General features: G+C 41.5%; 5 protein-coding genes and 1 pseudogene across 10 annotated transcripts; all 6 read left to right on the top strand.

The window, feature by feature from the left end:
* The first annotated feature begins 8166 nt into the window (after positions 1-8166).
* LOC135516966 (patched domain-containing protein 3-like) lies at positions 8167-17456 on the top strand. Its single transcript, XM_064941022.1, has 5 exons — positions 8167-8889; positions 13504-13625; positions 13754-13899; positions 14013-15628; positions 17412-17456. The coding sequence occupies exons 1-5, from the start codon at positions 8167-8169 to the stop codon at positions 17454-17456; spliced, it is 2652 nt and encodes an 883-aa protein (XP_064797094.1).
* Positions 17457-20819: 3363 nt separating this feature from the next.
* Positions 20820-124107, top strand: gpr158a (G protein-coupled receptor 158a). The gene is made up of 11 exons (XM_064941653.1): positions 20820-22123; positions 45043-45148; positions 67615-67717; positions 70872-71098; positions 76132-76200; positions 98661-98770; positions 100814-101058; positions 114262-114400; positions 117707-117812; positions 117906-118052; positions 119032-124107. Exons 1-11 carry the CDS (start codon positions 21231-21233, stop codon positions 120910-120912), a joined length of 4026 nt encoding a protein of 1341 aa, XP_064797725.1. The 5' UTR covers positions 20820-21230; the 3' UTR covers positions 120913-124107.
* A 42593-nt stretch (positions 124108-166700) lies between these two features.
* Positions 166701-176890, top strand: LOC135517401 (uncharacterized). Of its 4 annotated transcripts, XM_064941651.1 has the most exons (14): positions 166706-166860; positions 167063-167159; positions 167726-168913; positions 169028-169095; positions 169195-169240; positions 169492-169791; positions 170463-170597; positions 170834-170928; positions 172197-172245; positions 172347-172447; positions 172736-172822; positions 172952-173053; positions 173304-173423; positions 175653-176889. In XM_064941651.1, exons 7-14 carry the CDS (start codon positions 170579-170581, stop codon positions 175701-175703), a joined length of 624 nt encoding a protein of 207 aa, XP_064797723.1. In that variant the 5' UTR covers positions 166706-166860; positions 167063-167159; positions 167726-168913; positions 169028-169095; positions 169195-169240; positions 169492-169791; positions 170463-170578; the 3' UTR covers positions 175704-176889. The 4 variants fall into 4 exon arrangements, with proteins under 4 accessions (XP_064797721.1, XP_064797722.1, XP_064797723.1 ...); XM_064941649.1 differs by having other exon boundaries at positions 166701-166860; positions 169195-169544; positions 175653-176890; XM_064941650.1 differs by having other exon boundaries at positions 166701-166860; positions 167726-167883; positions 168872-169544; positions 175653-176890.
* Positions 176891-179541: 2651 nt separating this feature from the next.
* On the top strand, positions 179542-188050 carry LOC135517400 (annexin A13-like). Its single transcript, XM_064941647.1, has 11 exons — positions 179542-179679; positions 180665-180740; positions 180935-181029; positions 181648-181818; positions 181938-181971; positions 183253-183332; positions 183619-183687; positions 183773-183874; positions 184095-184170; positions 184438-184550; positions 186383-188050. Exons 1-11 carry the CDS (start codon positions 179557-179559, stop codon positions 186500-186502), a joined length of 1059 nt encoding a protein of 352 aa, XP_064797719.1. The 5' UTR covers positions 179542-179556; the 3' UTR covers positions 186503-188050.
* Positions 188051-189935: 1885 nt separating this feature from the next.
* LOC135517399 (annexin A13-like) lies at positions 189936-197130 on the top strand (annotated as a pseudogene).
* A 2569-nt stretch (positions 197131-199699) lies between these two features.
* Positions 199700-205000, top strand: zgc:174877 (uncharacterized protein LOC570025 homolog). 3 transcript variants are annotated; one of them, XM_064941646.1, is made up of 5 exons: positions 199700-199808; positions 200507-200723; positions 201439-201657; positions 201874-202083; positions 203065-205000. In XM_064941646.1, the coding sequence occupies exons 2-5, from the start codon at positions 200516-200518 to the stop codon at positions 203442-203444; spliced, it is 1017 nt and encodes a 338-aa protein (XP_064797718.1). In that variant the 5' UTR covers positions 199700-199808; positions 200507-200515; the 3' UTR covers positions 203445-205000. The 3 variants fall into 3 exon arrangements, with proteins under 3 accessions (XP_064797718.1, XP_064797716.1, XP_064797717.1); XM_064941644.1 differs by having other exon boundaries at positions 199700-199853; XM_064941645.1 differs by having other exon boundaries at positions 199700-200723.
* The last annotated feature ends 34291 nt before the right edge of the window (positions 205001-239291 follow it).

Below are 239291 nucleotides of genomic sequence, written 5' to 3'. Positions count from 1 at the left end.
ACCAGAAACATTCACAGTCTGCAGCTGTGCATGTTAAAGTGGTCCTAGAACTTTGACTAAAAACACAAGGTGGGAAGGAGAATCCCCACAGACAACCATTGGTACATCTGAAGTATCTCTTCTAACAACCATTCCACTACCAGAAAAGCTCTACAAAGGACATTGTGACCTCTGGTGAACAAGCCGAGCCTTACACCAAATGAGACAAACCAGAGCCTAACATCCATCGACAACTTCACCCTAGGAGTCATTGAGTTCAACAGAGATAGATGATGATCAAGGACAGCTACGCGTAAATATATATATATTGCACTTCTTATCCTAATGAGTGGTGGTTCATGTGCAAAGTATTACTATTCCTTTGAGTGTAGGTTCCAAATGTAACAACGATAAGTTGACTCTCTTTGTCTTTCCCTCGCTTTTTATTGACACTTCCCTCTCCATATGTGCAACAAGCTGTCATATCTTGTCAGTCCACTAGGGACTTTTATCTCATGTAAGTGTGTATGTGTATTCTGTGTTATTATTTAGTTTGTTATTAAATAAATAATTAAATCGATTTGTGTAGTACTGCTCATCTTTATCAATGGTGTCAATCATTTCAGACCCCACTGTAACTTCAGTCACTAACTTCATTTACTTAGATTAAGTTTCTTCACAACATTATTCTACATATGTACTTGAAGCTTCAAGGTGATGGGGTTCATCATTATGTGGGTTCTATGAGACACTGCTATCAGTTCCACTTCAAAGGGAAGTTCACCATCAAATAGTCTTTGGCATACTCAAAGAGCCACTCCGATCACTCGTTAGGGCCTTGCAGATCTATTAAACTGTGTTCTATCTTTGTAATTAAAAAGCTGGGACTTTGACACCAGGAGTTACGATGACTTACTCATCTTGGCAGAGTGAGGAAAAAAACAAGGACTTCTTGCTCTCATTTTTTAAATCTCACTTCTGTTATCTCAGGAATTTCAGAAAATACACAGATTAAACTTTACTTTATTTGGTTTAATGTCACCAACTTTATTAAGTGCTCCAAACGACTTCAAATATTATGCTGTGGAAGGACCGCCAACAATGAGCCCAAGACCATACTTCATGCTTTTTGGATTGATGACCTTTTGACCTTATAGGCTATATTGGTGTGTATGTGAACCGGTCACTGCGGCCATATCCTGTTTGCAGATTCTATCTGATCTAAGATAGGTCCCAATTCTTGTCATTCTAGACTGTTCCAGTAGTCAAACAACGTCTAAATGAACGATGGCTAAATAAACTACATGTCACCACAATCTAAATAACAATAACTGCTGACATTATCCTTCCTATGATCACTAGTTTATAAAAATTATCTTTTGGAGGAGAAGGCTTGTTAAGTCTTTATTTAGATCTGGATTCTCTCTCTCTTTCTCTCTCTCCCACCCACTTCAAAGGGATATTTTCAGGTGAGAATCAATGTCTTTGCTAATTAGTAGAGAAGCCTTAGGTGAACAAGATGTTCAGATGTGCGATGTGACTGTTCCGGTATATCTTCCGGACGCTCCCAGTGATCATTGGGTGAAAAATATCCCTGTTTCCTTCCTTCATTTGAGTAGCTCTACTCACCCTTTCTGCTTATATGAACATGGCAAACCCAACCTACGGACATACAGTACAACAGCACCTTAAAACAAACAGGGCCACACAAAGACAAACACACCCAACAGACACATGTAAATGCACACCTACACACACAATCATCATGGATCATTCAGACACATTCAGCAACAGCCATGACAGCAACATTCCAATTAACGATGAACAAAATTATAGCCAGGCGACTGAGAATGGTATCAAAGTGGATTCCATCTAACCTCAACCTCTCCCGACGAGGCCAGGGGCGATCAGTCCTCTCACTCTCTCTTTGTGGCGAGGGAAAGAAGAATCCATTTCTCATATGGAGTCTGGGAAATCAATGACTGTGAGATGGATCTGTGTGAAATGCAATATGAGCTGTCTCGGTGAACGTGGTGTCTGCCTGACTGACAGGTGACTGACAGGTGATTGACAGGGTTAACTGCCACATAGAGACAGGCTGGTTGAGAGGTGTAAAACAGTCCTCCTCAGACTGGCACTCGACCATGCCAAGGAATTGGAAATTGAAACGTGTGGGTGGTTGTGGGCACAAGGCAGGGAAGATACGCAGAGGATGGCCATGGCTGATCTTCGGACTTTCTGGTCTTTGTTCTGTTGGATTTTCTACTTGATCATGTTGAAGGTATTGACATATGGCATCTTGTTCTATATTAGTCTGTTTGTACCTTCATATTTGCATAATAAGATCAGTACATAACTGTTCAATTGCCTGAATGATGGTGTCTCGAAAACAGTGCATTGATATACACTAACGATAATTCATGAACAATATCAATCATGGGAATACAGTACAGCACAATTCTTTGAATAATTGAATAATTCCACTAGGCTACCCTGGCTAGTGGTTAGAGCATTGGACTAGTAACCAAAAGGTTGCAAGTTCAAATCCCTGAGCTGACAAGGTACAAAATCTGTCATTCTGCCCCTGAACAGGCAGTTAACCCACTGTTCCTAGGCCATCATTGAAAATAAGAATTTGTTCTTAACTGACTTGCCTAGTAAAATATAAGGTTAAATAAAAAAAAGGTTAAAAGCTGAGGAAACATTGAACTATTGGGATATAATATTTAGATAACCATGATAATTATTTTAATATTTAAAAAAAATCTAAATCTCAAACGTTGATTTCGTACTTAGCTAGTGCATAGTAACTTTATTTTGAAAGTTAATGGACTTTTTGTCTTTGATCTAAAAACAAACTACTTATCCCACATCTTAATGCAGGTTTCTGACAACTCAAATGTTTACTGGAACAAGAAGGTATCAGATTGTTGACAACATATAGCAGTGTTAGTCACTGGGGGCCACTTTGGGTTGAGACAATCATTTAGAGGGTCGCGCAGATCTTTCATTTGTTGTACTTTTTCTTCCAATATTATCAATTATCAAACAATTGTCAACAATTATCAATTATGCAATTGATTTGATGTACAGCACATCACAAAATATATATATATACACACATCAAATAGGCTACATCACATGTATAAGACCCATATTAAGGGATACCTCAGTAGTTGGATGAGCAAAAATGTCCCTTCTGCTCTTTGACTGAATTCATTCTAAATGTATAGTCTGTTTCTGCTATCCTTGTGAGGCAATCCAGGTGTGCATTGATTAGTCTGTTTCTGTTTTTGTTTCACAATGTTCATTGTTAAAAATGTGGCATCACATGAATAAGTGCTGACAAAAAAATGCTATCACCTTTTGCACACACTGCTTCAGAAGTGGTTACTTTGTGTCTGACACAAGGCTCCAGAAATGGGTAACACCTGCTCTTAGTTAACTTTGCCATGTGTAATTTGCCTGCAGCTCCACTATCTATTCCAGCACGGTCAGGACAGAGGTCTGTGATGACTGGGGGTCAGAGATGACACTGGCACATGAAAGGGGGTCTCAATGAAGTTGAAAAACTCCTTGCACTCCATTATATCCTTGAATCTTGACTCAAACTCCAACTTCAACTCTTCCAACACACGCACAAATACATCAGAGCTAAAATGTTGCAGTATGTCTGGCTTGTATGTGGTGACTGCTCTGAGTTTTGGGAAATGAACAAACTGTCTGTCAGGTATGAACAGTGTGGGGATTTTATTTTGAAATACTGTGACCACAAGCAGCATTTTGCCTGGAGTTGTAGCTTTCCCTTAAAGCTGGAGATTCACTGTGTTCAGGTGGCAGGTGATGTCAGTTAAAAAAGCCAGCTTTAATATCCACTGCGGATCATCCAGCTCTGGCTCCTATTTCGACTTACTTGCCACAAATTCACGGATTTCAGGGAGAGTAAATCTTTCCAAAACTCTGCCACGAGACAGCCATCTCACCTCAACGTGAAATATCAAGTCACCGTATTCTGCCTGGTGTATTCAGTGACCTCTCAATAATAATGTTCACCACGTGCACGACTTGTTTCATCACGTTCTGTAAGTCACAGTCTTTGAGTTTAGCCACAAGTGCTTCCTGATGAATGATACAATGAAACGTAACAAATTTGGGAATATCCTCTTGGTTTCTCATCAGGCCTATGAGTCCCTTCTCTTTCCCTCGAGATGTTGTTTGCGCCGTCAGTGCACACAGATGCCAGATTTGACCAGTCAATATTATTATCGGCAGAAAATGTAACAAGGGCTTTCAAAATATCCTCTCCTCGTGTTTGTCCCTGAAGGGGCAGTAAACATAAAGGTTCCTCTCTGAACGACTCGTTTTGAGGGAAGTGGACACAAACACATAATTGGGCAATGTCACTTACATCAGTGCTTTCGTCAAGCGCAATACTAAAACAAGGAGCCATTGATATGTCAGGAATCAGTTGTTTACCGATGTCAAATCAAATCAAATTGATTTATATAGCCCTTTGTACATCAGCTGATATCTCAAAGTGCTGTACAGAAAGGCAGACTAAAACCTCAAACAGCAAGCAATGCAGGTGTAGAAGCACGGTGGCTAGGAAAAACTCCCTAGAAAGGCCAAAACCTAGGAAGAAACCTAGAGAGGAACCAGGCTATGAGGGCTGGCCAGTCCTCTTCTGGCTGTGCCGGGTGGAGATTATAACAGAACATGGCCAAGATGTTCAAATGTTCATAAATGACCAGCATGGTCAAATAATAATAATCACAGGCAGAACAGTTGAAACTGGAGCATCAGCATGGCCAGGTGGACTGGGGACAACAAGGAGTCTTCATGTAAGGTAGTCCTGAGGCATGGTCCTAGGGCTCAGGTCCTCCGAGAGAGAAAGAAAGAGAGAATTAGAGAGAGCATACTTAAATTCACACAGGACACCGGATAGGACAGGAGAAGTACTCCAGATATAACAAACTGACCCTAGCCCCCCGACACATAAACTACTGCAGCATAAATACTGGAGGCTGAGACAGGAGGGGTCAGGAGACACTGTGGCCCCATCCGTTGGCATCCCCCGGACAGGGCCAAACCGGAAGGATATAACCCCACCAACTTTGCCAAAGCACAGCCCCCACACCACTACAGGGATATCTTCAACCACCAATTTACCATCCTGAGACAAGGCCGAGTATAGCCCACAAAGATCTCCGCCACGGCACAACCCAAGGGGGGGCGCCAACCCAGACAGGAAGATCACATCAGTGACTCAACCCACTCAAGTGACGCACCCCTCCTAGGGACGGTATGAAAGAGCCCTAGTAAGCCAGTGACTCAGCACCTGTAATAGGATTAGAGGCAGAGAATCCCTGTGGAAAGAGGGGAACTGGCCAGGCAGAGACAGCAAGGGTGGTTCATTGCTCCAGAGCCTTTCCGTTCACCTTCACACTCCTGGGCCAGACTACACTCAATCATATGACCCACTGAATAGATGGGTCTACACCTATGTCTTCTATGAGTCTTGTTATGGTTGAGTCTGAGCGTTGCAGTCCCTTAATTTGCTTAAAAATAGCTTCCTTGTTTGTGAAATCAGCATACAATATTTCGGCTGAGGCCAAAAAACATTCTTTGACAGTCTCTGCGTATGTGAAGGCCTTCTTGTTTCTTCCGAGTATCCAAGCAATCTCATACGTTACCTCTGTAATGTTCTCTGCAACAGTGCTAGATATGTCTATCATTTGTTGTTGTCCTTTGAGTTGCGCTATTTGGTTGTTTCTGAGGTTGCTTTGTCAAAGTGGGCGTGGTGTAACTGCAAATGTCACGCTAAATTGGCCTGTTTAAAACAATTGACTGCCTTCTGGCAAATAAGACCAAGTGAGCTAGTCCCATCATACAGTACAAACAAATACTTGTCTGTCCATTTCTCTTGGAACTTTCTGTGTTCTTCTTGAATTGACCGTATCCTTCTCTTAGCCATCGGAGCCACATTAGCTATGTTAGCTAGCTGCATTTCCCCGACGACATTTTCCTGGTTCTCCGGTGGTTGTTTGTTCATAGCTGTCACGCTGTTCTCCAGCTCTTCCCCCTCATTTTCATAGTCAATAGATTTACGTTTATTTTATTTTTTTACAATAAATCGATCCATGTCGACCAGACTGCAAAATGAGCTTGTAGCAAATGTGTCAGTTGCTGTAGCTGAGCAGTTGCGTTCTATTTCGGCAAACGTTCTATTTCGGCCTTTCTGTTCAACAGCTACGCTATACTGCCCTCTATCTGCCGCCCAGAGAACAATATATATACTCAATGACGTGACTCAGGTCTGCATTAAGCACATTGAATTGAAATTCTATCATTGTTATGCATTATGAATGGAAAATAGGAAAATGACTGCAAACTGCAAATTAAGGATTTGCGGCCGCGTGCTGCCTGCGGGCCACGCAATGACTACCACTGACCTATAGTAACCTCTCTGCGCAAAATAACCTTGTAGTGAAGATGAAAAAGGCCTCTAAATTTTGTAATTTTCACTTTGAATTTTCAGGGTTGATTTTCCGTTATGAAAAATGTACATGGTATCAAAAGTCCATTAATTATAATCCACATAATAATTCACATTTCCTGTTGCTGCGGGATTATTTTCCTGCTGTAGCAAACTGGCTGTTGCATTACAACCAGTTTCCATTCCCACTGTCACGAGGGGATTCATGGCTTACTAAAATGAAATGATCAACCATGTTACTTTATTTGGCACTTAATAATATATGCCATTTAGCAAACTCTTTTATCCAAAGTGATTTACAGTCATGTGTCCATATATTTTACGTCTTGGTGGTCCCAGGAATGAAACCCACTACCTTGGCATTACATGCTCTACCGTAGGGCCTAAATAGGCACTTAATAGCCACTTACTACAGTAAAAAAAAAAACTAAACCTCTTGAGATGGGAAAACATGTTTTTTATGAAGTTGAACATGTGCTCTTTATGACAGAATGTAATTATATATATTTTTTAATCAGGTTGTATTCTCAAAAGGCACCGAATCAAATCAAATCCACACACAAAAATAATCTGAATACAACAGACTTTATCTTGAAAAGTTTACTTACGAGCCCTTTCTCAACAATGCAAAGTTATAAAGCAAGAAAAATGTGCTGAAAAATAATACAAAGTAACACAATAAAATAACAATAACAAGACTATATACAAAGAGTATACCGGTACCGAGTCAATGTGCAGGGTTACGAGGTAGTTGAGGTGCTTGAGGTAGTATGTACATGTAGGTACGGGTAAAGGGGACTAGGCAATCAGGATAGATAATAAACAGAGTAGCAACAGTGAAGAGTGTGAAAGTGTGTGAGTGTGTCACTATGCATGTGTGTGTGAGTGTATGTGTGTGAGCGTATGTAGTGTGTGTGTGTGTGTGTATGTGTGTGTTGGAGGGTCAGTGTAGTATGCCTGAGTGTGCGGGTAGAGTCCAGTGTGTGTGCATAAAGCCAGAGAGTCAGTGCAAATAGTCAGGGTAGCCATTTGATGAACTGTTCAGCAGTCTTATGGCTTGGGGATAGAAGCTATTTATGAGCCTTTTGGTCCCAGACTTGGCGTTCCGGTACCGCTTGCCGTGCGGTAGCAGAGAGAACAGTCTATGAATCAGTGAAATTACCCATTTAATGTTAAATAGGTTATAGGTATCAGTTGATATTTAGTTGTGAACTTCTTACACAATTGTACCTCAAGAAAACTCCCAGTACGACCTTTGGATGACTTTTTTTAATCAAAGAAGTTAAATAAAATACAAAAAAAGTGAAATAATGTATTTGACGTTCATGTAATCTCTGTGGTTACGTTGCCAAAATATTGACTATGTTGTGTTCTTTCTCAAGTGTAACCTGTAGTAACCCAAGCCCTATGATCAACTTCCTTAGGGGGATATTTGTATAGTTTTCTTATTTGTTTAGGGAAGTTGTTTGACTTTCCACAATTGTATTATTTTTATTAAAGCCTTTTATTCTTTTATCTAAATTTGCAAACAACCCAACCTTTCTTGTTCCGAAAGGTAAGGTGTACTGTAGGAGTACAGTTTATGATTAAATATGCCTGTCAGTCTTTAACCAGTCTCTAAGTTATAGAAAGGCCACCAGCAGCCTCAGCTTTCTACTGTACCTGAATGAAGAACAAGCTCAAGTCATAGGATGGGCTGCCAACGTACAGACTGCATTGAGAAGCCCTTGTCGAATCTCTTTGAGAGATTTGGACGAATTGTTGGCACCTACCCGGTCTATTTTTTTGTTATAACTCTAATAGTATCCGGAATTCTGGGAGGAGGGTTTTATTTTCTGAAAGACAGGGAGGATAATGACATTGAACGACAATTTACACCGAGGAGTGGACCCTCAAAGATTGCGAGGGCCTTTGTCAAAGAGAACTTTCCAAATGACGACGCAGAGTTCTCAAGCCAGAGGCTCTATGAAGAAGGGAATTACGCATCAATCATCGTGGTATCCAATGACAAATCAAATATTCTATGCACAGAACATTTGAAGAACATTATTAAAGTGAACGATAAGGTTAAAGATATCTCAGTTGATGTAGACCAAAGGGAGTTGAGGTTCAGCCATTTATGTGCAAAGACAAATGGACATTGTGTGTCAAATGAGATTTTAGAAATTATTGACTTCAATGCAAGTAGAATTGAGCAGACAAACATTACTTTCCCTCTATATACACACAAATCAAGACAACTCTTTCTGGGATCTGCAATAGGTGGGGTTCAAGTAAATGTCAAAAGTGAAGTCAAAAGTGCCAAAGCTGTAAAGCTTTTCTACTTCTTGGAAAGTCACTCCACCAGAGCTGAGGCATGGCTAAAAGAATTCCAAAGGATCCTATCAGATGAGAGAGACAATGAAAATATTAAGGTATGTATGTCATTGAAATAACAGCATATATGTACTATAGCTTTAGCCAACCTTATGAGAGCATTACAACGGACAGGGTTGGCGAGGTTACTTTCTAGATGTAATCCACAAACATCCTTTCTGAATTTAAAAGTAATCCAAGAAGTAATCATCTAGTTTTTCAAAAGTATCTGTAATCTGATTACAATATTTTTGCTGGCAACATAACTGATTACAGTTAGTTTTTTATAAATCCGATTACATGTAACATGTAACTTACATGTAATCAGTTGCTCCTCAAATCTGACTACAGAAAATTGAAAAAAAGTGTTATCATGAAAACAAGCTTAAAGTACTGGTGTAGTACTTCACAAGAAGGTTACATAAATCAGCATTAACTAATAATTTTGTATTTAGCAGATGCTCTTATCCAGAGTGACTTACTGTAGTGAGTGCAAAGATGTATGTACTGGTCCCCCATGGGAAACAAACCCATAACCCTGTCGTTGCAAGCACCATGCTCTACCAACTACGCCATTATAAGCTTACAATTATCAATTTGATTCACAAAACATGGGCAATATTTAAATATTTGTTTTACTTTTACTGTTGACAAACTATAACCCAAGTATAAATACAGGAAAGTGCACACACAAAAAGGGTAAAAATATTTTTTTGAGAAAAATAGATGCAAACATCGAGGAGTAGGTCTGATGGGTATTTGTGATGTCATCGGCCTCCCCCTTGCTTGAGAAACAATAGAGGAGCAATAGAGAACAAAAGAGGAAAGTGCCATCCATCAGCATGGACCAACATCGATGTGGAACGTTTCCGACTTCGAAAATCCATGCCCCGAAGAATAAAGGTTGTTTTGTAGGCAAAAGGGGGTCGTAGATGGGTGCACCTAATAAACTGGCAGGTGAATGTCTGTTCTTGGTAACAAGTGGTGGCACTAATGAGACATTAAGGGCATTTTCTGAGCTATAGTTCGAATCAGAGTTTGACTCTTTGTTACATTGTATTTTTGTGATTTTTAAATTGGTTGGTTTCACATTCCCAAAAATGTCAAACGAACAAAAAATCCTAAATAAAATCACGCGTTCGTGCAATATGTTTGTTTATTGGACAAACATAATCACGTTAAATCAATTTATGATTATCATGAAGCATCACTTGTCTTACAATCTTTATATTACTTTCGCTCTGGTCTTTCAACATAGTGCGGGAGCGTAAAAGCCGCTCTCACTGCAAGGTGAATAGGTTATATTCAGTAGCCTTTATCCCGGTATAGCCCCCATATCCCTTAATCTGCATCGGATGCGCTCATAAATGAGCTCCTACTCATTGAATGTTTCAGAGATATCAAGTTATGATGCTGCGTGTATTTAATAAAATGCTCCCAGTCAAACAACCAATAATAATGTGCGCTTCTGATTCTTTTCCTGTGTTTGGTCCGGACTGCATTCTCACCTACAGCTAACCGAACCATTGTATGAACTGAACATGACCGAGACCACCCTGTTTGAGCGAACCACGCGGTGTGTTGTTTAGTGCGCTCCGGAATCGCACCAGTTCAAACAATCCAACTAAGGGGGTAAACGGAAACCCACCAGACTGCGAAACCCCCTAATGCATTCCAGACCAAACAGTCGCAATTTCAAATCCCAATAGGATTTATGTCAAGTGTCCCTGAGCATTTCTATTTTTTAGTTGGTGTTTTTACTGAGTCAAGTCAAGGTTCGGTAGCAGAAGTCTACGCCCCTTCATAGGTGATTCGCCAACAGTACTACTGTTAAAAGGAGTGGGAACTATGGACGGAATTCTTCAATAAAGTGTTTGTTGTCATTGCATGAAATGCGACTAGTTGTAATGTACGTACAATTGCGCGACTAAGACTTACTCAGCAAAAAAAGTCTAAATTAATTACAGATTCATTGATTTATCTTAGATTATTACATAATCTTTTAAGCAAGTGTGTACTGACAAAATTGTAGCTACCTTGCCTCAAGAGGGACAAACAGTAACATTGTCGCTTTTTTTCTCGTTTTTCAGGCGAAGGCCTTTAAGGGAGTATGGGAGGCACAGACATTCGTTTCGCCTAGACGGATTTCTTCTAGGAGCAAACCAAACCTATTATCAATCAATCAAATGTATTTATAAAGCCCTTCTTACATCAGCTGATGTAACAAAGTGCTGTACAGAAACCCAGCCTAAAATCCCAAACAGCAAGCAATGCAGGTGTAGAAGCATTTTGCAGTCACCTTTACAGAAAAAAAACATGGAACTGTCATTTCTCTCTGCTTATTTGAGCTGTTCTTGCCATAATATGGACTTGGTATTTGACCAAATAGTGCTATCTGCTGTATACCACCCATACCTTGTCACAACACAACTGATTGGCTCAAATGCATTAAGTAATTCCACTAATAAACTTTTAACAAGGCACACCTGTTAAATGAAGTGCATTTCAGGTGACTACCTCATAAAGCTGGCTGAGAGAATGCCAAGAGTGTGCGAAGCTGTCGTCAAGGCAATATAAAATATAAATATAAAATGCATTTTATAATGTAGAAATGAGTAAAAATAAAGGAAAACCCTGGAATGAGTCGTTGTGTCCAAAGTTTTGACTGGTACTGTATGTACCGGTAACCTTATTTTAAGCATTAACATGTTCAGTAATGGCATGGCTACAGCACTTGAAATATAGAACTCTATGTACTTTGCTAGGCAGCTAAACATTGACTGGAGAACTGCAGCAAGCTAGCTAGCTACAGTACCTTCAGAAACTAGTCAGACCCTTTGACTTTTTCCACAATTTGTAATGTTACAGCCCTATTCTAAAATTGATTACATTGTTATTGTTATCTCATCAATCTACACACAATACCGCATAAAGACAAAGCAAAAACAGACATTATTGCTAATTTATAATAAAAACATGATTGAAATATCACATTTGCATAAGTATTCAGACCCTTTACTCAGTACTTTATTGAAGCACCTTTGGCATCGACTACAGCTTCGAGTCTTCTTGGGTATGACACTACAAACTTGGCACACATGTATTTGGGGAGTTTCTCCCATTCTTCTCTGCAGATCCTCTCAACCTCTGTCAGGTTGGATGGGGAGAGTATCTGCACAGCTATTTTCAGGTCTCTCCAGAGATGTTCGATCAGGTTCAAGTCCAGGCTCTGGCTGGGCCACTCAAGGACATTCAGAGACTTGTCCCGAAGCCACTCCTGCATGGTCTTGGCTGTGTGCATAGGGTCATTGTCCTGTTGAAAGGTGAACCTTCACCACGGTCTAAGGTCCTGAGCACTCTGGAGCAGGTTTTCATCAAGGATCTTTCTGTACTTTGCTTCGTTCATCTTTGCCACAATCCTGACTAGTCTCCCAGTCCCTGCTGCTGAATAACATCCCCACAGAATGATGCTGCCACCACCATGCTTCACCGTAGGGATGGTGCCACGTTTTCTGCAGACATGACACTTGGCATTCAGACCAGAGAATCTTATTTCTCATGGTCAGAGTACTTTAGGTGCATTTTGGCAAACTACAAACGGGATGTCATGTGCCTTTTACTGAGGAGTGGCTTCCGTCTGGCCACTCTACCATAAAGGCCTGATTAGTGGAGTGCTACAGAGATGGTTGTCCTTCTGGAAGGTTCGCCCATCTCCACAGAGGAACTCTAGAGCTCTGTTAGAGTGACCATCGGGTTCTTGGTCACCTCCCTGACCGAGGCGCTTTCCCCCGATTGCTCAGTTTGGCCAGGCGGACAGATTTAAAATACTTCAATGAGGCCTTCAATGCTGCAGACATTGAAGGTACCCTTCCCCTGATCTGTGCCTTGACACAACCCTGTCTTGGAGCTCTGCGGTCAATTATTTTGACCTCATGGCTTGGGTTTTGCTCTGACATGCATTGTCAACTGTGGAACCTTTTATAGAGAGTGGTATGCCTTTCTAAATCATGTCTAATCAATTGAATTTACCACAGGTGGACTCCAATCAAGTTGTAGAAACATCTCAAGGATGATCAATGGAAACAGGATGCACCTGAGCTCAATTTCAAGTCTCATAGCAAATAGTCTGAAAACTTATGTAAATATGGTATTTCCTATATTTTTAATATATATTTTTTTTTACATTTGCAAAAATGTCTAAAAAACAATTTTCACTATGTAATTTTGGGGTATTGTGTGTAGATTGCTAAGGATTTTGTTTTATTTAATTAATTTTTAGAATAAAGCTATAACGTAACAACATTTTGAAAAGTCAAGGTTTCTGAATACTTCATGGAGACACTGTATATGACAAATTGAATATAAACTATGGATGATATTTTCAGAACATTGCTATTTCAATGTATTTGTTAATCATTTTCTCATGCTAAAACATTGATGAATTAATTCAAACGTATGTAACCATATTGTAAAGTGTTACCAAGTACAGTAGTGGCATGGCTACAGCACTTGAAATATAACATTCTTTGTCCTTTACAAACCAGAGGAATCTTCTATACCACAGTTACGATACTGCTCTTGTTGATGATTGACTTTTAAGTAGGCCCTATATTGAAATATATATATATATATTGTTTAACAGTTGCTTCTCCGTGGAACATTTCATTGTGTAGGTGTTTTACTATACATCACAATCGAAGCAGGAGGAGATAGAAAAACACACCACAGACGCGATTCCATTGTTCTCAGCCACATATGCCCTTGCCATCGCCTTCTCAGTCATATCTTGCCTAAGGTAAGCAGATTTTTTGCTGTTGTTGACCAAATTGACCAGTCGCTGTCAAAGTATGGTAAATTGTTATTCAACTGTTGATCATTCCAAGTAAATTTGGTTGTTTGTGGATGACAACCATTTTGTCGTAGGGTGGACAATGTGAGGAACAAAGTGTGGGTGGCTGCTATTGGTGTCCTCTCTGCTGGCCTGGCTGTGCTGTCCTCATTTGGATTGATGTTTTACATTGGAATTCCCTTTGTCATTACTGTAGCAAACTGTCCTTTCCTTATACTTGGTAAGATCATTTATGGAGTCAATAATAAGTCAATTTTCAATGTCAGGTTAAATGCATTTCAAAGCTCCAACTGACTCTGTTCACTAGATGACAACAGCATGTATACTTTACAGGAATTGGTGTCGATGACATGTTCATTATGGTGTCAAACTGGCAGCAGACCAATGTCAAAGACCCTGTGGAGAAACGCATGGCACACACCTACAAAGAAGCTGCCATGTCTATAACCATCACCACCTTGACTGACATCCTTGGGTTTTACATTGGACTCACGTCCGACTTTCTGTCAGTACAATATTTCTGCCTGTATACAAGCACTGCCATTATATTTTGCTACATTTACAATGTCACATTCTTTGGAGCTTTCCTGGCATTGAATGGGAGGAGAGAAAGAAGCAACAGACACTGGTTGACTTGCATAAAGATCCCATCTGAGAATCCCAAAGAATGTTCTAATGGGTATAGTATGTGTTGTGTGGGAGGGAACTATGATAAAGCCACTGGGACAGAGAAAGAACAACCAATCAATCATTTCTTTAAGAAATACTATGGTCCTTTTCTGACAAAACCATGGACCAAAGTAATTGTAATCTTTATTTATGCTGGGTATTTGGCAGCAAGCATCTATGGGTGTTTTCAAATACAGCAAGGAATTGATCTTCGTGATTTGGCGGCTGATGACTCTTATGTTATTCCGTATTATAACAATGACAGGCAATACTTCTCTACTTATGGTCCTAATGTCATGGTAATTGTCAGTGAGACATTTCCATATTGGGATAAGAACAAACGATCTGAACTCCACTCCTGCATGGATGACTTCAAGAAGCTTCAATTTATTACGGATGATTTGTATACATCCTGGCTAGATTACTATGAAGGCTATGCACGAAGTACACATTTAAACATTGATGATGAAATTGTATTCAGTGCAAATTTATTTTTATTTCTAAATTTGTACCCTGATTTTAAGCAAGATGTGAACTTCACCAGTAACGCTATCCATGCTTCTCGATTCTTCATCCAAACTGTTCATATAGTCAATGCCAGTATGGAAATTGAAATGGTGAACAGCCTTAAAGAAACAGCAGAAGGTTGTAGTGTTGTCCCATTGATGGTTTACCACCCGGCATTCATCTACTATGACCAGTATGCTGTTATAGTGAGTGGCACCCTCCAGAATATTGGAGTCACGACAGCAGTCATGTTGATTATCGCCCTTTTACTGATTCCAAACCCTCTCTGTTCTCTGTGGGTGACATTCTCTATCGTCTCTGTCATTGTGGGCGTCACTGGTTTCATGGCATTGTGGGACGTCAATCTAGACTCCATATCCATGATCATTCTTGTTGTCTGCATTGGTTTCACCGTTGACTTCTCTGCTCATATATCCTACGCCTTTGTCTCGTGCAAAAAATTGAGTGTCAATGAAAGAGTTGTTGATGCTCTCTTTACTTTGGGCTATCCCATAGTACAAGGGGCTAGTTCGACCATTTTAGGTGTGGTGGTTTTGGCTGCTTCCAAGAATCATATTTTCAGGACATTTTTTAAGATTATGTGCTTGGTAATGCTTTTTGGGCTCATTCATGGCATCACTTTCCTCCCAGTGTTTCTAACTTTATTCACATCCAACTCAGAAAAACAAAAATGTGATCTGAAAAAAGATTTTAAGAGTGGGGTTATGCCTCAAATGAAGCTTGACAAGAAGTGTGTAGCCTGTGACAACAAAGTATATGTTACTGATAATTTTTGCAATGACAAACACACAATATGTACACAGAAAACCCACATTTGTGTAATACAAAACAAAAACCATATGTCTCACGCAATTTGGGCCACAGACCCTGACTGCCCATGAGGCATTATGGTGATACCAGCCCAGGACGTCTTCATGTACTGTACAGTTTTGATAGATCTGTCACTGAAGTTATTATTGACCATGTGTGTCAATTAAGGTGCTGTTTACAGTTGTATTTCTTTGGTTTGTCTATGTTTTTTTCACCTTTTAATATGGTATACAAAATCTAATCATTTTGTACTTTGTATCTGTTGACTTGTGTCCTTTTTCGAAATGTCAAATAAAGGTTGCTTCATATGCCCCGTTTAAATGATATCCAATTGTGTCACAAGTAGAAATCCTAAGAAACTTGCTTTTTTTTTTGTTGACATTTTTATTACAACTTTAAAAGGTTATTTTACTGTCATTGGTGTAGAGAGGAGTAGGCAGGAGGCAGTCGCAGGTTAAGAACTGCTGAATTTATTAATCACCCTAGAACAAAGCAGGACGAAACCCAAACACTGTTGTGCTCAAAATATATCTTCATAAACAAAAAGGCACAGGGCGAACCCAAAATGCAAGATATAAATTACTCAGGAAATAGTAGGAGAGGTTCCTCTCAGGAAAATAAGCAACATCTACAATGACCGACAAAGATAAATGGCAGAGGGAGTAATTATACAGTGATAGAGTGGGGATTGGAACCAGGTGTGTGTAATGAAGGGCGTTTGCCAGCAGTAGATTCGGCAGCAGCTCGAAGGCTGGCAACGCCGAACGCCTGAGCTGGACAGGAGGGGGAGCCAAAGTGAAGACTGGTGTGACATTTACAACAATTACCTGACGTCTTAGATCACTAAATCAGCTAAATTACCTATCAATACAAGTCTTACAGCTTTTTCAATTCCAGGAGAAATGGCTAAATACATTACTTCCATCTCTAAACGGTCAGAGAGATCTGGACTTAAATGTCTCTCAAAGTGCCAATTACTCTGCATTAAGGTCCTCTGATAAATTATAGTGTACTTTGAACACTGGCATGTATTTTTAAGAGACTTTTTTTTTTTTAAAACTTCAGTTTGTCTGTCTAGAATAAATAATTTGAAATGGTTTACATTTGATTGTCTGGGTGTGAAGATATTGAGCAATCTGTCTAGAAAATGTACACCATACTTAAGCAATAAGGCCCAATGAGGTGTGGTATATGGCCAATATACCACGGCTACGGGCTGTTCTTAGGCACTACGCCATGCGGTATATTGGCCATATTTCACAAACCCCAGAGGCGCCTTATTGCTATTATAACGTGGTTACCAACGTAATTAGAGCAGTACAAATACGTTTTGTCATACCCGTGGTATTCGGTATACCACGGGTTTCAGCCAATCAGCATTCAGGGCTCGAACCACACAGTATAGCATTTCTAATAGCTACCGTTATAAAAAGTGGTTGCTTGGATCCTGGACGGTGATTGGACGAGCAGCGTTCCAAGCCGTGCTGTATAGGCCGCCACAGACACACATATGCCTGATAACGGTTCGATCTGAAAAGTATCACTGCTCCGCAATAAGAATATCATGTTCATGTTACTGTTCGAATCTTCTCTTGTGTTTATCCCAATTCGCACATTATTTCCCCTTACTTCCAGGCTAGCATTTAGTTTGGCACAGCGGGGGTTAATATGAGCCTCGGAAACAATGTTTCACTTTTGCTTTTGGATCTCTGTACCTCTGTCCAGAGTGAACAGTACCCAGAAGAGACAGGACGAGACAACTTTTTCTGAGCCAGTGGAAATCACTCATCAACGTCATTATCATGGACATATCCAAGTAAATGCCAATTGAAAAAAAGCTCAGACAAACGAAAATGCAGCTAGTATATTGTCATTCTAGGTTCAATGTTTGAGTGACTCAGTTTGCTAAAGTTGGCTAGCTAGCTAGCAAGTGACAAAAACATTAGCTGTCCAGCCTGCATAGCAACAATTTGGTTGAGAACGGATTGTATTATTTTTTTGCATAGTAACTATGTGAAAATAATTAAGATCGTTAAACCAAAATAATTTACAACCAGATTTTTGTTCGGACTACATATTCTGGTGGAAGAATGACATTGTATGAAATTACTTATCAAAAAGAACGGTTTAATTAAAATATCTATTGAATTGTTATTTTAAATATGGTAACAGTTTTATAAAAGCATTAAGGCACACGAGGCAGTGCTGTATCATGAAGTCACAGGTAAATGGGTTGAATGGCCCAGAGCAGAACAATGCCATTTACCTGTGACTGTATTCATGATACAGCACTGACTATGGTGCCTGATTGCTTAAATAAAATGGCATAATGGTGACCTCTTTCAAAATGAATGTATCAGTATATGTGTTTGCTTATGTATCAAATTGCTTATCTGTGACATTTACATTGCATCCCTCATATGAATACTGTTGTTATTTTGAACTGAAACACAATTTATGCAATTCCTCAACCAATATATTGGAAAAGCAGAGGTTTGAGATGTGGCTGATAACAATGGGTGCATCTGCTTCTGCTGATCCATAAGTCTGTCTTGGATGTTGGGTTTAGTTCCCTAGTGGTCCTCAGGAAGCACCCCAGCACCCAGCTGTCACACACCCTCCCTCCCCTCCGTCACGGCTGTATTCCCCCAGCCTCAGCCTCCTCCCTGGATGAGATGCCTTCAGCCCAAACAGCGTGACTTGACATGCCCCTACACCCCAGAGAGAGATAGAGGAGAGAGAGAGAGAGAGAGGTAGAGGGGGAGGTTGAGAGGGGGATGGATAGAAAGAGGGAAGGAGGGATGGGGTGGAGAGAGAGCGAGGGGGTGGAGAGAGATAGAGCGAGCGAGAGATGGCGATAGAGTGTGTGTGTGTGTGTGTGTGTGTTTGGGGGGGGGGGTGAAAGACATGCAATGAGATAGACAGAGGGTCCACATGAGTTAATGAAGCAATGATCTTTCAATGATGCTTACTTGAATAACACAAATGAGGGACCCACAGAATACTTTAGATGAGTTTATTGATTGGAAGGTGCACAGGTCTATAGTAGATTGTGGGGGAAATACAAGTCTGAATTTGCAAGGTGCTGTTGGCAGGATATAATATAACATGCTTCAAGGCACGCTTCACCTCATTTTATGCCTCACAAGAGGTCTAAAGTAGAACTGGAGTCCATATTCTGTTCTATTCTATTAGTCTGATTAGTTTATAATCAATAAGGTGTGCGGCTACATTAGCAAATTCATAGAAATGGCTTCATTCTTTGAATGTTTTCTTTATTTATTATCTTGTTGAGAATACTGTACCGCCCATGAGGTTAGAGAGTTATAGCTTGATTGACAACTTGATTGATTGTGAGGATAGCGGGACCCATTGAAAAGGTGTCAAAAGACTAAGATGCAAAGGTGACAGGAAATGTGCTGTGAATGCCTGACTGTTGTATTGATGGTCTTGGTTGTAAGGAATGTTGTTGATGAAGCGAAAAATGTACTTTAAATATTCATGCCCATAAACATTTATGAGGGTTATAGTGACACCCTATGGCCAACAAGATATCACAGACTCACGTCATTTCTTGACGTCCTTGGAGAAACGTTATTTTTTACTAGTAACCTGACTTCATCTCCCGTCATCCTGTATTTAGGCACAGAGCTCCCGCATAGGCTCCAGACGATCTAGGTATATATTAGGCACACAGAAACAACTACTATTGGCACAGAATGCATTGATTGTAGTACAAAATCCATTACCATATAAACTGGATATGGAATTGAGTGAGAATGTTGGCCATTATGTGTGTGACAGTGTTTCACTGCAAATTGCGTCTCACATATTGTTTCATTTATAAAGAGGAGTGAAACTTACATTGCATAATATGACAGTGTGTACTTGTGCAACTCAAGCCACGCCCTAGAATTCATTTAGGATGTCTAAAACGAGAAAAATCTGTTTTGTGCCACATGACCCAGTGACGCAAGTCCAAAGAAAGATGAAGTCGTTTGTTATTTGATATTACCTTGTTTACAGACATGAGCCAACGGATTAAGCGGTCGTGCAGCTGCAATGACTCATTGCACCATGATTCACAACTTGAAACGTTTTACATTCAGCCTGTTCTATTTTCCGGTGGTCCCTCATCGCCTTTTCTTGGACCATATTTGTCTGCGAGGCAGAAAGGATACAATACAATTTCGATGCCATATAGCCTACTTTGGCTGCGTCTACAGGCAGCCCAATTCTGATCCTTTTTTTTCCACTAATTGGTCTTTGACCAATCACATCAGTTCTGAAAAAGATCTGATTTGAAAATATCTAATGTGATTGGTCGAAAGACCAATTAGTGGAAAAAATATCAGAATTCGGTAGCCTGTGTAAATTCAGCCATTGTGACATCTTTCAAGATGTATTCAAATGTATCTAATCAATTTGTGATGAATGGTTTTGTATTTAGCCTACATTGTGGTTGCCTCCTAGGCCTGTAGTCACTAACGGATTTATTAATAAAGACGAAAGCAACGTAATCTGCGCTGTGGCATGTTTTTAGCATTAATCATCAATCCATTTGTAGCCTATACCTATTATAGAGTAGGCTTTAGCGCCTCAACAGATTGACTCACAATCTTAACCCACAACTGACAATCTACTCTTCCTACAACGTCTACATTTTCAATTTGTAGTCAATTCTGCTGTTATCCCTGTTGACTAGCCTATGGACAGCGTCGTTTATAACACTTAGCCTAAATAAATAAACACCGCGTATTTTACGACAAAATACCTTTATCAATAAAATCCCCAAATAATGTAAACCTATCTTTAGAACGTTATTAAAGATTAGAATAACCGAAAGTCTCCCTCTAAAAATCATCATCTGGGAGAGATCACAGGTTGCTGAGCGAGCGACTCCTTTCCTTGCCTGTTTTTCTCGAGCGCAGCTTTCAGCACTGGACAGCTCCTTCGCCGCTCCACCTAACCCGCGCTCCCATTGCAATGATTGACAGAGGAAACGGCCATACGCGAATCAAGGGCACTTTAGAAATCCTATAAGATAATGAAGGAGACGGGCTTTAAGAACGAATGGTTCCCGATGTCCCCACGGTTTAGTTACTGCTTGTTGTGGACGGAAGAGGGCGGAGTGTGTTTGTCACCCAAGTGTGAAGTACTGACTCGCTGCTTCCAAAAATCTGAGGATTTTTTCCCCGTTTCAATTCAGGCTGTGTACAAACATCACAGTCTAAGGAGGACGCCAAGCAACACCCAAGCCCGTGTTGGATGTTATTTAGATTGGTTTACCAAACGGAATCAGAGAGGATAAAACAGCTGCAAGCGGGAGACACAATAACAAGCCAAACGTGACATATGTTTGGAGAAAAAATAAGGGATTTGATTAGAGATTTCAAAATAGTTATCTTATTTTCAGGAGCTAAGTGTGGAACTCGCGTGAATATCTACAGGTGAAAAAAAATTGTAATTGAGAAATTGGCTCGCTCGATGGTGCCCAACGCAATCATTTGCTGAGCATCAACCCAGTCGCCAAACATCTGTAAAATGATTGGGGATATGGCTGTTTTCCGTTTATCAATACTGTTGCAAGTGGGATTTGTTATTGGATCAAATTATAGACATGTGGAGTGGCCAGAGCACGAGCGAGATATCAGAGCACAGCAGCCGATCTACAACACTCATATCAAGTACCAACAAGCACATCTTCGTGCGTCTCATCTGCCAAAAGGCGCGACAGAGCGCTCTGTCTTGCCGCAGACTATTGAGGAGCATCTTCCTCGGGTCGTTACGGCGTTTTTACACACAGGGGATTCTACTACCTTAAAACATGCCAACTGCTCACGGAGATACGAGCTCAGTGCTCTGCGAGGAAGGTCTCATACGGCCCCGCATTATACCATGCACAGCGTGCTAGACACTGTGATGCACGCTACTAACTTCCTAAACATGATACTGCAAGCCAACAGGTCAAGGGAGCAGAGTCTCCGAAGAGACATTGAGTGGTACCACGCGCTGGTCAGGAGTATATTGGAGGGGGACTCCAAGATCCACAGGGCCGTGGTCATATTCAACACTGAGTCGTCTGCCCAGGGGCCCTCTGTCTTTCTCCAAGCTACGAGAGCAGGGGGCGAGATAGTTCTCCAGGATCTCTCCAGCACGGCCCACCATCACCTCAAAAACAGAACGGCCGAGACAGAGTGGTACCACGACATCAAAGACAAGAAGAAGCCTCACTTCCACAAAAGGGTGTTGAGCCAAGACATTACATCAGTTGACGCTTCTCTGAAAAGAGGCGAGAGTTTCATACCTGACAAATCCCATATCAAATGGTCAGCACCATACCTGGAGTGTGAACACGGGAATTTCATCCCGCAGTGGCTTTTGACCCTATCAGCTGGTTTCTATGGCCTCAAACCCAACCTGGCTCCAGAGTTCAGGTATGGTTGAACTACTACTGTTGTTTCAGTCATTATTCATAAGCATTGCACCCAGGAGATACCAGAATAGTAGGCCTATGCTGCTGCTGTAAGGTAACGTTACTTTTGGCATATGAGTAAAGTAGTGAGGCAGCCGCATGCTGGTGTCTTTGTGTAGCCTATACTTGTTTTGCTTAAGTCACCTTTCTTAAAACACACCAATGCCCAACGCAATATAATACAGTTCAGTTTGTGTGGTAGGTCTACTGGTACTCCGTACTTTGGCGTGAAAGCTAATTATTCATTTCAAGTTATCTACCGCCGCCGTTGTTTCCAACGGGTGTCGCTCCTTCTCTCGTCTAACAACGCGCGTTGGGAAAGCGTCACTGCAGGTGCAGAGGATGATGCTAAAAATATCTCCCGATGTTATTCCGTTGCAACGATGGAAACCTCTGGCTAATTAATTTTTCAAACTCGTACATCTCCTTTACGACTCATACAGTGTTGTGTGCGTGCTTTTCCCTTATCCGAAAAGGAATCCTTCTATTTTCATATCACTCAAATGTGCATAATAAACATAATATCCTGGTATTTCGAGTAAAACTGCATCCAATTGAAATGCGAGACAGTCACACGCAAGCTCCAGGGTGGCCAGTTTGCGTCTCAGCTGTAACGAGGAATGTTGAAATATATATTCTTGAATATGAGTGTTTTATCTATTATTCATGCTCCAATATGTTTACCACCACTACTGTCTAATAGGGCTCCTGTAAGTGTGGTATTGCCATGTTTACGACAACAGTGGAATAGGTAGCCTAGCCTATGTGAGGCTCAATAGAATTTAGACCGACATCTTCGTGATACATTTTTTATTCAGATAGATAGTTGTGTGCACTGCGTTCAATTGATCTTTAATTGACACACACCAGGGTTGCTCACGGAAAGGCATGGATTGCAAATTAGACATATCGTGCTGAACATTGTATAAGGCTTACTATAGCTAGGTTACATTAAGCTTTGGAATCAAATTCATTTTCTCTTCAGTTTCCCTTTCCTCATTGCAGATGCAGCATCATGTCCATTTGTGATACCAATGTTACTTCAATGTAACAACAACGTACAACAAGAATGTTACAATGCATTTTTACCCCATCAACCGTGTAAACTCCCTAACAACATCATACTGGTTAAATAGGGGATGTTATGTATTGTCTCGGGTCCTTGGGGAGTGGCCACAACAACAGCAATCAATGGTGCATCTTTTCAATCCAATTGATCCCACAGGTACTTCGGAAATGTCTCACCGGTCAGCATTATACATTCTCTTCTGAAAATCATTGTTGCGAATCCGTATCTGTACATAAAACATTTGTGTTTCACCTCAATGATTAGTTATTAAATAACAGATTGTATCAGTCTGGTCTTTTCTTACCCACACCTTCAAACTACATGAGAACATGTTGGGATGCTGTCATATGCTCAGCCATTAAGACTGCTGTGTTACCTTTTGCTTAACGCAGATGATAGGCCTATCTGGTTATAAGATGATATGTGGTTCATCAGGTTTTTACTTAGTTAACATTTTGTTTTGTGACCCCTTTCCCTCCACGTTCTCTTTGAATTGTGTGATGTCCAATTACCTCCTCTCAGACTAGATTAAAAGTAAATATATATGTATATATTCTCTTAAAACCTTTCTGTCCCTTACCTCCCCCATACACAGATACAAAGGGGGAAATGTTTGCTAATATACTGCGTCAGACAGCACTTCTCAGTCCCCTATCCAGATCAATACGCAATCAATACAATGATGAATTAATAATGAAAGATGTTCAACAACAACCCTGGGCCATCTTGATTCCAGTCCTTTAATTCTTCAACAGCTACTTTTTGTTTTTACTAATAATGCACTCATTCTGAATTTGAGATTTGTGCCTCATGTTAAAATTGTTGCCCACAACACGGAGAGGGAAACTGTGAATAAGTTAATGTCTTTCTACAGTTATTCAAAGTAGATTTGAGCAAACTTTATAGTGGTGCAAACACATACTAATCTGTCCCTATACGGTACAGTAGATTGGTGCAGTAGAATGAGTGTGTGTCTATATGAACATGTATGGATGTGTGTGTGGCAGATAAACCTGCTCACATGGAGGTGTGTGAGCTCACACTTTGAACATCCTCTCAATTTATCAGCATATGCCACAGGGGACAAGAGGCAGGCCACAGGGTGTAGTTAGAACAGTGTGTAGAGACATGCTATCTGTACAGTTCTGGCCCTTAGGTACACCCATCGGGATGAGTGTGTGTAAGAGAGAGAGAGAGAGAAAGTAGTGTATTTTTTACATGTATTTATCCGCTTATTTTAGGCACTAAACGATCTCCATATATACTTCCATTCATATAAGTTTGTAGCCTAAACTGTTTGGAATCTACAGAAATAAGTTGGCAGAAGAGGAGTCTTGTGAGATTTCTGGGCATCCGAGAGCAAAACGGAGAAAACCATAATGTTCCTGAGAGTCTCAGCTTTCAGTCGGGTGCTTTGTAGGCGAAACCGTTTGGATGCTACAGACTTTTATGCGACAAGACTGATTTTCGGGATGTCTCATGGTCTGACAAACACAGCTCTAGCTCTGCCACCTTTCACCACAGATGCGGAAGGGTGATATCGGCAGATGCTGTGGATTGAGATGCAGCCCATGCAAAAAAAACATATCTCTAGTTTAAACAGACAGATTTTGATGGGGATGTTTTTTATTATGTTAATTAGGTTGTACCATTGTTTGGGTGAAATAAAACGCCTCCCTTTTCCCTGCAATATTCCCTGTCTTTGGTTATGTTACACTGTCCTTAGCTTTCGCTGCCTTTTTTCCATTTGCAAGTTTTGGCACGTTCATTCCAGCAACATAGCACACGGCATAGCACTGCTGGTTTGCCTCTGAAGCTAAGCAGGGTCTGTCCCTGGATGGGGGACAAGATGTAGCTGGACGTTGTGAAAGATGTATGTCTTAAACACCCCTTCAAATTAGTAGATTTTCCTATTTCAGCCACACCTGTTGCTGACAGGTGCATAAAATCGAGCACACAGCCATGAAATCTCCATAGACAAACATTGGCAGTAGAATGGTCTTACTGAAGAGCTCAGTGACTTTCAATGTGATACTGTCATAGGATGCAACCTTTACAACAAGTCAGTTCTTCAAATTTCTGCTCTGCTAGAGGTGCCCCAGTCAACTCTAAGTGCTGTTATTGCGAAGTGGAAATGTCTAGGAGCAACAACGGCTCAGCCGCGAAGTGGTAGGCCACACAAGCTCATAGAACGGGACCATTGAAGCGCATACCAATAACAAAATAACAAAATCGTCTGTCCTGGGTTGCAACACTCACTACCAAGTTCCAAATGGCCTCTGGAAGCAACGTCATCACAATAACTGTTTTCTCGGGAGCTTCATGAAATGGGTTTCCATGGCCGAGCAGCCGCACACAAGCCTAAGATTACCATGCACAATGCCAAGCGTCGGCTGGAGTGGTGTAAAGCTCGCTGCCATTGGAATCTTGAGCAGTGGAAACACGTTCTCTGGAGTGATGAATCATGCTTCCCCATCTGGCAGTCCAACGGACAAATCTGGATTTGTCAGATGCCAGGAGAACTCTACCTGCCCAAATGCATAGTGCCAACTGTAAAGTTTGGTTGAGGAGAAATAATGGTCTGGGGGTGTTTTTCATAGTTTGGGCTGCATCAGATGACCTGGCCTCCACAATCCCCCGACCTCATCCCAATTGAGATGGTTTGGGATGAGTTGGACCGCAGAGTGAAGGAAAAGCAGCCAACAAGTGCTCAGCATATGTGGGAACTCCTTCAAGACAGTTGGAAAAGCATTCCAGATGAAGCTGGTTGAGGGAATGCCAAGAGTGTGCAAAGCTGTCATGAAGGCAAAGGGTGGCTACTTTGAAGAATCTCAAATATAAAATATGTTTAATACTTTTTTGGTTACTAGATGACTCCATATGTGTTATTTCATAGTTTTGATGTCTTCACTATCATTTCACAATGTAGAAAACAGTAAAAAAAAAATGGATTTGTATTTAACCAGGCAAGTCAGTTAAGAACAAATTCTTATTTACAATGACGGCCTAGGAACATTAGGTTAACTGCCTTGATCAAGGGCAGAATGACAGATTTTTATCTAATCAGCTCAGGGATTCGATCTAGCAACCTTTTAATTACTGGCCCAACTCTCTCACCACTAGGCTACCTGCCGCCCCAGAGTAAGTAGGTGTGTCCAAAATTTTGACTGGTACACCAGGATTTCTTCATGTTTTTCTTTGTAAGGGAGCTCACACTCACATTCTGCTCAAGCTGGTAAGAACCCAGCAAGGAAAAGTGTCCTTCCCTTTTGACCATATAATTAGCACCTTCTAAATAAATAGTTTTCATCTCATGTACTTGGATTGACTTTATTCCCAGTAAGCAACTGAACTCAGTGTTAGAGGATAACATATAATGAAGGGATTAACCTCTCTTTGCTTGACATTTGGAGTCCGTTAAAATAAGATTTGTTTTCATTTGTGCACATTATTGCAGGTACTAGGAACAACTTTCCTTGAATATTGACAGGCCAATATTCAAGCCGTGATTGCACGGTTGGATACATTAGTCCATCTAGTTTCACAATGCGGTGTCTCGATTACATCAGTTTGAATAGACATTCAGAGAAGCTTTGAGTTGAAAAGACCCCATGAAAACATAGATTCTCTACTCTGTTAATGTGATTGCAAATCCATTCATTATGCACACTACTGTAGTAATACAAAGAAAAGAACAAGAAGGATCATGACCAATATACTACCTACACGTTTATTACTCTATTCAAGATACAAATGTCCTATGAAGTTACAATATTAAACATACTGACTATACTGTAGACTAGAAAATGAGTGTCAGAGAATGGATGAGGTAGAGTACACTCTTGGGAAAAAAGGGTTCCAAAAGGCTTCTTCGGCTGTCCCCATAGGAGAACCCGTTTTTGGATCCAGTCAGAACCGTTTTTGGGTTCCATGTAGAACCCTCTGTGTAAAAGGTACTGTCTGGAACCAAAAATGGTTCTTCAAAGGTTATCCTATGGGGACAGCCGAAGAACCCTTTTAGGTTCTAGATAGCACCTTTTTTTTCTACGTGTAGAGAGGGGACAAGGACAACCATTTAATATAGTTATATACAGTATGCAGTGGTAATATCTTGGCACTGCCATGATGACTGTACACTATGCCAGGCATAATATACATGGTCACTTCTTCATGTGTTGTATTCAATCAAAGCTCCTCTGACCAAAAGTCATTTGTTTAGCCAGCCCAAGTCACATCCTTGCCCACATATAACCAAATATATCATATCTTTTAGAAGAGCACAACACCTTATGCATTATGTCAAAGAATGATCACAATGTCCGATTTTCTCTGGGAAAACGTCTCCAATGTGATGGAAATGTATTAACCTGACAGGACAAGCAGAGACTAATGTGACCAGCTAGCCGCTGGCCGGACTCCGCCTCTGCTGCCTCCATGAAGCAACGCAACCGGGGTCATTTTATAGAGTTCTGTCGCCGGTCATCAAAGCAGACGGAACGCCCTTGGCGACTTTAATGTCACAGAAAGCACTGAACGCCGTTCTCTTGAGTGCTCTCGCTTTTCTGTCATAGCGGCACTGCACTTTAAACACCCTCACATCAACCCTCTTTTCTTTAGACCGTAACCCAGAAATTATTGAGAAGATTGAGCAATACACCCATCTTTATCAAATTAATGAAAAGTGAAAGTATCCATAGTATTGAGAAGATCAAATTTAAGATAATCTCACCATTACTCTTAGTTCAGCGAAACATGCAGAGACATGGCCATAGCTGAATTGTTTATCCTTTATTACGCCCGATATTGTTTACAGCATGTATCTTTACCCTTAACTAGCCAGCCCAAACACATCTCTCATTAGGCCTTCTCTACTGTATTACAGCTTTAGCTCTCTGCAAAAGATTACATGGGGATAAATCTAAAGACATTACAGGATTAAAATCCCTGTAGGCGATCTGTCATGCAACAACAGATGGTGATTTGATTATCATTAATAAAACCACTGAGATGGTTATTATTAATGAAATGGTTATTATTAATTGCTTTCTCTCTCTATGTAGGGGAAGTCGTGTTTTTGTGTGTCCAATGAGCCTCAGCCGTTTACTCACTGTTCACATTTACCTGATTGGCAACAGAGTATTGACAAGTAACCTTACTGAGCAGTGGAGTCCCCATGCATCAATGGAACATGTAGGCAAATCCTAGGGATTTTTAGCTAGCCATTGCACATGTCAAATACAACGTTGCTACAGCGCTGTAAAACCATATAATTTACCCTGGCATAACGTTATTGCAACATTACAGTAGGTTTTGTGTTTGTTGCAATTTGAAGTCCCTGATCTCAGAGAGTATGGCTGTCAAAATGATCATTTTCTGTCCTCTCTGATCTTCACAGCTTACTAGCATATTATTCCACTTAGCTAGAGGCATACTGGGGCTTCCTTACTAGCTGTTTCTGGAAGGCCACCATCTCAGCAGATGCTATTGGCACCTCACTGTGCTCCCACTCTGGAGGACAGTGGGATGTCCCGTAGCAGTCAAGCTGTCCAGATAGCAGTCTGCTGCTGAGCCAAACTGAAAGCCGGCTACATAGTTCTCTAATGGAAACCATTTGACCATTGGAGAACATACTTTTTTTGTTGCTCTTGGTCTTTCTAGTTAGTATAAGCTTTAGGATTTTGAAGACAATTCTGAACAACTATTCTGCCCCCAAAACCACTCATGTCATCTCCAATTTGAACGTCCACAGTGCAAGGTGTTCTACATTGGACGGACAAAGAGGCGCCTTCAAGACCACTTAGTGGACCACAAGTACGCCATACGGCTAGGCAATGAAGACTACCCCATGTCAAGGCACTACAAGTCCTTACACCATGGCAACCCTGCCTCCCTTCAAGCTATGGGTATTGATCATGTTCTGGCCTCAATTAGAAAAAGGGGTCATCTTAAACAGCTAAACCAAAGGGAAGGTTTTTGGATTTACAAACTACATGCCACTAAGTACCCTGTTTTAAATGAAGATATGGATTTCTCACCTGTCCTGTAGAGTCTTGAGAGGTCCATTTGCTGTCATCTAGTGGACATTTTGCTCTATTGCCCTCAGCTATGTTTAGACTGTTGTGGTCCATGTCTGCTGTGATCTAGTGTACTATAAAATAGATGGCTCTCCTATTCGTAGCACTTGGCCCAGGCATATTCAAAGTTAGAACTACCTTTCTAGGGGTTCTGATGCTTCTAGCCTTGAGTGGAATTTTTGATAACATATCTACAGTATTTCACTTTTTAATGTGTATATTATTGCTTGCTAGGTGTTGTCCAATGCATTCTTTAACCACTCCTTCAAATCAGGGTTGATTGAAAAAAGCTGTTCAAAAGAAGACATTGTATTATCATATCTTTGTACTCTCTGACGAAGGTCATGCAGCTGAAACACGTTGGAGTTTTTAAACTCGGTTTCCATAGAATATGCTATACAAATAAAGGCATTTTAATTAATTATATGAAGAGTGCCTTGGTCCTCCTTTCTTTTTGATGACTATTCTGCTCCATTTAGCATTAGGTCTCAGCATTTCTGCAAATCACTGCACGTATTAGCATATTGACTTTGAAACATGTGGAAGAGACTTCAAAGTACGTGGTGCTAATATTATTATTATATTTTTTAGGGGGTAGATACGTTTTAATATTGCAGACAGATTGTATCTTCCATCCAATCCCCCATATATTGTTTTGCAAATATAATATATATATATATATATATTTGCAAAAAAATATATGCCAATACATATACATACGTACACACACGTATGGGCCGGCAGGTAGCCTAGTGGTTAGAGCGTTGGACTTGTAACTGACCTAAGACAGGGAATTTTTACTAGGATTAAATGTCAGGAATTGTGATAAACTGAGTTTAAATGTATTTGGCTAAGGTATATGTAAATATGTACACACATCTTTAAAAAAAGTGTTCTTTTTTAAACTTTCGAACCCTACCACCCATCCCCTAATTGGAGTAAAGTGAACAACTCTTAGGCTTCTACTTCCAGTTTATACATACTATATACATTTTATGGGCACAGTCTATTTTAAAATAATTATATTTAGTTTGTTTTCACTCCTGTCCTTCCTCTAACCTCAACCTCTCCCATCTATTTATTTCACAAAAGTCTTGAACCTACAGTGTATATAGGTTTAACGGACACAGTATGTTTTACATTAGTTATCTTGTTGTTATTAGTTGTTATTAGTCCCAACCTTCAGCTCCATTCACCCCCCCAACTAGCTCTTAACACCATCCATATTGGATTTCTATTTGCTATATATTTTTCACTGTGCTATGTTTTACAAAAATTCTGAACCTTTCTATTCTCATAATATTTACAGATTGTAAAATTAAAAATAAACATTTTTGCTAAAAGTATTGTTATATTATTGATCGATTGACTATGACTTTTAAGATCACCCAGTAGTGCTATCTGCAGAGTCAGCTCCAGGTAAACGTTGCAATTCTTCAGCCATTCCTGGACCTGGTGCGATGAAGGAAACATACAGGAACTCAAATCCTTCTGTTCACCTGATTTAGAATTCCTCACAATCAAATGTAGACCGCATTATCTACCAAGAGAATTCTCTTTGATTATAATCACAGCCGTATATATCCCCCCCCCAAGCAGACACATCGATGGCTCTGAACAAACTTTATTTAACTCTTTGCAAACTGGAAACCATTTATCCGGAGGCTGCATTCATTGTTGCTGGGGATTTTAACAAGGCTAATCTGAAAACAAGACTCCCTAAATTTTATCAGCATATCGATTGCGCAACCAGGGGTGGAAAAACCTTGGATCACTGTTACTCTAACTTCCGTGACGCATATAAGGCCCTGCCCCGCCCCCCTTTCGGAAAAGCTGACCACGACTCAATTTTGCTGATACCTGCCTACAGACAAAAACTAAAACAAGAAGCTCCCACGCTGAGGTCTGTCCAACGCTGGTCCGACCAAGCTGACTCCACACTCCAAGACTGCTTCCATCACGTGGACTGGGACATGTTTCGTATTGCGTCAGATAACAACATTGACGAATACGCTGATTCGGTGTGCGAGTTCATTAGAACGTGCGTTGAAGATGTTGTTCCCATAGCAACGATTAAAACATTCCCTAACCAGAAACCGTGGATTGATGGCAGCATTCGCGTGAAACTGAAAGCGCAAACCACTGCTTTTAATCAGGGCAAGGTGTCTGGTAACATGACTGAATACAAACAGTGCAGCTATTCCCTCCGTAAGGCTATCAAACAAGCTAAGCGTCAGTACAGAGACAAAGTAGAATCTCAATTCAACGGCTCAGACACAAGAGGCATGTGGCAGGGTCTACAGTCAATCACGGACTACAGGAAGAAATCCAGCCCAGTCACGGGCCAGGATGTCTTGCTCCCAGGCAGACTAAATAACTTTTTTGCCCGCTTTGAGGACAATACAATGCCACTGACACGGCCTACAACGGAAACATGCGGTCTCTCCTTCACTGCAGCCGAGGTGAGTAAAACATTTAAACGTGTTAACCCTCACAAGGCTGCAGGCCCAGACGGCATCCCCAGCCGCTCCCTCGGAGCATGCGCAGACCAGCTGGCTGGTGTGTTTATGGACATATTCAATCAATCCCTATACCAGTCTGCTGTTCCCACATGCTTCAAGAGGGCCACCATTGTTCCTGTTCCCAAGAAAGCTAAGGTAACTGAGCTAAACGACTACCGCCCCGTAGCACTCACTTCCGTCATCATGAAGTGCTTTGAGAGACTAGTCAAGGACCATATCACCTCCACCCTACCTGACACCCTAGACCCACTCCAATTTGCTTACCACCCAAATAGGTCCACAGACGATGCAATCTCAACCACACTGCACACTGCCCTAACCCATCTGGACAAGAGGAATACCTATGTGAGAATGCTGTTCATCGACTACAGCTCGGCATTCAACACCATAGTACCCTCCAAGCTCGTCATCAAGCTCGAGACCCTGGGTCTCGACCCCGCCCTGTGCAACTGGGTACTGGACTTCCTGACGGGCCGCCCCCAGGTGGTGAGGGTAGGTAACAACATCTCCTCCCCGCTGATCCTCAACACTGGGGCCCCACAAGGGTGCGTTCTGAGCCCTCTCCTGTACTCCCTGTTCACCCACGACTGCGTGGCCATGCACGCCTCCAACTCAATCATCAAGTTTGCGGACGACACAACAGTGGTAGGCTTGATTACCAACAACGACGAGACAGCCTACAGGGAGGAGGTGAGGGCCCTCGGAGTGTGGTGTCAGGAAAATAACCTCACACTCAACGTCAACAAAACTAAGGAGATGATTGTGGACTTCAGGAAACAGCAGAGGGAACACCCCCTATCCACATCGATGGAACAGTAGTGGAGAGAGTAGCAAGTTTTAAGTTCCTCGGCATACACATCACAGACAAACTGAATTGGTCCACTCACACAGACAGCATCGTGAAGAAGGCGCAGCAGCGCCTCTTCAACCTCAGGAGGCTGAAGAAATTCGGCTTGTCACCAAAAGCACTCACAAACTTCTACAGATGCACAATCGAGAGCATCCTGGCGGGCTGTATCACCGCCTGGTACGGCAACTGCTCCGCCCTCAACCGTAAGGCTCTCCAGAGGGTAGTGAGGTCTGCACAACGCATCACCGGGGCAAACTACCTGCCCTCCAGGACACCTACACCACCCGATGTTACAGGAAGGCCATAAAGATCATCAAGGACATCAACCACCCGAGCCACTGCCTGTTCACCCCGCTATCATCCAGAAGGCGAGGTCAGTACAGGTGCATCAAAGCTGGGACCGAGAGACTGAAAAACAGCTTCTATCTCAAGGCCATCAGACTGTTAAACAGCCACCACTAACATTGAGTGGCTGCTGCCAACACACTGACACTGACTCAACTCCAGCCACTTTAATAATGGGAATTGATGGGAAATGATGTAAATATATCACTAGCCACTTTAAACAATGCTACGTTATATAATGTTACTTACCCTACATTATTCATCTCATATGCATACGTATATTCTGTACTCTATATCATCGACTGCATCCTTATGTAATACATGTATCACTAGCCACTTTAACTATGCCACTTTGTTTACATACTCATCTCATATGTATATACTGTACTCGATACCATCTACTGTATCTTGCCTATGCTGCTCTGTACCATCACTCATTCATATATCCTTATGTACATATTCTTTATCCCCTTACACTGTGTATAAGACAGTAGTTTAGGAATTGTTAGTTAGATTACTTGTTGGTTATTACTGCATTGTCGGAACTAGAAGCACAAGCATTTCGCTACACTCGCATTAACATCTGCTAACCATGTGTATGTGACAAATACAATTTGATTTGATTTGATTTGATTTGACCTGTGACCAAAAACAAGCTACATATGGACGGTACCAAAATAAATGATCTATTGATTCTGTCTCTCAGCAAAATCTGCAGAGCTGGGAAGGTTGTATTCCCCCATGTATATAACATTCTATTGGTTGGAGAATTTTGCATAATAATTTTAATCTGGCATCGTTTTGCAGGTCAGTTCATAAACCATGTGTCATGAAATCAGTACGTCGAAAATGTCTTCGCAACTATTTTGCAAACTATATGTCACAGTTGTCCTTTTTTTGGTCCGTACTCTTTGGGTAGAGCAGACATTTAGTTTTGTTAGCTGCATGTGTGACATAACTTTAAAAAAATGTTAAAATCTATTTGAGTTTAACCACAATATTTTGTTGAATTATTTGTTCTGTTTTTTTTTCTTCTGGTGGATTAAATTGAAATTGCAACCAACTTTCTATGGCTTTTAAAAAAAATAGCAATTATTTCCTTTTCAAACAACTGAAAGTGCGAGGTTGTAATCTGAATAAAGGGAAAAAGGCCATTCTTGAACATGGGGTGAGACATTCTTATTAATTGGCTAGAGAACCAGTTCAAATTTAAGTGTAGCTTTTGTATGACTGAAGCCTTTAGTGAGAGGTCTAATGCTTTAATATTCAATCATTTCTGCCCTCTGAATTCATATTCATTATATCATTCCAAATAAAATGTAATATTTTTTTAATCATAGAATTTAAATAACTGTTTGCTAGGTGTAGGCAAGACTATATGGAAATAGGTAAACTGGGATATGACTAAAGAGTCAGGGTGATTTTTCCACAAATAGACAGGTATTGGTAGTAAGATCTTGTCTATTTTTGCTAACTTTCTTTAAAAATGTATTGGAATGAGATCATTTATTTATTTTGGGAATATGTATACAGAACATGTCCACCTCAGACCATTTTACTGGTAAACTTCACAGCAATGTAGAAGTAGCATTTTTTTGTGATCCAATAAATAATATAGTATACTTATCATAATTTGGTTGTAATCCAGAGAGGTTAGAAAAAGTATCTAGATCCTCTATGAGGCTGTGGAGGGATCCAAATAGTAGATTTCAGCGTAAAAGGACACCTTTGTTTTTAAGCCCTGTGTTTCTAACCCCTTGATATTATTGTTGGATCTGATTTTAATAGCTAACATTTCAATGGCCATAATAAATAGAAATGCCAATAGTGGACCACCTTGTTTTACTCCTCTTCACAGTTTAAAACTTTCTGGGAAGTAGCCATTATTTAATATTTTACACCTAGGGTTACTATACATGACTTCAACCCATTTTATAAGAGATTCTGCAAAATTGAAATATTCCAGGCATTGATGTATAAACTCAAGTCGTACTTTATCGAAAGCTTTTTCAAAATCAGTTATGAATAGCAGGTCTGGTTTCCCAGATTTTACATAGTGTTCTATTGTTTCCAGTACTTGTCTTATATTATCTCAAATGAATCATCCATGTAAAAACAAACCTGTCAGATTAGAATGAATATTATCTGACAATACCTTTTCAATTCTATGCGCTATACATTTTGCTAGAATTTTTGCATCACAACACTGAAGCGTAATGGGCCTCCAATTTTGTAAATGGACCGGATCTTTATATTTACCACTTGTATCCTGCTTCAGTAATAATGAAATCAGACCTTGTTGAGTGTCTGATAATCTACCATTTACATCAGAGAGGTTAAACATGCTAGTAATGGTCCTCTGAGTATATCAAAGTTTGGTATACCTCAACTGGTATGCCATCCAGCCCTGGAGTTTTCCCGGTCTTAAAGGCTTTAATAGTATCAAGAAGTTCCTCCTCTGCCTTCACATGAGTCTTTCTGTACAGCTGTTAATTTGACATTATAAATAGAACAAAAATCCATACAATTAGCTTCAGTTAGAGGAGATGGAGGAGACTGAAACGAAAACAAATTGCTTCCTCTTTCAATATCTAATTTGATGATTCATGGGTGACAAGTTTCAGTAAATTATTTTTGGTAGCATTTATATGTTGAAGATGAAAATATTATTTGGTGCATTGTTCCCCATATTCCATCAAGTTTGTTTTATTTTTTATAATACTTTCTTTCTTGAATAAGTTCCTGCATTTCTTTTAGTTTTTCCTCTAACTTATTCTGAGCCTCTATGGTACCGTTTTTATCTATCTGTTCTATTAGACCTTCTATTTCCTTCGTTAATATGGACTCTTTTGACAAAAAATGCTTTTGTTTTAGAGCTGAGTACTGAATTGAATGGCCTCGAAAGGCACATTTAAAAGTGTCCCATAAAATAAGGGATCTGCTGTACCTATGTTTTGTCGGAAAAATTCTGTAAATTGCCCTGTCAACAAATAGGCTTTGATAAAATTTCCAATATGCTCGCATTCATAGGCCAATATTAGCACGGCATTGTGGCTGACTGGTCCATTAGAGGAAGTGGAACCCCCCTGTCCGATGCTCATCCTTTCTCCCACTGTTCTTTAGAACCCGCAATGAATGGAGATGGAGAAAAAAAGATAGCTCTCTGATTCCTAGGACAAGACTCTTTCCTGTTCCCTGTGATCTTTCAGCCTTTGTGCCTGAGGGCCCAATGACCACTATGATGCCTTTGGAGCCTGCTCCTTGTGGCTGCCCAGATTAAATTGCACTCCAACGGTGTCGTCTTTATTCATTCACTGCCTCTGTCGGATAGAGCCATGGTTCTAGGCATTTGGACGCTTCGGAAAACTGCACGTGCTTGAGACTTTTTGCGTACCATATGGACGCTTTGGCTCGGCTGCTGAAAATTGCCTGGGGAATTTGGCTTAGGCTCCAAAAGAGATGGATGAATTCGGAAGAAAAAAGCCAAATGAAGCTTTTCAGGGTATTTTGGACAAGATGTGACGAGCAGACAGTGTGTTATCTCAGGATCCAGAGGGCAGAACATCATTTTTTTGTTTGGTGGGAAAGCAATGTCTTGTTAACTGAGCACTGGCTGGGGGTGTGGGTCAGGCGAGGTTGCAGCAAGAGTTATAAATAACTGCATAATGTAGGTAGGGAGTGTTTGTCCACACATCACATTATGTCCACTGGGTACACTATAAGCCAGTTCACTTGCACCTGGATAAGGTGCTTCACCAGCAACATTCATAGCAACATGTGTACGTGACTGGAAGAAGTACTAGGAGTAATATTAATATGTCCTAGTACATAGTATCAGTTTATGTACACATCCAAATATTACTTTTTAGGTAGTTGAGACTGAATGATTGTATGATTGTGTCAGAGGCAGAACATTGAAATGCATTACTTTCAAAATATCGTTTACCGGTATCTAGTTTTGGCAGCAGCTGGTAGCATCATAGGAGGACGGAGAAATTGCACCTTTTTTCTTTTCTCATCTCGGTCGGTATCTGCTTGTGCCAAGCTGTTCTCCAAATCACAGTGAGGTTGCCAACAGCAGGTGCAGGTAAATCAGGTGCAAACACCTGCTGCACCTAGAGTAAAAATAAACAAGGTGAAGAGATAGCAGCATACTGTGACTGAATAGCACAGTCAACCTCCTAGATCCTCTCTGCCATCGGAACCCACCGTCCTCATAAGCCTCATGGATCTAACCAACTACGGGTCAAACACTATTTCATGAGATTCTCCCATGTTAAAGGGACAGTATGAGATTTTGTCAATCAATCCCTTGTTATGTCTCTGCGTGCAGTTTGAAGGAAGTTGAAGGTAGTTTCCCAACCCATTGCAATCTAGCGTTAGTGCAATGACTGGAAGTCTACTGGAATAGCTCCTCTTCATTACCACAAATGAGAAAAATATACTCATTTCCTCAGCTCTTATTGTTGAGGAGGGAGGTGTAAGGATGACTTGTCATTTGGAATGAGTGCTGGGTTGGAAATTGTTCTCTGTAATTGATGCACTCTTAGAAAAAAGGGTTACAAAAGGGTTATTAGGCTGTTCCCGTAGGACAACCTTTTTTGCTTCCAATTAAAACTATTTTGGGTTCCATGTAGAACCGCCTGTGTAAATTATTTTTTACATGGAACCCAAAAGGGTTCTACCTGGAACCAAAAGTATTCTACCTGGAATCAAAAATGGTTATTCAAAGGGTTCTCCTTTGTTTTCTAAAAGTGTATTGCACAGGAGAATTATTCTATGGCACTGGGGGCAAAAAAAACATTACAAATCATAAGCAAGGTAAAGCCTTGTTAACAAATCTGCAGGTGTAGGGACCTTGTTCGTTTTCTTCTCAGTTAAAAAAATCACAAGATAATGGTACATGGATAGTGGTGTCCATTTTTTGTCTTACATATAGACCAGCCTGGTCTCATAGACTAGACGTAACATAGTAAAGCTAAATCCAGGACACTCAAATTAGTATGCTATGTTACGTTTGGTATGGTTACATAAGATAGAAGGCTACTTAAGGCAAAAAAGAAAGTAGAGCGGTTGGTTGGGGTTGATGGATGGAAGGATGGATAGATGTATAATGTGAATGTCTAGCAACCTGGAGATTCTGGGTTTGAATCTCATCACAGACAACTATAGCATTTTAGCTAATTAGCAACTTTGAAACTACTTACTACTTTTAGCTACTTTGCAAAAACTTAGCGTGTTAGCTAACCCTTCCCCTAACCCTAACATTGACCCTAAACCTAACTCTTAACCCTAACCTTAACCGCTAGCCTAGCCACCTAGCTAACATTTACCACAACAAACGTTTTGCAAATTCTTAACATCAAATCATAGTGTATTGGTCACATACACATGGTTAGCAGATGTTATTGCGAGTGTGGCAAAATGCTTATTCTTCTAGATCCGACAGTGCAGCAGTATCTAACAGGTAATATCAAACAATTCCACAACAAAACCTAATACACACAATCTAGTAAAGGAATGGAATAAGAATATATACATTTAAAACATATGGATGAGCAGTAACAGAGCGGCTAAGATGCAATAGATAGTAAAGAATAGATAGTGAAGGATATAGTATACATTATGTACATATGAGATGAGTAATGTGAGGTATGTAAACATTCTTAAAGTGGCACTATTAAAGTGACTAGTGTTCCATGTTTTAAAGTGGCCAATGATATCAAGTTTGTAGGGAGGCAGCCGCCTCTCTGTGCTCGTGGTGGCTGTTTAACAATCTGATGGCTTTGAGATAGAAGCTGTTTTTCAATCTCTCTGTCCCAGCTTTGATGCACATGTACTGACCTAGCTTTCTGGATGGAAGCGGGGTGAACAGGTAGTGGCTCGGGTGGTTATTGTTCTTGATGATATTTTTTGCCTTCCTGTGACATCGGGTGCTGTAGGTGTCCTGGAGGGCAGGTAGTATGCCCCCGGTGATGCGTTGTGCATTCCGCACCACCCTGTGGAGAGCCTGTGCAGTTTCCGTACATATTGTATGAAATGCAATTGGTAACATATCATACGAATTGTAATTGTTTGTGGAAAACATAAGCTAGGTGGCTAATGCTAGGTGGCTAACATTAGCAAGGCTAGGGGTTGGTGTTAGGGGTTGAGATTAGGGTAACATATCATACGAAATGGATGATGGACATCCACAAATTAATACATATCACAAGACATGTAACATATCATACTAATTGGGGTGTCCCGAATTTACATTTACTATGTTAGGTCTACCCCTGAATCCAGGTTGCAGCGACGGGCTGCCTGACAACTTCACGAATATGATGTGTGCGCGAAGATGATGCAGAAGGCTGTGTGTTTTATGATTCTGGATGGTCAGATAGCTAGCTAGTCAGATAGCTAACACGTACAATAAGCTGCCATGTTTGGAATCTTAGTTGGCTTGTTTTCAGCTAGTTCTTGATACCATATCTTGTTTTGAGGTATTTTGACTTATGCCAGGCCTACACTAATATGGCTAAAATTCACTAGCTAGCTTACCAACAACTGTAACAATGTATTTGAAAGACAACAAGTACTTATTGTGAAAATGTATTTATGTTTTCAATAAACATTTGGAGACAAAATATAGTTCAAAAGTTCTCAATCAATAAGCCTTTGGAGATGACAGTTGTTTTGCCCTAAAGTTGCGCACGCATCAGTTTTGTTGCTAAACAACCCATCTGTCTATGTAACCTACCTAAGAAACTGGGGAAATACCGCCCTTGTGGCGAGTGTGCGTGCACACGTACATGCATCTCTGTTTGCACATACATGTGTGTGTGTGTTCGTTTGTGCATATGCATGTGTGTTCGAGAGGGGATTACAGCCAGTCGATGAACAGAATACTTTTTGCAGTTCAGTGAAATGTCAATATTGGCCTCACAAGCACCTGCCTTTCCATTTTCAGTAGCAGGTTCACTTTTTCATAAACCTTTCTTTAAGTATTTCGCCTCCAGTCAAGCGTTTCCTATAATTGTACAATGATTTCTATGCATCATACTGCAACGTGTCTAGTACCAATTACTAATAATAACTCCTACAAGGGTTATTGTAAATACGTAATTATACAGAGTAGAAGTAGTGTTAACTTTGTAGTACAATTTGAGGAAGTTTTTCTTATAGATACAGTATCAGTCAAAAATTTGGACAGATCTACTCATTCAAGGGTTTTTATTTATTTTTACTATTTTCTACATTGTAGAATAATAGTGAAGACGTCAAAACTATGAAATAACACATATGGAATCATGTAGTAACCAAAAGAAGTGTTAAACAAATCAAAATATATTTTATTTGAGATTCTTCAAAGTAGCCACCCTTTGCCTTGACAGCTTCTCACACTCTTGGCATCCTCTTAACCAGCTACATGAGGTAGTCACCTGGAATGTATTTCAATTAACAGGTGTGCCTTGTTAAAAGTTAATTTGTGGAATTTCTGTCCTTAATGTGTTTGAGCTAATCAGGTGTGTTGTGACAAGGTAGGGGTGGTATACAGAATATGGCCATATTTGGTAAAAGACCAAGTCCATATTATGGCAAGAACAGCTCAAATAAGAGACGAGAAATGACAGTCCATCATTACTTTAAGACATGAAAGTCAGTCAATCCGGAAAATTTCAAGAACCTGAAGTTTCTTCAAGTACATTCTCAAAAACCATCAAGCGCTATGATGAAACTGGCTCTCATGAGGACAACCATAGGAAAGGAAGACCCAGAGTTACCTCTGCTGCAGAGGATAAGTTCATTAGAGTTACCAGCCCAAATAAATGCTTCACAGAGTTCAAGTAACAGACTCATCTTGACATAAACTGTTCAGAGGAGACTTCGTGAATCAGGCCTTCATGGTCGAATTACTGCAAAGACACCACTACTAAAGGACACCGGTAAGAAGAAGAGGCTTGCTTGGGCCAAGAAACACGAGAAATGGACATTAGAACGATGGAAATCTGTCCTTTCGTCTGATGAGTCCAAATTTGACATGTTTGGTTCCAACCACCGTGTCTTTGTGAGACACAGAGTAGGTGAACAGATGATCTCTGCATGTGTGGTTCCCACCTTGAAGGACGGAGGAGGAGGTGTGATGGTGTGGGGGTGCTTTGCTGTTGACACTGTCTGTGATTTGTTTAGCATTCAAGGCACACTTAACTAGCATGGCTACCAAAAATCAAATCACATTTTATTTGACACATAGGCATGTTTAGCAGATGTTATGGCGGGTGTAGCGAAATGCTTGTGTTTCTAGCTTTAACAGTGCAGTAATATCTGACAGTAATATCTAACAATTTCACAACAATACACACAAATCTAATGTAAAGGAATGGAATTAAGAATATATAAATATTGGGCGAGTAATATCAGAGCGGCATAGACTTAGATACAGTAGAATATGATAGAATATAGTATATACACATGAGATGAGTAATACAACATTTGTAAACTTTATTAAAGTGACTAGTGTTCCATTATTAGAGTGGCCAGTGATTCCAAGTCTGTGTGTATAGAACAGCAACCTCTAATGTGCTAGTGATGGCTATTTAACAGAATTTAATAGTCTGATGGAAGCTGTTGAGATAGAAGTTGTTATTTAGTCTCTCGGTCCCAGCTTTGGTGCACCTGTACTGACCTCGGATTCTGGATGATAGCGGGGTGAACAAACTGTGGCTTGGGTGTTTGTTGTCCTTGATTATCTTTTCGGCCTTCCTGTGACATCGGGTGCTGTAGGTGTCCTGGAGGGCAGGTAGTTTGCCCCCGGTGATGCGTTGGGCAGACCGCACTACCCTCTGGAGATCCCTGCTGTTGCGGGCGGTGCAGTTGCCATACCAGGCGGTGAGACAGCCCGACAGAATGCTCTCAATTGTGCATCTGTAAAAGTTTGTGAGGGTTTTAGGTGCCAAGTCAAATTTCTTCAGGCTCCTAAGGTTGAAGAGGCGCTGCTGCGCCTTCTTCACAATGCTGTCTGTGTGGGTGGACCAATTCAGTTTGTCAATGACATGTACGCTGAACGCTGTACGTCTAAATGGATAGGGGGATGCTCCTGCTGTTGTTTTGTTGAGGTTGGGTAAGAGGTTATTTTCCTGGCACCACACTTCCAGGACCCTCACCTCCTCCCTGTAGGCTATCTCGTCATTGTTGGTAGTCAGGGCTACTACTGTTGTGTCGTCTACAAACTTGATGATTGAGTTGGAGGCGTGCAAGGCCACACAGTCATGGGTGAACAGGGAGTACAGGAGGGTGCTGAGCACGCATCCTTGTGGGGCCCCAGTGTTGAGTATCAGCAAAGTGGAGGTGTTTTTCCTACCTTCACCACCTGGGGGCAGCCCGTCAGGAAGTCCAGGACCGAATTGAACAGGGTGGGGTTCAGACCCATGGCCTCAAGCTTAATGATGGGCTTGGAGGATACTATGGTGTTGAATACTGAGCTATAGTCAACGAACAGCATTCTTACATAGGTATTCCTCTTGTCCAGATGGTATAGAACAGTGTACAGTGCGATGGCGATTGCATCGTCTGTGGATCTATTGGGGCGGTAAGCAAATTGAAGTAGGTCTAGTGTGTCAGGTAAGGTAGAGGTGATATGATCCTTGACTAGTCTCTCGAAGCACTTTATGATGACAGAAGTGAGTGCTACGGGGCGATAGTAATTTAGTTCAGTAACCTTTGCTTTCTTGGGTAGAGGAACAATGGTGAACATCTAGAAACATGTGGGGACAGTAGACTGGGATAAGGAGAGAGTGAATATATCCGTAAACACTCCAGCCAGCTGGTCTGGGCATCCTCTGAGGACACGGCTAGGGATGCCACCTTGCGAGGGTTAACACATTTCAATGTCTTAATCACGTTGGCCACGGAGGAGGAGAGCCCACAGTCCTTGGTAGCGGACCGCATCGGTGTCACTGTGTTGTCCTCAAAGCAGGCGAAGTAGGTGTTTAGCTTGTCCGGAAGCAAGACATCGGTGTCCACGACGTGGCTCGTTTTCCCTTTGTAGTCTGTGATTGTCTGTAGACCCTGCCACATACGTTTCGTGTCTGAGCCGTTGAATTGAGATTTCACTTTGTCTCTATACTGACGTTTTACCTGTTTGATTACCTTAACGGAATAATCAAACAGGTAAATAAATAACTACACTGTTTGTATTCGGTCATATTCCCAGTAACATTGCCATGGTTGAATGCAATGGTTCGCACTTTCAGTTTTGCACGTATGCTTCCATCTATCCACGGTTTCTGGTTTGGGTAGGTTTTAATAGTCACAGTGGGTACAACATCTCCTATACAGTTCCTGATAAACTCAGTCGCCATATCAGTATATGCTTAGATATTATTCTTAGAGGCTACCCGGAACATATCAAAGTCCTCGTGATCAAAACAATCTTGAAGCGTGGATTCCAATTGGTCCGACCAGCGTTGAATAGTCCTTAGCACCGGTACTTCCTGTTTGAGTTTCTGCCTTTAGGAAGCGAGGAGCAAAATGGAGTCATGATCAGATTTCCCGAAAGGAGGGTGGGGGAGGGCCTTGTAGGCATCCCAGAAGTTGGAGTAGCAGTGGTCGAGTGTTTTAGCAGCAAGAGTACCACAGTCAATGTGTTCAAATTTGCTTTGTTAAAATCCCCAGCTATGATAAATGCGTTCTCAGGATATGTGGTTTCCAGTTTGCATAAAGTCCAGTGAAGTTCTTTGAGAGCCGTCGTGGTATCGGCTTGAGGGGGGATATACATATACGTATGTGACTATAACCGAAGATAATTATCTTGGGAGTTAATACAGTCAGCATTTAATTGTGAGGTATTCTAGGTTGGGTGAACTGAAGGACTTGAGTTCCTGTATGTTATCACAATCACACCATGAATTGTTAATCATGAAACATGCACTCCTGCCATTCTTCTTCCCGGAGAGATATTTATTCCTATCTCCGCGATGAACTGAGAACCTAACTGGCTGGACGGACACAGACAGCATATCCTGAGAGAGCCAGGTTTCCGTGAAACAGAGTATGTTACAATCCCTGATGTCTCCCTGGAAAGAAATCCTTGCCCTGAGCTCATCAACTTTATTATCCTGAAAACAATTGGTGAGTAATATACTCGGAAGCGGTGGGTGGTGTGTGCGCCTCCTAAGTTGGACTAGAAGACCACTCCAGGTGCCTCTCCTCTGCCTGCGCTGTTTCAGCCTCTGGAATCAGTTCCATTGCCCTGGGGGTACGAACAAGGATACGATTCGGGAAAGTTGTATTCCTGGTCGTAATGCTGGTAGTGCTGGTGAGTTACCACTGCTCTGATATCCACAAGTTCTTCCCGGCTGTATGAAATAACACAACAAATATTCTGGGCTAATAATGTAAAAAATAACCATAAAAAAGTACTGCAAAGTTTCCTAAGAGCTAGAAGCACGGCAGCACTCTCTGTCGGCACCATTATGCAGCGATACGCCCATCCCATCTGGTTTGCTATTGGTGGGACTATCATTTGTTTTTCAACAGGACAATGACCCAAAACACACCTCCGGGCTGTGTAAGGGCTATTTGACCAAGGAGAGTGATGGAGTGCTGCATCAGATGACATGGCCTCGACAATCACCCGACCTAACCCAATTGAGATGGTTTGAGATGAGTTTGACCGCAGAGTGTAGGAAAAGCAGCCAACAAGTGCTCAGTATATGTGGGAACTCCTTCAAGAGTCCTGGAAGAGTTCCGGAAAAGCATTCCAGGTTAATCTGGTTGAGAGAATGCTAAGAGTGTGCAAAGCTGTCAATAAGGCGAAGGGTGGCTACTAAATATATTTTGATTTGTTTAACACTGTTTTTGGTTATTACATGATTCCATATTAGTGAAAATAGTGAAAATAAAGAAAATCCCTTGAATGAGTAGATGTGTCCAAACTTTTGACTAGTACTGTATATTGACAAGTACATTCAGATATACTGTATAACAGATATATAGACGGGCTTTGATAGTACATCATTGTTTCTTCCTCTGTTTTAGGGGTGTGGTTCGAGTGGACGTCAATCTGCAGGATGTTGACATCGACCAGTGCTCTGCGGACGGCTGGTTTGCTGGGACCCATCGATGCAACCTGACTACTATGGAGGTAGCTATGTCTAATGGATGCATGACTGACTGATTGATTTGAGTGTGTGTGCGTGTATGCGTGTGGGTGTGTGGATGTGTTTGTGTGTGTGTGTGTGTGTTCGGGTGTGTGTGTGTGTGCGTGTGTGTGTGTATGTGTGTGTGTGTGTGTGTGTGTGTGTGTGTGTGTGTGTGTGTGTGTGTGTGTGTGTGTGTGTGTGTGTCTGTGTGTGTGCGTATATGTGTTTTATGATTCATACCTTCCATAAACCTGTACACTGGCCTATGGCAAGTCACATTACAATGTCTTGAATGCCATGAATGGGTAAATGCTGAATCATTGTACCACTTGATCAATGGCAGATAGTATACTTGTATTTTATTGATGTTGTAGATGTATCACAGCACTTGATAGTTACATTATGTTGCCTGTCATTGTATTGTTGGATTGGCTATATTTTGTCCCATTGTTTTTAGTAGAGGCTTACTCATTTCAGCCATACATTTTTATTAAGTAAATTCAATAATCTCAGACTTGGATCATGTAGAAAAACATATAATCAAATTTCTCATTTTACACTACAACAATACGGTACACTGACTGCCTTTACTATTATATTTTTGTACCTACTGTACTTAATAGGTTCTTGTAGCTATCAGCTAGTCTTTTGTTGATAGTCATAATGCTTTAACCTGCTGTTTTAGAATCATCATTGGGAATGATAGATTTTTAAGAGGCGCTGTAGATCAGACTCCTTCATAATACATGTGATGTAATGGATTGCAGGGAGCTCCTTGAATAATTAATTTGTCTCTTTGTCTGAGCACTTCCACCTCTCCATGGACAGTTGGCTGGAGTAGGAGACTGGCAGAGTGTGTGTGTGTGTGTGTGTGTGTGTGTGTGTGTGTGTGTGTGTGTGTGTGTGTGTGTGTGTGTGTGTGTGTGTGTGTGTGTGTGTGTGTGTGTGTGTGTGTGTGTGTGTGTGTGTGTGTGTACACAATAATAGGCCTATGTGTGTTAGTGCAACTGTTTTCTCTCTCAGTGTTTGTATGCGGTAATTTTTTTGTGCTTGTTGATACAGTAACCCAGTTCAGTCTGGGCTTGGCCATGTAATTTATCTGGCCTTGACCCTGTACTGTATCTGGCCTTGGCCCTGTAATATATCTGGCCTTGGCCCTGAAATATATCTGGCCTTGGCCCTGTAATATATCTGGCCTTGGCCCTGTAATATATCTGGCCTTAGCCCTATAATATATCTGGCCTTGGCCCTGAAATATATCTGGCCTTGGCCCTGTAATATATCTGGCCTTGGCCCTGAAATATATCTGGCCTTGGCCCTGAAATATATCTGGCCTTGCATACTATATGTAATAGGAGCTTGACAACTATATGACAGCTTTGTGAATGTGATAGTAATCCGCATGAAAGAAACCCTTGACGGTACAGTATTTTTCTCCAGTACAGACACTCACTGCTATCCTCAGACCTTGTGTTGCTGCCTGCAGCTGCTGTACTCATCTGAACGTACTGTAGTGCCTTCGTGAGTCGATGTCAGCAATGTATCTGTTACAGTAAACAGCTTGCTTTTTCTATAGGATTGTGCTACAGTATGAGGTAAAGTAGAGGTGAGGGGAGAGTGGGGGTTCTCTAGTGATGGAGACTACCTCTATAAATAGCACATTGCACTGCAATGTAATCAAGACATGCTCAACAGTGCTGTAATTTGATAAAAAACAAGGACTAATTTTGTTTTATTACCATGCTTCTGTTTCACACAGAAACTGTCCAATCCTCCACGGAAACTATCACACTGTTACCCTAAATAAAAAGGGTTTTGAGGTGTGTATGTCTTGTCAGAGGGGGGTGTGACAAATCAGGAGTCAGGTAGGATTCAGGTGCAAATGGTGGTATTTATTTATAGATGGTGAGCTGGATCCATTAGTATTTACAAGACATTGACAACACTGACATACTGTATAGATTTTCAAGATTACAAGCAGATACACTTAATAGGCAGAGTTAATGTGATAATGTGATAAAAGCAACGTCATAATATGAGACTATACATGTGAAAACGTGATCACATAGGAAGTGTTCCAAAAACACGTTTTTCACATGAACAGGTTAAAAGTCCAACCGTAAACACTGTGATAATCCAAAAAGCACCTAAATAGGGATTTCATCTATTAACAATTAATACAAATGAACAATCAGTCCTTTTCACCAGTTTCAATATCAATGTCTAGTACATACACATTTCATATGCATTTCAACATATCAGGACATAATATCACAAACATTCAACAAATAATGATATTGGGGAAAATACCCCTCAACATAGAGCATTTTAATTGTAATTATATGTTAATTATACCTGCTGGATAACTTGGAGCATGTCCTTTCTTATAGATACCTGGGCCTTTCTTATAGATACCTGGGCATTTGGATCAATGATAAATTGTCTTTTTCCTCTTGAAACTCCCCATCCCGGATCCGGGATCGTGACTAAAGCCTCAGGCTCATTAGCATAACGCAACGTTAACGATTTCTGAAAATCGCAAATAAAATGAAAATAATGCGCCTACTCTCAAGCTTAGCCTTTTCTTAACAACACTGTCATCTCAGATTTTCAAAATATGCTTTTGAACCATAGCAATTCACTAATTTGTGTAAGAGTATGCTAAGCTAGCTTAGCATTTTGAGTAGCATTTAGCACGCAACATTTTCACATAAACCAGATAACCAAATAAATAAAATCATTTACCTTTGAAGAGCTTCGGATGTTTTCAATGAGGAGACTCTCAGTTACATAGCAAATGTGCAGTTTTTCCTGAAAGCGTCTTTGTGTAGGAGAAATCGCTCCGTTTTGTACATCACATTTGGCTACCGAAACGAACCGAAAATTCAGTCACCTACAACGTCAAACTTTTTCCGAATTAACTCCATAATATCGACCGAAACATGGCAAACGTTGTTTGGAATCAGTCCTCAAGGTGTTTTTTCACATATCTCTTCATTGATATATCGTTCGTGGAAGCCTGCTTTCTTCTCTGAATTCCATGGAAAACTACTTGCAGCTGAGTTTTGCGCACCAATTTCGGCGCAGGACACCGGGCGGACACCTGGTAAATGTGGACTCTTATGGTCAATCTTCCAATGATATGCCTACAAATATGTCACAATGCTGCAGACACCTTGGGGAAACGACAGAAAGGGCAGACTCACTCCTCTCGCATTCACAGCCATATAAGGAGACAATGGAAAACGGAGCCTCAAAAATCCTGCTCATTTCCTGGATGCCGTCTCATCTTGGTTTTGCCTGTAGCTCACGTTCTAGGGCACGCACAGAGAATATCTTTGCAGTTCTGGACACGTCAGAGTGTTTTCTTTCCAAAGCTACCAATTATATGCATAGTCGAGCATCTTTTTGTGACAAAATATTGCGCTTAAAACGGGCACGTCTTTTTATCCAAAAATGATATAGCGCCCCCAGAGTTTCAACAGGTTAAAAACAGTCTTAGATGAATTATTTGTGTCTAACTTTTAATGTGTACTTGCTTGGTGCTCTTGTAATGCAGGGCTCAATGGGGCATGTTAAAAGGGATACTTCATGATTTATGTCTCTGTGTCCAGTATGAAGGAAGTTCGAGGTCCTGTAGTTTTGCGAACCGATGCTAACTAGCATTAGCACAATGCCTGGAATGCCTGGATGCTTGGCATTCAGGCCAAAGAGTTCAATCTTGGTTTCATCAGACCAGAGAAACTTGTTTCTCATGGTCTGAGAGTCTTTGTGTGCCTTTTTGCAAACTCCAAGCGGGCCTTTGTGTGCCTTTTACTGAGGAGTGGCTTCCGTCTGGCCACACTACCATAAAGGCCTGATTGGTGGAGTGCTGCAGAGATGGTTGTCCCTCTGGAAGGTTCTCCCATCTCCACATAGGAACTCTGGAGCTCTGTCAGAGTGAACATCAGGTTCTTATTCACCTCCCTGACCAAGACCCTTTCCCCCAATTGCTCAGTTTGGCTGGACGGCCAGCTCTAGGAAGGGTCTTGGTGATTCCAAACTTCTTCCAGAATAATGTAAGGCCACTGTGTTCTGGGGACCTTCAGTGCTGCAGAAATGTTTTGGTACCCTTCCCCTAGATCTGTGCCCCACAACAATCTTGCCTCGGAGCTCTACGGACATTTCCTTCTACCCCATGGCTTGGTTTTTGCTCTGACATGCACTGTCAACTGGACCTTATATAGACAGGTGTGTGCCTTTCCAAATCATGTCCAATCAATTGAATTTACCACAGGTTAACGTCAATCAAGTTGTAGAAATATCTCAAGGATGATAAGTGGAAACAGGATGCAACTGAGCTCAATTTCGAATCTCATAGCAAAGGGTCTGAATACTTATGTAAATAAGGTATTTCTGTTTTTCAAAATGGTATTGAGAGATTATTGCACATAAAGGAAGATAGTCCCTACATTATAGAGTGCTAGGTTTGTCATACAAAATTATTTCCATCATCCTGTGAACCCCATTCATTGCTGCTCGCAGCTATATTTGCTATTTGCTATTGATTGATTGTTTGACAAAGGGTACTTTTTCAACTGAAGTGTCTTATTTCCCAATTATTATCAATGTATCCCCCTCTATCCAAATAATGGTATTTCTCTGTTAGCTATTTTCCTTCTTTCATACTACAATATTGCCAGTGGAATAGATTGTTTCCCTTCATTGAATGTTTGACAATGTAAGGGGTTAATACAGCACCCCACCCATATCTTACCCCACTGTTCAAGCTGCTGTTTGGCCAGCCAACCATGCAACTAGCCCAAACTGAGATGGAGACAGACGGATGTCTGATTCATCACAGAGAGAAAAAACAAAATGAGGCCCAGTCTGTCTCTCTGTCTGAAAAAGAAGACCCAAAGAAACAGAAACAACCCAACAACAACAACCAATGTTTATTTTCTGCCAGACATCGCTATTTTAAGATCCAACCCCCATATCCGTTTGAATCGATCTATTCCCACTGACTCATCCAGCTTTTGTCCTTATTGATCATTTTCACGATCTTCGATTTTTTGCCAACCTTTACGTAAAGTAGACTGTGAAAAAAATGAGCATTTGAAGGAGCTGTTTTGTAACATAACAAACTGCCAAACAAATACAGTGGATTGCATAAGGCGTAGTATGTTTGACCTTTGTAATATCTGCAATAATCAGTGGTTGTGTATGTGTGTCTGTGTGTGTGCGTGCATGCAGAGTTTTGTTCTCTATCGTGAAGTTTGCTAAAAGTACATATTTAGTGAGCCTTTTCTCCCTGCCTGTCTTTTAGATGTGTCATGAAGGAGATAAATGTCTTCAAAGAGATGTGGTGGTAATGAAAGGGGATTCGCTGCATGGTGGCTCAGGATCAGTTTCTCTGAGGCCTCTCAGAATCAGGAAACAACCACGATGATCAGTTAAAGTACACTGTCTTCTCCTTCCAACATCAACATGCTTACATCTGTATGGAAATGTTTGCATCCACCAAGTGTCATTGTACAATCATCCTGCTCATTCTGAATTCAGAGATCCACCCGAGTTAATGTCAGATGTTAGATTTCATTTTTTACCTCTTCCGGCTTACATTTCTGCTTATGGTCTGATTATGAAAAGGACAGAACTCTGATGAAGGTGAGCGAGTGTTGCACCTTTTCCTTTGCAATGACAATTACAGCAAGGCATGAGGAAGTAATATAAGTAGTCTGGCAGACCAACCAGGGATAGCTAGCTCGTTTTACTCATACTTCAGGTGATAGAAATCTGAACGCACTACCAGCGTTTTTAAAAGTTGGTTTAATAATACTTTCCTGTGCATATATTGTCTCAAATTTCAAGCAGCATAAGGACCAACCCCCAGACAACCAGTAAGTAAGTTCAAATGTAAGTAATTTCAAATGTAATTTTATTCAACATTCCGGCTTGCAGCGGTCCTTAGGAGGACCCTTTCCAAATAATTACATTCCATTCTACCAGAGGGTGCATTCGAGATGTAGTATCTTAATTTGATCACCCTGTAGCAGGAGAACTCTCCTGCAATGCAGGAAATGTAAAACTTGTCGTTTCTTTGAGGTTAAAAAAGACTACTGAATGTGCAGATTCCACTTTGGAATTTCAGACTTGATTTTCCCTTATGAAAAATGTATCAATCCATTCAGAAATGTCCATTAATTATAATCCACGTAATAATTCACATTTCCTGTTGCTGCAGGATTCTTTTCCTGCTTTAGCAAACTTGCTCAAACTTTATCTGTAGCTACCTGTCACCAGCTGGTACACCAGGCTAGGAAAAGTGGTGACCAAGCTATATTCAGTTAACATTTGTAAATAAATGTATATCACCGTTGAATACAAGAAGGCCTATGCCTACGGGGTGGAAGCATCAATCAGACTGCTTAGGCCAATGCCAATGCTACTTGGCCTGTCAAGGACAATATATGACAATCAATTTGGTCATGGATTCTAGGCTGTGAACCAACCATCCATTAGCTTAACAGCCAAGCTACTTTGACCGATTGGATCTCTATATAACTGTATCAGTAATGTTGTAAAGACTCAATGCATATGAAATGTATTAAATACAGCATGTATTCAACGGTGACAGGTAATAATATATATATATATATATATATATATATATATATATATATATATATATATATATATATACATGTATATATTCTAATGGATACACAATGTTTGATACACAATGTTTGCAGCCATACTAGTGAGCCATAATGTTCTTGCTATCACTGCAGAAACATTTACAAACAAGATGGGCCTTCAATCGGGAAGCAAATAGGAGTCGAACCTGTCATACTTGACATTTTCCTTTTCCCCTCTTTCCTCATCTCCCACTAATGGCACTTTCATTCGTGTGCTTCGGTGTTCTTCAAAAGTCTTGAACTTTGCACCGGGGGCACCTTTCATGCAAGTACATAAAAATGATGATGAATGTCTCAATCACTTAGCTTATTGCACAGAACAAGTGGTGAAGCTCTCAGGGACTGGCTGCTGGAGCCCAGTGGATGCGGTGACACATAGCTTGAATGATTGACCCAGCAGAATAACAGTGACTGCAGGCTTCACAAGGCTCTCAGTCACAGAGACTGACTGTGGAGAAATGGTTGTACCTAGTGCTCGGCTGCACTGGCCGGCCTCAAATCAACAGGCAACAGTGAGCAGGGTTGGGGTCAATCCCATTTCAATTCCAGTCAATTCGGAAAGTACACTGAAATTCAAAATCCAACCATTTTCAATGCTTTTCAATGAGGAAAATTTGGAATTGGAATTTGGTGTACTTTTTGAATTGACTGGAATTTAAATGGAATTGACCTCAAACCTGGCAGTGAGTTAACCTAGTATTTCATGGAACTTGAGTTCTGATATGTGCTGTTCTTGTAACATAAAGTCTCAGGCTACATCCTCATGTCCATACGAGGATATCACATTGAATGTCGAACACATTGCCTCATTCAGGTCATATGCAAGTGTGGATATTGTAACAGAGACTTCAAGTGTTTCTCAGTATGCATACCTCGGTGCTTCGATCACGCTAATTGGAGCGGGGAATGGTCTGAGTCCAAACAGAGCACGGAGAACAGTTCTCAGATGTGAACTCCATTTGTACACAATAAGAAGCAAGCATCGAAGCAAGCTTCAACTGAAATATTCCCAGGATTGTTAATGTAACATGACGCAACCACGTAAAAAAATATGCAAAATTTGTTCAAAATGATGGCGGCTGTTTTTTTTAGATGAAGCGAGAGAAAATTAACTCCAACTTCGGAATGAAAAGTTGCCCACTCACATCTTATGTACAGTATGTTGTCGGACTTCAATATTTTATCTTGATTTGTTAATGAATACATGTTCTGTTCATTTTGACATGTTTAACTGCCTAAAATATCCACAGCAGTTTGCGTAGATCGTAGGCTAACTGACGAAGAATTGGTAGCTAGATAACTACCCATGAAAAATGTGTAGCTAATGTTGAAAATCTACCCTGCATACTGCATACAAACATCCCACTGGTCACATATATCAATTTATCATCTTGTTTTGATTTACATTTGGTTGAGTTGTCAATTAAAGTGAATTCAATGTGAAATCAACATAAAATGTCATAATTTCATTGAATATAGGTTGATAGTTGTGTGAAAAAAATAGGAAATTTCGTTACGGTGATGACTTTTTTGCAAATCCAATCAGTTTTCCACGTTGATTCAATAGACAATGTCATGCAAACAATATGCGTGCGTCCATAGGACAGAAGTCAACGTGTTGTTGTGGTGCTGGATGGCCAGATTGTTAGCAAAATGACAAGAAACTGCCATGAAGGGAATCGTAAGATGCTCATTTCAGCTCGTTTAATCTTGTTATTGATACCATGTCTTGTTTTGAGGTGTTTTGACTGATTTCAGCTCAATGCTAATATGACAAGAAATGTGGTAGCTAACTAACCAACAACTGCAACAATGTATTTGAGAGACAACAAGTGCTCATTGTGCAAATGTATTTGTGTTTTCAATAAACATTAGAGACTAAATATATCTTACATGTTGTCAACAATCTAAGCCAACCCATCTGTTTTGCCCCATAGTTGCGCAGCACTTGGTTTTGTTGCTAAACAACCAACCTGTCTATGTTATCACATTGAATGTCTGTTGTTGAAATGACGTGGAAACAACGTTGATTCAACCAGATTTTGCCCAGTTGGATTAGTTTTAGGTTGTTTTTTTACATGTAAAACTAGCTAGCTAGATTAACATTATTGACATATAGCTAGCTAGCTAGATTAACATTATTGACATATAGCTAGCTAGCTAGATTAACATTATTGAAATATAGCTAGCTAGCTAGATTAACATTATTGACATTTAGCTAGCTAGCTAGATTAACATTATTGACATATAGCTAGCTAGCTAGATTAACATTATTGACATATAGCTAGCTGATCATTCTGAAGTTAAACTTTTGTTTTTGCTTTATAGAGCTATCTTGTTTAATCTGCGAATGCTTCTCAAGTGTAAAATGTGTTGCTTTCTCCACACTCTCATCTTAACAAGAACATGCGCAAGAGAACGTCATCAGAGATCGAGCTTAGAGTATGACGGTGTACAGCATGGTAGTAAACATATTAGGAGACACACTTAGTTTTCCCAGTGTGCCATGACCAACTTTATCGACCAACTTTATCGTTCCTGAGTGAATAAGCCAGGTCTTTTCTTTCAATGTGTTTTTTGGTTAATTCTCACCTTGGTTCACAAGGTTATCATTGCCTCACACTGACATCTCTATCATGCTGTGGTGTTCCCTGTCCCCCTAATGCTTCTGAATTAATAAGGCAATCTGTGTTCCAGCGACCTGCTGCCCTGAGCTAACACAAACTCCATGAAGAGGAATGAGAAACCAACATGCCTCAGTCTGCTCCATTAATCTTTCTCAGTGATACATTTGGGAAAACGTATGATGGCACCGGAGTTCTAGTGTTGAAAAGCTGTTTAGACTCATAGGCAGGCTACAGATGACAAAAGGATATGGATGGATACGGATACACAGGCTTTTAGCGATATCTATCCATTGTTTAGTAAGGCTATAATGGATTTATGGGAAGAATCACTTATAAATTCAAGGTACCTGATAATTGATTATGTTTAGTGGTGGTAACCAATGATGTCTTATTGGCTTCACTGTTTCACAAGTTCACAAGTTCACATAGAGAGATGCTGTATGCATCCTCATGGCCTCAGTGTAATAGCCTTACACTGCTAGCTGTGAAAAGAAGCGATCCATCTCCATGTCAACACAGGACAGTTCATCTGGTGTGCTCACCAGCAACGTGTAGCAACCAGACCCAGCCAAAATGGGTGTCAAAATAACATGGCTAATGCTGTTTGGATCTCGTCTGGATGACCACCCAAAGGGGAGCTCTGAAACACACTGAGCATGCTCGAAGGGTTGGGCTTTGCAGTGTTAGCATTAGGATTAGTTGAGTAGCATCATTGGACATCAGATTCATTGTCTCTCTAATTGAGTGTGTTTTTAATGAGATAACCAATTAGAGGTCGACAAGAGTATGGTAAGGACTTCACTTTAGTTGAGGCAAAATTGATTATGCTGAAATAGCAAACAAGTGATGAATTAGTATAAGTGAGTGATGGGACCCGCGCCCTCCCGAAAATGAGCATCAAACACAGACAATGGCAAAAACTATTGAATACATCAACAATTTAATCAAGCTTTTGTTGACTTTGTCTTCAGGCAAGACCTACAAATTACCTTTCAAAGAGCAGGAGAAAACAGCTTTTCTCCACAATTATCTAGCAATTACACTGACAGCTCCCACAAAAGCCAGCCAAAGACACTTTGAGATAGGCTGGCGCTCTCTGAATATGAAGTGGAATATTATGTTGAGATCCCATGGGTTCCTGTGACACAAATAGGCCTACATGATGCCAAACTTGTGATTTGGATGCTTGAAGCTAGCTATTTTGCACCAGATAATGTACATAGAATATGTTGGATATAGCACTAGATAGGACAAAATTGAATGACAATGTATGAACACTTACTGTAAACACTAAATAAATAACAAAGCATCAAAATTTAACACACGCACAAGCAACTCAAAGGAAAATGCTAATCACAGTCATCAATGATCAACTGAGATAAACAAATCTGTTTTTCTAGTCTAACTATGCTCTCTCAAATATGTTACTTTGTCTTTTTTTATGTGGAAGGCATATACTCCCCCATGCAGCCCTGGGAAAGTAGGTGATATTTTAGCAGAACGTCAGTAAGTAACATATTTATCTGTTATTAACGGTGACAGCTTCTCCGCCTTGGTTCTCCTTCTACACAGAGGAAAAAAAAGGTGCTTACTCTTTCATCTCCAGCCCTAGTTCCAGATTGCTCGATAAAAATAGCAAATTCTCCTGTTCCCTTGAGGGATTTCCCCGGCGTTATAAACATTGTGTCATCCCAAGTAGGGCCCTATGTCAACGAATGAGGGCCCCTGCTCCTCTCTGTGAGAACTCCTCCTCCGCCCACCACCAATCTACAGTACAACTGATTAGGGGCCAGACAGTGACACTGAGCAAAGGGATTGGGATTAAGCATACAACACTGATTATTTGCTCTGCCTTTTTTGACACACTTGGGGTGTAGTATCATGTGTGAGAGATTTGGGTTGGAAGGGATATAAAATAATTCGGAACATTTTAGCGCAACCAGACTTTTGTATCAGACCGTTATTGTGTGAATTAGCCAGGCAATGTAATGGCACCCCAATGGTATTCGAAGAGCTCAAAGTCCAAAGTGGACACTGCTGAGAAATCTAATTTCCCATGGCCATAACACCACAGGGCCAGCCAGTTAAGAACATCAAATGCAAAGTTTGGGCTGTTGTCTGTGATACTGTTCGTGGAGAGATCACAGAACACGTGTGGATTTAACAGTAGCCTCCGGCTTTGTCTGTACGGGCCTTCCTTCAGCACTGTCCCGTTAATTGGCCATGTGGATAATGTTGGAACTCTGAATTTACATGAAAATGCTTTGAAGACTTTAATACACATGCCCCAAGGCATACTTTCACATTTTAGTTTCCCATGTCTGTGTATGAAACAGAAAGCAAAAGCAGCACGGAAACAGATTCAGTCAGGGAAGTATGGGATGACAGAAGGGTTGTCAGATACTGTAAGTCCAAAGCTCTTGAGTTTAAATACAAATGGGAATTGATCTTAAACCTTGGCTGGTAATTAAATACAAGTCGTTGGTGTACCTGAACAAGAAACTGTACACTGTTGGCTTCAGCAAAAAGTCATCGCAATACAGCACATAGGAAAGGAAAGAAGTAACTATAATAAGAGGCAATGGGTCAGATCAGTGGAGGACAGATCAGTATCTCACCACACTGCATGATTAGGATGGGCCTGAGCTTTATTATATCAGCCATGAAGCTATTTAGGCCTTCTCCCCCCTGGGGCTGTTATGGGCCTGTCAAAAAGGCTGAGAGTGGGTGTCCATCCTCTGCCTATGCTCTCCTCATCTCTGCTCTCCTTGCCCCTATGCTTATCAGTGTGTACGCCAACTGTACGTTTTAGGAGTGTGTGTGCACGCATGTTGTTGCTATGTGTGTATGATCGGAGCAATATGTCACAAGCTGTCTGTGCTAGGCACCACAGTCCCTGCCTGGTAGGCTGTTTAGCTCAGTGTTTGGTCTCAGTGTTTATCTCAGTACCGTTTAGAGGCTGGCCATTGGACATCACCCAGGGCATTGCCTTTTGCGGACCAGACTGCTCAAAGGTGTGTGTGTGTGTTTGTGTCTATCTGAATGTGTCTAATGAGAATACGTGTGGTGTCAAGATGGTGCTATGTTTAGCAATTCTCACAAAACTCCTGTTGTTTTTCTCTTCTGTCAAACAAAACATGCACTGGCTTAATATCCTCTTATTCCCCCTGAGCCTTCACACGTACTGAGCTGGCATCTTAGCTGAAGCACACACACACACAGACTCTCTCTCTCTCTCTCTCTCTCTCTCTCTCTCTCTCACACACACACACACACACACACACACACACACACACACACACACACACACACACACACACACACACACACACACACACACACACACACACACACATCAAATCAAATCAAATCAAATTTTATTTGTCACATACACATGGTTAGCAGATGTTAATGCGAGTGTAGCGAAATGCTTGTGCTTCTAGTTCCGACAATGCAGTAATAACCAACAAGTAATCTAACTAACAATTCCTAATCTACTGTCTTATACACAGTGTAAGGGGATAAAGAATATGTACATAAGGATATATGAGTGAGTGATGGTACAGAGCAGCATAGGCAAGATACAGTAGATGGTATCGAGTACAGTATATACATGTGAGATGAGTATGTAAACAAAGTGGCATAGTTAAAGTGGCTAGTGATACATGTATTACATAAGGATGCAGTCGATGATATAGAGTACAGTATATAGGTATGCATATGAGATGAATAATGTAGGGTAAGTAACATTATATAAGGTAGCATTGTTTAAAGTGGCTAGTGATATATTTACAACATTTCCCATCAATTCCCATTATTAAAGTGGCTGGAGTTGAGTCAGTGTCAGTGTGTAGGCAGCAGCCACTCAATGTTAGTGGTGGCTGTTTAACAGTCTGATGGCCTTGAGATAGAAGCTGTTTTTCAGTCTCTCGGTCCCAGCTTTGATGCACCTGTACTGACCTCGCCTTCTGGATGATAGCGGGGTGAACAGGCAGTGGCTTGGGTGGTAGATGTCCTTGATGATCTTTATGGCCTTCCTGTAACATCGGGTGGTGTAGGTGTCCTGGAGGGCAGGTAGTTTGCCCCCGATGATGCGTTGTGCAGACCTCACTACCCTCTGGAGAGCCTTACGGTTGAGGGCGGAGCAGTTGCCGTACCAGGCGGTGATACAGCCCGCCAGGATGCTCTCGATTGTGCCTCTGTAGAAGTTTGTGAGTGCTTTTGGTGACAAGCCGAATTTCTTCAGCCTCCTGAGGTTGAAGAGGCGCTGCTGCGCATTCTTCACGATGCTGTCTGTGTGAGTGGACCAATTCAGTTTGTCTGTGATGTGTATGCCGAGGAACTTAAAACTTGCTACTCTCTCCACTACTGTTCCATCGATGTGGATAGGGGGTGTTCCCTCTGCTGTTTCCTGAAGTCCACAATCATCTCCTTAGTTTTGTTGACGTTGAGTGTGAGGTTATTTTCCTGACACCACACTCCGAGGGCCCTCACCTCCTCCCTGTAGGCCGTCTCGTCGTTGTTGGTAATCAAGCCTACCACTGTTGTGTCGTCCGCAAACTTGATGATTGAGTTGGAGGCGTGCGTGGCCACGCAGTCGTGGGTGAACAGGGAGTACAGGAGAGGGCTCAGAACGCACCCTTGTGGGGCCCCAGTGTTGAGGATCAGCGGGGAGGAGATGTTGTTACCTACCCTCACCACCTGGGGGCGGCCCGTCAGGAAGTCCAGTACCCAGTTGCACAGGGCAGGGTCGAGACCCAGGGTCTCGAGCTTGATGACGAGCTTGGAGGGTACTGTGTATGCTGGGTCTTATTTCAGTATCTTGTGAAAACTATGGGATAAGTAAAATCTGGAAATGTCACCTTGTCATTGGTGTAGCCATAGTGAGCCGAATGGTTTATGACAGGACATCATAGCGGTTATTACTATGAAGATCATTATCATGTAACTACCAGTGTTACTTTGAATGTCTACTATATCGGGGTCTACAATCACTCTCATTTGCCATGATAACTTTTGCCATGAGAACATTCAAAATATTGAAACGTCCCCAACATCAACATATGTGAACATTTTGCGTGTCTAGGTTTTGTAGTAGAAGATATAGAGTAAAATAGTTTTTTTCCAATGACATCATCGGTGTGATTTCATCAGTTGATGATGTCATTGGAAACACTCATCTTCCTCTACCTTTCTTATGACAAAACATTGAAACGCACCATTGTCACATGTTGGGGTGGTGCTGGAGATGATGAATGTGAAGTTGAACATTTTTGAAAGTTCCCTTTAACTCCTCCCAAAATACCATGCTATACATACCGTATACATTCCTCAGCAGTAACCACTGTGTGATGAGCTTTTGTTCCTCTGTGCTTTACATTAAGACTTGGAGGGATCACTCAGTCCACATCCAGACCTATTAGAGAGTTGATGAGGCGCTGTGTTTGGCCGGAGGAGTGTGGGCTTAATTCAAAGAGAAGGGGTTTATGGGTAAAGGTCTAATGATTGAGCAGTGTACCTACTGAGCAGGAGGAAATGAGAAGGCTTCTGTATCAATTAGCCCAATCGCAATATGTTTCCCCCCCCCCATTCATGTCAGAGAGCAGTGAATGAGGAGACCCTCTTATATGTTATGTGAAAGTGTGTGTGTTTGTGTGTGTGTGTGTGTGTTTGTGCCCATATTAGCAGACTTATTTAATTTCAAACCTTTCTCTAGTATAAGCTACTTACTGTGATTATCTATATTAGTAAAATGCCCTCGATAAGTGGCTGGTGTCAAAAATGTTCTGTTTATCGTCCCAGCTCTATAGTATATGGAGCCATATACCCTGAACCATATGTGCAAGTTTTACTGCAGGGAATACTTATTGTATAATGTGTTTGTACTGGAGCCAGTGTGTCCACCGTTTATTTCTGACTCCTATAGCTACTCTGTCATAGGCTCTTGGTACCGACGGCCCCCCCCTGGCGTGACAGCATGACGCTCTCCAATAAAAAGGCTCTCGCTCCCGGTCACACACATGTCACCATGGCAATTAGCGTGCCAGAGAGTGGCTGATTGACAGCTGCCACAGCTGTGTTGTAAACAAAGAGCAGTTGTGCTCGTAGGGAGACCTACGGCAACCACTGCATCACACCTTTCCTTTTATGATTGATAGTAGAAATACATTGCATACTGTAGGAATCTCTGTACATCCGCAAGTGCAAGGTGGAAACAGATGGTCAGAAACTGATATCATTATAATGATACTGTATGACAGAATGTATGACAGAATGTATGACAGAATACATATCAGTATGCACCCATATACTGTGCCATATAATACCTAGCATCCAACTGTCTGTCACTTATGCTTCTAAAGCTCCTTATCCCTGTGTGGAAAGGTTTATGTATCTTGTCCAAACGGACCATTTTACGGCCCATTGGAGGTAATCCCACTCCTGGCTTGGCCGATGGGCCGATGTTGCTGAGATCACATGTGACGGATGGCAGGTAGCTGGGAAGCAGGCTGCTCCGTCTGGTCTCCTTCGCTGTTCAACACACTCCGGGCCCAGTCCGCATCAATCACCTAGTCAGAGTGGTGGGGGAGTGCTGTGACTATTCCCAGCCCCTCACACTTTTACACACACACACACACACACACACACACACACACACACACACACACACACACACACACACACACACACACACACACACACACACACACACACACACACACACACACACACACACACACACACACACACACACACACACACATACACACTTCTCATTTCCCAAGCTAATGCAAAGGGACTGTATTGAAAGTGGCAGACACGTCCACTACGCCCCACCTTCCCTTCCTTCCCTACACACAGAGCAGATTTCAACAGCTGTTTGTTCTGTCAGATGGAGAATTGGGAATGACTTGCATTTCAAACCAAGCTGCACAAAGGTATAGTCTCAATTGGAAGGAAAATATCTACAACAAGACATTTCACTTCATCAACTGAGCTAATTGATCCATTTCAGTGATTTCCTGAAGAATCTCACCTACCTGTGCTCTCAGGTCAAAACCCAAACATGACCCAGCAGCAGTGCATGGGTAAAATCGTTAGGGAAGCCAAGCCCCCCCCCCCACACACACACACAAAAAAAGTGTGTTGGGATTATTGCATTATTTGCTGTTAATTCATATGCCTTGCGACTGTGATATATATGCCTAAAGGCCATGACAATAAGAAGACAGCGGCAGAATACATTTTACCACTTTGTTTCTGTCCGGTGAAGTCCACAACGCGTATTGCATGTAACAGTCATGACCGACAGCATGGTTAAGCAAGTTAATGTTTTTGACATTTTCGGTCCACTAAACAACAATTTATTTGGAACCACAGAGAGTTACCACTAGTCGCAAAGAAAACAGGAGCTACCGCCACTATTACAGCACCATTTCAACTTCAACATTTCATCATCGTCAAATCACCTCTGCTTAGTCTAACGCAGTGACAACTAAAAGATACCAAAGACAATTTGGTCCAATCAACATAAGCTGAATATGATGTGGCTGTCCATGGTTCTGATTTCTGTTTGCGCGCGTGTGTGTATGTGTTCGTGCAAGTACAAAAACATGTTGACTCACCCTACTTGTAGAGAAACGCCAATGCCGTCCTCCTCTCTTTCATGTTGACAAAATGGTTTGTCACTCTGTCATACAGTGCATGCTTTTATTTTTTGTTGTCCTAGGCTACCTGGCTATAATTTTTGCTCACTAGCCCATCTTCCATTCACGGGCAACTTTAGCTAGTTGACATGGCCTTCTACATCTAGCTACTGTACATATTGAATATTTGTTCTGATCCAACCATTATTTGAATTAATGGTTGGATCATAACCACCGTTATAATCATTGGCCAGTACAGAGAATAAAGTAAAACCGTCCAAATTCGTCTCTCCATCCATGGCTAATTTAGGGGCCAATTTTAACTAGCTAGCTAGCCACTGGAGGAGAACAACACAACGAGATGCAACAATTCAAGTTGTTTCTGTTAATGATGTGTGCTCTCAAAGCAACTTGATAGGAGAGACGCCAAATCCAAGCAGGCTTCCTTTGACACTTTTTTTTTTATTCCGCAAGGACCATTCATAGTTGAGCTCGCTCAGTTTAGTTCAATGCTGATTGGCTAATTTTGTATATTTGTCTTGTCAAGGGAGGCCATGTGCTCACTGGCTTCCCATGCCTTTAATGCTATGGACGGCAACAACTTCATACTCGTTTGGACCAGACAGCATCAGATAGATGGCCTACACATAGAGAGACAGAGGGGTGCTGTTTCGCTCATTCGGATGCTTTCTCCTGTGAGATACATTCAGCCTCTTGCTAATTGAAGGAATATTATGGAACACAGAGAGACAAAAAAATATAAATTATAATATAATTTTTTTGGGGGTGGCTGGCTTCCGTTGGCCTTCATGAATACACACCACTGAACATGAGACGTAAAAAAATCTGACCTGCCTGTGATACTCCAGAAAAAGGATCGCCAGTCCTCCCATAGCTCACAGAAAATAAAACATGTTCTCTGTTCTAAAGGCAACAGAGAGAGAGAGAGAGAGAGAGAGAGAGAGCTGCATGACACTATAGTAGCGTGTTGTCCTGGAGTTGTTCACTGTTGGCCGCTTTGTGAAGCAGGGTGAACAAAGTTCAGCAGGCCAACACACATTCTTAATGATTCATAGGGTTTGGAAGCATGGTGGTCCCAGTTGACCTTACTCAATGTCTGAGAAGATGCCCGCTGAGTGGTGAATTCAGAGGACTAATACTAAAAGAGATGGCAAACATTCAGGAGGAACTGTGCTACACTATCCTATTCTATGGAATTTGAAATATGCTGTATCAATGAAAAACCTCAGCAGCATCATTCATTTTCAAAAAAGGTATTTAATGTCATTTCAGCCTGAGCAGTTATAGGATTCTCTGGTACACTCTGAGGAAGAGGGGTGGAGCCCTCTTCCCCAACAGCATATTTGCATCCAATTGTAAACAAGATCTGCTGGATGGAGTTTTCCACAGATTCTCATGGCAAGTTAAATGTCACTGAAGCAGGGGCGTAGGCATATATATATTTTTTGGATAGGCCTCGAAAAATTTGGATAGGCATTTTTTATACTTATTTATTTTTATTTATTTAGCGATTGCACCATATATTATTTTCGTAATACAATCATTTTATACTAGTGCGTAGTACATGGAGCAACCTTGTTACATTTACAAATAATTACCTATCCCACCATATTAAAATAAGACAGTAACTTTAGACCAGTTACCAACTTGCCAACAACACAAAACTCGTCTTCAGACGCACTTTAATCTCAATGGGTTTACAAGCCTATGTTTGATGTTACAATTTATACCACGGCGGGCTGTAGTACTATAAAATGGTACCTTTACTTTAGTAGACATATCATAAGGCCTGACCTACATCACAAGGTGCAAACGGTGAGGTTTTGAGTTGAATATGGTGATGATTTCATCATAATCCAATGTATCTGTCAGTTCACTCTCAAAAGACAGAAGTGGTTCAGCCGGGCGCTTGTCATTAATGTGCGAAGACAATTTTTTATCCTAGTTGTTGTTGAGAAAAGTCTCTCCACACTAATGACATTGGAAGTGTGTCAATGATCCTTAACAAGAGAGTTTATATTAGGGAAAATATCATCAGGGCAGCTGTCAAGTACACTCATTATGGAGGAAAAGTCACTCTTTCCCATGTTAATTGATATTGCAGAATGCATGTGGTCTTCAGCTGCTCTTTGAGGCCGCAGGTTTGGGATTCCTTGGAAAAGGAGTCTGCCGCTTGCATGATCCCGTATGTGTTTTATGGAAATCTGTCTGTCTAGAATATTGTTTTCCCTAATGAAGTTGTGACTACACTTGTCTGCAAATTTTACAGGCAGTTTTCGCTGCCGTGATGCACCCACATCCCATTTACTAATATCATGCTTAATCATCATCTCTCCAGTTAGCTTGAGAACTTTATCAAATTCTCCTCCTGAGTTGTCTCTGAACGTAGAAAACCTGACTTTGAGGATTTCAATTAAACCAATACAGTCCGTCACAGATAATGTAGAGCTTTGTAACAGGAATAAGGAATAAACACTTGTTGTTCTAGATTTGTTGTAAGAGGCCATCGGCTTCTAATTTGGTTTGTCCACAAGCCTCTGAAAACCCTGAAAGAACCTCTAAAATGACATCTAGCAGTAACAGCACTTTACTCACAGACACTGATTTTGAACTCCACCGTACACCCGTGGATCTTTCTCGCTCGATACATGGTCTATCGGGATGCAACTCTTTCTGTACTTCCTATGAATCCAGCATGTCTGTGGGATCCACTCATTAATGTGGGTAGCTGATTTACCATTTCTAAAAAAGTCCTGACGTTTCCAGACACTTTTGCTGCGGTGCACAGAACCCAAATTCAGACGGTGGGAGTTGCAATGCACATATACCGCTTGCTTAAATGTTTGCGTTAGTAGGACATGTACCCCTCCTTTGTTCCCTGACATGACTGATGCACCATCAAAACAAAAACACACACAGAGTGGGATCCAACTCCAGGAGTTGCAACACTTCTAGTATTTTCCGAGACATTCCTTGTGCAGACAAATCAGCGGTTTCCATAAAAACAGCTCTTTCTTTAATCATTCCAGCATGGATGTAACGGATGCACACAGCAATAAGTTCTCATTTAGATTGATCTTTATATGAATCTGCTAGTATGGCAAAATACGTGGAAGGCGCAGAATGACCTTCATCTTTTATCCTCCACAGTAGCAGTCTTGCTGCACACTCCAGCATCTTTGTTCTGGATTTCGGGGCTCATAAGCGTGGCATTGCGAGGTAGAACATTAAGCCTGTTTTGTATTTCTGAGTCATACTTTGTCATAAATCTGAATTCGACATTTGCCTCAGGAAAGTGCCTACAAAATGTACAATAAATTGCATATTTTGCTTTTCTATACTCAATCCACACTAACTGGTCCTACCAACTTGAAGAGAAGCAGCGTGATTTGCCATTTATCATACTTGAAGGGAACTTTGCTAGCTTTGGTTGACAGGCTTGTTCATAAACAGCAGACAAATCTGTCGGTGGACCTACTGCAGGTTCAGCCCTGCCCGAAGCATCAAGAATGAGAGGAGGCCGTGGGGTAGGCAAGCATGCCTGGCTCGACGTGGCATTGGTGGTTGTGATGGCGATTGCGGTTGTTTCTATAATGGCGCCAACTACTAATGTCTCATTCTGGAAGCTATCGGTGTATTGATCCAGATGATTTTCTGGCACACACTCCTTCTCCTCACTCCTTTTCCTTTTTTGAAAAACCTAGCGATCGACATTTGGTTTGCCATTGCTAGAACTACTAAATGACCTTAGCTGGTGAGTAAATTTGAGTAAGCTAGCATTGGAGAACTTGCTAGCTAAAGCGCTACAAAGTTTAGCCATGTGACGTTGGCAGGTTGTTGAGGCAAACCACGGTATGAATTTATTTAAAATGTAACCAATAGTCGGAAGCAAACTTGATTGTCGCAGGCTATTTCTTTGTTACATTATAATAAAATGACCCATAGAAAATAAATCTCACATGCGTTTCTTTTAAAAATGTAATAAATTATAACACAATTTATATTGAATAATTTCTGGGACATTTTTTGGGTAGGCCTGAGATCAGACTGCGTATGCCGCTGCAATGAAGTTAGGATTTGACGCCATGTAAAGCGAATCTCATTGTACCCTATATGGCAAATTTGATTTGAATGCACATCCCACTTCTGACACCATATTCCTGGGGCAGCAGATAGCCAGCTGGGATGGCAGGTTGCCTAGTGGTTAGAGCATTGGGCCAGTAACTGAAAGGTTGCTGGATTGAATCCCAGAGCTGACAGGGTAAAACCTGTTGTTCTGCCCCTGAACAAGGCAGTTAACCCCCAGGTCCCTGGTAGGCTGTCATTGTAAATATGAATTTGTTCTTAACTGATTTGCCTAGTTAAATAAAGGTTAATTTAAAAATAAACTAAATATCTACGGCAGGGCTTGAATCAAGGACCACTATGCCACCATACTGCTGAATACTTCTGTTTAAAAAACTGTTTAGTGCTGATTTAGGTGGCTTGGTGACATCAGTGCTTTGTCTGAGAAGAGCGTCTATTGAGCGGTAACTCTGTAATTACCTTGCGATTGCAGATGGTCGGGAAGGAGAGTCTCAAAGGATTTGTCTGAGGGCCTGGTTGACTGTTTTCAGATTTGTAAATGCAGATGGCCCCGGCTCAGGGCTCCTTGAGAGACAGCCAGAAATAGCGACCTCTTAATGCAAAGTCCAGTCACAAAAGCCACTGGTTCATTTAGAGTAGACGGTGCCACTGCCATTGGTCTTGAACCACAGGTCACCAACACTTTAGCACTTCACATCATGTTAAGTGTCTGGTGGAGTCCAATACTTTAGTCTGAGTCCCTGTTGTTATCCTGGGATTCTCAACTGAAGTCATATTAATAATCTGGGCTGAGAAAATAAAATCTTGTTTCAGTTTGAAAATCAGACGGTACTCGAAAAAGAAAATACAATTTTGTCTCACTGTGACCCAGATGTTTTAGAAGCGGAATGGAAGATGGAATCAGGTCCCCCGAGACATAGAATTAATAGTTCTCTTTTAATCCTTGCAAATACGCCTGTTCTTAATTTAGATATTAATTACATCTTGTAATTTGGCAAATGCCGCGAATAGTCTGCCACGGATGCCCCTTGACGCTCCTCTGGAGCTCTCTCTAACAGGCCTCTCTCTGTTTCCTATCAGCTCAATCAAATGAAACAGCCTCGCCTAATTTAATATGGAGCATTTCACTGCTTTTCCCATTATGTTCATTGATTAAGACGAGGCTTTGGAGGTTTGTGCTCACTGTTGTAAGTGTTTTCATTGGTTAATTGCTGAGAGAATTGAGTGTGATTCTTTGACATATGTTTTTTTAAATGTAAATAGAATTACCATTGAGAGCAACTGCTTCTCAAGATGAACACATATACTGTACCGTAAATCCATATATTGTCCATTTTATTCAACATATATTGACACCTGTACCTACAGTAGATGCCAAATACTGTATTGTCCTTTTTTCTATCCACAGTGCATGTCTATCCGAGGCCATGGGTTTGTGCTGGACAAATACAAATGCCAGTGCAAGACAGGCTTCTACCACCCCAACAGAGTGGCGGTCAATGGCTTCAAAAGTAAGTAACATTACGGATATTTGCCAACATGTTACAAACATGCTCTGCAATGTGTGACATCACTTGGGATGGGAGCATGGTGAGGACTGAAGGCAAATCATGGTCCTCAAAAACTCTGACAAAAATATGATCCTCATTCGTAGCAGCTGCAAGTCGGTGATGTGTTGACCATGCAAATGTATTCCAGTTCTTCTTCTTTCTGTTGTTCCTTCCAGTCGCATATGATGGCTCCTAATCGGGAAGAGGAATTTAGCAGATGTAGCTGTCTGACCCTTTGAACACTCTCTCACGACATGTTAAGTAGTGTTTGTAGCATTAGCATAACCCTTGCTATGACGACATTACCGTTGTTTACGACGACATTACCGTTGTTTACGACGACATTACCGTTGTTATGACGACATTATCTTAAACCTCGCCTGGTGTTGGCACCATGTGGTCCTTTATAATCCTTTATTTAAGGAACAAGATGCAGTGGAATCGTCATTTTGTGACCCTTCTTCCTTCCCTCCTTTGTATGTTAATTAGAATAGGCCCTTGCAGACATGAAGCCCCTGTGGTATTCGGTTGGTCGGGCTTGAAGCCCACTCACACTCCTGTGTTCTCCTCCCAGCTCTCTCCCTCAGTCTCCTCTCATCCCACCCGGACCTCTGCATGTCTCTCTGTGTCTGCATCAGTCCCCCCCGCCATCCCTCTCTCCCTCTCTTCATCCCTCCATCCTTACCCACACTTGTCCCTTTTTGCATATGACAGCACAGCAAGAGCTCCCACCACGAAGTTAAGCTCTCTCTCATTCAGAGAGGGGTAGATGTGTCTGTGCGTGTGTACGTAGATGTGCGTTTATGGGCATAGGCGTGTGTGTGTGTGTATGTGTGTGTGTGTGTGTGTGTGTGTGTGTGTGTGTGTGTGTGTGTGGTGTGTGTGTGTGTGTGTGTGTGTGTGTGTGTGTGGTGGGGGTTTGAGCAAACAGAGGTACTTCCCTTACGGACACGTTCTTCAGCAGTCTTGCCCACCAGCGGGCCAATAACAACTGTTGTCTTAATCTCAAAGTTAACATTCTCCATCCTCAACACTCTTTGTAGAGGAAACCGCCACTGTTCACCTTTCCTTTTCGATTCCTTACATTTCTATAGCTTTAGCTTCCAATGAAGTTAGGCTCGCTTTCAGACTGTGAGAAACTGAGTCAACAGGAGAAGCAATGAGCCAAATGAGAAACAGCTATGAGTCATACCATCAAACCAATGGGAGATAAGTAGGTCTTTTCAGGAGATCAAGGATGTGCAGAGTCATAGAGTTCTAAAATAGTCTTTGGTTAAGAGCAAAGTCCCAGTAAATGGTAGAACTCGTTGGATGTTTACCCAATATCGCTGCCAAACTGGCATCACTAAAGGGTTTCTCGCTCTCTCCATCGACACCCCTCTTGAGACAATTATCTGAGCCCACCAGCCTTTCCCATGTCCCCTGAATTTGTCCATTTAGAAATAATGTGAGCCTTGCACATTTCTCTGTGCTTTAGCCATGAGTATTCTCTGCGGAATCCTGGTATGATATGCCAATCGTTGAACCAGGGAAACTGTGTTGACTTTTCATGTTCACACATATGCTTTGATGTTTAGGTGCAGTACAGTCACCAGAGAGAGCTTAGGTTTCATCATCCAGGCTTTCACTCTATCATAGGGTGGCAGGTAGTCTAGCGTTTAGAGCGTTGGGTCATTAACCGAAAGGTTGCTGGTTCGAAGACCTGAGCCAGCACTGTACTGCTATGGCTGACCCTGTAAAACAACACATTTCACTGTACCTATTTTTGTTTTTACAGAGGATACTGTCATCATTTTAAAAAGGCTGTTTACTTAAAGGCCCAGTGCAGTCAAAAACTTGATTCCCTGTGTTTTATATATATATTTTCATACTATGAGGTTGGAATCATATTTTAATACTACAATAGTAATACTAATTGTGAAAATTATGATAATGCCTTTTTAGTGTAAATGCTGTTTGAAAACCCCCTCAAATTTCTTCATATTTTGGTTCAGATGGAGTTTTGGCCTGCCTGGGGACATCATTATTAGACCAATAAGAAAGAGAGTTCCAAACCTATCTGCCAATAACAGCTAGTTTTCAGTGTTCCCCTTCTCACTCAGACAACTCCTAGACAGTCCTAGCAATATTCTTTCTTGAGAAATTGCTCTTTGCTAAGAAGCTATTTTTGTTTATTTTTGACCGTTATAATTGAAAACAGTCTCAGCAAGGTATTTAATTGTTACCCAGAAATGATTTCATATTGAGATAAAACGGCTGCATTGGACCTTTAACACAAGAGCCGAGTGAGTCATTCAGACTCAATTTGAATTCAACATTTTAAACAAGATGTGCTTCTATGCCCTCATTCATACAGCCAATCAAACATTCAGCGACGTTTAAAGTGTCCGTTACTTAGCTATGGCTTTAGCAATGTTAGGTGTAGGTGTATGTACTGCTGACAGAAACACTCTATTACAACAAACAGTATGCCACCCTTCCTTGTTATATACAATGGTACACAACATACATCCTTTTTTACACACTGAAAATGATGTCATCAATGATCGAAGATGTGGAAGTTAATCAATGGCACCCTATGCCTTTAGAGTGCACTACTTTAGACCAGGGCCCGGGATCTGGTCAAAAGTAGTGCACAATGTAGCAAATAGGGTGCAATTTATGCACATGCTGGGTCTTATCTTAAAAAATAGCTGTGAAATTCCAATAAATGGAGGTGAGATGATATGATGATAATGATGATGATGATGGTGATGATGCCGAAGCCAGAGAAGATATTAGAGATATAGAGGCCTGGCACAGATGGTGTTCGAACACCCACGTAGAGGCCTACAGGAAACCACAGGAGGAGCAGCCATAATCAGAGAGAAGGGCCTATGTTTAACACGTTAAAGGAGAGCCACTTGAACAGGGTGAAAGGTTACGTTGACATGAGGAGCCTGGCTCCCTCTAAGTGCTACAAAGGAGCAGAAGAATAGCACTAAGTAATTTACCAAATAAAGCTACCATAAAGTACTACAAAGTACCTAATTTAGTTGAGTGTTGAAGTGCCATTTTATTGGAAATTGTTTTTATGACCCAGGTAAAAAATCTTTAAGAAATCTTTCTGTCACAGGTTGGGGCAGAAAGGGAAAAGCTTCAAACGGGGGTCCTAACCTGGCCGAGGGGTCGTCCAGCGACTGCCTGCCCTGTCAGGAGGGCTGTGCCTACTGCAAGGATGACACGCCCTGTGTTGCTCGAAGCGACAGCGCCCTGCGCATGGCCGTGCTCTCCTTTCAGGTCCTGTGTATGCTGGTGGACTTTGTCAGCATGGTGATCATCTACCACTTCCGCAGGAACAAGGTGAGGCACTATTCAGCCGTCCGTCATCCCCATCTCCATTGATCATAATCACTATTCATCATCTATTACATTGATTTATGATATATTGATATATAGTTCACGACTTAATATATGTTATTCATGTTATTTTCCATCCTAATTCATCATCTATGTTGATGTATTAGTTAATGGATGACTTGATACATGTTATTCTATCCTATTAGCCTACATTGTTTTATTCATTAATGGATGATTGGGTCTATCTTATCCTTTCCTTTTTTTGTTCTTGAACCTGAATGAGAACAGGGGCACACACTGTACTGTACTTTTTGAACAGAGTGATATTTGCTGTGTATTTTACTGTATAGATTGGATGTGTTTCGACCATATGGCCATGGGTAGCTCAGGAACATTCAACAAGTGTATTATTCATGGGGATACCTCTTCTGACAGTTCAGAGCAGCAGAAATAATAATTGACTCTATCTGATTATACATGATTCATTGGGCACACACAATCTGGTACAGTTTGGCACATTGATGGCAGAATTAAGGTTCCAACTCTAAGCTTTAATACCGATTGGCAAATTTAGTTGGCATTTGCACCAGTTCAAAAGTTGTATCTTTAGTTTCAACTGAACTGGAGTGAGTTTTCCAAGACATTCGTGGCACTAAGATCAGCGTTCGCCCCTTGCCAACCAAATGTCTCACTCTTAGACTCTATGATCTTAGCTACAATGTTTTGGAGTTCAGGGCCCATTAAGAATATGGGCCCTGATGTTCAGCATATGTTATGAAGGGAGAATGTTAGTACAATGAAATTGAGAACAGTGCTGTAGGTGCATACCTTAGGTAGATGATAATAACTATGTTGAGTCTAAGACCAGGGTTTAGTCTAGGCCTCACTGGTAAGTAATCCTTGTCACTGGTAAGTAAGCCTTGTCAGCCTAATACATATTGTTTTTTAGCATGAGGCAGCTTGTACACGTACACCCCCTGGACAGGATGCTAGACTTTCGTTGGGCCGATCCATCTCCTTAATGCTGAGTGCCATGCAGGGCATTATGACCCATTTTTAGAGTCTTTGGTATGACTTGACTAGGGATCGAACTCCAAACCGTTCAATCTCAGGGCAGACACTCTAACCACAAGGCCACTGAGTTGGTACGTAGAGGGATCTGATTTCTCTTAACAAGATTCAGTCTCTCCATGGCTGTCCTCGATGCTATAGGCTTATAAATAGATCTGCCTAGCTTCTCCAATGCCCACACACTCTCCAAATCCCCCAGGCTTCTTACAGTAAAATAATAACATCTCTGAGATAAAATAATCTTGGGTACAGTGATATTCTTTGATACAAGTAAAAACTTTAAGAAACCTCCTTGCAATGGATATGGAATCCTCAAGAATGTGTGTACCGTAGACCACACTACCTACGTAGAGAGTTTTCATCTGTATTTTTCGTAGCTGTCTACATACCACCACAGTCAGAGGCTGGCATTAAGCTATGGCTTTAGCAGCTATGGCTTTTACAGCTTTGAATGAGCTATATTCCGCCATAAGCAAACAAGAAAATGCTCACACAGAGGTGGCTCTCCTAGTAGCCTGGGACTTTAATGCAGGGAAACTTAAATCTGTTTTGCAAAATTTCTAATCAAGTTAAATGTGCAATCAGAGGGAAAAAACTCTGGACCACCTTTACTCCACACACAGATACACATACAAAGCTCTCCCTCACCCTCCATTTGGCAAATCTGACCATAAACCTATCCTCCTGATTCCTGCTTACAAGCAAAAATTAAAGCAGGACGCACCAGTGACTAGATGAATAAAAAAGTGGTCAGATGAAGCAGATGCTAAGCTACAGGACTGTTTTGCTAGCACAGACCGGAATATATTCCTCCGATGGCATGAAGGCGTACACAACATCAGTCATTGGCTTCATCAATAAGTGCATCGATGACGTCATCCCCACAGTGACCGTATGTACATACCACAACCAGAAGCCATGGATTGCAGGCAACATCCGCACTGAGCTAAAGGCTAGAGCTGCCGCTTTCAAGGAGCGGGACTCCAACCTGGAAGCTTTTAAGAAATTCCGCTATGCCCTCCAACGAACCATCAAACATGCAAAGCATCAATAAAGGACTAAGATCGAATTGTACTACTCCGGCTCTGACGCTTGTTGGATGTGGCAGGGCTTGCAAACAATTACAGACTACAAAGGGAAGCAGAGTCGAGAGCTGCCCAGTGACACAAGCATACCAGACGAGCTAAACTACTTATATGATCGCTTCGAGGCAAATAACACTGAAACATGCATGAGAGCACCAGCTGTTCTGGAAGACTGTGTGATCATGCTCTCCGCAGCCGATGTGAGTAAGACCTTTAAACAGGTCAACATCCACAAGCCCGCAGGGCCAGACGGATTACCTGGACGTGTATTGCGAGCATGCGATGACCACTGGCAAGTGTCTTCACTGACATTTTCAACCTCTCCCTGTCCGAGTCTATAAACCAACATATTTTAAGCAGGCCACCATAGTGCCTGTGCCCAAGAACACTAAAATAACCTGCCTATACAACTACCGACCCGTAGCACACACGTCAGTAGCCATGAAGTGCTTCGAAAGGCTGGTCATGGCTCACAACAACACCACTATCCCAGAGACCCTAGACCCACTCCAATTTGCATACCGCCACAACAGATACACAGATGATGCAATCTCTATTGCACTCCACACTGCCCTTTCTCACCTGGACAAAAGGAACACCTATGTGAGAATGCTATTCATTGACTACAGCTCAGCATTCAACATCATAGTGCCCTCAAAGCTCATCAATAAGCTAAGGACCCTGGGACTAAACACCTCCCTCTGCAACTGGATCCTGGACTTCCTGACGGGCCGCCCCCAGGTGGTAAGGGTAGGTAACAACCTCATCCTCAACATAGGGGCCCCTCAGGGGTGTGTGCTCAGTCCCTTCCTGTACTCCCTGTTCACTTATGACGGCCAGGCACGACTCCAACATCATCAGTAAGTTTGCAGATGACACAATGATGGTAGTTCTGATCACAGACAACAACGAGACAGCCTATAGGAAGGAGGTCAGAGACCTGGCCGTGTGGTGCCAGGACAACAACCTCTCCCTCAACATGATCAAGACAAAGGAGATGGTTTTAGACTACAGGAAAAAGAGGACAGAGCATGCCTCCATTCTCATCGACGGGGCTGTGGTGGAGCAGGTTGAGAGATCCACCACGTCACTAACAAACTAACATGGTCCAAACACACCAAGACAGTCGTGAAGAGGGCACGACAAAACCCATTCCCCCTCAGGAGACTGAAAAGATTTGGCATGGGTCCTCAGATCCTCAAAAGGTTCTACAGCTGCATCATCAAGAGCATCCTGACTGGTTGCATCACTGCCTGGTATGGCAACTGCTCAGCCTCCGACTGCAAGGCACTACAGAGTGTAATGCAAATGGCCCAGTACATCACTGGGGCCAAGCTTCCTGCCATCCAGGATCTATATACCAGGTGGTGTCAGAGGAAGGCCCTAAAAATTGTCAAAGACTCCAGCCACCCTAGTCATAGACTGTTCTCTCTGCTACTGCATGGAAAACAGTACCGGAGCTCCAAGTCCAAGAGGCTTCTAAACAGCTTCTTCTCCCAAGCCATAAGACTCCTGAACATCTAATCAAATGGCCTCCCAGACTATTTGGATTGCCCCCCCCCCCTATCTACATGTATATATTACCTCAACTATTCGGCGCCCCCGCACATTGACTCTGTACCGGTACCCCCCTGTATATAGTCTCGCTATTATTGTTTTACTGCTGCTGCTTTACTTGCTACTTTTATTTCTTATTCTTATCCATATATTTTTTTAACTGCGTTGTCGGTCAGGGGCTCGTAAGTAGGCATTTCACTGTAAGTAGGCATTCACTGTAATACCTGTTGTATTTGGCGCATGTGATGAATAACATTTGATTTGATTTGATTTGATACTGGCAAAATATGGCAAGGCCATTACTTAGATTTGACAGTATTAAAGGCAACTTCGTTGTTCTACTTCTACAACATGACATTTACTTTATATAGTAGAGCCGTATAGTCCTTATTCATAGCCTGGTGAACTTTCGGCTGTGTTACTTTTGGCTCTATAATCGCATTAGCTTTCTGGAGTGGAGCACAACACCTAAGCCCTCAGTTGGGTTCTGTCAATTAATTGGCTTCATTTAGGACTTTGTCTTGAGCGTGAGAAATCTCTGGATTAGGATGTAGGTTGACAGATTCACTGACAGGAGAACATCTCCTTACTGGATCACACACACCTTGGGATGAGTTTGCTCTAATAGGGCTGAGACGAACAATGTCTTTTCTCACGAATACAACTTCTAGAATTTGGAGATATGTCATATTGAATGTCCCTGTATGTAATCATCATTTCTCCTCCAAAAGGGACTTTACTTCTGTTGCCACTCTATGTGTGGTAGCAGCACTATCATTTGCTCAAGGTTCAAGAGCAGTAAGCTGTGTATAGGCACTTATACTGTATGTTTGCAAACCAATGGCACAGCTGTCCATTGCCCCTTGAAAGCATCCTCAAGCACCGTTTACTGTAAAAGAATGCATGGCTGAATGTCTGATGTACTGTAAGAGGAGCCTGGAAATATCCATGAAATGGAAAACCATAGAAAAACGTAGAATGTTCTAGTTCTGTGGGGCAAATATTTATTTGATGAGTTTTGATAAGGCTTAGGATACAGCTGTTATTTATTTTGTTTGTTTACGAATGCACTAGTACATTGACATTTTAGTCATTTAGCAGACACTCTTATTGAGCGACTTAAAATAAGCCCATTCACCTTAAAGTACAGTAGCTAGGTGAGACAACCACATGTCACAGTCATAGTGAGAACATTTGTCCTCAATAAAGTGGCTATGAAAGTAGACTTCTTTCAGGTCGTCTTGGCTCTTACTAATACGTCGAGTTTTAGCATGATTCAAATGAAACCTTTATTAAATGTTGTTTCTGTCTCCTGTGTTCCAGAGTATCAGAGCCTCTGGGGTAGTTCTATTGGAGGCCATCCTGACTGGAGCACTGCTTCTCTACTTTCCGGTGAGTGTGTGTGTGTGTGTGTGTGTGTGTGTGTGTGTGTGTGTGTGTGTGTGTGTGTGTGTGTGTGTGTGTGTGTGTGTGTGTGTGTGTGTGTGTGTGTGTGTGTGTGTGTGCGTGCGCGTGTGTGAGTGTGTGTAGGAGGGGGGTTATTTACTATCTATAGTATGATTGGCCTCTGCCCTTATTATTTCAAAGTTTACGACAAAGTTAGTATGTGACAAAAAGTTGCCATTCAGTTTAACCTTTGATCCAGACCATATATTAATTCAACAACACACAAAAACAACTTTTTTTTGTATGACGAGACTAATATGGCATGAAGGCTGCCATGGAATGTTGACTAGGTCAGGTCATAGAAAACCGTTCATAAATCACAGTGCCTTGTTTTGGAGGGTTTCTACAGAGTAGAGTTAGACAGTGTTTCTTTGTTTGGCGGAGACAAACATCCTGGGGCTCTCCTCTGACCTCCTGCTAGCTGTATGCTGCTAATCTGCCCAATGAACCCAGCAACCTGTGAAATATACCATCTGTTGACCAGCCACTCATGTTAAATGTGTGCAGCACCTATTCAGACCTTAGCAAGTCTCCTATTCAATTACATTACATTTGCTAACACATTTCTTCACAATAAGGATGGTTGACATTAACGGTCTATAACCTTATTTGACACGTGTTACATCACTCATAACAGATGTTATACCATTCCAATTGTAGAAACTCATAGAAACAATCAACTATACTAGATTAAGTATCATTAAGAGCAAACAATACAATTTAGAGGCAGATGTAAATAACCAAATAACCAGAGTTTCTATTTGAAGCGTCCGATTATTTCCACAGATGACCGAGCCTCAGGGCGTCTCCACATAACATTGATTTACGCAGATGTATTGTTTTGTCTTAGTCAGTGGTGCCCCGGGCCTCTGGGTGATTGCAATTTAGTGGTGATCGCAGCGAGCTATGGGCTTAGCATAGCCACGAAGGGTAAATTAAAGTGAACTGATTTAGAGCAGCTCGCTAATCAATGCAATTTGCCAGTGACAAGGAAAGTAATCATCTTTGAAATTGCAATGAAATAGGGAGCGAAAGCAGGGGTTGGTTGGATGGGGTTGGGGTCGTCTGTGATTGGATGGACAACATCAGTCCTGTTGGAGGATTGGTTTATGAGCAGGAAGTGGGCATTTCTCAGATGGAAATTAAAATATGAAATTACAACAACAAATTCATTGAAAACTGTGGTTGAAAAATTGCTCCATGTCTTTTGTTTCCATTGAAGTGGAATGGACCACAATTCTTATGTAACACCATTTTGGCAAACATCTTCCATTATCAAAATGAGCCATCCCAATTGAATACTGAACATATTGGAAGGCTGAGGAAATGATTTATACCCATATTTTATGTATTGAAATCCAAGTCACCACAAGACCTCCTTGTCTCATTTTGATATGCTGTCTTTCAGTCCCTTTATATGAAAATGGTTCCTTTCTGCTCGAGTCCATTGTCTACGCAGCACGCTATATTGATCTCCAGCCTGATCCCTTTGCATGTCTCCTTTGTGAATCTCACATGAGCCTTCCTTCCTGCCTGCTAGGGCGAGTCGCATCACTCCCAATCTAAATATAGATTCAGAAATATTCCACCGCTGCTGCTGCTTCTATTTTAAATAATTCCAGTGTTATTAAGGAGCAAGGAGATGCATCTCATCCCAGCGCTCTCTTGGCATTCCGTTCTTTGGAGTAATGCAATTCCCCCCCTTTCCCCCATTCTCCTCAGTGTGTCACATGCAATAACTTCAGTCCCTGCCCAGAATAAGGCAGGAGGACAGACAGGGAGCGAGCGGAAAAAAGGAGAGAAAGGAAATTACGGGAGTGCCAATGCTGGCTATTTCTGTTTGGCTGTGTGTGGATGAGAAAGGAGGGAACAGACACATAACTTGTGATTCTCCATGTGATCTGTGCATTAGCTTTCCGGCTATGTATTTTTCTCTTATTCAGGTGGCTCGAAAGCCTGAGATTGGAGTAAAGTGACAGTTTGGATTGCTATTTCTCATCATTTTCAAAATGCCACCAAGTTTCTCAATCAAGGGGGGATATATTCAGATAGAATCATTTGTGGGAGCTGTCCATCGTGGGACAACCTCGCTCACTCACTCACTCACTCACTCACTCACTCACTCACTCACTCACTCACTCACTCACTCACTCACTCACTCACTCACTCACCCACTCACTCACTCACTCACTCACTCACTCACTCACTCACTCACTCACTCACTCACTCACTCACTCACTCACTCACAATTCTCTCCTCCTTTTATTCACTGTTGGTAGCTCCATCTCTCTTTCTTTCATTTCCTGTCTTCTCCTCCCCCACAGTGTTTTGTGCTGCTCCCTCTCCCAGCCCATCTGTGTGTGTGCTAGCGCAGGCTGCCACTGAGAGCCCCCGTCTTTCCCTCTCCCCCCGCCTGGGTACCCCATCAGAGACTCTGGGCTTTTACTCTGCCGCCTTCTTGTTGCTTCACACACATACACCCACAAACATGTACACACACTCATGCATGCATATACTCTCTCTCCCTCTCTCCCCCCCCCTCTCTCTCTCTCTCTCTCTCTCTCTCTCTCTCATACACACACACACACTCCACCTCTCCCTCCTTCTCCTCCTCCTCCACCTGTCTGCTTGCGTCTCTCCTCTCCTCCTCCATCTCAGGCCTTCCCCAGTCCCCATGCAGTGCAGGGCAGACAGACATAGCGTCACAGCACATCAGGGGGCTAATGAGAAACAGTATGTCTGAGGGATAATGCATCCTGACCTGTCAGGCCATGAAACACAGCCCGCCTGGCATCGCATGCCCCCTTCCTGCTTCCTATCCCAGCTGCTCCGACACTTTCAATCTGCCTTAAGTGGATCTGTTGTGGGTGGAGGGTGAAGTGGCGTGTTTTGGAGGGGCCCCCCCCCGCCCACCCCCACCGTCAGATCGTGTGCCTCCCTGCTTCCCTGCAAAAGTGCTGATGCGTAGGGCTCATCTAAAACCCACAGATGCTCTCTGAGTAGAACGTTAGGGGGTTGATAAACTTGTGCTATTGTGGTGCTTGGTGTGTTTACAGAGAAAGAGGAACTTAAGAGAGTGAGATTGAACATAGATGGAAAAGCATGAAAGAGGGTTGGACAAACACAGTACATTGACTTAGGTCGACCAGTCAAATCAAATCAAAATCAAATCAAATTGTATTAGTGTCACACCCTGGTCGTATATATTGTGTTTGTCTTCATTTATTTGGTCAGGCCAGGGTGTGACATGGGTTTATTGTGGTGTGTTTTGTCTTGGGGTTTTGTGGGGTGTTGGGTGTGTGGCTTAGTGGGGTTATCTAGCAAAGTCTATGGCTGTCTGGAGTGGTTCTCAATCAGAGGCAGGTGTTTATCGTTGTCTCTGATTGGGAACCATATTTAGGCAGCCGTATTCTTTGAGTATTTCGTGGGTGATTGTTCCTGTCTCTGTGTTTGTGTTCACCAGATAGGCTGTATAGGTTTTCACGTTCTGTTTGTTTTTGTATTGTTCGTTTTTTCCTTCGTCATTAAACATGTATCAAAGATACCACGCTGCATTTTGGTCCGCTTCTCCTTCGACAGACGAAAACCGTTACAATTAGGTACATGCGTCGAATACAATAGGTGTAGACCTTACAATTTAATACTTACTTACGAGCCCCTAACCAACAATGCAGTTAAAAAAATATGGATAAGAATAAGAAATAAAAGTAACAAGTAATTCATGAGCAGCAGTGAAATAACAATAGTGAGACTATATACAGGGGGGTACCGGTACAGAGTCAATGTGCAGAGGCACCGGATAGTTGAGGTAATATGTACATGTAGGTAGAGTTACTAAAGTGACTATGCAAAGATGATAAGAACAGAGAATAGCTGCGGTGTAAAAGAGGGTGGGGGGTGGGACAATGCAAATAGTCTGGGTGGCCATTTGATTAGATGTTCAGTAGACTAGCGGCTTGGGGGTAGAACCTGTTTAGAAGCCTCTTGGACCTAGACTTGGAGCTCTGGTACCGCTTGCCGTACGTCTACGACTAGGGTGGTTGGCCTTCCTCTGACACCACCTGGTATAGAGGTCCTGGATGGCAGGAAAATTGGCCCCAGTGATGTACTGGGCAGTACACACTACCCTCTGTAGTGCTTTGCGGTCAGAGGCCGAGCAGTTGCCATACCAGGCAGTGATGCAACCAGTCAGGATGCTCTCGATGGTGCAGCTATAGAACCTTTTGAGGATATGAGGACCCATGCCAAATCTTTTCAGTCTCCTGAGGGGGAATAGGTTTTGTCGTGCCCTCTTCCCGACTGTCTTGATGTGCTTGGACCATGTTAGTTTGTTGGTGATGTGGATACCAAGGAACTTGAAGCTCTCAACCTGCTCCACCACAGCCCCGTTGATGAAAATGGGGGCGTGCTCTGTCCTCTTTTTCCTGTAGTCCACAATCATCTCCTTTGTCTTGATCATATTGAAGAAGAAGTTGTTGTCCTGGCACCACACGGCCAGGTCTCTGACCTCCTCCCTATAGGCTGTCTCGTCGTTGTCTGTGATCAGAACTACCATCATTGTGTCATCGGCAAACTTAATGATGATGTTGGAGTTGTGGATCTGTTGGGGCGGTATGCAAATTGGAGTGGGTCTATGTTTTGTGGGATAATGGTGTTGATGTGAGCCATAACCAGCCTTTCAAAGCACTTCATTGCTACAGACGTGAGTGCTATGGGTTGGTAGTCATTTAGGCAGGTTACCTTAGTGTTCTTGGGCACAGGGACTATGGTGCTCTGCTTAAAACATGTTGGTATTACAGACTCGGACAGGGAGAGGTTGAAAATGTCAGTGAAGACACTTGAAAGTTGGTCAGCACATGCTTGCAGTACACGTCCTGGTAATCCGTCTGGTCCTGCAGCCTTGTGAATGTTGACCTGTTTAAAGGTCTTACTCACATCGGCTGCGGAGAGCGTGATCACACAGTATTCCGGAACAGCTGGTGCTCTCATGCATGTTTTAGTGTTTTTTTGCCTCGAAGCAAGCATAGAAGTAGTGTAGCTTGTCTGGTCGGCTCGTTTCACTGGGCAGTTCTGTGCTTCCCTTTGTAGTCTGTAATGGTTTGCAAGCCCTGCCACATCCGACGAGTGTTAGTGCCGTAGTACGATACGATCTTAGTCCTGTATTGACGTTTACCAGTTTGGTGGTTCGTCGGAGGGCATAACGGGATTCCTTCGGGTTAGATTCCCGCTCCTTGAAAGAGGCAACTCTAGCTCAGTATGGATGTTGCCTGTAATCCATGGCTTCTGGTTGTGGTATGTACATACGGTCACTGTGGGGACGATGTCATCGATGCACTTATTGATGAAGCTAATGACTGATGTGGTGTAGTCCTCAATGCCATCGGAGAAATCCTGGAACGTATTCCAGTCTGTGCTAGCAAAACAGTCCTGTAGCTTAGCATCTGCTTCATCTGACCACTTTCTATTGATCACGTCACTGGAGCTTCCTGCTTTTATTTTTGCTTGTAAGCAGGAATTAGGAGGATAGATTTATGGTCAGATTTGCCAAATGGAGGGTGAGGGAGAGCTTTGTATTTGTATCTGTGTGTGGAGTAAAGGTGGTCCAGTGTTTTTTCCTCTGGTTGCACATTTAACATGCTGATAGAAATTTGGTAAAACGGATATAATTTTCCCTGCATCAAAGTCCCTGGCTACTAGGAGCGCCGCCTCTGGGTGAGCATTTTCTTGTTTGCTTATGGCGGAATACAGCTCATTCAATGCGGTCTCAGTCCAGCATCAGTCTGTGGTGGTATGTAGTCAGCTACTAAAAATACAGAAAAATTCTCAAGGTAGATAGTGGGGTCTATAGCTTATCATGAGATACTCTACCTCGGGCGTGCAAAACCTTGAGACTTCCTTAGATATCATGCACCAGTTGTTATTTACAAAAATACATAGTCCGCCACTTCTTGTGTTACCAGACACTGCTGTTCTATCCTGCCGATACAGCTTATAACCAGTCAGCTGTATGTTGATAATGTCGTCGATCAGCCGTGGTCGTTCATGAACCATAAGATATTACAGTTTTGAATGTCCCGTTGGTAGTTTAATCTTCCACGTAGGTCATCGATTTTATCCAAAGATTGCACGTTTGCTTGCAGAATGGAAGGAAGTGGGGGTTTATTCGATCATCTATGAATTCTCAGAAGGCAGTCCGCCCTCCAGCACATTTTTCTCCACCTTCTCTTCATGCAAATGATGGGTATCTGGGCCTGCAGTATATCATTCATGTCGAACTCGTTAACGGATTCTGCCAGTCCGTGGTGAGTAATCGCAGTTCAGTTCAGTTTCGGACATAAGAGACGGTAGCAGCAACATTATGTACAAAATAAGTTACAAAATAAGTTGCAAACAGCGCAAAGAAACGAACAAAAAAAACACAATTGGTTAGGAATACGTAAAACGTCAGCCTTGTTATCCGGCACTATCTTTAGTCGCCATCTTTCAACCCTCGCTATTCGTTCCTCTTCTTCCTGAGCGTGGTTTTCATATTCAGTGAGGCCATACAGGGCGGTTGTTCAAATGCATCTGCTGATTTCCTATTGTGGAGTGTTGAGTTGAGTTTTCACCACGCGGACAGTAATGTGACAACATGTGAAGTGTGTACAGCTGAGTTCTGAGTAACTTGGGGACCTCTGTGTTGGTGACACATATTAAAATGTCCAGATTAACATCCTGTATGCACACTGTAAATTGCGGCACATACTCACACAAACAGTCCAATATGTCCCATGTCTCATTGAGAGGGAATATCTCACAGGAAATAGTGGTGAAAAGGAGAAGGTATTGTGGGAGGCCAAGTTGGATGTAATTTACACAAGGCCAACCTCAGGGGGACGAGGGGGAGAAACCATTACCTCGCCCATAGCCACTGGGCCCTCTCATATCATATCATTGGGGAGTAGCTGTCAGCTTTCATATCAAAACAGATTCATTGCCCCTATCCCATACCAACCCCACCTCCCACCCCTCTCTCCCTTTAAGGAATTTACTCGATTAGAGTGGAATAGACAGAGGAGAGGAACGGGATGATGAGACAGAGGAGGGGAACGAGATGATGACCAGAACAGAGAGGATTGAGAGAGATGGATGGATGGAATGGCAGTGGGCATGTCAAAGCAGGAGAAGGGGTGTAATGACATGATACTTTCCTGAGGCTTCAGTCTCACATTATCTCCTTCTCAGATGGAAACAGACAGACATGTTAAATAGCTCATAGGGATTTGTTCTTTTTTTTTTGCCTCAGGCCCAACACATGTTGACAGTTATCGTTGTATGAGAAGATTGGAATGCCCCACATAGTGAACCGTCTTGCATTAACTAGTTAATGTCTGCTGGTTGAAGCATGGTTCTGGCAATGTTCTAGCAACATTCTGGCAACTAGAGGCGTTTCTAGGATTTGTACATGTTCAGGATTGTTATTTTTTTGGAAGGAAAATATTATTTTTATAAATGCATTTCTTGCAATTCTATGTCATATTACATGACTTGATAAATTACCAAAATTTGTTTTAATAAGGCAAAAATGACCGAAAATGCTATGCTACTCTGACACTGATAACCTGAGCTCAATAAAAATGATATGGTTTTGAATGCAACAAATGCAAAAATGTTCGAGTGGAGACAAATTGTAGCCCCCAATATTACTTCCATCTGGAGGATTTTTCCCCTTTCCGCCCATGTGAACCTGAGTAAACCCAGTCACTCAGACCCTTAGCTATGCCTGTTTATTGGCACCACACACCATCACGCACTGCCTTGGCTGAATTCAATCTTCTCAACCAAAACTCACACTCGTGAAATGTCATAAGCTTGCAGGGGAGACAGGCAGTCAAAGCAGCTGAACCAAGGTGCGATTTGAAGCTTATGAAATTTCATTTTTTGGGGAGTAGATTTGATTTCAAGCACTGCCTGGCTCCCTACAGACATGCTCCCTTTCAACTGAAAGTTAGGATACTACTCTGTAGGAGGAAAGAATAAGGAAAACACTTTGAGACTGTTTGTTTCAACAGAGGACTAATTTTAAAAAAATACCAAAAGATTGTTTTTGAGCTCAGGTCACAACTCCAGAGCTGGACTTCTGTGTATTTCCCAGTATCCTTTATGGAATGCATTGTATTTTATCGTATTCATTCAAATCAAGCTACCATGCAGAATAAAGAACAGGCGGCAGTTCTATTTGTTGTATTTCTATGCCAGACAATTTACTATAGGGTTACTAGTGTATGTGGGAAAGGTGAATAAGAGGTTAAAGGGACAAGTGTTTCTTGAACGGATGGTCAGGGGGCTGGAACATAATTACACATAATTTGTAGACTGCCCAAACAGATATAATATTTGACTGAAGCATAATAATTTCAAACCTTGTATACAGTCACATACAGTGCATTCGAAAGTATTCAGACCCTTTGACTTTTTCCACAATTTGTTACATTACAGCCTTATTCTAAAATGTATTAAATAAAACATTTTCCTCATCACTCTACACATAATACCCCATAATGACAAAGCAAAAACGTTTTTTTGTCAACTGTGGGACCTAATATAGACAGGTCTTTCCAAATCATGTCCAATCAAATTAATTTACCACAGGTGCACACCAATCAAGCTGTAGAAACATCTCAAGGATGATCAATGGAAGCAGGATTCACCTGAGCTCAATTTCTCAATTAAAAAAAAAAAAAAATGTGTGTAGATTACTGAGGATTTTTTATTTATTTAATTTATTTAATTTAATTTTATAATACGACTGTAGCGTAACAGAATGTGGAAAAAGTCAATGGGTCTGAATACTTTCCAAAGGCACTGTACCTACTATATAAGTGTGTGTGGGATGCAAGCATTCTAAGGGGTCTCAGATAAGCACCTGATAAGGTTTTAATCCTGTTAGTATTATGGTGATGAGATTATTGGCATTTGACCTTTGTGACACAGGAAATCCTTCAGGGGTTCAATGGTTAGTTACCAGTGGTTGAGATTGAATGAAAATATTAGCTTTTTGGAATGGTTCACCGATGAAGCGGAACTTCATTGGAAATGTATTGACATTACATACAGTAGATGAATGATTTAAGTGATGGTCGCAGTCAGTAATCACACCTGCAATCTCTTGTGGGAACACATAAAAAAACACAAACACACACAACCCCCCCAACACACACGCACGCACACACGCGCGCACACACACACACACACACACACACACACACACACACACACACACACACACACACACACACACACACACACACACACACACACACACACACACACACACACACACACATACACACACTGTCAGTTCAGTTGTTTTATCTAACTAAATAACAGTGGAATCAAATAGCTGACGGGAGATCAATACCCGGGGCCACACGTCCTGACCTTGACAGGAAGGAAGGGGTCCATGTGGGGGATCGATCCCTCAGGTACTCACCCCCCCTCCAAGCATCTATCAATACCACCTCTCCATCTCATTTACATGTTTATAGTCTACAGACTATAAGTCAATTACATAAAGGCCTGTCATGCCAAATAGTGTCCCTCTGCCAACCCCCCCCCCCCTTTTGTCACAATGGGATTCGATAAACTATTAGCGGCCCATTCTCTGGTGGTCAAAGGCTATGTTGTTGTGATCTCAGAACTCTATCTCAGTGTCTCATGTGGTCAATAGCTCTCTCCTCACCTCCCACTGTAGCACGGCTAACTCCTAAAGGGCACCAAATTCCCTATATAGTACAATATGGCCCTGGTCAAAAGTAGTGCACTTCGTAGGACATATGGTGTCATTTGGGACAAACCCAGGGTTTCACATGTTGGTGTTAAAAAACAACATGGAACAGTCCTACTCAATAGACTACTGAGAGAAATGAGGTGACGGGAACTACCCTGGTGCGTTTGGATTACTGTTACAGCGCTAGTTGGTGATTAATTGGGACGGCAGGTAGCCTAAGCACATTGGGCCAGTAACCGAAATGTTGCTGGTTCGAATCCCCTTGCCAACTAGGTGAAAAATCTGTTTGTGTGCCCTTGAGCAAGGCACTTAACCCTAATTGCTCCTGTAAGTTGCTCTGGGTAAGAGCTTTTGCTAAAATTGTAAAATTGGATTTGTTTAGACATTTTTATTGTTTTATTATTGTGTATTATTTGACATTTACTGCATTGCTGCATTGCTAGGAGCCAGTTACATGCTAAAACATCTGCTAAAATATGTAGGTGACCAATAAACTTAGATTTGATTTGAGCAACAACACCCATGATGGCAGACTCTTCTAAGACACAAGCTAGCAATGATGAGCGTTATGGGTGCTTGAATGAGCTTCATTCCATAGAGTTTTCTTAGTCTGCTCATCCCCACCTTTGTGACTGGGATGCTGAGAAAAGCGAGTGGATTTGGGAGGCCAACAACAGTAAAGTCAGCATTATAGACTTATTGCCATCAATATGTTTGTTTATCCATTTGTATCAAGCCTCGAGTTGTACAATCTGACACAGTCAGCTCGTCAGCAGGGCTCTCTACTGTACTGCAGCACAATGACATTCTCAGGACCCACAGGCCTTTGTGAAGGAAGCACAGCAGTCAAAGAATCCCAGCTAATGTACACGGGTGCAAAAACCAAATCACTCCCGCTGGAATAGAAAGATATGAATGCATTCTAACTACGCTTTCAACTGACAAACGCTGGTTTTGAGATCCCAGTACTATGATGCAGTGATGAGCAACAATGGGAGTGTTCATTCAGGAAAGGTGGTCATTAACACTGGAATGAGAGCATGATTCGTGTATGGTGCAATATGATCAAACTCTCTTTTCTTTCTTTCTTTCTTTCTTTCTTTCTTTCTTTCTTTCTTTCTTTCTTTCTCTTTCTTTTTTTCTTTCTCTCTCTCTCTTCCTCTCACTCTGTCATCTCACTCGCTGCCCCTCTCTCTACTTCCCTCTGCCGAGCTTATATGGCGTTGAACAACGTTTGAGCAACAGACTGAGGTGGTTGAATGGGGCGAAGCTAGCGTATGTCGATGTCTAGCACGTTAAGTGAAAGTTGTGGGCTCTTTCAGACAGTGTTGATTGACAAAAGTGTTATTATCAAACTCATCCCTGTCTCCACTCGTGTCTGTGTTCAAACACTTACTGACAGGTTCTCTACTCCACCCGTGCTCTTATTGTGTTCTGTAGAAAGAAGAACACGTAGTGCTCTAGGGACAGACTTAAGGTAGATAAGTGCTTAAAAATATATAAATGGTGAAATCACAATGGATGGAGTATAAGAACTTCTAAGAAAATACTATGAGAGTAATTATGAGAACAAACTATGTATCCTGTCATACATGTAGGTGGTCAATGAGTAGTCATCATCATAGCTTATGGGAGATTCCACCCCAGGAAGGCCCGAAAATATTTTGGTATCTCCGATTGTTCTGGCAATTCTCACATAGAAATGTAATTGGGAGGGAAGGATGTTAGATATGCTTTTTACATTTGTATCGCAAACCACAAACCTATACATGCCTCCAGTAAGACACTATGATCTGTGAACCATACGATACAGAAAACAACTTGGTGTCATTATACTTATAAATATGAATATCTCAAAACTACCACTTTTTGATTCTGATTATTTTGAGACATGTTGTTTGAAAAAACATACTATTCAAACATGTCACATTTCCAGAGCGGGCTCTCTGCTACTTTTGCACCATTTTGTCGTAACAATCACAGCCGTCCTTTAAGATTACACATTCAGAAAATCACCAGCAGAGAGTTTCCTTTAAAACCATCTTCCCATCCACTGTGTTGGTGGTGCTCATAACATGTATCAGAACTTGAAAAGTAGCAAAGAGCCCACTGGAAATGTGATGCACATATAGACTATATTGTTTAAAACAATACGTCAAAAACATTTACAAAATCCAGGGGCGGCAGGTAGCCTTGTGGTTAGAGGGGCGGCAGGTAGCCTTGTGGTTAGAGGGGCGGCAGGTAGCCTAGTGGTTAGAGGGGCGGCAGTTAGCCTTGTGGTTAGAGGGGGGGCAGGTAGCCTAGTGGTTAGAGGGGTGGCAGGTAGCCTTGTGGTTAGAGGGGTGGCGGGTAGCCTTGTGGTTAGAGGGGCGGCGGGTAGACTTGTGGTTAGAGGGGCGGGGGCGGCGGGTAGCCTAGTGGTAGCCTAGTGGTTAGAGAGGGGCGGCAGGTAGCCTTGTGGTTAGAGGGGCGGCAGGTAGCCTAGTGGTTAGAGGGGCGGCAGGTAGCCTTGTGGTTAGAGGGGCGGCAGGTAGCCTTGTGGTTAGAGGGGCGGCAGGTAGCCTTGTGGTTAGAGGGCGGCAGGTAGCCTAGTGGTTAGGGGCGGCAGGTAGCCTTGTGGTTAGAGGGGCGGCAGGTAGCCTAGTGGCCTTGTGGTTAGAGGGGCGGCAGGTAGCCTAGTGGTTAGAGGGGCGGCAGGTAGCCTAGTGGTTAGAGGGGCGGCAGGTAGCCTAGTGGTTAGAGCGTTGGGCCGGTAACCGAAAGGTTGCTAGATTGAATCCCTGTGCTGCAATGGTAAAAGTCTGTCGTTCTGCTCCTGAACAAGGCAGTTAACCCACTGTTCCTAAACCGTCATTGTAAATAATAATTTGTTTTTAACTGACTTGCCTAGTTAAATAAAGGTTAAATAAAAAAATGTATTGAAAAAGGGTACTTTTGAGATTTTAATATTTTTATTGTTGAATAAATTAATGTGAAAAATAGCATTTCAGAATCTAGACCTACTCCATATGTTAGAGCACCCTAAAGGGAGTATAATGACACGAAGATGTCTGTATCATGTACGTTTCACAGATCATCAGGTCTTACAGAAGGCATGTATGTATAGGTCTAAAAAGGGCCTAATATGGCCACTTTAATCATGGTCTTCTCCCAAAAATTATTTTGACACAAACGTAAAAACCATGTCAAACATCCTGTTTCATAATGAGAGAATTCTATTTGAGAATTTCCAGAACAATCTGAGATACCCTTAATATTACTGGGCCACGCTGGCATGGAATCGCCCTATACTGTAAATGGAGCCTTGATAGTCACGGTAGACATTCTAGAGATGAGTGTGTGTTGATAATGCTCTCCAGGATATTGATGTCTGTTAGAAAAGTATAAAGTAGACTACCCCTCCCCCCACCCATACACATCTCCCACACACAAACAACACCCGATCCCCTCCCTCTTCCCCCAGAGCGGAGTCCAAGGTTCCGAGCACTCAGCATTGATTATTAATAGAAGGTTTTAAAACAGAGGAAGGGAGAGGAATTGTCCTCCTCTTTATGCATACTGGAATTAACACCCACTTGTCAAAGCATCAGGGCTTTCCTTCTTCCCAGAACTGATGCAGTCTGAAGAAAGTGCAGTTCAACAGTGTGTTGCTAGCCTAATGGCTCTCTGCTGAATAGGAGATTGTGTGTGTTTGTGTATGTGTGTGTGTGCATGCTTGTTTTGTGTGTGTGTGTGTGTGTAGGTAAGTAGGTAGCAGTGCATGGCGATGGTAAGAGAGAGATGGGGGGTAGAGGATATCATATTGGATATCTGAGACGTAGCTACAGAGTAGAGTGGAGAATCCAGGAGGGAGACATTTTGGACCTTGTGTTTCGGCCAAGTCATCTCCTCTCATTGTTTTGGAATAGGAAATTAGAGCCTTGTAAAATTCTCTTGCATGAGTAACTATGAGCAATTATTTTTTAAGCCTTGAGACAATTGAGACACGGATTGTGTATGTGTGCCATTCAGAGGGTGAATGGGTAAGACAAAAGATTTCAGTGTCTTTGAACGGGGTATGGTAGTAAGTGCCAGGCGCACCGGTTTGTGACAAGAACTGCAACACTACTGGGTTTTTCACACTCAACAGTTTCCCGTATGTATCAAGAATGGTCCACAACCCAAAGGATATCCAGCCAACTTGACACAACCTTGGGAAGCATTTGGGTCAACATGGCCACAGTAGTCATCATCACATTGCTTTAAAAAAAAGGTAAATCATTGATCAAATCATCAATACTATTACAGTGTACGAGTAAAGTCGGTTCAGTGTCAGTTGTGGCATCCTGCAGAGGCAAACCTTATACAGCCACATCACGTCATCACGGATTCACTGGGTATGTATGCAGTTTATCTAAAAGGGTGTCATGATCTGTGTTTTCCCATGGTGCATTTTACAAATCATGTGACCTCTTGTGCCTTGTTAATTCCCAATGGACCTGGGCATGCGTCAGCAAGTTGCTCAGTGCCTGCCTCGATCCTTCTCTCCTCGATCCTTCTCTCTTCTCTCTCATTCTCTTCTATCACTTGCATTTGGGTAAAGTGGGACTTGAGACCAAATGGCACAATTTTATTTGCGGTCTTTGTGTATTCCCAGGACTAGATTTGGAGTGACATTGGTTTGTTTGTTGGATAAATATTGAGTTACCAGTGCAATTTAAATATACGGTAACATAGTCACGTCATAGTTAAGAAGGAATAGAAAAAAAGCAGACACTAACACATAGGCCTGTGAATTTCCAGGGACCTCGCGAGATGATCTTATCACAATCCTTGTGCCGATATGATATGTATTACGATCTCACGATTCGGGCCTCACGAGTGGCACAGTGGTTTAAGGGATTGCATTGCAGTGCTAGAGGAGTTACTACAGACCTGGGTTCGGCCCCTCCGGCCGTGGCCAGGAATCCCATAGGACGGTGCACAATTGGCCCAGTGTCATCCGGTTTAGGGGAAGTTTTGGCCGGGGGGGCTTTACTTGGCTCATTGCGCCCTAGAGACTCCGCCAGTTGAACGGTCTTTCCTACAACCCATTGGTGCTTCTGGTTTAAGCTGGTGGGTGTTAAGGAGCACGGTTAGGTGGTTCATGTTTTGGAGGATGCATGACTCCACCTTTGCCTCCCCTGAGCCCATTGGGGAGTTGCAGTGATGAGACAAGATTGATATTGGGGAAATAATAAAAATAAGATTCTACAGTGCCTTGCGAAAGTATTCGGCCCCCTTGAACTTTGCGACCTTTTGCCACATTTCAGGCTTCAAACATAAATATATAAAACTGTATTTTTTTGTGAAGAATCAACAACAAGTGGGACACAATCATGAAGTGGAACGACATTTATTGGATATTTCAAACTTTTTTAACAAATCAAAAACTGAAAAATTAGGCGTGCAAAATTTGCTGCGATTACAGCTGTAATTCGCTTGGGTTATGTCTCTATCAGTTTTGCACATCGAGAGACTGAATTTTTTTCCCATTCCTCCTTGCAAAACAGCTCGAGCTCAGTGAGGTTGGATGGAGAGCATTTGTGAACAGCAGTTTTCAGTTCTTTCCACAGATTCTCTGGACTTTGACTTGGCCATTCTAACACCTGGATATGTTTATTTTTGAACCATTCCATTGTAGATTTTGCTTTATGTTTTGGATCATTGTCTTGTTGGAAGACAAATCTCCATCCCAGTCTCAGGTCTTTTGCAGACTCCATCAGGTTTTCTTCCAGGATGGTCCTGTATTTGGCTCCATCCATTTTCCCATCAATTTTAACCATCTTCCCTGTCCCTGCTGAAGAAAAGCAGGCCCAAACCATGACGCTGCCACCACCATGTTTGACAGTGGGTATGGTGTGTTCAGGGTGATGAGCTGTGTTGCTTTTACGCCAAACATAACGTTTTGCATTGTTGCCAAAAAGTTCAATTTTGGTTTCATCTGACCAGAGCACCTTCTTCCACATGTTTGGTGTGTCTCCCAGGTGGCTTGTGGCAAACTTTAAACAACATTTTTTATGGATATCTTTAAGAAATGGCTTTCTTCTTGCCACTCTTCCATAAAGGCCAGATTTGTGCAAAAAATGACTAATTGTTGTGCTATGGACAGAGTCTCCCACCTCAGCTGTAGATCTCTGCAGTTCATCCAGAGTGATCATGGGCCTCTTGGCTGCATCTCTGATCAGTCTTCTCCTTGTATGAGCTGAAAGTTTAGAGGGACGGCCAGGTTTTGGTAGATTTGCAATTGTCTGATACTCCTTCCATTTCAATATTATCGCTTGCACAGTGCTCCTTGGGATGTTTAAAGCTTGGGAAATCTTTTTGTATCCAAATCCGGCTTTAAACTTCTTCACAACAGTATCTCGGACCTGCCTGGTGTGTTCCTTGTTCTTCATGATGCTCTCTGCGCTTTTAACGGACCTCTGAGACTATCACAGTGCAGGTGCATTTATACGGAGACTTGATTACACACAGGTGGATTGTATTTATCATCATTAGTCATTTAGGTCAACATTGGATCATTCAGAGATCCTCACTGAACTTCTGGAGAGAGTTTGCTGCAATGAAAGCAAAGGGGCTGAATAATTTTGCACGCCCAATTTTTCAGTTTTTGATTTGTTAAAAAAGTTTGAAATATCCAATAAATGTCGTTCCACTTCATGATTGTGTCCCACTTGTTGTTGATTCTTCACAAAAAAATACAGTTTTATATCTTTATGTTTGAGGCCTGAAATGTGGCAAAAGGTCGCAAAGTTCAAGGGGGCCAAATACTTTCGCAAGGCACTGTATATGTATAACGATACTGTGAATCTATTGCGATTTGATGTTCCAAACATATTTCTGCAGAGGGACAAGAGAGAGCCATGAGAAAGTGTTTTGATCAGTCATGGAAATAAAATGGCTGAAACCTACAGACCCGGGTTCATTCCCGGCCATGGGCTGGAGTCTCAAACAAATTGGCTCCCTATTTAAAATAAGATGCAAAAATAAGCTATGCAGTTTTGGTGCAGGCACAGCCAACGAGCGCCAAAATAATATTGACATATTGTCAAAACGATACATTACGATTTATCGTCAAAAATAATATCCCGATATGTAACAGATTTCCCCCCCATCAACACTAAGACAGTATGTTGGCCTATGTTTAACTTAAGCTCTGTAATTACAAGACTGGTCCCCAAAGAACTTTCTCAACTAAAGGAAGTGGCCAACTTCGCATTGCTTCAATCAAAGCAGGTATATTTCAGGAAGAGTAACTGTAGTTAATGTTGTCCCACTTAGTGGGGTGGAGGTTTTGGTTCAAGTCAGTCTACTTTGTTCTGTGTGTTGTTAGCCAGTTTAATTCAGTTCAGTCTGCTCAGTGTTGTCGCTCTGCTTCTGAGCTGCTGCTGATGATGTGGGACTCATCCATCTCCAGGGGGGTCCTTCTCTGTCCTCTGACTGACTCAAACCTAGTGAGCACAAAGGTTACTATGCCTGCGTGCAGCTTCACTGGCCTACTGCTTCTCTGCCTGGGGGGAAATATTAATGCCTCTGCTAATCGGATTAACATGAACTATCCCACATCTGCAATGCACAGATAATTATGTCGCTTCAAATGTTTATTTTCTCGCTTTTAGGTTCTGGATGTTTTTTGGACAATCATCAGTGGTTTTTTTTCTGTTGTCTGCTAGGCTGGGCATCATTTCAGTGGGTTTCCGGGGTTTATAGCTAACATAGATGAAAGACCGCTTTCCTTGTCTAAAGGGCAATTTTGGTTGTTGTTGCGATTATTCGTGGTTTTAGTATGATTGATTTGTGATTACTGGGCAGTAAATTAAGTTGAGTAAAACGTCTTTAAAGAGAGTCATAATAAATTATGCTTGTACATAAAGACTTACAATACATCCATACTTACAATACATCCATACTGTAGATATGCATTTAGGACACTGAAGAACAGAGAGACAGTTCAAATGGTACCAAAGTGCAGGAATCTTAAACCCCATAAACTCATGAAAACACAACTAGGCGCAAACTGGTTGAATCAATGTTGTTCCAATGTAATTTCTCAACCAATTTTGATGTGGGAAATACGTTGGATTTGAAAAAAAGTAAAATTGTTTTGTTGGATTCGCGTCTCCATCTCAACCACAACAATGTAAGTTAAAGAATAGGACTAAATGCGCTTAACATAAAGTTTGATTTGATTTGATTTAGTCCCCTTCTTTACTTTGATTCTCGGTTGACAAACTGGAATTACAGCCAGACTTAATCAGTGTCACAAAAAATACATCTCCTTCAAATGTTGATATTGGACTGTGTTGACAAACCAAACACAACTCAATATCACTTTTGTAATATAGTAAATAGCCTTAAGTTAAGGCTATTTTTACTAACTAATGGAACAGTATTTATTTAACCTTAAAATGAGTAACACATATATTGCCACATTTTGAGGTTAGCCTACAGTAACTATAAATGTCTTCTTATGTAATCATAGAAAATGTGCATGTTCAAGATTGCATGCAAAGGTCGCAGATCTGTGGAGATCTTCACAATTGCTATAATAATCTGAGTAGAAAAGGCCTTAATCACTCGCACCATGTACTTTTTATGTAATCTCAACTGCAATCCAGGTCATTTGTTTTGACTGTTAGATGAAGCACAGTGATAACACATTAAGTTGTTGTATGAATACAAAATATATTTGAACTTTGCTTTGCTTTTAAATGGTTGAAAGCGCAGTGATACACATTTAGATGACAACTAGACCAAAAATCTGACATTGTTTTCCTATTGGTGTTTTTTGAGTCGGCAAATAAAGGTTGAAATCTCATTGATCAACGTCACAACCATATATGACCTATATTTCCACTTTGAATGACTTGGTGTGACCAGCGGGAAGTCTGCACACAGTATAGAGTGTTGGGACTGGGCATCAGACAAGTGTCTGGGGTAACATACTGTGTCTGTTTGGGGATAGGGTCATACAGACATACTGTCTAGGGCTATGGCCAGATGACCTATACTGGGGCGATGGTTAGACACTTTTTCTCAACGAGGAAATGAACACAGAGTCAACGCAATAGAACTCCTACAGAACATTCAACTTTGACTACAACACCCCATACTTTTCCTGATACATCAACAACCAATGGTATTTATTCAGTACCAGTTCTCTCCCCCCCTCTCTCTCTCTCGCTCTCTCTTTCACTCTCTCTCTTCCCCTCTCTCTCACTCTCTCATGGGCAAATATTGTACATTCGAGTTGTGCAAAGCTCATAGAGACTTACCCAAAAAGACTCACAGCTGTACTCACCGCCAAAGGTGCTTCTACAAAGTATTGACTCTCTCTCTCTCTCTCTCTCTCTCTCTCTCTCTCTCTCTCTCTCTCTCTCTCTCTCTCTTTCTCACTCTGTATGTCTGTCTGTCTCACTCTCTCTATCTGTCTCACTCTCTCTGTCTGTCTGTCTCACTCTCTCCTCTCCTCTCATTTCCTCTCCTAACCATCATTGCACTCAATTATGACCAAACAGTCAGTACTTCAAACACGGCCGAGATGTAATTAATCTACACGGAAGCAGTTTTAGCTAATCAATCCGATGGACTCACATTGTCAGTGAGCATACAGGCTTTATTGGATTATACAGAGTGAGCATTTCTCCCGTTCACACACTACTAAGGGCTAAACCAGGAAGACTCCCGACAGCAGATGCTCGTGGAGGTCCGCAGGAGGCCAAGGCACAGCTGTGCCTCTTTTTCAATTACAGCCCCTCGTCTGGTGCCCGCTGCCTTGTTTTGGAGGGTGTCGATGAGTTTGTGTATGTGCGTATGTGTGTCCATCCCGCCATACATACAGTGGGGTCCGAAATTATTGACACCCTTGATAAAGATGAGCAATAATGACTGTATAAAATAAATAATATAAAGCTATATTTTATGCAACGCTTTTGAGGGAAATTGTAATATTTGATACTAACACAATTGTAGTCCTGAATGAATCATGAATGAATCGTGAATAATGATGAGTGAAAAAGTTACAGAGGGTCAAAGATCATACCGCCAAGACATGCTAACCTCCCCTTGTCTTTGGGGTATGATCTTTGACCCTCTATAACCTTTTCACTCTTCATTATTCACGATTCATTCAAGGTTATCTGCAATAATGGTAGCATCTACATTAATGTAGAAGTGTTTAGAAACATATTCAATTCTTATTATATTCTTATTTAGTGACTCCAAAATGACACAAATCATTTTCTATTGGGCACAAAATAATCTGAAACGCAACCAAAACAAACTGCAAATACATCCAACAAGTTTATAGAGTCACAAGCTTGATGTAGTTATTGCGTGCTAGGAATATGGGACCAAATACTAAACTTTTGACAACTTTATTTATCAGAATCTTTAGGGGTGTCAATAATTTGGATCCCTTTGACCCCTACCTTTTTGAGAAAAAAGTATTACTTGTTAAACAAAATATCTTTCTCTGAGCAATTGTATTAGTATAAGATATTATAATTTCCCTTTTTTTTCACACAATATAGCTCAGTATTTGAATGATTTATTTTATAGTCATTATTGCATATCTTTATCAAGGGTGTCAATCATTTCAAACCCCACTGTACAAACTTTACATACACTGAACAAAAATATAAAGGCAACATGTCACGTGTTGGTCCCATGTTTCATGAGGTGAAATAAAGATCCCAGAAATGTTCCACATGCAGAAAAAGCTTCTTCCTCTTAAATGTTGTGCACAAATCTGTTTACATCCCTGTTAGTGAGCATTTCTCCTTTGCCAAGATAATCCATCCACCTGACAGGTGTGGCATATCAAGAAGCTGTTTAAACACCATGATCATTACACAGGTGCACCTTGTGCTGGGGACAATAAATGACCACTCTAAAATGTGCAGTTTTGTCACAATGCCACAGATGTCTACAGTTGTGTTGGCATGCTGACTGTAGGAATGTCCACTAGAGCTGTTGCCAGATAATTGAATGTTCATTTCTCTACCATAAGCCGCCTCCCGCGTAATTTTAGGGAATTTGGTAGTACGTAACCATGCCAGCCCATGACCTCCACATCCAGCTTCTTCACCAGCGAGATTGTCTGAGAGCCACACAGAAAGCTGATGAATCTGTGGGTTTGCACAACTGAAGAATTTCTGCTCAAAATGTCAGAAACCGTCGAAGGGAAGCTCATCTGCGTGCTCGTCGTCCTCATCAGGGTCTTGACCTGACTACAGTTCGCGGTCCTAACCGACTTCAGTGGGATCTCAATGGTGATTTTAAAACAGTTCAAGAGTTTAATGGCTGTGATAGGAGAAAACTGAGGATGGATAATGTAGTTACTAACTAAATGACAGAGTGAAAAGAAGGAAGCCTGTACAGAATACAAATATTCCAAAACATATATCCTGTTTTCAATCAGGCTCTAAAGTAAAACTGCATAAAATGTGACAAAGAAATTAATGTTATGTCCTGAATACAAAGCATTATGTTTGGGGCAAATCCAACACAATACATCACTGAGTATCACTTTAAATATTTTCAGGCATGGTGGTGGCTGCATCATGTTATGGGTATGCTTGTCATCGGCAAGGACTAGGGAGTTTTTTTTAAGGATAAAACTAAACGGAATACAGCTATGAGCACAGGCAATATTCTAAAGAAAAACCTGGTTCCAACATACACTGGCAGACAAGTTCCCCTGTCAGCAGGACTATAGGATAAAACACCATGCCAAATATGCACTGGAGTTGCTTACCAAGTCAACATTGATGTTCCTAAGTGGCCTAGTTGCAGTTGACTTAAATCATCTCGAAAATATATGGCAACACTTGAAAATGGCTGTCTAGCAATGACCAACAATCAACTTGACAGCGCTTGAAGAAAAATGGGCAAATAATGTACAATCCAGATGTGCAAAGCTCTTACCCAAAAAGACTCACAGCTGTAATCACCGCCAAAGGTGCTTCTACAAAGTATTGACTCAGTGGTGTGAACACTTATGTAAATGAGATATTTCTGGATTTAATTCTTCAAAAGAATTCGCTAAAATGTCTAAAAACCTGCTTTCACCTTATCATTATGAAGTATTGTGTGTAGATGGGTGAGATAAAACCCACATTAAATCAATTTTGAATTCAGGCTGTAAAATAAAATATGAAAGAAGTCAAGGGGTATGAATATTTTCTGAAGGCACTTCATACAGAAGGTGAATTGTTGGCTTGTTGCTTGAATGGACACAATTCAGATTACACGACTATACTTTAAAAGTCACCCTTAGAAGTTGAATGCAGGCCATGTCTCACCACTTCACTCTGTGTTTACTTGACCTATGACCACATTAACATTCAAAAGCATAACAAGAACAGCAGGGGTTTTCCAGGAACTTATTTTGGCATTTTGCAAACTATCCCGTACTGTACATGGAAAATAAGGTTTGTGTTATTTAGCAGTCCTCCCATCCTTTAAAGGTCAAGGACGACAAGATTTGTTACCAATACCGTTTGGTATGATTTTATTTTATGTGACTGTACTAATATGGACACCATAGCAGCATAATCACATAAACAGAAATGATTGTAATTCACACTTATGTTCTCTCTCTGTTTGCATGCAGGTGGTCATTCTGTATTTCCAGCCCAGTGTATTCCGCTGTATCTTGTTGAGATGGGTTCGCCTGTTGGGATTCACCACAGTCTATGGGACAGTGACCCTAAAGCTCTACAGGTACTCTTTTACCATGTTTAAGCATTACTATTAACCAGGTATGGGATAAATGATGTTATATTGCTACCTGCCGAGTAATTACTTTAGGATGAGAGTCATGTCCCAAGAAAGGGACTCTGGAAAGCACTTGATTGATGGCTTTGTACAGGGTTGCATGCAGTGGAAAACACTCATGCACGCACATGTGTAACAGAGTATATTCTACACACCCACGCGCGCACACACACACACACGCACGCACACACACACGCACGCACGCACGCACGCACGCACACACACACACACACACACACACACACACACACACACACACACACACACACACACACACACACACACACAGTAACATGGCTATCTAGAAACTGCCAATGAATCACCCTGTTTATTTATGATTTTTTCCCCCATTTTTTTTCACTGGCAGTGATTCACTGGCAGTTTCTAGATAATCCATGTTATTAAATGTCACATCCCTCTCTAGGTGACTGGGGCTGACCTATTTGACAGGGACAACCCAATACCAATGTCCTGGGAACACCAGAGAAAGATGTGCACTGAGAGCGAAGGGAAGGATTCCTACTGTAGTTGATTGTGTACTGGAAGAAAGAAGCAAAGGTTGAACATAGCCAATCACATCCTGCCTGTGTTCTGCCAGCTTTAGAGTTCAGGGTGATACTCAAGGATCTGGTTTACTCTGAACATGAATCAAATGGAATGCTGTAAGGGCCATTCTGCCTGCTTTCAAAGTCTGTCTCATCCGCAATGGTAATGAACTAAAGGAAAGGGAAAACAATGGAAAGGATATACCCCAAGGGCTGGTTTCCTGGACCTACAGTAGATTAAACCTACTCCTGGACTAAAAAGATATTTCACTGCAGATGAGACAAAGTCTGGCACATACAATTACAGTCATTTACAGTAATTTAATGGAATATGTGCTCTGGCACTTCAAGTCTGTATTAAGTTTTGTAAGTGCATTCACATTTACAGTGCAATCTCTTGTTTTATCCACAAGCCACCTACATTTGTTTAAACCGCGTTAAACAAGCCAGTTCATCCCTATTGACCCACTGTGATACTCTTTAATAAAAGCAATTATAGGTCGGATGATGTCTAATTCCTTCCTGAAAGTAAGAGCCCTTATAAAGTACGGGGAGCAGCTAGTGGTGTTTCTTGGCTTGTTCATCAGGCCACACTTTAGAAAAAAAATCACTACCTCGTTAAGCGAGACTGAGAGTTTGCCCAGTTAAAGTGTGGGAGGAAGTGAGGGGAGAAAAAAACAGAGAGCACTTTGGCCCAAATGGTCTCAATTTATTACATTTTATCGAATGGCTGAGACAGGCCAGGAGGCAGAAAACAAATAGAGGGAGTAATGCTGGTAGAAAGAGGGAAACCCCTTAGTCAAAGCTAGCTGTGGGGGAGAGGGAGGGGTCTAGAGGAGGAGAGGTGGAGGGTGAGCCCCTGTGAACAGTTGATAATGAGACACGGGGCAGACGTCTTTTAAATAGATACAGGAGCGTGATCGGAAATGGCGACAGCTCCAGTGTTCTCAGCAGGTGAAGGTGGCAAAAATACCTAAGGAAGCTCTTAATTATGGCGCGGGGAGATGAATTTGGGCGAGAGTAATCGGAAGGTGAGTCGTGGAGGAAGTTGAGCACATTGCACAGATCCATTTTTGAGAGGAGCTCATTAGGGGGGATGCACAGGACACTTCATCAATGTGTCTGGAAGATTAGGGGCTAATAATGAGGATGGGGCTGATGTTAAACACTCTACAGGACCTCTCTGTCTCTGATGGCCCCCATGGGTGTTCATTTGAGGAAAGGGGAGGGAATTAAGAGATGTAGCAATGCCACTATTACATCATTACATTGAAATCATTGCATGATGATGCTAATGAGAATGATGATATTGACTATAATGACGAATGTTATCGTAATTCATAGATGACGATGACAATTAAACCACACCAATAAAATCAACAAGCAGCATCACAGCAGCACCTTTCCTTGTATGTCTTGACGTTGAGCTGTCCCATTTCCCCAGGGTCCTGAAGGTGTTCCTGTCGCGAACGGCCCAACGGATCCCCTACATGACCAGTTGGCGGGTGCTGCGTCTCCTGGCCATTATCCTGCTCATCGTCTGCTGGTTCCTGGTGGCCTGGACCTCGGCCGTCTGCCAGAACCTGGACAGGAACCTGGCCCTCATCGAGGTGGGCTACACCCCCGACCCGGACGGCCTCCAGTTCAGCATGTGCCTGCTAGATCGCTGGGACTACATGATGGCCGTCGGTAAGTGACATTTTTAAAATCTTTATTTAACCTGGAAACCTCTTTTGTGTTGGCAATAATAATATATGCCACTTAGCAAACTCTGCAAGTGAGTGCATTTTTTGTATGTGCTGCTTGCGGGAATTGCCAGCGCCTTTCTCTCACCAACTGAGACAGAAACATAGTAATCTTACTGCCTCCTGTTAAAGATACGAGGGCCAATCATGTATTTTATGGCTTAAATGTGTGAAGATCCCCACTTAGAGCGGTCAGACAGACAGAGACAGAGAGACAGAGAGAGAGAGAGAGAGAGAGAGAGAGAGAGAGAGAGAGAGAGAGAGAGAGAGAGAGAGAGAGAGAAAACACCTAAATATTTTATATGAACACGTTGTGTTGGGGAAAATTGCACTTGGTTCATTGAACCGAAGTCACATCAGTAACGTCCAGCAGCCGCTAGATGTGGTTGTAATAAACAGAGCGGTCTCGGTTTCCTTGCTGCAAATGTGGCTCTATCTTTTGAACATTTTTTTTTTGTAATCAGAAGGTGAGTCATGGAGGAAGTCATGAAGGCACATTTTATTTAATTGTATTCAATTTTTGTTTGATTTTATTAGATTTTGTTCGATTCAATTCATTAAAAAAATATATAATACAAAACATAAACATACAAACGACAACATACAGTCTTCAGCACCCGTATCACTCTCTACCACATGGCCTCAAACTGCACCATTTTGTTCCTCTCCATCGCCCACGCACTTAGATAATAAAGCATTTAATCTTCCCATTGTGTTAACGTTGCAGGATTGGTTCATTTCCAGTTTTTAACTATACGTTTTTTTCAAGTTGATTGATGAGAAAAGGATTGTCCAACCCATCTTTCAGTGATGACCCCATCACTGAAAGATAAGACTCTCAGGAACACGTATGTGTCTTCTGATAACCCTCAAGCCACACAGGACTCATTAGTACAGAGAGTACAAGACCAGGCACTAAATCAGACGGGGGGGAAAATTCTACACAGAATATACAGTAATACAAGACTATTGCCTGATGATCTTCTGAACTTCTCAATACCTTTCTGATGCATTTCAGTCAATTCAAACCATACTCACACCAGACAGATTTGTAATAGACTGTTATAGGCTGTTATAGACTGTTATAGGCTGTTATAGACTGTTATAGACTGTTATAGACTGTTATAGACTGTTATAGGCTGTTATAGACTGTTATAGGCTCTTATAGACTGTTATAGACTGTTATAGGCTGTTATAGACAGTTATAGGCTGTTATAGACTGTTATAGACTGTTATAGACTGTTATAGACTGTTATAGGCTGTTATAGGCTGTTATAGGCTGTTATAGGCTGTTATAGGCTGTTATAGGCTGTTATAGACTGTTATAGACTGTTATAGACTGTTATAGACTGTTATAGGCTGTTATAGACTGTTATAGACTGTTATAGACTGTTATAGGCTGTTATAGACTGTTATAGGCTGTTATAGACTGTTATAGACTGTTATAGACTGTTATAGCCCCAATTAAAAACGTATACATTGGCCTTTGATAACATCACTATTTTTTATATGGTGAGGTTGCAATTTTTTTTAAATATCAAAGTGGGGTAGCGTGCCAAAAAAGTTTGGGAATCCCTGGCCTACACCCTTATCTGTGCTCCCACAACAGACATTAACTCTCCTTAGATATCCTGCAAGTCAGCCCAAATTGAGAGTGAAAAGCAGACTTGTTTTAAGCATATGCTGACTAAGGTCCAAGTAATGCTCCAAGGTCCAGGAAAACAGAACGCTGGCCCTGCTTTGCATTTGTGGAACAGGTGTAGCCCAGGGCAACCATTACACGCTGTGTTGAAGCCAAACATCTTTGTGTTCAAAGAGGGGAAAAACTGGAGGATGGAACACAGCGTTGTTTTCAAAGTCCAGCTATATTTGACTCACTAAGCTGTGTATGAGCAACTGAGTCGTTCCACTAAATGAGTCCCTTTATTTTATTTCACCTTTATTCAAGCAGTGTGTCACCACTGAGAGCAGGGCTCTTTCACAAGGGAGTCCTGCATATCAAGTTTAATAAGACAAAATGAAAAATCAAATACAACATAAAACAAGTAAAATACAGCACAACACAAATATTCAAGAAAAACTGTTAAATTCCTCAATTAGAAGGTTTGATGTTTTAAATAGAAAATGTGCACCAATATTGAATTTTAAAAGCCTGTTATATTAAATAGAGATATACTGTAAATAAAGACTTGCTAAAGTGCCAAAATGCAGCATTTTTAAATGTATCTCTGTGTACCCTCCGTGACTTCTAGGAAGATTTGAACCCATTTAACCCTAACATTTCTCAAAGTTTTCATCATCATTGTAAAGCCCTAGTTATTTTGTTGCTTTCACAAAGTGATTTCTGAAGATTATTATTTATTTCATGCGATTTATTTTAATGAAAAAAAAAACAATAACCTGTCCCTAATTTAAGGTCAACCTTGTGAAGTGAACTGAACTCTTGTTTTAATGTGGTGAAACTATTTGTTTTATTATTATTCAAAAGAAACATTGAACATTACAAGATGGCGCCGGAGAAGAAGGCTGACACTACAAGATGGAGCTGGAGAAGAAGGCTGACGTTTGACGTATTCCTAACCAATTGTGTTTTTTGTTCGTTACTTTGCGTTGTTTGTAACTTCCTGTTTTTTAAACTTACTTTGTACATAATGTTGCTGCTAACGTCTCTTAAGACTGAAAATAACTTATGGACATCAGAACTGCGATTACTCGGCACGAACTGACAGAATCCTTTTTTTCCTTAACAAGTCCGACGAGCCCGACGTGAAGGACATACTGCTTTCCCAGTAACAGGCCCAGATCCCCATGGTTGAGTGAAGAACAGACGGAGAAAAAGGGGACGGAGGGCGGGCTGCCTTCTGAGTGTCACGCCCTGGTCTTAGTATTTTGTGTTTTCTTTATCTATTTGGTCAGCCCAGGGTGTGACATGGGTTTTTGTATGTGGTGTGTTTTGTCTTGGGGTTTTTTCACAGGTATTGGGATTGTAGCTTAGTGGGGTGTTCTAGGTTAGTCTATGGCTGTCTGAAGTGGTTCTCAATCAGAGGCAGGTGTTTATTGTTGTCTCTGATTGGGAACCATATTTAGGCAGCCATATTCTTTGAGTGTTTCGTGGGTGATTGTCCTTATGTCCTTGTTCTGTCAGTGTTACTTAGCACCAGTATTAGGCTGTTTCGGTTTTCGTGTTACGTTCATTGTTTTTGTAGTTGATTCATGTTTACTTCGTTTTCATTAAACATGGATCGCAATAGCCACGCCGCATTTTGGTCTGACTCTCCTTCGCATATAGAAAACCGTGACAGAATCACCCACCACAACTGGACCAAGCGGTGTGGTAACGGGCAGCAGCAGGAGCAGCGAAATAAGGATTTCTGGACTTGGGAGGAAATCCTCGACTGTAAAGGACCCTGGGTACAGCCGGGAGAATATCGCCGCCCCAAAGAAGAGCTGGAGGCGGTGAAGGCGGAGAGGCGCTGGTATGAGGAGGCAGCACGGCGGCGTGGATGGAAGCCCGAGAGTCAGCCCCAAAAATGTATTTGGGGGGAGGCTCACAGGAAGTATGGCGAAGACAGGTAGGAGACCTGCGTCAACTTCCTGTGGTTACCGGGGGGCTAGAGAGACCGGGCAGGCACCGTGTTATGCTGTGAAGCGCACGGTGTCCCCAGTGCGGGTGCATAGCCCGGCGCGATATATTCCAGCTCCGCGTATCGGCCGGACTAGAGTGGGCATTGAGCCAAATGCCATGAAGCCGGCTCTACGCATCTGGTCCCCAGTGCGTCTCCTTGGGCCGGCTTACATGGCACCAGCCTTGCGCACGGTGTCCCCGGTTCGCCTGCATAGCCCAGTGCGGGCTATTCCACCTCGCCGCACTGGCAGAGCGACCGGGAGTATTCAACCAGGTAAGGTTGGGCAGGCTCGGTGCTCAAGAGCTCCAGTGCGCCTGCACGGTCCGGTCTACCCAGTACCACCTCCACGCACCAGCCCTCCGGTGGCAGCTCCCCGCACCAGGCTTCCTGTGCGTGTCCTCGGCCCAGTACCACCAGTGCCAGCACCACGCATCAGGCCTACAGTGCGCCTCGCCTCTCCAGCGCTGCCAGAGCCTTCCTCCTCTCCAGCACTGCCGGAGTCTCCTGCCTGTTCAGCGCAGCCAGAGCTGCCAGTCTGCATGGAGCAGCCAGAGCTGTCAGTCTGCATGGAGCTGACAGAGCTGCCAGTCTGCATGGAGCAGCCAGAGCTGCCAGTCTGCAAGAAGCCGCCAGAGCTGCCAGTCTGCAAGAAGCCGCCAGAGCTGCCAGTCTGCAAGAAGCCGCCAGAGCTGCCAGTCTGCAAGAAGCCGCCAGAGCTGCCAGTCTACAAGAAGCCGCCAGAGCCGTCAGTCAGCATGGAGCAGCCAGAGCCGTCAGTCAGCATGGAGCAGCCAGAGCCGTCAGTCAGCATGGAGCAGCCAGAGCCGTCCAAGAGGTTTCTATACAGCTTCTACCCCCAAGCCATAAGACTCCTGAGCATTTAATCAAATGGCTACCCAGACTATTTGCATTGTACCCCCACCTCTTTTTTTACACCGCTGCTACTCTCTGTTGTTATTATCTATGCTTAGTCACTTTAGTAACTCTACCTACATGTACATATTACTTCAATTACTTTGACTATTTGGTGCCTCTGCACATTGACTCTGTACCGGTACCCCCTTGTATATAGTCTCACTATTGTTATTTTGCTGCTGCTCTTTTATTCGTTTTGCTGCTGCTCTTTTATAAATAATATATATTTATTGAGTATTCGAAACATACAATATACTTGCAGTGAAGCCGCTCAAAAACTACATCATACCAGTCATCCAACAGATTCCCATTCATAGCGACACATAGAAACATTCAGGGTCAATGTGCTGTTGACCTATCTACCACCAGGCCATAAAACGTGAGCCTGAACCCTCCAAGATCCTCCCCCACAGTTTTACAATAGCTGTCCCTCAACCATCCGAGACCTCTCCCACAGTCCCCCCCCAGGAAGAAAAATATAAAATACAATGAATTCCATTCCCCACCCCCAAGAACCCCCCAATGCACCAACAACCAAGAGAATGAACTAAAGAGAAAAAAGGACAAGACAGAAGATAACAGCCAACAACAATGCAAAAAAATATATACATTTAAACAAAGGACATCAAGGACAACTAAAATCATAAAAGCAATGCCAACTGTATATGTGTGTGTGCATGTCTGGCACTATTACATGTATGTGTGTGTTCTTGTATGTGTTTATTTGAATGAGAGAGTGTGTATATACATGTGTACAAACATCTGCACGGAGTCAGCCTCAGGCAAATCGGAATTAGTTGTAAAAACACTGCCACAGTGTCATTCAAATGTACTTTTTACAATGTTTAATTTTGACTTATTTTTGACTTTTACCTTTGAGCATCATCTCCCTCACAGCAACTCCACTCCCACTTGTCTCCAATTCCACATCCCAACCCTCAGCTTCCCTCAGCCCATCACATCTATCTCTCCTGACCACCCACTTCGGATTTCTACGCAACACATATCTTTCAACTATGCTGTGATGTTTAACGTACAATTTCAATCTATCTAATCAAATATAATCCACAGATTGCAAGTTGAAGATGAATACTTTTACTAAGAGTATTAGTATATTAGTAATTGACTGACCCGGTCTCTCCAGATCTCCTAACAGTACTATTTCTAGGGTCGATTTTAGATCAATACTATGAATTTTCAGCCATTCCTGAACCTGAGACCAGAAACAGGCTACCTGAGGACAATACCAACATAAATGGTCTATTGATTCTGTATCCTCACAACAAAATCTGCAGAGCTTTGATGATTTTATGGCCCAAATATTCAACATTTTGTTGTGGCAAGAATGATATATAATCATTTTGGCTGAAAAGCACGAAGTGTTGAATCTTGCATTGTTTTATATATCAACTCATACACCCTCTACCATGGAATCAGTACATCAAAAATCTCTTCCCAACTATTTTGCAATCTGTATGGCACAGTTGTCAACATCCTGGTCCTCAAATGAAAATGGTATACTTTCCTATTTATGCTATTTTTATCCCTCTGCCCGTTTTGATTCTTTATATTGGGCAGACAGACCAGTTCCCTACCTCCTCACGCTGCCACCTGCCTCCTCCATTTTTGGGGTAATGCTGTAATCAATTGGTTGTACTCTTGGTCTGAGCAAACCTTTCCGTACAATTCTGATAACTCCATGAAGAACATAACTCTACCATTCCAATTTACAATATATGAACAAAATAGCCTTTTCAAGCATCTTTCCCTTAAATACAGGTATTTTATCAACCAGCACATTTGGGTTCAGCCATAATATTTGTTGTAATATTTGTTCTACCTTTTCAGGGGGGTGAAATTGAAATTGTAGCCAGCTTTGCAATGCTTGTTTGAAAAAGAGAGATACTTTGAAAAAAGTATAATTTTCAATTAATCTAAAATGAGACATGGCAATCTGCACAAAGGCAAAAAGGCAATTTTTTAACAATGAATGAGCTTTTCTTAGTAATCTACTTGAGAACCATTTAGAGTTCAAATAAAACATTTGAATGAGTGAAGCTTTTAGAGAGAGGTTTAGTGCTTTTATATTTAATAATCTCAACCCACCCAATTCATATTCATTATATAGATAGGCACATTTTATTTTGTCTCATATGATTTGATAAGCGTATAATCAGGAGTAAGCAGGACCATAAGTAAGTGAGTAAACTGAGATGTGACTAAGTAGTTAATCATGCCAATTTTTCCATAAATACACAGGTATTTACCTCTCCATGATTTCAGTATCTAGTCTATTTTTACAAGTTTTCTATTGAAATTCAATGTTGAGAGCTTATTTATATATTTTGTGACATGAATACTGAGTATGTCTACTTCACCATCAGCCCATTTTATAGGTAAACTGCAGGGTAATGTAAAAGTTGTATTTTTTAAGGATCCAATATGTAAAATTGTACACTTATCATAATTAGGTTTTCATCCAGAGAATACAGAAAAGTTATCTAGATCTTCAATGAGACATTGCAGGGATCTAGCTTGAGGACTTAATATAACACTTGAGTCATCGGCATACATGGACACCTTTGTTTTTAAGCCTTGGATTTCTAATTCTCTAATGTTTAATTGGATATGATTTTAATAGCTAGCATTTCATTGGCCATAAAGAATAGATATGGTGACAGCGGACATCCTTGTTTAACTCCTCTTGACAATACATAACTCTCTGAGAAGTAGTCGTTATTTACTATTTAACTCCTGGGGTTGCTATACATCATTTTCTTTACCCATTTTATAAGACAACTAACAGAATTGAAAAAACCCCCAGGTATTTAGAAATAAAATCCAGTCTTATTTACTATAATTACTGCTTGTAAAGTTACTGCCATAAGAGGTATTATGAAGGTCAAAACTAGAGCTTTCAAATGTATGATATTTAGAATTCAAGAAATAGGTTGCCAGTTTGCCTGTGAGCCAATGCCACAGATGTTGGAAAATTGAAAGATATTATGTGTGTAGCAAATCTGAGTAGGTTGATGTGTATGATATTGGATGTGATATGGTGAGTGTGTACGATGTCTGTTTAAGAGTAAGACTATAATGTGTGATGTCCAAATAAATAATAACTCTGTATGGTTGAGTGTCTATGTGTGTAACATGTAGTGCATATAGCCTTAATATTCATGATGATAATTGTAATCCATATCGTATCACCATCATAGTTGCATCATAATTACCTTTAACATAATTGAAAAACACACCCCAGCATTTCCATAGCATTTGACGTTTCACATGATCATGAAAGAGACCTTGCATTGCTCTAGAGACTGCTATACTACAGTACAAATATATTCTGTACAATATGTTATTATTCCCCAATGCCCCTATTCTGATATCTTCCCCTTGCTTATTGTAAACATATATAAACTTGTAGACAAGTACATAAAAAATACAGACAAACGATAAACACATTCAACTAATAAATAAATAAAACAGTTCTCGACAATAGAGAGGGAGAGAAGAGAAGAGAAAAGAGAGAAAGAGAGTGTGAGAGAAGAGAGTGAAGTCAGGTGTGTGTGTATGTATAAATGCATATGTGTAAGCAAGCATGTAATTGAGTATGTGTGTGCTCATATCCACTTCATAATTTTCAGATATTTTTACAGTTCCCATGCCTTCTTTTTTTTGTAACCTGAAGTCCCTGAAAAATTTAGTACAGTCACGGTGTCATGGAGCTGTCTCGGAATAGCTGTCCATCTATAAAGAGTTTGTCCACAATGATAAAGGCATGCCTACCATTCTCCCTTTGTTATCTTTGTACCAGATACAGTCTCTTACGATGTTTGTTTATCTCCCTTGGAAATTGATCATTGAGACCGAATTTCATCCCTTTAAACTCCCTTCCCATGCTTTTGATCAGCTCCTTTTGTTGGTAGTGTTCAGATTTTGTGATGATCGGTCTGGGACCCTTGGTCTAGTCGCTCCGAGTTCCAAGTCTGTTTACTCGGTGGAAAGCCACCTTGTTTACAGGCTCTATAGGAAGTTTCAAGGCGGATTGCATGAATTCTCTTGATCGCGCCCTCTGGATTATTGGATGCGTCCTCAGGAATCTCAGAATAAATTAGATTTTCACGAATGCTACAACTTGTGAGTGTCCCTGTTTACCCTGAGTAGACAATCCATGTTGGATTTGTGGATTTTTACCTTGGCTTGAGTGTCTTGTTTTCTCTTTGGAGCGTGAGAATTTCACTTTGGCTGAACTTCAAACCCAGTGTTGCATGGATTCCAGCCAGAGCTCTAGCCTCTACCTCAATGGTAAGTCAATTGTCCGTGTCTGTAGATTAATCTGTTTTTCTTTTTTTTGTTGGGTTAAAGTTATTTTGTGAGGTGGTCGGATCTTTCCATGATGGAGTATGTTGTTCCTCCATAGCGTAAAGCTGTTGGTACTCGTCGATTTCCCTCAGGATCTCCTTAATATCCAGACTGGCTCTTTACTGCAACCAGTTGTTTTACGAAAAGATAACAATGAGTCTTTCCCACAACGATGACAGGTGTCTGTAGTACAGTCAGCTAGCACTCGCAGAATCCACACAAAAAAAGGAACACAAACTTGCAGTCCCAGCCGTAAAGGCTAACCGTGTCGTGGAATCCTTAGCAACAATACTTTAGTTCTGAATAAAATCGATTTAATGAAAACGTTTTAATATAAACAACAAACCGAGTCTAGACAGTACAATGTTCTGTTGCGCTCTCTGATGACATGTCTGATGACGTATATCTGGTACACTCACCTGTCTCTATAAGCTCTATAAGCTTGGCATCTTTAATCTCTTTCATAACTTGTTACTTTTATTTCTTACTCTTATTCATATTTTTTGAAACTGCATTGTTGGTTAGGGGCTCATAAGTAAGCATTTCACTGTTGTATTCGGTGCATGTGACTAATAAAATGTTATTTGATTTGACATTGGCCATTGATTACATTGGCCTTTGACTTTAAGGCACTACAGAGGGTAGTGCGTACGGCCCAGTACATCATTGGGGCCAAGCTTCCTGACATCTAGGCCATATATACTAGGTGGTGTCATCGGAAGGCCCAAAAATGGTCTCTCTGCTACCACACAGCAAGTGGTACCTGATTGTCAAGTCTTAGACCAAAAGGCTCCTTAGCAGCTTCTACCTCCAAGCTATAAGACTGCTAAACATCTAATCAAATTGCCAACCACATTATTGACATTGACCCCCCCCTCCTCGCATAGTCACTTTACAAATGACCTAGACTAACCTGTACCCCCGCACATTGCCTCCCTACCGGTACCCCTGGTATAAAGCCTCGTTATTGTTATGTACATTTCTTGTGTTATTTCTTGATTGATTCAATTATTTTTTTTTACCTTAGTCTATTTAGGAAATGTTTTATTAATAACACTCTTTCTCGAACTGCATTGTTGGTCTTGTAAGCATTTCACAGTGAGGTGTTGTATTCGGCGCATCTGACAAATAAAATTTGATTTACATCTACATTGCCTTCAGAAAGTATTCCCACCCCTTGACTTTTCCCACATTTTGTTGTGTTAAAGGCTTAATTTAAAATGGATAAAAATGAGATTGTGTGTCACTGGCCTACACACAATAGCCCATAATGTAGCGGAATTATGTTATTTTACATTTTTAAAAAAAAAAAAAATGAAAAGCTGAAATGTCTTGAGTCAAGAAGTAGTCAACATCTTTTTTATGACAAGCCTAAATTCAGGATTAAAATGTGCTTAGCAAGTCACATAATAAGTTGCCTGGACTTACTCTGTGCAGTAATGCTGTTTAACATGCTTTTGAATGACTACCTCATCGCTGTACATACTATTAGCTGTAAGGTCCCTCAGTCAAGCAGTGAATTTCAAACACAAATTCAATGACCAGGGAGGTTTTCCAATACCTTACAAAGATGGGCACCTATTAGTAGATGGGTAAACAAATACTGACATTGAATATCCCTTTGAGCATGGTGAAGTTATTAATTACACTTTGGATGGTGTATCAATACACCCAGTCACTACAAAGATACAGTCATCCTTCCTCAGAGAGGAAGGAAACATCTCAGGGAATTCACCATGATCCAAATGGTGACTTTAAAACAGTGACAGAGTTTAATGGCTGTGATAAGAGAAAGCTGAGGATGGATCAACAACATTGAAGTTACTCCACGATACTAACCATAAACAACAGAGTGAAAATATAAATAGATTGTATGGAATAAAATATTACAAAACATATGTTCTGTGTGCAATAAGGCACTGAAGTAAAACTGCAAAAAACATGGCAAAGAAATGTACTTTATGTCTCGAATACAAAGCATTATGTTTTGGGCAAATCCAACACAACATATCACTGAGTAAGTACCCCTCTTCATATTTTCAAGCATGATGGTGGCTGCATCATGTTATGGGTATGCTTTTATGAGTATGTTTGTCAATGGCAAGGACTAGGGAGTTTGTCTGGGGGAGAAAACAGTATAGAGCTAAAAAGCAAAATCCTAAAGAAAAACCTGGTTCAGTCTGCTTTCCAACAGACATTGGGAGACAAATTCACATTTCAGCATGACAATAACCTTAAACAAAAGGCCAAATATACACTGCAGTTGCTTACCAAGACGACATTGGATGTTCCTGAGTGGCCTAGTTAAAGTTTTGACTTAAATCGGCTTGGCAGGACTTGAAAATGGTGTCTAGAAATGATCAACAACCAACTATTTTTTTATTTTACCCTTATTTTACCAGGTAAATTGACGGTGAACATATTCTCCTTTACAGCAACAAAGAGGGGAATAGTTACAGGGGAGAGGAAAAGGATGAATGAGCCAATTGGAAGCTTGGGACGATAAGTTGGCAACGATGGAATGAGGGCCAGAGTGGGGAATTTAGCCAGGCCACCGGGGTTAACACCCCCTCTTACAATAAGTGCCATGGGATCTTTAGTGACCACAGAGTCAGAACACCCGTTTAATATCCCATCTGAAAGACAGCGCCCTACACAAGGCAATGTCCCCAATGGCTGCCCTGGGGCATATGGGATATTATTTTTGACCAGAGGAACTTGACAGAGCTTGAAGAATGTTTAAAAGAATAATGTGCAAATATTGCACAATCCAGGTGTGCAAAGCCCTTAGACTTACGCAGAAAGACTCATAGCTGTAATCACTGCCAAAGGTGATTCTAACATGTATTAACTCAGGGGGTTGAATACTTATGTATTCAAGATATATTAGTGTGTTATTTTATAGTCTCAACGACAACAGTGAACAGGCGACTCCGGGATGCTGGTCTTCTAGGCAGAGTTCCTCTGTCCAGTGGCTGTGTTCTTTTGTCCATCTTAATCTTTTATTTTTATTGGCCAGTCTGAGATATGGCTTTTTTATTTTTTATTTTATTTTTTTGACTTATTAAGTTGAACATGTGCTCGTTATGACAGAATGTTCAAATAAGGTGAGTTACACTACCCATTTCGTGGAACGACTCAACTATACAGTAGGACACACAGGGCGGCCATTTTGTGTTGTTGTTTGTTGATGTAGACCTAAATATCTACCCAGGGCCATGGTAGATTACAGCCTGTCAGAGCTCTTGATGGATCTTAGTCCTTAGATAAACATAACAAATGGCATTTTGAGTGAGCTATGGCACTCAATAGTGTTTATCCTGCTGTGTAAGGCACATACTGTAGGCCTCTGTCAGACCTTGGAGCACTTCCATTCATGCAGACAAGCAACGTGAATGTTAAAATAATGGTGACAACTATTCATGGAAACGGCAGACGTTTATTGCTGTCAAGCCGGCTAAGCTACACCCAGAAAACAAGGGGGGTTGGGGAAGATTTATAAAACCTTGGACAAGTCATGGAGTGTCTAGAGAATACAGCCAGTAGGAGCAGGTTTGCATTTTCATTGCATTTATTGAACATGTCATTTTTCAACATGCCAGTGTTAGACAATCTATATTGCTCTGAGTCCATGAAATCAGTCATCTGTGGAGTGCATGGGTGGTCGATGTTGATAGTTATACTGCTAAGGTGAGGAGGGGAGCATTTAAGGGTGAAACCTCCCATTCCTTTGCATTCCAAACATGATGCACAGGCTTTGTATGTATTGCTTGTTGTTACTCTAATGTCTTTCCCCCTGGGTATATATCAAGTATTCAATCTATTTTTAAAGGGACAATCAGCAGTTGCTACATTTTGAAGAATATACCTTATCAATGTCTCATGAGTGTAGTTAACTGTCGTATCCCATCAGAGCTCAAATTATAAGCTTGTTTCGCTCCAATGTCTGTAAACAAAGTACATATAAACAAACACTATATAAAAAAAGTTAAAAAATGCTAAAACTTTAATTTTCATATCATGGATGTCAGTCCTCACATCCACAGCTCTATCTATGAATTTGACTGTGGTTACATTTCTCCAGCTCCATAACTCCGCTTTTTACCGAAACAGGAGCGGGGAGCGGGCTTTGTTATTATTGCTACTGCCGATTTACGCTTTAATGCCTTTCCTACAGTAGCTATGTAGCTCCCATTGGGTTGAAGTTCTCTATGTCCTTCTTCATGTTTGTCACACAGCAGAGTTCCTGTTCCTGCTGTGGGGAGTGTATCTGTGTTACACTGTGAGGACGGTGCCGTCAGCCTTCCACGAGCCCCGTTACATGGCCATCGCCCTCCACAACGAGCTCGTCCTGTCTGCCATCTTCCATGTTATTAGGTAAAGATCCCAACCTGTGGTGGGGAGAGATATGACAGTATGGATGTGTATGTATTTTAGTACTATTTAGCTATATTTAGAGATAAGTATATGCATTGAATATTACACATCGTGGACTTTAATATGTTTTATATGTAAATAATCGGACACTTTCTTGTCACTCACTGTTGGCTTGCCTATTGCTTTCCACCAATTTGCCACGATATTCAATGAGCCACAAGTTTAGTATCTCGATGCGTTTCAAAGGGGAGTTTTGTTATTGTATCCAAGACTATGAATATGCCCTCTGCTTTCTGTGTAGCCTATGTATCAAGTACTAGACATCCTAAATGAGATGTGGCACCGTTTCAGCTGACACCACCAAACCCATTCCCAGTTGGAATCCTACTTATTGAGAGCTCAGCTACATCAGATTATTCAGTCATTAGGCACGTCAACATGATTTATGTTTTGACACACCATAGATATTCAGAGCTATTGGCAGCATCATTTCAGTTAGACGTTAACAGAAATTACAGATAGGATGGGAAGGCATGGGCGTTTTACCTTTTAATCGGTCTGTTATATTTGTCCGGTGGAAATGTGTTTTTTGCATATCCCAACTCCCCCTGAGACACCCTTGGAGAGTGGGGTCAATGTCAGCCATTATCAACGGCAACCCTGAAACAATTAGGGTTAAGTGCATTGCTCAAGGGCACATCAACATATTTTTCACCTTGTCAGATCAAGGATATAACTAGTGACCTTTCATTTGCTGGCCCAACACTCTAAGAGCTAGGCTACCTGTATTAGCTGGAAATTTGACAGCCAGCGTGTGTTTATGGCGGCGTTCGACTTCTGTTATGGCGTTGGGATGGTTTCAGCAGCTAAAAGCAAGACGAGGCCCAACGTAAATGCAAAAATGTGTCTTGTCTGTTTGGGAAATGCTGAGAGCTCGTCACCAGGGACTATCGCATGGGCTTGTTAGAGCTAACACAATCTATGGCTGTTACTCATAGAACCTGCATGTGGTCCCACTGTGGCCAGTTAAGTCAAGGAGACGTCCTGTAGCATCTGTAGGGGCAATTAGCAAACTCTCTGTTCCAAGTGTTCTGATCATTATTTGTGATTATTTCATAATCCACAAATTTACTCTAAACTCTACCGATGATTTTATTGAATGTTTTCTTAATGAGGTGTTTTGGGAAACACTCTTGAAAATGTACCACCCATTCTCTCTAGACCTTAGCCTCCCCTCATGGTTTTTAGCTACCATTACTTTAAACTATACATGAAATATCCATTCACTAACTCCTGCCAATTAATGAGCCTGCTGGATGCCATTTACTGGGATGTAGGCTTTCAAGTGGTTAAATTACTGTGTGACAGAACATGCCTCCTAATCACTCTACCTGGTCTCAGAGCATTTGGTATTATTCTATACGTAAATCCGAGACACTCCATTTAGTATGATATGTTTAATTTTGTATGATTTGTATTAACTTGTGGATATCCATCATCCTTTCTTATGATATGTTATGAATTTGCGAAATGTACAATAAATTACTACTTTGCTAAATGTACCATATGTTACACATTTGAAAAATGTTACGAATTCAAATGTGTTGTGGCTAATGTTAGCTAGGTGGCTAACGCTAACGTTAGCTAGGCGGCTAATGCTAATGTTAGCTAGCGGGCTTGCTAGGTTAGGGATTAGGGTTCAGGTTAGGAGTTTGGTTAAATGTTTAAGACTAGGGGTAGGTGAAGGTTAGCTAAAAGGGTTAAGGTTAGGGGAAAGGGAAGGATTTTCTAACATGCTAAGTAGTTTAAAAGTTTTAGTTTTTGCCTTAAGTAACCTTCTGTCTTATGTAACCATACCAAACTTAACATACAGTATCATACTCATTTCAGTATCCCGGATTTACATGTACTATGTTATGTCTAATGAGACCAAGCTGAATTACAACACTGTAGCCACTGTAATTAAAGCACTATTCCACAATTACATTTTGTTCACTCTGGAAACTGTTAGTATGTTTTCTCCTTGATCGTCAGTCGAAAATAGATGTGCAGTGGATCTATAATCAATGTTGTTGCTGCCTCAAAGTGACTTTTTTAATACAGTTCAGCAAGGAACCCACTGGGCACAGACATAAATTCAAGCTCTATTCAATGTTGGTTCCACGTCGTTTCATTGAAATTACATGGAAACAATGTTGATTCAACCAGTGTGTGCCCAGTGGGAAGTTATCAAGCTGCTTCTTCTAAATCAGAGCGAATCAGTGTCCTATACTGTAACAATCCAAGGTGAAGACAATCTCCCTGATGGGAAATGGATTACTGAGGCAGTAATCAGCATGGATAAACCACTCCAAGCAGTGAAATGAAATATGTTCACGCCCAGACAGAGTTTGGTTTAAAATGAACATCTTATATCCTGTCTATGTCTCTCACACTGTCTGCGTCTGAGAGGTTTGCTGCAGCGCAAAAATACATTTCTTATTGATACAGTACACAAAAACCACCTTCATTCACTTAAATTCTGCAACATGCATGTGTTTAGTGTGATGCTTAGAATCAGCAGTTTTGTCTGTCACGCTATAATGTTCCTGCCAATTAATTTTTGGTTACGGGTTAGGTTTACAGCTAGAAAGAAATAATACTGCCTGCCACAATCTATTAAATATTACATGTATAGATCAGCTATTGAATAAAAACATGCTAACGGTGACATTGTGTACTGTAGCTAACAGACCCAATTTCTTCTCTGCAAACTGTCAGTGAGGCAGATGCCAGCCCTCTGTGGATTTCTCAATGAGCTCTATGATTAATGACTCTGCATAGCATTATTCAAATGGGAATCTCATCTGTAACCCAACACAACCTCTGCTAAATATAGAACCGGGTCCTACTGTATGTCTTGTAATGTGTTTTTTATTACAGTTGTGTTTTTCTACATTTTCACACTCAATTAAAAAAACTTTTTTTTGCTCTCTCTCTTTTTCTCTCTCTCTCTCGCTCTCTCTCTCTCTCTGTCGTTCTCTCTCTCACTCACTAATTCACTCGCTCTTTATCTTTCTCTCTCTCTCATTCTCTCTCTCTGTCTATCGTTCTCTCTCGCTATTTCTCTTTCTCTCACTCTTTTTCTTTTTCTCCTTCTTTTTCGTTATCTTTCACTCTCTCTCCCTCATTCTTTCTCTCGTTCTCTCTTGCTATTTCACTTTCTCTCACTCTCTTTCTCTCGCTCTCTATTTCTACATTTCTCTCTCTTTTCTCTAAATTTCTCTCTCTGTTTCTCTCTTTCTTTCTATCTTTCTCTCTGTACAGGTTTACTCTTGCACCTGAGCTCCACCCAGACTGGATGCTGCTACTATGGTTTGCTCACACCCACCTGACTGTAACTGTCACTCTGGGGCTAATGATTGTCCCCAAGGTAAGCCTCTCATTCTGAGCATAGCATTGCTTTGCTATTATACATCGAAACCAAATCAAACTAAGTCATTGCACTCTCTTTTGTCGACTACAGTTTCTGCTTCATGGTACTCACATGAGAGATGATATTGCCTCTGAGGCCTATGAGGATGAATTGGACATGGGTCGCTCTGGATCTTACCTCAACAGCAGCATAACATCAGCCTGGAGCGAACACAGTCTGGATCCAGAGGACATCCGGGTGAGCAATTTTCCCTTTCCATTTTTTAAAATAAATTCTCTCATTCAATTGCATAACCTTGTTGATACAGTACATTTTGAATCCTTGTCCTCTGACTGTGGCAAAAATAAAGATTTTTGCAGATGTAATGTCTAGCAACAGTCTTTGGGGAAAACGTATCAGCGGGAGCAGAGGTTTCCGTTTGTTTATTAGAGTTGAAGAATTTTCTTGCCAAAGACTTGAGCACATTGTCCAAGTCTATTTATCAGAGCGAGAGATAAGATCTCCTAAAATGATGCTTGAGAGAGCAGTCAATACATTAAATTCAAGACCAATGCTCAAAGACCTAACAATAAAGCACACTCCAGTTTCCTTATTTAAAGCAGCAATATCTAGCCTTTTTTGGCGACCCGACCAAATGCAGATAGAAGTTGAGTTATAGATCTGTCATTCGCATTGAAACCAAGTCTAAGAAGCGGTAGATCTATTATATGCACGCTGGTTCTATGCAACCCATGCTTAGGTTGAATTTTTGCATCTTTTTGTTTTTGTACACCAACTTTAAACAGATGGGGAAAAAATGGTTATGGAAAATATGTTTCAAGCCGTTTAGATGGTACAATGATTCTCCATACAATGACTGCTTGTTTTTTTCACATAAACTGAAATTAGATTAACTATTACAGTTTTAGTAACCAGGAAATGGCGGAGCGATTTCTGCCTATTGCATCTTTAATACTGTCCAAAACCTGTTTTTTTCTTTATGTGAAAGAGCACTGTAATACATTGTTGAAGCACTGTCCGTAGTTTAAGCACTGTTCATGTTTCAAATTCAAATGTGCATGTTCTGTATTCAATTGATGCATTGTTAAAACACTTAAAACACTGCAACGCTATCGGGAAACTGGGCCCAGATCACTTTTAGTCATATTAATTCATTTTAATAGCTCTATTTTTTTTGTCTTATTCTTGTCATTATGTGTTTTCCATAAATGTCCAGGAGGAGTTGAAGAAACTGTACTCCCAGTTGGAGATCTACAAGAGGAAGAAGATGTTGGCCAACAACCCTCACCTACAGAAGAAGCGCAGCTCCAAGAAGGGACTGGGTCGTTCCTTGATGAGACGCATTACGGAGATCCCAGAGACGGTACACCGGCAGTGCAGCCGTGAAGACAAGGAAGGGGGCGATCATGGGAGCAATCGCAACAGCATCTGCGTCTTGAGGAAGAACCCCTTCGACCCCTCTCATCCGGGGAAGCCTGCCAAAGAGGAGTCCTTGAAGAGCAAGGTCTTCACCCTGAAGAAGTCGCACAGTAGCTACGACCATGTCCGCGACCAGAGCGAGGACTCCAGCAGCTCTGACAAGATGGAGGTTATGACCACTGAGGGATCCCTTATAGACACTCTGATGGGCAAAAAGCTGGTCAAGAAGAAGTCCAATGAGAAGATAGATGCTGTAAGCGAATTGACTGAGAACGTTCCCTTGGTCTGCAAGTCAGCCAGTGCTCATAACCTGACACAAGACAAGAAGCCCATCCACCCAAGAACGTCCATGCTACAGAAGTCACTGAGCGTCATCGCCAGCGCCAAAGAGAAGACCTTGGGCTTGACAGGAGGGAAGACACAGACTGTTGAAGACAGCAGCAAGAAGTTCCAACAGAACGCTAAAGAAACCAAGGGAAGTCCAGAATCAGAAGACGATTGCTATCCTCACATGATAGGTAGCCAGTCGGTGGAGTACAAGCAGACTGCAGCAAAAACTGGGATCATGAAGCAGCAGGTGAGTGGCAGCCAGCCATCCATCTGCTCTGACCCATCGAAGGCCAAGGAAATACAAGACCTCAAAGAGGTGTGTCCTTGGGAAGTAGAGGACCTGCCAACACCTTCTGAGAACAAGGTCCAGAAGCATGTCTCCATAGCACCCGAGGAAACAACCACAGTCCATGGAAATGGAACCAAGGGGGTCAAGCCCCAACAGCAAAAGCAGAAAGGTAGTGACCAGTCCTCCACAAGCTCACGGCATTCTAAAGACATCCAGCGAGCAGACATATGCCCTTGGGAGGATGGAGTTGAGAGCAAAGCCCCAGTGGAGGGATCCAAGCCGCAATCATCCAGTCAGGTTCCTCAATCTGCTAAGAATATCCAGTCTAGCCAGCCTCCACCTGCAGCAGAGAGCTCTAAAAAGAAGGTTGACGCATGCCCTTGGGTCTTTGAAGAGGAGCCTGTCAAGATAGCTGAGGTAGCTTGTTCACCTGACAAGTCTCGGCACAACAAGTGCACTACTCTAGTGGAGAGCAAAGGGAAAGGTGCTCTGTCAGAACCACTCTGCAAATTACCAGGCAGCTCTCTCCTCCAACCGGTTACAAAGGTTGACGTCTGTCCCTGGGATTATGACACCCCAGCGATATCTCCCAATTCTGAGAAAACTCCTAGTCCTACTACAGTTTCCAAAACAAAGGAATTCCCCTCCAAAAAGAAGGGCACACCTTTCACAAGAACTTTTGAGAAGGAGAAAGAGAAGTCACAATACACTGACGATGACAACTTTAGAGCGAAAGCCAAGGACAAAAGTAAATCCACAGAGAAACATATGAGCCAATCCAAAATGACGGAGGTGTGCCCTTGGGACGTAGAGAGTAGTCAGGAAGTGCCAATGGTAGAAAAACGGAAAAGTGCAAGTGTTGGAGCAGTTAGAGGGAAGCCGGTTGAAGTCTGTCCGTGGGATTATGAGGATGCATCAGAGAAAAAAGGAACAGACAAGGGTACTTCTGCAGCGAAACAGAGTAATCCAAATCCCAAAGGGGGGGTTGTAAGTGGCGGGAAAAAGGCTGATGTATGTCCTTGGGACTTTGACGACAGTACTGCAGAGAAAAAGGCCTGACATAAATCAACATTTATGGACAACTGGAAATGTAGTTGTTGTTGTATACATTGTTTTCCACTTTAGAGTCCTCCAATATAGACTTTTACTATGAGTATGGTGACTTCGACAAAAATATCAAGTTGCACAAGTTGCCTTCCTTTCCAATATTTTCCCCCGTTTTGTCTTTTTTTTGTGTGAAAATGTATAAACTTACAAAAACAAAGCAACAAAATCATATTAAGCATTCCAGATTCTTACAGAGTATTCTGAATGATAAATCTTAGTCGTACAATTATGCAACTTCCAATTCACTTTATGGGCAATGTTGAATAGACATTTCTCATATTCTTTATGAGTGGACATTTCAGTGGACATTTGCATTTAAAAAAAAAATATGTATCTTCTTTTAATCGGTCATAAAAAGCCCTCCACACACTAACATGGCACACTTAGAAAACAAGGTTAATCGATATTATGTAAATAGATGTTCTCCTGCAGGTTTTATTAACTGAAATGTACTAGTTGTTGAGCATGAACTACCATGTCTATGTTTAAAGTCAGAGTGGCTTGTTGAACAAATAATAGAATGCCAAAGATATAGGGAACATCTTTAAGAAAATAGTGGAAGAACTCACAAGAGTCGTGTCATGACAAACAACTTAACAACTTTTGTGTGCCCAGACCAAGGCGCTGCGAGTGAGGCAATCAGCTTATAGCACTTTAGGCGAAACCCTTAGGGAACATGTTTTTCATCTCATACTTTATTCAGCCTCATGCTTCTAGCAAGTCACCACATGTACATCCATATTTAAATTGCTGAGTTTTTAGATTTCCTTTAGTTCTCAGCAATGTCTAATGCTTCCAAGTCTGCAGAAATGTTTTACTGTATGTGCCTAACTAAATAGAACGGTCTTCTTTCAGTCTGTGTAAAGTCCTGAGTGGAACAGGGATTGTTCTTCAGCATTCTGTGAAGGTGTATTATATAAACAGCATGCACAGTGAGGTAACGAGAGGGGTGGGATCCAAATGGTTTGTCAACTGAAGCAAATAATAATTCATTTATGTTATTAATACTTCAGCATGTTTTTTTTCTTTCACTTTTAGAAAAGCATTAGCTCATCCTTTTAAGCTTTTGCATTCCCAAAAGCACATTGAGAGTTGAAATGATACAATGGGGAGAGGCATTATGGCATTAATGTGTGTCGAATTGTTCCTCTTTCCGGATAGAACATATACTTGTGTTTGTGATCGTTTTAGCATTTTTATACATACAGTATATTTCTAGTGTTTGAAGTATAATGCTCGTTTTATTGTCTTAGGACTTTCGCTTAACACCGTCTCTACAAATTCTTGGCAGAATAAATTCACACCAGGTTTTCATTATTCATATTCAAAAGTATTATTCCTTATTCACACTTTATGTCTAACGTTTCCAAAAGCTTCAATTCTTTGAGCAAGCAAAAAAATCATTTTGCTTTCAAGCATCAATTAAAGATGAACGTTTAGAGGAATATCTGAGTTACAAAATAGCTACATCACAATAATAATTTATTGTAGTTTATTAACCATTCTGGTTCTTAGCGACATCTGATGAAAGGTAATGTAATAGAAATGATATATCAATATAACAATAATGTAACAGTGTACTCATAAATTAGATGGTATTTTGGACTGAGTTGAGTGTTGTCATTGGTAATGAGTCCTGTACAGCTATCATAGTTGTTTGTTACAGTTGGCATGGATTACTGTAGGGTATGATGCCTGTACATGTGATCATGTGATTAGGTAATCAAATTTCGGCTTCATTCAAATTATTACATTATCTTATTTTTGCTCAGTAACTTAACACTCAAACAAGTAGATTTAACTTGTTTTCAAAAGCAAAATAATTCTCAAACAATATTTTTTATGCTTTTATGATCTCTTTATAATATTTCACTTGATTTGGTTTAACAACCAAACAGGTACAGTATATCATAATATAGCCACTCCACATCCAGACTCTACAAAACATGATTTAGATGTTATGTCTTATTTCTGTCTCCCTCTACAGAGAATTATATCTACCGTTGACCTCATGGGGCCATGTCTGAAATATGTCAAACCCAGACTATCAGCCTTAGAGCATGAGATTGAGATTTGTCACAGGCTTTGCTTAATGGGCAGCTGGAATAGTGTCTGAAAGGAAATGTCACCCTGCCACGTTTGATTGTAATGGTTTGATCGACCTCGATGATATTTATGAACTAGACGTATCAACCATCACATACATTGTGATATCTGCTCTTAAATGCCAACTTCAGACAATCCCAGGGACCTAGCCTGCCACTAGCCAACAGTATCCCCCCAAACACTGATAAGATAAACCCATTGGCTCTTGAGCATATGATACCTGGTCATTTCAGCCACTGTAAGATCACTACAAGCAACTCTCGAAGCTAAAAAAAGATATTATGTTTTATACCATTCATAATTGGGTGTCTTCATACCTCTCAAGTGGCGTGAAAGTGCTGTTAAGTACCAATAACAAAAATTAACATCACACAGGTCTTAACAGTCACATTAGATACACATAACCTTCAGTACCTTGTGGCAGTCGAATCAGCTCATGGATTTGTAACAAAGTGTATCAATCTGTGTCTATTTTGTCAGTCTCTCTGGAAATGGTCATTGTATGTATAGTACGTCCTACATACTTCGCTTCTTGAACATAATGATGACTAAAGACCCATTGTTACCTGTAACCTTTTCAACATGAATATTGTGTCCTGTTACAATTCTTCGATCTCATGATTTTACTTTTTAACCATGGGCGATTTCCGTTCGTAAGCTTGTTTGATTTAACCTGACTTCTCTTGTGACCAAACCAAGTCACTGATTGGGAAATACTACTACTACTACTACTACTCAGTGCTGTAACGTTGTAACTATTGCTCTCGTGGCTTCTGCATGATATCAAGAAATTCGTAGGACCAATGTTTCACTGCCCTTGATAGAAAAAAAAAAAAAACGGTATCTTTTATGGACTGTTACAAGTTGTTTAGTGAGTGATACTGTACCATTACCCACTGTATTATGTGCTTGTTATACCTATTGCTCTATGACAAGCGTATAGCATCCGTATATGGGAATATTTGGTAGATTTATATTGTGTTATATTGTGATAGCATGTACATAAAAAATACCTCCTCTGCAATAAATATTTATATGAAACTCAACTGTGTGATTGGTGTTTTACAGGTAAGAATGGTCGGATATCGTAGGCTATACGTGCATCTATTGATAGCTTACTTAGGCTAAAGCCATATTTTCTGATGGAATAACAGGAGACTGAAAAGAAAATGTCAAGGTATTTCTCAACTAAACAAGGACATTTTTCAAACAATTTGTTTTGCCCTCGGTGTGTCCTTTACCTATCTTGAATGACAAAATCTTGTCAAAGATAACAAGGTGTAGAAGTGAAATAACTGACATTCAAAATCTCAAATTGGGAGTCTCTGGGGTGAAAAGAAACCAGAGGAAAACAAACATACCAATAGTTCCTTATGTCCTGCCATTTTATACTGAGTTAATGTAATTATGCATTTAACCTGTGTTAGAGAAATTGAGTGGAGATCCTAATTAGGCATAGCCTACTTGTCAACTGTATCATGTGAGTGAAGCATGCTTAATTCTTAAGACTGAACAGGTGGCTGCCATAATTTAAATGTGTTAGAGATGAATATAAGTAAATTCTTGAGTTTATACGCACATTCTCAATAGCTCTCAAAATATTTCAACAGGTGCTCCATCTTCAAAGCATCCACAGAACCTATTTCAGCTAAATCCCCACACAGTATGATGATGAAGCCACACTGGGATTTGATAATTACAGTATCTCAGCATTTTTCCTCCCACCACCATTGTGTGCATACAATACACTAGCAGTGGCTCCAGTCTAAGATGGACACAGGACACTCCCAGGGCACATTGTGCCGAGCCAGTAATTTTCCCTCCCTGTCTCAGGTTACTTTACTGTCTCTGAATCCTGACTTTGAGAAATGCATCCCTTTAAAAGCATTGTGCACCATAACCACTTTAGGATATTCATATGCATGTCCTGGCTGCTTTCCTGCAATGCTTTTATGGGATGTTGTGGTCTTTTAAGCCTTATTTATACCTGGTTCTTTTATGTGTCCTGATCTTGTCCAGATTCTGATTGTGCACACATTTTCAGACATGTCTACACATTGTATTAAAATGTGTTTGATGTGTCCTGTGTTTGATGTGTTCTGTATTAAAATATGTCTGATGTGTCCTCAATGTGACCAGATTTGATGGTCCCTCCCTGTATGCAAGTTAATTGACATATATTCTTTCAAAATAATATTTATTATCACACATATTGATGCCACAAGTCAATTATTTCACACATAATTAATGAACAATGGTGCAAACTGTCGAGGATTTTACAGGGGGAATAATGATGATTTAAATGGTTTCACTGTCCAGATCCGTTCACACTTGTGTGCCTGACTACCTTTAGTTGTGGGCAGGAAGAACTGATCAGAATCAAATCAAAATGTGTCTTTTGAATACCTACACCTGTCTAAAAATGTGGGCACAATAAGAATGTATGCAAGATCAGGACAAAGGACACATGTTAGGACCATGTATAAACAGGGCTTTATACCGAGATCAATAGTTCCCCTGCAGAAAGAGAGAGCAGGATAAGATGACATCACATTCCGGCTGGATTATACCTCTTACAGTAGCTTGAAATCTATGCAATCAAGTATACTATTGCCCAATGCCCAGGCTAACAGCCATTTGAATTTCCAGTCTCGAATGTGTGTATTTCAAATTACTTTGTACTGACCGAAATGAAAGCAATCGCTTCACTATCAAGCCGCTATGCTTTTCTCTTTTAACAATTAAGGAGAAAAATAGCCAAACATCAGTCAAAACCCCCTCAATGGATTGTCTAGAGCCGATCAATGCAAACCCATCAAGTCAAACCCCTTAAAAAAAAATATATATATATATATATATATATAAATAAAAAATCAAACTCAACAATAGATTGACTAGAGCTCTAAACAGAATCCCAAGGCCTCGATTTAAATGTCCAGGTTCCTGAGAACCATTCACCATAGGTTCATAGCATCAATCAGTATGCTGGCGTTTTAGCGCCAGAGTATTGGGAGACTAAAGACCTAGTTGCGCTTCCCCTCCCTGTCAATCTGAAAATATGATGAGCTATAATGTAACCTAAACGCACCCTGAAAGAATATAAAGAAACCATTTTAGGATTGATTTTCTGTTTTCAAGAGCACTATGTGTGCCTGCTTGTCCAATGAAGATGTTTTACTACTTGGCTACAGGGATCTCAAATGTTGAAATATTGGTTGAAGAAATAGTAAACTATGAGAAATGACCTGTGACTAGTAGACGTTATTGGTTTTCTCTTATCAATATCTTATAGGTCGTCTTCGAGGTTATTCATTCTACTGTATGTTGTGAAAAATGAATGTTCAGTGTTGTGTTTCTGTGACGGAATGGCAAAGTGTTATTGCAATTGATTAGGCCTATAAAGAATGATCAGAAAAAGGTCAATAGAGGTAAATGTCATGCAATTCACATTCAATTCAACAGCATTAAATTATACTGTTTGAGTAGGTTGAATCAATCTGCTGGATTAATCTGAGATGCATCATAATCTGTATATAAGCAGGTTTGTATATTATACTAATGATATTATGTTGAATCTTTTCCCAATGAAGTTCATCAATATTGCTTACTACAGTAAACCTTCTACTGCACGACAACAGTTCGTTGGCAACTGTTTGTGACGTGATTATGCCTGTCTAGTATGTGTGTGCGTGTTTGCGCGTGTCAAATGTGAACACGGTACGATGAAACTGCACGTGACAACATTTGAGCACGTGAAAACCCAAATGTCTAATGTCATTGAGAATATTTGACTTTAAAATGCATCATTGATATTACTTCAACTTAAACAGATGGTTCCTTGCAAGTTTTTATCAAGTTCCCAGTTAATCCCCTAGAATGTTTTCAGAACATTGTGTCAATATCCCCTGGATAACTTGGGACTGAACCTTACTTGTGGATTTAAACTCACAATCTCTTGGTTGCTAGGTAGCTGAAGTGCCTGCTGCTCCACCAGTTATGAGGACATAATGCAGATGGACTATACATACACTCAGTGGACAGTTTATTAGGTACACCCATCCAGTACTGGGTCGGACCTCTTTGCCTCCAGAACAGTCGTAATTCTTTGGGGCATTGGAATATTGCTCAATTGGTATCAAGGGGTGCCCACTGGAGCCGCTCATTCTTGTTTTTAGCTGATAGGAGTGCAAACCGGTGTGGTCGTCTACTGAAATAGCCCATCTGTGACAAGGACTGACAAGTTGTACGTTCCGAGATGTGGTTCTGCACATCACTGATGTACTGCTTCATTATTTGCCTGTTTGTGGCCCGACTGTTAGCTTGCACGATTCTTGTCATTCTCCTTCGACCTCTCGTCAACGAGCTGCTTTCATCCACATGACTACCACTGACTGGATGTTTTTGTTTGTCGCACCATTCTCGATAATCTCTAGACACTTTTGTGCATGAAAAGCTCAGGAGGCCGGACGTTTCTGAAATACTGAAACCAGCGCGCTTTGCACCATCGATCATACCACGCTGAAAGTCGCTTGCCCATTCTAATGTTCAATTAAACAGTAACTAAATGCCTTGATGCCTTTCTGCCTGCTTTATATAGCAAGCCACGGCCACGTGACTCACTGTCTGTAGGAGCGAACCATTTTCGTGAATGTAATAGTGTAAAAAATAGTGTACTCTAACCACACTTGGAACTCAACTGGGATTTGAATCCCAAAATGCTTAGTTGCTAGCAACTTGAAATGTCCTACTACACCACCAGGTGCATTCCTGCACTTTGCTAAAAGCTACCCAGAATCAAGTAAATAATTATCACCACGAACATTACATCAACGTAAGACTAGCCGTACTCAAGCACACTGGACATAGAGTATACATGAATGCTTTGGGGATTTGAACTTGCAACCTTTTGGTTGAGTGCATCAATGTTTCTGCAGTACCATCAGATTCATACTTATTGCTTGGAATGTGTACTAATGCTCTAAAAAATAAAGGTATGGTTAGGGTACAGTGTTGTTCCCTGTGATTACAAAAGTCGAAGGTACACTTCAGAGGTATATATCTTTACGTTTGAAGCCTGAAATGTTGCAAAAGGTTGCAAAGTTCAAGGGGGCCGAATACTTTCGCAAGGCACTGTCAGGATTTGGCCAGGGTTGTTCCGGGTTTTGGTCACTAGATGCCCCCATTGTGCTTTTTGACCTTATGTTTTTTCCCTTGTTCCCCATTATTATTTGCACCTGTACCTCGTTTTCCCTGATTGTATTTAAACCCTTAGTTTCCCTCAGTTCTGTGCTCTGTGTTTGTATGTTAGCACCCAGCCCTAGTGTTCTGTGTTTTCCTGTTGATTCCGGTGGATGCTCTTGTGGAATTCTGTTTTTGTTTTTGAGTGTCTCTTGAGGCTTTTTTGTGCTATTCCTACCACCTTTTGGATTTGCCATTTTTGTATTTAAGGACTTCTCCTTTTTACTTTATTAAATACACCGTCTTAAGTACTGCTGTGTCTGCCTCATCTTCTGGGTTCTGCTGACTATTCGTGGCTCAGTTGGTTAAGTGACTGTTTCTCACTCCGGAGACCCAGGTTCGTAAGCGGGTCCTGACAGAAACACAGAGCCAAAATGAACCCAGAGGCAGCCAGTTCCCAGGACCTTTTTGCCATGCTGTCCCACCACCAGGAGACTGTCCAACGCCACGAAGCCGCCCTGGTTCAGCAAGAGGCCTTAATGGCTAGACATTCTCATCTTCTGTCGGAGATGCTGACTTCCATTAAGCAAATATCTGATCGTCTTACCCCGGGAACAGTTCCCGTCCCAGTACCTCAGATTCACGTACCCATGGCAGTTAACCCCCTGGCTGAACCTCGTCTTCCACCTCCCCAACGGTTCTCAGGTGATCCAAGTGCTTGTAAAGGGTTTCTCACCCAATGTTCTCTCTCCTTTGAGCTACAACCCTCGTCGTTTCCCACCGACCGGTCTAAGATCGCTTATATCATCACCCTGCTGTCGGAAAAAGCCCTGGCCTGGGCTACTGCTGTGTGGGATGCCCATAGTTCCTGCTGTGCCAGCTACTCTGCCTTTGCTGAGGAATTCAAACGAGTGTTTCAAGGCCCAAGCAGTGGTTCTGACTCAGCCAAACAGCTCCTGACTCTCCACCAAGGTTGGCGCAGCGTGACATCCAGTTCCGCACGGTGGCAGCAGCAAGTGGCTGGAACAACGAGGCGCTCACGGTGTGCTTTCTGAAAGGCCTTTCCGACACTATCCAAGATGAACTGGCCACTCGGGAACCACCGGACAATCTCGAGTCCCTGATCAAGTTGGCCTCACGCATTGACCAGCGTCTGAGAGAGAGAGAACTTAACCGTAGACCTCTAGCCCCTATCAGTCCCAGCTCCGAGTCCCCACCTTTATCCTCGCTGGCTCCATCGGAACCCATGCAGATTGGACGCATCTCCCAGGCTGAGAGAGACCGCCGGATGAGGAGCGACACTGTCTATATTGCGGCAAACCGGGCCATTTCCGTTCCACGTGTCCCGGGCTCCAGGGAAACGCTCTGTCCCGTACAGACCGGGGGAACTGTAGCGGGAAACATAACCTCCTCCCATCCGTCCAACTCCCGTCTGCTCATTCCAGTCACCCTCTCCTGGGACAACCACAAGCTTCACCTTCAAGCCTTGGTAGACTCTGGAGCCGCAGGTAACTTCATGGATGGTGTCTGGGCGAAGGAGAATGGCGTTCCCTCTGAACCTCTAAGTGAACCCATGAGGGTCACTACATTGGATGGAAGCCCTTTGGGATCTGGACTTGTCACTCATGTCACTACCTCCTTGCGACTTTCAGTTTCACAACACCAGGAATTGATGAACTTTCATTTGATCTCCTGTTCCGAGTTCCTCTCGTCCTTGGATACCCCTGGTTCACAGCCATAACCCTCACATCGACTGGTCTGTGGGCACTATCAAGCAGTGGGGTCCTACGTGCCAAGCTACTTGTATTTTCCAGAATTCCCCGAGTTCTACTCCCGAGTCTTTAGAATCCATTGACCTGACCCGAGTTCCCGAGTGTTACCATGACCTCAAACTGGTGTTTAGCAAACAGAGGGCCACCATGCTACCACCCCATAGACCTTACGATTGCCCCATCGACCTGTTTCCGGGCACTTGCCCCCCAGGGGTCGGATCTTTTCCCTATCTCCACCCGAACGAGCTGCTATGGATACCTACATCAAGGACGCTCTGGAAGCAGGCCTCATGCGTCCATCCACCTCCCCGGCGGGAGCAGGGTTTTTCTTTGTGGCCAAGAAAGACGGTGGATTACGTCCTTGCATCGACTACCGGGGACTCAATGCCATAACCTTCCGTAACCGTTACCCGCTACCCCTTATGGCCACAGCCTTCGAGCTGCTCCAGGAAGCAGTTGTTTTCACTAAGCTTGACCTGCGGAACGCATACCATCTTGTGCGGATCAGACCTGGTGACGAGTGGAAGACCGCTTTCAACACGCCTACTGGTCACTATGAATACTTGGTGATGCCCTTCGGCCTGACCAACGCCCCAGCGGTGTTCCAAGCGCTCATAAACGATGTGCTTAGGGATATGCTTAACATATTTGTGTTCGTTTACTTGGATGACATCCTCATCTTTTCGAGCTCCCTTCAAGAACACACTAATCATGTCAGACAAGTACTCAAACGCCTCCTGGACAGCCATCTGTACGTTAAGCCGGAAAAATGTGAATTCCATTCATCCCGAGTACAATTCCTGGGATTTGTAGTGGAACCCGGTCGAGTCCAAATGGACCCCAGGAAGGTAGGGGCGGTAGCGGATTGGCCCACCCCCAAATCCGTTAAGGAAGTTCAGCGTTTCCTGGGCTTCACAAACTTCTACCGCAAGTTCATCAAGAACTTCAGCTTGGTGGCAGCCCCTCTCTCAGCTTTAACCAAGGGTGGCAATGCAAGGTTTTTGTGGGGAAGAGAAGCTGAGACGGCCTTCCAAGGACTCAAGCAGCGCGTTCTCTCTGCTCCCATCCTGATACTACCGACTACGGATGAACCATTTGTGGTGGAGGTAGACGCATCAGAGGTTGGTGTTGGAGCTGTCCTGTCTCAGAGGGGTGAAGACAAGAAGCTTCATCCGTGCGCTTTCTTCTCACACCGGCTTACCCCGACTGAGAGGAACTACGATGTGGGGGATCGTGAACTCCTAGCGGTTAAGATGGCATTGAAGGAATGGAGACACTGGCTCGAGGGGGCTTCTCACCCATTTCAAGTGCTTACGGACCACAAAAATCTGGAGTATATCCAGCAGGCGAAGCGGTTGAACTCTAGACAAGCTAGATGGTCTCTTTTCTTCAATCGATTCCAGTTTATCCTCACCTATCGGCCCGGGTCGAAGAATCTCAAACCGGATGCCCTGTCCCGAGTCTACGCTCCTGCCATTCGAGATGACACGGACATGCCTGTCCTTCCTGCTGCTAAGATTGTGGCTCCGATCTCGTGGCAAGTTGAGGATACCGTGAGACGTGCTCAAGCTAGCGAACCGGACCCGAAAGGAGGTCCTGCCAATCGGTTGTTTGTCCCCAAGGCAGTGAGGACTCAGGTCCTTCTGTGGGGGCACTCCTCTCGCCTCACCTGTCATCCGGGCGTAGGTCGCACCTTGGAGTTCATCCAGCGTAAGTTCTGGTGGCCTACCATAAGAGAAGACGTTGCCACTTTCGTCAATGCCTGTCCCGTGTGCTGCCAGGGCAAATCTTCTCACCTCCGCCCTCAAGGACTCCTTCACCCTTTACCTGTTCCCCACAGACCCTGGTCCCATATCTCATTGGACTTTATTACTGGACTTCCTCCATCCCATGGCAATACTACTATCCTAGTCATAATCGACAGGTTTTCAAAGGCGGCCAGGTTCGTCCCTCTGACTAAGTTACCTTCTGCCAAGGAAACGGCTGAGTTGGTAATTAATCATGTGTTCCGAGTCTTCGGCATTCCTCAAGATATGGTTTCTGACAGAGGTCCCCAGTTCGCCTCAAGGTTTTGGAAGGCCTTCTGCCAACTCATGGGGGCTTCTGCCAGTCTATCTTCAGGGTACCATCCGGAGTCCAACGGCCAAACAGAGAGGATGAATCAAGAGCTGGAAACCACCCTCCGATGTATGACTCGTGACAACCTGTCCACATGGTCATCCTTTATTGTTTGGGCCGAATACGCGCACAACACCTTGCGCTCCTCTTCCACTGGTATGTCCCCGCACGAGTGTCAGTTTGGCTATGCTCCTCCATTGTTCCCGGACCAGGAGGCAGAAGTCAGAGTGCCTTCAGCCTTGAAGTTCGTCAGACGCTGTCGGCTTATGTGGAGGAAGACCCGTCTTAATCTTATGAGTTCCTCACAGAGATACCAACAACAAGCCAACAGACGTCGCCGTCCCGGGCCTACCCTGCGCCCCGGCCAGAGAGTCTGGCTCTCCACAAGAAACTTACCTCTACGGGTGGAGTCTCGCAAGCTGTCCCAAAAATACATCGGTCCCTTCAAGGTTGCCAGGAGAGTTAACCCAGTTTCTTATCGCCTACACTTACCCAGATCCCTTAAGATTAATCCCACATTTCACATTTCATTGTTAAAACCTGTTGTTTTTTCTCCCCTTGTCCCGGCAGACAGACCTCCCCCTCCGCCTCGTGTCATTGGAGGCCAGCCGGCTTATACCGTCCATCGGATACTGGATTCCCGCCGGGTGCAGCGGTCCTGGCAGTATCTGGTGGACTGGGAAGGCTACGGTCCCGAGGAGCGCTCCTGGGTTCCTGCCAAAGACATCCTGGATCCTGACCTCATTCGTCAGTTCAGGGCCCTCCACCCCGAGAGAGCTGGTAGGAACGTCAGGAGCCGTTCCTAGGGGGGGGATTCTGTCAGGATTTGGCCAGGGTTGTTCCGGGTTTTGGTCACTAGATGCCCCCATTGTGCTTTTTGACCTTATGTTATTTCCCATGTTCCCCATTATTATTTGAACCTATACCTCTTTTCCCCTGATTGTATTTAAACCCTTAGTTTCCCTCAGTTCTGTGCTCTGTGTTTGTATGTTAGCATCCAGTCCTAGTGTTCTGTGTTTTCCTGTCGATTCCGGTGGATGCTCTTGTGGAATTCTGTTTTTGTTTTTGAGTGTCTCTTGAGGCTTTTTTGTGCTATTCCTACCACCTTTTGGATTTGCCATTTTTGTATTTAAGGACTTCTCCTTTTTACTTTATTAAATACACCGTCTTAAGTACTGCTGTGTCTGCCTCATCTTGTGGGTTCTGCTGACTATTCGTGGCTCAGTTGGTTAAGTGACTGTTTCTCACTCCGGAGACCCAGGTTCGTAACCAGGTCCTGACAGGCACTGTATACAGTATATGAACTCACATGGTACAATTTGGTACATTGTAGGTATAATGGGACATTTTTCTACGCAATATTATAATATAGAATATGAGGTACGATCATCACTGCGCTTTGATAAATGGGGGCAATGTACTGGTGGGGCTCATTAGCATATTTGGGGACGTGGTACAAACACATGTGTATTTCTGCCAACCGTCAGTGGAAGTGTTGTAGCAGTTTAAGTGTTTGACGGTTATGCCAATTCAAGTAGAGCACCTCCTTTGACACTGTTTGTACTGCAAATGTTGTAAGAGTGATGGAGAAACAAAGCTTACAGAGGCATTGAGCATTGAGCATTTCCAGCCAATTGTGTTGAAAATATGTTAATTACTCAAGTGCTGGTCAGAAGAATTTAGAACAGCAAAATTACTACAGATGATATTGCACACGCCGTAGCGCACGCACAGAGTGTACCTTTCTTGTTTTCTACCAATACCAAACCAATCAGGTGGTTGTTCAAAGAAACCAAGCTTTGGACGTCATTGTTCACTTGCTTCTGATAAAGCAAAACAAGCATCGGCACACTGCTTCGAAATAAACAGCTTAGCGATTTCAACGCATGACTCAGCACTCTGGTATTAAATTGAAAATACAGCTGTAAAGAGTTTATTGTGCATTTTCCAGTAATATTATGGCAACTTGTTGCTGTGAATTTGTATTTTCTTAATTGGAAACCATTTGTCAGTACGCTATTGTAAAATTCACAACAACTTACATGCAACTGGCTGGAACTAGCAATACATTCCAGTAACCTACTGTGCCTTCACTGACTCTTCTGTTGACAACATGTAACATTACGTGCTACTTGGCAGCATACTGTAGCAGCGGTAGAACATTACAGCCATGGCTTATTGGAGGCTTGGCTTTCAGATAGCTCTTATTGGTCTCCAATGAGAGGGGACGTTATCCCAGTTAATGTGATCTGTTGTATTCTGCTCATAAACACTACGCTTGTGCAACGTCAGTTCTCCAGCATTGTTAAAGGCAGACATCAGTGCATGTGATAGTGAAGGGCCATACAACATTTCATTCATTCTTAAGAGTCAATTGATGCACATGTGTCAATCTGATTAATATAACAAACAAAAGAAATCACCATTAAAATGTCTGTTTAAGCTACAGATATCAGGTTTTTGCTTGGGCTGCATCTCAATCCACTATGTCAGCCTTCCGCATCTGCAGTGGACAGTGGCAGAGCTACAGCACTGTGGAATGTACAACAACCAACTTGCAGCTAGTTGACAATACGTTTTTGAAAATGTAACTTTATCTTTCTGTGAACCAGCTGCCCTTAAGCTACTGGAAAATGCACAGTAACCTCTTCACAGTGTAGCTCTTGAGTGTCACAAGTACTTACAATGTTTGCAGAACTGACCGTGTCAAAAGACGTGCTCAACTTTCAGCAACATAACAATAAACCACTTAAACTCGTACTCGTAAAATTTCCACTGACCCTTTGCCACAAATACAACATAGAGTATCTTGCACCATGCCCCCAAATATGCTAATCAGCCTGAGACATCACATTATCCACACCTACATTTCAAAGTGCAGTAATGATTGTAACTTATATTGAATACTGAATATTGAATAATTGTGTAGAAAAATGTACAATTATACTAGATTATCTGCACATGTACCCTAAAAGGTACCAACCAGTACCATGTGAGTTCCTATAAGTACCTCTAAAGGGTACCTTATGTGTACCTTTGACCTTTTTTGTAAACCAGGGAACAACATTGTACCGTAACCATACTCTTAATTTCAAGAGTGTGAGGATATATATCTGGTGGCACTGCTGAGGCATTAATGAACTCCAGACCAAAAGGTTGCAAGTTAAAATCCCAAGAGCATTAATATCAAGTGTCCCTGAGAACTTCTACTTTTTAGTTGGTGTGGTCAGATAACACACACAATTATCAATTTGATTCTGTGCAAATTTTAGCAGTGCAGAAATTTATTCTTGCCAATAAATCTGTGGTCTATCTCTGTCATGGCCACAGACCTAATTCAGATAGCTGGTGTCCCCCATGTGGAAAAACCACATGACTTTACATGGAAAATCACTATTTCACTTGTGAAATTTCACATGTGAAATCATATGCTAAGCTGACATGGAATTGATTTAAGGTGGTCCTTCTATGGATAATTTTAGGACCCCTTTAAGTACAAGAAATATATTACATTTTTTTAAATAAAATATTGATTTTGGTCATAAATGGCAAAAAGGACGGTCAAAAAATAAATCAACAGAAACAAGGTTTTGAAGTGTCTGTCCTATATTTAGGCGATATAAAATAACTTTCGTTTTGTGTGTACACATATTTAATCCCTTTTTTTGGCTGGGCACAAAACTACCTTCAACCATACTTCCATTTAAACAGGTTACCTTCAGACGTGGGGGTTCTAACGAACACCATCATGGTCGTGAGAATGTTCTCCTTCCATAGAGTGGTTGTAGTAGTATGTGGGTCAAATCGTTTGGATGCTATAGACTTTTTGTGAGAAGATCGATTTTCAGGATCTCTCACGGTCTGACAAACATGCTTTAGCTCTGCCACCATTCATCACAGATGTGGAAGTGTGACACTGGCAGATGTGATGGATTGAGATGCAAAAAAACGAATACTATGGTCAAAAGTATGTGGACGCCTGCTTGACGAACACCTCATTCGATAATCATGGGCATTAATATGAAATTGGTCCCACCTTTGCTGCTATAACAGCTAACACTCTTCTGGGAAGGCTTTCCACTAGATGTTGGAACATTGCTGCACGGATTTGCTTCCATTCAGGTACTGGAGCATTAATGTGGTCGGGCACTGATTTTGGGTGATTAGACCTGGCTCGCCGTCGGTGTTCCAATTCATCCCAAAGGTGTTCGATGTGGTTGAGGTCAGGACTCTGTATAGGCCAGTCAGGTACTTTCACACTGATCTCAACAAACAATTTCTGTATGGGCCTCGCTGAAACAGGAAAGCGCCTTCCCCAAACTGTTGCCTCAAAATTGGAAGCACAGAATTGTCTAGAATGTCCTTGTATGCTGTAGCTTTAAGATTTCCCTTCACTGCAAGGGGCCAGAACCATGAAAAACATCCCCAGACCATTATTCCTTCTCCTGGCGTTCTCCTGGCATCCACCAAACTCAGATTTGTCCGTCGGACTGCCAGATGGTGAAGCTCGATAACTCTAGAGAACGTGTTTCCACTGCCAATGGCAGCGAGCTTTACACCACTCCAGCCAACGCTTGGCATCGCGCATGGTTTTCTTAGGTTTTTGTGTGGCTGCTCGGCCATGGAAACCCCTTTCATGAAACTCCCGACGAACAGTTCTTGTGCTGACTTTGCTTCCAGAGGCCGTTTGGAACTTGGTAGTGAGTGTTGCAACTGACGACAGACCATTTTTACTCGCTATGTGCTTCAACAGCGGTGTCATTCTGTGAGCTTGTGTCTCCTACCACTTCGCGGGTTGTTGCTCCTAGACGTTTCCACTTCACAAGACAGCACTTAGAGTTGACCGGGGCAGCTCTAGCAAGGCAAACAATTTGACGAACTGACTAGTTGGAAAGGTGTCATCCTATGGCAGTGTCACGTTGAATGTCACTGAGCTCTTCAGTACTGGCCATTCTACTGCCAATGTTCGTCGATGGAGATCGCATTGCTGTGCGCTCGATTTTATACACTTGTCAGCAATGGGTATGGCTGAAATCAACTAATTTGAAAGAGTGTCTACGTACATATTTCATCAATTTAAGAGTTATCTGTATTGTTGTCTAATGTTAATGGGGCATATAATTCTGTTTCAATGTGACTCATATATATATATATATATATATATATATGAGTCACATTGAAACAGAATGATATACCCCATTAACATTAGACAACAATACAGATAACTCTTAAATTGATGAAATATATATGAAATATATATATTCAGGAGTCACATTATATATATCTTATATCTTATATATATCTTATATATATCTCCTGGCAGAGACAAACAGGTTTTTGGCTAAAATGTCCTGGTACTTTGTAAAATTTGTGACGCCGTTGAGGCATTGTTCTTAACAAAGGACTTGTGCCGCTCCTAAAACAGCAGCACAAGATAACGCAGTACAGTTCTGTTCTTAGAGTAGCAGAAGACATCAAATCATTCTCCAACAAATAACCACCTTCTTACCACCTCTGCTAGCTCACCCAACACTCCCACCTCAGCTCTGAGACTCCAATGGCAAACATCTACGTCAGTGGTAGGCAAACATCTACGTCAGTGGTAGGCAAACATCTACGTCAGTGGTAGGCAAACATCTACGTCAGTGGTAGGCAAACATCTACGTCAGTGGTAGGCAAACATCTACGTCAGTGGTAGGCAAACATCTACGTCAGTGGTAGGCAAACATGGTCCTGGAGTAGGCAAACATCTACGCAGTGGTAGGCAAACATCTACGTCAGTGGTAGGCAAACTACGTCAGTGGTAGGCAACCATCTTTTGATTTAATCTACGACCTGGAAGACCTTGTGTTTTGCAAACATGGTCCTGGAGTGCCGCAGGCATGTTTTTGATTTCACCTTGTGTTTTGAACTGATCAATTAGCTCAGTTGGGCAGGTGTGGTGCCTAGTTGGAACAACATCCTGCAGCAGCAATCCTGCAGCACCTGTGGCACTCCAAGAACAGGGTTGCCTACCCCTGATCTACGGGAAAGAGAACTACTACCTGGCATGGAGGTGAGAAAAAGATTGTGGCCCACGACCCAGAGTGCCATTCAATAGGAGAGAAGACAACAATAATCCACACTGGAAAGAACGACCTAAAGAACATGAGGATGTGTGGCCCCAGCTATGGAAGAAGTCGCTTTTATGGCCACAGAGAAATACCTATCTGCAAGAATAATAACTTAATCTCTTCTCCCGCGATGCGATGTGCCATTCAATAATATTTTTGAAAACAATGCAGAGCTCTCACTAAAATATGCACTAAGGCCTAATGTATTTTTGGCACACCACAAAGACATCCACCCTCACCACATGCAAGACCACAGCCACCTAAACAGGTGGAGTGTAAAAATCTTTACAGGGGTGCTACGGTACATGGTCAATATGGGAAGAAAGACCAGGAGTATTCAGCCTATAGGAAGCCAGCAAATAAGAACACCACAGTCTCACACCCAGAGAGCCCAACTCTCCACTCCATTGGCCCTCACTTACAGTTTTTTTTTTTTACAAGCGCTAGGAACCATTTCTCAATGCTTAGGTCACTTTTACAAAACTCTTCACACAGTGAGCACAACAGCAGTCTATGTAGCCTAAACTGTGGATCATTTTTCATTGCTTTGGCAAAAAATACATTCAATGACTACATCTTTCAAATTTCATGAATTATTTTCTCACTCAGACACAACCACCACCAAAACTCTATGTACCTACAGGCCAATTTGCACATGTTTACATACTCTTTTCAAAACAGTTAAACTTAAGTTCAAAACCTAACATAACAAAAAATTGAATAAAACAGCAATTTGCTACATTTCTACAGTAACACCATTTTGAAATATATTCATTGTAGCTGAACACCTACCCAGGTGTTAGTCTTTCAATGTCATTACCTTCTGTACAAAAGGGGACATTGTAGGAATAACGCTGTACTGTAATGTCAACATGGACCCAGCCAGAGATAGAGACGTGGCTGACAGAGGAAGAAGGGTGTCTGGGAAAGGGAGAGGGAGAGGAGTAAGTATGCGTGGAAGAGGAAGACTGAGAGGAAGCTCAAGAGCTGTCGTCTCAGATGAGATTAGGGCCACTATAATTGATCATGTAATAAATCGTGGTCTATCAATGAGAGAGGCTGGTCTGAGAGTGCAGCCAAATCTGCAACGCTCAACAGTGGCATCTATTGAGAGAAATTTCTGGCAAAACAACAAGTAAGATGTGCATTCTGCAAGGGCATCTACACCCAAACAAGGGCACTGTTCAACTGCCTCCCTACCACACATTACAGTCAAAAGTGGCCCCCCAAGATTGCCAGGACAAAGCCTCCAAACCCACTTGTGTGTAATTCCTTCTCCCCCCCCCCCTTAATGATTTTGTATTTCTGTTCCACTGGATTAGGGATTCCCAAACGGTTACCTCACACAGGTGGGAGCCTCCAAACCCACTTGTGGTATTGGATTTTCACTGCTGTGCAGGAAACTGCAATCGTTGATATGGTCATCAGAAACAATGACATAAAACTCAGAGATTCAGGACAGAGTGTTGGCAGACAACATTACATTTGGAAATATTCACAACGTAAGCATAACAACTATTTCTACAGTCCTGAAACAACATCAAGTCATGATGAAGCAGTTGTACACTGTTCCCTTCGAGAGGAACTCTGAACGAGTCAAGCAACTCAGGAACCAATATGTTCAAGTAAGATGACTATAAAATACAGAACTGGTTTTGAACAAAACCAAACAGGGCAGAGGCACACAATGGTATGTTTTTAGGTATAATGTAAACTACTGTAATAGCCTAAATCTTATGTTGTCTTGTGGATTTATTTTAGAGATTCATGGAGATTGAAGTCGGGCAAACACCCCACATATTTATCTTTGTGGATGAGGCTGGTTTCAACTTGGCCAAAACACGACGGCGAGGAAGAAATGTGATTGGGAAAAGAGCCACAGTGGATGTCCCGGCCCAGAGAGGTGCCAACATCACAATGTGTGCAGCAATATCCTCTGATGGATTTCTGTTCCACAAACCGCTAATTGGGCCATACAACACCGAGTGTCTCATTTAATTCCTGGATGACCTCTATGGAAGGGTTGTGCCAGGTGAGGAAAGGGTTGCGAGTGAGGTGAAATCGGCCAACGTTTGTAAATGTATTGGACAATGTGGCATTTCACCACTCCTGTGCAGTCACAGAGTGCTTTGTAACCCATCCCAAGATGGTGTCACTTTTCCTCCCACCTTACTCTCCATTCCTCAACCCCATAGAGGAATTATTTTCCTCATAGAGGTGGAAGGTTTATGACCACCATCCACATGATACAATGTCCCTCCTGGACGCAATGAATGCTGGATTCCTGGACATATCTGCAGAAGATTGCCAGGGATGGACCAGGCCTGTCAAAATATTCTTTCCAAGGTGTATTGCCCAAGATGACATAAGATGTGATGTGGCTGAGAACCTGTGGCCAAATGCAGAAGACAGGGTTGACTAGCATTGCTACTGTATCTGTATCAGTAGATGGTGTATATACAAATTCTTGTATTTTGGAATCACTCAATGCCAAATAAATGACATAAAATATTGTGTAATGCTACCTGTTGTTAGTGTTTATTTAGGTCATTGTTTTATGAGTGACAAAGTGTGCTTGTTGGGTGACAACCTTTGCTAGTGTCATGGAAGAATGAGTTGATTTGAGACATGTATGAAGTGTTTTGGTAGTTTTAGTGCATTTTGGACCTGAAATTACAGTTTTTCACAGTCGCTTTGGTGCATTTCTTAGATCAAAAGTGCAATTCTTGATACTACTTGTACAAATTCCAAATCATCTAGTCACTTGTGCACATCATTAAAGCAATTTCTTATTCCTTTGAACAAATTGCAATTGATAATGTACAAGTGTCAGCTTTTTTCCACATTATCAATTGCTCATGTCATGTTGATCAAAATAGGGTTCTCTGTTGAATAGTCTTACCCCTCAAAACATCTAGGCATTAGTTCCTTGCATAAGCCATTACATGCAAAATTGTTGAACTATTTGTCATAAACTGTCAAGCATAGTTTTACACATTTCTATTGGACCTTTTGTACAAAAACGTGAATTGATGAATCGTGCAGGTGAAATTGACCCTCACTCATGAAGGAATGTAAAGTGTTTGTTCAACCAACAATCAACCAGTTGTCTAAATTGCTCAAAGGTGCATCTCATGAAGAATCAATTGGCAAGCATATGTAGACAGACCACAACACAGAGTTGCAATTTTCCCATAATGGATGGACCAGGAAACTAACAGGGTCAACAGCCAAGAGGAGGAGGAAGAAGAGGAGCAAGGATGCGTGGTGGAAGGCAAAACAGAGGAAGAGGCAGAAGAGGACATAGGCGCATATCTGATGACATAAGGGCCACTATTGTAGACCATGTTGTCAATCATGGCCTTACAATGGCTGAGGCGGGTCGAAGGGTGCAGCCAAATATTGGGAGATCAACCGTGTCCTCAATAGTTCAAACGTTTCGAAGAGAGAACAGGTATGTCCACCAATGTACAGTGCACTGGTGGCAGAGGACGCCTTTTCACACCTCAACAGGAGGAGGCTATTTGCACCATGGTCCGAGCAAACAATGTTATGAGACTCAGGGAAATACAAAGGACCATTATAGAAGACAATGATGTCTTTGAAAACATCCGTACGGTTAGCATCTCAACCATCGACAGGGTGCTGCATAGAAACCAGATGAGTATGAAACAGCGGTACCGTGTACCATTCCAAAGGAATGAGGACAGAGTTCAGGAGCTACGGTACCAGTATGTACAGGTAAAACAAATATCTATGTAACTACTTTACAGCAACATTTTATAGTGATACATAGTACAGTAAGCATAAACTGCACACATTTCCATTGCTGTGGAAGGAACATGCAATATATGTACATTTTATGTCACTCTTCCTTACCAAAACAAATTCAACTGTGTCTTCTGGGATATAGCGAATAATGGAGTTGGAATCAAGTTAACCCTCTCACAACTTTGTATACGTGGATGAGGCTGGCTTCAACCTGATCAAATGCAGAAGGCGGGGTCGGAATATCATCGGTCACAGAGCTACTGTGCATTTGCCAGGCCAACGGGGAGGAAATATCACCATGTTGTGCTGCTATTTCGGAGCATGGTGTCCTAACCCATATCCCCCTTATAGGGCCATACAACACCCAGCATCTACTCAACGTTTTAGAGACTCTCATCCCTGATGATGAGAGGTGTCTGTTTAGAGAGGATTTGCCAAAGTATGTGGTCATTTGTGATAATGTGAGTTTCCATCGATCAAACATCATAAGGCAATGGTTTGTGACCCACCCGAGGATGCTCATAGAATTCCTCCCACCTTATTCACCATTCCTTAACCCATTTGAGGAGTTATTTTCAGCATGGAGGTGGAAGTTGTACGATCGTCAGCCACACACACAGATGACCCTGCTGGCTGCAATGGATGCAGCATGTGAGGACATCACAGTAGACGCCTGCAGAGGATGGATAAGGCATTCCAAAAGATTCATTCCACGTTGCATTGGAAGGGAAAATATCCGGTGTGATGTGGATGAGAATATGTGGGTCGACAGACAGGAACGTCTGGATGTGTAGAGACAGCACAACAGTGCTGCGGGCAAAGTTGTGCCTTAGGGGTGGTTTCCTGTGTTTCTTTCTAATTTCATTTTTTTCCCTTTGTGCCCCTTGGGTTGTCCAGTCTCTTTCAATCAATAACCCACATACAGTAATATGTAAATAGCACTGTTGAAATTGATATATGCCATAGAAGTGCAGCCTTGTGCATTTTCAATACAGCAGCTGTCATCCAAACTGTAGCCTAAGTTTACATCAGGTAATACTGTCAAAGTACACAGTTACATTGACAACATGCCTAATCATTTTGACGACCTTGTTCGTGAACGATGACTCAATGACTTATCATTCTGATGACACTGACATGATCATTGGCATGAATATTTACTTTTGAGAGATGTACTAAGGGTTTTTAGTGACTGACTAGCTTTAGAAAGATATCTATTGTATATTGCAGTTTGTACAAATTGTTCTGAGAAATGCACTTATTATTTTGCACATGTTAGTGATGATGTGAAAAATGCACCAAAGCGACTGAGAAAATCTGTAACTGCTGTGCCAAGCTGAAAGTTGGTTAGGAGAGCTGTGTGAAGAGTTTTGAAAAAGTGACCTAAGCATTGAGAAATATGTCCTAGCGATTGTAAAAAAACAACAACTGTAATATCCCAGCCTAATACCTCTGCATGCTGACAGTACAGCACGTCAGCATGCACCGTCAGTATCCAGATAATATGTGTGTATTGTTAGTTAAAGTCTCGGATGTTAACAGATAAATATATTTTCTTGGTGACCTGAACATTGACTTGCTATTAACTAGTTGTCCTGTCAAGAGGAAGCTTCCTACTGTGACTAGCGCCTGTAACATGACCAATGTTATCGCACAACCAACTATGGTGTCGTGTAAACCAATAGTGTTGGATCTGTGACATCCACTTGTATTGGTCATATCGTCATTAAGGCTGCAGAGCTTTGCTCCAAAGCAATATCAGTTCCCATTGGCTGCAGTGACCATAACATTGTGACAATAAAAAGGAAAGCCAAAGTAAAAAAAGAAATAAATTATATTACCAAAACAAGATAAATTACATTTAAAAACTTTGGAGCACCTTATTAAATGATATTATGGGCAGAAAACCCAATTCATTTCCACGTTTACAACAAAACGTTTGGATATAGCTAATCATTTCAATGACTATTTCACTGGTAAGGTTGACAAATTGATAAGTGAAATGACAACATTGAATGGTGAACCATCATATTTGTGTATTGAAGATCTAATAATGAAAGAGCAGGATTGCTGTTTTGAATTTGGTCGAGTTTGTGTGGAAGAGATAGAAAAACGATTGTTATCCATCAATAGTGAGGAGCCACCAGGTATAGATAACCTGATGAGAAACTATTGAGAATGTTAGCTGATTCTATTGCCACCCCTATTTGCCATGTCTTTAACCAAAGCCTAAAGGAGTATGTCAAGTTTCAAGTTTTAATGTCCCATGCACAAGTACAGTGGAATGCCTTTCTTGCAAGCTCCAAACCCAACAACACAGTAATCAATATCAATGTAGCACTAAAAATAACATAAGGTAGAACAAAAACACCCAAGAAATAAAAATAAGAAGAACAGGAGAAAGTAAGAAGCTATATACAGGGGCAGTTCCAATACCATATTTACAATGTGCAGGCATACTGGAATGATAGAGGTAGATATGTATAGGGGTAAGATAAGGTGACTAGGCTTCAGAAAATATGATAAGCAGAGTAGCAGCAGCATAAAGGATGATTGTGTGTGTGTGTGTGTGTGTGTGTGTGTGTGTGTGTGTGTGTGTGTGTGTGTGTGTGTGTGTGTGTGTGTGTGTCTGGAGATAGGTGTTTTATACAAGAGCTTTGTGTGTGTTCTCTTTTCGACTGCGTCTGCATATTTGCAATCAAATGCCAGAATTATCTCCTTAACTATCATACTCTATCATACTCTAATACCACTGATTTCAAAACTCGGTCATTCAGAAAGTGGAGCGCAACACTTATGCAGTCCTACTACGTCATATATTTAAAAAAAGTCATGTTAGAAAGGATTACCTACACATACTGAAAATACAAATCCAAAATTATCTCTCAGCATGTCCAGCCCACTCATTATCTCAGCCAATCATGGCTAACGGGAAGGTTGCTGACTTTTTCCGTGGCTCAACTAACTAAGCTCGTAATTTAACAGTTTTATTTTTATTTACAGATGACATACACGTTTGTTATTAAGGCACATAAAATTTCTCATGTTCCAGAAGACATTTCTGCCAAAAATACATTTTGATTAAAAAAGAGGTTCACGTTCAAATGGCTCTCCTGTGAAGTAGTGACGCTTGACATACGCCTAGTTCCCTGAAACGAGTCACAAATAGGCATAGGCCTAAGCACAATCCACAGCTATTTTTTAAAAGAAGCTAATGATCCTCTGTGGCTAAGTCATGCTTTCTGGTGTTTTATATTTTGAATGATTTTATTTATTTATGTACAGACAGGACAAAATATTGTATATATACTGTATATAATTTTAGCAAATGTATTTAAATTTAGGTTAAGCCTATAGAACGTGGTTACCTGCTACGGATAAGGTTAAGGTTACCGTGCTAAGGTTACCTTAGCACGTTCGTTCAAAATAACTCCATCATCCGAACAGTACACCGTGCACCTGCCAACTTTGCTTCAATTCACATGGCTGAAACAATTTCCCTCAAGAAAGCATCCGGGCGAGTGAAACAGCTCCCCTCTGTCTTATTATATGTAGCCCACTTATCTGATGCTGTTTGGAAAAAAATAGTATGACATGCCATTCGGCGTCAGATACATGGGCTACACATACTGAGACAGAGGGGCGCTATTTCGCTCGCTCAAATGCTTTATTTGAGATTGACACATCTTTCTGTTAGCACGTATCCCGGTCAAATAAATGATCAATATTTGAACATTTTATTTGGATGGGCATGGAGGTACGGTAGCGCGGGCCAGGCCCCCTAAGGCCCACCCATAAAGCCGGCCCTGCTCTCCTCCCTTCTCCCTGTCTTTCCCCCAGGTATGAGAAAGCAGCAGAGCTCTGATTCAAAGGGGTTGGGTTAAATGCAGAAGACACAATTCGGTTTAATTTATTCAGTTGTGCAACTGACTAGGTAGCCCACTTACCTTTCCCAAAGTGAGCCATGGAGATCAAAGAGGCAGATCCATCCCTGGTGTGTGGGAAGGCCCTGTCTTGACACTCGTCCAGTGGGGACATCTTTAGCCAGTAAAATTAAATACATATTATTCATGTAATCATGTATTATTATTATAATAAAATAATGTGAAATGACATAAACACCACCCTTTTCAGGGCCTCAAACTCAGATTATGAAGGTTTTTTATTCCATATTCACAAACGTTTCCACATTAACATGGCTCTCTGTTACTATCTATGGAAGCATATAGCTGTGAAAATTCTATTTGAATTGGATAATGATAAATATATCACCAATATCACCACCGACTGACTGTAAGTCTTTCTGTATATGAGTGTCTGGTAAATGACCAAAATGTTAATGTAATTTGACACCAACAGTATATTCTTCCATACCTATTGGATGTGTGCTCATATCAAATCAAATCAAATTGTATTTGTCACATACACAGAATACAACAGGTGTAGACCTTACCGTGAAATGCTTACTTACAAGCCCTTAACCAACAATGCAGTTCAATATAATACAATGAATCAGAGCTGTATTGATAAAGGATATTGAGATCTCTAGGGGCCCTGGGATCTGGGGGGAAGGGGGTGTTCTGCCAGTCACTGGGATGACAATTTGGGATGGGGGTTTAGTGGGTCTAATAGTGGAGAACATTTGGAGGTTTACTTGGTAGCAATGCAAATATCATGGTACATCTATATGGACACTCAATCGCTAGGATACTTTTTATTGGTACATTTACCAATATATATTATGATAAATAGAATTTAAACTTGTTTCTTGGGGTGGCAGGGTAGCCTAGTGGTTAGAGCGTTGGACTAGTAACCGGAAGGTTGTGAGTTCAAACCCCCGAGCTGACAAGGTACAAATCTGTTGTTCTGCCCCTGAACAGGCAGTTAACCTACTGTTCCCAGGCCATCATTGAAAATAAGAATTTGTTCTTAACTGACTTGCCTGGATAAATAAAGGTAAATTTAAAAAATCTCATTATGGTAAATGGTGAAATAACTATAGCCAGTTATAATTGTAATGGCTTAGCAGATAATATGAAAAGACGATCAGTATTTACCTGACTGTATAGAAAGACTCATGTGAAGGCCAATTTACAGAGGAGGAACCTGATGCAATTAAAGCCGTTAAGTCTGGGAAAACTCCAGGGCTGGATGGCATACCAGTGGAGGTATACCAAACCTTTTTTGACATGCTAAGAGGACCGTTATTAGCATGTTTTAACCACTCCTATAAAAATGGTAGATTATCAGATACTCAACAAGAAGGTCTGATTTCATTATTACTGTCAAGTCCTGACCTTTTTTATGTCTCTATTTTAGTTTGGTCAGGGTGTGAGTTGGGGTGGGCATTCTATGTTTTGTTCTGTGTGTTATATTTCTAGGTGTTTGGCCTGGTATGGTTCCCAATCAGAGGCAGCTGTCAATCGTTGTCTCTGATTGAGAACCATACTTAGGCAGCCTGTTTTCCCACTATGGGTTGTGGGTAGTTGCACCTTGCAGAACTGTTCGTTTGTTGTTTTTGTTCAAGTGTTCGTATTTATTAAACGCATTATGAATACTTACCACACTGCACCTTGGTCCTCTTCTCCTTCTCCCGACGACAGATGTTACAATTCCTAAAACAGGATCCAAGTTGTAAATAAAAAGATCCAGTCCATTTAAAAAGTTGGAGGCCCCTTACACTTCAGTGTTGTAATGCAAAAAATTCTAGAAAATGCATAGCGCATAGAATTCAATAGGTATTGTCGGATATTATTCTTCCTAATCAGACTTTTTTACATGGACGATACATTGGAGATAATATAAGACAAGGAATAAATAGAACACTATGAAAAATCTGAGAAACCAGGCCTGGTATTCATAGCTGACTTTGAAAAGGCTTTTGATAAAATACGACTGGAATTTATATATAAATGCCTGGAATATTTCGATTTTGGAGATTCTCTTATAAAATGGGTTAAAGTTATGCATAGTAACCCTAGGTGTAAAATAGTAAATAATGGCTACTTCTCAGAAATTATTATACTGTCAAGAGGAGTAGAACAAGGTTGTCCACTATCGGCATATCTATTTATTATGTCTATCAAAATGTTAGCTTTTAAAATCAGATCTAGCAATACAGGGCTTAAAAACAAAGGTGTCATTGTACACTGATTCATGTTTTCTTTTAAATCCACATTTTGGATACCTCCACAGCCTTATAGAGGATCTAGATACTTTTTCTAACCTCTCTGGATTACAACCAAATTATGTGTACTATATTACGTATTGGAACATAGAAAAATACAACTTTTACATTACCGTGTAGTTTACCAATAAAATGGTTTGACAGTGATGTGGACATACTACTTATACATATCACGAAATAAAGAAATGTTCTCACTACAATACATTTTAATACAAAGTTAGCAAAAATAGATAAGATCTTGCTACCATGGAAAAGTCACTCTGATTAACTCTTTAGTCATATCCCAGTTTACATATTTGTTTATGGTCTTGCCTGCACTTAGAGACACGATTTTTAAATGATATGAGCAAAAAGCGGCAAGCCAGACAAAATTAAACAGGCGTTTGTATGAAATGAATATGAATTCACAGGGCAAAAAATTATTAAATATTAAAGCATTAGATCTCACTAAAGGCGTCAGTCATACAAAAGTTATACTTAAATCCTATCTTGTTCTCTAACAGAATAGTAAGAACGTCTCACCCCATGTTCAAGAATGGCCTTTTTCCCTTTATTCAGATTACAACCTCAGACTTTCGGTTATTTGAAAATGAAATAATCTCCAAAATATCGCTATTTTTTAAAACAAGTCATAGAAAGTTGGTTGCAATTTCAGTTCAATCCACCAGAAAAGACACCACAAATATTATGGTTAACTTCTTGGTAACAGGGGGCAGTTTTTTCACATCCGGATGAAATGCATGCCCAAATTCAACTGCCTGCTACTCATCCCCAGAAGATAAGATATGCATATTATTAGTAGATTTGGATAGAAAACACTCTGAAGTTTCTAAAACTGTTTGAATCATGTCTGTGAGTATAACAAAACTTATTTCGCAGGCAAAACCCTGAGGACAAACCATTCAGATTTTTCTTTTTTGAGGTCACTCTCTTTTCAATGAGTTTTCATTGGGAATCCAGATTTCTAAGGGACCTTCTTGCAGTTCCTATCGCTTCCACTGGATGTCAACAGTCTTTAGAAATTGGTTGAGGTTATTCCTTTGTGTAATGAAGAAGTACGGCCATCTTGAACGAGGGCCAGAAAGCAAGCTTCAGTTTGTTTTCTTCCTGTATTGAACATAGATGACCCCGTCTTCAATTTTATTGATTATTTACTTAAAAAAATACCTAAAGTTGTATTACAAAAGTAGTTTGATATGTTTTGGCAAAGTTTACAGGTAACTTTTGAGATATTTTGAAGTCACGTTGAGCAAGTTGGAACCGGTGTTTTTCTGGATCAAACAAGCCAAATAAATGGACATTTTGGATATATATCGATGGAATTAATCGAACAAAAGGACCATTTGTGATGTTTATGGGACATATTGGAGTGCCAACAAAAGAAGCTCATCAAAGGTAAGGCATGAATTATATTTTTATTTCTGCGTTTTGTGTCGCGCCTGCTGGATTGAAATATGGTTTCTCTCTTTGTTTACGGAGGTGCTATCCTCAGATAACAGCATTGTTTGCTTTTGCCGAAAAGCCTTTTTGAAATCTGACATGTTGACTGGATTCAAAACAAGTGTAGCTTTAATTTGCTTTAATTTGCATGTGTGATTTAATGAAAGTTTGATTTTTATAGTAATTTATTTGAATTTGGCACTCTGCATTTTCCTTGGCATATCCCAGAGAGGTTCAACTAAAAGATAATTATCAGGTATGAAGGTAAAACCCAGATGCAGACATCGTCGAATTAACAATGGTTTAATAATCCAACAGGGGCAGGCAATAGACAGGTCAAGGCAGGCAGGGTTCAGTAAACCAGAGGTGGGGCAATGGTACCGGACAGCAGGCAGGCTCAGGGTCAGGGTAGGCAGAGGTCAATAATCCAGAGATGGGGCAAAGGTACAGGTTGGCAGGCAGGCTCAAAGTCAGGGGCAGGCAGAGTGGTCAGGCAGGTGGGCTCAGAGTCAGGACAGGCAAGGGTCAAAACCAGGAGGACAAGAAAAAGAGAGACTGGAAAAAGCAAGAACTGAGACAGAAAAATGCTGGTTGACTTGACAAGCAAGATGAACTAGCAACAGACAAACAGAGAACACAGGTATAAATACACAGGGGATAATGGGGAAGATGAGCGACAACTGGAGGGGGTGGAGACAGCACCTCTCATCCGGGCCATAACCCTCCCAGTCAACCAGGTACTGGAAATCCCTGCCCCATGGTCGAACACTCAGGAGGCGTCTCACTGTGTACACTGGATGGCCATCGATGACACGGGGAGGATGGGTGGGCCTGGAGATAGAAGACAAATGGCTGTGAGACACGGGCTTAATCCTAGACACACGGAAAGTAGGGTGAATACGAAGGGTACGGGGTAACAAAAGACAAACAGCAATGGGGCTAATGACTCTGGAGATGGGAAACGGGCCGATGAAATGGGGGGAAAGTTTATGGGACTCCACCTGGAGGAGCAGGTCCCGAATGGAGAGCCAAACTCTCCTTCCAGTCTCATATCAAACATCTCCAATCCAAAATCAAATCTAGAGTCGGCTTTCTATTCCGCAACAAAGCCTCCTTCACTCACGCCGCCAAACTTACCCTAGTAAAACTGACTATCCTACCGATCCTCAACTTCGGCGATGTCATCTACAAAATAGCTTCCAATACTCTACTCAGCAAACTGGATGCAGTTTATCACAGTGCCATCCGTTTTGTTACTAAAGCACCTTATACCACCCACCACTGCGACCTGTATGCTCTAGTCGGCTGGTCCTCGCTACATATTCGTCGCCAGACCCACTGGCTCCAGGTCATCTACAAGTCCATGCTAGGTAAAGCTCCGCCTTATCTCAGTTCACTGGTCACGATGGCAACACCCACCCGTAGCATGCGCTCCAGCAGGTGTATCTCACTGATCATCCCTAAAGCCAACACCTCATTTGGCCGCCTTTCCTTCCAGTTCTCTGCTGCCTGTGACTGGAACGAATTGCAAAAATCGCTGAAGTTAGAGACTTATCTCCCTCACCAACTTTAAACATCTGCTATCTGAGCAGCTAACCGATCGCTGCAGCTGTACATAGTCTATCGGTAAATAGCTCACCCAATTTACCTACCTCATCCCCATACTGTTTTTATTTATTTACTTTTCTGCTCTTTTGCACACTAGTATATCTTCCTGCACATGACCATCTGATCATTTATCACTCCAGTGTTAATCTGCTAAATTGTAAATATTCGCCTACCTCCTCATGCCTTTTGCACACAATGTATATAGACTCTTTTCTTTTTTTCTTTTTTTCTTTTCTTCTACTGTGTTATTGACTTGTTTATTGTTTACTCCATATGTAACTCTGTGTTGTCTGTTCACACTGCTATGCTTTATCTTGGCCAGGTCGCAGTTGTAAATGAGAACTTGTTCTCAACTAGCCTACCTGGTTAAATAAAGGTGAAATAAAATACCCTCTGCCTGAGCCAATAGCATAGAGTAGGGGTCAGGTGGTGATCCACTTGTCGCCTATACCTGGAAGTGGTCTTCAACAAAGCGGCTCGGGCTCTCTTCCAGGTACGGCAACAGCGGCGGATGAACATCTGGGCAGAGGGATTGCTGACCACCTCCTCTTACATTAGGGCGAGAGACCCATGTTAGAGCAAGGAAGGGTGTTGGGAGCATACTTAAACCATACCAGTTGCTGACTCCAGGTGGTAGGGTTGGCGGAGACTAGGCAACAAAGAGTCGTCTTTAAGTCCTGGTTGGCTCGCTCCGATTTGCCGTTGGACTGGGGGTGGAATCCGGAGGACAGGCTGGCCGATGATCCAATGAGCGTGCGGAACGCCTTCCAGAACCGGGATGAGAACTGCCTACCCCGGTCTGAGACCATGTCCACGGGGAGTCCGTGGATCCGGAAGACGTGCTGGAAGATGTTCTTCTCTGTGGCGTTGAGGCGGTGGGAGAAGACGGTGCAGGGATGCAGCTTAAGGTCCAGAGCAGAACATTGGGACAGAACAGCCCCCACTCCGACATCCGAAGCATCTGCCTCCACCACGATCTGACGGGAAGGGTCAGGATGAACCAAGATAGGAGCAGTGATGAAGCGGCGTTTAAGGTCCCGGAACACCAGGTCAGTGGCAGAGGACCACGTGAACGGAACCTTGGTAGAGGTGAGTGCAGACAGGGGGTGCAAGGGTGCTGTAACCCCAGATAAAGCGGAGATAAAAGTTGGTAAACCCCAGGAAGCATTGCAGCTGCACCCTGGATGTAGGCTGAGGCCAATCCACCACCGCTCTCACCTTCTCAGGATCCATCTGGACACTCCCAGCAAAGATGATGTAGCCCAGAAAGGGAATGGTGGAGCAATGGAACTCGTACTTTTCCACCTTAACAAACAACTGGTTCTCCGGAAGGCGCTGGAGACCCTGTCAGATATGGAGCACATGTTCTTGGGGGGAGTGGGAGAAGACGAGGATGTCATCAATGTAGATGAAGACGAAATGGTTCAGCATGTCGCGGAGAACATCCTTCACCAGAGCCTGGAACACAGCAGGGGCGTTGGTGAGGCCAAAGGGCATGACCAGATATTCGTAGAGGCCGCTGGCCATGTTGAAGGCGGTCTTCCACTCGTCCACCTCTCGTATCCGCACCAGGTGGTAGGTGTTTTGTAGATCCAGCTTGGAGAAAACAGTGGCACACTGGAGCGGCTCGAAGGCCGAGGAAATGAGTGGTAGCGGATAACGGTTCTTCACAGTAATGTCCTTGAGTCCCCGATAGTCAGTGCAAAGGCGCAGGGACTTGTCCTTTTTCTCCACGAAGAAGAAACCTGTGCCAGTGGGAGAGGAAGAGGGATGGATAAAGCCTGTAGCTAGGGAGTCCCAAATTTAGGTCTCCATAGCCTCTTTGTCTCTTTTCCTGACAGAGAGTACAGATGTCCCCGGGGCGGCATGGTGCTAGGGAGAAGGTCAATCCCGCAGTCATAGGGCGGTGCGGCAGAAGGGAAGTGGCCCGGGACTTGCTGAACACCTCCCGGAGGTTGTCCCGGGGCAGGTTGCACCGACTTCAGACAATAAGCGTGGCAGAAGGACTTGACTCCAGCCCATGATAGCACCCGTAGACCAGTTGATGAGGGGATTGTGTCGCTGGAGCCAGGAGAATCCCAAAACCACTGGAATCTGGGGGGACTTGATGAGCAGGAATTGAATGGTCACGCTGTGATTCCCAGACACACGTAGGTGTGTAATTTTCATCATAGGTACACTTCAACTATGACAGACAAAATGGAGAGAAAAAATCCAGAAAATCACATTGTAGGATTTTTCATGAATTTATTTGCAAATTATGGTGGAAAATAAGTACTTTATATGGCGGTTGGCAACCAACTTTAAGGTGCGTTACCACCATCAACTGGACTGGAGTGTGGATCTCAGTTCATCTTTCAATCACCCATGTGGGTATATGCTCCTAAAAACCAATGAGGAGATAGGAGTTGCAGCACATCAAGTGACACAAATAGAACCAAGTTCTATTTTAGCGCCTGGCTAAGTAGACACTTGTTGCCGCTTGCGAGCAGTGTGGGTGCAATGATTGAATATCATGTACAGTGGCAAGAAAATGTATGGGAACCCTTTGGAATTATAAATTGGTAATCAAATTTGATCTGATCTTCATCTAAGTCACACAATAGACAAACATAGTGTGCTTACACTAATAACACACAAATTGTCTATATTGAATACATAATTTAAACATTCCCAGTGTAGGTTGGGAAAAGTTTATGAACCACTAGGCTAATGACTTCTCTAAAAGCTAATTGGAGTAAGGAGTCAGCTAACCTGGAGTCCAATCAATGAGATGAGATTGGAGATGTTGGTAAGAGCTGCCTTGCCCTATAAAAAACGCTCACAAAATTTGAGTTTGCTATTCACAAAAAGCAATGCCTGATGTGAACCATGCCTCGAACAAAAGAGATCTCAGAAGACCTAAGATTAAGAATTGTTGACTTGCATAAAACCCTGATGTTCATCAGTCCATAGTAAGACAAATTGTCTATAAATGGAGAAAGTTCAGCACTGTTGCTAATCCCCCTAGGAGTGGCCATCCTGCAAAGATAACTGCAAGAGCACAGCGCAGAATGCAAGAGCACAGCGCAGAATGCAAAAAATAAAATTTGATTTGATTTGATTTGAAAACAAAATCTCTGGAACATGCTAGCATCTCAGTTGATGAATCTACGATACATAAAACACTAAACAAGAATGGTGTTGATGGGAGGACACCACAGAAGAAGCCACTGCTGTCCAAAAAAACACAATGCTGCACGTCTGAAGTTTGCAGAAGTACACCTGGATGTTCCACAGCGTTACTGGCAAAATATTCTGTGAACAGATGAAATAGAGTTGAGTTGTGGAAGTTGAGTTGTTTGGAAGGAACACACAACACTATGTGTGGAGAGAAAAAAGACACAGCACACCAACATCAAAAACTCATTCCAACTGTAAAGTTTGGTGGAGAGAACATCATGGTTTGCGGTTGCTTTGCAGCCTCAGAGCCTGGACAGCTTGCTATTATCGACAGAAAAATGATTTCCCAAGGTTATCAAGACCTTTTGCAGGAGAATGTTAGGCTATCCGTCCTTCAATTGAAACTCAACAGAAGTTGGGTAATGCAACAGGACAACGACCCAAAACACAGAAGTAAATCAATAACAGGATGGCTTCAACAGAAGAAAATATGCAACCAATATTATATCCAAGGGTTCACATACTTTTCCCACCCTACACAGTGAATGTTTACACGGTATGTTCAATACCGACAAGAAAACGTATAATTGTTTGTGTGTTATTAGTTTCAGTTATTAGTCTATTGTTGTGACCTAGATGAAGATCAGATTAAATTTGATGACCAATTTATGCAGAAATCCAGGTATTTCCAAAGGGTTCACATACTTTTTCTTGCCATTGTATGTGTAAAAAAAAATGCAACTCTCGCGCAAGTGAAGCGGGAGGTAAGGTCAGCATTCTTGTTCACGAACTATAGTTTTGGCAAGTTTTTACCAAAAATTGCTTATAGACAGATTATTTCGCTTATAATTCACTGTATCACAATTCCAGTGGATCAGAAGTTCACATACACTAAGTTGACTGTGCTTTTAAACAACTTGGAAAACTCCAGAAAATGATGTCATGACTTTAGAAGCTTCTGATGGGCTGACATCATTTGAGTCAATTGGAGGTGTACCTGAGGATGTATTTCAAGGCCTACCTTCAAACTCAATGCCTCTTTCCTTGACATCATGGGAAAATCAAAAGAAATCAGCCAATATCTCAGAAAAAAAATTGTAGACCTCCACAAGTCTGGTTCATCCTTGGTAGCAATTTCCAAAAGCCTGAAGGTACCACATTCATCTGTACAAACAATAGTTTGCAAGTATAAACACTATGGGACCACGCATCCGTCATACCGCTCAGGAAGGAGACACGTTCTGTCTCCTAGAGATTAATGTACCTTGGTGCAAAAAGTGAAAATCAATCCCAGAACAACAGCAAAGGACCTCGTGAAGATGCTGGAGGAAACAAGTACAAAAGTATCAGAAAGGAAGAAGCCACTGCTCCAAAACCGCCATAATAAAAGCCAGACTACGGTTTGCAACTGCACATGGTGACAAGGATCATACTTTTTGGAGAAATGTCCTCATAAGGAAGGAAAATTATGTGGATATATTGAAGCAACATCTCAAGACATCAGTCAGGAAGTTAAAGCTTGGTCGCAATTGGGTCTTCCAAATGGGCAATGACCCCATGCTTACTTCCAAACTTGTGGGAAAATGGCTTAAGGACAACAAAGGCAAGGTATTGGCGTAGCCATCACAAAGCCCTGACCTCCTGTAGAACATTTGTGTGCAGAACTGAAAAAGCGTGTGCGAGCACGGAGGCTTACAAACCTGACTCAGTTACACATGCTCTGTCAGGAGGAATGGACCAAAATTTACCCAACATATGGTGGGAAGCTTGTGGAAGTCTTGACCCAAGTTCAACAATGTAAAGGCAATGCTACCAAATACTAATTGAGTGTATGTAACCTTCTGACCCACTGGGAATGTGATGAAAGAAATCAGAGCTGAAATAAATCATTCACATTCTTAAAATAAAGTGGATGACCCTTACTGACCTAAGACAGGGAAGTTTTACTAGTATTAATTGTCAGGAATTGTGAAATACTGAGTTTAAATGTATTAGGCTAAGGTGCATGTAAACTTCCGACTTCAACTATATACAGTCCCAGTAAAAAGTTTGGACACACATACTCATTCAAGGGTTTCTATTTAATTGTACTATTTTCTACATTGTAGAATAATAGTGAAGACATCAAAACTATGAAATAACACATATTGAATCATGTAGTAATAAAGTGTTAAACAAATCTAAATATATTTCAGATTCTTCAAAGTAGCTAACCTTTGCCTTGATGACAGCTTTGCACACTCTTGGCATTCTCTCAACCAGCTTCATGAGGTAGTCACATGGAATGTATTTCACTTAATAACATGATTGTTTCGTTAAAAGTTCATTTGTATAATTTCTTTCCTTCGGTTAATGCGTTTGAGCCAATCAGTTGTGTTGTGACATGGTAGGGGTGGTATACAGAAGATAGACCTATTTGGTAAAAGACCAAGTCCATATTATGGCAAGAACGGTTTAAATAAGTGAAGAGAAACGACGGTCCATCATTACTTTATGACATGAAGGTCAGTCAATCCAGAAAATGTCAAGAACTTTGAAAGTTTCCTTAAGTGCATTCGCAAAAACCATCAAGCGCTTTGGTGAAACTGGCTCTCATGAGGACCGCCACAGGAAAGGAAGACCCAGAGTTACCTCTGCTGCAGAGGATAAGTTCATTAGAGGTACCAAAACCCTGCCATTTTATATGTGCCAAACATATCATATTCCAAGTGCATTGTCATACTGTGGGCAAACATATTCTGTATTCTGGCTAATAAATACTTTATTGAAACAAAGTGTGCACAGAGAGTCAATCCATACAGTTTCAGAAGAAAAGGTTTCAGTTACAGGTATATAATTTTAAACAGCTGACAGTATGACATGGAGTAGCTCTGGTCCAGATCCTTTAACATTTAAGGCTAAAACTACACTTAAGACCCTGGACCAGAGCGAGACATGGACCATATGAGGTAAAGGCAGGTTTGTCCTGCAGAGAAATGTTGGGCCTCATTCACCGTCATTCAAATTGTTTCAGGAAGGGAAAATGCATTACAGTAGTAATTATTGGTCAGAGGCTGCATCCATAACTGCAATGATTGATAACTTATTAAATTCAGTGTTACAACAATCTTTCCTCACTGTCAACATGTGACACATAAGCATGATTAAATGTACAGCTTACATCTGTATGTACTTGATCCATTACATCAATCTTAAGTTCATTTAAGAGAACTACATGCGATTTAGGGGCAGGTAGTAGGCTAATGTTAGGGTATTGTAACTTCCAGTTTATGCTCTCTGATGCTGAAATTAAAATGTACAGCTATACGCTTCCACACTGAACAGGCTTACACTAGTAAATTCTTACCCTTAGTAAATTCCTACCCTTGGGGAATATGAAGATCATCAACAGCAGCACTATAAGCTCATTAAACATGCATTGCCTTCCCTTTGAGCAGAGATACTTGCAATCATTATTGCTACTGTAGTACGGTTAGTGGTAAAGAAAGAACTTGCTTTATTTTATAATGTGGAGATACAGTAAAATACAGCATGCTGGCTGCAATGAAGCTTGCGGTGTCAATGTTTCTTTATTAAAAGGTGGTAGGTGTACAATGTTACTGAAATAAGCAATGCATGGCGATGATAATGGATGCATCCCAAATGGCACCCTATTCCCTTCATAGTGCACTACATTTTTAACAGACCCATAAAGTAGTGCACTATATAGGGAATATAGTTTAATTTGGGACATAGCCAATGATGGTTGCCTGAAAGCAGATGTGTCTATCAACTTCCCGGCAACATCTTCCTCATCTGAGTGATGAGCTCCTCTCCTCTAGAATCTCATCCTCTCCCCTGCCCATGTCTTCTGGGAACAGAGGAACAACATGGTGAGGAAGAATTTGTCATGGATCGTGTCTGAATACCCATACTAGTGTTCTACATGGATCATGTCCGAGTGCCAGTACTAGCGTTTCATTTTCGGTAATTGAGTATGCTTTCCAGCCATTACTATGTGCCAACTTTCCCGGGCCCTCACCAGCCTCCACTGATACATGGTGACTTTGTTTTTCTATTCTCACCATACAGATACTACAGTATTCTTAAAAGGTTTGTTTGGTTCTGACCTTCTCTGGGATGGTGTAGGCCACAGTGATGCCCTCCGGGAGGCTGGGGATGGGGCCTGTGGCTGCCTGGAGCTCCTCATCAGTCACCTCCTACACCAGATCAGAGAAACAACATAGGTCAGTAATGTTACTTAGACATGAGGACTTACTATGGACAGTACATTGAGACAATATCCCTCTAGCTTACCCCAGTCGTTCTCCTCGTGAACCACCTCCTCCTCCCCCACTTCCTCTACAACTCCTCTACAACCTTTTTTCTATGGTCCACAAAGCACACAACACAGTCAATATTAACTGTACTTGGTCATATACAGTACATCCCCTCACACATCCTCGGTCATGATGGGTGAGGTAGAGAGAGAGATAGAGAGAGAGAGAGAGAGAGAGAGAGAGAGAGAGAGAGATACAGCAACAAAGAGGATGAGAGAGAAAGAGAGAGAGATAAAGAGATAGAGATACAGAGATACAGAGATAAAGAGACAGCAACAAAGAGGATGAGAAAGAGCGAGAGAGAGAGAGATAAAGAAACCGCGACAAAGAGGATGAGAGAGAAAGAGAGAGAGAGAGAGAGAGAGAGAGAGAGAGAGAGAGAGAGAGAGAGAGAGAGACAGCAAAGCACCCACATACCATGAATGAGTAGTTGTGTCCAAACATCTGACTGGTACTGTATATATATATATAAAAAAAAAAAAAAAAAAAAAAAAAAAAAAAAAAAGTTGAAGTCTGAAGTTTACATACACCTAATAGGCTGACCACACCGCGAGTGTTGCGTGTGCGAGTGTTGCAAAATACATTTAAAAAAAAATCAATGTTATTCCATTATTGCATCCACACTGCTCGCGTGCATCAACAAGCGTCTGCGTTGCCAAGGGCTAAATAGAACTCCTTTCTATTTTGGACACAGATGGCGCTGCAAGTCCTACCTCTCCCATCTCTTCATTGGTTTATAGAAGCAGGACCTTGTGCATTTCAGGTGAAATAAAAACTGAATGTTTATATCCCAGGACAAATTTGCTAGCAACAGCAAGCTAGCTAAATAGGACAAATTAACTAGCAAGTGCAAGCTAACTAACTAAATTGCCATAAATGTTTCATGCTTTTCAACATGTTCCCAAATTAATGTAATTGGTTCAGAGTTTTTTTGATATTTTAACCTGCGTGTCGTGATCTCGTTTGGTGTAGGGGTCAAAATAAATGTATGCACGATGGCGCACGATGGCGCACGATGGCGCATGCTCGCAACCGGTTTGGGTTCCATGTAGCCAGAAAGTCCCTGTTTTAGGTCAGTTAGGATCATCACTTTATTTTAAGAATGTGAAATGTCAGAATAATAGTAGAGAGAATGATCTATTTCAGCTTTTATTTTTTTCTCACATTCCCAGTGGGTCAGAAGTTTACATACACTCAATTAGTATTTGGTAGCATTGCCTTTAAATACTTTAAATACTTATTTTCCACCATAATTTGCAAATAAATTCATAAAAAATCCTACAATGTGATTTTCTGGATTTTTTTTCTCATTTTGTCTGTCATAGTTGAAGTGTACCTATGAAGATAATTACAGGCCTCTCTCATCTTTTTAAGTGGGAGAACTTGCACAATTGGTGGCTGACAAATACTTTTTTGCCCCACTGTATATACACTACCGTTCAAAAGTTTGGCGTCACTTAGAAATGTCCTTGTTTTTGAAAGAAAAGCACATTTTTTGTCCATTAAAATAACATCAAATTGATCAGAAATACTGTGTAGACATTGTTAATGTTGTAGACATTGACTATTGTAGCTGAAAACGGCAGATTGTTTTAAATGGAATATCAAAATTGGCGTACAGAGGCCCATTATCAGCAACCATCACTCCTGTGTTCCAATGGCACGTTGTGTTAGCTAATCCAAGTTTATCATTTTAAAAGGCTAATTGATCATTAGAAAACCCTTTTGCAATTATGTTAGCACAGCTGAAAACTGTTGCTCTGATTAAAGAAGCAATACAACTGGCCTTCTTTCGACTCGTTGAGTATCTGGAGCATCAGCATTTGTGGGTTCGATTACAGGCTCAAAATGGCTAGAAACAAAGACTGTCTTCTGAAACTCGTCAGTCTATTCTTGTTCTGAGAAAGGAAGGCTATTCCATGCGAGAAATTGTCAAGGCACTGAAGATCTTGTACAATGCTGTGTACTACTCCCTTCACAGAACAGCGCAAACTGGTCTAACCAGAATAGGAAGAGGAGTGGGAGGCCCCGGTGCACAAATGAGCAAGACGACAAGTACATTAGAGTGTCTAGTTTGAGAACCAGATGCCTCACAAGTCCTCAACTGGCAGCTTCATTAAATAGTACTCGCAAAACACCAGTCTCAATGTCAACAGTGAAGAGGTGACTCCAGGATGCTGGCTCTTCGCTTCTTCATATACAGTGCATTTGGAATGTTTTCAGACCCCTTGTCTTTTTCCACATTTTGTTACGTTACATCCTTATTCTAAAATTGATAAAATTATTGTTCCCCTTTTCAATCTACACATCTTATGTTTAATACATTTGGAAAAATTCATAAAAACTTGTTTTCGCTTTGTCAGTATGGGGTCAGTGAAGGGGACTGAATAGTTTCCGAATGCACAGTACCTTGACATTTTTTCAAATCTGAAAACCAGTTAGTATCTTGTGTGACCAACATTTGCCTCATGCACGCATCTCCTGTACGAAGTTGCTGGATGTTGGTGGGAACTGGAACACGCTGTCGTACACGTTGATACAGAGCATCCCAAACATGCTCAATGGGTGACATGTCTGGTGAGTATGCAGGCCATTGAAGAACTGTGACATTTTTAGCTTCCAGGAATTGTGTATAGATCCTTGTGACATGGGGCTGTGCATTATCATGCTGAAACATGAGGTCATGGCAGCTAATAAATGGCATGGTATCTCTGTACATTCAAATTACCATTGATAAAATGCAAGTTTGTTAAGTGTCCATATCTTATGCTTGCCCATACCATAACCCAACCGCCACCATGGGACACTGTTCAGAACGTTGAGCAAACCACTCACCCACACAGCGCCATACACATGGTTTGCGGTTGGATGTCCTGCCAAATTCTCTAAAAAGACGTTGGAGGTGGCTTATGGTAGAGAAATTAACATTCAATTCTCTTGCAAGATCTTTGGTGGACATTCCTGCAGTCAGCATGCCAATTGCACCCTCCCTCAAAACTTGACACATCTGAGGCATTGTGTTGTGCACATTTTAGAGTGTCATTTTATTGTCCCCCAGCACAAGGTGCACCTGTGTAATGATCATGATGTTTCATCAGCTTCTTGATATGCCACACCTGTCAGGTGGATGGATTATCTTGTCAAAGGAGAAATGCTCACTAACAGGGATGTAAACAAATTTATGCACACACTTTGTGAGAAATAAGCTTTTTGTTCATGTGGAAAATGTCTGGGATCTCTTATTTCAGTTCATGAAACATGGGACCAACACTTTACATGTTGTATATATATTTCAGTTAAATGTTGTTGACACAGGTCTGTTCAAAGAGCAACAGTGCTACCAGTATACTAATGCTGCTCCCAGAACAGCAACATAAAAGATGACACAGTACAATTATTCTCTTAGAGTAGCAGAAGACCCTGTTGGCTCAAACTGGTCTCAGAGCAGCAATATCTACTGTGGTTCACACAGTTCTGCTCCAAGAGCAGCAGTGCTCCCTGTTCATTCATGCTTCTACTATAACAGCAACATATTTATCTGGCTAGTGAGCCTGCATGCTTAAATTGGTGACCTAAGGCTAAAACTGTTGAGCTAGCTAGATTGCTAGCTTGGTAACTAAGGATAAACTATAACAGTTTAGCCTTGATTACCAAGCTAGCTAGCTAGCCTAACAGTTGGCTAGCTAACGACATTAGCTCGAAAAACACATTTTAGCTAACTAACCCCAACTTGCATCACATTTAATATTTAATCAATTATTTAAACTAGCTGGAAACAGGACATTGATGTGCAAAATGAACAACTCGCTAGCTATATTGAACACCCCCTCCCCCCACCACTCTGTTTGGTATTCCCGTCACCTCTCCATTTTCATTGGTTGCCTGACACAGCCAATCATAATCCTTTATTCTCTGAGAACATCTTTGAGTAAGTAAAATTCCCATGAGCAACCTGCTCATCCATATGATTGAGACAGCGAGTGGTGATCTGATTAGTCTTTATGCCTCTGAGGCCCCCTGGTCTCATCTTATAACACGCTACACGTGGATCTCTCTCCTCGGGCCTCTCTTCATCTTGATTTCTCTCCCACCTAGAGTGCAATGTCTTGAGGGAATTCGCCTGTGCTGAGCCCCACTCCTCCTCTCTGCATCACAGGCCTCCCACTCTTCCTCTCCTGTTGCTCGTGTGTGCTGCATGTGAACACAGCGGTTCAATTGGCCAGACTGATGGGATGTTGTGTCTCTGCGTGTTGTCTTTATGGGGAAACATCATTCTGAATGGCAGGATTTATTTTTAAACCTCAGACGATGATTGGTGTGTCCGGATGAATCATATACCCTTTGTGGTGGGGTGCGTGGGGTGCGTTGGGGGGGGGGGGGTGAGAAGGAGAGAGGGAGCAGGACAGGAGATGGGTGAAATCTGATCGCTAGGCCCAGGCCAGGCTGTGTCACTGACTCATCTTTCTGTTTGCGATGGTGGTGAGGGGTGGGGAACGAGGGAGGGAGCCAGGGTCAATGAGGTCATCACGTCTCGTGGCTGGCTCATGACTCACACGCCTTGGCTCAGTGCATGCATGGCAGGGGCAGCAGGATGGCACACACACGCACACGTGACATTACTATAACACCCCTACACTCTATGCATGTAGCCCACACACTGGCTTGAGGGAGGTTTTAGTCCTGAATCATAGCTGTCTGCCAAGCAAATAGTTGGAGAAAGTCCCCTCCCTTCTGCAAACAGAGGCCAACTTTTGCATCCTCTAATCAGATGCAACACTTTTCTGCTGGAGGCTAAACATGACATCAGCAGGAGGCAAGTGGCTACAGTCAGTGGACTGTAGACTTCCAATCCTAACAGTCTAACAATCTCTGTTATGACACTGAAGCTGGACTGTGCTCAAGGTGACTTCCCACTGAGCACAGATGTCAGTTTAGTTTTAATTTATACTTGGTTGCGTTTTCAACTAACATGAATTCAAAATGAAATTAAACAAAAGATCACCATGTCATTGGATTTACGTTAAAAGTTGTGTGGAAAAAAATACTAACTGTCGTGAAGTTGATTCTTTTTTGCTAATCCAATCCGTTTTCCACGTCGATTCAGCGATATCACAAAGATGAATGGTGTGTCCGAATGAATCATGTTTCGGGTTGAAATAATGTGGAAACAATGCTGATTCAACCTGTTTTTGCCCAGTGGGTTTGTTACAGAAGTAAAAGGTCCGGATCTGGTGTTGATTAAACAAACAAGATATATGGTTTATAGCAGCGATATGAGATTCAGCACAAAATGATGGAATTCAGTACCACAAAATAGTGGACAGCGGCCGTCTGTTGCAACCTGTCCACACTCGGCGAATCTCAAGATTAGTACAGCTAGCCTGGTGCAGCTATTTTACATTTTTCAACCCAAACCTTGAGAATTGTAAATAATAGGAAATTGTTCTGCAAGTGATTGAATGATACATTTCCGGTGTCCGTATTTGTTTGGAATGATACGCCAACAGTGCTCAAGGTGAACATATTTTTTTCTTTGGGATTTTCTTGGCAATTGGAATCATTTATGGGTAAATATCATAGTCCATTGGATTATCTATTCAATAAATATAATTCTAACATCTCAGAGTAATATAATTCAAATAATCAAATCCGTATATTATTAACGTAACCAGCACTGCCAGTGGGTAGACCGCCACCCACAGAGATCTGTAGCTCTTCATTTTATCCTCAATAAATCCCAATTCTGGTCCGGACACCTACACAGCTTTTTCAGCACCACTGTCATCACTACTAGAGGGTCCCCCGTGTTGCGTAGGGGTTCCATGACTCACCACGCTCCATTGTTGAGCACCCCCGTCCTCCGCCCGCGACTCGACAGCGCCGTTGTTAAAGTAATGCATGTGTAATCTATTTGCCCATTATTTCTCCATGTCAAGGTTTGGCCCGATTGATTGTGTTAAATTGAGACGAACTGCTGGAAATCAGATGCTTTGGGTAATGTCATGTTGACCTCCTATTACGCACATGTAGGTGTTGAGCCTGTGTCACGCTGCAAGGGAAACAAACACATCAAGCAACACGTGTGTGTATGGGCCATGGTCATCTTTAGGCTTCACACGTCATTCAAATAATACATTTATATGCATTGGATGCTTCAATCTTCTGGATGTCCTTAACTGTGAGGCCATAATAATGATATGGATGTGTGGTTTACAGAAGATTAATCAATAATCGTGATTGCAGTGATGATATGACATAGCAAATTATATAGGCCTATCATGTAACACGACAGGACATAGGCTATTACCCTACTTAGTACTATCTGGCTTCATATTGTAAACACTATAGCACACCTTTGCAATACTGCACATCAAAACAAACAAAATGAGGACCAAGACTTATTGAAATGAATAGCCTGATGCATATTGGTTGAGATTTTGAGACCAGCTTATTATGCTTGAATGGTAAGTTATAAAACATGGTTGGTAACACCTTTTCAGCCAACCACTTTCACTTGTCATCAATAACCCCCCATTTAAAAGTTGTGAGACATTGTATTTTGTGCATGATAATAAGTTATTATCTGAGCCGAGATATACAATCAGACATCATCTTTATTTATGTCTATTCTCTGGTGATAATGGAGGACTCTTTTGCTGAATGTAATTTCCACAAAAAGTACCATGTCTATCTCTGTGTTCAAGAGGCAACAGGTGCAATCTACCAAATTAATTTAGCAGTTTCAATAACAATGAATATAATATGTGAGCTATTGTCTAGATTAAATATGATTATAGACTAACTTACTGTCATTATCAAAATTGTCATTGGTCAGTGTCTGACCAATAAAAATGTACGACTATTATTTTTTATCTATACTGTTTGGGAGGTCATTGAGGGATTGTCGTGTTCAAATAAGCAAATAAACACATATAGCATTGATTCAGGAATTGAGGAAGCTTAGAGGTTAGATTGACATACACAAGAAGTCAATGAACTGAACACATAGTAGTCTATAGACTCCAATTAGAACATGAACAGAACATGCTGGGTCATGATTTCCTCGGGCCAACCTCAAAAGTCTCCACACTCCTCATTGAATGGCGACTATTTCCCAAATCATCTTTCTTCTGTCTTGTCTTTCTCCTTCACTTTGCTATGATTAACTGCATGCCCCTGTGGCACCTTCCCCCAATTAAAAGCTCCTTTCAGCAGCCTCTTGTCTTGTGTGGAGAGAAGAACATTTCTGTGAGAAATATCTGTGTGCGCCTGCCAGAAAATACTGTCTGCTCGTTGGAAGCACACCCACACCTCCACCCGCACCAGTTTTATAATATTGTGTAGGGTAAGTCTATAGTGCGTGTGTCAAATCAAATCAAATAGTGTGTGTGTGTGTGTGTGTGTGTGTGTGTGTGTGTGTGTGTGTGTGTGTGTGTGTGTGTGTGAGACAGTGTGTGAGAGAGTGTGTGAGAGAGAGGGGGGCATTTGGCTTACAGTCAGTTGCCTATTTATTGCTATTATATTGAAATGGCATCTATTAGGGTTATAAAGTGATGATTATTTGACGTAAGCCTTTATTGTTAGTAGTTTGGACTTGAATTGTGTGGAGCTTATGACCCTTTTCAATCAATACCAATAGGCTATCTGTTTCGTGCTGTAGTAAAGGATGTGAATGTCTGTAGCCCTTAAGCCACAGTTGGCTATTTTCTAATCTATTACACTTGCATCCTCGCTTCAAGAGCGTTGTTTAGTATACTATTACATTTTCGTACATCAACTTTGCTCGAACGGGTCCTCAACCTGAGGGAAATCAGTGGTTGTGCACTGACCCCTCGTGGATACAACCGGTAGGCTCTATCACAGAAACGAGGAAAACATGAATGAAAGCAGTGCGCAGTTTAGGCCTACTTGATGAAGAAATCAGAGACGCGCGTTGTCATGGCATTCGGCATTTATGACGTAGTGATAAAGTAGATCGCAATGTTCTATATCAATTTAGCGCCATTCGCGACACCATCGTTGTCGCTTTCTCCCAAATTCCCATTTCTGATCGGTTTCTATCGTCTGAGTCGTCTGCGGTCCAAAATTATTATTTTATGTGCGAGTGTTATATAAGATCGGTTCTTGTAAGTATTGACTGTATGAATTTAAGTTACTTTATTTGAGTTGTTTTATCTATTGAAGAAGCTCTCAAATATGTTTATTATGACCTCTATAGTTAAGCAGTCTGCCTGCATTTTGATTTATTCTCATAAATCAATGATATATCACCTTGATTAATGCTGTAGGCTACTGAATTACTTCTCATGACTTGGTTTGTTTCAAAAGTTGGCCTACATCAGATCTACCATCAAGGGAAGGTATGGAGACTCCGGAAAGTGACCAGTTCAATCTTACTCAGGAAATGCAGTGTCCGTCAACTGTGGTGTGTATTTATTTCACATGCATGGGGATTGCGTACTGTAGGGCAGGCAATGTCTTTGCTATGCTTCCCTCATTCATACTGTAGGAAACCACATGGAGTGATGTTTATGCCATTGCCCATGTTAAATCTGTGATCATCCTACATAAAGACAAAATAAAGTTCCGTATGAAAGAATAGACCGACATAATTCATTTCAGGAAATGAAGAGTTATTTCGATAGTCAAATCTATGACTTGGATTTGGTTGACAATAAACGTATAATGTTAATGTTGTAAACCACAAGGTTCCATGGTTGGGATGTGTGAAGGCTGTGGGATCCACCCTGGTCATTCCCTAGCCACACCCGTAACCATTTCCTTGTTTAGAAACCGACTTGATTTTGCAATTTCGTTTGTGACTCATAGCCTGATCCTACAGCCTACATGTGAGTGCATTTTGGTTAGATTCTCTATGGCAACGGATTCATCTGTGAATGCACATGATGACTTACATGACATTTGTGCCCCCTTGTTGTTGTTTTTTTGTGCTGATTGACCATTAAAATGTTGTCTGTGCACTGGATGAAGGGCAGGCGAAGTGTGGAGATGAAAAGTGTCGCGAAGGAGTTCTTCTGTCTCACTGATGAGACAGACCAAGGGAGGGTGAGTGTGTCAACACGTGGAGCCAGTATGAGGAGCAGCTACACTCCTGGACACTGCAAAGGGAGTGAATCTGTGCTGCGCAGGTGAGTACTTCCCGTTTATTGGCATGCTAGTTAAGTACAGATAGCAGCGTCCCGGAGTAGTAGGCGTGTCGAAAGAAATGGGAGGAGAAAAAAAAATTGAACAGGGTTTTTGCAAGTGCCACCGTTTTACAGTAGCCTAATTTGTTCAGTCGCTTTCTGGAAGTACATGGAGGAAGCTAAAGCATTTTTAATCACATACAACTCAAACTTTTATGAAAGCAAACATGGCAAATTGTTACCGTTGTACTAAGTGCCATGAACAGTATTGTTCAGTCTTAATACTTTTCACATACACACCTCTAACTTGCATTAAAGCAAACATGAACATCTGCCTTCAGGTTAACCTAATTGTAATCTGATTTTTTAATGTGCGCGTAGTGTCAGACGGGTGTCAGTGTAGGCAATTTTCCCGGGAAGCTCCCTTCGTAAAATTGGTCATCAACTCAAGTCTGCCCTTGTGTTTAGAAAGTTTAATAATGGCATTGCGTATACTAGCCTATACAATTGCAATGAAATGGGATACATGTAAAATGTTCACAACATGAAAGCATGTTAAGATACGTGCATTTACATGCAATGCTTTTCCACTTCACGACACCACCATTCTGAGTTTCCCAAACGTCCTCAAATTAATTTCGATGCACAGTCATGTTTCCACAAATCTCTGCACTCGCTGCAGAAAGTCAGACCAATACATGTGCTCTTTCGATACGCCTACTGTCTTTCGACACACCCAGTCTCTGGCCGCCATATCGGACTGCAGCTATCCCTTTCTCATGTTAGTACTTACAGTGATTGGCCAGCATAGGCCATGTACTGGTGCATTTTAGACAACTGGGAACTCGGGAGAAACGATGTCATATCATGACGTTGGAAGTTGGAGAATTCCGAGTTCCCAGTTGTTTTGAACGCGGCATTACGAATCAAGAGACTTCTTTCAGGACTGTGACCTTGGAATATAATGATGGTGATGACTATGATGATACAGAGGGAATTGCTGAACATACAACAAAACCAGAAGTCACAGAAGGTACTAATTATTTCACTCAATAATACAACTAGCATAACAGATAATTGGCAGTGGAAATAATGTATCAGTTATTGACACTTCTCTCAATTACAGTCTGTTTGCTTCTGTGTTTAGAATGGATGTCAGTCATGGAGGCAAAACTCCCAGAGTTACCAGTTCATAAAAAGGAGACCTCAAGAACGGTAAACAAGAACAAGGACCTCCCATGACGCAGACACAGAAATATATAATTAATTGAACAATTCAAACATATACATAAATAGAATTGATTTGAATTTCAGAAATTTGAGTCTCCAAAAGAATATATTCAGCTCCAAAGTGATAAAGGTACAGTGTACACTGTAGACATAATCATGATGTTCTGTTAAATCAACAACTACCTATAATCTCTCATGCCAACTAAGAACTACCTAAGCAGACTGACGCTTGTTTTGTTTTCAGTCAAAGAAAGAACTAGCTTATGTCCTCAGAATGTTAGTCTGCAGTACTTGGCCTCTAACTTTTACAATTAAAACTGCTCTCATACAGTATACTGTAAATGTTGGCATTTGAAAAAGCATGACATTTTATTTTATAAGGGATGAGTGTGCCAGAAACACAGACAAGGATGAAAGATCAGGCCAAGATACTGGTGAGTCACAACGTACCAGAGGAGGCTGGTGGTAGGAGCTATAGGAGGACTGGCTTATTGTAATGACTGGAATGGAGTGAATGGAACAGAGACAAACATGTGACTTACATATGTTTAATGTGTTTGATACGTTCCAATGTTTCTCCATTGCAGCCATTTCAATGAGCCGTCCTCGTGTAGCTCCTCCCTCCAGCCTCCTCTGCAACGTACTGTCTGAATCAAGGACAAGTGCCCATAATTCCCACCCGTACGTCATTATACACTCTTTTCCCTTGTATTTTCTCTGACATTTCAGCATGAACGTTGTATGTTATGATACGTTTAAAAAAACTTGCTCGTTACCTAAGGTTATGCCATACTTTCTGTTTCATGTTCTTGCTTGATGTAGATAGGCTCTAGCCAAGTACTGCAGTTGAGATGTCTCAAAACCTACTGAAAGCCCTTGCTGTTGGGGCCGCTGTGGTTCACTGTGTTTACGCTATCTGCTTTCAGTTACCACTAAAGCCTTTCAGTGAGGGATATGAGGCTGCATTCCTCAGGGACAGAAGTGAGATCATTCAGTCACTATTATTATTGTTATAAGTCATTTAAACATTACTGTTACAAATGGAGGTATGCGTTATCATCAATCACATTGATGACATAACTTAGTTTCAAGAGATCTGAGTCTCAAACATTGATAATGATAAATGACACTAAGGGAGGTTGAAGATGGATCGTCCCCCGGCTGGTGTCGTTTAATCAGTATAATTACAAATAATCATAGATCATTTTTATGAAATATCTGCCTCCCATTGAGTCATCCCATGATGTCTGTGTTTTGGTACTATCATGATGATGGAGTGTCTTAATGGATGTTTCCTCTGTGAAGCCACCTGGTTTGTGTCATGGTCCTCTGTCACTTCCTGTGTTTTGCAGTGCGAAGGCTCTGCAGAAGATCAGGACCTCCTTTCTCGCTGTTCTCCCCTACGGAAAGCCTGGGGGACATACTGTACAGGAAAACCAAGCATGTGTTTGACTACACAGTCGCGGACATGAAAGACAAAAAGCCTGGTGAGTCAGCCTGATAGTGGGATTTGGAAATCAAATGTATTGAACGCTACAACAAAGAGACAGATAGGATAGCATCTATTGGAAAGGCCTGGGGCCCTATTCATTCGTAATCGGTCACAGGCGTTCAGGATTAATACCAGAACATATATTTGTATATAAGTATAGCAGTATGATATTTTTTATTTCACATGCTTTGTACTATACATTAAAATTAATCAAATGATGCCACATTTCAGATGTTTCAAGGTGTGGTTCCAATCTAAACCAATGCGTTAGACCAGCCCTTCCAGTACGGAAGGGCTTCAATGTATCCACATCTAGGTACAGCCAGGTGAGTAATATACTGTAACTGAGATGATGTTCACACACACACACACACACACACACACACACACACACACACACACACACACACACACACACACACACACACACACACACACACACACACACACACACACACACACACACACACACACACACACACACACACAATGGTACTGTGGTAACCAAATCAAATCAAATTTTATTTGTCACATACACATGGTTAGCAGATGTTAATGCGAGTGTAGCGAAATGCTTGTGCTTCTAGTTCCGACAATGCAGTAATAACCAACAAGTAATCTAACTAACAATTCCTAAACTACTGTCTTATACACAGTGTAAGGGGATAAAGAATATGTACATAAGGATATATGAATGAGTGATGGTACAGAGCAGCATAGGCAAGATACAGTAGATGGTATCGAGTACAGTATATACATATGAGATGAGTATGTAAACAAAGTGGCATAGTACAGTATATACGTATGCATATGAGATGAATAATGTAGGGTAAGTAACATTATATAAGGTAGCATTGTTTAAAGTGGCTAGTGATATATTTACATCATTTCCCATCATTTCCCATTATTAAAGTGGCTGGAGTTGAGTCAGTGTCAGTGTGTTGGCAGCAGCCACTCAATGTTAGTGGTGGCTGTTTAACAGTCTGATGGCCTTGAGATAGAAGCTGTTTTTCAGTCTCTCGGTCCCAGCTTTGATGCACCTGTACTGACCTCGCCTTCTGGATGATAGCGGGGTGAACAGGCAGTGGCTCGGGTGGTTGATGTCCTTGATGATCTTTATGGCCTTCCTGTAACATCGGGTGGTGTAGGTGTCCTGGAGGGCAGGTAGTTTGCCCCCGGTGATGCGTTGTGCAGACCTCACTACCCTCTGGAGAGCCTTACGGTTGAGGGCGGAGCAGTTGCCGTACCAGGCGGTGATACAGCCCGCCAGGATGCTCTCGATTGTGCATCTGTAGAAGTTTGTGAGTGCTTTTGGTGACAAGCCGAATTTCTTCAGCCTCCTGAGGTTGAAGAGGCGCTGCTGCGCCTTCTTCACGATGCTGTCTGTGTGAGTGGACCAATTCAGTTTGTCTGTGATGTGTATGCCGAGGAACTTAAAACTTGCTACTCTCTCCACTACTGTTCCATCGATGTGGATAGGGGGGTGTTCCCTCTGCTGTTTCCTGAAGTCCACAATCATCTCCTTAGTTTTGTTGACGTTGAGTGTGAGGTTATTTTCCTGACACCACACTCCTGTATTTACCTTATTTTTCAGAGAAGGGAACAATCAATTGATCAGATGACGGTGATCAGAAAAGATCATGGTAAGATCCTATACTAATTCCCTCCGTTTTAATGTACAAAGAAACACACTGGACATACCCAATTGTAAATTGTAACTTTTGTGTTCTTGTTCCCACTTTAGTCGGTAGGCCTTTACTAATGCTGAAAGGCAATGCAAGTCTAACCAACAGTGATGGAAGCAACAACACGGATTCATTTGCTTATTCACCCAGACTCACAAAGGTATCAGAACCCTTTTTTGATATTATGTTGGTATTGATATAGTAAGAATGTCATTAACATTTTATAGTCCTAAATAAACTAAGCAACATTTATATAGCCGTTGGCTTTTTTTTACTGACATCATTGCTAATGAGCCAGTAGTGGTACATGTACTAGCTTCAATTAAACACAGGAGGCCAGTGTTGCTCTACATTTGACTCAAATCATCCAGCATGCTAAGTTTATTCATATGTGGAGCACATAGAATAGGCTCTGCCATAACAAAATATATTGACATCTTTAATCTAGGGTAAACCATCAACCTCCTCTCAGCCAGGACCTGACACCAGGATCCCACCAGTAGTAACCAGGAAGCATTCTGACATCATCAGAGAGGCAATCACTTTATAAACTGTTGTGACCCCAAAATAAGCTTTTGTCCGTGTTAAAAGAGCACATCATGCTAATTTTGCCATTTTTTTTATGTTGAACCATACTCCATGACCAATATGCTGTAACTTATAGGAAAGAAAGAGGCACTACTACAAAGACCTGTGTCAGCAGGTGGAGGAGAAGAGACAACAAAAAGCGAGGGAGAGGAGAAGGATTACCACCGCCGAACAAATTGTGAGTCATCGCAAGCATAATTATTCTATGTTACCCATACCTTCAAATAGAGATCGGACAGGAACTTGTCACCTTTTTCAGTCACATGATCCTCATTATACCCTACCTCAAAGTAGTCCAATGGATCCTAAACCATTTTCTTCATGATTGTTTGGAATAATTATACACAACAATGGTCACTGATAGTGATTGACTCAAACGGAAGGACTGACATTGACAGATTGCACTTCAATCGCCTTGTCATTGGCAGCACAATGAGACAATGCAGTTCTTCACCTGGGGGATGCCAGGGAGCGGAGCCCCAAACTACCACCTGGACTCTGTGAGAAGGAACAAGTTCAGTTCCACAGAAATTATACCCCAGGAACAGGTAACATATCAACATGACGTTTATGTTTAGTAGAGGAGACCAGGGAACAAAGTAAAAGTTTTAGGCTTTTGCTTAATATGAAAATAATATGGGTTAGGATCAGTTGTAACAAATGTTACAATTAACCTCCATTACAACTCTAATCCGAGTCTTAATAATTATTGTCATCAACTATATATAAACAATTATGTATTATGGATTTAAGCAAAATTTCCAAGGCAGGTACTGTAGCTACACTAACCAAACATTAGCACATTGAACAGCTGTCTAAGTTATTTTTAATTTGAGATATTTAGTTACTTTGTGCCCTTGTTACTTTGTTCCCCGGTCTAATCCACTACCATTCACTACATAGAAGCAGGTAAACCTTTGTTAACAGGGCCCATATTTACAAGATGTCTGAGTTGGAGCACTGATCTAGAATCAGTTTTAATTATTTATTTTTTTCCTTTATTTTTTTCCTTAGGTGAAAATAAGTTGAGCCTTTTTACATAATTAATAAGATTATATGGACAAGGGGGGGGGGGATCTCATCCCAGACCAGCACTCTTACTTCAAGACCATTTGTGGATCCAAGATTATCTCCACTATACAGTGCATTCGGACTGCTTCACTTTTTCAACATTTTTCTAGCCTTATTCTGAAATGAATTTTAAAAACAATTCCCCTCATCAATACGGTTCGACACAAAACCCATAATGACAAAACAAAAACAGGTTTTGTGATTTTTTTTTGTGCAAATGTATTACAAATACAAAACTGAAAACCTTCCGAATGCACTGTACAACTGTGCCTTGTAAAGAATCCGTCAATTTAAGCAGCATCCGCCTGTCGGCCTTCCGCGTCTGTGGTGGAAGGTTGCCGAGCTACAGCGGTGTTTGTCAGACCATGAGACATCCCGAACATCGGTCTTCTCAGGAAACGGTTTGGCCTACAGTTTGACCTTTCTATTCTATGGAAAAGGGAGACTCTCACGAACACGATGGTGACTCATCTGAAGTTGGTAACGCTGATGTGCCAACTTCTGTCTGTCGTGTCCAAACCATTTGAGCTTCAAACTCATTTTAAATCACCACCTCAAAACAATTCCACAACCCCCCCCCCTCCTCCTTAAACATTTAAGAGGTTTAAAGAAGCCAGTGAAACGTGACACTTTGATTATAGATGATATAGCACCAGGAGTTACCCAGACTTAAAGCAAGTCTTGTTTGAGGTCATTTGAAAAAGAACAGGAGAACCGCAATACTCTAGGAGCTCAGATGCAATAATTTAATAACCAACGTTTCGACAGACAAGCTGTTGTCATCAGGGTATAATGACAAGCACTGCGGGTCACTAGTTTATATGGTATCAAGGGACACACAGGTGTCTGTAATCATGGCTGGGTGTGGCTTGATTTTATTGGTTAATTTACAGATATAAATAGAACATTTAAAAAGCATGAACGGATAACATACGATCATAGATACAATTTGGCTACATAAGCCTACAAACATTTACAATGAATAGAAAAATCATAAGGATGGCTTCAGATCAAAGTCTACGTTGAGACCGACGGGAGCAAGGGTCTTTCAATTAAAGATCCAGGCAGCCTCTCGTTTTAACAATACATTTTCAAGGTCACCCCCTCTTCTAGGGAAGGGGACTTGTTCGATGCCGAAATAACAAAGGGACATAATAGAGGTTTGCTTCCAAAAAGTGGGCCGCAACTGGGTATGTAGAGTTTTTGCACCTAATGGTGCTTTTGAGATTCTTACTTATAATTCGCACTTCGTTTTACCCACAACATTTTTTACCACAAGGACAAGTTACAAGATAAAGAAATGCCTTAGTTTCAGTACGTGATAATGCCTTTGATTGGGATCTGTTTCCCTGTTTGAGGGTGTTTAAAGGATCTGCATTTGTAAGAGCCATTACACTTGTAGTTTCCATCGGGTGGAGGCGCAAATAGACGTTGTGTGGGGGTATTTTTGGGTGTTAAATCTGTGTTTACCAATTGATCTCTGAGAATACAACCAAGGGAGAGTCCGAAAAACACATTACAGATACTGTCATCAGATCTTAGAATGTGCCAATGTTTGTGAACGATTCCCTTAATTTGTTCAGAGCACTTTGAATAGCAAGTTGTTTGAGGTCATAACATAGTCTGGATGCTGATTCATAGTGCCCATTAAACCCTGTTTTGGTGGATAGCTGGACCTCTGAATGCTATCTTTGTTCTCTCCTCAGCTCCGCTGTAAAGGCTTCAGCGGGATCCCTTTTCATCTGCATGTCAAATGATGGCCATTTTATGGTCCCCCCCAGCCCAGACGATTGATGCTCAGCTCAGACAACTGATAAACCCATTAAACTAACGCAGTAGTAGACCAAACACTGCGCCTTGCTGACTTTTGTCCCATAGGTGATCGATAAGTCATCAATTAGCTGGATTTCAGCACTCCTTGGCACTTATATCCATTGATTAATTTACTGTTTTCAACTCCCATATGTGCATAACCACACTCAAAACAATTCTGGATCCACACATTCTGATGGTGTTCAAATCAGTTGTGATGGTAGGGATGCACATAAACAGTATATATATATACACACACATAAATGCTACAGTGGTAATTGACAGATCAATGGCATGGTGAGATAATGAATAGAAACTGGCTCTATAAATATAAGATTGTACACAAAAAAAGCTGGTCGCGAAAGCGATAAGATACCGACTGTCTGCCTACAGTCAAAGAATTATTTTTTTTCATCATATTTCTATGAGTAATTTTGTATATATATTGAAGCCAGAGTTGTAGTGAAATAAAACCCTCCTGTCAGATAAAGAGAGTGGGTGGAAAGAATTGAAAAGTCTTAATGTCAATCAATGCTTTGTAGGTAAAGTGAAATCTATCCTCTGATACTGACCTGATATTTGGGTTGAATGATTCACAAAGAAACAATGGGTAGTGTAACTATAGTGTTTACAAAAAGCTTTTCAACATGAGGAGCGATGCACAAGCAAGCACTGATACAGTAAGCTTCTCTTCAGGTGGCCACTAACATTTGTATATACAATGTTTTTTATTTATTTTTTATTTCAACTTTATTTAACCAGGTAAGCTATTTGAGAACATGTTCTCATTTACAACTGCAACCTGGTCAAGATAAAGCAAAGCAGTGCGACACAAACAACAACACAGAGTTACACATGGAATAAACAAGCGTACATGTCAATAACACAATAGAAAAAAAGAAAGTCTACTTACAGTGTGTGCAAATGGCGTGAGGTAGGCAATAAATAGGCCATAGTAGTGAAATAATTACATTTTAGCAGATTAACACTGGAGTAATAAATAAGCAGATGATGATGTGCAAGTAGAGATACTGGTGTGCAAAAGAGCAGAAAAGTAAATAAAAACAATATGGGGATGAGGTACGTAGTAGAGGTCAACTGATTATGATTTTTCAACACCGATAGCGATTATTGGAGGACCAAAAAAGCCAATACCGGGCCTCCCGGGTGACACAGTGGCTAAGGGCGCTGTACTGCAGTGCCAGCTGTGCCACCAGAGACCCTGGGTTCGTGCCCAGGCTCTGTCGTAACCAGCCGCAACCGGGAGGCCCATGGGGTGACGCACAATTGGCCTAGCGTCATCCAGGTTAGGGAGGGCTTGGCCGGTAGGGATATCCTTGTCTTATTGCGCACCAGTGACTCCTGTGGTGGGCCAGGTGCAGTGCACGCTAACCAGGTTGCCAGGTGCATGGTGTTTCCTCCGACACATTGGTGCGGCTGGCTTCTGGGTTGGATGCACTCTGTGTTAAGAAGTAGTGTGACTTGGTTGGATTGTGTATTGGAGGACGCATGACTTTCAACCTTCGTCTCTTCCAAGCCCGTACGGGAGTTGTAGCGATGAGACAAAATAGTAGCTACTAAAACAATTGGATACCACTAAATTGGGGAGAAAAAGGGGTAAAATTAAAATAAAAAACTTTTAAAAAAGCCGATACCGATTAAGCGGCCAATATTATGACAATTACAACAATACTGAATGAACACTTATTTTAACTTAATATAATACATCAATAAAATCCATTTAGCCGCTCAAATTAGACGCTCAAACTGTTTGGGCATGGACCTGGAAAGTATGCCAGAACTTTGCAAGCTGTCTCTGCAGTATATTGCAACTCCTCACCCTTTGGCAGTTCTATCTTGACAGAAAATGTTGTAGTTTGGTATGATATAAAATCTCAGAATTTTTGGGTGACCTTCCTGAACCAGGATTCAGACACGACATGAACATCAGGGTTGGCGGAGTGTGCTAAAGCAGTGAGTAAAACAAACTTAGGGCTGAGGCTTCTGATGTTAACATGCATGAAACCAAGGCTTTTTCGATTACAGAAGTCAACAAATGAGAGTGCCTGGGGACACGCAGGGCCTGGGTTAACCTCCACATCACCCAAGGAACAGAGGAGGAGTAGGATGAGGGTACGGCTAAAGGCTATCAAAACTGGTTGTCTAGTGCATTGGGGACAGAGAGTAAAAGGAGCAGATTTCTGGGCGTGGTGGAATAGATTCAGGGCAGAATGTGCAGATAGGGGTATGGTGGGTTGCGGGTACAGTGGAGGTAAGCCCAGGCGCTGAGTGATGATAAGAGAGGTTGCATCTCTGGATGTGCTGGTTATACTGGGTGAGGTCACCACATGTGTGGGGAGTGGGACAAAGTTGTTGAGTGGGAATAGGGGCTCCACTGTAAACTAAAACAATGATAACTATCTTAAACAACAGTATAGATGGGATATTGACATTTGAGAGAGACATAAAGCTAGGCATAAAGCCATCACAGGTGTTGATTGGGAGAGCTAGCTAAGACAACGCGTAAGACAACAACAGCTAATCAACTAAGACAACAACAGGTAAAATGGCGATGAATGGGCTACACACAGGGCCTGAGTTCGGGGCTAGGGCCAACAGATAAAAAAAATAAACAAAATGGAGTACTGTGATAAACGAACAGTCCAGCAGGCATCAGCTATGTAGCCAAGTGATCATATGGTACAGTGAACAGCAATAGATGGAGCAGGGAAGCCGCGGCGTAGTCGTTACTACGCTAGCACACGGAGACATAGCGTTTAAAGTTAGCAGGTGGGGTTAAGTAGAAACAACTACAATGTTGACATAATATGCAACTATAGGTATTTTATCTGTATAAAATATAGCTGATTGACCATTATCTAATACATATTAAATGTATGTTCTAATACCTTATTGTCATCTGCAAACGTCCTGTAAGGGTAATTAAATAAAGTAAATTTGATAACATTGAATAGGTTGTTCCTGTTGGTGCTGTCAGGTTGGTTTGCACATTAAAATCCAAGAGGGTGAGTCACTCTCTAATTGCACTGTTCTGTTGCAGTGGCATTGGGATATTTAATTGTCCCAAGGTTTTTTAGGCCGACTGGGTATAATTTCAGTGGGGACAGCATTATTTTCCTCCAGTGGGTGGCTAATTAACATAGAGACCATTCTAAAGTGCAGGGAAGAAACTGTGATTAAACTGTAAACTGCCAGGTTTGTAATTTCAATGAACAGCAGGCTGCCTAATCAACAGGAGAGGTGGCTGTGAAAAGGTGTCTCGTTGTCACTGTGATACCCTGGACATAAATCCTGATCTTCCTGTTCTATTCGGTAATGTGGGTGGACAGTTGGCACGCACAGACATCAATAATGTCAGCTGGTTGAATTTGATTCAATCGGCATTTTCTTTGGAATGTTTTAGCAGGTCTAGCACCAATTCGATTTGCGTTCATAGCTCTTATACTACTTGATTTACTTGGGTATATTTTTAGTAATTATTGCTAAATCCATATTTACTAGTATAGACAATTTGAGCACAAAGTTGATATCTTTATTATTCTGAGTAGCATATGTATCAATGTAGTCTCTTGGAATCATCTTTGAGTATTACATAGTTTGGAGAATAATAATCTCTTTAATAATATCCCCATAGTAATCGTAAATGTAGTTTTGTGTTCATAACATTTCAAATTTAAGGATGACGATCATAGATGTTCGCCTTTCGAGTCGCTATCTCCGATGTAAGTAAATGGTTAACTGAAGGAGGTGCTTTCAATTCCGTTATATTTCTGCGCGATGACGTTGCATATTCGTTTTACTCGCCAGTCCTTCCACAACTACGGTAAAGAATCCGACTCTCGCCAGAAGCCCAAGACTCACAACAGCGAGACAAACATTTCGAAAATGGGCAATTGTCAAGTGAGTACCATGCTTGTTTTTTAACGCACCAAACGTAGGCCTATGCGCATGCTGAAATTGCGGCTAGAAATGCGAATGAAATGTTACAATTTAGGCCCTACTCTATGGTCAGAAAAAAACATCTCGAATATGTGGGGAAAAACGTAGTAAAATAAGGCATATCTATTGAAAAGTATAGGCCTATAAAATACGTTGAATACATTTTTACAATTGCTGTGTAAATGTTTAATTGTAAGGGATGTGGACATCTTCATCAAAACGATTATCCAAACGACATTCCACACTAATCTCAAATACAAATCTCGCGTAATTTGGTCAACTGCTTGCATAATGTGGGGCCACGGGAGATGTACACACTACCACAATTGAATGCGAGGTTATGGATGTAAAAAAATCCACATAGCCCTTGACATGTCACACATGCGACTCATGTGACAGTGAGGCAGGGGAAACGCAGAGGAAGTCGCCACTGCGGAATTCGTCACAATCCCGTTAGATTAATGTAGGCCTAAACAATGAGTGAATCCGAGCGGAAGGCTATGGGTGGGATTCGGGCGGTGAGTGTGTTTCCATTGTCCTCTCAATTTCGCCTATGGGGCGCTACGCCCTTCTACTTTGTTTGGTTAAAACACGGCAGCGGCCAAATTCCTGAGCCAGTGCATTTCTTGCCATTGCGTTCTCCCCCTCCCATGTCATGTTACATTCTAATAGGTTTACGGCAGTTTTATTACATTTGTGAACAATTGATTCAAAACTTTTTTATAAAGCTATTCAGATGTCCAATATTTTGTTGATTTGAGGGGTGGCAAACATGATGACTCCTATGAAGAACTAGGCTAAGGGAAAGCAGAAATTACAATAGATTAGGCCTACTAAGTGTGTGTTTAAAAAAACACAACATTGAGATACAATAGTGGTGGTTGTGTTGATATTAGCATTTTATTGTCTTGTTTATGTCATAACAAAAACAAATGGTTAATTTCAGCCCACTATCGTGCCATATGAGGAGTTTGATGTTATGGCTGATATAAAGGCCATACGCAAAGCCTGTAAAGGCTTGGGTAAGTTGCGATCTTTTTAGTTAATTTATAATTATGGCATTCCAGGGATGCTTCTACTCCGTGAGTGAGAGATTGACAGACTGTTTCAAACAATGTGTGTTTACTTATAAGTAACATATCTGTGCAAATGCTTTTTAAAGGTACAGTGTGGCACCAGTTTACAGTTTATTTATTGATTCGGTCCTGTTGTGCAGGCACTGATGAACAAGCCATCATTGACATACTGGCTAACCGCTGTGCAGCCCAGCGGATGGAAATTAAACAAGCCTATTTTGATAAATATGACGATGTGAGTATCAAACACATTTTTATTAGAAGTAGAAGAATCTGACCATTGCACCGGTTCCAATCCAAGTGCCAATGCCGTTTAGCAAACTCCAGGCGGTGCTATGGTCAGATGACATGAAAATAGAGGTCTTTGGTCACACGTACCAGTCGTGGTTTTGGTGTCGAAAAAGCGATGCATGTGCAGAAAAGCGCCTCATACCTACTGTAATATATGGTGGTGGATCTCTGATGTTATGAGGCTACTTTGCTTCCACTTGTGCTGATGCCTATGTTAAGGTCTAAGACGTTTTGAAGTACAAGGACATTTTAGCCCAAAACCTGGTCGCCTCTACCAGGAGGCTGACTTTGCTGCAAGTGGATCTTCCAGCAAGACAACCACCCCAAGCACACATCAAAATTCAAAGAAATTGTTAATTGACCACAAAATCAACATTTCAATCAACTTGAACCCCACTGAAAACTTGTGGTTTGATTTGAAGAGGGCAGTCCATAAACGCAGATGAAGGATATAAAGGATCTGGAAAGATTCTGTATGAAAGAATGGTCAGAGACACCCCATCCCCCCCCCCCCAATGTGTTCTACAATCTCTCTTTTGCTTTCTCTCTTTCTCTGGAGAAGGAGTTGGTGGATGTGCTGAAGAGTGAGCTGGGGGGGAACTTTGAGAATGCCGTCCTGGCCATGCTGGACCCTCCAGTCGTCTATGCAGTGAAGGAGCTCAGGAGGGCCATGAAGGGAGCAGGCACTGATGAGGATACTCTGGTGGAGATTCTGTGCACTGCCACAAACGCTGTACGGTTTCATTTTCCTTCTGAATAGAATCCTATAAGTCATGTGAAATAGAAAATGCTGTTCAAGATTTAAAAGCACAACGGTCTGCTTAAGATTTATTTTTCGCTTTTTCCCAACAGGATATTCACATGTTCAAAGAATGCTACTTTCAGGGTAAGTATCAATTTCATCCTCACACTGCACCTTAAAGCTGGCATCCTTATTGGTGAAACAGCCACATCCAGCCAGTACCAATGCTACCCCTCACTCAATCAAGTTGTCTTTTTACGTAATTATTTCTAACAGAATACTTACCAGGGTTGTGAATGCAGGAGGACACTCATTGGGCTCCAGTTAATAGTTGGCATAACTTGAGACCCATAAGTCTTTGTAGCATACAGGTCACATGATCAAAATCTAGAACAGTGACTAAAGTTCTAAAGCAGGCGGTACCTGCTGTACTAGGCGGTGATACAGCCTGACAGGGTGCTCACAATGCTGCGCAGTGAGGCCAAGCTGTCCGTGTGAATGGACCCTTTTAGGTTGCCAGTGGCGTGCACACCGAGGAACTTGAAGCTTTTGAACCTCTACTGTGGCCACGTCTACGTGGATGGGGGCGTGCACTCTCTTTTGTCTCCAGTAGTCCACGAGCAGATCCTTCGTTTTTGTTGACTTTGAGGGAGAAGTCATTCTCCTGGCACCACTCTGGTTAGGACTCTCCCCTCCTCACTGTAGGCAGTCTCTTCATTGTTGGTAATCAGGCCTACCACTTTTGTGTTGTCAGCAAATTTTGATGATTGAGTTGGAGACGTGCGTAGCTACACAGTCATGGGAGTACAGGAGTGGGCTGAGCACCAACCTGTGTGGGGTCCCCATGTTGAGGATCAGCGTGGCAGAGGTGTTGTTGCTTACCTTAACCACTTTGGGTCGTCCCGTCAGGAAGTCCAGAACCTAGTTGCACGGGGAGAGTTTCAGTCCCAGGGTACCTAGCTTAGTGATGAGCTTTGAGGGCACTATGGTGTTGGAGGCTGAGCCGTAGTCCATAAACAGCATTCGCAAACTCTGCCATCTAGCCGGGTTTTTGGGTTTGATACATTCTAACTGAATCAAGTCCATTCTGTTTCCATCCTGCCCATCCTGTTGTTTTCTGTTCTGCTGATTCACTTTTGATTAGGGTTGTGATTTAAAAACTCTATATATAAATAAATAAGAAAACACCTTATAAAAAAAATAACACCCATAATAACAAGATGTTTTTTTTTTACCACAATCCTGAATCAGAAGTTAATCAGCAGTACAGAAAACCACAACAGGTTGGGAAAGATCTTAACAGAATGACACCCACTTTCCACAATGACTCATAGAATGACGTCAGCAGTTATATAAATAACAAGGGAACTCTCATTCCTCTGCCCTTAATCTCATATTATCTCTGTCTGTCTGTGACTTCTCTAGTGCATGAACGGGACCTGGAATCAGATGTCGAAGGGGACACTAGTGGAGATGTGAGAAACCTGCTCACTGCTCTTTTACAGGTAAGTGGCCCCATGGTTTCACTCTTGGATTCTTGCCATGTAACACAATTAGATTTCTTTGGACTGAAATCGAGCTCCCTCTGCCTGACCTCTCTCTTAACCCTAAGTCTCTCTCCCTCGGTCTCTCTCTCTCTCTTTCTCTCTCACACACACACACATTGGCTGTCTGCCTGCTTTTCCAATGTCCTTTCATTAGTAAAATGGAGGCCAGATACAATATCCTGAGCCAGACGGAAAGGCTACATTTCATCTCACCACAGAAGTCAGTGAAAACTTTCTGTTCTAGGGCACCAGAGATGAGACTTACGATGTGGATGAGGGTCTGGCTGAAGCAGATGCCACCGCCCTGTTTGAGGTATGGCATGGAGAAGTGCATTCAAGAAACCACAATATCAAGAAGTGGATTTACCAGTTTAATTTAAATCATATTTACTATTTAGGCTGGTGAGGGATGTTTTGGGACAGATGAATCCACTTTCAGCTTCGTCCTGGCCAACCGAAACTACCTTCAGCTACAGGCCACCTTCAAGGTGTATGAGCAGGTGGGTCTGCTATTAGCAGCCTATGTCTGTTCACACAAGCTGAAACGAGTGCCTTGAATATTTATAGATATAAATAATAATATATGGTTATATTTCAATGTATTTTATTTAGAACCTGTGGTAAGTCTATTTAATTGGAAGCACATCGGGCTCCTTTTGCTGTAGCTATCCTCTGTACCAGTGTTTATGCTTATATTCATTCCCTCCCTGCTTTCCCCAGCTCTCTGGAACAGAAATTCTGGATGCCATTGATAATGAGGTCTCTGGGACACTGAAGGACTGTTACATCACACTTGGTATGTATACAAGTTGGCGTATGTGTGTTTGTGTGTGGGTGCAGAGATCTGAGGCCAGAGACACCGAAGGGATGCATGTGACTTGAGTAAAGTGGGTATTACTCAGTATCTGGTTGGTTGTGTGGGTGGCTGTTCAGAATTTCCTCGAGCTAGCCTGCGTTTGTTCAAAATGTCAAATGGTATTTTACAATACAGGCCTATAAACCAGTAACGAATTAGAAGTAACTGACAGTATATTTGAATGCCTTTTTGATTTTCTATTTTCAGTGAGGGTTGCTAAAAACCCTCAGCTGTATTTCGCCCGGCGACTGAATGAAGCCATGAAAGGAGCAGGCACTGATGAGGACACCCTCATCCGCATCCTTGTATGCCGCTCTGAGGTACGGTAACATATGGATCCAAACTCTCTGACAGAACCTTAGCATGGTTCTTGGGTCTATCAGACACCAAATAATTTGTGACCACTGACTACATTGTGATTTTTGAATAGTTTATTTTATGGACACGTGATCATTTCTCCATAGCACATTTATAAAACCGGGGGAGGCTATGCTATCAAGCAAGGCTATACTAACTTTGTGGACTACCATGGCAACACTTGAAGGCGTTATAAACTCAGCAAAAAAAGAAACGTCCTCTCACTGTCAACTGCGTTTATTTTCTGCAAACTAACATGTGTAAATATTTGTATGAACATAACAAGATTCAACAACAGACACAAACTGAACAAGTTCCACAGACATGTGACTAACAGAAATGGGTCCCTGAACAGAGGGGGGGGGGGGGGGGTCAAAATCAAAAGTAACAGTCAGTATTTGGTGTGGCCACCAGCTGCATTAAGTACAGCAGTGCATCTCCTCATGGACTGCACCAGATTTGCCAGTTCTTGCTGTGAGATGTTACCCCACTCTTCCACTAAGGCACCTGCAAGTTCCCAGACATTTCTGGGGGGAATGGCCCTAGCCCTTACCCTCTGATCCAACAGGTCCCAGACAGGCTCAATGGGATTGAGATCCGGGCTCTTCGCTGGCCATGGCAGAACACTGACATTCCTGTCTTGCAGGAAATCATGCACAGCACGAGCAGTATGGCTGGTGGCATTGTCATGCTGGAGGGTCATGTCAGGATGAGCCTGCAGGAAGGGTACCACAATCGGAAGGAGGATGTCTTCCCTGTAACGCACAGCATTGAGGTTGCCTGCAATGACAACAAGCTCAGTCCGATGATGTTGTGACACACCACCCCAGACCATGACCGACCCTCCACCTCCAAATCGATCCCGCTCCAGAGTACAGGCCTCTGTGTAACGCTCATTCCTTTGACGATAAACACAAATCCGACCATCACACTAGGTGAGACACAACCGTGACTCGTTAGAGAAGAGCACTTTTTGCCAGGCCTGTCTGGTCTGACGACGGTGGGTTTGTGCCCATAGGCGACGTTGATGCTGGTGTTGTCTGATGAGGACCTGCCTTACAACAGGCATACAAGCCCTCAGTCCAGCCTCTCTCAGCCTATTGCGGACAGTCTGAGCACTGATGGAGGGATTGTGCTTACTGGTGTAACTCAGGTAGTTGTTGTTACCATCCTGTACCTGTCCCGCAGGTGTGATGTTCGAATGTACTGATCCTGTGCAGGTTTTGTTACACATGGTCTGCCACTGCGAGGACGATCAGCTGTCCGTCCTGTCTCGCTGTAGCGCTGTCTTAGGCGTCTCACAGTACGGATATTGCAATGTATTGCCATGGCTACATCTGCAGTCCTCATGCCTCCTTGCAGCATGCCTAAGGCATGTTCACCCAGATGAGCAGGGACCCTGGGCATCTTTCTTTTGGTGTTTTTCAGAGTCAGTAGAAAGGCTTCTTTAGTGTCCTAAGTTTTCATAACTGTGACCTTAATTGCCTACCGTCTGTAAGCTGTTAGTGTCTTAACGATTGTTCCACAGATGCATGTTCATTAATTGTTTTTCATTGAACAAGCATGGGAAAGTGTTTAAACTCTTTAAAATGAAGATCTGTGAAGTTATTTCGATTTTTACGAATTATCTTTGAAAGACAGCGTCCTGAAAAAGGGACGTTTATTTTTTTGCTGAGTTTACATGGCTCAGGGAATTGTGTAATCATATAAGAAAATGCCCCTTTTAGACTACTTGACTTGGTATCTAATAGCAGACAAATGTCAGCTAAAGAGGTATGTGTATTCTGTTCAACAGTATGATCTGGAGACCATTAAAGACATGTACCTGGAGAAGTATGACATGTCCCTGAAGGATGCCATCAAATCTGAGTGTGGTGGAGACTTCAAACGTCTCTTGCTGGCTATCTGCCATTGAGAGAGCGGCGAGAGCAGAGTGCCTGAAAGGGACCGAGGGTGCTGCTGCTCACTCCTGGACAAACTAACGCTACTTACAATCGGTCCTACTGTCCTCAAACATGCGACATTCTCGGATAGGGCAGGGGGTGGAACTGGAGATAGCTCAAATCCAGCTGGTTCTGTTCTCCTGATTTGGCATTGATGTCTAGGTTCCCTACAAAAGTGTTATCAATATGTGGCTGCTATATTTGATCTACTTATCTAAAGGCAGTTGGATGCTCATAACATACCATGTGGTGTGATTGGTTTTGATCGAGAGGAGTGCTAGGACTAGAGACTTACCTTAGACCAGCGCTCCACATTACCAGTGAAACTTAGTAGCCCTAGTCCTTGAAATTCTGTTTACTATGTACAGTTGTGTGACTAGATCTCAAATTCCTAAATTCTCTTTTCTGCAGTTAAATTGAAGTTCAGTAGGATCAGGTGGTTCAGTGCTTGGTAGGAAGGTCAGTCTGCACACAAGGGCATTTGTAGGAACTGGGACAGAGTGTTGCTGGAAGATTATGGTTCTGCATTGTATTGGACGTATCTGTCTTATACAGATGAGACCTATTCCATTGAGCAGTGATCATATTTTTGAGCTTGCATTTAAAAATGATCAAACATTTTGTCCATGCTTAGTGAGACCAATTTGGATTTGATCTATCCAGTGCCAGTACCGACCACCCCAAACTCCATCCTCAGTATTAACAAGTGTTTATAAACTATTAGCTAGCTAGTTATGTGCAATCTGTCCATCTACCTTGAGGTTATAACTTAAATGAAGGAGAAATGAAAGTGTCCTTATGAAGCAATGGTATTTTATATGACATGAATCAATGCACATATAATTTTGATATTTTAAAATAATCAACACTACCACTCCAAAGATAAGTACATTGTAATTCTACTGTCTGATTAATCTTCACGGTGTCAGTCAAAAACAGTTTAAATTAAGTAACTATGTGTTGACTTCATGCTTCAATATGTTGCAAGGGAAACTGCTGTGACAAATCTTCAAACACCTCGTAAAATGTTTGTATTGCAAGACTAACACTAAAACTATTAACTGCATTAATACTGCGGTATTATATATCATTCAAATGTGTTTGAAGATTTACTGTATACACAAGAAGAAGGTATTTGAAAAGGTCTCGGAAGGTATTTGAGAAGAGATTTAGACTTGTACCTATGAAGTATTTAAACTCGTTGAATAGCATGGTCTAAAATGTTACGGCCACTGTCACTTCTGTGTCCTATAATGGCAGCGATATTTTTAACATATTCCTATATTAGGAATTAGGTCATATTAGAAAGTCCTGTAATCTCAGCTGAATAACTTGAGATATTTGTAACAATTTATAATGCTGGCTAGGCTACTATGAATTCCATGCAAGAGAGGATAATGTCAACAGGCTTCAGACCGTGCACACCTGCCCTTATGAAAATATATGGAATAGGGACCAATATTTGCCTCTGAATCAGCAAAATAATACATGCAAATTACAGAATAAAATTGATCAAATTATTTTTGTGTTTTTGTTTTCTGAACATGGGTCTGTTTATGGAATCATATTTTACTGTACCTATTCAATATGTTTATTGGCCTAGATATAGGGATACATAAATATCATTAGTGTAAAAGGGGAAATGTTGCAATCACTGCAAAGTGCTCATGTTTCAAAGTTAATGTGATTTATAGACTGTACAGGGAAGACAACCTTAATATTCAACCTCCTGTCCTTCGAATACAGTTTGTTTCATGCTCTCTGTGATGAGTCTTTGGTTGATGCATGTAACATCTAAGGAGGGGAACACGACCAATGGTTACATGCCACCTCATCGACTGTTCTGTCAGAGACCAGATTGCTATATTGTGGGTTGTGTTCCTCTGCTCAGAGCAATGACTGTATATTTAATGGACAAAGCCATTGATCACGTGAAACCATTCATTCCTATGTGAAGACTGAAAAGCGCATTGAAGCCAAATTAAGTCAGTTAAGATGGCGTCTCATGGAGACATAAAATGCTCAGTTTAACATATTCTAGGAAGTGACGTTGCAGGCAAGCTCAGTACTGCCCCATCATTGAGTAACACAAATTGAAGGCTAAATTGGGTACTGCAGACTGCAATTTGCAACTACATTATGCATATCTATTCTTCTGGGTGCGATTTTAATATAATCGGTTCAAGGACATACATCTTGTGTATTAGAAGTAATTATTGTTACCATGATTTTCTTTAATTTTGTATTTATTTATGCGAAGACTGACCACAAAGATTGCCATTTTTCTGCAAACAGTGCCTGGAGTATCGCGGTCAGCCTTGATCTTCCGGGGCTTCATCAATGAGAGGGGGCAGTCGTTCTCCCCTGGGTGCAATTACCATGAAAGTCCTGGACGAGATATCTATGTCTCCGCCCTAACAATGGGATTCGTTGTCCACAGAGCGGAACGGCGGGCTGTCAAGCTCCTGCCTACTGATCTATTTGAATACTTTTTTGAATATTCTATGTGTGTTGACGTCAACCACATGTACTCAATGAAGAGTGAGATGCTATGCTATACTCATGAATATCCATAGGCCGTCTCGAATTTCAACAGGGCAACTCCAATATAAAGTGTTTTTCTCAATGTTGCGGGGTCACGTACATCACATTTATATCAGTAAACTCAAAACAACATTAAGAAACTTCTATTAGATCAAATGAGCCTCACGTATCAAAATAGCAATTCATTTTTTATCTTGACTAAATTTGACACTCGCTTGTTTCTCCCCATACAAACGTCTCACTTGCTTAATAATTAATGATCTGCTTAACGTGGACAGATTTTGGGCGGAGTAAACGCTCATGCTTCGTCTCTTCCTCTCTGTCTGGGCTGAGAGCAGGGATGTCAAAACTAATTCCACGGAGGGCCTAGTGTCTGCTGGGTTGCCTTTTTTCCTTTCAATTAAGATCCAGACAATCAGGTGAGGGGAGTTCCTTACTAATTAGTGACCTTAATTTATCAATCAAGTACACTGGAGGATCAAAAACCAGGAGACATTCAGCCTTCTGTGGAATTAGTTTTGACACATGTGGTTTATAGTTTTACCAAAGATAAGTTTAGAAACTCTGTGGTTTTAGCCAGAGACAGAAGAGGAAGTGAGACAGCCCACATGCTGTTTTTTCTGGTTCAATGAAAGTCAATTAACTAAATCATATTTCACTTGGGGCCCCCAAAAGGCTATGGCGAGCTCTGTCTACATGTGTGGGTAGGTAGACCTGTGAGCCACTGCAACCCCCATCAATGTTGCACATCCCTGAACTAAGTAAACCAGACCCAGCTGCTATTTCATTGGTGTCTATGGGAGACACACCCAGTTAAGTAGACCGGATCTGACACATTTATTTCAATTGTAAACGGCCTGAGTGAACTGTCTTTATTTATCCACCATCTTTGATTTTAGCCTCGCTAAATCGTAGTTGATCTCGCGAGTTTACATGAATGTCCGCTACCACATCTGGTAAATACGAGGATATCTCAACTATATAGCTCAGTGATCTCAACGCAGCGGGACAAATATCTGTAAAAATGGGAAACTGCCAAGTAAGTACCGAAACCTACCATTGTTTTATAATTTTACAAAGATGTGATAAAATGAAGTAAAACCGGGGCAGGTTGATTGGAAATGATAGGCATTTGTGAATATTATCTAGGCTACTATGTAGGCCAATATGTTTTTTATTTGTTGGTCAATTATCATTGTAAAGTGGATTATAATGGATTTATGTTATAACGCCATCAGAAAACTAATTTGAGTTTGTTTCCGACATTCCACACTGTACCACAACTGAATGTAGAATTATAGTAGATTATGCAATTTTTATACAGATTGACACATTGTGTCAAATCTGGCACCGTGATTTATTAAATCCAAGTGCCCTACAAATTACAAACCAGCGCATGTGACAGGCTTGGGGGAACGCAGAGGAAGCAGCCACTCCTCTGCGGAATTCATCACAATCCCGTTTAGATTAACCTAAATAATGAACGAGTGAATCAGAGAGGAAGGGTACGGGTGGAAGGCTATGGTGGGAGCAGAGCATGAGGGTATTTCATAGAGATAGATAGAGGACTTATCTTTGTATCTTTGCTAATATGGAGTCCGCGACATCATGGGCAACGCCATTGAGACTCTCTATTTTAAAGTAGTCAATATTCTTATTTTGTGTTTGGAAGAAGCATAAAGCTAATATTGGGGATTGAACCAAATCTGATGCGCTAAGTTATTGTTGCCACTAGGTGGCAGTGATACACCGGTAGTTTTAAGCCATTTACTAACCATAGGCAACTAAATTTGAAGAAGAATGCAATGTTGTGATCATTGGCTGATCACTCCCAACCCATAGGAATCCCCACCCAGTTGACTATTATAAAATGGTGAAAGCCCTCAATGGCACTGTCCGTGCTAAAACGGTTATGTCCATCTAGAGTCCTCTGTATTTTTCTATGGGGTGTTTCCATCGTCATGTCTCAGTTTCGGCTATGGGGCGCTGCGCCCATCTACTGTTTGATTAACACACATCCGCCGTCAAATTCCTGAGCCAGTGTGTTTCTTGCCATTTCAGTTCAATATATTCCCCATGTCATGTTACGTTGTTTCTAATGCTACAGTGTTATTACATAATACATACCTGAAAAGGCCTACTGATTTCAATGTTTTTAAACTAATGTGATGTTAAATAGTTTATTTCTTACTAGGATTGGAAGGGAGGGTAGACTAGACCAGGCTACTATATAAGGGAAATCATGCATCAAACTGCTCCCAAAACGTTTGTATTAAGGTGTTTTTTTAATGTGGCTATTAGCTCGTATGTAGAGCATGCCATAACGATTATCTTTGTTAATTTAGCCCACAATCATGCCATGCAGGACTTTGATGTTGCGGCTGACATAAAGGCCTTAAGCAAAGCCTGCAAAGGCTTGGGTAAGTTGCGATATTTTTTGTTAATTTATAGCATTCCAGGGATGCTTCTGCTCAATGAGTGAGAGTTGTGTGGGTTTACTTACAATGAACAAATAGCTGTGCCCAAGCTATTTTAATGGCACAACATTGTTCCATAGTCCAAATAGGGCCTACAGGTGGTATGTGTTTTTTTTATGGTTATATTTTGTTGTACAGGCACTGATGAACAGGTCATCATTGACATACTGGCTAACCGCTGTGCAGCCCAGCGGATGGAAATTAAACAGGCCTATTTTGACAAGTATAAGAATGTGAGTACAAAACTAATTCATTTTATAGTAAAGGAAAAATGTACATCTTATACCACACCAAGAAATATGTCGTTTTGCATAACCGAAATGTGTGGCTAATTTGAGGAAACCAGCCAACCACACCCATCTCTTTCTCTCTTTCTCTGGAGAAGGAGTTGGTGGATGTGCTGAAGAGTGAGCTGGGGGGGAACTTTGAGAATGCCGTCCTGGCCATGCTGGACCCTCCAGTCGTCTATGCAGTGAAGGAGCTCAGGAGGGCCATGAAGGGAGCAGGCACTGATGAGGATACTCTGGTGGAGATTCTGTGCACTGCCACAAACGCTGTACGGTTTCAGTTTCAAGATTAGAAGAAAAACAGTCTTCTTAATATCTATTTTTTTCCCTCATTCTCTTCTTTTTCCCCCCAACAGGATATTCACATGTTAAAAGAATGCTACTTTCAGGGTAAGTATCAATTTCATCCTCACACTGCACCTTAAAGCTGGCATCCTTAATGGTGAAACAGCCACATCCAATTGAGATATGACATCAACAAAGAAATGACTGCAAATAACAGTTTTTTTTAAATCTCGGATATCATTGCACGTGTGATAGAAGAGCACAATATATACTGCACATTTAGTTTTACCAAGAGTCATGCTCCTCAGCTCGGGAACAAAAACAATAACAACTGTAGTTGGGTGGCCAGTGGCACAGTTTCCCCCTCCCGGGCATGACATCTTAGAAGGGACGACCTCATATTCATAATCTCCAGCACCACCCCAACATTGACATATGTGAAAAGACAAGTGTTTCTGATGACATCATATGCAAACACTGACATCATCTGGTGTATGTCGTGATTTTAACCAACTATGAGTTACTTCACCAGTTACTTTATTAACCTTTGCCCGCTCATACATGGCTAAAATCACATGATGCACACAAGATGATGTGGAAATCTGGTGTGCATCTTTTTCACTGCAAAACAGAGAAACTCACTGTTTTCACATGTGTTGATGTTGGGGTGGTGCCGGAGATGATGAATTATGAGCTGCCCAAGCTCCAGTGGATTACACGCTGTCAAGCCATTATTAGATGGTGAGGTTACGTGATGGCTAGTCGTTTTATTTCCATGTCAATTTCCAACCGTCTACTAGCGGCAACGCGAGTGTCTTAACATCGCGTTGGCTCGCGTCAAGCTAGGGTGTTGAGGATGGGCTAAACCGTAAGATACAGCTCCGAACATTGCGGGTTCAATCCCTGTGCTAGGCACTCATTTTTGAATTGTAATTGTATTCTAACCCTGACCAACACCTTAACCCTAACCTTACCCACTTGGAATTAATGCCTAAACTTAACCCTCAAGGTTAGTTTCAGTTTTCCGTAGTTTGACTGATAACTACAGATGTATTATACTGGCTCAAATGAAGATCCTACAACGGATAAATAATCCTGCAGCAACAGGAAATGTGAATTATTATGTGGATTATAAGTCATGGAATTTGTTTTGTCATGGTCTGACATTTTAAAATGGAAATTTTAAAACTTTTGAAGCCTTTTAAAACTTTTGAAGCCTTTTAAAACCTTGAATACACTACACGTTAGCATTTCCTGCTGAGCAGGGAAATTCTCTGCAACAAAAGAGGGACTAACTTAAAACCCTACATCTGTAACAGATGGCAACACACTCCATAATCAGCCACACACTCTGTAATCTCTGTTTCCTGCAGTTATGGCAACTCTCTCTGTCTGCCTTAGAGGTTGTGTTGAAAAATATATATTTTTCCCCATTAACTTAATCAAGTGTCTTTTTGCACGATTATTCATTATATGGTATTTACTAAAGTTGACAAGGGCTAACAGGAAGAAGCAATGAAGTGAACCTAACTCATTTGGCTAGTTTAGGGCAAGAGTTCATAGTTTGCATGACCTGTAAAGTCCATTGGCTTGCCATCCCAACCACACTGGTCACCTTATTCTGCTCATCCTGTTGTTTTCTGCACTGCTGATTCTGTTCTGATTTGGGACTGTGATTAAAAGACATATCTTGTTGTTATGGGTGAGTTTTCCACCATGCCTTTTCCCCATGGGCTTAGATAGAATAATGGTATCAGTTGTCATGACAACAAGGGAACACCTATTCCTCTGTGTCTCTCAATGTTACATCAGCCGTTAACAATATATTCCCAATTTTTCTGTTGCGTTCTCTCTCTTTGTTTCTCTGTGACTTCTCTAGTGCATGAACGGGACCTGGAATCAGATATCGAAGGGGACACTAGTGGAGATGTGAGAAACCTGCTCACTGCTCTTTTACAGGTAAGTGGCCCCATGGTTTCACTCTTGGACTCTTGCCATGTAACACAATTCCCTTCCCTTCTTTGGACTGAAATCAAGCTCCCTCTGCCTGGCCTCTCTCTTAACCCTATGCCTCTCTCTCTTTCTCACTCACTCTCTCACACACACACACACGTTGGCTGTCTGCCTGCCTGCTTTTCCAATGTCCTTTCATTAGTAAAATGGAGGCCAGATACAATATCTTGAGCCAGACAGAAAGGCTACATTTCATCTCACCACAGAAGTCAGTGAAAGCTTTCTGTTCTAGGGCACCAGAGATGAGAGTTACGATGTGGATGAGGGTCTGGCTGAAGCAGATGCCACCGCCCTGTTTGAGGTATGGCACGGAGAAGTGCATTCAAGAAACAATAATATCAAAAAGTAGATTTACCTGTTTTATTTCAATCATATTTACTATTTAGGCTGGTGAGGGATGTTTTGGGACAGATGAATCCACGTTCAACTTTATCCTGGCCAAAAGAAACTATCTGCAACTTCAGGCCACCTTCAAGGTGTATGAGCAGGTGGGTCCACTGTTAGCAGCCTGTATCTGTTATCAGTCTCTTTCTTTTGTAAACACAGAAGGCTCCATGTGATCTATCCTCTGTACTGCTGTGTATGCTTAGTGTTATGCTAACCCTGTTTCGTTTGTCCCAGCTCTCTGGAACGGAAATTCTGGATGCCATTGAGAATGAGGTCTCTGGGACACTGAAGGGCTGCTACATCACACTTGGTGTGTACACAACTTAAAAGCAGTACATTCAACTAGATTGAAAAGTTACTCACTTGAATACGATGTGTCAGGTGCCTTACAAATAGCTGTCTTTATTTTGGTTGAGAAAATCAGTGTATTTTAAGCCATTTTCTCTTTTCAGTGAGGGTTGCTAAGAACCCTCAGCTTTATTTCGCCCGGCGACTGAATGAAGCCATGAAAGGAGCAGGCACTGATGAGGACACCCTCATCCGCATCGTCATATGCCGCTCTGAGGTAATGTATGGACATGCACTCTGACAGAGTCTTAGGATCGTGCTTTGTTCTATCAAAGACACCAAATACGTTTGTGACTACTGACTACATGCATAAAATGTATATTAAATACTTTACTTTATGGTCACATTTGTAAACCATGCAAATAATGACATGAACATAGTTTGGGGGTATGTCATCCAAAGAGGCTATGCTAATTTTGCCGACTACTTCGGCAGCAATTGCAAATGCATTATACATGGCTCAGGGAAATCATTAAGAAAATGCCCCTTTTAGACTCCTGGACTCGGTTGATTAATCTAAAAGCAGACAGAAGTCAGCTGATGAGATGTGTTTTCTGTTCAACAGTATGACCTGGAGACCATTAAAGACATGTACCTGGAGAAGTATGACATGTCCCTGAAGGATGCCATCAAATCTGAGTGTGGTGGAGACTTCAAACGTCTCCTGCTGGCTGTCTGCCATTGAGGGAGTGAGAGGGAGGGAGAGATATATAGAGAGGGAGGGAGAGGGAGGAGAGATCAGAGTGCCTAAAAGGGACAAAGGGTGCTGCTGCTCACTCCTGGACAAACTAACGCTACTTACAATCAGTCCTACTGTCCCCAATCATGCGACATTCTCAGATAGGGCAGGGGGTGGAACTGGAGATCACTCAAATCCAGCTGGTTCTGTTCTCCTGATTTTGCATTGATGTCTAGGTTCCCTGAGTATACTAAAGACAGTTGTGTGCATGTGACATGATTAGTTTTGATCTAGAGGAGTGCTAGGACTAGTATAGAGACTTAACATAGTATACTTTAGACCAACAATCCATTTTACCATTGGAACATATAGTGGCTCTAGTCCTTGAAGTTATCTCTAGATTTCAAAGTTCCCAACATTCTCTTTGCTGCAGTGAAACCGGTTAAGTGAAGTTCAGTAGGATCAGGTGGTTCAGTGCTTGGTAGGAAGGTCAGTCTGCACACAAAAAGGCATTTGTAGGAACTGGAACAGGGTGTTGCTGGACGATTACAGTAGAGCATTGTATTGATCTTATCAGACCTATGTCCAATGCGGCATGTACTTTTTTTTATTTTACCTTTATTTTACTAGGCAAGTCAGTTAAGAACAAATTCTTATTTTCAATGACTGCCTAGGAACAGTGGGTTTCTAAATCTTGTCTATTTCAACATGACATGCATTGCTGATAAACTGCCTGTTCGGGGGCAGAACGACAGGTTTGTACCATGTCAGCACGGGGATTTGAACTTGCAACCTTTCGGTTACTAGTCCAACGCTCTAACCACTAGGCTACCCTGCCGATAGGATCTGTAGTGCACAGATATGTGGCAGTTTCTAAATGATTTCTATTTCAACATGACATGCATTGCTGATAAAACTGCATTGCCCTAGAGCAGTCATAAACAAATATTTTTGACCCAACTGGTAACTTGTGTACAAATATGTAATGGTTCATATTTTTACCCTTGCATTTTAAACGGGCAGCAAAACATTTGGTCCATGTTTAATGAGATGCTATATAGATTTGATTGATCCAGTGCCAGTATCTTCCACCCCAAACTCCATCGCCAGTATTAACGAGTGTTTAGAACTGTTAGCTAGGGTATTAAAATATTACCTTTTATTTAGACGACAATATTATATATTCAATAAATATGTTTACAGATATAGCCACAAAATGGTGTTGTGGAAGGTATGAGGCAATGTCAGAAGGTATGTGTTCTTATGACAATATGAATAGTCAATTGTGTGTTGCGTAACAGCAGCTGTATTAACATATTAGGCTTTTGGTCATATTAGAAAGTCCTGTAATCTCAGCTGAATAACTTCAGATACCTGTATTTATAGCAATTTATAATGCTGACTACTGATGTGAATTGAATTCAAGAGAGGAAATGTTAACAGGGTTTAGGCCATGCACACCTGCCCTTATGGAAAGATATGGAATAGGGACCAATATTTGCCTTTGTGTCAGCCAAAGAATGTGTTTGGTAACAAATAACCACATGACAATTACAGAATAAAATGTATGTTTAACATTTTTCTGTGCGTGTGTGTTTCTCTTTGAACATAAGCCTAATATAATCACATTTTCAATTATTTATATAGTACCAGTCAAAAGTTTGGACACCTACTCATTCAAGGGTTTTTCTTTATTTTTTAAAACTATTTTCTACATTGTAGAATAATAGCGAAGACATCAAAACTCAGAAATAACACATATTGGAATCATTTGTAACCAAAAAAAGTGTTACAAATAAAAAGATTCTTCAAAGTTGGCACCCTTTGTCTTTATGACAGCTTTGCACATTGTTGGCATTCTCTCAACCAGCTTCATGAACTCTTGAAGGAGTTCCCATATGCTGAGCACCTGTCGGCTGCTTTTCCTTCACTCTGAGGTCCAACTCATCCCAAACCATCTCAATTGGGTTGAGGTCGGGTGATTATGGAGGCCAGGTCATCTGACGCAGCACTCCATCACTGTCCTTCTTGGTCAAGTAGCCCTTATACAGCCTGGAGGTGTGTTTCTTGGTCATTGTCCAGCTGAAAGACAAAGTCCTAAGTGCAAACCAGATGGGATGGCGTATCGCTGCAGAATGCTGTGGTAGACATGCTGGTTGAGTGCTATGAATTCAAAATAAATCAGTGTCACCAACAAAGTACCATCACACCTCCTTCATGCTTCACGGTGGGAACCACACATGCGGAGCTCATCTGTTCACCTACTCTGCGTCTCACAAAGACACAGCGGTTGGAAGGAAGAGTGGACCAAAGCGCAGTGTGGAAAGTGTTCATGATATTTATTTTCAAGGAAAACTCAAACAAAAATAACAAATTCAAAAAACGAATGCGAACAGTTCCATCAGGCACACACTAAACAGAAAATAACACCCCACAAAACCCAAACGGAATATCACAACTTATATATGATCCCCAATCAGAGAACGATAGACAGCTGCCTCTGATTGGGAATCACACTTGGCAAAAACAACAAAGAAATAGAAAACAGATATTCCCACCCGAGTCACACCTTGACCTAACCAAACATTGAGAATAAATAAGGCTCTCTAAGATCAGGGCGTGACAGTACCCACTCCGGTGGTGCCTCCGGTGCAGGGATCATCGCCGGGACCTCCGGACCGTAGATCATCGCAGCAAGCTCTTGACTGGGGCCGTCGCTGGAGGCTCCGGACTGGGGACTGTCGCTGGAAGCTCCGTGCCCTGGATTTTCACTGCAGGCTCCGGGCCATGGATCATCACCGGAGGCTTCGTGCCATGGATTATCACCGGAGGCTCCAGGCCATGGATTATCATTGGAGGCTCCGTGCCATAGATCATCACTACAGGCGCCGGGCCATGAATTATCACTGGAGGCTCCTGGCCATGGATCGTCACTGGAGGCTTCGTGCCATGGATCATCACTAGAGTCTTCGTACGTGGAGCCGGAACAGGTCTCACCGGACTGAGGAAACATACTGGAAGCCTGGTTCTTGGAGCTGTCACAGAGCTTACCAGGCTGGTGAGACATACTGGAGGCCTGGTACGTGGTACCGGAACAGCCTGTAAACGCTCACTGGAGACACTGTGTGCATCACTGCAAAACACGGTGCCTGACCAGTCACACGCTCCCCACGATAAGCATGGGGAGTTGGCTCAGTTCTAAACCCTACCTCCGGCAATCTCCCCGTGCTTCCGTCGTTGAGCTAACTTCGTATAGTCGCCGTTCCGCTCTCGCTGCCTCCATCTGCTCCCTTGGACGGCGATGCACTTCTGTTGTTGAGGTAACTTTTCGTATCGTCACCGTTCCGCCTTCGCTGCCTCCATCTTCTCCATTGGATGGCGATACACTCGGCAAAAACAACAAAGGTTTTCCCACCCGAGTCACACTCTGACCTAACTAAACAGAGAATAAATAAGGATCTCTAAGGTCAGGGCGTGACAATAAGTCTATCTTCTGTATACCACCCCTACCTTGTCACAACACAACGGATTGGCTCAAACGCATTAAGAAGGAAAGAAATTCCACAAATTAACTTTTAACAAGGTGCATCTGTCAATTGAAATGCAACGATGTCATCAAGGCAAAGGATGGCTACTTTGAAGAATCTCAAATATAAAATATATATTTGATTCGATTAACACTTTTTTGGTTACTACATGATTCCATATGTGTTATTTCATAGTTTGTATGTCTTCACTATTATTCTACAATGTAGAAAATAGTACAAATAAAAAAACCCCTGGAATGAGTAGGTGTGTCCAAACATTTGACTGGTACTGTGTATATCATTAGTATAGACTTGGCAATTTTACACTCAAACTCCCTAGGTGCACATGTTTGTCATTGTCACAGGTCAAATAGCATTTTTCTGCCATCACCCCATTAAAATGGACATTTAAAATGGTTAAAATAAGGGTTATGATTAAGGTTAGAGTTAGGTCAAGGGTAGGGGTTAAGATTAGGGTAGGGACGCTCCAAGGATCTTGGATAGCACTATACCCCTTTCCTTGTCTTTGACACCACTACAAAGAGACAGCAGCCCGCGTCCCCTCCAATAGTGTATCCGTTAAAAAAAAACGGTTATATAGCGACCACAAGCGGCTATTCAGGCTAGGCTACTACGAAGGATGCTCTTATCTGCTGAGACGCATGCATTGGACACCTGCATGACGAAACTACTATTTTGGAAAGAAGTAACCTGCAAACTGCCAAACCTCGGTTTGTAGTCTTAAAATATCTAGAAGTAAAAGGTTTTTCAAGACGGTAAGGTCACAAAGGCTCATTAGTGGCTCTATTTTGCTGCCTAGTTTGCAGCCATTTGCATCCATCTTGAAAGGTTAATTATCGCTCATAAAGAAATGGTAGCATATTATAATGCGTTGACACAATACAACCAACGGTTTAAAGTCATATATTTGTGCTAAAACATAGTAATTTTACAGATTTGTTTATATTAAAAACGCCTACGTAATGAATATACTGCTGTAGTAAGTAAATTATTACTGAAAGATCAAATGCATTGTCTTTTGTACGCAACTTTCAGTTGTAATAATTAACTGTGTAACTAATGAATAGTTAATAATAATGACTCACTGACTGGAATGTAAAAGCCTATATTTGTACTGGTTTTACTACTTTTATGAATTTGAGCATCTGAGTAAATTTGACAAATCTCTAGGTAGGTGTATGGGTAGGCATCTCCATGGAAACCTCAAGCGTGTGTGTGTGTGTGTGTGTGTGTGTGTGTGTGTGTGTGTGTGTGCGTGCACCAGACACATGCCTGGGGTCAAGGTTAGTGGAGGTTTAAAGTTATTACTCAGAGGGCATTTTATGTGTTATTTTAGAAAGTTATACCAAACAGTGCATTGCAACACTGGCCATGCCTTCTTCTTCCTCCCTATCTCCCTCCCAAGTAGAGACTAGAGATGTCCTCTGTGTGGCAACAGGAGCCGATAGTGTACTCTCCCAGTGTAGAGATCGATTCCAGCACCGTGAGGAGGAAGGCCCGGGTGGGTTCCTCACAGCACTGGCTAAAGCAGGAGCATGACCTGGAAGTTGTCAAGTGGGAGAGCATGACCTCTGGGGCAACTAGCGATGTGGAGCAGGACAACACACCCAGCAGTGCTGTATCCAGTAAGAACTGCATAGAGTTCTAGAAAAATGCATGCACCAAGATGCCTTAAGATGACTTTATTACCCATAATCCATGTATAGTCCTAGATCTTCCAGTGGGTTGTGTGTATTCACACACTGGTGGCTGATATGTCCAATAATACTACTGTATTACAACTGTATAATAATACTTTGGGTCATTAATAATACATGTATTGCGTCAGTGTGCAGCTAGCTTCTATTTCTCACTACTAATGTATCATGTTCCCAGGGGTGAAAGTAGACATAACAAAAATGTTTTATGGGCCTAATCATAGAATTACATATAGAATCCATATTAAATCAATAGTGGGCCTAATCGTAAACATACCTGTTACACAGAACACCAAAAAGCAAGCGTCATTAGGCCAGAATTTATGCGTCCACTGTTGTCGTTGCGCATCTTCGTGTCGGCCACTCATCTTTGCCTTGGCAAAATGTTTAAAAAATGTTGTCGAACCACATGGCATTTTGGAGCGTAGGCTGTACCCCCCGTTTTAAAGTATTCGCTAACTGTTCATGCCTCTGACATGCGGTAAAGATAAGTGGTGTAATAGCCTACAGTTTTCTTGACATTTTGTTTTAATGATTATGATATGCTCATGTTATACCGGTACGGCATACTACCACTATTTATTTTTCCTGGACGCCGTACCGGACCGTACTACCTTGTTTTCACCCCTGGGTGTTCCTCCAGCGGCCTCCCAGCCTGAGGGCAGCCTGCCTCCCCGGGTCATGCTGACCATCACCAAGCTGCAGTGCATGCTGGAAGGTAAACAGGAGCGCATTGCTGCCCTGGAGAGACAGGTGGAGGACCTGCAGCAGGACAGGAAGTTCCTCAGGAGCCAGATTGAGAACCTGACCAGCCAGCGCTCTGTCCCAACCTTCACTACCACCGCCACTTCAGCCGCTGAAGGTCAGTGCCCCCAGTCCTGAATGGTGCTGTTGTTACAGTGGACTGGACAGTGGAATCTGTATGTATTATTTAAATGGGGATTTGTATGTTATCATAAGGACCTAATTCAGTGTTAAATACTTATTTACCTCTATTTTATACCGTATCTCCATATAATGTAAGAAATAAGTGAAAGGTGGGAATAAAAGCGGATCACTCCGTCTTGTCTCATCACAGCACCTAAAGCAGGGAAGTCACTGTATTCCGAACCCAAACCCCGGAAGAGAGAGAGGGTTGCATCATCCAGCTCTTCCTTCAGTAATGAAAGTGGCTCAGAAATGTCTGTCTCCACCGTTATGTCCGGAGCCTCGAGCGACCACAAGAAGCGGAGACACCACAAGGACAGGAGGAGAGGAAAGAAAGGGAAAGACTACAGCAGGAAGAGAGGTATGCTAAAAAAGGGTATTATTATCATGCCTATGAGTACTGTACAAGTTTGCTTTCAGCATCTGATCGGTTTCTACTTTTCCCATTCATTTTTTAAAATTGTTCTGCCCACAAATAATAAACAAATCCATCTGATAGTATTGACTCAGTTAGCCAGCAGCATACCACCCTGTATCTCACTGCTGGCTTGCCTCTGAAGCTAAGCAGGGTTGGTCCTAGTCGGTCTCTGGATAGAAGACCAGATGCTGCTGGAAGTGGTGTTGGAGGGCCAGTAGGAGGCACTTTTTCCTCTGTTCTAAATAACAATATCCCAGGGCAGTGATTGGGGACATTGCCCTGTGTAGGGTGCCGTCTTTCAGATGGACGTTAAACGGGGGCCCTGAATGTCTGTGGTCACTCAAGATCCTATGGCACTTATCGTAGGGGTGTTAACCCCGGTGTCCTGGCTAAATTCCCAATCTGGCCCTCAGACCATCATGGCCACTTATTAATCCACAGCTTCCAATTGACTCATTCAACCTCCCCCTTCTTCCCTGTAACTATTTCCCAGGTCATTGCTGTAAATGTCAGTCAACTTACCTTGTTAAAATAGTTATTGTTTGAAAAGTTTCAAAACATCAGGAACTATATTCAACATTTCATCATATAATTGTTATAATAATGTTAGAATTAAATGTTCAGAATATGTTTTTATACTAAAATATTGATTTGAGAGATCAACCCAAAGCCTTTTAGTGAAATGTAGTTGCAAATTAAAGCAGCAACTAAAAAGAGCAATTTGATTTTTTTTGACTGGATCCACAGAGACTGCATGCAATACCTATTTTCTTTAAGACGAAAGGGTAAGTTGTCTTCCTCAACATTGAACCATTTTTCAACTCTTCAATCCCCACATTCCAAATCAGTTTTCATACAGTTCAGCACTTCTCGCACGGACATACCATCTTCCCCTTCCTCATTGTCTCTCTCTCTTCTCCTCAGCCACTGGCGTCCAATACGTGATCCACCGCTACAAACAAGTCCTCTCGGCCTTCATCAAGAAGAAGAGCATGAGTGGCGCTTTCCGTCACTACGGCATCGACAGGAACACCATTGCCAACACGGCGTCCATCGCTGAGCTCTACCTGGCAGCCAAGGAAACCCTGCCGCTGGTGGGGATGTTCCGCCCACGAGAGGAGACCCTGGTGAGCTACGCCCAGAAGTGTGCCCTAGTCATTGAGACTGACGTGGCGTTAGCCAGGAAGATTGAGCAGATGAAAGCCACAGGGGAGCTCCTGCCCATCACTGTGAAAAAGGCTAGGGTCATGCACTCTGCTCACCAACAGCTAGGGGGCACCGCTGAGAGCCTGTTAATGGGCTGATGATGTAGCTTGGGGGCTTTGAGGGGTGAGTTGGACTGGAAGTGAAGAACAATTGTTTGACAGATTGGAGACATATTTAATTTAAAATTGGGGTCCTGGGTTGATATAATCACATGAGAAGGATTTCTCTGCCTCTATTTATTGCAATGTAACTATTAGTGTATCTAGAATGCCTTCTTTAAAAGTAATGATTGTTTTTCTATAGTTTTTTTTGATATCGTATGAATAAAACATTCAACAGGTTTAAGCGGGCACATTTCACACATGTTCTCAGAAGACCATGTCTTTTTGCTTAGGAATTGTCCTCACTCAATAATTGCCATTCATTCATAGTGGTCTGTGCTGAACAAACACGGTACTAAACAAACACAGAACTGAACAAACACGGTACTAAACAAACACAGTACTGAACAAACACGGTACTGAACAAACACGGTACTAAACAAACACAGTACTGAACAAACACAGAACTGAACAAACACGGTACTAAACAAACACAGTACTGAACAAACACGGTACTAAACAAACACAGTACTGAACAAACACGGTACTAAACAAACACAGTACTGAACAAACACGGTACTAAACAAACACAGTACTGAACAAACACAGAACTGAACAAACACGGTACTAAACAAACACAGTACTAAACAAACACGGTACTGAACAAACACGGTACTAAACAAACACAGTACTGAACAAACACGGTACTGAACAAACACGGTTGCAGCTAGCCATAGCCACAGAATGGGTTTTCCCTATAGCATACATGACTTACACCAGTAGAAGTAGTGACTTTTGTTTGACAGTGTTTTTCCCTGGAAGTATCCCTCTCTATTTGACTTAATGTTGATAATAACTCATCTGAAGATTCCATATTGCTGCTTTTTCCCTTGCAGACCCAAGGACAAATAGACAGTAAACTCATTGTGATGGTCAGAAATGACACAGTTGAATGGTTATCTTCGACCGACGGAGACTAGAAATATGATGAGAAACATCCACCAGATGGCACTGCACTCACTTCAATGAATGTTTACACCACTACTTCTGTAATCCTGAGTACATTTTCCAGGAGTATTTTTCCAAAATGGTGGACACTATGTCTGCTTCCCGAGAGCACTTTGATATTATTTTATTTCTTGCACCTAAGTATTTATTTGGTTTGATATTTTGAAAACCACACAGTTGGTATGTGTATACTGATGCATTTGGAACATGCTGCCATTTTTAGGGCTGTGATTTACACATTGACTTAGCTTAGTAAAATATTGCGGTTTTTAGGTGTTTTAACTCACAACCTTCAGAATTTAGGAGAATAAAATAGAATATCTGCTATTAATTGATGGTGTGAACAAGCGTTGAACTACTGTTAGTCCTACCTTGGGATGGGATATCCAATGTACTGTTGTGAATTATAATTGCTAAAATGGACAATTTTTCTGTTGACACTGGGCTATTCACTTTTTGTTCACTTATCTTATCTCTCAAACTATGATTCTTCAAAACATATTTTACTTATTTGAATGGTTTGAGAAATAAAGCTTTTAGCAATACTCTCGTGCAGTTTTGAATGTTCTTGGCTGTACCTCCTTGTATTTGTGACATCACATCAACATGATCTCATGACCAATCATTAGAGTTCTACAGTAGAGTACTCAGACCTGTGGGCTTTATTTGTATTTTTTATGTCCACATGTGCAATATCAAGCCCATTCCATACCATAACATGTGCTCACTTGTGTACTAATTTGTTTTCCAACCTTGTGGATAAGTTATGCACTTCATACTTGCTTACGATTTTCTGAGTCTTGGAAGTGTTCCTTCAATGGGTGGCCATTTTGTTTGTTTGTCCTGTGACCAGAATAATCTGCAGTGCTTGCATGGACAGATTGGGCTGTTCGCTATTAGACATCCTTGGGCAATAGTAAGTGGCAGTGCATAGCCTTGCCATTGCCTTCCCCACTGTTTGCTATTCAATCTGAGTGACAAATGACCAGTGCAAAGCCATTACAGGGCTGCACCCGGGCTGTTTATCTTTGTGCGTGACTCACTGTCACTCTGATTCACACACGAGCCCTCCCTATCTCTCACTCTCACGTCCCCTTCAGTCCGTAATTCTGTCTGCCTTAAATCACCCCACCCCCTGTTTCACTCGCTGTCTCTCCTCCCAACCCGGTTGTATCAGTCCCAATTTCCTTCATTTCTGTCTCTTGTTTGGAGATCATTTTGTCTGTCTGTAGGCCTTGTGTTTCTTTCCCCTTCTTTTTATTTTGCCCATTTATTCTCTTGCCCTTTCAACCAACGCTCTTCCTTTTCACCTCTCTTTCTCTCTATCGCTCCCTCCTTCACTAACAATAGAGCTGATTGTGGATGAGGGGCCAGGAGGAGGTGGAGCGGTATTGCTGTGGTCAGCCAGGCGTCTCAGTCGCGCCGGCAAGAGCAAACATCCGAGAGAGCCCACACACTGTAACCTGAGGTGGCAGGTGCATGCTGGTATTGTGGGAGGCACTGGGGAAGGGGCAGGCATACAGCTCGGCCAGCTCTCATCTCTCCTCACTTCCTCAGGGAAAGAAATGTCACAAATGGCTTCCTCCTCCAGTCAAATATGAGATGTATCCTACATTTTAGGTGGATATTTTCCTCAATTGTATTGGCATATGATCATAATCACAACCAACAGAAAAAAAAGTAATTTAAGACAAGCTATTCATACCATACATGTTTATACCATGTTGTAGATGTCTACATGTTTAAACCATGTTGTAGATGTCTACATGTTTATACCATGTTGTGGATGTCTACATGTTTATTCCATGTTGTGGATGTCTACATGTTTATACCATGTTGCTGATGTCTACATGTTTATACCATGTTGTAGATGTCTACATGTTTATACCATGTTGTGGATGTCTACATGTTTATTCCATGTTGTAGATGTCTACATATTCATACCATTGTGATGTTATATTCCATGTTGTGGATGTCTACATTTTTATACCATGTTGTAGATGTCTACATATTCATACCATATTGTAGATTCATGTTGTAGATGTCTACATGTTTATACCATGTTGTAGATGTTTATACATGTTTATTCCATGTACATGTGGATGTCTACATGTTTCATGTTGTAGATGTCTACATGTTTATACATGTCTACATGTTTATATTCCATGTTGTTTATTGTTGCATGTTTATTCCATGTTGTGGATGTCTACATGTTTATACCATGTTGTAGATGTCTACATGTTTATACCATGTTGTAGATGTCTACATGTTTATACCATGTTGTAGATGTCTACATGTTTATACCATGTTGTGGATGTCTACATGTTTATTCCATGTTGTAGATGTCTACATATTCATACCATATTGTAGATGTCTACATGTTTATTCCATGTTGTGGATGTCTACATGTTTATACCATGTTGTAGATGTCTACATGTTTATACCATGTTGTGGATGTCTACATGTTTATTCCATGTTGTAGATGTCTACATGTTTATACCATGTTGTAGATGTCTACATGTTTATTCCATGTTGTGGATGTCTACATGTTTATACCATGTTGTAGATGTCTACATGTTTATTCCATGTTGTGGATGTCTACATGTTTATACCATGTTGTAGATGTCTACATGTTTATACCATGTTGTGGATGTACATGTTTATTCCATGTTTATACCATGTTGTGGATGTCATGTTTATACATGATTTATGTTTTCCATGTTGTAGATGTCTACATGTTTATACCATGTTGTAGATGTCTACATGTTTATTCCATGTTGTAGATGTATTGTAGATGTCTACATGTTTATACCATGTTGTGGATGTCTACATGTTTATTCCATGTTGTAGATGTCTACATGTTTATTCCATGTTGTAGATGTCTACATGTTTATACCATGTTGTAGATCCATGTTGTGGATGTCTACATGTTTATTCCATGATGTCTACATGTTTATCCATGTTGTAGATATCATGTTTATACATGTTGTATACATGTTTATACCATGTTGTGGATGTCTACATGTTTATTCCATGTTGTAGATGTCTACATGTTTATATTCCATGTTGTCTACATGTTTATTCCATAGATGTCTACATGTTTATTCCATGTTGTAGATGTCTACATGTTTCATGTTTACATGTTTATTCCATGTTGTAGATGTCTACATGTTTATACCATGTTGTAGATGTCTACATGTTTATACCATGTTGTGGATGTCTACATGTTTATTCCATGTTGTAGATGTCTACATGTTTATACCATGTTGTAGATGTCTACATGTTTATGTCCATGTTGTGGATGTCATGTTTATACCATGTACATGTTTATACCATGTGTTTATACCATGTTGATGTCTACATGTTTATACCATGTTGTGGATGTCTACATGTTTATTCCATGTTGTAGATGTCTACATGTTGTGGATGTCTACATGTTTATTCATGTTGTGGATGTCTACATGTTTATTCATGTTGTGGATGTCTACATGTTTATTCCAGATGTCTACATGTTTATTCCATAGATGTCTACATGTTTATACCATGGATACATGTCCATGATGTGTTTGCAGGTGTTGGTCAATTGACCAGAAACAGGCAAATAAACAACATGTCCACCTGCCGGTCTTTAAGAGTGGCAGCTGTGTATGTGGCAGTAATGACTGGGGGCAATGGAGGAGATCAGTGATGGGTGTCGGCCTAATCGAGCCTGATGCATCCCCTCTCTTCTCTCTGGCTCTCTGACTCACGTTGGTCTGAGTGCAGCTGGGACTTCACTTTGTGGCTGTGTGGTTGTTTGTTTGGTACTTGAATTTTATGGCAGGTGCAATGGCACGGTCTAGGGCCCATGTGCCTGATGAGTGCGATGTTTATATTCCTCCTCTTGTCCAGTTTTGTAACACAGACACCCCACCCCCTTTCTGATCCAAGCTAATGGTTGAATAGAGAGCATTTACATGCACTTGCAAAGGGGAGCTGATAATGACCTCTAAATACCCTCTACTAGATCTGTAGCTGTGGGATCAATTGTTTGGATTTGTTACAATTCCAGCCACACGACAGATCCTATAGTCTTGGTATTTACCAGTTACTTGTTAGTAAAGGAGTTAGTATGCTTCTAATGGAGAATGGAAGGATTCTAAGACAAAATGTGAGAAAATAAGCTGTTTACACTTCAGCAATTGATTTGGAGCTTTCAAGTAAATAAGAGTTGAATGGCATTGCTGCCTTCTACTGTCAGATAACTTGAGTAACAGCAAAAACCCTGTTTCATTATAGTATGTTGTGGTTAATACATGGCTTGTAATTGGATACTTAAACATGTTCAGTAGTTTTCAGTATTTCATAGTACATTAAAAGCACACATAATGGGGATGCATGTAAATAAACATAGATACATGTTCCTTTAATTTAAAGGGAGAATCCTTAGTTGAAACAATAACAAAGTGTAACACCCCGTCTCTGTTTTGGTCATTGTTAATAAGAATTTGTTCTTAACTGACCTGCCTAGTTAAATAAAGGTAACATTTAAAACGTTTGGTAAAAGCCTGGAGAAATGTAGCCACTCTCACATTCATAGACAGAGCTATGGATGCAAGGACTGACCATCCATGATATCAACATTGTAGTTTTAACCATGTTTTGAGGCGATACATTTGTTGTTTACATTTACATTGTTTACAAACATTGGAGGGGAAAAAAGGCTTATATTTTGGGTTCTGATACTGGTACAGCAGTTGAACTAAGCTCATGAGGCATTGATAAGTTATATTCTTTAAGAATCAATGGGCATATATCATTAACTTAAGTCCAAATATGGATGTAGCAACTAAGGATTCTATCTTTAATGGGGTTATTGTAATGTTTACCATCAAAATAGGGTTGGAATTCAAGATTCTTCTAATTACATATGATTTCCAATAGTCTGTATTCAATACTGTGATGGGACACCAGTTCGCTACATTTTCATTTTAAGTACGGTCTTTTAAATTAGATATCAGAAGCACTTTTTGACACTTCAACGCAGCAACATAATACAGTATTTATAGTTTCAGTTATGTTCTTAAAGCCAAGCATTGATTTTTTTTTTCATGCTCTTTAAGAAAAAGAATGAAATGAGAAGTCCAAGCTTGTGGTGTTTTGCCATATACCTAAATCAGCTACAGATACCTAGGACTTTCAACAGAGTTGGTCCTCATAATTGTATTGATTCCTGAATGTTAAAGCCGTCACTGATCTATTATAACCTATGAAAGAGAAGTGAGAGGCTGATAAACCAGGGGACAGGACGTTGGTTCTAGTTATAAATACATGTCCTACAGTGAAGGCAATGTAAAGAATTGCGATATGAAAGGGACTGTCACTGACTGTACAGCTGTACTTGTTTCCCATATTTTTGTGTAAACTGTGAAAATGTGATAACTGTTCAGTCATGTAGAGTAAAATATCACTCTTGCAAGATAGCAAGTATGTTAACCTGATCAAATGGCCCTTGGTATGATAAGTTGGTAAAGTAATGATGAAATAGAGCAACACAAATCTTCTAGTCCCACCCAGCCATTCTTTGATGGAGTAGCTGTCATTGGCTTTCTATTTTCTCTTGGTGGGTTTCAAAGCTGATAATCTGTTATTTGTCTGACGTGGTCTGTCGCCTCGCCATGTCTTTGCAGATGAATTGCCCACAGGATCAACCTTTGACCCCTATGATGTAGCTCCCTGAGCTGAACTGACGTGTCATTTCATCTCCATGTCAGCAGTGGGTTGGAAATTATCATTTAAAGCCACCTGATAGAACAATGAAGCGTCACATCTTTGAGGTAATTTGGGGACTCGAGTTTGACATTTTGTGCCATTGTGTACACCAGATGTCCTCATGTCCATGTTTTGTCATAACTTAATGCTATTCTTAGAGATATGTAAATGCTGAATGTTTCACAAATTACTCTTGACTGAGTGCGCACAAGCGAATTTGTACATTCTTTGCATTAGTATTCATTAGGATCATCCTTACATAGACATCTGCTTTGCATATCTGTAAGTCATTGGCCAGGCAATCCACCTTTTTTTGCCCTGTGGGCAGCTCTCCGTTGTGAAATCTTAAAATAACCTGCCCACTGCTGAAAGTGGGTCAGAGCACCACGGCGACGTCAATCCAAAACAAAAGGACCATGTGGTGCATTATGGGTATTTACCCCCTTGATGATTGATGTGGCGTTATAAAGAAAAGGTTAGCGTTGTACCTAGCAAACTAGGCATCATCCTTATCAGTCTTCTCCAGTCAGGGTCACAACATCCTCATTGACCTTTTTGATTCATGGCCAGCCTCTGAATCCGCTCTCGTGAGCACACCACCCTTGGGTAACTGTGGGGTTGCTGTAGTAACTGACTTGGCTATTTGACAACTATTTATCAATGTGGCACTAGAGGGCACTGTTGTATCCAGAAGAATATTCAGTGTTGATTTGATTTGGCCAGACACATATTGACATACCTGGATGCACAGCCCTACCACAGCCTATTAGATTCTGTCTGAGGGTTTTATATGGGATATTCAATGTATGTTTCCATTTGGAACGTGTTGTGCCTACACCTTTAATTATCTTAATGTCTCGAAGACAAACCTAGAAAGATGCAAAGACATTATCACAAAGGAAGGCATTCACACACAGACAAACCTTACAAATGGAATTGTGCACAATTCAAAAAGAAGAACAAGCCTCCCACTTTTAAGGCACTAGCATTTAAATCGCACACATACATTGGTGCTACCAAACCACTCCCCTTCCAGCATCTTGGTATAAAAATGAAAGTGATCAAATACATAGTCATTAATGCAATTTATTTTGCTGATTGAAACGGATGCAAATCTGTAGCCGCTGAATTTTGCCTTAAAGGCAATTTTTTGCCCTCTCGATCATCAAGTCTGGAGGTATTGACATTGCTCATGTGCTTTCCATCTGGCTGTCACTGATAAGAACTTCCAAGGGGCTTCTGGGTAATAGTCTCACCAGCTTAAAAGCGGGGGGCATAATGTATTCTGTGGGAGTAGGGGGCCTTAGCAGGCTGGCTCTGCCTCTTACTCTCACTCTCACTCTCCATCTCGCTCCCTTTCTTTCTCTCTCTGTGAAGCGTCAGGCACAGACAGCAGTTTCAATATAGCTGCAGGGAGGGCCATCTCGCTGCCAGAGAGTCATGATGCGCTCTGAGAGCAATTTTGTCCTGGGAGAAACAAGATGGCTGCTTTCAGATACAACCTTCAGCAATAGAGCTTGGCTAAAGCCTCATACATAGTGACCACATCAGAGCTCCACGTGTGTATTATTGCTCATTGGATGAGTTGACAATCTGTGTTACAGATTGACCATCCTATGATAGGATCCATGTGATTTGTCTGTTGTTGTTTTAGAGAGGCTTGGTGTAATGCCCCTTCACCCTTACCTCTTGCTGTGTCTCCATGGACAGAAAGAAAATATGTAAAGAAACAGTCACCTTTATTTTTAGGGTCACTACCTCCTGTTTACACCCCCAGGTGTCCTCAAACCAGCACAGGTGCCTCATGGGAGATGGTTGCATAAAGATAAAAAGCATGCACGCTAGGTTTAAAAGTGTTTTATTTGTGGCCCCAATATACAGAATGCCTGTGGCATCCTATGAACTCTGTTTGACGATAGTATTCAGTGAGTCAGACAGAAACAACAAAGAGCAGTTTCAGAGGCTAGAGAGTGATATGCTCAGCAGTAGGGGACAGAGAGAAGATGATTCTACGCAACATACTGTATTAAAGAAAAGTGGGTCTAAGAAAAGAAGGAGAACGGCTCCATTCCCCCATCCATCCTGTTGGCCAGCCATAGAGTGACGTAGAGGCACAAATGCACGTCTGAGGAGAGGAAAAAAGAAAACGCTCAGGGAGCACATAATGCAGAGTGACAGTTTTTGGGAGCCGCACCCCACGTCTGTACGCTTGCCAGACACACACAATACAAATCCGATATGTCACTCGCTCATTTCTTTCTTTTTTTATGTCAGATGTTGGACTGGACCCTGCCAGCTCTGTACCATATTCTGTTTTGTGTTGCGTGACAACAGGGGAATTCAGATTGTGCCCACCAGACCATCTCTCTCTGTGGGAGTTAATGACGGACGAAAAAGGGGGCTTTTTTTCCTCTAAATTCTAGCTGCCATTAGTAGCCAATCAGAGCTGTCATATTACCCGGGGAACACAGATCGATGACAGGTTTGGCCGTAACCAAAGGCAACGGCGTGACTGTGATAATGTCGGTGTCCTGGCTGGCACACAATAAGCACACTGAGACAGCCACATGTTTTAGGGTACAGTGTAGCATGTTGGAGGCTTTTGCACTATACTCAAATCAAATCTAAAAATTGTATTTGTCACATGCAACAGCTTAACGTGAAATGCTTACTTACAAGCCCTTAACCAACAATGCAGTTTTTTAGAAAATAGAGTTAAGAAAATATTTTCTAATAAAACCAAAGTAAAACTTTTTTTTTTTAAGTAACACAAGAAAATTACATAACAATAACGAGGCTATATACAGTCAATGTGCGGTGTACAGGTAATTTGAGGTAATTTGTACATGTAGGTAGGGGTAAATTGACTATGCATAGATAATAAACCGTGCGTAGCAGCAGTGTAAAAACAAGGGGGGGTCAATGCCAATAGTCCGGTTGGTCGTTTGATTAATTGTTCAGCAGTCTTATGACTTGGGGGTAGAAGCTGTTAAGGAGCCTTTTGGACTTAGACTTCACATCCTGGTAATCCATCTGGCCCCACAGTCTTGCTCACATCGGCTACGGAGAGCGTGATCACACAGCCGTTAGGAACAGCTGGTGCTCTCATGCATGCTTCGGTGTTGCTTGCCTCGAAGCGAGTATAAAAGGCAGAGAGGGACAGAGACACAATAGTTTGGTACATTTAGAAACTACCCTCACAGTAATCATATACTTTGCACACAAACCCGCCACCCTCTTTTAGTAAGAGATCATTAATGTATTTATGTGAAATGTCTTTGTTCTTCGTGTATTTCTGTTGGAACCAGGCCTTCTTGGAAAGGGTGTTGGGCCTTTTTGTGGCACTCTTGTAAGGCTTTGATTGTTGTTGATTGTTGTTGTTCTCTTCCGCTGTTGTTCGGTATCCGGTGACTTGTCGTGTAGTCCTAAACAGAACTATGGAGTTTATTCTCCTTCCATTTGCCCTGGAAGATGGTTATTTGAAGATAGGCTAGCCAGCTGTGTTGATGGGTTTCAGTGGGGTGATGAGAGTAGCATACTATGGGGATTTGAGAAGGGTAGTAGAATGGTCCCACTTAAATTCGCTTTTCTAGATACTTTACTTAGGACAGCTAATCAGCCATACCAGTGATTGTATGCGGGAGGTGACTTTATCTTCTCTACCTCATGTTGAGATTCAGAGTTCAAACCACTTTGGATGTGAGTTGCAGCTCAACGTCTCTCTGGTCTGATATGTTAATTCTTCACCCATCATTATATACAGTTCTTCAAAAGGGTAGTTCCGTGAGGTTGACACGCTCTCTGACCTCACTCAGGGGGCAGTGACTACTTAGTTGTACAAAGTGAAACAATTCACTCTTATAGTTTCTAAAATTACATCCCTCTCTTAACAAAAACACTTTCATACTTTTTCATATTTCATTCACAACGCATCGGATGAACATTTCACCCATATAGTATGTATACTTTCCAAGTTACAGCATTTTCTTTATAACATTTTTAATGACTTCACAAAACAACAAACAAAATTACATTAGTGGTCTTTGGGTCGCTCTGACCATTCTCCACATCCTATGTCAGAAATATTGTTCCAGAATTTGCTCTAGAACGTGTCAGAGTTTCGGTGGGAAAATGTCTGTGAAACAAAGGCACATTCCTGCGGTGAACATTGGAGAGAGAGAGAGCTGAATGTTCTTGTCCTTGATTTACAACAGGGTGTGAGCTCCCCCCCACTCTGTGGGCGAGAGGGGGTCTGGCCGAAGTCATCCACTGCAAAGCTGGTCCAACCAATCTGGATCCTCACAGGACAGTAATGACACCTGTATTGAGGCTTTGCCTCTTTAATGGTTCAAAAAAGTGTCCGGATTAGTGTCCCGCTCCTTGAAAGCGGCAGTTCCAGCCTTTAGCTTGGTGCGGATGTTGCCTGTCATCCATGGCTTCTGGTTGGGATATGTACGTACAGTCACTTTGGGGAAAGCGTCGTCTATGCACTTATCGATAAAGCTGGTGACTGAGGTGGTATACTCCTCAATACAAGCACTTAAACAACAAGGCCCTTTTAGGAAAGATAAGTGTTAAGAAGGTATTTACTAAAATTAACTGAAGTTAAAAAAAAACATAATACTTAAAAAGCAACAATAAAAGGGGGCACCTACAGGTTCGGGTGGCTGGAGTCTCTGGCAATTTCTAGGGCCTTCCTCTGACACTGCCTGGTATAGAAGTCCTGGATGGCAGGAAGCTTGGCCCCAGTGATGTTCTGGGCCGTATACACTACCCTCTGTAGTGCCTTGTGGTTGGAGGCTGAGCAGTTGCCATACCAGGCAGTGAGGGAGAGGTTGTTATCCTGGCACCACACAGTCAGGTCTCTGACCTCCTCCCTATAGGCTGTCTCATCATTGTTGGTGATCAAGCCTACCACTGTTGTGTCATTGGCAAACTTAATGATGGTGTTGGAATTGTGCTTGGCCATGCAGTCATGGGTGAACAGGGAGTACAGGAGAGGACTGAGCACGCACCCCTAAGGGGCTCCCTTGTTGAGGATCAGCGTGGCAGATTGTTGTTACCAACCCATGTCTGGAAGTCCAGGATCCAGATATAGAGGGAGGTGTTTAGTCCCAGGGTGCTTAGCTGAGCTGTAGTCAATGAATAGCATTCTCACATAGGTGTTTCTTTTGTCCAGGTGGGAAAGGGCAGTGTGGAGTGCAATAGAGATTGCGTCAGCTGTAGATCTGTTGGGGTGGTATGCAAATTGAAGTGAGTCTCGGGTTTCTGGGATAATGGTGTAGATGTGAGCCATATCCAGCCTTTTAAAGCACTTCATGGCTACAGACATGAGTGCTATGGGTTGGTAGTCATTTAGGCAGGTTACCTTGGTGTTCTTGGGCACAGGGACTATGGTGGTCTGCTTGAAACATGTTGGTATTACAGACTCAGTCAGAGAGAGGTTGAAAATGTCAGTGAAGGCACTTGCCAGTTGGTCAGTGCATGCTTGGACTATACGTCCTGGTAATCCGTCTGGCCCTGCTGCCTTCTGAATGTCGACCTGTTTAAAGGTCTTACTCACATCAGCTATGAAGAGCGTGATCACACAGTCATCCGGAACAGCTGGTACTCTCATAAATGCTTCAGTGTTGCTTGCCTCTAAGCACGAAGTCATAGAAGTAATTTAGCTTGTCTGGTAGGCTTGTGTCACTGGGCAGCTCTCGGCTGTGCTTCCCTTTGTAGTCCGTAATAGTTTGCAAGCACTGCCAAATCTGACGAGCGTTGGAGCCGGTGTAGTAGGATTCAATCTTAGGCCTGTATTGATGCTTTGCCTGTTTGATGGTTTGTCGGAGGGCATAGCGGGATTTCTTAGTTAGAGTTAGAGTCCTGCTGCTTGAAAGCGGCAGCTCTACCCTTTAACACAGTGCGGATGTTGCCTGTAATCCATGGCTTCTGGTTGGGGTAAGTACGTGCAGTCCTGTGGGGACAACGTAATTGATGCACTTATTGATGAAGCCAGTGAATGACGTGGTGTACTCCTCAATGCCATAGGAAGAATCCCAGAACATATTCCAAACTTGTAGCTTAGCATCTCCCTTACTGGACCACTTCCGTATTGAGCGAGTAACTGGTACTTCCTGCTTTAGTTTTTACATGTAAGCAGGAATCAGGAGGAGAGAGTCAGATTTGCCAAATGGTCAGATTTGCCAAATGGAGGGTGAGGGAGAGGTTTGGGTATGTCACTGTCTGGAGTAAAGGTGGTCTAGAGTTTTTTTTCTCTGGTTGCATTGAAACATGCTGGTAGAAATTAGGTAAAACGGATTTAAGTTTGCCTGCATTAAAGTCCCCGGCCTCAAGGAGCGCTGCTTCTGGATGAGCATTTTCTTGTTTCCTTAAGGCCTTATACAGCTCATTGAGTGCGGTCTTAGTGCCAGCGTCGGTTTGTGATGGTCAATAGACAGCCATGAAAAATGTAGATGAAAACTCTGTAGAGAGTAGTCTACAGCTTGTCATGAGGTACTTTACCTCAGGCGAGCAATACCTCAAGACTCCCTTAATATTAGACATTGTGCATCAGCTGTTTTTGACAAATAGACACACCCCCATCCCTCATCATACCAGACGTAGCTGTTCTATCCTGCCGATGCACGAAAAACCCAGCCAACTGTATATTATCCGTGTTGTCGTTTAGCCACGATTTGGTAATTCATAAGATATTACAGTTTTTAATGTCCCGTTGGTAGGATAGCCTCGATCGGAGCTCATCTAGTCTATTCTCCAGTTATTGCATTTTGGCTAATAGAATGGATGGTGGAGGCGGGTTATCTACTCGCCAACAAATTCTCACAAGTTATCCTAATCTCTGCCCCCTGTTTTTCCTTATTTTCTTCATGCGAGTGATGGGGATTTGGGCCTTGTCTGGGAGCAACGTTATATCCATTGCGTCTGACACATTAAAGAAAAAATCTTCGTCCAGTTTGAGATGAGTAATTGCTGTTCTGATATCCAGAAGCTCTTTCTGTTCATAAGAGATGGTAGCGTCAACATTATGCACAAACAATGCGAAAAAACACACAAAATAGCACAATTGGTTAGGAGCCTGTAAAACTGCAGCCATCCCCTCAGGCGCCATTCTTTGTGGTGATAATAATCCTATTGTCTTGCAGTTGTTTTCCATCGGCAAAGATACAATCGCTACAAAAGGATCCAAGGAAACAATCCAAGACCTGGGGTTGTCACACCTTTTGTTTCCTGGCTTCTTGAAGAGGAGTGCCACGTGTTAGTTAGGGCTGACCAACCAGTGCTCCCACACATTGGCTCACCGGGCTATCTGCATTGTGTCCCACCCACCACCCACCAACCCCTCTTTTACGCTACTGCTACTCTGTTCATCATATATGCATAGTCGCTTTAACCATATCTACATGTACATACGGCCTCAATCAGCCTGACTTACCGGTGTCTGTATGTAGCCTCGCTACTTTTTAGCCTCGCTACTGTATATAGCCGGTCTTTTTACTGCTGTTTTATTTCTTTACCTACCTATTGTTCACCTAATACCTTTTTTGCACTATTGGTTAGAGCCCGTAAGTAAGCATTTCACTGTAACGTCTACCTACACCTGTTGTATTCGGCGCACGTGACAAATAAACTTTGATTTGATTTGACTGTTGACCTACATTACGATAACATATGTTAATTACACAGTGCTGTGTTTCCCAATGAGCCGCAATGTGCCTGTCTGCTGCTCGGACAGACTCGGGCTTCTGAAGCATGTCCGTCTCCCAGACACATCTGAGGTTCGTGCAGAAATCAATGTCATTCAACCCCTTGTTCTAAAATTCTGAGGTGCGTGCAGAAATCAATGTCATTCAACCCCTTGTTCTAAAATGAGAAAATTACAATCAGCAAAGTTATACAATCTGTGAGTTTCTGGCTTGCATTCTTACCACGTCATTATGGCACAGCACATGATATCGTAAGGAAAACTCACAGTATGGAAAACCCACTATGGAAAACCCTGGCCTTAGTCAAATACAACAGAGACAACTGTCTATTCGGGGCACTCAATACAGAAGCCTATAAGTTTGTTCCACTGTTTACCCACGGAAAAAACACATGCATGTGATCTCATGCGACGTTAATATGATAACAACATGTGACAACCTTTAAAAACAACATGTGACAACATGTAAAAACAACTTGTGATAACATGTAAAAACAACATGTGACAACATGAAACTAAACGTGACAATATTTGAATGTTTTTCACATTTTAGTCATTTTTTCTTCCGCATTGGGAGAGTTAGATTTTCACATGTGAACAACTCCCCTCACATGTCTCCTTTGTTTTCACGTGAACATTTCAGCTGCTATTTCACACGTCTTTTTGTAAGGGAAGTCATTAAATGGTATGGGGGTTTTAAGGTCAGTGGTACACTGTTCAGCTAAAATAGTGTATGCATCTATAATCAATATGATATTATTTGACATGATCACTTAGTGCTGACATTTCAATATGACCCTATCTGGGATTTAAACCCACAACCTCTGGATTGGGGGTTTGCTGATATTTCTGCTGTGCCACAAAGTCTGTAGCCTTCTCAGAAGTCCCCATACAGATTCATTAACTACAATACATCTCTGCAAAAGAGTGATGTCTGCACTGCAATTTTTAGTTATCAGTTAATCTGACTATTCTCTCATCATTTTTTATGTTCTTATTTCAGCAATTTGAGGATTTCTGTTTAGTTGTCTAATGTTGGTAGGGAATATTATTCTATTTTTATGTTACTCCTGAATCACTATGATAAATATAATAGTTTTTCTTGAGTGTATTTTCAACAAAGCTGAGAAAGCTGAGAATACAGGTGAAATCAGTTATCATGGTGGTGTGTCAGGAAAATGGGAATGCCATAAATCAAGAGGTTGTGAGTTCAAATCCCAGGTGAGGACATGTTGAATACTAATTACTGTATAAACATACACAATGTAGTCATGTTTGTCAAATATGTTAATTGAAAACGTTTAGTTTGCAGTGTTCCAAACCACATGTAAAAAGTTATGTGAAAATCCACGTGAAATATCATCACATGTAAAGAGTTCCAAAACCACATGGTTTCACATGTGAAGGACAATTTTACCCGTGCCAAAATGTTTTTCCACATGTGAAATCAAGAGTAATTGGTACCAAAATAGTTTAATTTATGGTGCAAACCCTTACACCAACCATGCTTACTGATGCATGCGGCATATGATACTCTACAGGCCAAAGCACACACATGCACACACACATACACACTCTCACTCAAACACACACACACTCAAGGGGAGGGCACTGGAAGTCTATAGAATTTTTATGCAACTGAGGAGGGCAAAAATGTCTCTATGAGTCATTGAATTACATTTTTGAGGGCCTCTAGCTACCACATCAAGTAGACCTCTAGTTGTGTTTATGTGGGATGGGAGAGGAGTGGGCAGAGGATATCAACGACGGTTCTGTATCTGTAGTCCTCATTATGTGATTCATGTACTGAATGATTCAGCAGCATTGGGTTTGTTTACACCCACAGAGCTTTTCAGTCTTAGGGACCAGTGATAGTGACAGTGGTTGTATCAAATCAAATCAAATTGTATTTGTCACATGTGCCAAACACAACAGGTGTATTGCAGTGAAATGCTTACTTACAAGCTCTTAACCAACAATGCAGTTTTAAGAAAAATTCACAAAAAAAGAAAAGAAAACAAACAATGCAAATAGTCTAGATAGCCATTTGATTAGATGTTCAGACGTCTTTTGTCTTGGGGGTAGAAGCTGTTTAGAAACCTCTTGGACCTAGACTTGGTGCTCCGGTACCACTTGCCGTGCAGTAGCAGAGAGAACAGTCTATGGCTTGGGTGGCTGGAGTCTTTGAAAATTTTTAGGGCCTTCCTCTGACACCGCCTGGTATCGAGGTCCTGGATGGCAGGAAGCTTGGCCCCAGTGATGTATTGGGCCGTATATACACTACCCTCTGTAGTGCCTTGTGGTCGTTGTCAAACCAGGCAGTGATGCAACCCGTCAGGATGCTCTCGATGGTGCAGTTGTAGTACCTTTTGAGGATCTGAGGAACCATGACAAATCTTTTCAGTCTCCTGAGGTGGAATAGGTTTTGTCGTGCCCTCTTCATGACTGTTTTGTTGTGCTTGGACCATGTTAGTTTGTTGGTGTTGTGGATGCTAAGGAACTTGAAGCTCTCAACCTGCTCCACTACAATCCCGTTTATGAGAATGGTCCTCCTTTTCCTGTCGTCCACAAACATCTCCTTTGTCTTGATCACGTTGAGGGAGAAGTTGTTGTCCTTGCACCACACGGTCTGATCTCCTCCCTTTAGGCAAACTTAATGATGGTGATAAAGTTGTGCCTGGCCATGCAGTCATGAGTGAACAGGGAGTACAGGAGGGGACTGAGCATGCACCCCTGAGAGGCCAAAGTGTTGAGGATCAGTGTGGCGGGTGTGTTGTTACCTACCCTTACCACCTGGGGGTGGCCCATGAGGAAGTCCACGATCCAGTTGCAGAGAGAGGTGTTTAGTCCCAGGGTGCTAGGTTAGAGATTTGAGGGCACTATGGTGTTCTCACATAGGTGTTCCTTTTGCCTGGATGTGTTCCTTTTGAGGGAAGTGTGGAGTTCAATAGAGTTTGCATCATCTGTGAATCTGTTGGTGCTCTATGCAAATTGGAGTGGGTCTAGGGTTTCTGGGATGATGGTGTTGATGTGAGCCATGACAAGCCTTTCAAAGCACTTCATCGCTACAGACGTGAGTGCTATGGGTCGGTAGTCATTTAGGCAGGTTTGCTTCCCTTTGTAGTCTGTAATAGTTTGAAAGCCCTTCCACACCCGTCGAGCATCAGAGCCGGTGTAGTACAATTCGATCTTAGTCCTGTATTGACGCTTTGCCTGTTTGATGGTTTGTCGGAGGGCATAACGGGATTTCTTATAAGCTTCCGGGTTAGATTCCCACTCCTTGAAAGTGGCAGCTCTAGCCTTTAGCTCAGTGCGGCTGTTGCCTGTAATCCATGGCTTTTGGTTAGGGTATGTACGTACAGTCCCTTAGTGGATGACGTCGTCGATGCACTTATAGATGAAGCCAGTGACTGATGTATTCCTGGTGTATTCCTCAATGTCATCGTAAGAATCCAGGAACATTTTCCAGTCTGTGCTAGCAAAACAGTCCTGTGGCTTAGCATCTGCTTCATCTGACCACTTTTTTATTGACCGAGTCACTGGTGATTCCTGCTTTAATTTTTGCTTGTAAGCAGGAATCAGGGGGATAGAGTTATGGTCAGATTTTCCAAATGGATGGCGAGGGAGAGCTTTGTATGCGTTCTGTGTGTGGAGTAAAGGTGGAATTGTTGCATTTTCCATTTATATTTTTGTACAGTGTATGTTGAAGATGTGCATTCTCAATTGCGCCATATTAAATTGTATTTTTACCTAAAGGCTTCTAAGTTCATTAACCATAACCAACAAACTGAGTTAACTAGCTAAATACTGTGCGTCCCTCTTATTACATTTTAGTCATTAAGCAGATGCTCTTATCCAGAGTGACTAGGGTTAGGTTCCTTGCTTAAGGGCACATCGACAGACGTTCCACCTTGTCGTCTCAGGAATTTGAACTAGCAACCTTTTGGTTACTGGCCAAACGCGCTTAACCGTTAGGCTACCTTCTGCCCTATCTTAGCTTATACTACAGGCTCCAGCAGTGGGTGAAAATACGCTTCCAATTACACAGAAAGGGAGCAGTTTCAAAATTACCTGTCAGGGAATCAAGCTTATTTACATCTTATGTAAGATGTCACACTAGTAGTTTGGTCTCAATGAAAGTGGGCCGCCGTTAGTGTCAAGTAGTTTGTGGCTTCAGCTCACTCTTAGATCCTTTGGCATAGCATTCTTTTGATGCCTTGGTTAAGCGCAATACATTTTGTGACAATATTATCATAATTTGCCAATAATTATATAACTAACAAACTGAAATATTTAGGTAAATACTGTGTTTCCCTGTCTTATCTCATTGTACACTGCAGTTTTGAAAGTGAATTTTCCCTATAATACAGGCTACCAATAACAGTTATAATAATTAGGACTAGATTCAATCAAATCCGTGCTTCCCGACACCCTCATACTGAGAGAGCTGTCAAATCCACAAGTGGCACCCGGTTTTGTACCTATCGCAGCCATTGCCATTGGATGCACCGAGTCGCATTAGTAGAAATCCCATCCAGCCATGTTACAAGTTTGAACACTGGCATGTGTGATGTAATCTATACCTCAATTAGGCTGATATAAATCCTAATAATTTTGTTAATGATAATTATCAATGATTTTCAGTTTAAGTATCATTATTTATATATAGCATATGTTTTCTCGTTCTGAACTTTAAACGCAGGTGCAACAGGTGTGGCTTCGTGACAATGACCACAAGAGCAGCCATTAAAAGCTCTAATGCAGTTACACTTCCAACACCACCAAAACACCAGCTATGCGGGTGTCGGCTGGCGCGGGTTAACACTAGATCTGATTGAATCTAGGCCTTAATAGCAAAATAGTTTATGGAAATAAATATGGTTTTGTGATTCTGAGTTGTATTAGCATAAATACGGATACGTGAGGTCTGAATTAGGTTAAACACTGCCCCCATCTCTACAGTATTCATACTTCACAGCATTATTGTATGGCTGGCCATCATGAATTGAACTTCATATGACATGGCTATGATAGCCTTATGACGACGTTGTTGAGAATAGTGTGCACCAATACACTCCACGTCTCTGTTTATAAGTGGCTCATCTTTGCAATCTGCCACAGCTGGGTTAGTCATTACTCAATAGCTTTCCACAATAATGGCCAGGCAGGCGGTGATGTCAACGCAGGAGCAGTCAGACATTCCGACCACGTACCTATGACCACAACGACCTCATCAGTGGCTTCATTTCAATCAACCTTCCGATGCAATGCAGACGAGCACCAGCTATGCAGCCGTCCACAATCCAGCATATCTCAGTGGCATCCATTACTGTGGCTGTGTTCTAACATTGAAATGCATGCACCGTAAACCCCAAGGCATTTTCTACTCAAATACTTCCAGTCAATGGAACTCAAAGTCAATGAAGAGTCATTCTTACTTAAAATGTTTATGGTACTGTCTCAAAACTAAATGAGAAGTCGCATCAACTCTATTTTTTTTAGTTATGATAACAAATTAACTTTTTCCCCAGCATGTTCTACTGCAAGTAGATGTTTTGGAATTGTTTTCAATATCTGTGTTTTTGCATGTACATTGAGTGATTGATTGATCAATCTAAATGCTACACGAAGATAAATAACATAAATGTTTCTAAAACTAATCCAAACATTTAGTTAGATTGTTCTTACAAAGTAGTGAAATGCTTGTTCCAATTTAAATGGCTTAAGAAGTCTCCTCACACGGTTCCTAACCCTGGCAGTCATTATGAATGCAGGGTGCGGGTGAATACAAATTTCAACTGTTGGATATCCTAACTTTGGCTGGGTTCCAGTATTACACATCACTTTGCAAGCCAGGATAATGTGACTTTCAGGTAGGGTTGCACATTTCTGATTCATTTCCCAGGTTATCCAGAAATGCCAGTTGGAAGATTTTTTGAAAATCTTTGGGGTAGTTATTAACATTTTGCAAACCTACATGCAGGCCTGATGTGGTCTGTAAACCATGAGTTTCAGGCCGCTGTATTAATGTAAAACTAGGCCTCAATAAGGCCTTATGAGATATGTAATGTTTTGTCATAAATACATTTACCATAATGATAACATTCGCCTAGGAACTCACGGAACGAATTCAACAACCATTTCACTAACAAATACAGTCAAGGGTGGTAACGCTACAATTTACTCACAAAGGCCAGACACACTGGGAAAGTATATTAGCGGCATGGCTTACTCAAAATTTTCAAGCTGATAAAACTCAAATCTGGATCCCCTACAGGGTCATATTGACTCTATCGGTTTGAGTAATGACTACAAAATCACTTTAAGTAACTGTACCCAAATATATATTTATATATTATATATTAAGTGCAACAGGTTTTCTCAGTGTAGGTGATCACTGATTAGACATGATTGGATAGGTTAATGCAGGTGTTCCACCAATCGGGTGGGATTACTTCAGTAGTGGCACAGACAGAGTGTGCTTTTATAGAGCGTTCTCTTAAAGTTGCAATCAGTGGGTTTGCTGCTTGGCTTTGAAGGTTGATTGGTAGGTCATCAAATTAAAACTGGAATTGCCCCAAAGAGGTCAGGGGTATAGATAGATAGATAGATAGATAGATAGATAGATAGATAGATAGATAGATAGATAGATAGATAGATTTGTTTGACAGTTTATAACACAATACAACCACACATGTGGATAATGCATTTACAATCATCAATGATGATACAAAAAGTTTGAAAGTATTTCCATTGTGGTCCTAAATAAATGGTTAAAAAATGAACAAATATTAACATAGTATTTCTAGGCTACACATTAGAGCTAGCCTACTAGCCATACTTTGTTTACACATATACTACCGTTCAAACGTTTGGGGTCGCTTAGAAATGTCCTTGTTTTTAAAAGAAAAGCACATTTTTGTCCATTAAAATAACATCAAATTGATCAGAAATACAGTGTAGACATGGTTAATGTTGTAAATGACTATTGTAGCTGGAAACAGCTGATTTTTAATTGAATATCTACATAGGCGTACAGAGGCCCATTATCAGCGACCATCACCCATGTGTTCCAATTTTTTAATATATTTTTTTACCTTTATTTATCTAGGCAAGTCAGTTAAAAACAAATTCTTATTTTCATTGACGGCCTAGGAACAGTGGGTCAACTGCCTGTTCAGGGGCAGAATGACAGATTTGTACCTTGTCAGCTCTGGGATTTGAACTTGCAACCTTCCGGTTACTAGTCTAATGCTCTAACCACTAGGCTACCCTGCCACCCCAATGACTTGTAGTGTTAGCTAATCCAAGTTTATAATTTTAAAAGGCTAATTCATCAATTGATTGATTTTGCAATTATGTTAGCACAGCTGAAAACTGTTGTCCTGATTAAAGAAGCAATACAACTGTCCTTCTTTCGACTAGTTGAGTATCTGGAGCATCACCATTTGTGGGTTCGATTACAGACTCAAAATGGCCAGAAACAAAGAACTTTCTTCTGAAACATGTCAGTCTATTCTTGTTCTGAGAAATTAAGGCTATTCCATGTGAGAAATTGCCAAGAAACTGAAGATCTCATACAATGCTGTGTACTACTCCTTTCACAGAACAGCACAAACTGTCTCTAACCAGAATATAAAGAGTAGTGGGAGGCCCCAGTGCACAACTGAGCAAGAGGACAAGTACATTAGAGTGTCTAGTTTGAGAAACAGATGCCTCACAAGTCCTCAACTGGCAGGTTCATTAAATAGTAACCGCAAACACCAGTCTCAACATCAACAGTGGAGAGGCGACTCCGGGATGCTGGCACAGGAGTGATGGTTGCTGATAATGGGTCTCTGTACTCCTATGTAGATATTCCATAAAAATCTGCCATTTCCAGCTACAATAGTCATTTACAACATTAACAATGTCTACACTATATTTCTGATCAATTTTATGTTATTTTAATGGTTAGAAAATGTGCTTTTCTTTAAAAAAAGAAGAAGACATTTATATGTGACCGCAAACTTTTGAATGGTAGTGTATAAAAAATAATTAAACAAAGGACAGGACGATATTGTCATAGCCTAGAGCATTACATACAGATACAAAGAAAAAAATCATATTGTCCGATTATTAGCCTGCTTTTGATCGGCATGGCTTTGAGTTGCTGTGGTAGTTTGTTCCACTCAACAGAACCGGTGTATAAAAAGGTGTTCTTACCAAATAGACTCTTAATTTTAAAACAGGCATTATCAGAGTCTCTTGCTCTGGTGTTTTATTGATAGCCATCTTTAAAATAAGTAAAATTATTCGATAGGTACCTGAGGGCTGAGTCAGTGGTAATTCTATGGACCAGCCTAGCTGATTAAAATGCTCGACCTCCAGATGTCACGGATCCCTCCAGAACTTTCATTACGAACACCTGTCCACTATTGCCACTGATTAGTACTTGTATAAGTGTACCCTTTGATTTCCATTGGGCTGTCGATTATTGTTACAATGTCCATTGGTGCATGTGAGTACCTGTGCTGTGTGTTTTGGGTTTTTGTGCCATTGTGGATTGCGCAGATGATTACAGGTCTCGTCCTGTGCGTTAATCATTGTGCGCGTGTGTGTTTATTTGAAGTACTCCTCGCTCTTTTGTTTGGGTTTCAACCCTGTGTTTTTGTTACGTGTTTGCTTGTTCTTCGTCCCCCTGCCCGTAATTTGGGGTGTAATAAAAAAAGAATATTACGCATTCCTGCGTCTGTCTCCCGATCCATTCATGCCAGCATGACACCAGATGAGTACGGGTGGGTGGTTTAAGTACAACTCTCATCAGCTTGTTTGGGCTATTCTGTAGATGTTTAGGGATGCTGGTGAACCATGATGTGCACGCGTAATCAAAGTGACACTGAACTAGCGCACCTGCCAGAGTCTTTAGGGTGTCACTATCAAGATATTTTGAGGTCAGAGCTTGGAATATTTATTTTTTGCTTTATCTTCGTTCAAACATTTACGGCCATAGTCACACCAGTCAGGTACCCATCCAATTCACACCAAAGGTAGCTGACTAGGGTTTTTGGTGTAACCACTGAGTTGCCCACTTTGACAATAAAACCAGGAGACCTTGCAAGCTTTACTCTGAAACCAAAGAAGATGGATTCTGTTTTTCCAAGATGCAGAGAAAGTTTGTTATCTGAAAGCCATTTACAGATATTGCATATCTCTTCTACTGAGGCTTTGTTCTTACGGGACACCAGTAGAGCAGAGTCCTCCATATGCAAACACTAATTATGAGAGCAGACTGATTTCATATTGTAGGAAGAGAAGTGGGCCAAGGATGCTCCCCTGCGGGACCCCACAGCTAATATCCTTTGAACTAGAATGTTTCCCATTAACATCCACCTTTTGGTGTATACCTCAATGGCCATGGCCCTGCTAATAAAACCAAGGGCTTTAAACTTGTAGAGCATGATACTATGATCAACCATGTCACATGCCTTCTGCAGATCCAGCATTACCATTCCACAGAAATGTCTCTGGGTCAACTTCTTTGCTGATAATGTCAGTTATGAGTTGAGTGGGATTTTTTTAAACCAGACTGTAGTTTGTATAAAATATTATTCTTGCTAGTATTTTCCTTTATCTGTTAATAAATTACTTTTTTCCAGCACTTTAGACAGCACACTCAAAACAGATACAGGTCTATAGTTGCCCTTGTCTGTTTTGCTGCCCTTCTTGTGGATAGGGATTACTGTAGCGTGTTTCATATCCGTATAGATGTTGATTAAATGGGTGACACAAGGGGGCAATAAGTTCAGCAACCATCTCTCAGAAACCTGGCAGCAATATTTTTGAGGCTTTAAGCTTTGGAGCAGGGTTCAGACAGTCTCTTGACAATTCAGCCTGAGACTCTGCTGTAAAGGAAAAGGCATCGAATTGTACATCCATCTTGGAGTAATAACCTAAGACCTGACCCTCCCCATACTCTCGACTACAACCAGGTAGCTTCTCAACCAGATTTGAGGCAACTGTTGTGAAAAAGGTATTGAGATTGTCAGCTACCACTTCTTTGTCAAAAGTGATTTCTCCATTGACCTCAAAACCCAAGCTTTTGCTATTTGTTTTCTGTTCCTCACCATTTCCCAACAGTTTTAGTGACTGCCACAACTTCCTAGGACTATGCCTACCCTCACTGATTTTGAATCATCTTCAATCATCTGATTAGATTTGTTCCTTAGGGTTCTGTGTCTAGTGTATCTTCCTCTTAGGTTCTGTTATATTCTAAAAATGCAGTATTTAATGGCCTCAAGGATTTCCTTATTCATCCAAGGTTCAGGTTTTTGTTGAATTATTTAGGATTTCCATAGAGCCACTATATCCACAATGCTTAAAAATACAGTTAAAACAGTCCTATGCTTTATCCATATCTAGACATGTAAGTACCGGGTTCCAATTAACTTTCCTCAAGTGATCAATAAATGCATCTTTGCAATAATGTTTCAGAGATCGCACAGTTATTGTGTTGTGACAGTTAAACTACTTTTTCTGAACCTTTCTTGTGTAGTAAATCATTGAATGGTAACTAATTCCAGAGGGAACAACACCACGTAGATCAACAAAAATCTTAGATCAAATCAATGAGTTACGTAATCCAGTGGGCTCTTTTATCAGTTGATGCAAAACAAACACCCTGCACAATTGAATGAGGATCGGTTGATTGATTCAAAGTCAAACGGCACGCACGCACGCAAACACACACGCACGCACGCACGCACGCACAGATGTGATGTGTGTCAATCAATGTCTCTACAAATCTAGCAACCTTTACATTGTTATTTGTCCTTCAGACCAATGTGTCACAACCCCAGCTGAACTTACACTTTATTGCCCCAAAGAGGCAAATTCAAATAGATTGTAGTAAAATTAATACTTTTTCGGGATGTGAATAGATTATTTTTTGAACTTTCTGTTTAAATTACAAAACAATGTAATCTGCTATGCCTTCTCTGCTGCAATGTAAAGCAAGGTCACAATAGATTTGTTTTGGCTGACATTGCTTGGTTATATTTCTATGCATAAAGCTGTTGTTTTTCCCTTACCATTAAAGGCACAAGCAGCTGTTTCACGCCATATGGCACATGAAAATATCAATTATTATAATGAAAGCTGAGCTTAGTGTGTGGGCAAGAGACTGGGCTGAACGAAAGCACAGATATCTCCCATCAAAGGCACTTCATTCTCAATGGGATAAAACCAGCCATACAGTTCTGAATCACAACACAGTGCTACTTTCTAAAATGTAACATGTCAGATGACAGCCACGTCAACTTCTGGTAAGATACTCACTCTTGTTCATCACATGCATGCAAACCAGTCTTTATAATTGTCAGAAATATCCTTATATGTTTCTTACTGGAGTAGCTATGCTATGTTATAGTATTTGTTTTGTCTGTTGCTTAATTTGTGTATTGACATAAGGCATTGTATTCTGTACCCTAATTTAGAAGTTGTAGTCTTCAATCTACCAGAGCAACTTCATTAGCTTTTCATTAGCCCCCCCCACCAATGTGTGATCAAATATCTGTTTTTGTAATTCAGTCTGGTACCTTTGACCAAACCCTTGACCCACCTCTTATGGAGTTGCTTTTGATTCGCTGTCACAGAGGGGGAAATGGCTTGGATCAAACACCTGCTTCAGCATCGATCCTATTTGTACGTTTACGGAGCAACGATAATGGCTTCTATGTAAATCGAAGAGACTCCAGCTGATTGCAGAGAGAAACAGAAAGATAGAGAGAGGGGGTGTAATCATGTGGCTATGTATTATCTGCTGGGTGAGTGTAATGAAACACGCTAATGGAGCAAGGACAATGTTTCTTTCAGCAAGGACGATGTTTCTTTCAGCAATTATGTTAGCACAGCTGAAAACTCCTCTTTCTATTCTGGTTAGGGCCAGTTTGCGCTGTTCTGTGAAGAGAGTAGTACACAGCGTTGTACGAGATCTTCAGTTTCTTTGCAATTTCTCGCATGGAATAGCCTTCATATCTCAGAACAAGAATAGACTGACGAGTTTCAAAAGAAAGATCTTTGTTTCTGGACATTTTGAGCCTGTAATCGAACCCACAAATGCTGATGCTCCAGATACTCGACAAGTCTAAAGAAGGCCCGTTTTATTGCTTCTTTAATCAGGACAACAGTTTTCAGCTGTGCTAACATAATTGCAAAAGGGTTTTCTAATGATCAATTAGCCCTTTAAAATTATAAACTTGGATTAGCTAACACAACATGCCATTGGAACACATGGGTGATGGTTTCTGATAATAGCCATTTACAACATTAACAATGTCTACACTGTATTTCTGATCAATTTGATGTTATTTTAATGGACAAAAAAATGTGCTTTTCTTTCAAAAACAAGGACATTTCTAAGTGACCGCAAACGTTTGAACGGTCGTGTAAATGATAATTTAACACAAAGGGTTTCATACTTTCTCAAGGAAACGGCTAGAATCACATGTAATGTTTACCTGGTGTTCCGTCCATTATGCCTAATGTTCTATCATACTTTTCCCTTTCTGAATATGGTCTTTGATCAAAAGAGAAGCATGATATGTCATTCTCCATTTCAATTTCGATCAAAGTAAAGATGGAAAAACTAGGTGACTGAAAACCACAATAATCCAAAGATTCAACACACCGGAGTGATTTATGCAAAGGACATTGTTCAATTACTGGCCATCATTCATGTTCCATATTATCATCTTAATATTCTCTGACAGTTTCCTGGTGAATCATTGACAAGTCATTATTCATTGCATTGTGTCTGATGACTCCATCAGTGTGGAAGGTGCCAATTACACAGAGAGGGATACATTTCTAGGTTACCTGTCAGGGAATAAAGCTTACTTGCGTCTTATGTAAGATGGTCTCAATGAAAGTGGATCGCCATTAGTGTCAAGTAGTTTGTGGCTTCAGCTCACTCTTAGGTCCTTTGACATAGCGGCATGTTATTTTTGATTCCTTGGTTAGACATAATACATCTTGTGACAACGATGCTAATGTTATGGTCCGTTCTATCGGGGGCGGCAGGGTAGCCTAGTGGTTAGAGCGTTGGACTAGTAACCAGAAGGTTGTGAGTTCAAACCCCGAGCTGACAAATCTGTCGTTCTGCCTGAACAGGCAGTTAACCCACTGTTCCCAGGCCGTCATTGAAAATAAGAATGTGTTCTTAACTGACTTGCCTGGTTAAATAAAGGTTAAATTTAAAAAAATATATATATATTGGGGATGTCCCTACCCCAATGAAGTTTACATTTAAATGGTTAAGGGTTAGGGTTAGGGTTAGGGTTAGGGTTAGGGTTAGGGTTACGGGTATGGGTTATGATTAGGGTAGGTGTTAAGGTTAGGGTTTAAGTGTGGGGTAGGGACGTCCCAATGATCCCTGTTAGCACTGACCCTAATATTATCATCATTTGCCAATATGGATGGCGTTGTTCAGTCAAAACTCTCCATCCCAAAATGATGTCATGTTGTTGTCCAAATGGATTTAATGAAAAGGGGGCTAATTATACTGAGTCAGGGCCAGAAGGGGCAATTTTCTCACACATTTCCTTAATGTTGTGAGGGGTTAATCAGTCTGACCTTAGATCAGTCCGACAATAAGACTTAGAGGTTTATCCACCCAGCGTGCTGGACCTGTGCCCACACTAATCACAAGGTCATTATGGCCACGAGTGTCTCACGCCACTCTGCATCCAAGAGCCATTTGTTAACCAACGGAGCAGGAAATGACCCAGGTTTTCGGCCAGTAACCCAAGCCTGGAGGATCTGGTTGAGGGAGCGCCACTTAAGACGAGACGTTGATCAAACTAGGTCCCTTCTAGACCGAGAGTGCGGGATTAGTGGGCGGAAGTGACATTGTGATTCACGGCCCTACTGCTCGTTGACGACGACATCAACGGCTTCAAACTCACTACTGTTGACAGACTATGGTACTCCCAGTCCACTGATGGATGTGGTTCGATGTCGAATTCCTCCTCGGTGCTCTGTGAGGAATGGGATCCTTGCCTCATCCAGTTGATCTATAGTATTTGTGTGACATACACGCCGAGCGGTTAAGTGGACAAACGCACCACTTCCTTTCCTCCACTTTGTAACCCTAACCCAGAGGCAAGAGAAGGGGAAGCGAGGGGAGGAGCACCACAGTATCCTCGTAATAATGGCTGTGAAAACGGAGAAGCTGTCATTAATATTGCAACTTTCTGGATGCCTTTAGCTATTGTACTGTCCCATCAGGCCGAACCTATCATGGCCACGCACCCATAAAACACGAGACTCCATTACACAGCGTTCCATAGAGCAGCGGTGGGTGTGGAAAATGAGTAGGACTGGTTGGCATATGACAAGGCATAACTCAGAGATTGAGTCGACTGGACACCCAGAACAAGCCTATTAAAGTGATTGGATTACATAGATAATACTGGTTTGACTCTAGAAGTCCAGTCCAGTACAGTACAATTCTATGTTGGGCGGATAGTAGGTGGACACGTTAGTGTAAAATGCCATTGGTGGTTATTGATTGGATAGAGTATCCTTAACCCCAGTAGCTCAGTGTTGCACATACTCAGTGTTGCACATGACTATACAGTAAAGCAATAGACAGTGGATGGTTCATTCAGGCAAATATTGTATTGCTTTCAATATTAAGATGACCAAATCACAGCCCCAGAGGTATAAGTGTGTAGTTAAACCCAGTTGGAATAAAATCCCAATTCTCTGTAAATTTCCTTAAAGGGCCAGTGCAGTCAAAAACGTGAATTTCCTGCTTTAAAAAAAGTATATTTCCACACTGAGTTCAAAATAACACTGAAATGTTTGTGAAAATTATGATAATGCCCTTTTTTGTGTGAGAGCTGTTTGAAAAAAATGATCACAATCTGATCTGATTATTCTGACCAATAACCAGTAATATTTTATTTGCATATATATCCTCCTACTCTGAAGGGGTAAGTGGGGTACGCTCTAGAGTCTAGAATCCTATCTGCCAATCAGGGCTGTGTATGTAAATATGTAAATATTTGTATCAACATGCCCATACGATCAGCCTGAGGATTTCAATTACAAAAGGAGGCTCAGAGAAATAAATTATGAATAATATATTTGGAGTTATTTCCATGAAATGAACACATATTTATTAAACATACAGTGATGATTTAATACAATTAAAAAGACAGCATAGGGGCTTTAAAAATCTATTAACTCCTGCAATCCCACTGTGATATATGCACATTGTGGACCTTTTGAGCTACAGACTTCTGCACCATTGGATTTGTCTATTTCTTCTGCTCCGGATGGTACCAATCAGTAGTCTGTGTGAATAATGGGGGCTGAGCCAGAGTGGTGTTTGTGAGACAAGGGTGGATCCCGAAGGGGCCCCGGGGCCAGGTCTTTTACAAAAACCTCAGTAGAGTCAAATTTTGTTCTACTTGTAGCGCTCTTTGTCTTGAAAAGAAAATAGATAAACACTTCATTGTGAGGCTTAATATAAGGGCTGGACATGCAGATCAATGAAAATACCATTTTCACTGGGGTCTCGGGACTGATACGGTTAACAGTTGTACACCTTGTTGTGATCAAATCAGAAAGTCTAAGGGATAACTTCACAATCAATATCTAATTTTAGGCTTCATTACCTTTTACTACGACCAAGTTGCCAATGGAAGTTTGTTCCCCAAAATCATGGCTCGTGAATCGAAATAGAGTAGAACAGTTGTAGACAGAAAAACACATATGGAGTGGGCATCAAAGCAATACCATATTGTGCTTTTATGATGGATACATGCCAGTGAGTCTGTGGGCCACAAACTCTGTAGAGAAAACAATCAGGGACCCATCTGTTCCCCTGCATCAGCCATTACCAGTTCCATTTCTACAGCAATCTGTTCTTGCCAGTATGAGCACAATAAATTACAAGCACAAGTGTCGTAACCAGTCATAACAACTAATGTTAGTTTATGATAACCAACATGGTTGCAGAAAATGACATTGACTGCAGGGCTCCAGACTAACATTTTCCCCTGGTGGCACTAACGTTTTTCAGTTGGTGACATGATTTAGAAAGTTATTCACAATGTTTTATTAAGAAGTGTAATAGACTAATGATATGGTATTCAATAAACACGTTGTTACATCTAACATGTCCATGCAGGAACGCATGATATTTTGATATGCGTTTTGGGTTGACAATAAGGCTATTTTTAGGTAACACTTTACTTGGATAATCTGAAGTAGGTGTTTTGTAGATGTTCAGTAGATGTTCAATAACTGTCAACAACATTTCAACTAACTATCCTCGAACCATAACCCTGACCCTAACCTTAACCCTTATCCTAACCCTAAACTGAACACTTACCCTAGCCCTAATCTTTGCCCTTAGCCTAACCCTTATTCTGAACCTAACCATAGCAAGCATTTGCATGTCAACAATGATTTTGTTGATAGTATGACAATCTGTACATCATCTATGTGGCACTATCTAAATAAGTGTGGCCTATTTTGCAAACATTTTACTGTCAAAAAAGGGCTCCAGAATTCAGATTTTGTTGTTCGAAGAGATAAATTTGCCTTCTTCTTTACGTACACTAATATTATATACAGGCCTAATTCAATTGGTTCTAATTCACGTGTGAAGTGTGAACTCAAAACACATTAGCTAGATAGCTAACTCTAAATATAACACCTACTGCTAGTAGCCATGTATTCATCTAAGAGTAAATGTTCGTAAAAAAGTGCACTCGCGATGGCCAATGTGCAATTTCGCGAGCTATGTATTTCAAAGCCATACAAAGGTATCTTGATTGTTAAACAGTGTGCTTTGACCTCAAGTATGATCAGTGAGAAATACAAAGTGTACTTACCGAAAGCTTAGACCCTACTCTCTTTAATATGGACAACTAGTTGTTGTTGTTTTTTACAGCAGCCCGCCCCAACGAAACAGGCAGGCACTGGCAGGACAGACACTTTTATTACAGGAATCATGAGGATAATGTACTTTATTGTTTAACAAATTCATGGTTTTATCTGCCCCAAAATGTGGACATTTTGATTGAGGTGACCGGGTAGTCTGGAGCCTTGTGTTACATGTTACTGCTTACAACGTGACAAGAATATATCATGACATATTGACAGGATTTGTTATGTCTGAATATGCTTTTTTTTAAACTTATGACTGGGGTAACCAAATGTTATTTTACAACTGGTCAAAATAAGTCCCCAAAAATAGTCTTACATCCAAGTTCTCAAGCTACAGTTGAACTTACATCCTTGCTCTATCTTAACTCCTCTCCTGTAAGGGCTAAACAAAACACCAGTGCATTGTAAGCCGATACCACCATCAAGTGATTCTGAGGAGACTTTGATGAAGTCATGCCCCGTCTCACCTGACATGGACCTCTAGGTGCCCATGCTGAAGCCTGTTTTGAACCTGCCGTCTCTAGTCTTATTTATTGATTCATTTATTGGACTTCCCAACACCTCCATAGGAAGGACCATTAAACTGATTGTCAGAGCGTGATAACTTTAACATACTCTACAATATAGTGTTACTTATTCTGGATGAATAATAGATTGTTGAATAAGTTGAACCCAGCCGTGAGTGACTACAGACCGCTCTTGCTGATTAACACTGATATCAAGGACTGATACTCAAACATGTAGACGCATCTCAGAGCAGTAAGTATATTGAAATGATAATTTGATTTCAGGTCTGGCCATTAAACGCATGCCTTCGATGGTTATGAGAATTATTTGAAATGGAGTGCCCAGTAGGTCTCAGTTTTTGGCCTTTTGAAGATGCACACTAAAGTTTATTGTCAATGCATGCAAAACAGAGTGTTTGTGTAGTTGGAGAATGTCTTATTTGCAAGCCATTGGGAGTGACTACATGTGAACACGGTGTGTCTCTGGGTAGAACCAGGCTTCTTCCCTCTCAAAGGTCAGTGAATCTTTATGTTGTATTAACTTTTTACATAAGTGACGGCAGTTGTCAACAGGCTTGTTTCTGTAAGTCTCTCTGGAGCTACAGGTAATTGATACAATAAGAGATCTATAAGTATATTGTGAAGTGGGTCAATTTTAAGAGCAGTTTACTTTTCTCCTTTCTCTGTGTGAATACAAAATGACAGTAGCAATGGTTGAAAATGTAATGTATTTATGGAAATACATATCTGAGGTGGATTATTAACAACCAAACGTTAGATCCAAAAATGCTAGCAGGCAATAGTTCATATGGATTTAACAATATACTGTACTTACTGTGAATGTTGTGCTAGATTCAGTGAAGACTTATCAACAGGAGGGCAATAAATTATACTGTTACATTTGGTTTACACTTTAAATATTAAAGCACATGCTTCCCTATGAATGACCAATAATGTAAATACAGACTGTAATGGCCAAGACCAGTTGACTTGGATATACACAAATGAGAAAGTTTATCTTCCGATGCCAAGGTTAACCCGAAACTTTAACCAACTCATCAGACACAGATTAACCAGGTCTCATTACCCCTTGTGGTGATCAGATAGGATCTCCTGTTTCTCTTAAGGGCCTCAACCGGCCAAACTTGTGTCTTATTGAAACACTAATCAGGTTGACCCGTGCATCACGTTTGTAGCCGTTTGTTTTGTATTATGGGTCTTGTCAAATTGTAATTGGTGCAGAAAGTTAGATGGAATCTCAGAAGAGGTACTGAGAGACAGAGCACTGTCTCTCTTCTCTTCTTTATTGTTTATAAAGATAGTCCTTCTACCTGAACACTTCATCCATTTCTGTCTGAGTGAGCAGGCACACACACACACACACGCACACGCACACGCACTCTCACTCACGCACACGCACTCGCACTCGCACTCGCACTCGCACACGCACACGCACACACACACACACACACACACACACACACACACACACACACACACACACACACACACACACACACACACACACACACACACACACAATCTCCTCCTAGGGTTAAGTCCCCACGGCATGTGTTAGTATTGAGGTGAGCCAGCCAATTGTTAGATCTCACCCATGTCTTCTGTGTTACAATATGTCATCACATATAGAGTTGTAATATATTATTCACCATTTCTGTGGGTTACTTAGGTCCTGTACATTACACTAACAAGCAGCTCTATTATAGCAGAGTTGAACGCCTGTATAGAAGCCTAATTGCTCTGCATAGGTAATTGCTGATAAATGTCTCTGTAGAATGATGTATGTAGTCAGGTTTAGTCACAAACCTCGAACTTTGTTTAACTGATTTGTTCATGTTCATTTTTTACACAAACATTTAAACAGCCAACATTTTCAGACTGCAAAACCAATGTGCCAAGTGCAAAAAATACCATTAATCTCATTAGAGTCTGGCATTGTGATTTATATTGAAACTTTTCTTCAATAATGTGCACAATAAAGCTGTGACTATTTATGCATTGCTGTTTACTAAACTTTTATTTAAAAACTTGCTTCCTCTATATTGCATATGGTTGAAGACAAGTTACAAAATTAACTCACACTGTGAGATTTCAATAAGGTTTAGAGTATTTTTAGCACTTTGCACAATTATTTTGCGCTAAGAAAATGTTGCCCTTAATGTACGGAATACAGAGTTTATGTGTATTGGTTCAACTGTTGTGTCTATTTACACTGAACAAAAATATAAACACAACAGGTCATGAAACATGGGACCAACACTTTAAATGTTGTACTGACCAAAAATATATACACAACATGTAAAGTGTTGCTCTCATGTTTCATGAGCTGAAATAAAAGGTCCCAGAAATGTTCCATATGCACAAAAAACGTATTTCTCTCAAATTTTTGCCACATATTTGTTTACATCCCTGTTAGTGAGAATTTCTTATTTGCCAAGATAATCCATCCACCTGACAGGTGTGGCATATAAAGAAGCTGATTAAACAACATGATCATTACACAGATGCACCTTGTGCTGGGGAGAAAAAAAGGCCACTCAAAATTAGCAGTTTTGTCACACAACACAATGCCACAGATGTCTCAAGTTTTGAGGGAGCATGCAATTGGCATGCTGACTGCAGAAATGTGCACCGGAGCTGTTGCCAGAGAATTTAATATGAATTTCTCTACTATAAACCACCTCTAACGTTGTTTTAGATAATTTAGCAGTATGTGCAACCGACATCACAACTGCAGACCAAGTGTAACCACACCAGCCCAGGACTTCCACATCCAGCTTCTTCACCTGCAGGATCGTCTGAGACCAGCCCCCTGGACATCCGATGAAACTGAGGAGTATTTCTGTTTATAGGAAAGGCCTTTGTGGGGGAAAAAACTAATTCTGATTGGCTGGTCCTGGCTCCCCAGTGGGTGGGCCTGGCTCCCAGTGGGTGGGCCTGGCTCCCAAGTGGGTGGGCCTATGCCCTCCTATGCCCTCCTAATTAATTTATTTAAATTGACTTGATTTCCTTATATGAATTGTAACTCACTAAAATCGTTGTTGTTGCATGCTGCATTTATATTTTTGTTCAGTACATATAAACTCAGCAAAAACCGAAATGTCCTTTTTCAGGACCCTGTCTTTCAAAGATAATTAGCAAAAATCCAAATAACTTCCAAATAACAGATCTTCATTGTAAAGGGTTTAAACACTGTTTCCCATGCTTGTTCAATGAACCATAAACAATTAATGAACAGGCACCTGTGGAACGGTCGTTAAGACACTAACAGCTTACAGACAGTAGGCAATTAAGGTCACAGTTATGAAAACTTAGGATACTCAAGAGGCCTTTCTACTGACTCTGAAAAACACCAAAAGAAAGATGCCCAGGTTACCCTGCTCATCTGCGTGAACATGCCTTAGGCATGCTGCAAGGAGGCATGAGGACTGCAGATGTGGCCATGGCAATAAATTGCAATGTCCGTACTGCTAGACACCTAAGACAGCGCTACAGGGAGACAGGACGGACAGCTGATCATACTCGCAGTAGCAGACCACGTTTAACAACACCTGCACAGGATCAGTACATTCGAACATCACACCTGCGGGACAGGTACAGGATGGCAACAACAACTACCTGAGTTACACCAGGAATGCACAACACCTCCATCAGTGCTCAGACTGTCCGCAATAGGCTGAGAGAGGCTGGACTGAGGGTTTGTAGGCCTGTTGTAAGGCAGGTCCTCACCAGACATCACAGGGAACAACGTCGCCTATGGCCACAAACCCACCGTTGCTGGACCAGACAGGACTGAGAAAAAGTGCTCTTCACTGACGAGTCGCGGTTTTGTCTCACCAGGGGTGATGGCCGGATTTGTGTTTATCGTAGAAGGAATGAGCGTTACACCGAGGCCTGTACTCTGGAGCG

This window comes from Oncorhynchus masou, chromosome 28 (assembly GCF_036934945.1).
Source record: "Oncorhynchus masou masou isolate Uvic2021 chromosome 28, UVic_Omas_1.1, whole genome shotgun sequence".
NCBI classification, from domain to species: domain Eukaryota; kingdom Metazoa; phylum Chordata; class Actinopteri; order Salmoniformes; family Salmonidae; genus Oncorhynchus; species Oncorhynchus masou.
Note: the sequence above shows the minus strand (reverse complement) of the source record. Positions and strands in the feature narration are given on the sequence as shown.

Excerpts from the sequence above, each read along its gene's own strand:
- gpr158a (XM_064941653.1), top strand. The coding sequence starts at position 21,231 with ATGATTGGGGATATGGCTGTTTTCCGTTTATCAATACTGTTGCAAGTG. Across the intron at positions 22,124-45,042 it reads AACCTGGCTCCAGAGTTCAG|GGGTGTGGTTCGAGTGGACG; the intron begins GTATGGTTGAAC and ends CCTCTGTTTTAG. Across the intron at positions 101,059-114,261 it reads GGACTACATGATGGCCGTCG|CAGAGTTCCTGTTCCTGCTG; the intron begins GTAAGTGACATT and ends TTTGTCACACAG.
- LOC135517401 (XM_064941650.1), top strand. The coding sequence starts at position 169,472 with ATGACATTTTATTTTATAAGGGATGAGTGTGCCAGAAACACAGACAAG. Across the intron at positions 170,598-170,833 it reads CATGAAAGACAAAAAGCCTG|ATGTTTCAAGGTGTGGTTCC; the intron begins GTGAGTCAGCCT and ends GCCACATTTCAG. Across the intron at positions 173,424-175,652 it reads AAATTATACCCCAGGAACAG|CTCCGCTGTAAAGGCTTCAG; the intron begins GTAACATATCAA and ends TTCTCTCCTCAG.
- LOC135517400 (XM_064941647.1), top strand. The coding sequence starts at position 179,557 with ATGACGTTGCATATTCGTTTTACTCGCCAGTCCTTCCACAACTACGGT. Across the intron at positions 181,819-181,937 it reads TGTGCACTGCCACAAACGCT|GATATTCACATGTTCAAAGA; the intron begins GTACGGTTTCAT and ends TTTTCCCAACAG. Across the intron at positions 183,333-183,618 it reads TGCTCACTGCTCTTTTACAG|GGCACCAGAGATGAGACTTA; the intron begins GTAAGTGGCCCC and ends TTTCTGTTCTAG.
- zgc:174877 (XM_064941646.1), top strand. The coding sequence starts at position 200,516 with ATGTCCTCTGTGTGGCAACAGGAGCCGATAGTGTACTCTCCCAGTGTA. Across the intron at positions 200,724-201,438 it reads ACCCAGCAGTGCTGTATCCA|CGGCCTCCCAGCCTGAGGGC; the intron begins GTAAGAACTGCA and ends GTGTTCCTCCAG. Across the intron at positions 201,658-201,873 it reads CGCCACTTCAGCCGCTGAAG|CACCTAAAGCAGGGAAGTCA; the intron begins GTCAGTGCCCCC and ends GTCTCATCACAG.
- LOC135516966 (XM_064941022.1), top strand. The coding sequence starts at position 8,167 with ATGGGCTGCCAACGTACAGACTGCATTGAGAAGCCCTTGTCGAATCTC. Across the intron at positions 8,890-13,503 it reads GAGACAATGAAAATATTAAG|GTGTTTTACTATACATCACA; the intron begins GTATGTATGTCA and ends TTCATTGTGTAG. Across the intron at positions 13,900-14,012 it reads CTGTCCTTTCCTTATACTTG|GAATTGGTGTCGATGACATG; the intron begins GTAAGATCATTT and ends TATACTTTACAG.